The sequence below is a fragment of the Schistocerca piceifrons genome, chromosome 1 (assembly GCF_021461385.2).
Source record: "Schistocerca piceifrons isolate TAMUIC-IGC-003096 chromosome 1, iqSchPice1.1, whole genome shotgun sequence".
Classification (NCBI taxonomy): Eukaryota; Metazoa; Arthropoda; class Insecta; order Orthoptera; family Acrididae; genus Schistocerca; species Schistocerca piceifrons.
This window is the reverse complement of record NC_060138.1, coordinates 25,790,455-26,078,812: the sequence shown is the minus strand read 5'-3', so window position 1 is coordinate 26,078,812 and position 288,358 is coordinate 25,790,455. Positions and strand designations below refer to the sequence as shown.

The window sequence follows — 288,358 nt, the reverse complement described above, 5'->3', positions numbered from 1 at the left end:
GGAGAGACAGGTAATATACAATATGTACAAGAGCCCAGAGGGTATAATAAGAGTGGGCGATCAAGAACGAAGTGCTCAGATTGAAAAGGGTGTAAGACAGGGACGTAGTCTTTCGCCCCTACTGTTCAATCTGTACACCGAAGAAGCAATGATGGAAATAAATAGAAGGTTCGGGAGTAGGATTAAAATTCAACGTGAAAGGATGTCAATGATACGACTCGCTGATGACATTGCTATCCTGAGTGAAAGTGAAGAAGAATTACGTGATCTGCTGCATGGAATGAACAGTCTAATATATGGACTGAGAGTGACTCGAAGAAAGACGAAGGTAATGAGAAGTAGCAGAAATGAGAACAGCGAGAAACTTAACATCAGTACTGATGCTCACGCAGCAGATGAAGTTAATGAATTCTGCTACCTTGGCTGCAGAAGACCAATGACGAATGGAGCAAGGAGTACATCAAAAGCAGACTAGGATTCGCAAAAAAGACATTCCTGGCCAATAGAAGTCTACTAGTATCAAACATAGGCATTAATTTGAGGAAGATATTCCTGAGAATGTACGTTTGGAGCAAAGCATTGTACGGTAGTGAAACATGGACTGTGAGAAAACCGGAAAAGAAGAGAATCGAAGCATTTGAGATGTGGTGCTACAGACGAAGGTCGATAATTAGGTTGACCGATAGGGTAAGGAAAGAGGAGGTTCTGCGCAGAATCGGAGAGGAAAGGAATGTCTATAAAAACTGTCAAGTGGAAGGGACAGGGTGGTAGGACGCCTGTTAAGGCATCAGGGAATGAGTTCCATGGTAGTAGAGATAGCTGTAGAGGGCAAGGCATGAGAGAATTGTACAATATACCTGAAAACTTTTGCTTCAGGTAACACTATGGAACACTCGCACTAACTAACTAAACTGTCAGGAACTTGCAAGTTATTTTTCTGATCTTAACTGCCCCCAAACCTAAACAAGATTTTCAATACAGGACCGCACCTGCACTCACCGACAATCACTCCCACCAACATGTGAAAAGATCCACAAACTTAAACTACAAAAACAATGGAACAGCCGGTGAAGACAGAGTCACTGCAGAACCTCGGACCAGTGTCTCTACAGGAACTTCTACATAAAATTTCGAGCATATGACAAACAGAAGAACTTCCTGACGACTGGAAATGCTCACTTATCCATCCAATGCACAAAATAGGAGAAAGGACTTAAAAGTTTCCCATAAAAAATTTCTTCAGGTGGTATCAAGTACTAACCTGTTATCTGCTTGGAGGAGTTGATCTTGCTGCTGTTGCCGTGCAAAACAAGAAAAGAATAAACAGAGGTCCTGGCGTTATAAACACTGACTAAGTGGGTAGTAACACCCTCGCTAATTCGTGCTACGCGTAGTTTTGTTTATTTCAACGTACTACTGTACAAAGCTGGAACAGTGTGTGCCGCTTAGAATCGATTACATTACTACACTGGTTATCACAGGTGCCGTTTCAATACTTCAAGCAATACGTTGGCGTGCAGCAGTGGCTCCAAGCGTCTTACATACATTTTGCTACAGTGACGTGATTGTTAAAAACAGAAAATTAAAGTATTACAATGATTTTTGGCAGATAACAGCACATTAAATAACATTGAATAAATCGTAAAGTAAATTGACATTACGTAACGTATTAGTTCCCAGCATGTTTCCTGGCTTTAATAAAAATCTACTTCATTTCAGTAAAACAATCTTTCCAAAACTGAGTCTGGTAGATAGGACAATGCTTCGTAATTATATAGTTACACTCGTATTTTAATTGGATTCTGTTCCTTGTTTTTTTAATTACATTAGTTTTAAACTATGTGTATCAATAATGATGGTAACCGAATTTTACTGATTTTAATTAGTTTCAGTTTACTTCTGTTTTAATTGTGTTTTCAAGAATGATTGTAGTAGAATTTTAGCAATATTACGAAAAGTAAATAGTTTTTAGTATTCCTACCAGTTACAGTGTCTACTTGAGATGTAAGAAATACAATGTGTTGGTTTATTTCATGGTCACAATTCCCAAAGTATGCTATTACTGATATTGCCCATATTTATCTATGCTTAGGGTTGTTGTTGACATGCTGTTAGCTTGTCAATTAATTAATGTGAATAAGAAACTACTAGTAACAAACTCTGAAGAAGCAGTAGGGTCCTATCTGTTATACATTTGAGTACAAATGTGAACAACTACGGAGAACTCTCTCTGCTACAAGTCACCTACAACATTGTCTCAGGATGCTTACTCCAGAGAGCAGAAGAAGAATTATAACACAAAAGTGGCGAATACGAGGCAGGCTTCTGCCCCAGTCCTTCATGCACAGAACAAATCTTCAATCTGAAAACAATTTTAAAATACATGGTCATAAGGAATATTCCAATGACTTGCATCTTGACGATATCAAGGAGACGTACAATCCCAGTGACTGAAAATCGTTTCTCAACACTTTAGAAGAAGAGGGACTCGATCTAAAGGCACTGCGAACACGTACAGTTAATTCATATAAAATCTCTGATCCTTTCATAGTCAAATATGGAATGCACCAAGGAGACCGATTTTTGTTCAGTCTAGTCCCGGACAAAGTAGCGAGGAACGGGAAAACGATCTGAAATTCAAGACACTGCGAACCAACAAAACTAGGACGACCCAGATACTCCATAGAAATCTTATACGTAGCTTTTGCACGCGACCTGGTCATTCTTTCGGATGACGAGTGAACAGCAACGAAACAAATAGAAATACTAAAAGAATATGCAGAAAAATGTCAGCCTGCAAATCTCTTTCCAGACGTCTGAATTCTTCTGCTGTATCTACATATACGTGATTACTCTGCTATTGACAATAAAGTGCCTGGCAAAGGGTTCAATGAACCACCTTCAAGCTGCCTCTCTACCGTTCCAATCTCGAACGGCACGCGGGAAAAACGAGCACTTAAAGTTTTCTGTGCGAGTCCTGATTCCCTTATTTTACCGTGATGATCATTTCTCCCTATGTAGGTGGGTGCCAACGGAATGTTTTCGCAATCTGAGGGAAAACTGGTGATCGAAATTTCGTGAGAAGATCCCGTCGCAACGAAAAACGCCATTGTTTTAATGATTGTCACTACAATTCACATATCATGTCTGTGACACTATCTCCCCTATTTCGCGATAATACAAAACAAGTTGCCCTTCTTTGAACTTTTTCGATGTCATCCGTCAGTCCCACCTGATGCTGTTCCCACACCGCACAGCAATATTCCAGAATAGGGCGGACAAGCGTAGTGTAAGCAGTCTCTTTAGTAGACCTGTTGCACCTTCGAAGTGTTCTGCCAATGAATCACAGTCTTTGGTTTGGTCTACCCACAATATTATCTGTGTGACCGTTCCAGTTTAGGTTATTTGTAATTGTAATCCCTAAGTATTTAGTTGAATTTACAGCCTTTAGATTTGTGTGACTTATCGCGTAATCGAAATTTAGCTGATTTCTTTTAGTAATCATGTGAATAACTTCACGCTTTTCCTGATTCAGGGTCAATTGTCACTTTTTGCACCATACAGATATCTTATCTAAATCATTTTGCAAGTCGTTTTGATCATATGATGACTTTACAAGACGGTAGATGACAGCATCATCTGTAAACAATCTAAGGCGGCTACTCAGATTGTCTCCTATGTCGTTATTATAGATCAGGAACAATAGAGGGCCTATAACACTTCCTTGGGGAACGCCAGATATTACTTCTGTTGTACTCGATGACTTTCCGTATTTTACTACGAACTGTGACCTTCCTGACAGGAAATCACGAATCTAGTCGCACAACTGAGGCGATACTCCGTAGGCACGCTGTTTGGTTAGAAGACGCTTGTGAGGAACGGTGTCGAAAGCCTTCTGGAAATCTAAAAATATGGAATCAATTTGACATCCCCTGTCGATAGCACTTATTACATCACTAGTATAAAGAGCTAGTTGTGTTTCACAAGAACGATATTTTCTGAAACCGTGTTGACTATGTGTCAACAAATCGTTTTCTTCGAGGTACTTTATAATGTTCGATTACAGTATATGTTCCAAAACCCTACTGCAGATCGACGTTAATGATATTGGCCTGTAATTCAGCGGATTAATCCTACTTCCCTGTTTGGGCATTGGTGTGACTTGAGCAATATTCCAGTCTTTAGGTACGGATCTTTCTGTGAGCGAGTGGTTGTATATAATTGCTAGACATGGAGCTATTTTATCAGCATACTCTGAGAGGAATCTGGCTAGTATACAATCTGGACCGGAGGCCTTGCCTTTATTAACTGATTTAAGTTGCTTCGTTACTCCGAGGATATCTACTTCCACGTTTCTCATCTTGGCAGTTGTTCTTGATTGGAATTATGGAATATTTACTTCATCTTCTTTGGTGAAGGAGTTTCGGAAAACCGTGTTTAATAACTCTGTTTCAGTGGCACTGTTATCAGTGACTTCACCGTTGTTATCGCGCAGTGAAGGTACTGATTGCGTCTTGCCACAGGTGCGCTTTATGTATGACCAGAATCTCTTTGGGTTTTCTGCCAAAACTAAACACACAAAAATTAGACACAAACTATGGCAAGAAAAACAGCGTGGCAGATTTCAAATGCCTAGGTGAATTCCTTGAACCTATAGTAGAGAAGATTTCACAGAAGACTCGTTTACAAAGAATGGAGAGAGCGTAAGGCAAGTTGTAGGACATATACAAGGTGTAATGGGTGCAAGTCCAGATATTTCCAATGGTGAATGAGGAAAATATTCTGTACAACTTTATATCAGTATTTACTTCATTTGCAGACTAATGATTGTAGTTATTAGGAATAGTACGACTTAAGGTTGGTTAGCACCTTATAAAGGCACATTTGCATGCCGAGCGTGAGTTTCCTCGGAAACGCAAAATATTAATTAAATATATAATCAGTGACAAATAAATAAAGCCTATGGCACACAACTGCAGCGCTGTGTCGCTGATAAAACAAAAGCACAATTACGTTACTCTTATGTTTGATTAAGAAAAGGGGAGCTCTGGTGGAAGTGGTGCGAGAAGCACGTATTTTAGTTTATTGTCTGGCACACCGCCATATTTCATGTTATAGAAAATTACTGCGAGTTGCAACCATACTAGGCACTCGATTCTGAAAAGAATTTGTATTTATAAAAGTAAGTAGGATTATGAACTGTAGGCTTATTCATTGAATATATCTGATTTAACTAACTGTGTAATTTTTTTGTTTAGTAGACAATCACCTCTGTACGACGTTTTGGCATGGCTGGCAAATTATTGTAATATTGAGATTTAGATTATGAGTCCGCACCTACCGCAGCAGTCTTTGGAAACGATTTAATTACGAAGTCCGATTATTTCAGTTTTATTTCACGGTCAACTACGAGTAACATTGCCTTTACGAAAAAGCCATTGTCAAGCGTCTGATACCGAATAATTAAAACCTGACGACTCATAGGAGAGACAATCATACAGATAAAATAATTAATATTTTATTTTATTTTATTTTATTTTATTAATTTTATATTGGCGACTGCGTGTCAGACTTGTTATTTTGTCATTTGTTACATTGTTCTCTTTGTTTCATGTGAAAAATCAACTTTCTGGACCTGGACTTGACTATATGAGAAATAACAAAAATCAGAAGATATTTGCCAATTATAAAATTTTGCGGGAAGACGCAAAGAAGCTTCCAGCAAAATAAGGTAAGACGCAGCATATTTGCATTAGCAGGCTTGATCAGACGTATAATTCAGTGTATTAGCTTTTCAGTAAAATTCTGTAGTGTTTCTTTTCCGCATAACAGTTTCAGTGATAAATTTCATTCTCAGTACTTTTCCCTAAACAATAACGTATGCAACAATACCAATACACGAGTGTACAATATGGCCGACTTCTGTACGATATCATGTAACATGGCCAGCAGCCATTACCAATAATCTCAAATTCAGTTTATATTTTTAAATTAACAGACAGCCATTGTTGCTACGACCGATTCATGCTCAACTGCATTTTATTTTAAAATCAGTGTCAAATATTTTCTTGAAACATATATCACGTGTGGCATGGTAATAACTAGAAAACAATACGCAAAAATGGAACAGCAAAGACGTACTATTCAGACGCAATCCGACTCGGACGAGAGACAAATGTTAGAAAATGACTTTACGACAGCAACCGGTAGTGACGATTCATCAAACATTGACGCAAGTGTTGACGAAAATTTTGACAATAGGCCCTCCACCACAAAAATTTCAAAGTCTCAATCAGAGCCCATGTTAATGCATGACGTCACGTCTAATGACGCGGCGGGGGCAGAGACCTTGCAAATGATAAACATTGCCGACATGTTACAAATGCTAATGAAACAAAACGCAGAAAATATGGCAACCTTAAAGACACAAAATGAACAGTTAAAGACACAAAATGACGGAATCAAATCTGATCTCATAGCGTTCAAGACAGCTAATGACACTTTATGTAAGCGTGTGGAACTTATAGACGCCACACTGACCAAACAGATGACTGAACTCAGTGCTAAATTTTCCCAGCTTAATACGAGACAAGAAAAGACTACAACTGACGTAGCACTTTTACAGACACAAGTAAAAAACCTTAATGTCACGTGTGAAGTTCTTACTGAACAAATTCAAACATATCCTTCAGTACATGACAACCTTGAAAAACGAATTACTGACGTACAGAATAAATTTGACAATGTTGAACAACACCTGACTGACATCTTACAATCTGATACCACAGCTCATTTTCAAAATATTAATAAAGAATTTCATGATTGGGTAGTCAACAAAGACAAACATTTTGATAGATGCTTACGTGAAAATTTACCAACAATGGTGCACGACTCCGTAGCGCAATACATTACTAATAACAAACAGCTGATCAGTGACGCAGTACAATCCGTCACTGCACCCATGAGACAATTCACCGATCGACCACAGTCTGAATGTAACGAAAATATCAGTCAAAATGCACAGTTCAGGAACCAATATACATTCGAGTATGACACACACATACCGCACACGACAAACACACAAGAACAAAACACACCACGACTACAACACATACCACGATGTGCAAACACAAACACAAGCTATTATCATGGTAAACCACAGCAACATTATCGTAATTACTCGCCAGCTGGACATAGCAGTAATTACAGTGGGACAAATCCATATCATAATGCAAAGGAAGACGAAAGCTTAATGAAACACAGGCAATTTCAGATTTTTATCCCAGAAAAACGAACCATTCATCCGGTGATTTTTCTCAAATCTTTTAGTAACGCATTTCCACGCACTTGGAGTGACCGGAAAAAGATTTCATATATTGTCGGTTACATCCAAGGCGATGCAGCTGTCTGGGCATACAGTCAAGCTGACGTATGTACCACGTACAGTGAGTCTGAGCGTGCTTTTCTGAACAAATTCTGGTCGCAATCCGTTCAGGAGCGACTCAGAAGACAAATTTTAGAACCTGAAACTTTTAACAGAAAAAATGGTAACTTACGCAGATATTTTGAAAAATACTTGAACATGGGACACTTTTTAGACGAACCAGTCGCAACGCGAGATATACTCCGTGCGTTGAAGGCCAAATTGCCTTTCAACATTAAAGAAAAACTCCTACATATCCCGGATGACGATTCAGATTATTTTTTAACAGCTTTAGATTCGGTTGACATGTTACTTGAAGATCAGCGCTTCGCGCGGCAAAACAGCAGCCACAATGTTTACACTAGTGGTATGCAAAACATGCAGGCTTGCCAACACAATTCTGGCGCGCCCACAGTTGGATACGCGGTACAACAAAAACAGCAAACTCACATGCCGTCTAAGTACGGAAATCAAAATCAACACGCGTATTCCAATACAAACAATAGTTACAACAGTAATAACATTTCATGCGGCAATCCATACAAAAGGCGCCGCGGTAATAACTACAACGGTAACAACGGATACAAAGGTAATAACAAAAACACAAACAGAAATAGAAATAATAATAACTACGAGCCAAGACAGCATCAAGGTTGGACTCGTAACGATCAGTACTTTCATTCAAACTCTGCTTTACCACAGCAGCCACCAGGACAAAATTGGAGCATACCTTACGACCGACAGGTAAGTTATAATGCGCAACAGCAACAACAACCGCAAAAGTTTGGAGATCATAATAGGCAATATCCGAATGTAAATATAATAGAAATGACACCTGATGCACAACCTCAATCTGTGTCAGTGCCTAGTACAAATGCTAATCCAACAAACTAGAAACAGTCACTACTTTGCCCCAGGTCGTGGCTGAAGAATTCTTGGGGGGCGGCTTCAATGTTAATCAGTTATTTGACACCACACTTGAACAACAGAATAATGATATGCCGAGTAATTCTAAACAAAAACTACCTGTTTTATTTATAAGATACAACCACAATAACAATATATCAGATGAACTTTTACAAGACAGTACACAATGTCGTTTAAACACAAATGAAATTGTTTTAGCATCCACTACTGGTGTAGTAGGTGGGATTCCAACTACTATTATCCTAGATACAGGTGCAGCTCTGAGCGTTTTATCTTTTAATTTTTATAAAAAGATGTGTGAATTGGAACCTGTGCCTGAGTTTCCTGCCCAAAACTGTAAAATAACTATTGCACTAGGTAATAAGTCATGTAGGGTTACGAAGCAAGTTTTTGTAAACGTTAAAATAGGTAATGGAACCGTACAATGGCCATTCCTGGTTGTACAAAACCTTGTGACTAATTGCATATTAGGAATAGATATTATGAGCGAGAAGGACTGCATTATAGACTTCTCCAAAGGTAAATGTATTTTAAATGATAAAAGCAGGGTAATTATTATTGATTTGGACAGGAGAACTCTAAAGCATGACAAACACTGTACAGGGTACAAGGTTCAGTTAGTACTTGACAAAGACATTCAAGACATGCAAACACACTCATCTGACGCAGAGCTAATGGACTTGAAAACATTGCTTGATCATAAGATAAGTGAAGCTACAGCTCTCAGTGTACATGAACGTATAAAACTACAGGAAGTGTTATCCAAATATTTACAAGTTTTTACCAAACGATTAGGTGTTATCAACACGTATGTGTACAAGAGTGAAGTTAAGCCTCACAAGATCTTCTACCATAAGACATATAACGTACCGTTATCTCAACGACCTGCTGTGTGGCAAGAATTAAAACAAATGTTAGACTGGAAGGTCATTGAACCATCCATCTCACCTTACTGTAGTCCTCTACTTGTTGTCAAAAAATCAAATGGAAGCATTAGGTTAGTGTTAGACGCACGAGCTATTAATGAAATAATTTTACCGGTTCACACAAAACCTGAAAATTTAGAAGAGCAATTACAGAAATTTCTAGATGCAAAATATTTTTCCACAATAGATCTCGCTAATTCGTTTTGGCAGGTGGGTATCACTCCTGATTCTCGGAAATATACTGCATTTATGTTCGGGGGGCGAACCTATCAGTTTTGCGTTCTACCCTTCGGACTGAATGTCAGCTCTGGGGTATTCATTACAGCCCTGGATACCGTGCTTGGCGACGATTTAGTTGAGACAGTCACACACTATGTAGATGATATACTGATAGCTACACAATCCTGGAATGAACACGTTGACACACTTCAAAGAATTTTAGAAAAATTTGCACAAGCTGGAGTCACAGCCAATCTTAGAAAATCAAAGTTTGGTTGCAGTGAGATAAAGTATTTAGGACATATCATTAATTCACAGGGCATACGTCCGGATCCCAGTAAATTAGATGCTATCAGAAACTTTCCTAGCCCTCGAACTAAAAAGCAGTTAAAATCATTCCTTGGGCTATGTTCATTTTTCAGACGTTTTTTGCCACAACCACTTTTGAACAGTAAACATCTGCTAAATCTACTCAGAAAGAATCAAGTTTGGATCTGGTCGGAACAGTGCCAGAATGACTTTAATACAATTAAACATGCTTTAGTGAATGCTAACATATTGAGCCATCCAGATTTCAATTTAGATTTTTGTATGACTTGTGACGCTTCACGTACTGGCTTGGGCTGTTGCTTATTTCAAGTTGTAAAGAATAAAGAGGAGGAACAGATAAGAATTATTGGGTTTGCGAGTCGCACTCTAACTGAATGTGAGCGTACATACTCCACTACTGAGTTAGAAACACTTTCCATAGTATGGGCATTCAAGAAATTCAATTATTATTTATTTGGAAAACATACAGTAATTTACACCGATCACCAGGCCCTGACATTTTTGTTAACTTGTAAACTTGTACATCCTAGACTATCACGATGGGCAGTTACACTTCAGAACTACTCTTTTGAAATTAAGTACATAAGAGGTAAGGACAACACCATTGCAGACACTTTGTCTAGACTTCCACAAGGTATGAATGATACCAACAGTGACTTAGAAAATATAAATGACTACAGGATTCTCTTAATGCAAGACAAGCAGTATCACCAATATTATATGGATATGTGCAGAAACATGGCTGAATTACAAAAATCTGATCCTCACTGGTATAAAATAATAACATTACTGGTAGAAAAACACAATCATCCTTTGACTAAGTATTACAAGTTACACAATGATGTGCTATTTTACCGCCGACATCCAAATGCTACTAACTGGTGTGTATGCATTCCCAAAGAGTCTGAACGTAATTTAATTTGGCACACACACTTAGTTTGGGGTCATTATGGGACAAAAAAGTGTTTAGCGAAGCTCAGTACATACTGTTATTTTAGCAATATGAGAAGAAAAATTTACAGGGAACTGAAAACATGTGTCATATGTCAAAAATCAAAACCTAAGAATTTATCCACAAAAACAGATTTACATTCTATTTTACCTAGTAAACCCCTGGAAATTCTGTGTACTGACATCAGTGGACCGCATCCAGCAAGCTCTGGAGGCGTCAAATATATCTTAGCTTTTTACGATATATTTTCTAAACATGTTAAACTTTATGCTTTAAAATCCGCCACTGCAAGTGCTATAATACGAAGATTCTCAAGTGATTACCTGACGCACGTGGGAAAACCTAAAGCAATTCTATCAGATAATGCAGCATACTACTCTGGGTACAAATGGAGAAATTTCTTGAAGGACAATAACATTAAAAGTATATTTATTTCGAGGTTTAGTCCACAATGTAACGCGACTGAGAGACTTTTCCGAGAATTAAACCGTTTCATGAGGACCTATATTTCATCAAAACATACTAATTGGGTGTCCTACCTAAGTGTTTTCGAAGACGTACACAATAACTTAAATATTTACGATACAAATTACACACCTAACGAGATCATGTTCAATTGCAAACAGAACGATCAGTGGATAGAACCATTACCTAAGTTGTCAGACAAGTAAATCACACCTGAACAGAAAATAAAAGAAGTATTGACTACGCTGACACATCACGCACAGATACGAAACAAACATCACAGAAACATAATAAAAAGAAAACAAAAATTCGAGGTAGGAATGCTTGTACTACTTCGTACTCATCATAAATCTGTTGCACTCAAACGACGCAACGCTAAGTGGCGTCTGCTATATGAAGGACCTTATATAATTGTTAACATACCGCACCCTGGTGCGTATCTGTTACAACATCGTAGAACTAACAAAATTATTGGGCTATACGCACACGGAGATCTTAGAGCATTTCATGCTGAATAATGTCAAAGTCATACCCATCAAAATATTGCTAAGCAACTCGAAAAACTCTGTTGCTACAATACAGATAATAAGTAGTATAGAAATTTTCATTTCAGCGTTCCAGAGTCGCAGTTGAAGACAGAAGAACTTTTCTTTCAACGCCGCGGCTCCACCGTGAAGACTGAATATTAAAGTAAAATTTATGATTACGTAGCAGTGAATGACATATTAATTTTTCACGGAACATTTGTTATTGTAGGTACCACTGACTTGGTATGACACCTGACGAACTGACAGACGTCATCTGTGAAGCGATCTTTTACTTTGAGAAATAGATTAGACGCACATCTCTCAACACGAAAAGCATCTATCAGTAGTCAAGGCCACACAGACACTTTACACACACGCAAAAAACGCGAGGAATCGAACATTTTCTCTCTCTTACTATTTTGAATATTTATTGAGTAGCGAAAACGCCTGGTCTTGCCTACTGATGTAATGAATGTTGTGTCTAACCTATCTTAATTTCAGATGACATCACAAAACCGTTAAAGAGGACGTAAATATCTGCAATTCATGTAATCAAATGTGACACAATGTAATAACCTATAGCTATGTAATGATGATGTAAACATGTTTATGTGCAACTGTATTATGTTTATGGTAAGAAAATATGTGACGTGTGTATGTATAATTACTTATTTTCTTTTTAACTGATGTATCATGTAAAAATTTGAACAAAACGAGTGCCAAAAAGACATTGCATAGTGAACCTCTGTTCACGGACATTAACGAACATTACTAACTCTGCAACTACGCAGAAACCTATGTGAAGGAAACGGTTAATGCCATTCATTATGCATCGTACCTATGTAAACGCGATGAACGATTTCCTTGATTAATAACTACGAACATTTAGGTGAGCTATATTCAGCAAAAAACTGAAAATGTGAAGTGCATAATTCGTGCATCGTGTAGTGACATTACTACAGTACCCAACTTCAAGATGTTAACTGGATTAAATGGACACAAAGTGCCTGTTCAGAAAACAACACGACGGGTGGAAGAATTTTGGTTGGAACTTCAGGGAATGAAATGTTCTCGAAATGTGACGGACACTCTTACCTGGACTGTCCAAGGATCGACGCCAGCGATGTGCCGTCCGAGGTTCTGCAACCAAGCTTCCACGGAATGTAAAAAACGAACTGCACGTGGACCAATTACTCGATGGGTCACGTCTGATCTGTAATAAGCAATGCTTTTACTCACAACGAACTGCATCACAACGACTATAATGGAAATAGGAAATGGACACGCTTATGTATTAATCACGTTGTTATACAACGATGTTACTCTGATCAAAAAACTTTACCACGACGATACTAACCTGTAAAAAATTATTATGCAGCAGATGAATATGAACTGCGATAACGACACGATGTGTATAGGTCAACGCACCTGAAACATACGGACATTTTTCTTTGAAGTATTTCAAAACAATACTATGTAACTAAGAACATTCAACAATCTAAGTTGTATTGTGTTATAACGAATATTGTAAATTTAAAACTAAGTTACCTGTCATAGAATGTAGTCTTCATATGTAATCTTGGTTGAATATTTTCTTTGTGCAACGACTGAGAAACGCGCGCACACGAACAATATGAACTGCAATACTGTGCCGCGTGATCTAACTGTACGACATAACGGCAGTCACACAGACGCTTCTGCGCATGCACGCACTCTATCTGCCAACATAAGAACTTTTACGGCGCACCCGCGTCATTCAAAGTTTGTATATAATGTGTATAATGTAGGTCATGTAAATAGTTGTAGATAACTTAGATTTTCTTGTGCCTTTAGGTGAATTGCTCGCCTGCAGGTGTGTCCTTTCGCCTCGCAATTCAGGGGGCAATATAAAGGCACATTTGCATGCCGAGCGTGAGTTTCCTCGGAAACGCAAAATATTAATTAAATATATAATCAGTGACAAATAAATAAAGCCTATGGCACACAACTGCAGCGCTGTGTCGCTGATAAAACAAAAGCACAATTACGTTACTCTTATGTTTGATTAAGAAAAGGGGAGCTCTGGTGGAAGTGGTGCGAGAAGCACGTATTTTAGTTTATTGTCTGGCACACCGCCATATTTCATGTTATAGAAAATTACTGCGAGTTGCAACCATACTAGGCACTCGATTCTGAAAAGAATTTACATTTATAAAAGTAAGTAGGATTATGAACTGTAGGCTTATTCATTGAATATATCTGATTTAACTAACTGTGTAATTTTTTTGTTTAGTAGACAATCACCTCTGTACGACGTTTTGGCATGGCTGGCAAATTATTGTAATATTGAGATTTAGATTATGAGTCCGCACCTACCGCAGCAGTCTTTGGAAACGATTTAATTACGAAGTCCGATTATTTCAGTTTTATTTCACGGTCAACTACGAGTAACATTGCCTTTACGAAAAAGCCATTGTCAAGTGTCTGATACCGAATAAGTAAAACCTGACGACTCATAGGAGAGACAATCATACAGATAAAATAATTAATATTTTATTTTATTTTATTTTATTTTATTAATTTTATAACCTCCAAGTAAATGTGGCAAGCCATTAATGCTTGTTTTCCTTTGGGCTGCATGATCCATTTAGCAGTGCAGTTACAATACAGAAAACATCAGCTCCTGAGGTTCGTGACGTATCTGTGTGAAGATGAAGAGCAAAACTACCAACACACTGATGTGTTTAGATGTTAAGGTACCGCATATAAAGATACCTACACTTCTACCTGTTACGCCTTATATAATAAGAAGTGGATCTCCAGTCACATAAAGTCCAGAAACTACAATACAATTACCAAGCCAGAAATACTGTGTTCAAGCATGGCTCTACAACTGTACTCGAAAAGCGTTCTGAAGGAAGGACGCAAAAGTGGGATACACAGTACACTCTGGAAAAATTACAGAAGTAGTAGCAGATGTCAGAAAAAGAAAGTAAAGGTTCTCTGAGCACATCAGCAGAATATTATCAACAAGACTCACCAATAAAATTCTGACAGACATACAAGGGGTCAAGTCATAACAAAATCGATCACACAAGACAAGTTTGACGTTGAGATGACACAAATGATCCAGCTGAAAATGAAGGCAGTAAAATATACATAGACAAGAAACACGGATGAAATATGAGGTCAGAGAACAAGCTGTAAAGAAATCAGGAACAAAGTGGACAGAAGGTAGAAAGAGACTCCCTGAAGAAAAAGTAGAAGAACAGACAGAATGCTCAAATAAGGACGAATGCCTTGCGTGATCCTCCAAGGTCTCGACACGAATAATAATAGTAGCAGTAATAATAATAATAATAAATATACAGATTCGCAGCGTTTCACGGAACGCTCTACTCATACAGCCAGGAAGCATGCCACTGTATCTGTAATGGCAGAAGTTACAGTGGAGGTTCCATCATAGGCTCATTCACTTTTCTTGGTCTTCAAAAAGTAGAATTGGTTCTATCTGCCAGTGATACAAGGATTGTATGCAAGTGAAACAACGAAATATGAACAGAGGAAGTTGTAGATAACTTTTCTGAAAATTATTTAATACAATTTCCCAAATAATCTAGCTTTAAATGTTGAAATAAAAACTCATATGACCTAGAGTTCGACTGCCAAAAATATAAATTGTACTAAAGTAGTGCAAAACGATAATTATAAACAGTGTAGAAATGTCGAAGGTCTTGGGCGTCTACTTTGATTAAAACTAAACTGAAGAACAAAACAAACCATATGATGCTTAATTAAAAATTACATTTGTAAAGCAAGAAGAGACGTTCCACATGAGGGAATGAAATACAGATTCGTCATAATTATATTCACTTTTTATTAACCACTGTCTTTAGGCTACAGCAAAATTTCATTACGATGACCTGTCCGAGATATACTGCTTCTACGGCATTTAGGAACTCGAGATATACTTTACCATGTAATGTTGCAGCACATTATATTAATGATCTCAAGGACGCTTCTAGTAGGTTTTAAATCCCTACAGTTTTTAGACAACCTCGGGCCGTTGGCAAGAAGACTGCTATTCCTACGCACTATTGCACACAGCGGCTCTTGTAGCCTTAATGTAGTCCAGTGCATGGGACACAGCCATGTAATAGTCACAACGGATCAACGCGTGGCTGAAAACAGACCTATTTGGGACCAAACACCATTTCATACCAAGACTGTCAGCAACGTGGGATAACCATCTCATCAGCGTTACTACCAAAAAGCTACAAGCAGAAGTGCTAAACACGAAGCCTCGAGTTGCAGGAGAAGAAATCTCTCTCCATATGTTGGAACGACGTTAGCAAACTCAAACAGGACATGTCTAGCATTCAATTGACCATCCAATGTTTTCGGTCCAGCCAGTCTAAATATTGGTTAAAAGAGTCATCACCTCAGACATTGTCCCTTATCTTACGTATTTATAAAAATCCTCCTATTAAAGTGTGTTAGAGCAAAACTTCCCAACATCGTATTTTGTTTCCCACAAGAGGATAACAAATACTGTCTGTTACGCTGAGCTAACGAGAGCCTTGCAAAGTGGTGTTTGGGTACAAGCCCACAACTACTAAACACTGATAGATTAGATGGGAAGGAAATGGTTATGTCAAAAGTTAGCATCTCCTCGGAGATGGAAGTCAACGATTAAACAGGGAATGTTGTGGGCCAACCATTCAGTAAATTCAGCAAAGTCCATCGACAGCCGATTACAAGCTGTTAAAAGAGAAATCGAACACAAGTTCCCAGAGAGGATGTCAACATGGGTATCAGCTTTGTATAGTGGTGTGATCCCCTCTGGCGTATACTGCATCGGACTTAATGGCCGCTTGAAGCCAGAGGGTTACTCCAGCTCAGTGATTTCAAGCACAGTGTGCAGCTTCTACTGCACTCTGCCTTATGCTGACGAGATCTGTGCCCTCATCCAGCAGTAAATGAAACCTCTATGCGTCTTCGTCACTGCTCGATGAAGATACATCATCACAATCCCCTCTAACTGGTATGTACGGCTGGAAATGGCCCAACCAGTGCCTTGACTGACACTGCAGGGGTACTGGTGGTACTGGTAACTGAGCCAAATGTTCTACCATAACGAGGGGTGAAGTGACCCTAAAAGGACTCACTAAGCAAGAACAAGCTCCTACATGAAAGAGAAACTCCTCATAAATTCACAACGGCCGCAGTTAATCAATAAACTGAACAGTACATATACTTCTTGGGCCGAATGGAATTCGGATACTGTATTAATAGCTTTGGGATCAATGACATGTCGGAATTACATGTCCAAAGCGGACCACAACCACTTTGATTTCTAACAATATAAATTTATGTCGAGATGGACCACAGTTTAGGACAGCTGTCTGAAAATCGCAATAACAAAAATCTATGAACCAGTGGACACCAAGACCTGGTGCCAAAGTCCTGAGAGGGCAAGGTCAATCAGCACGATGTGCAGCAGACAGATGGCAGTCCACATAAGTCTTTGAAGGTGGTGGTGTTCAGATGGTGTGTCGGCTTCATCTTTCTTTGCTGCGACTGAGCGGAGGCTTAAATACTGTCCTGGTGGAGGAATACAGCACGGTCTAAAACTTGCTTCCATGTGACATCGCAGAAGCAATTGGTGTTGAGATCGTTGTGCCGGCTTTTGGTGATGTGAATGGCACCTGTTGTCGAAGAGGACACCTCTGATTGCAGTAGCAGCTGCCAGAGCCGTCCATGACAACAAGCTGGTGTTATTTGTTGTTATCTGGGGCTGTTTGTGTTCAAAGACAAAAGGCACAGAGGTAGTTGCTTCTGCTGTACTGGCCTGTTATGTTGGTTGACACATCAGAGTGAGAGACGGGAATGAATACACTCGTGTCATGTAAGGGAACTAATATAGACGGCATGTTTACTGAGTGTATTGCACTGGGTTAGTCTTTCAACAGTGCGCCTTGCTTCCCAGGATGCATTTGAAGGCAGGGGTTGTAGTGCATCTACATCTACATTTATACTCCGCAAGCCACCCAACGGTGTGTGGCGGAGGGCACTTTACGTGCCACTGTCATTACCTCCCTTTTCTGTTCCAGTCGCGTATGGTTCGCGGGAAGAACGACTGTCTGAAACCCTCCGTGCGCGCTCGAATCTCTCTAATTTCACATTCGTGATCTCCTCGGGAGGTATAAGTAGGGGGAAGCAATATATTCGATACCTCATCCAGAAACGCACCCCTCGAAACCTGGACAGCAAGCTACACCGCGATGCAGAGCGCCTCTCTTGCAGAGTCTGCCACTTGAGTTTGCTAAACATCTCCGTAACGCTATCACGGTTATCAAATAACCCTGTGACGGAACGCGCCGCTCTTCTTTGGATCTTCTCTATCTTCTCCGTCAACCCGATCTGGTACGGATCCCACACTGATGAGCAATACTCAAGTATAGGTCGAACGAGTGTTTTGTAAGCCACCTCCTTTGTTGATGGACTACATTTTTTAAGGACTCCTCTCCCAATGAATCTCAACCTGGTACCCGCCTTACGAACAATTAATTTTATATGATCATTCCACTTCAAATCGCTCCGCGCGCATACTCCCAGACATTTTACAGAAGTAACTGCTACCAGTGTTTGTTCCGCTATCATATAATCATACAATAAAGGAACCTTCTTCCTATGTATTCGCAATACATTACATTTGTCTATGTTAAGGGTCAGTTGCCACTCCCTGCACCAAGTGCCTATCCTCTGCAGATCTTCCTGCATTTCGCAACAATTTTCTAATGCTGCAACTTCTCTGTATACTACAGCATCATCCGCGAAAAGCCGCATGAAACTTCCGACACTATCTACTGGGTCATTTATATATATTGTGAAAAGCAATGGCCCCATAACACTCCCTTGTGGCACGCCAGAGGTTACTTTAACGTCTGTAGACGTCTCTCCACTGATAACAACATGCTGTGTTCTGTTTGCCAAAAACTCTTCAATCCAGCCACACAGCTCGTCTGATATTCCGTAGGCTCTTACTTTGTTTATCAGGCGACAGTGCGGAACTGTATGGAACGCCTTCCGGAAGCCAAGGAAAATAGCATATACCTGGGAGCCTGTATCTAATATTTTCTGGGTCTCATGAAGAAATAAAGCGAGTTGGGTCTCACATGATCGCTGTTTCCGGAATCCATGTTGATTCCTACATAGTAGATTCTGGGTTTCCAAAAACGACATGATACTCGAGCAAAAAACATCTAAAATTCTACAACAGATCGACGTCAGAGATATAGGTCTATAGTTTTGCGCATCTGCTCTACGACCCTTCTTGAAAACTGGAACGACCTGTGCTCTTTTCCAATCATTTGGAACCTTCCGTTCCTCTAGAGACTTGCGGTACACGGCTGTTAGAAGGGGGGCAAATTCTTTCGCGTACTGTGTGTAGAATCGAATTGGTATTCCGTCAGGACTTTCCTCTGTTGAGTGATTTCAGTTGCTTTTCTATTCCTTGGACACTTATTTCGATGTCAGCCATTTTTTCGTTTGTGCGAGGATTTAGAGAAGGAACTGCAGTGCGGTCTTCCTCTGTGAAACAGCTTTGGAAAAAGGTGTTTAGTATTTCAGCTTTACGCGTGTCATCCTCTGTTTCAATGCCATCATCATCCCGGAGTGTCTGGATATGCTGTTTCGAGCCACTTACTGATTTAACGTAAGACCAGAACTTCCTAGGATTTTCTGTCAAGTCGGTACATAGAATTTCACTTTCGAATTCAATGAACGCTTCACGCATAGCCCTCCTTACGCTAACTATGACATCGTTTAGCTTCTGCTTGTCTGAGAGGTTTTAGCTGCGTTTAAACTTGGAGCGAAGCTCTCTTTGCTTTCGCAGTAGTTTCCTAACTTTATTGTTGAACCACGGTGGGTTTTTCCCGTCCCTCACAGTTTTACTCGGCACGTACCTGTCTAAAACGCATTTTACGATTGCCTTGAACTTTTTCCATAAACACTCAACATTGTCAGTGTCGGAACAGAAATTTTCGTTTTGATTTGTTAGGTAGTCTGAAATTTGCCTTCTATTACTCTTGCTAAAAAGATAAACCTTCCTCCCTTTTTTTATATTCCTATTAACTTCCATATTCAGGGATGCTGCAACGGCCTTATGATCACTGATTCCCTGTTCTGCACTTACAGAGTGGAAAAGTTCGGGTCTGTTTGTTATCAGTAGGTCCAAGATGTTATCTCCACAGGTCGGTTCTCTGTTTAATTGCTCGAGGTAATTTTCGGATAGTGCATTCAGTACAATGTCTGTCCCTACCACCCGTCCTAAACATCTGAGTGTCCCAGTCTATATTTGGTAAATTGAAATCTCCACCTAAGACTAACATGCTGAGAAAATTTGTGTGAAATGTATTCCAAATTTTCTCTCAGTTGTTCTGCCACTAATGCTGCTGAGTCGGGAGGTCGGTAAAAGGAGCCAATTATTAACCTAGCTCGGTTGTTAAATGTAACCTCCACCCATAATAATTCACAGGAACTATCCACTTCTACTTCACTACAGGATAAACTACTACTAACAGCGACAAACACGCCACCACCGGTCGCATGCAATCTATCTTTTCTATGCACCGTCTGTGCCTTTGTAAAAATTTCGGCAGAATTTATCTCTGGCTTCAGCCAGCTCTCCGTATCTGCAACGATTTCAGCTTTGGTGTTTTCTATCAGCGCTTGAAGTTCCGGTACTTTACCAATCAGCTTCGACAGTTTACAGTTACAATACCGATTGCTGCTTGGTCCCCGAATGTCCTGACTTTGTCCCGCACCCTTTGAGGCTGTTGCCCTTTCTGTACTTGCCTGAGGCCATCTAACCTAAACAACTGCTCAGTCCACGCCACACAACCCCTCCTACCCGTGTAGCCGCTTGCTACGTGCAGTGTTGAGAGTGGCTCAATTTCAGTAGGACAAACATGAGTGTGGGGGACGCACCCTTATAAAGTGGTGGTGTAAGCAATGGCTAAGGATGAGTGTAGCTACAATAGGTCTGCTAGGGGTTATAATGGGAAAGCAGTTCTTTTGTGTCAGCTGTGACGTTGAAAAATTGGGACCTTCTATGGACAACAACAATGCCTAGGTCCCACCTTTGGGAGCAGCCAAACATGCAAGCAAATACCTTAAAGCCTATGTGATAATGAACTGAGTAGTGGCACAAACTTCGTTCTGGTGCATTTTGTTAGTGCGTGTTGCATACATTCAGGTATGTACTTGATTGAATTATGGCCCCTCCCCCTCACCTTAACCTACTGTTCTGCTAAGTTGTTTTTGAGCCTCTGGTGGTGATTTATGATCCCCTGTATCCACAACGCACTCCATCCCTCCCTCTCCTCCTCCTCCACCTTATGGAAACCTCCAACCCTCCCCCTATCCTTCGCCGATACAAGTACGCTATCAGGCCTGAAGTATTTGAATAGCCTCCTCCCATACTATCAATTTGATTCACTAATTAATTAAATCGATAAATTAATTAACCCTCCATATCTGGGAGACCCCCAGCCCTCCCCTTCCACATCTACATCTACATGGATACTCTGCAAATCACATTTAAGTGCCTGCCAGAGGGTTCATCAAACCACCTTCACAGTTCTCTATTGTTCCAATCTCGTATAGTGTGCAGAAGGAACAAACACCTGTATCTTTCTGTACAAGCTCTGATTTCCCTTATTTTATCATGGTGATCGTTTCTCGCTATGTAGGTCGGTGTCAACAAAATATTTTCACATTTGGAGGAGAAAGTTGTTGGTTGGAATTTTGTGAGAAGATTCTGCCACAACGAAAACCGCCTTTGTTTTACCGACGCCCACCCCAAATCCTGTATCATTTCAGTGACACTCTCTCCCCTGTTCCCGATAAAGCAAAATGTGCTGCCCTTGATTGAACTTTTTTGATGTATTCCATCAATCTTATCTGGTAAGGATCCCACACCATGGAGCAGTATTCTAAAAGAGATCGGACAAGCATAGTGTAAGCAGTCTCCTTAGTAGATCTGTTACATTTTCTAAGTGTGCTGCCAATAAAACGTAGTCTTTTGTTAGCATTCCCCACAATATTTTCTATGTGTTCCTTCCAATTTAAGTTATTTGTAATTCCTAGGTATTTAGTTGAATTTATGGCTTTTAGATTTGGCTGATTTATCATGTACCCGAAGGTTAACGGATTCCTTTCAGCACTCGTGTGGATGACCTCACCTTTTCGTTATTTAGGGCCAATTGCCAATTTTCACACCATACAGTTATCTTTTCTAAATCGTTTTGCAATTTTTTTGATCTTCTGATGCCTTTAGCAGTCGATAAACGACAGAGTCATCTGCAAACAACCTAAAGGGCTGCTCATATTGTCTCCCAAGCCGTTTATATAGATAAGGAACAGCAAAGGGCCTATAACACTACCTTGGGGAACGCCAGATATCACTTCTGTTTCACTCGATGACTTTCCATCAATTACTACAAACTGTGACCTCGCTGACAGGAAATCACGAATCCAGTCATATAACTGAGACGATATTCCATAAGCACGCAATTTCACTACAATCTACTTGTGTGGTATAGTGTCAAAAGCCTTCCGGAAATCCAGAAATATGGAATCAATCTGAAATCCCTTGTCAATAGCACTCAACAATTCATGCAAGTAAACAGCTAGTTGTGTTTCACAAGAACGATGTTTTCTAAATTCATGTTGACTGTTTGTCAATAGACAAATGATTCGAATTCTGGAATATTTGCTTTGTTTTCTTTTATGAAGGCATTTCGGAAGGCTGTGTTTAGTGACTGTGCTTTGGCAGCACTGTCTTCGATAGTATCCTCATTTATATCGCGCAGAGAAGGCATTGATTGTGTCTTGCCGCTAGCATACTTTACATACGCCCAGAATCTCTTTGGATTTTCTGCCAGTTTCGTTGTGGAAACTATTATATGCATCTCGCATTGAAGTCGGCGCTAAATTTCGAGCTTCTGTAAAAGACCGACAATCTTGGGGATTTTGCGTCTCTTGAAATTTAGCAAGTTTGTTTCGTTGTTTCTGCAACAGTGTTCTGACTCGTTTTGTCTACAAATAAGGATCAGCTCGTCGGTTGTTAATTTATTTAGTATAAATCTCACAATTGTTGCGATACTACTTCTTTGAATTCAAGCCGCATCTGATCTACACATACATTGTTAATTTGGAAGGAGTGGAGATTATCTCTCAGGAAGACGTCAAGTGAATTTTTGTCTGCTTTTTTGAATAGGTATATTTTTCGTTTATTTTTGGAGGGCTTAGGGGTTACAGTATTCAGTCTCGCTACGACAAACCTGTGTTCACTAATCCCTGTATCCGTTTTGATGCTTCACTCACCTCTCCTGCCTCCTCCGCTTGAAATGGCGGGAAATTGAAATTTAGGTGGAAAATTCAAAAATGGATTTTCGTATTTATTGGCGGGAAAAACAAATATTTAGTTTTCTCCTTGAGGTCCAGAGGCCCACTTCTGTTGTTAAAAACAACAACAACAACAACACAGGGCGTTGTTGGCCCTGCCCCTATCTGGAAATTGGTGGGTAAAAGACTCAGTCTGTGCTGGGCTGCTGGACAGTATGGACCTAAGACTTTATTATTTTGCATACAGTTGAGTTTGTACACAATTTGAATTGCCAGTGATCGAGCACTGGAAGTAGCTCCATCCAGTTTCGTCAACAATGCTAGATTTGGGGTGCATTTTTTTCGCCGTTAGTCTGCCACTGAAGGGTTGTTCCAGCCAGTCCAGCCAATAGCTTTATTGTGAGATGGCTGGGTGGTAATAATTACAGGACAGCAAGTCATTACTAAAGTACAGTGGAGTAACCTCCTACCGACCTAAAAGTGGATAGCTGCTGCTGGTAGAAACATAAGCATAGGTAATAATAATAACATTAAAACAGTGACCCAATGTCCCACTGCACCTTTTTTCTAAGTGGTAGGTTGAAGTACTGAAGTACTGTTCTATCCTACAATCATGTCATTCCAAGGAAACCACTGGAGTGCATGTTGAATGTGTGGGGGTGGGACTTGAAGTTCCATACCACTCTCTGGCAGTGGAAATTTAAGGTGCAGGCAATTGGTAACACAACAACATTAGGTGGCTATGTTGGTGGCTTATGATGGTCAACACATATCGAGTAGGCATATCAACACTGACACATCATTAGTGACCATAACAGGGCCATCATTAGCCATGGCCGGAATCTGATTCCTCAAGGATGGTGAGAGGAACCGGGTGGCGGTGCCAGTGTCAGGGAGTCGTGGTGCCAATGTACTGTAAGCCAGCGACCGTGGCGCACAAGGCATCCACTTTGCCATAGAGACGCCTTGCCTTCTCTCCCTTTTCAGAGTGACCACGTCCATTTCCTCGTGGAGGATAACTACCCTCTTGAGGGGAGGGGCATGCAGGCTCCACCGAATCACCTTATTCGCAGGTGATGGAGGGTCTGCATGTGGGAGGCACTAATCGTGTCCCATGCAGTGGAGCCATAGATGAGGGAAGGGTGGACAACCATCCGGTACAGTCAGACCATAGTTTCTAGGTTCAGTTCCCTGCAGGTTAACATTGGGTACAACACTTTTATCAGCTTGTGTCCTTTTTGGGTGACGTATTCTGCATGTCGATGGAAGAGCAGTTTTTTAACCATCTGGACATGTAGATATTTAGTATCAGGGGACCATGGGACCTGGACGCCTCCAATAGTGATGTTGTGGCGGACGATTGGGGGCTGTTTGTTCAAGTAGACTGCTGTAGTTTTGGCAGCGTTCAGGGCAATCTTGTTTGAAAGACACCAGGTCACTGTCTTGTTCAGCCACCTCTGGGGACAAGCAATCAGTTGGTCCACGTTGCGGGCCGGTCGTATAGAGCGCCGTATGATCGGAGTGTTGCGCCAGGTGGCAGTGTGGGATGACTGACATGTCATTAACATAAATGTTAAAGAGGACGGGAGACAACACAAACAAAGCCTTGAGGGGTACCCATCGACATGTGACGTAAGCCTAAGCGTTTTCCTTACTAAGTAACCAGGAAGGTTCTATCGTGGAGGAAATTATCCACGATCTTGACATAGACGTCGGGGATGGTCGTTCGTGTCAGCACTTTGTACACAAGGTTGTCCTGCCAAATCTTACCATACGCGTTTTGCTGGCATCGACATAGTGGACTTAAAGCCCTTGCTAGAAAACCTACTTGTACAGATATAGTCAAGAATGCCAGTTTGTGCCATCCTCCCCAATACAAAAAGGCTTTCTTCACCTCCATGGTTCACCGACTCCTTCGTCTACCTTTGGACGAAATCGAAAAACGTAAAGAACTCAGCATTTTATAGCAGATTGCGGTAGCTAACGGCTTTTCTGTAAATGACGTCACGCTGCCCTACAGTAGGCTAAGGAAACGTATAACAAACAGCAGGCACGCACACACGCACACACACACAAATAGAACCGGTAAAGATAGAACGAAAACCATGCCTACGAAATTAACGGAAAAATGTTCCTGCAAATAGAAAAATGTTTTAAAAAGTCTGATGTCAGAGGTGGCTTTCAGGTTAATAACACCCTAAAACTTCGAATAAAACATAAACTGCAAGGGAAGTATTACAAAATTTGATGCCTCTGGAGTATAAGACTGAAATATTATATCGTTCAAACAGGCCGCTCTTTTAACTTAAGGTTTAAAGAACACTCACAGCCACAGAACAAAACTGCTTTGAGATAGCATTTATCTGAAGCTGGCCATTCCACAGGAGGCATTGAGAATTGTGTATGTATTCTCCACAGAGTAGAAAAAGGCCACGCTCTTGATTTATCATAACAGGTTCAAATCCATAAATCAAAAAAGAAATAACCAACCAAACTACTTAACTTACAGAACGACTTCGTGCACAATGCCTACTTTCGTTTGTTTCACAATGTTTCACTTTACTCACTGAACGCCTCTGTTATATATAGTTTGTTGATAGTTTTACCTAGTGTAGAGTGCCTTACATATTTACTTCGTTTTTGTATGTTGTACACGTAATTCTAGTATTTTTTTTGTTCCTTCTCTGTTCATGTAATGTACTGCATTAACTAGATAATGTTGTTCAGCACTGTTACGGAATTTTATCATTCTTTTCTTGCAACGGAGTGCCGCAGGGTAGGAGGGGCCCTCTGCTGGTCACGTTCCTCCAACCACCTCCCTCCTGTGCGTAACCCTGGCGTTAGCGCTAACAGGGGGCGCGGATTGTGTGCAGCACTGTGTTTTCTTTCATTGTGGCTTCTTTAGCTATTTGTTTTATAGTTTTTATATTGATCTCTGAACTATGAACGATGTTTATTACTCTTGTCATTATCTAGAATATTGTCACTTGAGCATATGTCCATTACTGTCTCGTAACTTCTTCTTTTTAACAATCTGGATTTTGGCGTCTTCATCGCTTTTTATTGCTGTAATGCTTATAAGCTCATTACTGCGTCTGCCCTTCTCCCACATTCCAGTTGTTCCCATCCCCCACACCTCCTCCGCCGCCGTCAAGCGCCCCAGTGGTACCCCTGCCTTGTCTGCTCCAAAAAAGGCTCCGCCTCGTCCCCCTTCCCCCACCCCTGATGCCATGGATGTCTCCCCGCCCGTCCTTGCCCCCTCCTCCTCCTCCTCTACCCCCCTCCTCCTACCGCTACTTCCTCTCCCGTCCGGATCCCCCCCTCCTTGAAGCCCGGAACCTCACCCTCTTCCTTCGCCAGAATTGTCCTGGTGCCTCCCTCCTCACTCCTCGCCGTGATTCGGTACTCATCTCCTCCCCCAGCCCTACCCTCCACACAGATCTCCTTTCCTGCATCCCTGTCACCCACTTTGGCGCTCATGCCTCTCTCACCCCTGCTCCGTCGCCCCCTCCCTCCCACCAACCCCAACCTCCACGTCGCCCGCTGACCCTCACCGCCGTGATCACTCGGCTCAGTCCAGTGATCACGGAGGAGGAGGTGTTGGCGGAGCTTCAGGCCCATCCCCATCTGGAGGTGCGTGCGGTTCGCCGGATCCATAACGCTGCCAGCCCCACCCGCCTTATGCGGTTTTTTTCTGAGCACGCCCCCTCCATAGACCATCTCCTGAAGGAGGGTGCCCTCCTTTTTAACCAGCATTATAAGGTTGACCCCTCCCGTTCCCCTCCTCAATCCGTGTGCTGCCAGAGGTGTCTGTGCTATAACGCGCACCCCACAGCTGAGTGCCGTGAGGCCCCTACCTGCCCGCATTGTAGGCAAGCGCACTTCCTCAGGCAGTGCACTAACCTCCAATCCCCTCCTTCCTGCAATACCTGCAATCTCCCCCATCCCACCTACTCCCAATAGTGTAAAGCCCGACCCCCTCTGACCACTCCTGAACTCACCGTCCCTGTCCGTCCCCTGGACACCCCCACCCCTCCTGGCAATGCCCTTCGTCCTCCCCCCCCCCAGCTGAGGACATCATCAGGTTCATCACCATCGTCCTTCAAAATGTTCATCCCTTTCAGCGCCCCCACACCCTCCAGCAGATCTCCCTTGCCGCCCATTCCATATTCCAACTCAAGATGTACGCCACCTACTCCAACAACCAGGCCCATTTCACCTTCTCCCGTCTTGACACCCTCGTCTAAATCCCTGTCATGGCGCGACAGCAACGTATCCCTTTCAACAATATCCACTCCCTCTCCGCCAACAAGAACCTCTTCCTGCACACCCTTGCCACCCACCGCGTGGATGCCTTCCTCCTCAATGAAACCTTCCTCCAACCCCACCACTCCATCCACACCTCACCCTATCTCCTCCACCGCTCCGATAACCCCCTCCCAATTGCGCGTGACGAAGTTGCCATTGGTCACCACCGCCAGATCCCCGTTTGGCTCCAACCTCTCCTTCCCGACCCCACCGAACACCTGATCCTTAGTCTCTTCTTCCCCGGCCTTACCGTTACCTGCGCCACCATCTATGTCCGCCCTAACGCCCCTATTCCCTTCGACTTCCTCTCCCACATTGACCGTACCTTCTTCTCCTACGTGATCGCCACCGACCTCAACATCCATAGTCGTTCCGCCGCCCAGTTACGGCGGTGGCATCGGTTCCTCTCCTCCCTTCAAGGCGACCTCATCCCCATCCCCCAGCACACCCATCCCAAATCCAACTCCACTCCTGATGTTATCCTCTCCTCCCCCAACCTCCTTGGCCGCATAACAGTGGATGTCCTGGAGCCTATTGGTAGCGACTATCTCACTGTCCTCCCTTTCACATGGTCGTCGCCCTCGCCCTGACCCTCGTACTGACCCTCCCCCTAAGTATGTTCACGACTATTCCCGTGCCGACTGGAATGCCTACCAGGATACCCTTTCCACCCAGGTCGATAGCCACCCCTTCACCTACCACCACCCTGACGATGTCACCTGTGCCGCCTCCTTTCTCCAGCAGACCTTGTCTGAGGCCGTGGAGGCCCACGTCCCTACTGTCGCCATCCCCCCCACCTTCCTACCTTACCCCACAGGCCGTTCTCCTCCTCCGTGAATCCCGTCGTCTCTACCGTGCCTTCCTCCGCATGCGTGACCCGGACACACTACGACGCCACCGGCAACTCCAGCGACACATTCGTAATTTGCTCGCGGCTAAGAAATGCCGGGACTGGCGACAGACATGCACCCGTTTAAATGCTACCCTACCAATCAACTCGTCCAAGTTCTGGTCGGCCTTCCGTCGCCTTACCGGAACTAAACCCTCCCCCTATTATCCTCTTCTCCATGATGATCACCCTTTCCCTGACACCCTTAGTAAGGCCAATCACTTTGCCTCCTACCTCTCCGATGTATTTTCCATCCCCAATGATCCCCAGTTCGATTACTCCCTCTTCCCGGATGTCCGCGATCGAACTGACACCTCCGTCCCTCCCCTCGCTCCTGGTTTCCAGTACTTGGACAACATTGCACACACGGAACTCAATGCCCCTATCACTACACAGGATCTCATTGCTACACTCCGCACTAAACGCAACACCGCTCCTGGTCACGATCGTGTCACCTACCGTCACCTTTGTGAAGCTCCTGTCTCTTTCCTCTCCACCCTGGCCAGGCTCTACAATGTAGTCCTGTCCACCGGTTACTACCCCGACCTGTGGAAATCCTCCCATATCCTCATGTTCCTTAAACCTGGCAAACCGCCGTCCGCCGTCTCCTCCTACCGTCCCATCAGCCTTACCTCAGTCTTCAGCAAGGTCCTGGAATCTATCCTCACCCGACGCATCCACCAGCATCTCCGCCGGCGTCGCCTCCTTCCCGTTACCCGGTGTCGCTTTCGGCCGTCCTTCTCTTCCGACGACCTTCTCCTTCACCTCACTCATCTCCTTTCCGAACAGCTTAATTCCTGTCGATCCGCCATCTTTCTCTCCCTGGACCTCGAACGTGCATATGACCGCGTATGGCATTCTGGTCTCCTCTTCAAGCTCCAAACCTTCGCCCTTCCCATTAACTACGTCCGTCTGATCGGCTCCTTTCTCTCCCGCCGTCCTTCCTATGTCACCATCCATAACACACATTCCTACACCTTTTTCCTCTCTGCCGGTGTGCCCCAAGGCTCCATCCTCTCCCCCCTTCTGTACCTTTTGTACATGGCGGACATGCCGCCGCCGTCAGCCCCCGTCCACCTTCTCCAGTTTGCCGATGACACCGCCTTCCTTGCCCTTGCCCCCACCCTGCAGCGCTCCCAACACCTTCTCCAATGCCATCTTGACCGGTTCACCGCTTGGTGCAACCAGTGGTTGCTCAAGGTCAATCCCTGTAAAACCCAGGCAATCATTGTAGGCAAAACCACCCCTTCCTTCCGCCTCCTTGATTTCTATCTCACCATCTATGGCCGTCCTATCACCCTCACTCCCACCCTTAAGTACCTTGGCGTCACCCTCGACCGTCGCCTCTCCTGGACTCCCCACCTCCAGACAATCCAAGCGAAGGCACGCTCCCGCCTCAGTCTCCTCAAGCTCCTCTTTGGCCGTACGTGGGGTCTGGACCCCTCCACCATCCTCCACACCTGTAAGTCCCTCATCCGCCCTATCCTTTGTTATGCCCATCCGGCTTGGATCTCCGCCCCCCCTACCTTTTATAAATCCCTCCAAATCCTTGAACGTCATGCTCTCCGCCTCGCCTATCGCATCCATCTCCCCTCCCCCACGCGGATCCTGTACGATCTCATCCCCTTCCCCCACCTCCTCCTTTTCCTTGAAAGGATACGGATCCTGTACACCTCCCACAAACTCGATCCTCCTCACCCGCTCGTCTCCCCGATCCTCTCCCACCCCCGCCCGCTGCCGTGCCTGTATTCGCACGTCCCACCCGGTCTCCATCTCTCCACCCACCTTCCCCTCTCCCAAGGTGGCTTCCGCCAGCTCCCCCTCCCTGATGATGTCCTCCTCCCCTCCATCTACCCCTCCTATCAACTTTGACCCTGCCCCACCCCCCACTTCTGGTGTCCTTTCCTTTGGGCACCCTCCCTCCCTTCTCTTCCCTTCCCTTCTCTTTCCTTTTCCCCCATCCCCTCCCTCCACCCCTCTTCCCCCGGGCTTCCCCCCCCTTCCTCCCTCCCCCTATCTCCCCTGCCCATGGCATCTGTGCTCTCCCCTCTCGCTCCCCCACTCCCCTTCCTCCTCCTCCTCTCTTGGCAGGTCCCCGGACTCGCACACGCACAGTGAACATTCGCGCGCCGGAGATCATCGACATCAGTATCTCGTGTGTGTGCTTCGTTTTGTGTTTTGTGCAGTTACGACTCCACTGTTCACATGTGCCATCGCCATTCTCCATGTTTTGTGTGCTGTGTCCACAAGTGTTAGTGTTTTTATCGTCCAACATGAACGACTTCATGTTTATTGTTTTTTTTTGTATCTCCATTTTTTGCCCACCGTTTTTTTGTATTGTCTGTATCACCTCTATGTCATGTTATTGTTCCACTTAAGGCTGAAGAGCAGCTTCATGTGCTGCTGCCAGCCCGCCTGTATAGGTGATTAAAATTACAATAAAGGAAAAAAAAAATCTGCCCTTCTCCCCCTTTATTTGTCCTCTCCCTCCTTGGTTCCTCCCCCCCCCTTTTTCGTTTTTTCCCTTCCTCCCTCCTTGTTCTTCCCCCTTCTCTAGGTCCCCCCCTCCCCCCCCCATCTGCCTTTGTGCCGCCACTTTCGTGCAGTTTCTACATTGAGTGTTCTACAGTGAGTGTTTTACAGTGGGTGTGCCGTGTTGTGTTTTTTGGGAAGTGTTGCGAACGGCCATGATACTGTCGCTGAGTGTGCCTTTTATCTCTTGCGAACAGAAACCAGACTGTCGCCGTGTTTTTTTTTTTTTTTTTTTTTTTTTTTTAATTGTGTGTGTGCTATGTTCCCTGTCTGATTCCTGTGTCTTTTATTAACGTTGCCAACCCCTTTTTGCTTTCTGTTTTAACTTTTCGCATTTTTCCGCCATTTTACACTTGACATCACCGTTTTATCGCCTGTTTTTCTTGTTTCTTTTCTTCTTCCGTTTTTTAAAATAAAAGTCTGTAGGCTGTAGAGCAGCGTACTAAGCTGCTGCCAGCCCACCCCTTTCGGAGGGAATTGTTGTATCCCCCCTACATTTTACGGTGTTCAGTTAATCAATGAAAACTAGTGTATGCCTAGATTAGCGACATCTGGTGAACTTACAACACAAACATCTTGTGGCTACTGTACGGCAGCTTGTTTTGAACAGCAATGCTACGGACAACATGACTCGCGCGAATGCTGTTATTAATACATACACTCCTGGAAATTGAAATAAGAACACCGTGAATTCATTGTCCCAGGAAGGGGAAACTTTATTGACACATTCCTGGGGTCAGATACATCACATGATCACACTGACAGAACCACAGGCACATAGACACAGGCAACAGAGCATGCACAATGTCGGCACTAGTACAGTGTATATCCACCTTTCGCAGCAATGCAGGCTGCTATTCTCCCATGGAGACGATCGTAGAGATGCTGGATGTAGTCCTGTGGAACGGCTTGCCATGCCATTTCCACCTGGCGCCTCAGTTGGACCAGCGTTCGTGCTGGACGTGCAGACCGCGTGAGACGACGCTTCATCCAGTCCCAAACATGCTCAATGGGGGACAGATCCGGAGATCTTGCTGGCCAGGGTAGTTGACTTACACCTTCTAGAGCACGTTGGATGGCACGGGATACATGCGGACGTGCATTGTCCTGTTAGAACAGCAAGTTCCCTTGCCGGTCTAGGAATGGTAGAACGATGGGTTCGATGACGGTTTGGATGTACCGTGCACTATTCAGTGTCCCCTCGACGATCACCAGTGGTGTACGGCCAGTGTAGGAGATCGCTCCCCACACCATGATGCCGGGTGTTGGCCCTGTGTGCCTCAGTCGTATGCAGTCCTGATTGTGGCGCTCACCTGCACGGCGCCAAACACGCATACGACCATCATTGGCACCAAGGCAGAAGCGACTCTCATCGCTGAAGACGACACGTCTCCATTCGTCCCTCCATTCACGCCTGTCGCGACACCACTGGAGGCGGGCTGCACGATGTTGGGGCGTGAGCGGAAGACGGCCTAACGGTGTGCGGGACCGTAGCCCAGCTTCATGGAGACGGTTGCGAATGGTCCTCGCCGATACCCCAGGAGCAACAGTGTCCCTAATTTGCTGGGAAGTGGCGGTGCGGTCCCCTACGGCACTGCGTAGGATCCTACGGTCTTGGCGTGCATCCGTGCGTCGCTGCGGTCCGGTCCCAGGTCGACGGGCACGTGCACCTTCCGCCGACCACTGGCGACAACATCGATGTACTGTGGAGACCTCACGCCCCACGTGTTGAGCAATTCGGCGGTACGTCCACCCGGCCTCCCGCATGCCCACTATACGCCCTCGCTCAAAGTCCGTCAACTGCACATACGGTTCACGTCCACGCTGTCGCGGCATGCTACCAGTGTTAAAGACTGCGATGGAGCTCCGTATGCCACGGCAAACTGGCTGACACTGACGGCGGCGGTGCACAAATGCTGCGCAGCTAGCGCCATTCGACGGCCAACACCGCGGTTCCTGGTGTGTCCGCTGTGCCGTGCGTGTGATCATTGCTTGTACAGCCCTCTCGCAGTGTCCGGAGCAAGTATGGTGGGTCTGACACACCGGTGTCAATGTGTTCTTTTTTCCATTTCCAGGAGTGTATTTGACGATGCTGGTGCTGATTTGGCATTTAACATTTGACGATGCCACTATGGCTGCAGTACATTAGGACACTGTTTTTATAAAACATAGGTATGCCTCTTCATACTTAAAGTACACAAATGCATATATATGTCAATAGTACTTTTCATTAAGGTCCATTTATTGTTTTTAAGCTGTAGACAATCTGCGAGTGTATTTATGTTTTTCCCATATTTTTTTTGTTGCAGATCTGAAGATGGTCATTATAGACCGAAATCGGTAATGTGTTAACAAAAAGTTTGTGACCATAGAAAGTAAAGTAATGGAAATTTATTCTATGTACGGGTGACCGTTTTATTCCCGACAGTGTCGCAGCTTGTGAAACATCCGATTTTATTATGATGGTCATCTCTCCCTGTATAGGTGGGAGATGGAAATTTCGGTAAAAGATCTCACCACAACGAAAAAACGCGTGATTACCGACTCCACGCTTGAATCACATTGGTGGTAGTCTCTCCTTCGCTTTCATTGCCTGGCAGCACCCCATTGGTATCAAGCTGATAGGCTAATTAGTTAAATTGATCATAAGAGTCACTTTTCTGCCCTCAGATTACACTCACTGGGTAGCCATTACAGGCGTGACGTCTCTTTAGGCTTCCCACAGGCTAAGGTAGTCACTTCTTCGGATTGTCGTCAGCTCGTGAGACGTATGTGAGAGGCTGTCATATGTTTGCCCACAATACTTAGAAGCATCGGTATAGAGCTCACATCTAAACTTCTCTTTCGCCAGAGTATCCATTACCTGCCGTATTCTCACGAATCTTCCAATCTTCGATATAGAGCATTTCAGTCAACCTGATTTCGATGAGTAAGAGATGTCCCCCGTCAGGTTACAGATCCAAGCCAATTCTCTCGAAATCCCATCGCATTCTAACAGCACTGTTCCTCTGGTTAGAAGGCTAACAGGTAGAGAGCTATTGAACGAGAAAAATTGCACACTAACGTGCAGGAGGAAACTCACAAGTATACAGAGTACACACGAACTCTACAAAGAAACTCAGAAGCATAAGACCTAGACGGTCTATAAATGTCACTCTGTCTCTATGTCCTAATCTCCTTTATCACTTTGCTACAATTACCACGCCAGAAATACGACAGTGTAATGGTGTCAGAGTCTTCGTTGACAGCACAGTGTCTCTCTCTTTCTCTGTCACTCTCTCTTTCTGTCTCCTCGTTAGTTTCGTAACATCCAACGCAGTAAAACTGCGAACTATAAAGACTTTGCTACATGTATAGACTTTCCTATATATCAGGAAACAAACGCAGTCGACGTGTTGACATCAACCATGTGTGGTGATTCCTTTAAATATACCAGTAAATGTATTTGTTCACTGGAGCCGGCGACCAGTGATCGAAGTAGATTCCACGGACCTGTGTAAAGTATGGTCGCCGGTACTGGAGAAAGACTTTATCGAGTATCAGTAACAAGGACAGTGTTGGTGTTCGGTTCATTACTTTTTGTTGTAATACATCAAAGCCGTGTATGACTGCAGCTGTGTACAGAGCCATGCATTTTGTTTTTGTGGCATGACTATGCGGTCTGTGTCAGACCGTCAGGTGATAAACTGACATTAACACGTTTCGATCCATTGGCTCTGACAGGAAGTTGGACATCGCGTGGTGTAAACTACGCTCCTCGCACAACATACAGGATGGTTGTAATACAAGACAGAGGTGGGGTCTCTTATTGACAAAAATGTTAAGGACATCGCAACTTATGGAAACTGGAAGGGTCTGCGGCATTATGCATCGTTTCAAGACAACTGTCCAAATGACCTCTATATGTAATCTCATGGGGTCTCGGTGTCCCATTTCGAGGAGACCAAGAGCATTGATTTCTTGTACTGCAGCCCTGTATGTGACCACTGTTTCGCTGATGGCAATCCCCAGAAGATGTTGCTCCCACCAAGACTCTCTCCATCTCAAATAATCTAGTGGTGTCATTCAACCATTATGTGGTCACCAACAGCGTACATATTGTATGGACAGGATGGTTCAGAAATCGTTCAAACGTCTGAGGTCGTCAGTCCCCTAGAACTTGGAACTACTTAAACCTAACCAACCTAAGGACATCACAAACATCCATGCCCGAGGCAGGATTCGAACCTGCGACCGTAGCGGTCGCGCGGTTCCAGACTTTACCGCCTAGAACCGCTCGGCCATCCTGGCCGGCTTTTCAGAGCATTCCACAAGGTTGGCGCCGGTGGCGACACCTACAACGTGCTGACATGAGGAAAGTTTCCAACCGATTTCTCATACACAAACAGCAGCTGACCGGCGTTGCCTGGTGAAACGTTGATGTGATGCCTTCTGGAAGGAGGAGAAATGCGTACAATCACGTTTCCGACATTGATAAAGGTCGGATTGTAGCCTATCGCGATTGCGGTTTATCGTATCGCGACATTGCTGATCGCGTTGGCCGAGATCCAATGACTGTTAGGCAGAACATGGAATCGGTGGGTTCAGGAGGGTAATACGGAACACCGTGCTGGATCCCAACGGTCTCGTATCACTAGCAGTCGTGACAGGTATCTTATCCGCATGCGTATAACGGATCGTGCAACCACGTCTCGATCCCTGAGTCAACAGATGGGGACGTTTGCAAGACAACAACCATCTGCACGAACAGTTCGACGACGTTTTGCAGCAGCATGGACTATCAGCTCGGAGGTTGTGGCTGCGGTTGCCCTCGACGCTGCATCACAGACAGGAGCACCTGCGATGGTGTACTCAACGACGAGCCTGATTGTACGAATGGCAAAACGTCATTTTTTCGGGTGAATTCAGGTTCTGTTTACAGCATCATGATGGTCGCATCCGTGTTTGGCGACATCGCGGTGAACGCACACTGGAAACGATGCGCCAGTCACTACTCTTGATGAACTGTGGTATCGTGTTGAAGCTGCATGGCCGGCCGAAGTGGCCGTGCGGTTAAAGGCGCTGCAGTCTGGAACCGCAAGACCGCTACGCTCGCAGGTTCGAATCCTGCCTCGGGCATGGATGTTTGTGATGTCCTTAGGTTAGTTAGGTTTAACTAGTTCTAAGTTCTAGGGGACTAATGACCTCAGCAGTTGAGTCCCATAGTGCTCAGAGCCATTTGAACCATTTTTGAAGCTGCATGGGCAGCTGTACCTGTACACACCATCCAAGCTCTGACTCAATGCCCAGGCGTATCAAGGCCGTTATTGCGGCCGGAGGTGGTACGTTACGTCCATTCATGGTTAATTCCTGGACATATACAGCAAGGTATACAAGACTGCAGCTGTAGCGGTTGTAAGCTAAGTACTGACAAACTTATTTGTGCTGTGTAATACAGTTATTAAATTTAATAATTTTCAGCGGTGTTGCGTGCCGTTTGTGGCGAAATAACGACTTAATAAACTTTTGTAATCGTTCGCTCGCTGTGTTTTAGAGAGTTTTCAGTGTGTTGAAGTCGTTAGTCATTTTCGTGCTTTAGTTTTCAACTGACGTTTATTATTCTTTCTAGTGAAATATTTCTGTAAAATTTTCATATAGTGTTTTAACTTCGCTTAGTGTTACAGTGGTAGTTTTAATTTTTTGGTTGTAGCTAATAATTTTGTGAAGTTTTGCTGGTATTGGTATCGGCTGTGTTGTAGTAGTATTAATACAAGTAGCTGATTTCTTAGTAGGCAGAGAATTTCGAGACCATTATTGTTAGTTCTTAAATAGTTCTACTGGTGTAACTGAATTTTGGTAACGTACACGTATAGTTTTTTTTTCAGTAACTGTAAAATTTACCATGAGTGAAAAGTGTGGGCTCTGTCGTAGGTTTGTGAGTAGTGGATTACGGTGTGGGATTTGTTCAAAGTATTTTCGTTGGGGGGAATGCAGTGGGGAAGCCAGTGGTTATTTTAGGGAGATCCTCTCCTGGGAATGTAGAATCTGTAGTAGAAACAAGTTAATAAAGGAGCAGGAGCGTAAGATCTGTGCCCTTCAGGTGCAGTTACAATGCGCAAAGGAAGAACTAGATAGGTTGAGGAGGGTGAAGGGTGGTGGGGAATGGGAACTGGCAGTTGGCAAGAAGGTAGCTAGGAAGAGGAGGTACTCAGACAGTTTTACTTTGCATACATGCAATAGATACGACCAACTGTCAGAGTTGAGTGGAGAGGAGCCTCGTGTAGCCGTAGATGTAGGGAACTTGCAGCAGTCCTCAGCAATTAGGAGGCCTAGGTTAGCTGCAAAGTCTAGCAGAAAGAAGGTTCTGCTGCTAGGTAGTTCCCACGGTAGAGGTGTGGGCCAGCAGTTGCAGGAAGTGTTGGGGAGTGAGTACCAGGTCACCAGCATTGCGAAGCCTAGTGCAGGGTTGGCTCAGGTGACTGAAAGCATAGGGGAGTTATGTGAGAATTTTACGAAAGAGGATCAGGTAGTGATAGTGGGTGGAGCAGGTAACAGTCTCGATAGGGACGGGGAATATGATGTCAGTGGTGACTTGGTTAAGATAGCTACTCAAACTGGTGGTACTAATGTGCATTTCGTGCAACTATTTCAGCGTCATGATCGGCCTCACCTTAATGCGGCTGTTAGGCGCGTTAATGTGGGGCTGGGGAGGGCACTGATGGCGGAGGGCACGGATCACATTTCAGTGGTGCCAGTTGGGTCTATCAGTAGATGGTGTTTCACTAGGCATGGCCTGAACCTCAACAGGCACGGGAAGGGGAGGCTGGCTAGGCTTATAGGTGACAGTGTAGTGGGTGGTGGTGGTGGTAGTGGTATCACTCATGGAAAAATTCCTGCAGTAGTTGGTGTTAGAGCTGCACCTTTTTTAGACTAAAGTCAGCTGATAGGTATACCTGCTTAAAGGAAGTGCCTCTAACTAAGGGCTCACCTGCAAAGGATGTAATGTTTCCAAGTAGAGAAGGAATTAGCATATTTCACCAAAATATGAGAGGTATTAGAGATAAAGTTAGTGAACTGCTAATAGATGTTAACTCTGAAATTATTGGTATATCAGAGCACCACTTAAATAATTTGATAATTCAGAGGCTTCCTTTATCAGGCTACAGATTAGCTGGCTGTTTCTTAGTTGAATTTAGGGAAACTAAACTTCTAATTGCTGTTGTTTATAGGTCCCCTAACTCCGACTTCAGAGCATTTTTGCTTAAGCTAGAGAGGGTTCTTGATTCACTTTGTAGGTTTGTGCAAGAAAAAGGATGTTGGTAGATCTCCTAAATTCATATGATCTGATGCAAACTGTGTTTTTTCCAACTAGGGTGCAGAGGAACAGTAGCACAGTCATAGACAATATTTTTATTCATTCTTCATTACTAGATGGACATTATGTTAGAAAAAGGGTGTATGGCCTTTCAGACCATGATGAACAAATTTTAACACTAAAAGGTTTTTGTACTCTAACCAATGTCGTATTTAATTACAAAACTACGTAGGAAAGTTAATCCAACAGCAATGGAGAGTTTTTCAAAACTTGTCAAGGAACAAGAGTGGCAAGATGTTTGTAGTGCCGATAATATAGGTGATAAATACAATGCTTTCCATAACACATTTCTCATGCTCTTTGAGAGTTGCTTTCCATTAGAACATTCTAAACGGGGTACTAGCAGTAATGGACAGCCCGGTTGGCTGACTAGTGGGATAAGGATATCATGTAGAACGAAGCGGGAATTATATCAAAATGTTAGAAGTAGTCACAATCAAGCTACTGTAGCCCATTACAAACAGTATTGTAAGGTGCTGAAAAATGTTATTAGCAAGGCAAAACGTATGTGGTATGCAAATATAATAGCTAAATCACAGGATAAAATTAAAGCCATATGGTCAATTGTGAAGGAAGTGTCTGGTCAGCAGAACAAGGTCGACGATATAAAGTCAGTTCGCAGTAGTAATATTTCTGTTACTGATAAGTCAGATATATGTACAGTATTTAACAACGATTTTCTGAGCATTGCTGGTGAATTAAATAAAAATTCAGTATCTACAGTAAATCATATAAATTTCTTAGCAAATGCCTTTCCTAGATTGACGTCTGAAATACTCCTCTGTGATACAGACAAGAGGGAGATTGAGACAATAATCAAATCACTGAAGACTAAGGACTCTCATGGTTATGATGGAGTGTCTAGTTAGAATATTACAGTACTGTGCTGCACATGTTAGCCCTGTATTTAGCCATATTTGTAATTTTTCCTTTAGGAATGGTCAGTTTCCTGAGCGATTAAAGTACTCAGTAGTAAAGCCGCTTTATATAAAAGGGAGAAAGGGATAATGTAGATAATTTTAGACCTATTTCTATGCCATCAGTGTTTGCAAAAGTTATCGAAAAGGCTGTGTATGTAAGGTTAATTGATCATTTTATATCACACGATTTGCTATCAAATGTACAGTTCGGCTTCAGAAGTCGTTTGACAACTGAAAATGCTATATTCTCTTTTCTCTGTGAAGTACTGGATGGGCTAAACAAAAAGTTTCGAACGCTTGGCGTATTTTTTGATTTAACAAAGGCATTTGACTGTGTTGATCACACAATATTGCTCCAGAAGTTGGACCATTACGGAATAAGTGGAGTAGCTCACAATTGGGTCACCTCTTACTTTAACAACAGGCAACAAAAGGTCATTATTCACAATGTTGATAACGGCTGTGATGTGGGATCTGAGTGGGGTACTGTCAAGTGGGGGGTGTCCATCAGTGTTGGGGCCGCTCCTGTTCCTTATTTATATAAATGGTATGCCCTCTAGTATTATGAGTAACTCTAAAATATTTCTGTTTGCTGATGACACTAGCTTGGTAGCAAAGGATGTTGTGTGCAACATTGACTCGGTTTCAAGTAGAGCAGTACATGACCTCAGCTCATGGCTTGTAGAAAATAAACTAACGTTAAATCACAGTAAGACTCAGTTTTTACAGTTCCTAACACACAATTCAACAAAACCTTGCGTTTTAATCTCACAGAACGGGCATATGATTAGTGAAACTGAACAGTTCAAATTCCTAGGTGTTCAGATAGATAGGAAACTGTCGTGGAAAGCCCACGTTCAGCATCTTGTTCAAATACTTAATACTGCCATTTTCACTATTCGAACGGTATCGAAAGTGAGTGATATTTCGACACCTAAATTAGTCTACTTTGCTTATTTTCATTCACTTATGTCCTATGGTGTTATGTTTTGGGGTAACTCTTCCCACTCTAGAAGGATATTTTTGGCTCAGAAACGGACCTCTTTTCACGAGTCTGGGTATTTTGACATTGGCTTCTGAATATGTATATTCCTTATTGTCGTTTGTTGTTACCAATATTTGTTTATTTCCAACAATAAGCAGCTTTCACTCGCTTAATACTCGCCAGAAATCAAACCCCCATTTGGATCGGACTTCCTTAACTCTTGTGCAAAAAGGTGTGCAGTATACTGCTGCATCCATTTTCAATAAGCTGCCACTCGAATTCAAAAATCTTAGCAGTAATCCACGCGCTTTCAAATCGAAACTGAAGAGTTTCCTCATGGGTCACTCCTTCTATTCTGTCGAGGAGTTCCCTGAAAAATTAAGATGATTGTCATTGTATTGCTGATAGCGTTTGCTTAAACTTATGTACCGATTTTCTTTCAGGTTCATGAACATTTATTTTTATCTGTTACTACTTTTTATGTTGTAAGTTCATGTACTGACACGTTCCATGAGCTTGGAGATTTGCTCCTCAATTTGGTTCTACGGAACTTGACATTTAAATAAATAAATAAAGTATTCTACACTGATGCAATTAGATTATCTCCATATTTCTAGCACTTCGATCATAGTACGGAATTTACGATTACTACTGGCCATCTTTCCCCTATGTGAATGGGAGTCACAGAGTATTCTCGTATTCACGGGGTAATATGGAGATTGAAAGACCTCCCCGCATTGTCTTTGACCAACCGTCCCTGAAATGCAATTGTTGATTTAATTTACAACTGACAATAAGTAGGAGGGTACTATACCCACTACATTCCACACCTCATAAAGGAGAGAGTGAGCTGAGTCTGTAATAGCTGTTCAGTGAAGACTGTTCCTCACCAATCTTACTCATGGTACCAATCCAAGTGCTCAAGATCTCCCCAGATGCGTTGCTGTCGAGAAGGTTCAACCCCTTAACGGTGTATAGTACATATGAGAGTGTTGTGAAGATGTAACAGACGGTTATGAGGACAACGTGTGGTTTATGCGTGATGGAGCTCCAGACTGATGGAGTTCGAAGTGTCTTATGTAAACCAACTGTGACTTGCGGAAACATCCCTTCTTTCTAGATTGCGTCGTCAGCCTACCATTACATCATACCTCGTTACAACCCCTCTCAACTGACCACTCCATCTACACTACTGGCCATTAAAATTGCTATACCACGAAGATTACGTGCTACAGACGAGAAATTTAACCGACAGGAAGAAGATGCTGTGATATGTAAGTGATTAGCTTTCAGAGCATTTACACGAGGTTCGCGCCGGTGGTGACACCTACAACATGCTGACATGAGGAAAGTTTCCAACCGATTTCTCATACACAAACGGCAGTTGACCGGCGTTGCCTGGTGAAACGTTGTTGTGATGCCTCGTGTAAGGAAGAGAAATGCGTCCCATCACGTTTCCGACTTTGATAAAGGTCGGATTGTAGCCTATCGCGATTGCGGTTTAGCCTATCGCGACATTGCTGCTCGCGTTGGTCGAGATCCAATTACTGTTAGCAGAATATGGAATCAGTGGGTTCAGGAGGGTAATACGGAACGCCGTGCTGGATCCCAACGGCCTCATATCACTAGCAGTCGAGATGACAGGCATCTTATCCGCATGGCTGTAACGGATCGTGCAGCCACGTCTCGGTCCCTGAGTCAACAGATGGGGACGTTTGCAAGACAACAACCATCTGCACTAACAGTTCGAAGACGTTTGCAGCAGCATGGACTATCAGGTCGGAGACCATGGCTGTAGTTGCCCTTGACGCTGCATCACAGACAGTAGCGCCTGCGATGGTGTACTCAATGACGAACCTGGGTGCACGAATGGCAAAACGTCATTTTTTCGGATGAATGCAGGTTCTGTTTACAGCATCATGATGGTCGCATCCATGTGTGGCGACAAAGTGGTGAACGCACATTGGAGGCGTGTATTCGTCATCGCCATACTAGCGTATCACCCGGCGTGATGGTATGTGATGCCATTGGTTACACGTCTCGGTCACCTCTTGTTCACATTGACGGCACTTCGAACGGTGGACGTTACGTTTCAGTTGTGTTACGCCCCGTGGATCTACCCTCCATTCGATCCCTGCGAAACCCTACATTTCAGCAGGATAATGCACGACCGCATGTTGCAGGTCCTCTACGGGCCTTTCTGGATACCGAAAATGTTCGTCTGCTGTCCTGGCCAACACATTCTCCAGATCTCTCACCAACTGAAAATGTCTGGTCAATGGTGGCCCAGCAACTGGCTCGTCATAATACACCAGTCATTACTCTTGATGAACTGTGGTATCGTTTTGAAGCTGCATGGGCAGCTGTAGCTGTACACGTCATCCAAGCTCTGTTTGACTCAATGCCCAAGCGTATCAAGGCCGTTATTACGGGCGGAGGTGGTTGTTCTGGGTACTGATTTCTCAGGATCTATGCACCCAAATTGCATGAAAATGTAATCATATGTCAGTTCTAGTATAATATATTTTTCCAATGAATGCCAGTTTATCATCTGCATTTCTTCTTGGTGTACCAATTTTAATGGCCAGTAGTGTACTTTCTGTCATCCTTAAACGCGGATCCATGTCAATTTAGAGTCAGATGGATCCCTCTTACAGGAAAGCATGAAAGATAGCACTCAAATTGCATGTATCCTATTTCCTAACAGACATGCAGTAGAATGTTGTTAAATATCTTACAGACAAGTTGCTGTGTCATTTTTTGCTAGCTGACGCTACATGGTTGTGGTTAGTAGAGAGTACAGAAAAGCACTACGTTTGTTAGGATTTTAAAGACCTAAACAGTCTTGCACAGGGTCAAAATTTCATTTTTTCGGCATTTCAGACTGAGGGTGTCTCCCAGAGGGGGAGGAGTTAATTAATTGAATAGTGAATCAATTTGATAGGGTTGGAGGGGGCTATTCGAATAACTCAGGCCTGAAAGAGTAGTTATACTGGTGAGGGGGAGGTGGAGGGTTGGAGATTTCCAGAGGGGTGGTGGAGGAGGAGGAGGAGGAGGAGGAGGAGGAGGAGGAGGAGGAGTAGGTGGAGTGGATTGGGGTGGGGGGCTTCTTAGAAGGACTGATTGTTCCCAGGGGTCATAAATCAACCTCAGAAGATGATAAACCGCTTCACAGAACAATATGTTAAGGGAAGGGAGTCATAAATCAATCAAGTTTGGCCCTGAATGTATGCAAGCTGCACTAACAAAGGGCACCAGAACGAAGTGTGTCCCACTCTTATGGTATTGGACACAAACTGTAGGCTCTCTAGGTCAGCTCCAACTGGTCCTGTAGTGAATGAAGGTTCAAAAATGGCTCTGAGCACTATGGAACTTAACATCTGTGGTCGTCAGCCCCCTAGAACTTAGAACTACTTAAACCTAACTAACCTAAGGACATCAGACACATCCATGCCCGAGGCAGGATTTGAACCTGCGACCGTAGCAGTCGCGCGGTTTCGGACTGCGCTAGACCACCGCGGCCGGCGGTAGTGAATGATTCCAGCAACCATGTAGGAGTAGTAGTTCTGTGTGACCACTGAAGGTGGAAGACCGATAGCTCATGAAGAAGCTAATTAAGGCTTCCATGGGAGACTGCATCACTTTTGCAGTGTGAGATTTAAGTATTCTCCAGTTCTGAATTTGACACTGGGTGGAATGGAATGTGGCCCTGTGGAGCTTTAGCGAACACTAACTTCTCCGTCCAGCGTCTTCCTAGAGCAAACTGACCCTAGCACACACTAGTGCAAATCTAGAAGTAGATAGAGGCAAATAGTTCTGCTGTATGCCGTTAGACTGCGTGCACTGCCTCTTTCCAGCTGACAACTGACAATCACTTTACACAGAAACTCGCATTTCAGACCACAATCAGCCATTGTTAACTTATTACCAGTGCTTTCACAGACCGTGTTGTTTATATATTCAATATTCTGTATTAAAACAGTAGCGTTTGTATAGCGTTGTTTTTCGCGGAAGCTACAGTTCGCATAATTAAAAATGGACCGTTGGTTAAAAAGTGGTTCGTTAAAACGAGAAAGGCCTAGAGATGAAGGGGAAGATAATGCACTTGATGTTCAAGCAAGTAAGTCAGTGATTTTCGAACCGAAGTTGTCAGTGTCCATTTAACCTAAATCTTCGGCGTCCCTTGTACCTAACCCTTCCAAGATCAGTGTTAAGCTCATTGGAAAAATTTGAAAATATAACCTTGATTACTTGGAAATCGGTTTTACGTTTACTGGATCTGAGCAACAGCCTAAACCTCAGTGTGTAATTTGCTATGAAAGCCTTTCGAATGAATGTATGAAACCAGCAAAACTCCGGCGCCATCTTGAAATAAAGTACCCAGAGTACAAAAGTAAGTCATAAGATGTTTTCAAAAATAAATTAGGAAAGTTGAAAACCTCTCGCAAAACAATTACCAAACACTGTGGTGCAAACGTAAATGAAAATGCAACCCTTGCGTCTTACGAGGTTGCTCAGCTTTTTGCTAAATGTGGGAAAAACCGCACAATTGCTGAGGAACTTACACTGCCATCAGCAATAATACTTTGCAAGAGAATGTTAGGTGATGCAGCTGCTAAGGTAATAGGAAGTCCCGCTCTCAGATATTAATGTTCAAAGACGAATTACTGATATGGCAGTTAACATTGCTGGCTAGACTTCGCATGAGTGACATATACGCTCTACAATTGGATGAAAGCACAGACATATCAAAAAAAGCTATAATATAGGTTTTCGCTCGATTCTTATGGGAGGACCAAGTATTCGAAGATTTTCTTTTTCCATGCGAACTATTGCATACAACAGCAGATGATATTTTTACTGTGTTAAATAATTATCTCAATGAACACGATGTCACCTGGAAAAAATGTGTAGGCTTGTAGACGGATGGAGCAAAGTCAATGGCTGGCAAAAAAACAGGACTTCTAGCTCGTATCAGAGCAGTAGTCCACGAGGTGAAATGGACTCACTGTTGTATCCATCGTGAAGCCTCAGTAGCCAAAAGATTGCCTGAACCTTTGCAAAAGACACTCAACGAAGTAGTTTAAATCATCAACTACATTAAAACTCGACATCTGCAATCCAGATTATTTTATTTGTTGTGTAAAGAGATCGGCAGTGAGCATGAGCAACTTCTTATTCATACGGAAGTAAGATTGCTTTCTCGAGGTAAGATCTTGTCAATATTTTTTGAACTTAGAGACGGAATTTGTGTCTTCCTTCTTGACACAAAGTACGCGGATTTTCTTACTAACTTCCCTTGGATTGCTCAGTTGCGTACTTAGCTGATGTGTTTGAACACTTGAATGTGTTAAACTTGAATTTACAAGGAAAAAATGTAGACATGTCCAAAGTTGAGGACAAGGTTAGTGCTATGGTCAAAAAGTGTCAGATCTGGGTGTCAAGGATAGAAAACGAGTCACTAACTTACTTTTCTACTTTAAAACAATTCTTGGAGTCATCAGAGGAGAGTTTGCCTAACCAGATCAAGATCAATGTAGCCGAGCATCTACGCAACCTAGCCACCACTTTTAGATAGTATTTCCCTGAACCTGAACCTGACCCTGACGACAGATGGATTCGAAGTCCCTTCAACTGTGAAGAAATAGACAAAATCCAAGGCCTCCCTGATGAAGAGCAATATCAACTTGTGGATCTGTCCAGCCGTGGTAGGATGATAAACATTTTCATCGGTGATAAAATTACAGACTTCTGGACATCAGCACACAAGGACTACAAGAAACTTGGAGATAAGGCAATGAAAAAGATCCTTCCATTTGCAAGCACATATCGGTGTGAGCAAGTATTTTCTTCCATGTGTTTCATGAAAAACAAATATAGGAATCGGCTCGACATGCGGTCGGATTTCAGAGTGAAAGTTAAAAAAAAAATGCTCAAATGGCTCTGAGCACTATGGGACTCAACATCTTAGGTCATAAGTCCCCTAGAACTTAGAACTACTTAAACCTAACTAACCTAAGGACATCACACACACCCATGCCCGAGGCAGGATTCGAACCTGCGACCGTAGCAGCCCCGCGGTTCCGGACTGCAGCGCCAGAACCGCTAGACCACCGCGGCCGGCCGAAAGTTTAAAGTTTGGAACCTAATATTTCAGAAATAATGGACTCAAAGGTCAGATTGAACTCATCTCATTAAGAACTGAAAATTAAAACTAACTGTATACAGATGGAGTACTCTGTTGTAACTGTATTTTTTTCATATAAATAATACCTTGTATGAAATTAGTGTTTTCTTATTTTTCACACATGTCTACTCAGTGCAGTCTCAAGTGTCGCACACTTTAAAGACCAATACACTCAGTTTCAATTTTTTTCTGTCATTTTCAGTACTCAATTTTTATTTTTTTAAGGAGTTTGTTATGCTAAACACCCAGATCTGAAGACAAAGATTTTGAGCAATAATCAAAAGTTTAACAATAACAATAATGGCTAAATTTAAAAAGTTTTAAGCTCAATATTTTTTCAATGATGAATATGTCAATGTTTTTTCTAGGTACCAAAAGTAGAAAATGTATAAAAAGACTCTTAATATGGCTTTTTTAGGTACTTGACACTGTGATATGACATGGTACCAATCATACTCGATGAGGGGGTCCTCGAGAAAATTATGTTGGGTACCCCTGATTTAGCCAATCAAGAAACTTCTCTAGAAATACACATCCTTCATCTTCTTGATGTTTTGTAAGTGGTTTCTGCATCACTTCCCTATATCTTAGTCCATTAAAAGGGGTCTTAACATTAACAATCTGCCACCAAGTGCTGATTATATTTACAAATTCAGCACTGCCTTCATAATATTCAATGTGAATTTGGGTCCTAACTCAAGTAAACTATTATGGAAGTTTTCATTGAAAATTTGGCAAACAAACTTTACATTCTGTTTTTCCAGTGAAGATGGCCACAGTGCTTTCAAGCTTAAACCATAACCAAATTTTAGTAATTTGTTGCTTTCAATTTCAAATAATGATCTTATTGCAGAAAATGAAGCTTGCATTGTAATAGATGTGTTCTCAAAACTGGGGAAAATGAATGTCATAAAATCATTTTTAGGTTAATCCAATTATTTCTTATGCATTTGAAAATATGAACACGGTCAATAACATAGAACAACGGCCTGGAATGATTTGCAGGGTGTGCATAAGCAATACTGAACTGTGGTGGAGTTGCAAAATTAGATATTGCCTTTCTATTAATTGAGTTGTTGTCTGTTGTAATACAGATAACTCTTAAACCTAAATTTTCTAACCCAATCAATACATTCCTGATTACACTGTACAAGTTGTCAGCAGTCATCTTATTTACAGGCAAGATGTGAACAACATCCTTAAATGGTGACGTCACACCTTGCACCACAAACACGTGTGCTGTTGTTGCAAGAGCTGTACTGTCTTGTGCCATTCCTACCAGATTTCCTCCTTTTTAATCCATGGCTGATTTAATGTGTATTTCATCCAACATGAGTGTCACAAAACACTCATGTGGTTTCAGATTCAATACATTCTCCCTAATGTATGCCAAAAAGTTTGAACTACTAGGATTAACTTCAGCATTACCACAAATGTTTCTGATTGTATTGCAATGGGGCAGAATTATATTCCCAGTACTACATATAAACCTGTATGCATGACTTGAAATTGAAAAGAACAATGACGCAAAAAGTCATACATCAGGAGCAAATTTGTGTCTTTTAGTAGGTGAAAAGCTCAGTTGAAGCTGACTTTTTATAAACTCAACAGAAGTTTTAGTTCCGCCTACACACTCTAAATTGCACAGCAACTCAACAATAATATCAGGTAGGTGACTTTCTTCTTGAGTATGTATCAAACCTTCTGCAAATATTATAAATTTCTCTATATCAAGAATAGTACTTACAGTTTTTGCAATTTTTTTGCAGGAGACTTCGTGGCCCTTGAGAAAAACACTTACGCTCACATTTGAATTAATAACTATGTACAAAAGATCATGTGATGTTTTCTCAGTATCAAAATAAAAAAATAAAATATATGAATCCTTAACTGCTGTAGACCACTCTTCACACACTCAAGTTTCTTCGTTAATTTTTCAAACGAGCTGAAATTTATCTTCTTATTGTATTCCTCCAGTGACTTAATACTGGTTTCTATTGCTGATTTCAGTGCAGCAGCCTCACGTTTTTGCTGTTTTTCACATGGAGATTCCCTGTTGGATGGCATTGTCTTGGATAAGTAGGATGGGCAGTTAGGAAATTTTCAGGGTACAGCAGTTTTTCTGAGTTTTGGCTTGCTTAGAGGTGAAGTTACTGTAACTCCCGTCTTCCAATCTACTGCACTCGTTCCCTTAATAGATCGCCTTCGAAAAAGTGTAGGTAATATACCTACGAAGAGATGAAACATATACGGCATTGACATTCTAAAACTTTTCTACGAAACTACATTAAACTGCTAGGTAATTTCGTCATACTATCAGTGTTTAAAATGAAAGATACTTACCACAGAATGCTTGCTAGGAATAAAATTATTCCTTTTGATTGCAGATAACTATTTTCCACGCATTTCTTCATCTGAAGGGAATGTAAATACGTGCACTTTGTTCTTATCGTTGTAGTTACTTACACAGCCGGGAACATAAGACTTGTTGACCAGTGTATTGACTAAAGCTGAGCTGTTAAAGATACCTTATGCCTCAGGAACCACTACAGTGATTTCCAACAATATTTCAGTCCAATTCAGTAGCACAGATAAACCAAGGCAGTTAACAGTTTGAAACAATAAGCCCCGTTGGCGGGAAGGCAACTTCACATTCATGTAGAGCCGTTTCCAAACATGCTACTATTGTGGCTCTGGCTAGTTCCGCCTAACCGGCATAGGTGGCGTTGCTCGAGCATAGCAGGTAGACCGTGACGTCGCAGCCTGATTGTCAGTGAGTTGGGAGGCCTTGTCTTTTAGGTGGCGTGCACAGACGGTGACAGTCACTGCTTTGGCGCTGTGACCTTGCCTGGTGTATTCGCGCACTGCAGTGTTCTCTTAACTGCCGGCATGGCATACAACGTTCCGGCGCGCGGTGTTAGTTCAGACACGGCTCTTGTGACGTCGCAGTGGGTCCGCTTTAAACACGTTGGAGGGACGGCTCTCAGCTGAATCATGACCTGATGATCGTGTGTTGTTCATTGTGAGCGCCTATCGACGTCGCGGCAGGTTTGTGCCAACTTCCTCTCTGTGAGCTTTCTTTTCTACAACTCCACGTCGTCGCATTTCTCCTTCACGATGCGGTGTGTTTACTGTGGAGGATGAACTGTAATAATCTATTGATTGCTGAAGAAGGAAGCTGCAAGACAACAATTACACGCAACCAAGTCCGTCAACAGCAGGGCTTACTTTCGGCCGGAAAGCGCAGGAACGGCATTCCGGTACCTCCGAGGAAATTTGTTTTGGACTCGCTGGAACAAGTTGGCACCAGAGATTTGAAAAAGTGCACGTGTATGAAAGTAGTAAATGCCCTGGTACCAGTGAACATGACAGAGAGTGAACAAAGAGATGCAACGCACAGGTACTGTGTGTGTGTGTGTGTGTGTGTGTGTGTGTGTGTTTGTGTTTGTGTTTTCAGTATACTAAAGAGCTTCGTTCGGAAGTTGTGGTCGGTACATATTGGTAACTCTTGCGGATGTCGGAGTTTTACGTGACCCCTATGGGCCAGGCACGTTTTCATTGTTATTTATCGCTGAATTCTTTATTAGTCAGCGCTGGATACACGTTCGGCGAGCAGCTAGAGCGCAACTGTTTGAATACTGCGGCTGGCAGCGGTTGAAAAACTGACGTCGTAACCACGAAGGTTCCCGCTTGTGCCGATGTGTATCGAGCAGACTACAGGACCTGTTATTTACATCAAATCGTGTGGTTTTATTGTTTCTATTATAAGAAATTACGTTTTAGAAACCTGAAATTGAGGATATTATTTTGTAAAAAATGTTTTCTCATTATGTTAACACAAGTTCTCAGGAACCGAAAGTTTGAGGAGGGGGTGAGCGGCATGTGCAGTGTTTGTGTGGTCGCAGAGGTGCGTACTGGCAACTAAAATTTTACAAATGAACCACTAGTCAACGGTAGAGTGTGCCCACCCGACTGGCCGTGCGGTCTGACGCACGGCGGGAAGGAGCGCCTGGTCCCCGGCACGAATCCGCCCGGCGAATTTGTGTCGAGGTCCGGTGAACCGGCCAGTCTGTGGATGGTTTTTACGCGGTATTCCATCTGCCTCGGCGAATGTGGACTGGTTCCCCTAATTCCGCCTCAGTTACACTATGTCGGCGATTGCTGCGCAAACAAGTTCTCCACGTACGCGTACACCACCATTACTCTACCACGCAAATATAGGGGTTACACTCGTCTGGTGTGAGACGTTCCCTGGGGGGGTGGGGGGGGGTCCACTGGGGGAGCCGAACCGCACAGTAACCCAGGGTTCGGTGTGGGGCGGCGGAGGGGTGAAGTGGACTGCGGTAGTCGTCGTGGGGTTGTGGACCACTGCGGCTGCGGCGGGGACGGAGCCTCTCCGTCGTTATCTAGGTCCCCGGTTAACATACAATACAATACAACGGTAGAGTACGAGCCGTCCAGAGAGAAACCCAACACAAAATCCAGTTACGCGGCGAGGCCTTCAGCGTTGGGCTGGTTCAGCGCGTTGCAAACAGCTTCATGCAGCGGAGTGAGCTGCTCTGTCGTTCACGGGGGCGGACCTTAGAGGCGGCGCGGCAGCAGACTAGAGGGGTGTGTCCAGCACAGGCGGCCTCTCTCGGGTTTTGCCTCCCAGCGATGTCCGCTATGCTAGGGATGGGAAGAAAACCTACCGGTTAAAACCGATACCGAGATTTCAGTTCTATATAGACGGTATTTTTCGGTATTTGTTTGGTCTCGGTTATAACAGGTGTTTTATTTTTTACTAACAACAACGTAAAAGGCGAAAATATCAATTAACCATAGCAGCACAGTTAAAACTTTTCGGTTTTATAAAAAACTTTTTTTAAAGGACGAGTAATTTTTCTTGCGTTATCGTAGAAAATGATAAAACTATCAGAGCTATTTTAATAACTGTGCCAGCAGAAACGAGCAACAAACACATAGCATAAGAATTGGTTGCTTGGTTTGTGGGATTAAAGGGACAACACTGCTACGGTCATCGGTACCAGGTACATCATTGTCTCAGAAGACAAGAATTGGTACAGAATTTCTGAGACAATGATGTACCTGTTACTATGTGGCGTGGCCTGCTGGATGGTACTCGTATACATGCAGTGTGCAAGATGGGTCAAATGGCTCTGAGCACTATGGGACTTAACTTCTGAGATCATCAGTCCCCTAGAACTACTTGAACCTAACTAACGTCAGGACATCACACACATCTATGTCCGAGGCAGGATTCGAACCTGCGACCGTAGCGGTCGCGTGGTTCCAGACTGTAGCGCGTAGAACCGCTCGGCCACTCCGGCCGGCAGCGTGCAAGACTTGTCCAATCTGGTCTATGTGGTATTGACTGACTCACGTCGTACTACAGATTGACCCATCCCTAGTCTGGAAGTATTTTATGAAGTGTGGTATCAAACAAGTACAACGTTCCATTTGCTATAAAAGATTAAAACCGGGTCGGCAGAAGTGGCCGAGCGGTTCTAGGCACTACAGTCTGGAACCGCGCGACCGCTACGGTCGCAGGTTCGAATCCTGCCTCGGGCATGGATGTGTGTGATGTCCTTCGGTTAGTTAGGTTTAAGTAGTTTGAAGTTCTAGGCGATTGATGACCTCAGCAGTTGTCCCATAGTGCTCAGAGCCAATTGAACCATTAAAACCGGGAGGAGCCACAGCAAACTTGTGTCATAACATAAGGAGAAAATTTAAAACATAATCGTTTATTTATTGTTAACATTACAAAAAAGAAAGCAGCTCATACTGTGACTACACAAAATGCCTTTATCTCCTTTTAGCCATTCAAAACGGACAAATTAACACTAAAAATAGAGTTCTTCAAGATCAGTTTTCACCCTTTAGCACTGACCATTTGGAATGTCCAAATAGTAGTATGATCCCCGATTAAAACGTGATTTTTCGGAAAATTAGAATCAGTAGAAGAGTACTTGTGGTTTCTTATAGTATTCGAACAATTTTTTTCCCCGAAAAACAATGAACGGTTGACGAACTAAGTGTTTTTACTTGCCTATTTAATTTAACATTTCAATTCTATGTATCTTGAAACTGAACAAGTCAAAATTTTCAATCTTTGTACAATTTCTGTGTTTACTACAGGAAATAAATGAAATAAACACTCCGTCTTCAGGTCACGAGTGGCCTACCGGAACCACTCGACCGCCGTGTCATCCACAGTGGAGGATGCGGATAGGAGGGGCGAGGGGTCAGCACACTGCTCTCCCGGTCGTTATGATGGTATCCTTGACCGAAGCCGCTACTATTCGGTCGAGTAGCTCCTCAGCTGGCATCACGACGCTGAGTGCACCCCGAAAATGGCAACAGCGCATGGCGGCCTGGGTGGTCACCCATCCAAGTGCCGACCACGCCCGACAGCGCTTAACTTCGGTGATCTCACGGGAACCGGTGTATCCACTGCTGCAAGGCCGTTGCCCCAACTGAAATAAGAGAAACTGAAAATGGATTATTTCAGAAAGCGATTATTTTGAGTGGTTTTAACAGCCCATTTACATTGGTATAACCGAAAACCGGTTATTTCTACGATAACCGCCATCTCTACTCTACGCTTGTCAAGTCAATATCCCTCTGCGGATTCGTACTAGCCGGGTAAGAATACAACAGGACTGTTGATGTTTATAAAAATATCGGGAATCAGATGTATCGATATTTTAAAAAAAAATATCATTATGGGCTTTCGATACGTCAAAAAATATGCATTTATTTGTATACAGACGGAAAATGATCGACGTATCATTTAAGTATCGATTTATTATCAGATGTTCTTTAGATTAACAGCCTAGCAGCCTGCCCATCCTTCTTAGAGCAAGAACTGAAAGGAAAACGATGCATGTTCATGCTTGGCCATAACCATTTTACTGCCAATGGTAACTGCATGTTAGAGGCACAAATAAAAGCTGTCCGATAGGTCCGTCGTTCGGTTTCGTCACGTATCGGATTACATATCCAGAATACTTCGTGTCGACTTCTCGGTTTTTTCATTTATGCCGACACCAGCGACCTGGCAGTTGCAGTGTCAAAACTGTATGAAGACGCCAAACGTTGCAGTTTCTACCGGTAGCGCCGAGCGCCGATTACGGCAGCATTTCCCCTCTCACGGCAAAGACCAGTCCTGTCATTTAGATTTTTGTTCATCATTTTCAGCAACTTTTTTTGAAGAATGCCGATGTGAAGAAATAGTACACTTTTAACGTAACTGATGTGTTGTTTGTTCATATCGGATATCTTTTTATTCCATTCACACTGTCACTCCCAAGTGCGAAAGAACTTCTGCTTTTGTGCCACCCGGAACCGCGCGACTGCTACGGTCGCAGGTTCGAATCCTGCCTCGGGCGTGGATGTGTGTGATGTACTTAGGTTAGTTAGGTTTAAGTAGTTCTAAGTTCTAGGGGACTGATGACCACAGTAGTTAAGTCCCATAGTGCTCAGAGCCATTTTTTTTGTGCCACCTATACTCGCTTCACACAGTCAAAGAGAAAGATTGGACGTGACGAAAGCTTAAAAAGTAGTAAGGCTCCTTCACAGATTGAAAGTAAAATTCAAAACAAGAACGTCAAATTTTAACAAAAAATTGTGAAAAAAGTATAATATTAAACAAAAATATCGGCACTAGTCTCTGCCATATTGATACAGATATATCTGTATATCAGGGGAATAAATATCGCCTATATATATCATTACTTTGTGACCTTATTTGTCCGTCGCTGACATAGAAGACCGGAAACCTTCTTTCCTTCCCGTCTGGGCAAGCTGTGCAGTGATTAAGAGTACATGTAAAGCTTACTGGGACAGGATACATGCTAGCTACTATGAAGTCGATAATTCGATTGTAATACTAGCATTTTAATTTGATATCCCTTACAACTGACAAAATTTACAAAAGAATGTGAATTTCTTTGTCGACCACACACTACTGAGAATGGCACATTAACAATTTGCAGTTACGCGCCCCTATTACCGGCAGCTACGTTGATAAATACTCGCACCTCACATGGATAACTTGTAGATCGAGAATATTAGGTAAGTTGTTGCAAATGGTTAGGCGTTGGTGAAAATCTCGCTTCTGAGCGCACAAAGAGCTCTAACCGCAGTACTCTGCACGGAACACGTGTTGGTGCAGTGCTGCGATACAGACCGTATATCTCCCTTCGAAGACGATGGCCAAGACGCCGTCTCCAAGTCCGTAACGCTCGATGGCTGAAGGCGAAGTCCACTCTCTCCACAATTCTCCCGTCTCACACGCGTACGGAGCGAGGCGGAAGAATACTCAGTTTCGGCCAATGTCGAACGCCCTATCATCGCCGAAATCCCACCAACGGCATTTATGAGAGCTACCCAATGATCGAGTAGGTCATATCGCCCCTAGCCAAACTAAATTCCCGTCTTCGCCGCGTGTTGCCCAGCACAGGTGTCTCCGGATGCCGAACTGTCCCCAAAACAGCCGTACTGTCCCGCGTTTCCGGTGACCGCTACCTGCCGCCCACGGCGGCCCGGCGAGCTACGGCCATCTGCAGACTTTACGTTCCAAAATTCTCAACTTCCTTCTCTTTTCACCAACACTTTAAGTCAGTGACTTAATCATGCAGACATGCAGGGAATACTGCTCGAGAGTGCCTCATATTTATCACCATTCAAAAGAGTCATGATCTGATGCCCTTGCCAGTCCCTTTATCATTTATACCAATGTTGGTAAGCTAACGTGCAAGTCCTGGCACCTTACAACTTTTCGAAAGACATCGATATATTGATATTTTGTCAACAGTCCCAGGATACAATTCCTGCTTCTTTCTCAAGCTCAATATGTATCGAGGTCTGTACAGGATCATAAAATTTACAGCCTGAATTTAATTTTGCGTACCTGGCTGGGGCTGTTGCATTCGTCACCTGTTTCCACTGGCGACCATAACAAACCTCTCTGATACACGCTCGTCTTTTGATGGAGTGACTTGCCACCTGTCCTCAAAATAAATAAATGAAGCATGTATCTCATTGACGTTCAATCAGTGAAAAGAGCTGCAACCATAAAATGTATAGGTGTATGCCTCCTGAGCAATTTACAGTGGAATGATCACTTCAGTCTACCTACAGGAAAATTAGATACAAACTGATATCCGGTTAATGAACACAAGGGAAATGCGTCAAGAGTGAAATTTTGACTCAGCTGTGTGCGCTAACACGAACCATCCCGACAGATGATAACTGTGTGCCGGATTGAGATTCTAACTGGGAACCTTTGCCTTCCACGGCCAAGTGCTCGGGTAGGATGTAAAACTGAGGACGGGTCGTGAGTCGTGTTTGTCTAACTCAGTCCGGACGGTATTTGCCGCCAAAAGCATAGGTCCCGCGTTCGAGTCTCGGTCCGACACTCAGTGTTAATGTGCCAGGAAGTCTCACAGAGAAATGTAACTAACCAGAGAAAGAAGTGGCTTGCAAAACCCAAGTTTCTGACTATTGCTCGTCACTCTGCAATCCTTACAAAATGGATTAGAGGAGGAGATAGAGGTGACCCAAAGAAGATCGGAAAGTAACAGTTATTTTTTAGTGATAACAGAAGTGTCACGCGAACGTTCATTCAACTCGAGTGAGATATTCTATAAAAGAGGCCCTGTGAACCACGGAGAGATTGCCTGTAAAAAGAGCGTAAGTTCTAAGAAATGTCAAGCGTCATAATATTTTTTTGTCCTGAATTTATCATCAGTGGAGCTAGTTCGCCTTTAAACATGCACTACTGTGGTGGGTGTGAGCTGTCTCGGTTACAATAGTGCGTTCACTGTGTTGTTTACAGTTACACGTATTCTACTGATAACCTTGGGAGAGAGGGCCAGGCCAAAACTCTTCCATCTGTTGTGCAAGATGTATAAGACGGGCGAAACACCCTCATACTTCAAGAAGAATGTAATACTCTCAATTCAAAAGAAAGCAGCTGCTGATAGGAGTGAAAATTACCGAACTATCAGTTTAACAAGTCATGGTTCAAAATAGTAACACGAATTCTACACAGAAAAAGAATAGAAAAAGTGGTAGAAGGCAACCTCGGGGCAGATCAGTTCGGATTCCGGAGTAATACTGACCCTACGGCTTCTCTTGGAACACGGGTGATGGGAAGGCAAACCTACGTTTGTAGCATTGAAGTTACAGGAGAACATCGACTTGGGACAAGGAATGAGATAGGAGGAAGATTAATTGAGTTCTGTAATAAATTTCAGCTAGTAATAGCGAATACTCTGTTCAGTAATCACAAAAAGAGGGAGTATGCTTGGAAAATGCCGGGTGATACGGGAAGATTTCAGTTAGATTACGTCATGGTCAGAAACAGATTACGAAATAAGACACTAGAATGTAAGGTGTACCCAGGAGCAGGTATAGACTCAGTTCACAATTTAGTAGTGATGAAGAGTAGGCTGAAATTTAAAAGCTTAGTCATGAAGAATCATTACACAAAGAAGTGCGATACGGAAGTCTAAGAAATTAAGAGATACGCTTGAAGTTCTCTACGGCTGTAGGTACAGCAATGAGGAATAGCTCAGTAGGCAGTACAGTTGAAGAGGAGTGGACATCTCTAGGTCATCACAGAAGCTAGAATGAAAAATACAAGTACAAAGAAGGCAACTGCGAAGAACCCATGGCTAACAGAAGAAATATTTCAGTTAATCGATGAAAGGAGGAAGCAGAAATTTAGGAATACAGAAATACAAGTCGCTCAGAAATGAAATAAAAAGGAAGTGCATGGAAGCTAAGATGAAATGGCTGCACGAAAAATGTGAAGAAATTGAAAAAGAAATGATTGTCGGAAGGACTGACTCAGCATATAGTTAAGCCAAAAAAATCTTCGATGAAATTAAAAGCAAGGTTGATAGCATTAGGGGTGCAACGGGAATCCCACTGTTAAATGCAGAGGAGAGAGCAGATATACACTGAAAGCCGCTATGAGGGAGAAGATTTGTCTCGTGTGATAGGATAAACATGAGTCGATTTGGGAGAGATAGGAGAGCCAGTATTAGAATTTAAGAGAGCTTTGGAAGATTTGAGATCAAATAAGGCAGAAGGGATAATAACATTCCGTCAGAATATCTAAAGTGATAGGGGGAAGTGGCACCAAAACCACTTTTCACGCTGGTTTTTAAAACGTATGGGTCTGGCGACAAACCATCTGACTTTCGAAAAAATATCATCCACACAATTCCGAAGATTGCTAGAGCTGACTAGTATTATAGTCATCCCATAATCAGCTTAAAACCTCATGCATCCAAGTTGCTAACAAGAATAATATACGGAACAATGAAAAAGAAAATTAAGGATGTGTTAGATGACGATCAGTTTGGCTTTAGGAGAGGTAAAACGCACCAGAGAGGCAATTATGATGTTGAGGTTCATAATGGAAGCAAAACTAAAGAAAAATCAAGACACGTTCATAGGATTTGTCGACCTGGACAAAGCGTTCGACAATGTAAAATGGTGCAAGATGTTCGAAATCCTGAGCAAAATAGGAATAAGCTATAGGTAGAGACGAGTAATATACAGTATGTACAACAGTCAAGAGGGAATAATGAGTGGCCGACCAAGAACTAAGTGCTCGGATTAAAAAGGGTGTAAGGCTGGGACGTAGTGTTTCACCCCTACTGTTCAATATGTACGTCGAAGAAACAATAATGGAAATAAAAGAGAGGTTCAGGTGTGGAATTAAAACTCAAGGTGAAAGGATATGAGTAATACGATTCGCTGATGACATTGCTATTCTGAATGAAAGTGAAGAATAATTACGTGATTTTCTGAATGGAATGAACAGTCTAATGAGTAGAGAAAATGGACTGAGAAAAAAATCGAAGAAAGATGAAAGTAATGAGAAGTAGCAGAAATGAGAACAGCGTGAAACTTAACATCATGATCGATGGTCACGAAGTGGATGAAGTTAAGAAATTCTTCTACCTAGGCAGTAAAATAAGTAATGACGGGCGCATTCCTAGTCAAGAGAAGTCTACAATATCAAACATAGGCCTTAATTTGAGGAAGAAATTTCTTAGAACGTAAGTTTGGAGCACAGCACTACGGTCGCAAGTTCGTATCCTGCCCTGGCCGTGGATGTGTGAGATGTCTTTAGGTTAGTTAGGTTCCAGTAGTTCTAAAAAAATTGTTCAAATGGGGCTTGACACCCGAGGCCATCAGTCCCCTCGCGGTTCCGGAGTGAAGCGCCTAGAACTGCTCGGCCACAGCGGTCGACGATGGTTCTATGTCTAGTGGACTGATGACCTCAGAAGTCCCATACTGCTTGGAGCCATTTGAACCATTTCAAACATGGATTGTGGGAAAACCGGAACAGAATCGGAGAGGAAACGAATACACTATGTCATCAAAAGTATCAAGGCACCTGGCTGAAAATAACTTACAAGTTAGTGGCGTCCTCCGTCGGTAATGCAGGAATTCAGTATGGTGTTGGCCCACCGCTAGCCTTGATGACAGTTTCCACTCTCGCAGGCATACGTCCAAACAGGTGCTGGAAGGTTTCTTGGGGAATGGCAGCCCATTCTTCACAGAGTGCTGCACTCAGGAGAGGTATCGACGTCGATCGGTGAGGCCCGGCACCAAGTCGGCGTTCCAAAGCATCCCAAAGGTGTTCTATAGGATTCAGGTCAGGACTCTGTGCAGGCCAGTCCATTACAGGGATGTTGTCGTGTAACCACTCCGCCACAGGTTGTGCAATATAAACAGGCGATCGATCGTGTTGAAAGATGCAATCGCTATCTCCGAATTGCTCTTCAACAGTGGAAAGCAGGAAGGTGCTTAAATTATCAATGTAGGCCTGTGCTGTGATAGTGTCATGCAAAAGAACAAGGGGTTACCCTCCATGGAAAACGCGACCACACCGTAACACCACAGCCTCCGAATTTTACTGTTGGTACTACACACGCTGGCAAATGACGTTCACCGAGCATTCACCATACCCACACCCAGCCATCGAATCGCCACATTGTGTACCGTGATTCGTCCCTCCACACAACGTTTTTTCCACTGTTCAGTCGTCCAATATTTACGCTCCTTACACGAAGCGAGGCGTCCTTTGACATTTACCGGCGTGATGTGTGGCTTATGAGCAGCCGCTCGTCCGTGAAATCCAAGTTTTCTCACCTCCCGCCTAATTGTCATAGTACTTGCAGTGGATCCTGATGCAATTTGGAATCCCTTTGTGATGGTCTGGATAGCTGTCTGCCTATTACACATTACGACCCTCTTCCACTGTCGGCGGTCTCTGTCAGTCAACAGACGAGATCGGCCCGTACGCTTTAGTGCTGTACGTGTCCCTTCACGTTTCGATTTCACTATCACATCGGAAACAGTGGACCTAGGGATGTTTAGGAGTGTGGAATTCTCGCATACAGACGTATGACACGAGTGACACCCAACCACCTGACCACGTTCGAAGTCCATGAGTTCCGCGGAGCGCCCCGTTCTGCTGTCTCACGATGTATGTGAGGTCGCTGATACGGAGTACCTAGCAGTAGGTGGCAGCACAACGCACCTAACACGAAAAACGTATGTTTTTGCGGGGTGTCCGGATACTTTTGATCACATAGTGTATGTGGAAAGCCGGCCGCTGTGGCCTGGCGGTTCTAGGCGCTTTAGTCTGGAACCGCTCGACCGCTACGGTCGCAGGTTGAGTGTGATGTCCTTAGGTTAGTTAGGTTTAAGTAGTTCTAAGTTCTAGGGAACTGATGACCTCAAATGTTAAGTCCCGTAGTGCTAAGAGCCATTTTTGTATGTGGAAAACACTGACTAGGAGAAGGCAAAGGGTGATAGGACATCTGTTAAGACATCAGAGAATGACTTCCATGGTACTATAGGGAGCTGTAGAGGGCAAAAGCTGTAGAGGAAGACACAGATTAGAAAACAAATAATTGAGGAGGTAGGCTGCAAGTGCTACTGTGAGATGAATAGGTTGGGACAGGAATTCGTGGCGATCCACATCAAACCAATCAGAAGACAGACAAACGAAATAAAACCTTCTCGCAACGTTGGTTGGAATTGCAAGGTAGAGGGGGAAAAATATAGGGAGCAAAAGCGTGTTTACAACTTGTACAGAAACCAGACGGGCAGTTATAACAATCGAGCGGTATGAAAATGGGCAAAGCTGTGGTGTGAGGCCGGGAATGAGACCCATTCCCAACAAATGGTTCAAATGGCTCTGAGCACTATGGGACTCAACATCTGTGGTCATCAGTCCCCTAGAACTTAGAACTACTTAAACCTAACTAACCTAAGGACATCACACACATCCATGCCCGAGGCAGGATTCGAACCTGCGACCGTAGCGGTCACGCGGTTCCAGACTGACGCGCCTAGAACCGCACGGCCACACCGGCCGGCCCCATTCCCAACATTTTTTCCTATACAGTGAGCAATCAGTACAGGAAGCCAAAAAGTAGTATGGAGTAGGAATTAAAGTTCAGGGCAGCACAGGACGCAGAAGAGCAGTTGAATGGAATGGACAGTGTCTTGAAAGGAGGATGTAAGATGAATAGCAACAAAACCAAAAGAAGGATAGTGGAATATGGTCGAAATAAATCATATGAAGCTGCGAGAAATAGATCGGGAAACGAGACATTTGAGATATTGTATGAGTTTTGTTATTTGGGCAGAAAAGTAGGCATGATAAAAATGGGGACTGCAATGCCAAGAAAAGGGTTTCTGAAGAAAGGGCATTTGTTAACATCGAACACAGATTTAAGTGTCAGAAAGTGTTTTCTGAAGGTATTTGTCTAGAGTGTAGCTATGTACAGAAACGAAACACCGATGATGAACAGTTTAGAGAAAAAGGGAATGCAGGATTTTGAAATATGGTGCTACAGGAAAATGCTGAAGATTAGTTGGCCAGATCGCGTAACTAATGAGGGATACTGAATAGAACTGGGGAAACAAGAAATTTGTGGCACAGTTTGATGTCTCAGAATGTGCTCTAGCAACTGAATCCTTGTGATGGAGGAATCAGTTGATGCCGGCCGAAGTGGCCGTGCGGTTAAAGGCGCTGCAGTCTGGAACCGCAAGGCCGCTACGGTCGCAGGTTCGAATCCTGCCTCGGGCATGGATGTTTGTGATGTCCTTAGGTTAGTTAGGTTTAACTAGTTCTAAGTTCTAGGGGACTAATGACCTCAGCAGTTGAGTCCCATAGTGCTCAGAGCCATTTGAATCAGTTGATAGGGCGCATTCTGAGACTTCAAGGGATCACTAGTTTAGTACTGGAGGGCCGTACGCGGGATAAAAATCGTAGAGAGAGACCAAGAGATGAATACTGTAAGCAGATTCAGAAGGATGTAGGTTGCAGTAGTTATTCGGAAATGAAGAGGCTTGCACAAGATAGAGTAGCATGGTGAGCTGCATCAAACCTGTTTTATGACTAAAGACCACAAGAACAACAATTCGTATTTGTCCCAGGATCTAATGATGACCATAAAATCAGTGGAACTTGATCTCATGCAGATGCTAACCGACAGCCACTCTTCCCACCCACCCTTTGCGAATGAAACAGGGAAACGATAAGGGTACGCGACGTGCCCTCCAGAAAACCCTGTGGGGTAGCTTGTAGAGTTTAAATGCATATGCTGAAATGTAAACACCACTTAATACTGCAGTGTAAAGGCACTCGACAGTCATTTTCAGAACTTGAATGTGGACGTAGAAAGCTGGTACACAGGCGCGATAAATTGCAACTAATGCCCTAATGAGGCGTGGGAGTTTCCGTTGCTAAAGTGGCCGTAAGGGAAACTGCCCGCACAGCACGGTGCACTTGTTTTCTCACCACACGGTAATGACGGCCTCCTTTCGCCACGGCCCGCTGCGTTCTCGTGCCGTTACAAAAGTTGAGCCGCCATGTGAGCTAACCGCAGCGGCCGGTATTCCACCTGCGCCGTTTTATGCAACTGCAGGCATCCCGGCTGGCGCGGCACCTGTCAGCGGGGAGGGGGCGGGACGGGAAGCTCGTGACGTAACATCGCGCGCAGCCTCCAGCCTCTTCCGCCCCCAAGGCCGCCGCTGGGCTGGCGTCCTTCTGCTAGCGGAACTCGTCTGCAGCGAGGCGGCTGGTGGTGGAACCCAGCACGTGTTTTCGCTATCGCTGTCACTAGGATCTCACCTGTTTGTCGAGCGTTACGGTCGTCGCATGCCTAGCAAATCGGCGTGTACGACATTTTTGTGCACCAAACAATTATTCAGCAAATCACACTGTAGGAAATATTTCAATGTCACAATTTTTTAAAATTATTTTATTGCACCATTACTAGTTTCGCGTCTGAGCCCATTTTCTGATGATAGCGTCGACCTCTTTGCAAGTTTTATATTTATACTGGTATGCGCAGAATAGGGCGCTGCTGACGGCAACGCCTGTATAAGACTAGTATCTGGCACAGTTGTTAGATCCGTTGCTCCTGCTAAAATGGCAGGTTATCAAGATTTAAGTGAATTTGAAGGTGGTGTTATAGTCGGTGCACGATCGATGGGATACAGCATCTCCAAAGTAGCGATGAAGTGGGATTTTCCCGTACGACCATTTCACGAGTGTATTTCGCGAATATCAGGAATCCGGTAAAACATTAAATCTTCGACATCGCTGCGGTCAGAGAAAGATCCTGCAACAAAGGGAACAACGACGACGGAAGAGAATCGTACAACGTAACGGAAGTGCAACCCTTCCGCAAATTGCTGCAGATTTCAGTGCTGGGCCATCAAAAAGCGCCAGCGTTGGCCCTTTCAACGAAACATCGTCGATATGCGCTTTCGGATTCGAAGGCCCACTCGTGTACCCTTGATGACTGCACGGCACAAAGCTTTACGCCTCGCCTGGGCCTCTCAACACCGACATTGGACTGTTGATGACTGCAATGACTGGAAACATGTTGCCTGGTCGGACGAGTCTGGTTTCAAATAGTATCGAGCAGACAGACGTGTACGGGTACGGAGACAACCTCATGAATCCATGGACCCTGCAAGTCAGTAGAGGACTGTTCAAGCTGGCGGTGGCTCTGCAATGGTGTGAGGCGTGTGCAATTGGAGTGATGGAGCCCTGATACATCTCGATGCGACGCTGACAGGTCACACATACGTAAGCATCCTGTCTGATCACCTGCATCCATTGATGTCCGTTGTGCATTCCGATGGACTTCGGCAATTCCAGCAGGACAATGCGACACCCCACACGCCCAGAACTGCTACAGAGTGGCTCCAGGAATATACTTCTGCTGGCCACGAAACTCCCCAGATATGAACATTATTCAGCAAATACGGGATGCCTTGCAACGTGCTGTTCAGAAGAGATCTTTGCCCCCTCGTGGTCTCATGGATTTATGGACAACCTTGCAGGATTCGTGCTGTCAGTTCCCTCCAGGAATACTTCAGACATTAGTCCAGTCCATCCACGTCGTGTTGCGACACTTTTGCGTTCTCACAGAGTCCATACACGATATTAGGCAGGTGTATGTGTTTCTTTGGCTCTTCAGTGTATGTCCCGAATTATAACAAAGTATTTGTGATGCATAATTTACAAAACATTTCACATTTGCGTCCTGAAATATAACAAAGTTTTGGTTATTACGTGGTTTTGCACGTATATATGCTCTAGACATTGTGCTTACGTCTTGGAAAGCCCTCCTTTACATGTTTGTAAGAAAGAGATTTGATTTTCTTTAACAGTCCATACTGATGAATGAAGTGAACTAAATATAAGATGGCAGATACATTTCTTTACATCTGCTTCTGATATGATGTGCCAAACAATGTGATATGTGCACAGATATGACACACTTCTGGAGCTATTTCAAAGATACTTCTTCATAGTACAGATAATTTTATCTGTCATTTCAAATTATAGGAGCTGTACAAAATTTTGAAGGCACATTTGGATTTTTTAACTCTAGTTGATAAATAAACATCTAGTCAGGCTTATTGTGAATGTGGCTGTATATTTGTAATTCTTCTAACTACTTCGTCTGTACTTATTTTTCTGCAAAATGAAATATCTCAAAGTTTTTTTCGATGCTTATCTCTGTGTGCATGTGTTGGGCCAAGTGAATAGTGAAAGTTGACTTATTTAGGTTGTTGAGCCTGAAGGGCATCCATGTGTTCACAGTATCGTATGCTGAAACTCCTAACCATTTGGGCAATGTAAAATTTGGGGCACGCACCTGTGGTGTACTTCAGTTTTTAACTTCAAGTTGTGAACAATTTTTTCTTTCATTTTGTGGAAAAACTAATTTTGATATTTTTGCCACAGAATAAGTTTGCAATCTGATATGACACATTACCAAGAATGCAGGCATATTTTAATGAGCTTTGAGGAGCTATTTGTGCTAAACGCTATTTGCTTTGGACTTGAACTATCTTTGTTACCGTATTTGTTTATAATTCTATTCAAAAATTTAGTGCCAGTATTAGAGGTTGTTATTGTGGGGCTATTAGTTTATTTTTACTTCTTGTAGTTTATTTTCAGTGTCCAAAGTAATTTTGTCTTCTATTTTGTTGAGCATTGTCTTATAATAATATGCCATTTTGTGTTCTTCAAGGCGACATGATGAGCTGCTGATTGTGACATCTGTTGTACTAAGTTTTGTGCATATTGTAAATTTATGTTTAAAATTGAATTTACTAATTTCTATATCCAAGAAATTTATGCGATAATCGGTTTCTTGGTCAAACGCGAATTTTAAGTTTTGATGGATTTTCGTAAGCTTTCTGGCAGACTAATCGATTTCTTCTACTGCTCCATGAAATAAGAGAAGTGTGTCATTCACATAGCGTTTACAATATACAGTTTTTTCAGTTATCGTCTAATTGGCATTGAAAAAGAACGTATCTGAATGATTTATGTAAATATTGGCTACCACGCCAGTTAGACCCACTGCAAGGCCATTTTCCTGTTCATAAAATTTGTTGTTAAAGATGAAGTAGTTATGTGACAGCGCTGAGGTTAGGAGTTCAACAAGCTCATAAAGTTCAGGTAGACTGACTTTTTTATATTTAAACAAGTTATTTGTAAAACTTGCAAGGAAGTCAGCAATGCCGTCTGATAATGGGTCCAGGGCACAATAAAATCATTTCGAAAAAACTTGTGGCTGGTTGCAGTATTTCGTGCAGTATAATTTATGAAAATAACTGCAGCGTTCTCTAACCAAAAATCACGGGAAAAGAGCAGAAAGTGGGAAGAAATATTTTTATTAATCATTGTGTTAAAATGTGTTATGTGTTGTCGTCAACTAAGAGGAATCGAGCTGACACCCAGGTCATACTCCAGAGCGAAGTACCTGTATGAAGGATGCGAGGGTGGTGGATTTGCAGAACAACAGGCAACAGCACAGACACTGTAGCGCAGCAAAATCAGTTGCTTTTGTTAATTGAGATTCTGTACGTATCACAGTTGTTCAATAATAATACGCACCCACCGGTCCCCTAACCTAACCTCTTTAGAAGCTCGCCAAAACCGTTGAATTACACGACTGCAGTTGCTTTCCTGTGGCAGCTGTAGAGTAATAACTTCATCAAGGTCACAGAAATTCCAAAGATATTGCGAAGGGAAAGATACTGCATTGCAGCAGCAACCTCTAGATTTTCGAAAAAATCGGCACACCATAGCAGGAGAGACCCTTGGACACAGGTAATATTCTACAGTAAAGATAATATAACTATTTCATTCTAAAACAGATTCATAAATCATAGTCAGAGGATTTATGTACATACATTTTATATTCTCTCCACTTCGACGATCATCAGATATTTTGCTCCCCAAGTAGCAAACTCCTTTACTACTTTAAGTGTCTCATTTCCTAATCTAATTCCCTCAGCATCACCCAACTTAATTCGACTACATTCGATTATCCTCGTTTTGCTTTTGTTGATGTTCATCTTATATCCTCCTTTCAAGACACTGTCCATTCCGTTCAACTGCTCTTCCAAGTCCTTTGCTGTCTCTGACAGAATTACAATGTCATCGGCGAGCCTCAAAGTTTTGATTTCTTCTCCATGGATTTTAATACCTCTTCCGAATTTTTCTTTTGTTTCCTTTACTGCTTGCTCGATATACAGATTGAACAGCATCGGGGAGAGGCTACAACCCTGTCTCACTCCCTTCCCAACTACTGCTTCCCTTTCATGCCCCTCGACTCTTATAACTGCCATCTGGTTTCTGTACAATTTGTAAATAGCCTTTCGCTCCCTGTATTTTACCCCTGCCACCTTCAGAATTTGAAAGAGAGTATTCCACTCAACATTGTCAAAAGCTTTCTCTAAGCACACAAATGCTAGAAACGTAAGATTGTCTTTCCTTAATCTTTCTTCTAAGACAAGTCGTAGGGTCAGTATTGCCTCACGTGTTTCAACATTTCTGCGGAATCCAAACTGATGTTACACGAGGTCGGCTTCTGGAAAAATTGGTCTGTAAAGAATCCGTGTTAGTATTTTGCAACCGTGGCTTATTAAACTGATAGTTCGGTAATTTTCACTTGCTTTCTTTGGGATTGGAATTATTACATTCTTCTTGAAGTCTGAGGGTATTTCGCCTGTCTCATGTATCTTGGTCGCTAAATGGTAGAGTTTTGTTAGGGCTGGCTCTCCCAAGGCTGTCATTAGTTCTAATGGGATGTTGCCTAGTCCCGGGGCCTTGTTTCGACTTATATCTTTCACTGCTCTGAAAGCACTCGCAAGCAACAGAAGCGGAAGTCCGAAGTGTTATTCCAAGCTAAAGATCTCTTGCTATCCCTATCTTCGTGACGCAATATATGTATCTATTTTGAGATTTAATACTCATATTATGTTTGCTACAGCATTCTGTTATGATCCAAAGGTCTCTCTTGGTGTTATACTGGTACATCGACATTGACAAAAATCTAGAGGCCTTGCTGTCGTAAAAACCATAGACTTTGTCTTGTATTCATTTCCATATGGTGCTGATTTTTTTTTTTTTTTTTTTTTTTTTTTTGCGCTGGGTCAGAACTACTGAATTTACTATAGGCTGATTACCATATAGATAACAGTAGCTAGCCATTATTGTGAGGCCGAGTGACTGTATTGTTTTGCAGAGTATAAGCCATATTTCAATTTATGTAGAGTCATATGTTACTAAGCGATACTGATTATTGTTAACTTTCCTTTTTGTTAGTAGCTGCTGCACGATGTTAGAACTGTTTATTCTTCGATTTGTTATGTCAATACGTGATGTCTGTTCTTTCGGACATGTTGTGTGGCTTTCTTTTTGGCAGTAACAGTCGCACAAAATTGGAAAAACTATTTACTCTTCTAGTAATTTGTCTCGATTGGCAGTGAGTCCACCACCTTCAGTGAACGTGCACAGATAAGTTTGACCTCAGGCTGGAATCTCGAAGCAGCGAGCACAGGGAACTTGGACAGGGACTGTGGATAGTTGGCGCTAGGAGGGAATGTTCGTCGGTCGACAGACGTGCCCGGATAGTACACAGTTGCGTTACACACTGTGTGTGGATGACACATTAGTTAAGCAACTGCCGAGTAAGCAGGAGATTCCGAGTTCGAACCCCGGTGTGGCACACATTTTCACTCGTCGCCACTGGTTCCACATCACGCCTCGATGCAGCTGACATCAATAACTCCCTCCCTTTCCTTTCCTTTCTCATCGCTCCACCTTCAGTTTACCCACTCTTTGATTTGTGTCAGAGTACTCACTGAAGGCTCTCTCGCCTGGTGCAGTGCAACTCCATTGTAACAGTGGGTTAAACAATTGAGACACAGTCAGCTACTACATTGAGGGCCCCAGTCGTGACTTTGGCGTTGGAAGATTCATAATGTCAGGAGACTTCGATGTTAGGACCGCAATAGTGATGATTTACCTGAACAAAAAAACTTTTAAATTATTTTACTACACTTTCGGAAACTGATGATCAAAATTCTCTCAATTAAACCAAGTCACATTCAGTACAATAGTAGAACTGCCACAAACAATATCCATCTTTAACCAATGGACCATGAAAGTACGGGAATATCTTAGCTGATATAGAAAATGTAGTAGAACAGGGCAGGTTCTGTAAAGTGTATGGCTAAAATAACGACATGCACACAGCTTGGCCTCAAGAATTACACAGGAGTGCGTCTGCCCCGTAATATAGCCCAGTTTCGACGTCAGCAGCTAATTCTCCTGCAAGAACTAATTCTTGAAATTCCTTTCTAATTTTCAGATGATTATCAAGATTATCTTACAGCTTTTCGCTACAGGCGTAAGGTCGCCTGTGATGCCACACCCTCAACAGGTAGCAATAACATGTTTATACACTACTGGCCATTAAAGTTGCTACACCACGAAGATGACAAGCTACAGATGCGAAATTTAACCGACAGGAAGAATATGCTGTGATATGCAAATGATTAGCTTCTCAGAGCATTCACACAAGGTTGACGCCGGTGGCGACACCTACAACATGCTCACATGAGGAAGGTTTCCAACCGATTTCTCATATACAAACAGCAGTTGACCGGCGTTGCCTGGTGAAACGTTATTGTGATGCCTCGTCTAAGGAGAAGAAATGCGTACCATCACGTTTCCGACTTTGATAAAGTTCGGATTGTAGCCTATCACGTTTGCGGTTTATCTTCTCGCGACATTGCTGCTCGCGTTGGTCGAGATCCAATGACTGTTAGCAGAATATGGAATCGGTGGGTTCAGGAGGGTAATACGGAACGCTGTGCCGGATCACAACGGCCTCGTATCAGTAGCAGTCGTGATGACAGGCATCTTAACCGCGTGGCTGCAACGGATCGTGCAGCCACGTCTCGATCCCTGAGTCAACAGATGGGGACGTTTGCAAGACAACAACCATCTGCACGAACAGTTCGACGACGTTTGCAGCAGCATGGACGCTGCATCACAGACAGGAGCGCCTGAGATGGTGTACTCAACGACGAACTTGGTGCACGAATGGCAAAACATCATTTTCTCGGATGAATCCAGGTTCTGTTTACAGCATCATGATGGTCGCATCCGTGTTTGGCGACATCGCGGTGAACGCACATTGGAGGCGTGTATTCGACATCGACATACTGGCGTATCACCCGGCGTGATGGTATGGGGTGCCATTGGTTACACGTCTCGGTCACCTCTCGTTCGCATTGACGGCACTCTGAACAGGGGACGCTACATTTCAGATGTGTTACGACCAGTAGCTCTACCCTTCATTCGACACCTGCGAAACCCTACATTTCAGCAGGATAATGCACGCCTGCATGTTGCAGGTCCTTTACGGGCCTTTCTGGATACAGAAAATTTCGACTGCTGCCCTGGCCAGCACATTCTCCAGATCTCTCACCAACTGAAAACGTCTGGTCAATGGTGGCCGAGCAACTGGCTCATCACAATACGCCAGTCACTACTCTTGATGAACTGTGGTATCGCGTTGAAGCTGCATGGACAGCTGTACCTGTACACGCCATCCAAGCTCTGTTTGACTCAATGCCCAGGCGTATCAAGGCCGATATTACGGCCAGAGGTGGTTGTTCTGGGTACTGATTTCTCAGGATCTATGCACCCAAATTGCGTGAAAATGTAATCACATGTCAGTTCTAGTATAATATATTTGTCCGATGATTACCCGTTTATCATCTGCATTTCTTCTTGGTGTAGCAATTTTAATGGCCAGTAGTGTACAAGTCAATATGTCACTGAGTGCAACAGCCTTCTGAATGGAAGGTAACCTGATTTGAGCTTAGCTTGATATGGCAATTTATACGGCAGAAATAAATCACAGCTGTTCTCTTTGCTTCTATTACGATAATTTTAGTTCTACTACGAGCGGCAGAGCAGCATCGGCAGGTAAAGTCGTTTCTCGAATCGTGTCTATGGACTCCTATACTTGTTGGCCGTAGATGGGCTCCGAAATCCCACATCATGGACAATTTTTGCAGCTTCTGATTTCCCAGATGATACGAGTCTCATTTGAGTGGAATACGTTAATTCTACCTTACTATTTCTTGCCCGTAATTCTTCAGTTTACCTTCGTTTTGTCCGGCCACCAGACCCTAAAAATTTTGAAGAAGGCCGGCCCAAATTATGGTTTATTTCCGAAGGCTGTCTTTCTTCGAAAGAAACAACCTCGCTCAACCATTCAGAATATTTTTGCAGAAATTTGCTTTCATTTCTCGATACTTGCTGCGACTTTTTACGCAAGTCATGCAACAACTTGCTGAGAACAGGTTTTACATTGCCTGATAGAGCGAAGGGGTGTTGCAATTTAGTAGACATGAAATTTTTGATCACTGCTTGTTGCACTTCATTCACTTTCTCATTCCAATGACCTTTCAATATCGAAAAACGTTTCCCTCTTGTCAAGCCCCACACTTCGGCTTCATCAGCGACAGATTCTAAAATTGGAAAAATAGTATCTATATAGGTGGATAATTTCGTATTTAACCTCGTTACTATTATTAATTCCAAAATATTATTTGAAAAGGAGAAGAGTGTATTCATAACAGTGAATTACACATAATAGAACTCGAAATATAATAAAGACCGCAGATAAAAAATGAGCAAAATTCCACCACGTTGATGTACGAAATTCAGCAAACTATGTTTTACATTGCAAGAATTCGTACCATTGACACAGTTGCAGCTAGATGCAGCAAGTTTTAATTGTTTTCATTCAGTAATAGTTCCATGTACAGTCATGCTCAAAAGTATCCGAACGACCTGCATTGCATTTCGCCAGATTCGCACGCAACCCGCATAACGCAGCTGTCTAGCAGGTCCTCTAATCGCTCCTCGGTATAGTCGTTTGACTATTGAAAATGGTTCCAACAAGTCACTACTAGAAAATACTGCTCTGTATCGCAATAACTCAAGATTTAAAGTAATACCACGATACTACAAATATCAGGGAACACCTTATCACAGATAAGACTGTCCTTAAGGCTTGTAAGCTAACATTTATTACAATAAATGACATACCTGAAATGTTACCACTCTCATATTTACGGCAGATAGGTAATGCACGTGGTAAGTTCGTCGTATTCATAATTTCCTCTTCAAAGTAACATACCGTACTTAATATTTAACACAAAATGACATTAAAAATTTAAGTTATTCACGAGCAGCTAGTTGAGAATATGTATGAACTTCAAATGACACAACGAACCGTGTCATTCTGCATTGGATTCAAACCCAGGTCTTGCAGACCAAGCAAAGATTTCGTGACTGACGGAAACTAACAGTCATTCCGGACTAGGCATATAGAGAGTGATATACCTTGATATTAGACAGTATCAGCAAATATAAACTTTAAATTACATAACGTAAATATTTTTAACTGACGCGAATTCCTACCCAGCATCTATTGTCACTGTTAACGAACTACGAGAGATGTTAAATATTGCTTCTTCACAAGTAACTTACTTGAAATGCCGTGAGGTAAAGCTTTGTGTTGGACAGGGATTCGAACCCAGAACCTAATGGGATTCTTATCGAGGCACAATCAACTATGACATATCGGATTTTCTCGGTAGTAGCTAGATGTTTCAACTGAAATGATGAGACGAAACATTATTTTTTTTCCTTCTCAGGGCTCCAACCCTGGTTTGTTACACCAGCAGCGATATGTGAGCACGTTTTAACTAGCAATAATATGACGAAGAGTCATTACGTTGTTGACTACACACAAAGAGACGTCAGCTTCCGAAATTTTCTGCACCAGCAGCGCGGAATAACATCCTTGAAATTACACTGATCTCGCAAATAGTTCTGAATTTCACTGGGAGTCAAAAACTTCAGATATTGTTAGTGTTGACAACGAATGAACATACATTAAAAATCAAAATTATTATTGTTACGGTGCTCGCTTATTTCCAAGTCCGTGTCGATCCAAGTGCTGAGTTTTCACTCAGATGGCGCTTTGGCGTTAGGCGCTTGTTTCCGTGTGTGATAGCTGGACGGAGTTTAGCTGGAGGCGTGTGGCGTGTGGCTGCCTTGGCGTGAAGACAGTTCGGCTCGACTGGGGTTGTTTGCGTCTGGACGCCGAGTGGGGTCCGATGGGAAGGCCGAACTGTGATTTTACGGCGAATAGTGTGGACAGCGGCGTGGTGTGCCGTTTAACTTGATTCGCAAGGGGGGCAAAATCTCGCCTGTTCTAGTTTGTCGAGTCTGAGTTTGAAATACCTTCTATGTGCGGCGGGATGTCATTTCGTCCTCCTGTCTCTCCGTCGGTGGGATTGCTATCCTCGTTTACCGTCCCATGGATGTATATCGATGGGCTACGCCGCTCTCCGTATTCTACTAGACGCTGGTGATGGAAGTGCGTCGTTCAGCGGCACGTTATTCTGGGTGCTTTATGTTTGATGTTCAAGTGCATAGAGTGGCACTCCTTACAGTTTGCCTTGCGCAGTTAGATTGGAGTTTATTTGTGTTGTGGTGCTTCCGCTTTCCGTGAACGAAGGTTAAGCTTGATCCGGCACTCCGTACGACGCTTGGCACCTCAGCAGGTGGGTCGGAGCCGCCTCCCCGACTAAACGGAAGCCTTTGGACTGAGAGGTCTTGTGTTTTGCATAGTGTCCATAAATTGTTGTTTTGGTATTAAGTTGGCTGAGGTTTCTTATGGATTTCCCGGGATTTGGTCTGTTGTCCGGCCCGGACTAGGTGTCTTTATGTTAAAGGTCGGTCCTTGTTTTGGCTTAGTACGATTTTGGTTTACTGCCTGGTGGTTCTGCTAGTACGCCGGGTCGCTGTGTATGGCTTGCGTTGCATTGGCAAGGGCAGTGCTGCAGGGACAATGTTGTGTGGAATTATGGACTTGCCAAAACCACCAACCAAGTTTGGATTTTATAATGAATTGGTCGGATCTTCTGCTGAAGATATTGCTCAAGCAACAATGAAGAAAGCAGTTGAAGAAGCTGTGACAAATAATGGGAATTGTAGAGATCTGACTGTTGCTTGAGATGGATAATGGCAATGTAGAGGTCATAAATCTCTAAATGGGGTTGTGACAGCTACCAGTGGAGACAGCTGCAAAGTAATCGATGCTACTATTCCCTCAAAACATTGTAGATGTAAAGGCAACACCAGGGACAAACATAATGAAAGTTGTGAAGCAAATTGTCATGACACGAGTGGAGCGATGGAAGCAGAGGGAGTGAAAGCTATTTTTTCCAGATCCCAGGAGTGGTATAATGTACGATACACTAACTATCTAGGAGATGGCGATTCTAAGGGATATAAAGCTGTAGAGGAAATCAAACCTTATGGCAACGGAATTCACATTAAAAAACAGGCGTGCACTGGACATGTGCAGAAGCGCATGGGGCCTCGCTTGCACAAACTAAAGCAGACATTAGGATCCCAGAAGCTTAGTAATGGTAAGACCCTTGGAGGAAGAGGAAGATTGGCAGGTAAAGCAATTGATGTATTGCAGAGGTATTATGGGTGTGCAGTTAGGCAAAATACAAGAAGTATTGAGCAAATGGAGAGGGCAGTGTGTGCATTACTTTTTCATACTGCATCAACAAATGAGCACCCACAACATGCACTGTGCCCCACAGGTGATGACTCATGGTGTAAGTACCAATCAGGAAAGGAATATGCCCATAAAAACAGTTTGAAAAATGCTGTAATTGATGTAATTAAGCCCATATTCAGAGATTTATCACAACCAAATTTATTGGAAAAGTGTTTACACGGGAAAACACAAACTCCAAATGAAAGTGTAAATAATTTAATCTGGATTAGGATTCCCAAAAGAATGTTTGTACAGATAAAAACACTGCTTTCTGGAGTGTATGATGCAGTGGCATCATGCAATGAAGGAAACATTATCAAATGTGTTGTGCTGAAACGTTTAGGTTTCCAACCAGGACACAACACCATTTCCACAATGCGCCTAATTGATGAAGAAAGACTAAGAGGTGAAGGAAGAAGAGACAAAAGCCTGCAACATGCAGCAAAAGGGAAGAAAAGACCAGTGAAAGGAAACTAACACTGGAAAAAGAAGAAGAGGATGATAATAATCCCTCATATGGGCAGGAATGCATTAAAAAACTATGGAAGCTATTTCCCATAGTTATAAAATTTTCATTTTTGAGGAACATTTTCTCAAAAACTGCTAACAGTATATGAAATTTATACACAATATTGTTTACTGCTTTTCCTTCATTTTTATTGTAAAAAAGGTGTTCTGTAATTCAAGAGTTATACAAGAAAAAGTGTAAAATTTTAGAGAAAGAAAGCATCTGTTTAAAAAAAATTGTAAAACAAAAGCAATAAATATTTCTTAACGTGGCATTATAACTTTGTAGAGAAACATTCACTGAACATTTAATCCAAATTTCAGAGCAATATGTTTAATAGTTTTATAAAAAAATGTTCGTTCTATTTGCTAAAATTAACGTGGAGGAGATGGATCATCCGGCTCCCCTTAAGTGTATTAGTGCGTAATTCCAGTTATTGACAGTCTGTTCATGAGCTTTCTCGCATTCAGTGGGGTGAAACCTATCACAGAAGCAAGCAAAACACAACTATTTCTTGCACCACGCGCAACACACGAACGAAATCTCGCCGCACTGACGTGTTGTCCGTTATATTGCTCGGAAAATATATCAGATTCATGTTGCTAAATACAGCAATAACAATAATTGTATCAGACATCAATTTGGATGCGTACCACATTTATAAATCTTGAAATACACAGAAAGGCACATAGAGATATTCGACTGAAACATAGCCGTGATCAAGATTGCCTCAGCATCGTCGTCTACCACATTGGCAACTCTAACGGTTACAGTGCTCGGCCCGTTACTTACGTTTACTGGTATCAAAGCTACAGCATGAAAACAGAAAAATGTTAATAACCCAATGATCGTTAACTTTGGAACCCATAGTAAAGTAAAGTAGTCATCTGTCGGAAGATTGGTTTGAACACCGCAGTGACAGGCACGGTCTTTTTGGAGGTGGTATGCCGTTGCTTTCCTCCGACCTTTGAGTTGACTTACGTAGCCAGTTAATAGGGGAACCAATAGCTTAGCTTGGTTTTCGGACCACAGTGCAACTCGGCATTTTTCACATCAACAAACACTGCCCGAGGGGAAATAAGTGATGACTTATGCTATTCTTCGTAAGTGACAACTTTTGTTATCTTCCACGTTGCGTTACGAGGCTGAGCGGCGAATACCAGGATGGGAGTGGGTGCTGCCAGCAGTGTGTCCGTTACCCTGTGGTACTGCCCGTGTCTCGTGGCACAACGCCTCAGTGAGTCGTCAGTTCTTACTGTGGTAGGGGCCAGCGTTTGCGAGTACTTTTTTGTGATTTATTTTATGGAGCTGCAAATTTCCTGAATAAATTCTGTAACGAAATCGGAAGAAAACCTTTACACATCAAGTCCTCTTGGTAGCTCGGCTCAGTAAATCACAAAGATCTTGGCTTTCTGACTGCCAAGCTGCTTCACAATACAAGCATCTCTGAAGAAATTCGAATCGACCATCAACGATACGAATTTCAATATTGTTCTTCACTCAAGGCTCACATACCAGGGTGATAAGTACGAAGGAAATGAACCTCCTGATTACTATAGGACCTCTATGCTAAATTTCCATTGTAGCAATTAGGAAGTCTCTGCAGACATTTGCTAACAGCGGCTCTAGCAACTTACTTTTTCTCTGGGTAGCTTTAAATAAGGGCAATTTTGTCACCTTAAATCCAATTGAATATTTTAAATATCACAGCCCGCATCTCATGGTCGTGCGGTAGCGTTCTCGCTTCCCACGCCCGGGTTCCCGGGTTCGATTCCCGGCGGGGTCAGGGATTTTCTCTGCATCGTGATGGCTGGGTGTTGTGTGATGTCCTTAGGTTAGTTAGGTTTAAGTAGTTCTAAGTTCTAGGGGACTGATGACCATAGATGTTAAGTCCCATAGTGCTCAGAGCCATTTGAACCATTTTTTAAATATCACATTTGAACAGCGTTCACTTATCTATTAATTAATGTATGAACCTAAAAACAAGAGATTTGCCTCAGTAGCTATAGAGCAGGTTCTTTAAGGTATTGACACAATGTTTTACAACCATTTACCATAGGAAATCAAAGAAAGAAACCAAACACATTACATTGCATTTACTCTCTGTGCCTTGACTAACACATATGAATCCATCACAATAAATTATTTGAAAAATCGCCTGTGAAAGGAAAAAGAACAGGATGTGACGCTTTAATTATAGCACTCTGGATCAGAAACAATGAAATTAATTCTGTGCCACATTGGTGTATGATACTAGTGTAATAAGATACTCATAAAATAAAAACGGTTTTGTGCTTCCGTTGCTGTCAAGTGTAAAACAAATCGTAGACAGATTTTATGGGTCACCACTCAACAAAATTAAAGCATTTTACACTGTCGAGAGTGAGGAGTAGAGCAGACGCTGTCGGCAGAAGGAGAGGCAGCGCAGTGCCTCAGCCCCCGCCGGTAGGCAGAAAACGGGCCCACAGACGCATATGGTGTTCAGAGGCAGATGGTCGGCCAAGAAATCTCTCACTAAAATATTGTTGAACCAAACTGTTATTACCAATGTGACAGAAAGCGAAATATACTGCAGATTCGCTTAAATTACACTCATAGCTTCAGCAGCGAGAGGAAAGGGGGAATAAAAATTTTTGTCGACGTGTGATTTCAGTTGTCAGACGTCTTATTAGCTGGTCCCGCGTTGTACCTCAAGACTAAATTCGTAGTCAAGAGTGATGTACTCAGACTGCAGCCAAGACATCCTCCGGGAAGTGCCGCAGTCTATAATGTGGCCAGATCGCTCATATTGCTGGACCTAGAATTCTGAGGGAAGCACAACTGAATGTCCACCTTACATGAACGACTCACTAGTCTTGACTGCATCTACTATATCTACAACAAATATTGCATGCTGAAGACCCAGAAGAATTTAAAAAAAATAGTTTATGAGAGCAATGTTAACTATAGTATTGGAAGTGTTCATAGTATAGTATACATGTGTGTAAACGCCTCCAATGCCCACTCAAGGAAGACGAGGATACACAGTCTAGCTTCAGTATTATAAATACGCCTCAGTTTGTGGATGAACTAAGACTTAGGTTGATAATCATTCTGAATATTTAGCAGCACTGTACCGATTGGTGTTAAACTCGTTTTCAACCAATGTTTCCCACAGCTACAGGAACACTACTTGTGTTATCTCTTAGACAAAATACTTATGCAGTGCTATCAGACGAAAAGATCAACCTGACAATGCGTGGGAAGTTTGTTTTGCAACCTTCGTGCCTGGATAAAGAGCTTTTCCTATTTGAGATATCTGTGAACGTTGCTGCATAAGACGATTTAAGAAGAAACTAAATTCCTTCAGCTACGACAATGTTTAAAGAAATCGTCTTAACGGCACTAAATCGTGGTTTGCGAATCGTTTACCGGCGTACTCTGCCACATTGAAGGCAAAAAGCTTACTGACAAATTTCACAGAAGGAAAAGGGGGAAGAATTGTCTCCCACTAGAAGGTCATGTTGTTTTATGTAAATGATTACAAAACCAGGTAATACGAACAGTCAGGTTGTCAGTATAAGCACATTACTGTTGTCAGTATGATGTTGCACTGCCCAGGGCCTGTAATGATAAAGGGCCCATTTAAGTTAGGCATATTGTATACAGAAGTGGAAGAGAGAGCACCACTAAATTCTACAATCTGTATGCACTGCATGCACACAGAATTTACTGTTACAGTGTATTTCTGGAACCCAATGAGTGAATTGCGTATTTTCCGGTGAGAAAGACCACTGGCAAACAGTCTTCACTACATTAGGTTACTTAAATTGGTATCACTCTGAGCTAGAATTTATGGTCAGCGACTAAGTGCACGGTAAATGAGTCGGATGCGGGTTTTGCAACTATGGAATACTTTTCTACGTTTTAGAAGCGAATATTGAATTTGAACTAACAATGCGAAAATTTTGAACTCGGATAGGTTAGAATTCATATATTTCTGTTTATTGCAAAGGAAAACGATTTTCTAAAACAATCTCTGTCATACATAACTTGAAACAGGTCACAACGACCAAATCATATGGAAGAACTGACAGTGTCGTATATCGAAAGGCAGTAAGATCCCTTGGCTTTTGGTTTGACAGTATTCGACAGCAATTTCTAGGTGCAAGTAAATGAAGAAATGCAGCGCGTTTTTGTTATCAGGTAGTGTCTTCATCAATTACTTTAGCCATAATGTAATCTACGAGTAATTGCTGATGTGTGATATTAACATGTAAACGATTCTGCAGACAGGGGAAGAACCTGTTCTTGGGCAACTACTTCTATAATGAGCACAAGGCATTAATTGATTTCAAGCACATTTGTTTCAGCAGTGGTATGAAGAAAATGATAGTAATAATGACGGTAATAATCGAATTATCCGGTAACTTCACACTTCACAGTGGATTGTCTCGAACTAAAAAATTTGCTGGATTAAACATTTTAAAATGGCTCCACATCGAGGCTATGATTCCTAGAAGAGTTTTTACATCCTGCTGACATGAGAATAGGTTAATTTCTTGCTTCTACTTAACCATATAATAGACTCGCATTTTTTCCACCGTGACTAATTTTGTAAGCTAAGCACATCATCTGTTACAGCACACTCCTGGGGGTAGGAAATGTGGCCACAGTGGTCTGGTGGAACGAAATATGACAGGTGTAATCCGTGGGTTCAGGTATTTACTTTTAAGTGGCACAAACAGATTTACTTTACCTCTGGTAACCTCGAGAGAAAGACGTTATAATCCAGAATCCGCATTAAACATCATGTTCCTTCACTACCAACTGGGCAGAACCGGTTCACGTTGGGAAATGACATACGCGAAAGTCGTGGCAAACAGAAATACTGTCGCCAGTAAACTTACTTACATTAGAATATTTTGTTTTATTTGATGAACCGATAGCCTTTTAAAAGAACAGGGCTCGTATTTTACTTGTACTTGATTGAACTAGAGACGTTGAAAAATTTGGTTCTGGACTGTGATTGGAATTCGTATCTCCTCTTTGGATTATCTGAATCTCTCGGAACAGTAAAGTTCAATCATTTCGTTCCTTTTCCAAAACTGCAATATTCTCTAGATCTCCTCGAAACGTAAGTATGTGGGTCCAAAAATGATCCAGTACAATAATTTCATTTCAAGCACTATCACCTGCACAGCGGCCTGCTAGTGAAAATTAACGTGCATTTTTAATATCTATTCATGTGTTGCCAACAATCGCAATTGGTGTCGTTATTTCTGGTCAAACACGCACACATCTTACTGTTGGCGAGTAAGTAATTGATACTTAAGCTATATTCGTGGATTATGAAGAAGGATGGCAGGTGTGCGGTTCGACTGTCGCTCAGCATAAAAATATGTATCCTTATTTTAGATTGAAACACATAGCAGCTGGTAAGAAAAACCGATATGTAACATTTGATTTTACTTAGTTAACAATCCTGTTATGTATTGGGTTCGTATCTCCGTCACAGAAATTCACATCATGCACTTCATCTTTAAATGCATGCACACTTTGTTACTTCTGAATGGAGGTATATCAGACATCTTTCGTGTTTAGTTAGCAGGGACGAAAGGGTCTTGATAGGAGTCCTGATCTATTACAAAAACTGTCGTCTTTTATTTTCAGGTTTATATTTGGTTACTGATATTGGCGAAAATTGGGGTAATTCATGTCTAGTTAGTAATATGATATGATTAGACTAGATTTGATTAGATTAATACTTTTTCCATAGATCATGAATACGACATTTCGTAATGAAGTGGAAAGTATCACTTTAATGAAAGATTTCTTTACATACCATGATTCAATTTCATTACAACAATTTTTTACTCTCTCTCTCATTCTTTTTTATTTTTAACTCTCTCTCTCTCTTCTCTCTCCACACACACACACACACACACACACACACACACACACACACACACACTGTTTTTTATTTTTATTTGTTAGTTGTGCTCGATTATCGGCGAGGCACGTGATTGTGTTTCTTAGTTCTGAGTACACTTACAAAAGAAACCTAAAAACAACTATGAGAGCTAGTGATTTATGGTGCTTGGTTTGCAGTAAGTTCTGAGTATTATTAGTAACAACGCTCCAGTCCCTAAACGTAGTTACAGAAATGCGAATCAGTCGCATTACGTATTCCAGACTATAGCAGCCACATCTTTGAGATGGCAGCTATGGTCACTTCCCGGCCCACTGTAGGATCTCATCGATTAGTCTTCTTCCGCCTAAAAGCAGATGGGTGGTATCCCAAGCTTCAGTTATAAGCAATTCTCACTGCATTATATCCAATATCGGAGTACCCTCAAACTTTTTTTTAGAAAAAAAGCACTGGATACATCTGATCATGTTGAGTCTCATTGGATTTGTTGTTGTAAGAATAAAGATAAAAAATATGTTTTTGAGTCATTTGGTGGTAATATGCCAATGAAACTAGTTAAATATTTCAGAAAAAATAATCTGTACTACAATGCTGGGAGAATATAAAATTATTGAAGTAATTTAGGGTCATTTATGTCTATTTGCATTAAAATTTCTGTCACATAATTACAAGGTTAATGATATTTGACTTTATTAAATCGAGATTTTTGGAAATAACCTCATTAAGTATTATCAGTCACCGAAACCAAAAACTGATAAAGAATTAACTTCAAAATTTGAATAAAAAATAAAAGATTTTCAAACATCGAAAATCCAAAAATTGTAAATCTAGTTAAACAGTTTCAGAAAGAATTAAATAGAATTTTTAAAGAATCTAAATATTATATTGATTTGAAAAACTGAAGAACTCTTAATATGAATGATCCACTAGATGATTTGGATGCAGTTAGCAAACGATATTTGGAAACAAGATTTTTTAGAACCTAAACATCAACATATGAAGATAGTAACTGTTCTCGAAAGAACAGATACCATTGATGACCATGCAGCTTCTCTAGAATGAATAATAATTAATTGAAACACTCAGCTGCCGACAGGTGTTGTTGATACACCTTGATGGGGACAGCTAAAAATGTGTGCCCTGAGCGGGACGCGAACCTCAGATTTCCTGCTTACATGGCAGATGCTCTATCCATCTGAGCCACCAAGCACACAGATGAATAGCGCCATTCAAATTTTCTGAGCATAAGATTACATCAACTGGAAAAGTTTTAATTGAATCTTTTAAAGTTAATTATATTTGGTGAAATAATTTAAATCTTATTAAATTTTTTATTCTATATAAATGGATAACCATAGTCACATCTAGTCTCTGAAGTGCAAAAAATTTACTGGGACTCATAATCCTCACCAACTCATGACTAAAAATGGACAACAGAGGATTGAAGGGCTTTGCACAGTCTGTAAAAACAAAAAGAGTAAAATCATCAAAAACTTTCATAAGTGAAGGGTGTCCAGCAGACATCTTTAATGAATTATATAAACTGATGAGAAAAAATTTTGTCATAGAAATGTAATTTCTCTCAGTACTGATATCTACAGCAAGGCAATCAAGTCGAAATGGATTCCGGAAATTGGAAAGGTATTTCGAAGATAAATCAAGGCTATAAATATTTATTGAGCATTAGAGACATCTTTCCTAAATTTTCTTGGGCTATCCCAGTTAAAGATAAAACAGGTAAGAAAGCAGTTACTGCTTTTGAAAAAATATCCATAGCTACAAAGCCAAAAATTTACAAACGGATAATGGAAAACATTAACCATTATTCAACTTTTCGTGAATTAAGAGCATATGTTGTCAAAAGTTTTAACAGATTACTCAAAGAAAAGATGTGGAAAAGATTTACTCTTCACGGAAATTATAAGTGGGTTGACTTGGTTAAAAGTTTAGTTGATGAATATAATAACACGAAACATTCAACTATAAAAATGAAATTATTAGAAGTTAATGAGAAAAATTTTAGACCCATCTGGGAGACAGGCTCACCATCTCCAAAATTTAAAAAATGGGATAAAGTTAGGATTAGTAAACTTAAAGGACTTTTTGAGAAAGCATATATTGCCAACTCATCAACAGAAATTTTCGAAATTGAAGATGTTATTCTTTCTAATCCAGTCACATACAAATTGAAAGATACTGACGGAAATTTTTATGAACAAGAAAGTATGAAAACGAATTTTCCAAATTTTTACCTCCTTTCTTTCTCAAAACTTTCTCAGTGAGATAAAGTGTATGTTAAATTGTGGGGATTTGATAATTCACAAAACAGTTGGATTGATAGATATTATTACTTAATGATCTATTTTAATATTCATTATTTCTCTTATAAGAATATCTTCATTTAAACTTGTTTCAAAACGATTTCCTTGAGAAATTATTGGTAAATTTTCTTTCATTAAATTATACAGATTTATTGAGTTTGGATTCCTGATTCTCAAAATTATTTCCGTTTCTGGATAATCTACTTGTAATTCATTCAATCTAGAACTAATAGAACAATTTTGAGTTCTTATAACTTAATATGGATATTCCCACACATGATTTTTCTGATAAAAGTAAATTCACTATGTTTATCTCAATTAATGGTTGGGGGAGTGGCATGATTGTTAATAATTTCATATTTCTCTTGAATTACATATCTGGCAACGTTTATCATATTTCTCATACTTTCAACTTTATTCACTAGTTTTATCTTCCAAGAAAGAACAAGCAAAAAAATTCAATAAATGGGCTACTCATGATGTTTTACCAGCAATTGGAAAAACATTCAATATAAACTACAGAATTAAATTAATTATTTAGAATATAATTTCCTGCTTTGTTAACCAATATTGTTCTTTTTTTCATTATGAGATAGACCGCTATTGGATAGCAGTCTAGAAATATCCTCAAATTTTGCTATATCGTCCACATTTACGTTTCCTCTGATGGTTTGATTGTAATTTAATACTCATGAATTTCAGCAATGTCTTTTGCTTTAAACCATAGACTATTATTTTCATCAATGATCATAAGAACTTGCTTATTATATGTAATCATGTTGTTAATCATGTCTACATCGACTCCATTTATAAAGAAGTTACTACTCAGAAAGGTCTGTACATCTGCCAGTACTGACTCCTGCCCACACCATTCGTCCACCACCATGATATGGTGATGTTTCCTGCACATAAGCAGGGTTGTTCAGAGTTCCACGTTCTCTCCAGATGAGGGAACGACTGTCTGGCTGAACACAAAATCTTGACTCATCTGCGAACAGCACCCGGCACCATTCGTTACGACTCCAATCCTGATGTGGTCTAGTGGGTAGCGTTGCTACCTCTGGACCAGGGGGTCCCGGGTTCGATTCCCGGCCAGGTTGGGGATTTTCTCTGCCTGGGGACTGGGTGTTTGTTTCGTCCTCATCATTCCATCATCATTCACGTAAGTGGCTAAACTGGCCTGTGTACAGATGGGGAATGTGTGTGGGCCCTGATGACCGCGCTGTTGAGCGCCCCACTAACCAGTCGTCATCATCCAGTCGTGATGTTCCTCCTCCCAGTGTCTGCGAGTTAAACGGTGACGTGGTTCTAATGGCGCACACGCCATAGGCCTCCGTGCGTAGAGGCAACACTCCCGCAGGCGATTTCGGACGGTTCGTGTTGATATTGCGCGTCCTGTTGAAGCAGAGTTGCATTGAGCCTCGCTTCTCGATGGGCAGCTAACCGGAGATAACTGTGACCTCTTGCTGATGTTACCCGTGAGTGACCCTGCCCTTGTCTTCAAGAGGCCCTGAGCACTATGGGACTTAACATCTGCGGGTATCAGTCCCCTAGAACCTTAGCGGTCACGCGGCTCCAGACTGAAGCGCCTATAACCGCACGGCGCCCTTGCCTTCCTGTTGTCTGGAATCGCGCCCAGATTCTGGAGTGTAATTACTCTTTGTGACACTCCAACAGCTGCAACCACCTCCCTCTGTGTCTGTTCCGCTTCCATCCGTCCTACGGCTCTCCATGCCATAGTTTCGGGTACGTCACGTTTTTCTTACATTGCACTACCTGCTCACTACACTATCTGAACCCAACTGCTTGTGTAATTCATATGGTAGAGTAAACAGAAGTCAACACTAACCCCCTGTGCAGCACCTTTCCGTTATTACCACTATATCGGTGACCGTAATGTTGTTGTCTCCACTCCATAGAACCGACAGAAAGACGTCGAAGCCCTTTAGTTCATTCTGCCGATGACAATACATCAGAACCTAGATAACTCAACTGATCCCCTAATTGTTTTGACCAGTGTGTTAGCGCCCTGGTCGCCTAGAGTCTGTATATTTGTAGCAGTTGGCCTTAGTCCGTGGCATAAGGTACATGTGACTTACGCAAATATTTTCTCTTGAGACGCCCATTGCATCATGTGATGTAGTAAGTACATACGTTCACTTCACAAATATTTTCCTATTAATATTTTATTATCTTTTAAAAAAAACATTTTGTAACTGTCGTATAAATTTTTAGGGCCAATACTTCTGAAGAAGATATTTTTACAAATACCGAATCAATGGTTACGGGCTAATAAATCCTTATTTGCAACTGGTTAGGTGATTTTTCAATCAACATTCCGAATTACACAGATGCTGCTTCACAGCCACGTTTAAGATTTTGAGAGGTTATCATAGCTTTTTATGTTCGTAATTTCTTTCGCTAGAATTAACCTCACTATATTCCCTTAGATCCATGTGTAAAAGCACGCTTTACTGGTTTCGTTGTTGACATTCCCAGTTTCCACCAATGACAGGTGGGCAAGTTGAGGCACATTCATGTCGCCTACCGCAACAATGGAGGTGACGCGTGATGAACACTATGCGGTTACACACTTTGTATAAGCCTCAGCTGAAGACTTTCTGAGGCAAAAGAATTTCAGTGTTAAAAGAAGCCTATGCAGAGTATGTTTTTCCCTAAAAAATAGCTCAAAGATGATTAAATTGTTTGAAGAGGGGAGACAATTTCAAATGAAGGTAGACCCGCCATTCCAGTCACTGCCTTACGGAATAAAACACAGCTAGTGTTACTGTGAGGGAAGATCAACGAATAACCTTATGAACACTTTTCGAAACATTGAAAACTTTGTTGCTTGCCACCCGCAGGTCGGTGACAGAAAATTTACATAAGAGACGTGCTTGTGTGCAATGGGTTCCACGACTCTCGATTTCCAAATAAAAAGACATTCACACGCAGCTCTGCATGCAGTTAGAGTTGATGTTAGATGTGTATTAGGACTTTCTTTCGATAGTAAACTCGGCCACGTCATTTTCATACCGAGAGCAAACAACAAGGCTCAAGTTGGGAATCTACTCCACCATAAACCCCAAAAAGCAAAAGCGGTTGCTTCTGCTGGGAAAGTTATATGAGGAGCAAAAAACCACTTCACCGTCAGCACGTTAGTGTACAGCTGCATATACGAAGTTACATTACTCAGCATCTTGCAAGAATCAGTGGAGAGTGCATTCCTCGCCCTGATTATGGCCAAAACTTAGACCTGTGTGACTTTTTTTCCATTCTCTAACGTGAAAAATGACCTTCATGGCAAGCTTTTTCTATTATCAGAAGCAGTAGAGAAGGCCGTGGAGGCAATTCTGGAGGACCTTTCAAAAAAATGATTTCCAGCATGTCTTTGCAGACTGGAAACAATGCCCTTGTCGAAGCATTCCTGCCTATTGTGAGGAGGACGTCAAAACTATGAAGGTAAGCAAAGGTATGTTGTCAAAGCTATGATCATATTTTATTGAACAGCCACTATAAACTGATATGACTCTGACCATTAATGTGGTCCACAAAACTATGGTAAAAAACTGAAATATCTGCAAGCTTTGCTCCATATATGTTATTTTCGTCCTCCTGTGTAGTGTAATTGCTGTGTACACTTTCAGCTTAATGAAATCTTATTTAGAGGTCGATCGTGTCTCTTACTCCAGGTGAATGCATATTTGGATATGGCTATTACTGCTACTAGTCTGAGATCTCTTGCGATCTGGCTCCTTGCAAGCCATGTATCTCAGTTGTCAACAGCAAGAGTATTTCGTGCATTAGATACGCTCAGAAGTGTTCACTTCAATCGTTTAGATGAACGCAAGACACTCCTAGATTAGTTATAAATTCACCCGTGAAACTTAAGTTTCAATATGAAAGCTAAAAAGGATTCCAGCACATCGAATAGATTCATCTGTTAGGAAACTGTCTAGGCTATGTAAGAAACATCCAAACTTAAAGAAAAACAGAGACAAAAGCTGAGTTATCCGATATTGCTAGGAAAAATTCAGCAAAAGAGGACAAGCAATTTCTTCAAAAGCAAGACAGCAGCAAAAGAAAGCAAGAAGATGAAGCGACAGGAAGGAAAGAATAAAGAGAGTTGGTATGAAGAAATTAATTTATCTGCGAAAGGAGCTGAAAGATGCTTTTTTTCTATCATACAGTAAAGAAGAAAATGATTTGGATGGTCCGTGAAGTCCACCTTCAGAATCGTCTGCTGCAGATGTCCTCCAAACTACCAAATGTACATGTACACATATTTAACTCGACTGAAGGTGACAGTGCTTTGGATAGAGACATTCTTCCAGACCGTGGACCAGTATTTGTAGTTGGATGTATTGTACATGCGCTAGGTCATACTGTTTCTAATTTACTGTTTCTAAATGTTCGATCGGGAGATTGAGAAGGAAGAGAAAGGTAATATTTTCGATGGTCCTCGTCATTTGCATGGATGGTCCTCTTCTTTTGCACTAGGATGGAAAAATGCTTCTAGATATCAGTGACCGAAAGGAAAAGGTTGACCAAATTGCTGCCGGCCGCGGTGGTCTCGCGGTTCTAGGCGCGCAGTCCGGAACCGTGCGACTGCTACGGTCGCAGGTTCGAATCCTGCCTTGGGCATGGATGTGTGTGATGTCCTTAGGTTAGTTACGTTTAAGTAGTTCTAAGTTCTAGGGGACTGATGACCACAGCAGTTGAGTCCCATAGTGCTCAGAGCCATTTTTTTTTTTTTTTTGAACCAAATTGCTCTCCTCGTTACTGGAAATGGACAAGAAAAGCTTCTAGGAGTTCCAAAAATAGAACGAGGAACTGGTTTGTCTCAGGCTCAGGTCTGCATAAATTTAATTGAAGAGTGGAATCATGTGTCATAAATCAAGCATGTAAAAAGTTGCAAGAAACTTCCAGTACAGACTTGGTGTGGATTGCTTGCCTGATCGTAACTATATCATCAGGTGTAGAAGTACCAAAAACATATCAATTAGTTTCTGGACTTGGGCTTTTAAGACAATTTTGTTGAAAATGTTTGAACAGTGTAATCACTAATTATTCTGCAGCACCTGATGAACTATTCAGCGATCTCTTTTTAGGCTTTGATCAGTGTCCATTGATTCAACATTGAAAGGAATTAAGCTTAATGAGAAGCTCAGACAGGCAGGTACTAAGGATGTTGAAATAGCTCAGCGTCCTCATTAAAGTACAGAGAAAAACAATTTTCGTATTTTGCATTAGAATATTAAGGGATTAGAAAGCAAAGCAGCCGACCGAAATGGCCGTGCGGTTAAAGGCGCTGCAGTCTGGAACCGCAAGACCGCTACGGTCGCAGGTTCGAATCCTGCCTCGGGCATGGATGTTTGTGATGTCCTTAGGTTAGTTAGGTTTAACTAGTTATAAGTTCTAGGGGACTAATGACCTCAGCAGTTGAGTCCCATAGTGCTCAGAGCCATTTGAACCAAAGCAAAGCAGACGAACTTCTTGTTTGTTTAATGATTCAGAAACGAGGATGTAATAGATGTACTATGCCTGTCTGATTATCATATAGTCATAGATATGGAAAAGGTAAGTGTAAGTGGATAGAAGCACATGGCATTAGAGACAATATGCAACAAAATGTGAGCTTCCATTATGTTAAGTTATCGTAGTGTGAAAAATTTAGAAACTAAGCAGTTTTGCGTAGAGCAACATACACAAGCATATGGTCTGTGAGCTTAAACTAAATAATGGCACTTTTATAACTGTATACAGGTCCCCATACGAAAATTATCAACTATTTCTAAGAAACTTGGATTCTGTGTTTCATCTGTCAGACAGGGGATTGTGTGGATTTCAGTTCAATTTTCTGGAAGAGTGCGATAGTAGGAACGTAATTGCAGTGTTACTTTGCTCTTTATTTGACATCAGGTACTGATTTTCCTACTCTGGTAGCACAAGAAAGGAGCACACTGATGAATAATATTTTCGTACACCAAGATAAATTTACGCAAACAAAGATTCATCCTCTTAAGAATGGTCTTCCTGATCATGATGAGTAGCTGCAGTATATGACATAGGTCCGTACAGTAAGGCAAAACAGTCCCCCAAAATGGTGTGTTCAGTCAACGATTTAATAACTGCAAGTTTTATGGAAACCATACAGCAGTTATAGAGAGATGAGATGTACTGGGAATCTGATGCTAATTTAAAGTATAACTTATTTCATTATAGTTTTCAAAAATACTCAGAAACATGTTTCCCTAATAAAATAGTGAAATATACTTGACAATTAAGGGATAAAACTATCTTGTAACCGGAAATGGGAAATGTATCTAATACCATGAACGAGTAATGACCCAGGAACAGTCAGATATTATGAAAGCTAATCTACCGTATAAAGGAAAGCTAGACATAATACAAATATTTCTGGACTTTTTAATTAAATTATCAACAGTGATAATAAAATTAAAATAATTTGGAGTATTACTGAAAGGGAAACATAGCAATCAACAGCACAAGAATACTGTATTACCATCAGAATGAATGAAAAGACATTAACAAAAAGTCTGAACCTAAAATATTTTTAATAATCAGGTTTTAAACATGGTAGAGAAAGAAAGGAGGCAGACGTTCACCAGAAAAGACAAAGCTACATGTGAAAGAGGTAAAACGTACCACCCATTTGATAAAACTGAAATTCCACCCGCCTATCCTTCTTAAATTAGGAAAACAATAAACTCACTCCAAAGCAAAAGCTCATATGGATTTCATAGATTCTCCAATAGAGTAGTAAAAACTTGTTCCCAACGTATAAGTAGGACTCGCAGCCACATACGTAATAGAACACTGAAACAGGGCATTTTTCCTGATAGATTGAGTTATAATATTATCAAACTATTGCATAAGAAGAGGGCTAGGTCTGATTCAAACTTCAACCGCCTAATCTCACATCTGACAGTTTTATCCAAAGTACTTTGATATATTGTTGAATACATTTCCTGAAAAAGTAATGTATTCAGTTTGGTTTCGAGAACGGCTTTTCAACAGAAATTACTGTGTTCGCTTTCACTGAGCAAGTATTAAATGCTCTAAATAACCGACAATAACCCATTGCGATTTTTTTTTGTTCTCTCTAATTCTCTGGAATTTTACTAGATAAGCTTAAGTACTGCTTTATGGGTGGGACAGTGCACAAATTATTTAATTCATATTTAACTGGAAAAGTGCAAAGGCTGAAATAAACACTTCAAATAATGCAAAAAAATCAGTAGATTCCTGAAACTGTGGCGGTATCAAGAACTGGGTCCAACAGGGTTCAGTCTTGGGTTCCTGATTGTTATTAACATATATTAATGACTTGCCTATTTATATTCACGAAGATGCAAAACTAGTTCTTCTTGCAGTTGATAACAGTATAGCAGTCAAACCCAACAAACAGAAATTAGCCATGGAATTTGTAAATAATGTCGTCACAAAATTAATAAGTGATTCTATGCCAATGGAATCTCATCAAATTTTTATGAAACGCGGTATACACAGTTATGTACAGTAGATTGCATAACATTAATAAGTATAGAGTTTGAACAGAAGTCTGAAGATAGGGCAGAGTATCCAAAATTTTTGGGTGTGTGCATTGATGAGACATTGAACTGGAAGAAAGACGTTGATATACTGAAATGTTTGAATTCAGCTACTTATGCTATTGGTGTTTTCGCAATTTTTGGTGGTGAACATGTTAATAAATTAGCTTACTATGCCTATTTTATTGACTACTTTCATATGAAATCATGTTTTGGGCAATTCATCATTACGGAAAAACAATTCAGTGCACAAAAGTGTGTAGTCAAAATAACAGGCGCAACTCACCAAAGATCGTCTTGCAGATATTTATTTAAGGAACTGGCAATATTCACAGTAGCTTCACAGTACATGTATTCACTTACGAAATTTGCTATTAATAACCCAAAAAAATGGTTCAAATGGCTCTGACCACTATAGGACTTAACTTTTAAGGTCATCAGTCCCCTAGAACTTAGAACTACTTAAACCTAACTAACCGAAGGACATCACACACATCCATGCCCGAAGCAGAACCTGCTACCGTAGTGGTCGCGCGGTTCCAGACTGTAGCGCCTAGAACCGCTCGGCCACCCCGGCCGGCATTAATAACCAATTCGAATTGAAAAGCAACAGCAATGTGCATAGCTACAACACCAGGACAAAGGCTGAATTTCACTATTCTGCATTAAATCTAACTTCGTCACAGAAAGGGGTGAATTACGCTTTCGCAAAATTCTTTGGTCACTTGGCAAATAGCACAAATTTAGATATAAAATAGTGATCGCACAATTTTTTTTTAAAAAAAATGCCTTTAATCATGGTATGTAAAGGAACTTTTGTTTTGTCAAACTGACATGTTCGACACCATTACGGGAAGTGTATTCAAGTTCTATGGAACAAATATTATTCTAATCTTTTTCTGTCTTTACTCTGACACTTAGACTGTTAAGTTTCCCGAAAGAAACATCATATATAGGATATTACACTTAAGCCTCTATCAAGTAACTAATGACGCAAAAGATACTGACTGATTCGGTGTGTCATCCACGTGCAGTAATAGTCCCCAGCTCCTGAAAGCGGGATCCGAACTTTGGTCAGCTGCATCATCAACCGTTTAGTACGTGACTCACGATGCCTCCACTAGCCGCGCTGCTGCCATCCGTAAACAAAATCGTCTATGCGCGCATACCTGACATGCAAACAAAAGGAAAAAGAGTTGAATAACCGATGAGATCTCTCTTTTTCTATCTAGCTCCATCCAGCCTCTGACACACACACACACACACACACACACACACACACACACACACGCGCGCGCGCGCCAGTACTTTACTGTCATGCAGAGTCCGCCTGCTCAGCTAAGTGGTAACGTGGTCGCTTGTCATGGGTCGATTTTCTCCTCCCGTGGACTGAGTGTTGTGTTGTCATCATCAGCGACGTGCAAGTCGCCCAGTGTGGCGTCACATGAAATAAGACTTGCACCCGGTAGCCGAACTTACCCGGACGGGGCCTACATCTACATCTACTTCTATATCTAGTCGAGAACTCTGCAAATCACACTTAAGTGCCTTGCAGAGGGTTCATCGAAACACCTTCACAATAATTCTCCGATATTCCACTCTCGAACAGCTCGCGGAAAAAACGAATACCTATATCCTTTCGAGCGAGCGTCCCGGCCGAAAATGCCACACGATCATTTCATTGTCATGTAGAAGCCCACGGTAACGCCCGCCCGCACTCCACTAGACTAACAAAACGCTCTGACAGTTGTTAGCATCCCACTTAGTAAATGAATCGACTTCATTTACTTCCGGTACGATGGACGTGGAAGAACTATGGGCAAATTTTAAACTCATTGTAAACCATGCACTGGACAAGTATGTGCCGGAAAGGTGGGTTACGGACGGAAAAGACCCACCGTGGTTTAACAGCGCAATTGGGAGAATGCTCAGGAAGCAAAGACAGTTGCACTCGCGGTACAAGTAAGATCGGGAGAATGAGGACAGGCAAAAGTTAGTAGAGATAAGTGCTGCGGTAAAAAGAGCGATGCGCGAAGCATACAACCACTACCACCGTCATACCTTAGCAAAAGATCATGCTGAAAACCCAAGGAAATTCTGGTCTTACGTAAAATCGGTAAGTGGCTCGAAGGCTTCCATCCAGTCACTCACTGATCAGTCTGGCCTGGCAACGGAAGACAGCAAAACGAAAACTGAAATTTTAAATTTAGCATTTGAGAAATCTTTCACGCAGGAAGATCGTACAAACATACCGCCGTTTGAGTCTCGTACAGATTCCCCTATGGAGGACGTAGCGACAAACATCCCTGAGGTTGTGAAGCAGCTAAATGGTTTGGAAATAAATAAATCGCCACGTCCTGATGGGATTCCAATTCGGTTTTACAGAGAGTACTCTACTGCATTGGTTCCTTACTTAGCTTGCATTTATCGCGAATCTCTTGCCCAACGTAATGTCCCGACCGACTGGAAAGAAGCGCAGGTGACGCCTGTATATAAGACCAATATCCTTAACATCTGTTTGTTGCAGGATTCTCAAACATATTCTCAGTTCGAATATAATGAATTTCCTTGAGACAGAGAAGTTGCTGTCCATGCATCAGCGCGGCTTTAGAAAGCATCGCTCCTGCGAAACGCAACTCGACCTTTTTTTACATGATATCTTGCGAACCATGGATGAAGAGTATCAGACGGATGCCATATTCCTTGACTTCCGGAAAGCGTTTGACTCGGTACCCCACTGTAGACTCCTAACTAAGGTACTTGCATATGGGATTGGTTCCCAAATGTGTGAGTGGCTCGAAGACTTCTTAAATAATAAAACCCAGTACGTTGTCCTCGATGGTGAGTGTTCATCGGAGGTGAGGCTATCATCTGGAGTGCCCCAGGGAAATGTGGTAGGTCCGCTGTTGTTTTCTATCTACATAAATGATCTTTTGGATAGGGTGGATAGCAATGTGAGGCTGTTTGCTGATGATGCTGCGTTGTACGGGAAGGTGTCGTCGTTGAATGACTGTAGGAGGATACAAGATGATTTGGACAGGATTTGTGATTGGTGTAAAGAATGGCAGCTAACTCTAAATACAGATAAATGTAAATTAATGCAGATGAACAGGAAAAAGAATCCTGTAATGTTTGAATACTCCATTAGTAGTGTAGCGCTTGACACAGTCACGTCGGTTAAATATTTTGGCGTAACATTGCAGAGCGATATGAAGTGGGACAAGCATGTAATGGCAGTTGTTTGGAAGGCTGATAGTCGTCTTCGGTTCATTGTTAGAACTTTGGGAAGATGTGGTTCATCAGTAGAGGAGACCGCTTATAAAACACTAATACGACCTATTCTTGAGTACTGCTCGAGCGTTTGGGATCCCTATCAGGCCGGATCGAGAGAGGACATAGAAGTAATTCAGAGGCGGGCTGCTAGATTTGTTACTGGTAGGTTTGATCATCACGCGAGTATTACGGAAATGCTTCAGGAACTCGGGTGGGAGTCTCTAGAGGAAAGGAGGCGTTCTTTTCGTGTATCGCTACAGAGGTTAATTTAGAGAACTAGCATTTGAAGCTTACTGCAGTACAATTTTACTGCCTCCAACTTATATTTCGCGGAAAGACCACAAAGATAAGATAAGAGAGATTAGGGCTCGTACAGAGGCATATAGGCAGTCATTTTTCCCTCGTTCTGTTTGGGAGTGGAACAGGGAGAGAAGATGCTAGTTGTGGTACGAGGTACCCTCCGCCACGCCCCGTATGGTGGATTGCGGAGTATGTATGTAGATGTAGATGTAGATGTATGCAGGAGTAGGGTTGGGAAGTCATTCCGCACCCACCTTATTCACCTGATCTTGCGCCCTCAGATTTTCACCTTCTCCGCCCTCTATAGAAACCTTCAAAGAACTTCCTTTCCCGATGAAAATGCTCTCCGAACATGGCTCGACGTGTTCGTCGATTCAGTTGCGGAATCTAAAAGTTACGCCAGTGACATGTACCTGTTGCGTTTATTAAACTTATGGGAAAACGCTACTAACTTATGCACGAACCTTATACGTATTGGAGCGGATGACTACCGGGAAATTGTGGAAGATGCAGCGCCAATACAAGTTATTCCGTCTCCAGCATTTTTGCCCTCTAAACCAGGGGGATCCACTCTGCATGCCGCTCATGTGTTTTAGATAAACACACAGCCCTTTTTGTGTTGGCAGAAGAGCTAACACCGTGTTACGAATGGAGGCCGAAAGGCACGCGTTTTAGCTCACGCAGGCTGGCGTGAGGAGGGAAGAACTATACTGACGTGAGGTCTGGAACATGACAAGGAATGGGAATTCAGAAAGCGGACGTAATTAGTTTGATACTTAACTTTAATCCATTAACGATGAACGTCGCTCTTGACGGTACATGATTCACAATATCAATATCAATAGTAAATGAATATGGCGCCTTGCAAGGTCGTAGCAAATGACGTAGCTGAAGGCTACGCTAACCTGTCGTCGCTGCAAATGAGAGCGTATGTAGACAGTGAACCATCGCTAGGAAAGTCGTCCGTACAACTGGGGCGAGTGCTAGGGAGTGTCTCTAGACTAGACCTGCCGTGTGGCGGCTCTCGGTCTGCTATCACTGATAGTGGCGACACGCAGGTCCGACGTATACTAACGGACCGCGGCCGAATTAAAGGCTACCACCTAGCAAGTGTGGTGTCTGGCGGTGACACCACAGCCCTCACTCTCAATAACTTAGCTGTTGAAGAACCGAGTGAGGACACTGTACATAGATTTTAGGACTTAGAAACAAGTGGAATCAGCACTGATCAAGAAAGATTAACAAGTGGAAAAGAATCGGCGGCACTGCAAGAGATTCGCGTGACGTACAGTAGATGCTAGCAGACGAGCGGCGAGTAGTTTGCCTCCGTCGAGTATCCGCCGTCGTTCTCCTATCATCATTCACAATGCCGAGAGGAGTTTTACTCCCTCACAGAAAAAAAAACATGCTGAAATGATGACCTAAGGCGCGTTTACGACAACTTAACGTTAGAATACGTTACAAACGATCACGTAAATTTGGCTCCGACAGAAGAATCTGTAAATTCATTTTGTTTGCCTCATAAATTGGTCGAGCGAGAAGTTCAGGGTGTAGTTAGTATTCATGAGAGTACGCCAACTATAATTTACAAACGATCCAAATTATTACCCTCAAGTACTATACAGTGCGTTCCAGAATATAACACTCCCCACGAAGAAGATGCTCCAGGATTAATAAACATGGTGGATTTCAGTAAATAATGTCCAAGGTCACTATCCCTAGCATGACTGGAGGTAACTTGATTACCTCTCGTCTTCGCAAGATGCAGCTGTCGACCCAGTTGGTTTATTCTCCACTAGCCGCAGGCTTTGATTGGGGTAACGAAGAGGCAAATGAAAGAGAGTTCAGTGTTATTAAGACTGAAATTACGGGGTACTGGTATGCCACTGAATTTTATTTCTTTTATAGAAGCGAAGTCAAGAAAAAAGTTCTGATAGCCAGTCTGTCTTTATTCATGTCACAAGATGATGATCATTTCTAGAGCACCGCAAAAGACGCAGTCAAAATCTCCACGTGATATCAGAATTCACACAAGGTTAACACAAGCTGGCACAAGAACCTCATCCGAGGCAACTCCGAGAACTTATTCCATGTTAACGCGAATCGTATTTTACGCGCGGATTCACGTATTACCTTCTCCTAAAACGCCTCCGAAAACGCTAATGGACTAGTAGTGAGCTATCGTAGCAGTTTGGCGCCTACCCTGTCACGGCGCGATCCATCCTTCCCGTTAATAAGCACCGACAATAATAATTTCAATATCACTCAGTTTTTCAGGAAGCGATAATTACAACTTTTCGTTACCAACAAGTCAACAGTGCAAGTAACGTCTCAGCAAGGTTGGAGCTGTAAATTCATATGTAAACAGTAAATATACATAATAAAAGATTCGGCACTTGGCGTCCAGCGCGGCAGGTGAATCATCCACTGTTTCTCTCTCTGCTCCAGTACGATAAGGCTGTTGTTCTCCCGGCCTTTCTCACCCTACGTCACCATCTGGCGCATCGAGATGAGTCTGGCTTGTGATCCTGCCTACTCGCTAGCTTCCCGTAACAAAATCTTCCTATGCTGTGCATAGCAACAAAAATGTAATAATCTTTGGCAGTGGTGTGGCGTAAAAACTACAATGGAAGAACAAAAGAGTGAATAGCCTTTGATGGATCGACACGAAAAAGATGCACACTCTCTTAATGATACTTCAGAAAATCCGTCCGGGAGGCCGAGCGGTTCTAGGGGCTACAGTCTAGAGCCACGCGACCGCTACAGTCGCAGGTTCGAATCCTGCCTCGGGCATGGATGTGTGTGATGTCCTTAGGTTAGGTTTAAGTAGTTCTAAGTTCTAGGGGTCTCATGACCTCAGAAGTTAAGTCCCAATTTGTTGCCTAAAGTGACTGAAGTCGTTTAGAGATTCCGCCTGCGACGTCTTGTAGTTATTGCCAACATCGTTCAAGTTGTTGTGCAGCCGTCTCTACACCCTGATGATGGAGGTCGTACCAGATTCTTTTGGTACAAGGACGCTGATCACATTAAGGACAAAGGGCAATTTACCGATTCTCACGTCTTCCTTTCGGCCTCGCATGCAACCCGTTTTCGCTTTCAGCAACCATTCATGAATCCCATTTCGCTGCAGCAGTTGCCTTACTGTATCAGAACATCTACTATCACGCTCAAAATTATCTGAACGACCTGAATTGCGTTTTGCCTCACTTGTACGCAACCCACATAAACTAACCGCCTTGCAGGTCCTCTGAGTTTCTTTTCGGTAAAGTCTTTTGACTATACGAGATGGTTACTACAAGATGACAAAGAGATAACTGCTCTGTATGACTATCAATTCAAATACAAATTAGTATCACGATAATGGCACTATCACAAAAAGTTATTGTAGACGACACAGCCATACGCTTGCAACTCAAATGTGTTACAATAAGTGGCACTCCAAAAAAGTAAGTTTCAATTTGAATTTTCATTACGAACATTATTATTCTGGACTGAGACATGGCACTCCAATTCAATAATTGTTGTTCCAGTTAACTAAGTGTGAAAGATATTTCATATCAGTCACAAGTAAAAAATGCGTACAGGTTTAAACTTGAAATGACACGGCATGAATTTTTGTGTTGGACTGGGATTCGAACCCTGCAACTAATCCAATTGTTAACTAAGCACAATCAAATGATTGAAATTGCAATTCTTCACCAACGGCAAGATGACTGAAACTGAAATACGAGGCGAAAACGTATGGCTGACTGGGATCCGAACACAGCTCCCACCGTCGTTAACTTCTATTTACAAAGAGACGTTAAACATCGTCTTTTTTTCGCCAGTAGCGAGATCTGCACATATCTGAACTGGAAATAAGATGACGTAAAGTTCCATGCTGACTGGTAGTCGAACCCTGCACATGTCATCGTCGTTGACTAAACACGAACAGAAGTTAGTTAATGGTGAGAAATAATTCAATACCTAAGAGCTGCATGTTTGAAAATGAAATGATATACCGAGAAGTTCTGTGTCCACCTGGGAGTCAAAATTGTTACCACAGGTTATTGTTGAAAATACACAGTGAGGTGTTAAAAATCATGACCATTTTATCACCTGTAGTTTCGTGTGCTCTAGCTACAACTTGAAATGATACGTGGGAACTTTTTTGCCACGCCTGGGTTCGAAACGAGGGACGCGCTCTTCGCGGAGACCTTGAGGAGTTATGAATCTTTGGGTAAAAGTGAAACGATGGAACTCCGTAGCCTTTGAGGGGTCAGACCAAACGAGACGAGACATCTGAGTTCGACTCCCAGTCCAGCATCAATATTTTCAACATCTAAGTTAAGGAACAATAAGAAATAAACTGCCCTGGGAACTTATATGACGACTGGCTTATTAACTTAAAAAAATTCTCGTTTAATAAATCAAACAGGTGACGGAGGCGGAAGTCACACCATGTAAAAACACTGACATGGCCTAACCTATCCCGGCTGTCCTAAAGTAGGTTGCGACGGACGGCGTGTCTAATGTGGATGTGGAAACCACGGTGCGACCCTCAGTTGTTCAATCTGCGTTACCAGAGGTGAAGAGGGGCTGTTTGTACTTGACAACAAAAAAAGTTGCCGGAAGTGTGAATCGAAGACCTTAAGCGTACGTCGCTACGATTACACCATTACACCAGCAAGACACGTGTGTCATTTTTGTGTAGCAGAGAAGCATCCTCCACACTGAAACAGAATTCTGATATTCTAGAAGTTCATAAGCTGATGACCAACCTGTACGAAACAGTCATTTCCTTGGTCATAGCCGGCCGGTGTGGCCGAGCGGTTCTAGGCGCTTCAGTCTGGAACCGCGCGACTGCTACGGTCGCAGGTTCGAATCCTGCCTCGGGCATGGATATGTGTGATGTTACTAGGTTAGCTAGGTTTAAGTAGTTCTAAGTTCTAGGGGACTGATGACCTCAGATGTTAAGTCCCATAGTGCTCAGAGCCATTTTTGAACCTTGGTCATAAACATTGATACAAGGGCGATGTACTTGAGGACAATATTATGGAAATGGAAGAGGATGTAGATGAAGATGAAATGGGAGATACGATACTGCGTGAAGAGTTTGACAGAACACTGGAAGGCCTGAGTCGAAACAAGGCCCCGGGAGTAAACAACATTCCATTGTAACTACTGACGGCATTGGGAGAGCCAGTCCTGACAAAAGTCTACCATCTGGTGACCAAGATTTATGAGACAGGCGAAATACCCTCAGACCAAGAAGAATATAATAATTCCAATCCCAAAGAAAGCAGGTCTTGACAGATGTGAAAATTACCGAACTATCAGTTTAATAAGTCACAGCTGCAAAATACTAACGCGAATTCTTTACAGAGCAATGGAAAAACTGGTAGAAGCCGACCTCGGGGAAGATTAGTTTGGATTCTGTAGAAATGTTGGAACACGTGAGGCAATACTGACCCTACAACTTATCTTAGAAAATAGATTAAGGAAAGGCAAACCTATGTTTCTAGCATTTGTAGACTTAGAGAAAGCTTTTGACAATGTTGACTGGAATACTGTCACATTCTAAAGGTGGCAGGGGTAAAATACAGGGAGCGAAAGGCTATTTACAATTTGTACAGAACCCAGATGGCAGTTATAAGAGTCGACGGACATGAAAGGGAAGCAGTGGTTGGGAAAGGAGTGAGACCGGGTTGTAGCCTCTCCCCGATGCTATTCAATCTGTATATTGAGGAAGCAGTGAAGGAAACAAAAGAAAAATTCGGATTCGCCGATGACATTGTAATTCACTCAGAGACAGCAAAGGACTTGGAACAGCAGTTGAACGGAATGGACAGTGTCTTGAAAGGTGGATATAAGAACATCTACAAAAGCAAACGGAGGATAATGGAATGTAGTCGAATTAAGTCTCGTGATGCTGAGTGAATTAGATTAGGAAATGAGACATTTAAAGTAGTAAAGGAGTTTTGCTATTTGGGGCGCAAAATAACTCATGATGGTCGAAGTAGAGAGGATATAAAATGCAGACTGGCAGTGGTAAAGGAAGCGCTTCTGAATAAGAGAAATTTGTTAACGTCGAATATAGATTTAAGTGTCAGGAAGTCGTTTCTGAAAGTATTTGTATGGAGTGTAGCCATGTATGGAAGTGAAACATGTACGATAAATATTTCGGACAAGAAGAGAATAGAAGCTTTCAATATGTGGTGCTACAGAAGAATGCTGAAGATTAGATGGGTAGATCACATACCTAATTAGGAGGTATTGAATAGAATTGGTGGGAAGAGGAGTTTGTGGCACAATTTGACAAGAAGAAGAGACCGGTTGGTAGGACATGTTCTGAGGCATCAAGGGATCACAAATTTAGCATTGAAGGGCAGCGTGCAGGGTAAAAATCGTAGAGGGAGACGAAGAGATAAATACACTAAGCATATTCAGAGGGATGTAGGTTGCAGTAAGTACTGGGAGATGAAGAAGCTTGCACAGGATAGAGTAGCATGGAGAGCTGCACCAAGCCAGTCTCAGGACTAAAGACCACAACAACAACCATTGATATTCGTTAGCTGCCTTAGCTAACCAATGCGTGCTTTCGACTTGATTTTGTAATCGCTGAAATAAAAGTTCGTGGAGCTAACTGTTATGTGATGTCAGCACTACAGGACGTGAAAATTTCTGCTGGTCGTGTTGATTTTCACTTGACATTTGTATTCATGGCCTACACACAATGATAGCGCAGTGGAAATGAAAAGGCTAGATATCAAGTACACACTCATCTTTACGTATCTGAACTGCCTGTTGTGTCGTATAATTACGTGGTGAGGGGGTAGTGACGTTTTATCATGCGGCATATTATGTGAAGAGTATTGTTATGCTTTTTACCGGGACAATGTCTGCCTGAAAAAGCTGGCTAAGTGCGCTCTGATGGTTCCGTAGAAACGTAATTGTTTTTATAGATAATTATTATTATTATCAGTGTTGCTTAATGCCCCGGTGCAAATCTTTCTGTTGGAAGCCAGTTCGACGAATTTCGTTTAACTATAGCGTGCAATCCGAACTGTGTGTTTTTTCCGGTTACTATTCACATTGGTGAGATGTAGAGGCTAGGTTAAGAGGAAAACCGCGTACCGATCCCACGACCTGTCGGTTACCAGGCACACGCATCACCAGTTTTCTTTTCTGTAGAAGGCCTTCTCCACGTGACCATCGCTTCACGGGAACAGCGTCAGCTCGATGACGGCGGAGATTTGTTTGCCAGTTTATTCCACAATCTGTTCGTGATTCTTCCGGTGCATCGGTTTCCCGAGGTTTCTCTGCTGAAGTTAATTTCTTCTGTTCTACGATGCATTCATCGTCGTACGGAGCAGTCCAGATGGTGGTACGGAACTTTCAGCGAGCGGCGTAATCAGTCTTTCTAAGAGAAGCTAAGTTATTAGCTTCTTCTGGTTGACAGAAAAGTTCATAGAATTAAAAATAAGAAAAGAAAGAAATACAAAGTTCTGCTATCGTGAGAACAAAGTTTTCCTCTAAGAAAGTTTCACAACGAAATAAAAGAGCTTCTGATCTGCAAATTTCATAGCTAATGTCTGTTCCATTTCCAGTCACCACAAAAAGGCGTATCAGAAGAAATAAATCAACATAGTTACTTTTTAGATCTTGAATTTCGATCGGTTTCGTTCCAAAGTGGCCACTAAGTTTCGCATTATAGCACTTTTGAAAAGCTGGCAAAGTGTTTCTTACAGTCTTTTTTTTTTCTTCATTTCGGTGCTGCAGGACAAGATATAGCCGGAAAGCTTCTTCGCTTTTGTTGTGTTTTCTCAGAAGGTAATATACTGCTTGGTCTTTTAGCCAGATTACATCATCCCTTTTTGTACATTAATATGGGTCATTACTTGGATTCAAAAAATCTGCAGTCGTGATATTGTTGGGTGCTGTCCGGGATCTCGTGGCTAACATTTGCGGGATGAGTCGGCGGCACACGAATAAAGCTCGTGACTCCATACCAGCGTCAGTGAGCTGTAGCTCCAGTTTTTGGCGGAGATTTAAAAGTTGACAAACTTGACTTTTTCGGCTTTGGGCCATTTCGTAAGACGTGCCAGCATTTTCAGAGACCCTGCAGCTACTTCGCGTGGCACGGGTAAAACCCGTGTCACATAGTTGCTTTTAGAAATCATGCACATATTTGCTAAGGCCACTTTTTGGATTTCCTCCAGTTTTTTCACGTTATGTTCTTTGACAATAGCTCGCACACTTGCGAGGATTTTCTTGGAGTTCGCAGCTATGGTATGCTTTGAATTGGGCCTATAACTAGTACCTCGAAGTTGAATACGGATGACCACATTCAATTGTTCCAGATTAGGCAGAGATATTGCACGCTCTATATTCATGATGCTTGATTTGGTTACGTTTAGGAAGTACGAGCTCGCATCTGGCGGGAAGTTGAAGATCTGCAATGGCTTCTCAGCGTCTCTTTCGCTTGTAATCGCGGGGCTTACATCACCTGCTTTTATTTACAAGTGATATTCTGGTCGTGTATGCACAACGCTCGCAGCTACTTTTCCAGAGTGGCCGGCAGGCCATTCATGGCGATGGCTTTGTTCGCCATCGACACTGGACAACCCTGCCGCACAGAAATCGTGAAATCAAGATCGTTGGTTAGCTGACCACAGATCATGATTTTGGATGGGCTGTTCTGTAGAATCCGACCAATCATTTTGACAAAAGATTGGAAAAAATCCATTGCGGTCATTGTTTTCAGAAGATACTGCTGGCTCACCCCATCGAAGGCCTTTCCGAAGTTCAAATGGCTCTGAGCACTATGGGACTTAATATCTGAGGTCATCAGTCCCCTAGAACTTAGAACTACTTAAACCTGATTAACCTACGGACATCACACACATCCATGCCCGAGGCAGGAGTCGAACCTGCGACCGTAGCAGTCGCGTGGTTCCGGACTGAAGTGCCTGCTTACGACTTTCATTCATCTGACGTAATACAGGTACGTTAAATCTTTAGCGTTATGCACTTCCGATACAAAACAAATGCTATACACTATTTTTTTTAAATTACGTTACTTTCATTGCAATACGTCTAGTAAACGAACTTTAAAGGAGACAAATGCAAGTAACGAATAATTTTTACAGCCACTGTATCAAATTTTCCTGTGCTGTACGCAGTGGGCTACTATGAGTACATTATAGCTGTAAAGAAAGGCATTTAACGAATGATTTCGCCATATTGTCTTGTGCTTTTGATTCGGTGTGTGTGTACTCCACTACTCCACTACTGGCCATTCAAAAGTCTCGCCCGCAGTTTGGCAGAAAAATGGCCGCCGTATCGTCCGGTTGGCCACTCTCTCCCTACACAGGCTCTCTAGGGCATGCGTGTGACCCGTCGAGTCACAACCTGCTCAGGCTATAGACTGTCCTTTAAACATGATGATAGGTCAGTAGCCACAAACTTCAAGTTACTGTTTATCTGTTTAGTTATCTGAGACCATGTAGCACCGAAAACTTATGCAAGTTCGAGCACTTTTCTCGAATGATACTGAGCACTTTCCTATAAGGCGATACTACTGCACTTATATGCTCGTCCGAGACTTCCAATGATAATTCGAAAATCCTCACTGTTCTTATACCGCAGCTGGCACGGGTAACGCTAACTTCACTGACGTTTCCGTCACAGTACTTGAAATTGTCGAATGCAATGGAGGGATATTTAGATTCATCACAAAGATGTTTATCAGTTTGACATACACAACAGTACTCAAAATGGAGAAATAGGCATCGACTAAGTCATTCACCGAAACATGAAAGCAGTGGTGATGTAACACGATTATCAATACTGCCGTCATTGTTGGTTTCTGGTGGAGACTGTGGTGAGTTATTATTCTGTGAAGAAGAAGAGGAAGAAGAAGAAGAGGAAGACTGCAAGGGGTAGGGTTCATGCTGATGACTGTGGACGGTGAAAAATGTTCGCCGAATAATGTTCGTGGGAAGATGTGTTTGGATAGTTAAGTATTACTGAAGGAGCTAAACCGCATCTCAAGATTCATCATTTCACACACAACTGACAATGCTGAGGTAAATTTTTGAAGTCGGTGACCAAAGACAAGAAAAAAAGATTGTCCTCATATGTCGTCATTTCTGTGTCCAGTTGCTACCTGGCTTCTGCAGATTTTTTTTCAGAACATCGATTAGTTGTCTTTCAAATTCGTCTTCAACTTTCCTTTTCATTCCGAGCACCCTAGCCTGGTATGTTCCACTTGGGACTTCACTTTTTGCTGTGGCCTGATTCTCAGCATTCTCAGGTGACACGCTGCTATGTGTATGCGACGCTGGATTGGTAATATTCAGAAATGATAGGAGATTAAAATACAGATGTGGCGTCTCTCTCGAAGCTGCAGAACCACTTTCACCGGTTAATCTCCGTCTTTCTCGGATGTATGAATCTTCAATATTATGCCATCTCTTCTGTAACGATGTTGTTGTTGTTGTTGTTGTGGCCTTCAGTTCAGAGATTGGTTTGATGCAGCTCTTCATGCTACTCTATCCTGTGCAGGCTTCTTCATCTCCCAGCACTTACAGCAACCTCCATACTTCTGAAACTGTTTTGTCTATTCATCTCTTGGTCTCACACTACGGTTTTTTTTTTTTTGGCTCCACGCTACCCTCCAATACTAAATTGGTGATCCCCTGATGCCTCAGACCATGTCCTACCAAACTATCCCTTTATCTAGTCAAGTTGTGTCACAAATTTCTCTTCTCCCCAGTTCTATTCAATGCCTCCTCATTACTTATGTGATCTACCCATCTAATCTTCAGCATTCTTCTGTAGCACCACAATTCGCAACCTTCTACTCTCTTCTTGTCTAAAATTTATCGTCCACGTTTCACTTGCATACATGGCTACACTCCATAGAAATATTTTCAGAAACGAGTTCCTGACGATTAAATCTATACTCGATGTTAACAAATTTCTCTTCTTCAGAAACTCTTCCCTTGCCATTGCCAGTCTACATTTTCTATCCTCTCTCCTTCGACCAACATCAGTTATTTTGCTCCCCAAATAAAAAAAACTCATTTAATACTTTAAGCGTCTCATTTCCTAATCTAATTCCACCAGCATCACCCGATTTAATTCGACTACATTCCATTATCCTCGTTTTGCTTTTGTTGATGTTCATCTTATATCGTCCTTTCAAGACACCGTCCATTCCGTTCAACTGCTCTTCCAAGTCCTTTGCCGTTTCTGACAGAATTACAATGTCATCGGCGAACCTCAAAGTTTTTATTTCTTCTCCATCGATTTTAATTCCTATTCCGAATTTTTCTTTTGTTTCCTTTACTGCTTGCTCAATATACTGACCGAATAACATCGAGGACAGGTACAACCCTGTCTCACTCCCTTCCCAACCACTGCTTCCCTTTCATGCCCTTCGCCTCTTATAACTGCAATCTGGTTTCTGTACAAAATGTAAATAGCCTTTCGCTCCCTGTATTTTTCCACTGCCGCCTTCAGAATTTGAAAGAGAGTATTCCAGTCAACATTGTCAAAAGCTTTCTCTAAGTCCACAAATGCTAGAAACGTAGGTTTGCCTTTTCTTAATCTAGCTTCTTAAGATAAGTCGTAGGGCCAGTATTGCCTCACGTGTTCCAATATTTCTACGGAATCCAAACTGATCTTCCCCGAGGTCGGCTTCTACCAGTTTTTTTCATTCGTCTGTAAAGAATTCGTATTAATATTTTGCAGCCGTAGCTTATTAAACTGATAGTTTGGTAATTTTTACATCTGTCAACACCTGCTTTCTTTCGAATTGGAATTATTATATTCTTCTTGAAGTCTGAGGGTATTTCGCCTGTCTCATACATCTTGCTCACCAGGTGGTAGAGTTTTGTCAAGACTTGCTCTCCCAAGGCTATCAGTAGTTCAAATGGAATGTTGTCTTCTCTTGGGGCCTTGTTTCGACTTAGGTCTTTCAGTGCTCTGTCAAACTCTTCACACAGTATCATATCCCCCATTTCATCTTCATCTACCTCCTCTTCCATTTCCATAATATTGTCACGAACATCGCCCTTGTATAAACCCTCTATATACTCCTTCCACCTTTCTGCTTTCCCTTTTTTGCTTAGAACTGGGTTTCCATCTGAGCTCTTGATATTCATGCAAGTCATTCTGTTTTCTCGAAAGGTCTCTTTAATTTTCCTGTAGGCAGTATCTATATTATCCCTAGTGAGATAAGCTTCTACATCTTTACATTTGTCCTCTAGCCATCCCTGCTTAGCCATTTTGCACTTCCTGTCGATCTCATTTTTGAGACGTTTGTATTCCTTTTATCCTGCTTCATTTACTGCATTTTTGTATTTTCTCCTTTCATCAATTAAATTCAATATATCTTCTATTACCCAATGATTTCTACTAGCCCTCGTCTTTTTACCTACTTCATGCTCTGCTGCCTTCACTATTTCATCCCTCATAGCTACCTATTCTTCTTCTACTGTATTTCTTCCCCCCATTCCTGTCAGTAGTTTCGTGATGCTCTTCCTGAAACTCTCTACAACCTCTGGATTAGTCAGTTTATCCAGGTCCCATCGCCTTAAATTCCCACCTTTCTGCAGTTTCTTCAGTTTTAATCTACAGTTCATAACCAATAGATTGTGGTCAGAGTCCACATCTGCCCCTTTAAATGTCTTACAACTTAAATCCTGGTTCCTAAATCTCTGTCTTACCATCATATAATCTATCTGAAACCTGCCAGTATCTCCAGGCCTTTTCCATGTATACAACCTTCTTTTACGATTCTTGAACCAAGTGTTAGCTAAATTAAGTTGTGCTCTGTGCAAAATTCTACCAGGCGGCTTCCTCTTTCATTTCTTAGCCCCAATCCGTATTCACCTACTACGTTTCCTTCTCTTCCTACTCTCGAATTCCAGTCACCCATGACTATTAAATTTTCGTCTCCCTTCACTATATGAATAATTTCTTTTATCTCGTCATACATTTCATCAATCTCTTTGTCATCTGCGGAGCTAGTTGGCATATAAACTTGTACTACAGTGGTAGGCGTGGGATTCGTATCTATCTTGGTCACAATAATGCGTTCACTATGCTCTTTGTAGTAGCTTACACGCATTCCTATTTTTTATTCATTATTAAACCTACTCCTGTATTACCCCTATTAAATTTTGTATTTATAACCCTGCATTCACTGACCAGAAGTCTTGTTCCTCCTGCCACCGAACTTCACTAATTCCCACTATATCTAACTTTAACCTATCCATTTCCCTTTTTCAATTTTCTAACCTACCTATAATAATTCCAATCCCAAAGAAAACAGGTGTTGACATGTGAAAATTACCTAACTATCAGTTTAATAAGTCACGGCTGCAAAATACTAACGCGAATTCTTTGCAGATCAATGGAACAACTAGTAGAAGCCGACCTCGGGGAAGATCAGTTTGGATTCCGTAGAAATATTGGAACACGTGAGTCAATACTGACCCTACGGCTTATCTTAGAAGCTAGATAAAGGAAAGGCAAACCTACGTTTCTAGCATTTGTAGACTTAGAGAAAGCTGTTGACAATGTTGACTGGAATACTCTCTTTCAAATTCTGAAAGTGTCAGGGGTAAAATACAGGGAGCGAAAGGCTATTTACAATTTGCACAGAAACCAGAAGGCACTTATAAGAGTTGAGGGTGATGAAAGGGAAGCAGTGGTTGGGAAGGGAGTGAGACAGGGTTGTAGCCTATGGTTCAAATTTTTCAAATGGCTCTGAGCACTATGGGACTTAACATCTTAGGTCATCAATCCCCTAGAACTTAGAACTACTTAAATCTAACTAACCTAAGGACATCACACACATCCATGCCCGAGGCAGGATTCGAACCTGCGACCATAGCAGTCCCGCGGTTCCGGACTGCAGCGCCTAGAACCGTACGGCCACCGCGGCCGGCTTGTAGCCTGTCCCCGATGCTATTCAATCTGTATATTGAGCAAGCAGTGAAGGAAACAAAAGAAAAATTCGCAGTAGGTATTAAAATCCATGGAGAAGAAATAAAATAAAAACTTTGAGGTTCGCCGATGACGTAATTTTGTCAGAGACAGGAAAGGACTTGGAAGAGTAATTGAACGGAATGGACAGTGTCTTGAAAGGAGAATATAAGATTAACATCAACAAAAGCAAAACGAGGATAATGGATTGTAGCTGATTTACGCCGGGTGATGCTGAGGGAATTAGATTAGGAAATGAGACACTTAAAGTAGTAAAGGAGTTTTGCTGTTTGGGGAGCAGAATAAGTGATGATGGTCGACGGGAGAGGATATAAAATGTAGACTGGCAATGGCAAGGAAAGCGTTTCTGAAGAAGAGAAATTTGTTAACATCGAGTATAGATTTGAGTGTCAGGAAGTCGTTTCTCAAAGTATTTGTATGGAGTGTAGCCATGTATGGAAGTGAAACATGGACGATAAATAGTTTGGACAAGAAGAGAATCGAAGGTTTCGAAATGTGTTGCTACAGAAGAATGCTGAAGGTTAGATCATATAACTAATGAGGAGGTATTGAATAGAATTGGGGAGAAGAGGAGCTTGTGGCACAACTTGACTAGAAGAAGGGATCGGTTGGTAGGACATGTTCTGAGGCATCAAGGGATCACCAATTTAGTATTGGAGGGCAGCGTGGAGGGTAAAAATCGTAGAGAGAGACCAAGAGATGAATGCACCAAGCAGATTCAGAAGGATGTAGGTTGCAGTAGGTACTGGGAGATGAAGAAGCTTGCACTGGATAGAGTAGCATGGAGAGCTGCATCAAACCAGTCTCAGAACTGAAGACCACAACAACAACAACTAACGTACCTGCCCGATTAAGGGATCTGACATTCTATGCTGCGACCCATAGAACGCCAGTTTTCTTTCTCCTGGTAACAACGTCCTCCTGAGTAGTCCCAGCCTGTAGGTCCGAATGGGGGATTATTTTACCTCCGGAATATTTTACCCAAGAGGACGCCATCATCGTTTAACCAAACAGTAAAGCTGCATGCCCTCGGGAAAAATTACGGCTGCAGTTTCCCCTTGCTTTTAGTCGTTCGCAGTACCTGCACAGCAAGGCCATTTTGGGCAGTGTTACAAGGCCAGATCAGTCAATCATCCAGACTGTTTAAGAAAACGATTAGAACAATTCTGTTCATTAGACGATCTTAGATTAGTTTTAAGGCAACCTTTCTCTTAAGAAAATGTCTTGAAATATGTTTCTATCTCGCAAAATTGAGAAATAATTTAGTAATTTCTCCCCTTTCAGATATGTGGCAACTGTTGATTCTCATGCTTTCCGACGTGGAGTAACAACAATCAGAGAAATTGTAAGAAAAGTATGTTCATCAATCTGGATTATCTTAAAAGATCAATGTTTGTCAGAACCGACCAAAAACGACTGGCTGCAAATAGCAAAAGATTTTGAAAATAAGGCTAGTTTCCCAAACCGTCGCGGTGCCATTGACGGAAAGCATGTGCGACTGTGAAACCAGCAAACAGTGCATCAATGTTTTTCAACTATAAGAAATATTTCTCTATTTTATTAATGGCCGTTTGTAATGTAAATTATAAATTTGTCGTTCTAGATGTGGGATCGTATGGTAAATGTGCTGACTCAACGGTATGTCAACAATCAGTGTTCTAGAAGCGAATGCTGTCTAATAGCTTGGACATTCCGGGAGACAAACACATTTCAGACAAAAACAAAACACCAGTACCTTATGTATTTGTTGCTGACAAGTCATTTTCGCTATCACACAGAACTGTGGCCATACGTAGGTCTGCGACTTGATACAAAAAAAGTATTCAACTATCTTCATTCTCGAGCAAGACGTTTCGTAGAGTGCACATGCGGGATAATGGCAAATAAGTGGAGGATTCCAGAATGAGATTTTCACTCTGCAGCGGAGTGTGCGCTGATACGAAACTTCCTGGCAGTTTAAAACTGTGTGCCGGACGAGACTCGAACTCGCGACCTTTGCCTTTCATTCTGGAAACATCCCCCAGGCTGTGGCTAAGACATGTCTCATCAGTATCCTTTCTTTCAGAAGTGCTAGTTCTGCAAGGTTCGCATGAGAGCTTCTGTAAAGGTAGGAGACAAAGTACTGGCAGAAGTAAAGCTGTGTGGACTGGGCGTGAGTCGTGCTTGGGCAGCTCAGATGGTAGAGCACTTGCCCGCGAAAGGCAAAGGTCCGGAGTTCGAGTCTCGGTCCGGCACACAGTTTTGATCTGCCAGGATGTTTCAAGCGGTGGATCTTTCACAGACCCCAGAAGGTGGACGTCGATTTGGCCATAGACATTGTTAAGGCATGTTGTGTTTTACACATCTATGTACGAAAGAGTGATGGTGTTCAATATTCAGATTCACCGTATAGATATCCTTCACTTCATGAGGATATTCCACAACGTATTCGCAGACGTGCATCCAGTTCACACCACAGAAATGTTTTTGCCGATTACGTTGTACATGAAGGCGTTCTGCCACGGCAGTTGGATTACATTCACTGAGGTCTGAATTACAGATACATGTTGTGATAATAAAGATAAATAAAAGTAATAGACTCATCAAAAAAAGTTTTGTATGAACACGGTTCCGAGAGTTCCGGAATCTGTACAGAAAATTGGAATAGAAATCAACATAAACATGATTTCCGCCTTTTTTATTGCTCATGACATCCGCATGTTGTACCACCATACAGCGGGACATTCAGAGGTGGTGGTCCAGATTGCTGTATACACTGGTACCTCTAATACCCACTAGCACGTCCTCTTACATTCATCCAAACCTGTATTGGTGGGACCTATCCACAACATCAAGGCACTGTTGGTCCAGATTGTTCCACTCCTCAACGTCGATTCGGCGTAGATCCCTCAGAGTGGTTGGTGGCTCACGTCTCCATAAAGAGTCCTTTTAAATATATCCCAAGCATATTCGATAGGTTTCATGTCTGGAGAACATGCTGGCCACACTAGTCGAGCGATGTCGTTATCCTGAAGGAAGTCATTCACAAGATGTGCACGATGGAGGAGCGAATTGCCGTCCATGAAGACGAATGCCTCATCAATATGCTGTCGATATGGTTGCACTATCGGTCGGAGGATGGCATTCACGTATCATACAGCGGCTACGGGTTCTTCCATCACCACCAGCGGGGTACGTAGGCCCCACATAATGCCACCCCAAAACAGCAGGGAACCTCCAACTTGCTGCAGTCGCTGAACAGTGTGTCTAAGGCGTTCAGCGTGACCGGGTTGCCTCCAAAGACGTCTCCGACGATTGTCTAGTTGAAGGCATACGCGTCACTCATCGACGAAGAGAACGTGATGCCAATCCTGAGCGGTCCATTCGGCATGTTGCTGGGGCCATCTGTACCGCTCTGCATGGTGTCGTGGTTGCAAAGATAGACATCGCCATGGGCGTCGGGAGTGAAGTTGCGCATCATGCAGCCTACTGTGAGCAACTTGAGACGTAACACGACGTCCTGTGGCTGCACGAAAAGCATTATTGAACGTCGTGGCGTTGCTGTTAGGGTTCATCCGAGTCATATTCCGTAGGTAGCGGTCATCCACTGCAGTAGTAGCCCTTCGGTGGCCTGAGCGAGGCATGTCATCGACAGTCCCTGTCTCTCTGTATCTCCTCCACAACCGAACAACATCGCTTTGGTTCACTCCGAGACGGCTGGGCACTTCCCTCGCTGAGAGCTCTTCCTGGCACAATGTGGATGCGATCGAACCGCGGTATTGACTGTCTAGGCATGGTTGAACTACAGACAACACGAGCTGTGTACCTCCTTCCTTGTGGAATGACTGGAACTGATCGGCTGTCGGACCCCTTCCGTCTAATAGGCGCTGCTCATGCATGGTTGTTTGCATCTTTGAGCGGGTTTAGTGACGTCTGTAAACAGTCAAAGGGACTGAGTCTCTCATACAATATCCACAGTCAACGCCCGTCTTCAGGAGTTTTGGGAACTGGGGTGATGCAAAACTGATTTTGATGTGTGTAGAACTTACACAGCGTGTAAAGCTGTGAGGACCGGGCGTGAGTCGTGCATCGGTAGCTCAGATGGTAGAGCACTTGCCCGCGAAAGGCAAAGGTCCCGAGTTCGAGTCTCGGTCGGGCACACAGCTTTAATTTGCCAGGAAGTTTCATATCAGCGCACACTCCGCTGCAGAGTGAAAATCTCATTCTGGTTACACAGCGTGTTTTGTTATTGCGGTGTTGCGCATTCTCTGCCCCCGAACATCATAACCACTTCCTCCCACATTCTCTTTTTGTCAGCATATTCTTCAGATGACAAGTCCCACAAATCAGTCCTCTCTCTTATGTTTATAATAAATTTCACTGTAGCAAACTCCACGACGACAGAAAGATCCTTCTGCAGACACGCAGCAGGAAACAAGTACTAGAATGTAAAATATCTCCACAGCTGGAGCCGCATTGGCGGCTGGCCGCACACTGGCTGTGCAACGTAACGTGCACACTGCCTCATTCAGCTGCGTGTACCTTTGGCCGCAGAGGCGCGCTGGCCGGGGGCTGGTCGCATGGCAAAGTGCTGGCAGCAGCCGGCTCAGAGGGCGTTGCACGGCACCTCCCCGTGCAAACCAGGCCGCAAGTGTGGCCGTGTCCGTGGCTGCACTGGTGCATACGCTATTGCCCTTAGGTAACGAACCAGTAATGCTAAGAGTACGCTCTCACTGCAGTATTGTTGATTAACAGAGATAATTAGTAATGTTAAACAAGAGATTAGTTACGCATTCTGAATGGAATGACCCGCCGGGAATAGAGTAATAAATTTGGCTGCTCATTTTTACACACCTTAAGCGAGAGCTTCCGGATGCTTTATAGGAAATAAAATGTCGAGTCAACCACACCATGAAATATACGGACGGTCACGTCCACTGGACCTGACGGGATACCAATTCCATTCTACACAGAGTACGCGAAAGAACTCGCCCCCCGTCTAACAGCCGTGCACCGCAAGTCTCTAGAGGAACGGAAGGTTCCAAATGATTGGAAAAGAGCACAGGCAGTCCCAGTCTTCAAGAAGGGTCGTCGAGCAGATGCGCAGAACTATAGCGTATATCTCTGATCTGTTGTAGAATTTTAGAACATGTTTTTTGCTCGCGTATCATGTCATTTCTGGAAACCCAGAATCTACTCTGTAGGAATCAACATGGATTCCGGAAACAGCGATCGTGTGAGACCCAACTCGCTTTGTTTATTCATGAGACCCAGATGCCATTTTCCTTGACTTCCCGAAGGCGTTCGATACAGTTCCGCACTGTCGCCTGATAAACAAAGTAGAGCCTACGGAATATCAGGCCAGCTATGTGGCTGGATTGAAGAGTTTTTAGCAAACAGAACACAGCGTGCTGTTGTCAATGGAGAGACGTCTACTGACGTTAAAGTAACCTCTGGCGTCCCACCTGGGAGTGTTATGGGACCATTGCTTTTCACAATATATATAAACGACCTAGTAGATAGTGTCGGAAGTTCCATGCGGCTTTTCGCGGATGATGCTGTAGTATACAAAGAAGTTACAGCATTAGAAAATTGCAGCGAAATGCAGGAAGACCTGCAGCGGATAGGCACTTGGTGCAGGAAGCGGCAACTGACCCTTAACATAGACAAATGTAGTGTATTGCGAATACGTAGAAAGAAGGATCCTTTATTGTATGATTATATGATAGCGGAACAAACACTGGTAGCAGTTACTTCTGTAAAATATCTGGGAGTATGCGTGCGGAACGATTTGAAGTGGAATGATCATATAAAATTAATTGTTGGTAAGGCGGGTGCCAGGTGAGATTCATTGGGAGAGTCCTTAGAAAATGTAGTCCATCAACAATGGAGGCAACTTACAAAACACTCGTTCGACCTATACTTGAGTATTGCTCATCAGTGTGGGATCCGTACCACGTCGGGTTGACAGAGGAGATAGAGAAGATCCAAAGAAGAGCGGCGCGTTTCGTAACAGGGTTATTTGGTAAGCGTGATAGCGTTACGGAGATGTTTAGCAAACTCAAGTGGCAGACTCTGCAAGAGAGGCGCTCTGCATCGCGGTGTAGCTTGCTGTTCAGGTTTCAAGAGGGTGCGTTTCTAGATGAGGTATCGAATATGTTGCTTCCCCCTACTTATACCTCCCGAGGAGATCACGAAAGTAAAATTAGAGAGATTCGAGCGCGCGCGGAGGCTTTCCGGCTGTCATTCTTCCCGCGAACCATACGCGAGTGGAACAGGAAAGGGGGGTAATGACAGTGGCACGTAAAGTGCCCTCCGCCACACACCGTTGGGTGGCTTGCGGAGTATAACTGTAGATGTAGCTGTAGCTGCCGCAGATTTTCTATAGTGTTCCCACATACCCATTACACTAGAAATGGGAAGAAAAAGTTCACTCAGCTGGACAGTACTTCGGAAGCTGGGTTCGCTTTTCGAAAACGCAGCGACACCGGCTGCTACCAAGTTGACTGGCAGCCGAAATATCGCAAATATAGCCCAATGATTTTGATCTAACGCATAATTACGGACAATATCCAGACTCATCAATTGTAGCGCAAACATAAAAAAATAAAGAGCCGGGGCAATTATTTAGAAGGGTCTTCTCTTCAGTAACCGTAGTAATTACTTTTTCCGTCAAACTGACAATAAGAAGTGAATCGCGTCTGGCGGATGAGTTTATATCTCGGCATCACCTATGGTTATCTTCTAAATATTCCGATGGCGTGTGACGAGGGCCTCCCGTCGGGTAGACCGCTCGCCTGGTGCAAGTCTTTCGATTTGACGCCACTGCGGCGACTTTCGCGTCGATGGGCATGATTAGGACAACACAACACCCAGTCCCTGAGCTGAGAAAATCTCCGACCCAGCCGGGAATCGAACCCGGGCTCTTTGGATTGACATTCTGTCGCGCTGACCACTCAGCTACCGGGGGCGGACTAATGTTACGATGAAATGGCCTTTTCTATTCTTTTCGCCATTATGAACTTACAAACAATTCTTCTTCAGAATGCATTCATTGACATTACATTTGGTTTCAAATTAAGGAAGAATACATTCGCTCAGCCGACGTGCGAAGAGAAGTCGGCCCAGAAAATCGCAAAGAAATGGAACCGTCGCGTGTGCACAGAGCAAATCCAATCCAATTCATGCTTTTGCTAACGCGAATGGAGAAGCAGCTGTCATCAGCACATGTAAAAAGGAACGTAAGACGCTGACAGTATTCTCGATATTGACCAAAATATGGCCATCATTAAGCGAAATTGTGAAATCTAAATAAATGATAGTATGACTACTTGTAATGACTATAATATATTCACTGATAATGTTTTGTCACTGAATGCGAAATGCGTCTGATAAATGACCGTGTCACCGTGCAATACACTTATGACGGAGTGAAACCAAAATATCAACAAGAGGTCCATCAGTCCGATTGTCGAGTGTAGTTTCTACGCAGTGCTTCATGTTGGCGATGTTCGCTTTTCAATTTGTTCCTGATTTTTCATACTAACGAAGCTTCAAGGGTATCAGAAACTGCATATGAGCTATAAATGGTGTAACTGCTGAAACAGACTACTACGTCAAATAGTACTCTACAATTAGGTTCAAATGGCTCTGAGCACTATGCGACTTAACTTCTGAGGTCGTCAGTCCCCTAGAACTTAGAACTACTTAAACGTAACTAACCTAAGGACATCACACACATCGATGCCCGAGGCAGGATTCGAACCTGTGGCCGTAGCAGTCGCCCGGCTCCAGACCGTAGCGCCTAGAACCGCACGGCCACTCCGGCCAGCCCTACAATTAGGGTCACCGACTAAGTCATTTTCAGTCACAAGTAATTTCATTTCATCTTCTGATGACATGCAGAACGGGTCAGAACTGCTCTGAAAGTAGTGTTGCCTGCCTTGTGAAAGCTCAAAGACCGTATTGTATCGGCTGACAATCACAAATGGTTGCAGTCATGCGCCAAACTTGTTGTTCACTGATGTAATTCGCTGTTCGCTACAGTTACTGTATTAATTCCCAGGGCCGGTTCGAAAGTATTTTGCCACACAGCCGACTTTCCATTCGCCCCTCTCTCGCTCCCCATGAGCCTTTTCCTTGCTCGTTCTCATCCGTGTCAATTTTCTCTACTAACTGCGATACGTGCAGTATAAACACTTGCATTTGGGCGCCAGGGACACCCTAAGTGGCCGCTGCTGGTTGTGGTACGTCCTGCATACAAATCTTATAGTTGTGGCGCCTCTGTCATTGATCTCAGCTTGGCACACCAAGCGGTCGAAAAATGGTTCAAATGGCTCTGAGCTCTATGGGACAACATCTGAGGTCATCAATCCCCTAGAACTGTCAGAGCCTATAGATGAAGAACGTATCCTTATGGCACCCGTCTCGGTATTAAATGGTAAGAGCACTCCGTCTTCAGGCCACGAGTGGCCTACCGTTACCATCCGACCGCCGTGTCATCCTCAGTGTAGGATCCGGATAGGAGGGACGTGGGTTCAGCACACCGCTCTCCCGGTCGTTTCGATGGTATTCTTGACCGAAGCCGCTGCTATTCGGTCGAGTAGCTCCTCAATTGGCATCACGAGGCTGAGTGCACCCCGAAAAATGGCAACAGCGCATGGCGGCCTGGATGGTCACCCATCCAAGTGCCGACCACGCCCGACAGCGCTTAACTTCGGTGATCTCTGCGGCAAGGCCGTTGCCATTAAATGGTAAGAGACAGATTAAAATTGATATGTGATGGTATACGCCTTATTTATGAGGCGCAGCCAAGAACGTGGCCGAGATGTGGTTCCACGGGACACGTGACTGCAGCACCGAGTGACACAACTGCAGACGGGGCGGCTGTTGTCCCACCCACTGTGTCACAGCTACCGACAACGAAGGTCGCTGCAACTCGTGGAGATCCAGCTACGACATCGGAGGCAGTTATTACGGACACTGCTGGCCACGTCGAAGAGGACGCACGAATGGGTAAGGCCAGTCCAGAAGAAACTCTATAAGATGCATTACTTTTGAATACATTATGGGAGTGGCAGTGATCAATGTATTACAAATATTTACTATTAAAAACAGTCTTGATCACGATTTATTTACCAAGGTGATGGCTCATACTATTATAATTTTAAATTCCTTCCATTTTCATAATTTTTAGTTGTTTATAAGACTGGCACACAACTTAAGGAATAGCAATGCCTTTTAAAAATTGTCACATGTAATTTACATACGAACGTCATAGACAATATTTCATTAATATAGACAACTACTTCCTATCGTATTTGTGCAGCATGTAGTATACATGTCAGATAAAGATTATTGCAGCCTACTCATTGAAAATCGTTTCAATAAAGACATGTCGCTGCTCAATAATACATCGTCTGACGTGACAGTCTTCGCCATTCCACTTTCGCAACAACTTCGTTAGAAAGAAGCCTGCTGCCACATCTTTGCACTGGCGTTTGTCCTCACCATGGCAACCACTAGTTCGCCTATCGACTTTACAACAACTTCACTGGAAAGAAGCCTACTGCCTCATCTCTGGAACGGCGTCCAACTTCACCATGGCAACCAGTGGTTCCAAAGGTTCACAAACAGGCCTTGAGAGGGCAACCCATGTACTGCCAAACCGAAGTTCATTTATCCTACATATTTAAATATTTTAACGCTTCTTAATTGACAATAGCTGTTTAATAAGCTAAGTTTAGTGTGTATTTATTTTTAATTCTTGACAATGTTCTTTTAACTAAGAAATTTTACTTTGTTATTCCACTTATAACTCATTGCTTAGTAATGACATCATGCCGTCAGAAGTGGGCGGAGTCTCCATTTTATATATAGTAAGACGTGCACTGGTTCCTCCAGTAGTGATTGTCTAACAGAAAGAGGTTCCTACTCAATAGCACTTCATCGTTTTATTGCTTTATAACTTTCTTTAATGTATGTAGCCTTCTAATTATAGCTTTGTATACAACTTGTAGGTCTGAAGATGACAACAGCAGTGGTCGAAACCGGTCACCTTCATAAATAAATCGTGATCAATACTGTTTTTAATAGTAAATATCTATAAGATGCAATTTTAGAAGAATAGCTGCATGAAAAAGAGCTTGGCAGCGGTGCAGAATTGCGCACAACACAGTAAACAACGAAGACATGACCGTAGATCCAAATACTAACCAAATGTCCACGCATGAAACTGATAAAACAAGAGAAAGCTCGACCAAAAAAAAAAAAAAAAAAAAAAAAGACGCAGGACTGCCCGTCACAGAGTGGAAAAAAGAGCGTCCACCCTTAGAGGAAACTCAAAGCTGGTACGACAGAAGCTATGTGACACGCCATCAGGAAGCCAGAAAGAAAAGCAACAAACGTGGAAAAAATCGCTGACGAAAGGTATGTCACGAAAATTAGAGCACAAATACCAGAATGATTCCAAAACGTGATGAAAAAATTGAATCAAAATGGGCAGATGGTGAAGACGAAGGTGTTAAAGACCGAGCAATGGCGGCTACTCCAGAAGAAAAAGTAGGAATAAGCGGAGAAAAAGGACTCAGACACGAGATCCCATAACACAAAAAGAAAACATTAAACCTACCGTGTCTGGAGAAAGTATTCCTAACAACATCCATAGCAATCAATCACCGATTCTTGGCGCAGAACGCTGTGCTATGCGTATCGCCAATTTCTGTCCTATCAGTATATATGTGTCTGCAGCACTACCTGGCAACACACCTTAGCAAGTCTGCAGTCGCGGACGCGATACAGGGAAGCTCGATCGGACTGTTGAAGACATGGAAGATAACGTCTACTCACGCACAGCTGTGAATCAAAGACTCGCCGAAATGAAAATTGATGCCGATTCTCACTGAAGAGAGGAAGGCCGGCCGGAGTGGCCGAGCGGTTCTGGGCGCAATTTCTAATCGGGCATGGATGTGTGTGTTGTCCTTAGATTAGTTAGGTTTAAGTAGTTCTAAGTTATAGGGGCTGATGACCTCAGATGTTAAGTCCCATAGTGCTCAGAACCATTTGAACCATTTGAAGAGAGAAAGAAACTGGCATACTTGCCTAATATCGTGTAGGTCCCCCGCGAGCACACAGAAGTGTCGCAACACGACGTGCCATGGACTCGACTAATGTCTGAAATAGTGCTGAAGGCAACTGACGTCATGAATCCTGCAGGGCTGTCCATAAAGCTGTAAGAGTGGGAGGGGCTGGAGATCTCTTCGAACAGCATGTTTCAAGGCATCCCAGATATGCTCAATAATGTACATGTCTCGGGAGTTTGTTGACCAATGGAAGTGTTTAAACGCAGAAGAATGTTTCTGGAGCCACTCTGTAGAAATTCTGGACGTGTGGGGTGTCGCGCTGGAATTGCTCAAGTCCGTCGGAATGCACAATGGACATGAATGGGTGCAGGTGATCGGACAGGATGCTTACCTACGTGTCGCCTGTTGCAGCCGTATCTAGACGTATCAGGGGACCCATACCACGCCCAACCGCACACGCCCCACACCATTACAGAGCCTCCACCAGCTTGAACAGTCCCCTGCTAACATCCAGGGTTCACGTCTATCCACTTGATACAATTTGAATGGAAACTCGTCCGACCACGCAACATGTTTCCAGTCATCAACAGTCCAGTGTCGGTGTTGGCGGGCTCAGCGAGGCGTAAAGCTTGGTGTCGTGCAGTCATCAAGGGTACACGAGTGGGCTTTCGCCTCCGAAAGCCCATATCGATGATGTTTCGACGAATGGTTCGCACGCTGACACTTGTCGATGGCTCAGCATTGAAATCTGCAGCATTTTGCAGAAGGGTTACACTTCTGTCACCTTGAACGATTCTCTTCAGTCGTCGTCGGTCCCATTCTTGCAAGATCTTTTTCCGCTCGCAGCGATGTCGTCGATTTGATGTTTTACCGGATTCCAGTCACTGTGCGTGACGTTCCTCTATATGGTGAACGTGTTACTGTATGGTGTGGCTTCACGTCTACTTTCGTCATTGGAACATTGTTTTTTGACCAGATTGGCGCTCAAGCACAAACGATGTGCTGTGTGACTGGCCCTCGTTACTGCGGTATGCTTTGCCGGTATGTTACGCCCGCCATTCTGGGGAGAAACGCATTGAAGTCAACAGTTTTCATGTAAGATGGGGCCCCACCACACATGGCTTGTAAAGCTCGCCTACTTCTCTGAAACATATTTCGAAACGATGGAATTGTCAGCCGATCTACATCTACATCTGCATGGATACTCTGCAAATCACATTTAAGTGCCTGGCAGAGGGTTCATTGAACCACCTTCACAATTTAGTTGCAGAGTGCTAATACTTGAAGGGAGCAGTGTCATGGTCATAGCATGTAAGGTTTGAAAGTACTTACGAGGGGAAAAAAAAGGAAAAGAAATCAGATGCAGGGTATCTGTCTGTGAATTAGATTTGTGGAACAAACCAAGAGAGGTAGTTTAATAATAAGGATCTAGGGGGGGTAGACTTACCGTACATCCAGGATTAGACTGGACAGTCATAGTTTTTTGTTGGTTGTCAGAGTAATGTCCAGGTTGCAAAAATGTCTAGAGTTTGATGGCTTTATGAATGGTGAGTGTTTATTTATTTTAGGACTATATGTTCAAAATTGCAACTTTAAACATTCTCTCACAGTCATGTCTCTCTTAGACGACCTTGGAGCAAGCACTGATATCAATGAAAGAACCACGGCCACTGGTTCTGTCACAGCCATGTCTCTCTTAGACGACCTTGGAGCAAGCACTGATATCAATGAAAGAACCACGGCCACTGGTTCTGCCACAGCTTTTCACTTAGTGATTTGTCAATATGGCAGAGGCAACATATTTATATTGTTTCATGTATGAAGTAACTCGTTGCATGGTTTTTATCATGTTATCTCTATTCGTTTTTTGTGTCATCGTTTAGCAGGACAAAAGAAAGTGTGTATGAGTGTGTTTAATGTAACCTGCAACAGGAATATAACTTCCTCTTTGAGAATTTTATAATTTTTTCTGAAAAAAAGTCCTGCCTCATGAAAAACATAACTGAATAAATAAAGTTTCAGTAAAATGTTAAGACTTTCAGTAATTTCAAAAACATGTCCTCAGATGAAGTCAAAGAAACATTGAAGTATGTCGTGTGATGAATTAAAAAAATGATAATAATGCCTGGGTTGGACCCAAAAAATAAGGTAAGCCTAACTAGGAGCAGTATCTTTGACTACCATTCAAAAGTTCCTAGGCCGTAAGTACAAAACTTACCACTACTTACATTTTAAATAAAAATCATCAGCAATGACGGCAATGGACTTCTAGTATAAGGAGTCATCATCATTTTAGCAATGGTCTTGTCAAAGAAGGCAGAGGAGCAAACAGAGGTTCAGTACACCATTTTTGGTTGGGGTGAGAAACTGCTCCTAAGGACAGAAGAATTACTAACAATCAACAGGGCAGGTTGTTTTGGGGGAGGAGACTAGACAGCGACGTCATCGGTCTCACCGGATTAGGGAAGGACGGAGAAGGAAGTCGGCCGTGCCCTTTCAAAGAAACCATCCCGGCATTTGCCTGGAGCAATTTAGGGAAATCACGGAAAACCTAAATCGTCCTCCCGAATGCAGAAGGTAATGTAAACTACTGCATTAAAAGCAAATAATGTTTATTCACAGACATGGGCTGTAATTGAGAAAAGTTTCATGATGATCTCCTCACTGGCGTAAGGTCCCAGATTAGTCTTCCATTCTGCTCTCTGAAAAAGTACTGACAAGAGCGCAGTGACCATCAGAAAAATGCAGGGAAAAAAATCAACAAAAGGATAACATTCTACAAGTCATAATGAGAAAAAATCAGGTTTGAATATGGTTGGGAAGCTATAAAATCTGAAAAGGGAACACAAAGGCTCAATCAAGAAATATCAGGCGTCATTTAAGTGAAATGGAAAGAACATAAGTAGCTTTGGTCAGATAAATATAGGGTTAATATCAACAACAGCGGATAATGGTATTAAAGGAGTTTGATTATTTAGGAATAGGAAGGTAGGTCAAAGAGTGTGTTGCCATGAACAGTTCAGACATAGCATTTTTGTCATCAGAATAGACGGCAAACCAATGCTAACAATGATAGTTTAGGTATACACGAATACATCACAAGCAGAAAATTAAGAAATAAAGGAGATCATACGAGGGCACTGAACAGCTGCTTCCAAATGCTTGGCCGGCAGGATCATTTGGTCTATGTCTTTGTGATTTCTGGTTGTGGGCCTACTTGAAGGGTAGGGTTTACCAGGGGAACATTCACACATGTGCTGATCTGAAGCGCAACGTACCAAGAGAGGTAGCCAGCGTACCTACGAACATGCTCCGTTCTGCTGTGCAGAATGCAATCCTGCCCTTTCAGACTCTTCTGGACACTGGTGGTCTCCACATTAAGCCCCTTTTTGTAGCAGTGATGGTACCGGAATGTAATAGTATGGCACTGTAGTAGCTCATGAAATGTGTTTCACTCGCATTGATTCTGCATTATTTCGCTTCCTAAAGTCCTTGACATTAATGCTGCCGAGTTTGGTGCTCGTACGGTAATTAGTTTCCGTGTTATAATGTGTTAAATAGGGAAAGTTTAATTACAACCACCTGGTATTATTCTCTTTTGATGTGCTTATCTCTTCATCTTAACAAAAATGGCTTTCCACGGATCGGACCGTGGAATCTTAGGCCCCTTACTTGGACAGGTAGCTTAGAAAATTTAAAAAGGAAATAGATAGGTTGAAGCTATAGTGGGAATTAGTGAAGTTCAATGCCAAGAGGAACAGCACTTCTGATCAGGTGAATGCAGGGTCACAAATACAAAATCAAATAGGGCAATGCAGTAGTGGGTTCAATAGTGAATAAGAAAACAGGAATGTGGGCAATGAGAAGCACACTGAACGCATTATCGTAGCCAAGATAGACACGAAGGCAACACCCACCTCAGTACTACAGGATTATTTGCCAACTAGCTCCGCAGATGATGAAGAGATCGAAGAAATGTATGATGAGGTAAAGGAAATTACTCAGACGGGTAAGGGAGACGAAGATTTAATTTTGTTGGGGGACTGCAACTCGACAGTAGGAAAAGGAAGAGAAGGAAAAATAGTAGGTGATTATGGACTGGGGGAAAGGAATGGAAGAGGAATCCGCCAGATGGAATTTTGCACAAAGCATAATTTAATCATCGCTAACACTTGATTTAAGAATGATGAAATAAGGTTGTATACATGGAAGAGGCCTAGAGACACAGGAAGGTCTCAGAATGGTTAAATAATGGTAAGACAGACATAGCGCAACATTAAATTGTAAGACGTTTCCAGTGGCAGATGTAGACTCTGACCACAATTTATTGTTTATGTACTGTAGATTAAAACTAAAGAAATTGCCAAAACGTAGGAAATTAAGGAGATGGAAACTGTATAAGTTGAAAGAACCAGAGATTTTTGAGAGTTTCAGGGGGAGCGTTAGGCAACAGTTGACTAGCACAGGGGAAAGGAATATAGTAGACGACGAGTATGTAGCTTTAAGAGATAAAATAGTGATGGTTGCAGGGGATCAAATATGTAAAGAGGCCAGGGCTAGTAGAAATCCTTCGATAACACAGGAGGTATTGAAATTAAATGATCAAAGGAGAAAATAATAAAAGTGCAGAAAATGAAGCAGGAGAGAGGAAAAAGTCTAAAAAATGAGATTGACAGTAAATGCAAAATGGCTTAGCAGGAATAACTAGTGGACAAATGTAGGGATTTAGAAATACATTTCACTAAGGGAAAGATAGATAACGTCTATAGGAATATTGAACAGACCTTTGGAGATAAGAGAAGCTGCTATATGAATACAAAAAGCTCAGATGGAAAAGAGTGTTAAAACAAAGGAGGGACAGCTGAAAAGTGGAAGGAGTATATAGAAGGTCTACACAGGGAGATGACCTTGAAAGCATATTATATAAATGGAAGAATACATAGACGAAGATGAGATGGGAGATTTGATATTACGAGAAGAATTTGACAGAGCACTGTAAAAGCTATCTCGAGACAACGTCCCAGGAGTAGACAAAATTCCGTTAGAGCTACAGATGGCCTTGGGCGAGCCAGTCATGACAAAACTCTTCCGTCTGGTGTGCAAGATGTATCAGACAGGCGAAGTATGCTCAGACTTCAAGAAGAATATAATAATTCCAATTCCATAGAAATCAGGTGTGAATGTTACCGAACTATCAGTTTAATAAGTCATGGTTGCAAAATACTAATACGAATCCTTTACAGGAGAATGGAGAAACTGGTAGAATCAGACATCGAAGAAGACCAGTTTGGTTTCCAGAGAAATGTAGGAACCCGCGGGGAAAAACTGACACTACGACTTAGATATCAAGTTAAGAAAAGGAAATCCTATATTAATAGCATTTGTAGACATAGAAAGCTTTTGACAGTATTGACTGGAGGTAGCAGAGGTAAAATACATGGAGCGAATGGCTATTTACAACTTGTATCGAAACCAGACGGCAGTTATGAGTCCAGGGGCATGAAAGGGAAGCTGTTTTGTCTGCTCTCATTTAGTGACAATGGAATGTCAGAGGCAGTAGCAGGAACACCGATGTCTTCGAATTCCTTGAGAAGGGTTTCTCTGTTTTCGTTACAGCCAGGAATGTATTCTCTGGGGACCACTGTTGCCCCACGTGCGCAGGAATTGCCTGTCTATTACCGTGCACGTTTTCCCTGGGTGGTGTTGAACGAGCAGCAGCTATCGAGATGAGACAGAACAAATGACATGTCGAGAGTCGGCGGAGTAAAGATACCAGCAGAGATCCTTCTCAGGATCATCGTGAGATCGGACTTCAATATCAATTCAGTGAAGTCACAGGCTATGAGGAGAGACGTCAGGAAGTTCCCATCGCTCACTTGTGCCCACAATAGAAACGCACAGGAGCACCGGGAAGCTGTGGCTTCATTCTCCGTGAATAAGTCAAAAGGGAAAGCTGCTGTTGCCAGAGTTATAGCTGACAAGTTAGTTGTTTATAGCGAAATCATAGAACCGCAGAAGCGGCAGAAGCCAAGGTAACGTTTGAGACACGCAACATGTTTTTAAAGTTATCGCCGCCTGACCTTTAGCGAAGAAGCGAGAGCTATCGAGGCAGTGTCCCCACGGAAGGCAATTAGTGATTAGACGGAAGGATGGAACAATGATCGCGCCGGCAGTCAACGCTGCATTAGGACAAGGCCGCCGTCACGAAGCCTTCTACCGTTGGCCGTGCCTTGACGGATGCTGACGTCTGCGCAGTTTCTCGTCGAGAGGGAGAATTTCGCAAACAGCCCCTGTCGATGAGGCGGAGAGTGCGAAACCGCAGGACCGTGGACGATGCAGCAGAGAAGCGATTGCGAGAGAAGTAATGTCTGTTGACTGCTTCACCTCAGCTGCAACACACAGCAGTAATCAGCCACCAGCGAAATCATACGGTGACTCAGGCAACAGTCATTAGAGGCTGGTAATTGACTTTAAATACTGGTCGTCTGAGTGTCTTCAATGCTGCACAATCTTTTCATCATGTCTTCGTATGTCACCACAATTTTTCTCCTCTACGATTGCTTCCCGCACCGAGTTAATTTCTGTTGGAAACCGTTGACAGTATACTGTCATATCAGTAAAAATGAAACAAAGGTAATGGAATGTAGTCTGATTATATGCGGTGATTCTGATAGAATTACATTAGTGTCTTGCTTGAGTTTTGCTATTTGGGCAGCAAAATAATTGGCGATGTCTGACGTCGAGAGGATATAAATGCAGACTGGCAGTAACGAGAGAGCGCTTTTGAAAATAAGAAATTTGCTAACATCGAATATGAATTTAAGTGACAGGAAGTCTTTTCTGAAGGTATTTGTGACGAGTGTCCCCAGATATGGACGTGAAAAGTCTACGATAAACAGTTCAAACAAGTAGAAAATAGAAGATTTAGAACTGTGGTGCTACAGTAGAATTTTGAAGATTAGATGGGAAGATCGAGTAACTAATGAAGAGGTACCGATCCGATAAGTACGAAAAAGAAACTTGTGGCACAACTTGACTAAAGGAATGGATCTGTTGATAGGACACACCATGAGGGGGCAACGAATCGCCAGTTTGGTGATGAAAATAAGTGTGGCAGTAAAAGTTGTAGAGAGAGGATAAGATTAGAATACAGTAAGCAGTTTCAAATTTATGTGGATTGCGGTTATTATGCAGAGATGAAGAGGCTAGGTTCAAATGGCTCTGACCACTATGGGACTTAACATCTGTGGTCATCAGTCCCCTAGAACTTAGAACTACTTAAACCTAACTAACCTAAGGACATCACTCACATCCATTCCCGAAACAGGATTCGAACCTGCGACCGTAGCGGTCACGCGGTTCCAGACTGAAGCGCCTAGAACCGCTCGGCCACCACGGCCGGCGAAGAGGCTTGTACAGAATAGGCTAGCGAATAGAGCTGCATCAATCCAGCCTTGTGACTGAAGACAACAACAATAAAGACAACAACCTTAGTGTATGCACCTTTAGTCTTGGTCCAGTGTCACCGCAAATTTAATTTCTGTTCGTCTGACTACCATTATTGCGAGTAGTTTACTGTAGTGACACATCAGATTGGGCCTTTTTTCACATTTATGTGCCGTTGCTGTATTCTGCAATATGGCGACAATCCAAAGATGTGCCACCGTTTCCTGCCAACATCTTGGGCTCAGATAATTCAGTGTTGTGTCAAAGTCTCAACGCGTTTCTGTTTCACCTACTTCTTTCACCTCAGTTTTTCCCTCGTTCTTTATGGAATGGAAGACTGAGAATTATTGGAACAGTTGTTGAAAATTTCTACTGCGTTTGCAGGGGAAACCGTATATGAGAGGGTGATGCTATGAGTGCAGGTCCAGAGATTGCTGTCCTTCTCAAGTAGGCTTTAGGCGTTAGGTATCGATCAAACTGAGACACGCTTCCAGCGTCGTTACAATTCGGTATAGCCCATATGAAGGTATAACAGAAATACTTGGGAAACTTAAATGGTAATCTTTGGAAGCAGCGTTTTATACCAAACCCTATTGAGTAAATTCAGTGAACCTGTACTCGACGAGAAATTGTTGGATCCATCGTATGAATCCTGTAGGTATCATGAAAATAAGATGAGCCATCGTACAGCGCATACAATCGTATATACATATTAGTTTTCCCCAGCTCCAAACGCGGATGGAACAACATAGTAATCGGCCGTACTACTAAAATGTACTTCACGCCATTCATTGCTTATACAATTATAAAATTTCAAACCTTCGTTGTGCGTCTGCCGCTTTCTGTCCACCTTGCAAACGTTTCTTCTCTGTACGGCTTGGATTAGCACATTTTCTTTCCAGTTCTCGGCAGTGGCGTTCAAAGTTGGTGTACGGTATGCCGATTTTTCCTACAGCATGCGTTATGTGGATATTTATGGCATGTCACTACAGTGATAACAAATTGTCATTTCCCACGCACAGTAATTATAAGAGAATTAAATATCTGAAGAAATTTATCACGTAGAGATTTGCCTTTAAGTGTTTCCACGAAGCGCGGGGGTCCCGTGTTGTACAGGAAAAACGTGGTGTACCGCGATTGCAACGAGATATACGTGTAAGAGAATCTGATAACAGCTCCACTGAATTTCTTTAGGAACCAGTCAAATACCTTTTGACGCAGTGCGAAGGCTTTCATCTGTAGACACTTCTCGTAATCGCACTTTCTATTACTGCATTGCCGGCCGGTGTGACCGTGCGGTTAAAGGCGCTTCAGTCTGGAACCGCGCGACCGCTACGGTCGCAGGTTCGAATCCTGCCTCGGGCATGGATGTGTGTGATGTCCTTAGGTTAGTTAGGTTTAATTAGTTCTAAGCTCTAGGCGACTGATGACCTCAGAAGTTAAGTCGCATAGTGGTCAGAGCCATTTGAACCATTACTTCATTGCACGCACATTAAACACTACGATCTTGTTACAACCTGTAGTGTTACCTGTCTAACGACGCTGGGTTCCAGTCAGCCCAGTCGGCGGTTTTACTAGGTGAATCACGTAAACGCTGCAAAAAAATGTTCAGTGGATGGAATAGGGCAATATTAAAAAAAGAAGAAAATCTCTAGCATCTCAGTCGCTAGGTCATAAACGAACGTCAGAACACAGCAAACCGTAAGTTTCGCGGCTATCAGCCTGTCAGGTTGTAGACAGGGGATGGCGCTTATGAGCGAAACAACTGTTTTTCGGTTATACCGGTTTCTTCAGCTCCAGTTTACCCTGACCTCTGAAACTGCGCAAAATAACTAGTTTCTGAAATAAACGATTTTGGGTTTTTTATTTCTGTTCTTCCCAGTAACAAATGTAGATATCGAACAAAGATTGAAACAGTCTAAGACTCCCTCAGACTTGTGCATTATACTCGTACGTTTCAAGATATGCGGAATCAAAATATCAAATAAAACAGGTATATAAATGAAAACTTGCTCTCTCCAGCGTTCACTACTGTTCTCGGAAAGTAATGAGGAGCTGAATACTACAAAACAAAAAAGAAACACCAGTATTCTCGCATTATTTCCAATTTTTTGAAACTCAATGTTTTAATCGTGGTTTATACCACTATTTGGGTATTCCTAAACTTCCCTGCATCGTCATTTTTGGATGGCATCAATTTCTTTTCGAACAGTATCGGTTTGAAACCATCAAAAGCTTTGCTACAGGCGAGCTGCAGCTGGTCGTTTAGTAAATTCCCATATTCGCGGTCTGCATGCTTATATATCTCTAATTCTTTCCAAAGGTCCATCCTACGACCTTTTACTTCTCTGTGAAGAATAAATGTGTCTTGCAAATTTTTCGGAGTGTGGTTGGCAATCAGCAGATGTTCAGCAAACGTAGAGTTGTGCATGTTTGCCCCTTTCTTTCCTAACAGATGCTCTTTGTATCCCCGCAGCTCTGCCTGTTTGACCTGTGTGATAGCGTGGACAATTGTTACCAGCTTATAGACGCCTGGATTAGTAATCGAGTTACCAGGATTTTCCACTGTATGCAAAAGTAGTCTCTGCAAACTATTGTCTGTTAAGTGAGACACGTTACAATTATATTTATGCCCTAGAAGACGCTGAATCCTGTAAGAAATATATCCTAAGAAGGGAATGCATTTGAATTTCTTGTTGTGGGACGAAAGGTCGTTGCACAACGTCGAACATTTTTGAGAGGTTTCCTTTCTGAAGATATGGTCTGCCACGGCCTGGTGATACCCGTTATTGACTGCGACCTATTTAGCTGATTAGCAGGCGATAAAGGGATACTTACGAGACGGTGTACGGCGGAATGAAAAAACACTAGTTTATAACTTTCAGATGTGCCGAACCAGCGGGGAATGCTTTTGTACATGGACAATACTGAGACAGAAAGAATTATTTTCTACAGAAACCGTAAATGAAGAAAATTCAGTTTCCCTTTTTCATTTCGAAGTTCTTTGGTGCAGCAAATTTTCTCATTTCCGTGAGCGTATGGCTCTGGCGCATCGTACTCCATCTGCAGCAGCAATCTGAGTAGTCGTCAACAGCACAGTGAGACAACGAGCTGTTACAAATCGGTTATTACAAGGGAAGCCCCGAGCCAGACGCCCTGTTGCGTGGCCGGCCGCAGTGGCCAAGCGGTTCTAGGCGCTTCAGTCTGGAACCGCGCGACCACTACTGTCGCAGGTTCGAATCCTGCCTCGGACATGGATGTGTGTGATGTCCTTATGTTAGTTACGTTTAAGTAGTTCTAAGTTCTAGGGGACTGATGACCTCAGATGCTAAGTCCCATAGTGCTCAGAGCCATTTGAACCATTTTTTGAACCCTGTTGCGTGTATTCCACTGAGCCCAAACCACCGCCATTTGCTACTTCAGAGGTATCAAGCGAGAGCTCATTGGAGGGCAGAGTGAAGGTCTGTTGTGTTTTCTGATGAAAGCCGCTTCTACCTCGGTGTCAGTGGTGGCCGGAGGCCAGTTGAAGGCTCGCAACCAACCTGTATGCGTGCTAGACAGAGTGAACCTACACCTGGAGTTATGGTCTGGGGTGCGATTTCGTGTGACAGCAGGGAGCACTCTCTTGGTTATCCCACACACCCTCACTGCAAATCTGAACGTCAGTCCGGTGATGCGACCTGTGGTGCTGTCATCCATGAACAACATTCCAGGGGGTGTTTTCCAACAGGATAACGCTCAGCCACGTGTCGCTGTTGAGACCCAAAATGCTCTACAAAGTGTCAAAATGTTGCTGTGGCTCAGATCTGCCTCCAGTCGAGCGCATACGGGACATTGTCGGACGACAACTCTAGTATTGTCCACGAGCAACATCAAACGTCCCTATATTGACTGACCAAGTGGAACAGGTATGGAACTCCACGTCACAAACTGACATGCGGCTCTATAACACTATACTTCAAAAGAACAAACAGTCGTGATAATGGAAAAGCGACGTATAACACTATCATACGGGGAATTGTGCATATAGTACAATGTTACACCTTTTACAGGATTTGACCGTGATGTACGACTAATGGATATGGAAATCAGACGATTAGTTCCTTTTCCTAAGAGCTTTATAGCTGTTAGAAAGAAACGCAGTAAAAATGGAATAATACTGAACCTAGGACCTATCTGTACCAAGTTCACTAAGTGGTTTGTCTAATGGATTTACGGTTGCTAGCGTATCTAGGCAAAGAAATGGTTAAGTTTCAGAAAAGCAGAAGTAAAGTCAGCCTACTTTCCTACTGTTCCCTGATATAACACCACAGTTGAGGACATGGAGCAGAAATCTTTTAGCTACTCCAACCACATACATATTTAGTTCTGATATAGAAAGGCCATGAGTATTTAATCATTACTATGAGCTGAAAAATTTGGCCATTTTGTATAATAAAAAATTAAATATTTAAATATTCTAATAGCATAATAAACACATTTAAATTTGTTAAGACACTGCTTTGTATCCTTTTCTCAACGAATGATCTGTCAAAAACCATAGGTAGGTAGGGCGTGGTCACTCGTTATTGTCATTCAATAATTTTAGGCAACCCTAATTTCGTTTTCATAACTCTTTGTACTTTGCTGAATTTCATTTATAACTGAAAGAATTTAATCTGTACTTAACTCAAGACCTATTTACTCACTTTCACTTTACTAATTATGCCAAAAGGAGAATAACAACATTAAAATCGTTAAAGTTGTCTGAAACCATCTAGTTTAGTACCTAAGGGAAATTTCACTTCAGCTCTTCCACATAGATCACACAGTACTTATGCATTCACTTTCAAAGTTAGTTCACAACAATTATTTTTACACATTTATTCAAAGATGAAAATTAGTGCCTGCAGATACTGAATTAAATGTCTTTAAATAGGTTTACTCGGAATATGCAGGAACAGACGAAGAGCACTTGCAATTTAGAAGTTCACGTACCCTATCTGATCAAAAATAGACAAATTTCTGTTAGTGGACATCATTAGTGTGATACGTGTACACGAGGCGCCTTCATGACGGCTTCTGGGGCACTTCCAGCAGGCTGTCTGCACGTCTGCAAAGGAACGGCGGCCAACGCTTCAGGAGTCAAAACGAGAGAATGTGAGGTAGTAATACTGGAAGCTTGGATCTGGTGCGAAGTCCACGGTCTGATTCATCCATAAGAGCTGACTTGGGTTCAAGGGGAGAAGCTGGGCAAGCCATAGCTAGAAACGTTGCTATCCGAAATAAATGTGCTCGTATCCTTTCAGAAGTCACCCTTTGGGATTTTTTGTGACCTATCAATGGCTTTGATTGTGTAAATCATGGAATACTTCTAGATAAGCTCATGTACTGTGGTATGAATGGGACAGTGTTCAAATGGTTTAAATCATACCTAACTGGAAGAGTGCAGAAAGTTGAAATAAACAATTCACATAATATGCAAAAAACTGGTGATTTCTCAAACTGGGGAACAATCAAGAATGGGGTGCCGCAAGGTTCGGTCTCGGGTCCTCTGCTGTTCTTAATATATATTAATTCACGAAGATGCAAAGCTGGCACTTTTTGCCGGTGATACAAGTATAGCTATCACACCCAACAGACAAGAATTAACTGCTGAAATTGTAAACGATGTTTTTCAGAAAATCATTAAGTGGTTCTCTGCAAATGGGCTCTCATTAAACTTTGACAAAACACAGTATATGCGGTTCCACACAGTAAATGGAATGACACCATTTATAATTATAGACTTCGATCAGAAATCGGTAGCTAAGGTGTATGCATTGATGAGGGGTTGAACTGGAAAAAGCACACTGAGGATCTGCTGAAACGTTTGAGTTCAGCTACTTATGCTATTAGGGTCATTGTAAATTTTGGCGATATACATCTGAGTAAATTAGCTTACCACGCCTATTTTGATTCTCTGCTTTCGTATGGCATCATATCCTGGGGTAACTCATCATTGAGTAAAAGAGTGTTCATTGCACAAAAGCGTGTAATCAGAATAATTGCAGGAGTTCATACAAGATCATCCTGCAGACACTTATTTAAAGAGCTAGAGATCTTCACTGTAACCTCACTATATATATATTCACTTATGAAATTTGCTATTAACAATCCGAACGAATTCAAAAGTAATAGCAGTGTACATGGCTACAACACTAGGAGAAAGGATGATCTTCACTACTCAAGGTTAAATCTAACTTTGGCTCAGAAGGGAGTAAATTATGCTGCCAAAAAGTCTTTGGTCACTTACCTAATAGCATCAAAAGTCTGACAGATAGCCATATAGCATTTAAAAGGAAATTAAAATAATTTCTTAATGGCAACTCCTTCTACTCATTAGACGAATTTTTGGATATAGTAAGTGGGTAATTTCCCAACCCCCATGTAATACTTTGTGTAATGTAATATCTTGTATAGACACCTTTTATTAACATGACACGTTCCACATCATTACGAAGTGACGTATTCATGATGTATGGAACAAGTACTAATCTAATCTCTTCGAATTTAGCGTTTTCTTAAGGGCAATAAGCGGATCATACGATAACCACGAAAAAAGCCCCGCACCGTAACACCACCACCTCCTCCGCACGTCGCTGCTGGCACTGCAAGTGACAGCAGGTAACGTTCGGCAAGCATTTGCCAAACCCAAACCCTTCCATCGGAAGGTACAGTGTGATTCGTCTCTCGAAATCACTCGTTTTCAATCATCCACTGTCCAGCGACGTCCGTCACTCTTTACACCACCTCAAATTGAACTACTGAGATATCTGGCTTACGAGAAGGCGCTCTGTCACAGTACCCACTTCTTTTTAGGTCTCCAAGCAGACTCATTCCACTAGCCGGGTGCTGCTTTCACTTTGAAACTCATTCCACTAGCCGGGTGCTGCTATCACTTTGAAACCCACGCCTGTCACCTTGAACTGATTTCATCCTATTCTTCACAACCGCTCTCAGCAATGCTCGACGTTACGTGCCCGTCAGTCCGTGATGTCTTCGAGATCATGGCTTGGCTGCGCTTGTTCCTTCGCGTTTCCACTTCACAGTCACTTCGACCCTTGTGCAGCTGCTCCAGTCGCTGTTGCTGAAGTGTCGCTGATGGATTCAGTTATTCAGGTGACATACAGAGACTGGTCCACGTCCGGAGTCTCTGAGCTCTCCTGATCGCCCACTCTGCTGTTGCTGCTCCTCCAATGAAATCTCAGTATCTGCTGCTCGCCGATCTCTCAAATTGGTTGGTCCACCTCTCGCGAGCTCTAGCTTTCAGTCCCGCATTACATGCAGTTTCTGGATACCTATGATCAGCCAGAGTACGTATATCCAGACAAAAGGGACATTTTGTGGCCAGGCTTTCAAATGAGCAAAAAATATCCAAAGTTTGGAAGTACCGGGTGATCAAAAAGTCAGTAGAAATTTGAAAACTGAATAAATCACGGAATAATGGAGATAGAGAGGTACAAATTGACACACATGCTTGGAATGACATGGGGTTTTATTAGAACAAAAAAAAAACAAGAGTTCAGAAAAGTCCGACAGATGGCGCTTCGTCTGATCAGAATAGCAATAATTAGCATAACAAAATAAGACAATGCAAAGATGATGTTCTTCACAGGAAATGCTCAATATGTCCACCATCATTCCTCAACTATAGCTGTAGTGCCTAAGCTTAAGCCTACGGACATCACACACATCCATGCCCGAGGCAGGATTCGAACCTGCGACCGTAGCGGTCGCGCAGTTCCAGACTGAAGCGCCTAGAACAGCACTGTAAAGCATGTCCGGAGTTATGGTGAGGCATTGACGTCGGATGTTGTCTTTCAGCATCCCTAGAGATGTCGGTCGATAACGATACACTTGCGACTTCAGGTAACCCCAAAGCCAATAATCGCACTGACTGAGGTCTGGGGACCTGGAAGGCCAAGCATGACGAAAGTGGCGGCTGAGCACACGATCATTACCAAACGACGCGCGCAAGAGATCTTTAACACGTTTAGCAATATGGGGTGGAGCGCCATCCTGCATAAACCTCGTGCGTTCCAGCAGGTGTTTATCAGCCAGGCTGGGGATGATGTGATTCTGTAACATATCGGCGTACCTCTCACCCATCACGGTAGCATTTACAAAACCGGAATCATGTATTTCCTCAAAGAAAAAAGGCCCGATAATGGTAGTTGTGGTAAATCCAACCCATACCGTGACTTTCTCGTTGTGAATTGGAGTTTCCACGACAGTTCTAGGATTTTCGGTAGCCCAGATTCTGCAGTTGTGGGTGTTGAAAGACCCTCAGAGCGTGAAATGAGCTTCGTCGGTCCACAACACGTTACTCAACCAATCGTCATCTTCCGCCATCTTTTGAAACGCCCACACCGCAAATGCCCTCCGCTTCACTAAATCGCCAGGTAACAGTTCATGATGCTGATGGATTTTGTACGGATAGCATTGGACGGTACGCCTAAGCGCCAACCAATGGAATGTCTGTGCGATGCGCGATTGCACGAGCGCTGAGTTCCCCGTGCATAGACGAACCCGCTACAGTCTCCATTTTTTCCTGAACTGTCTCAGCAGCATTACGCCTCGTGCTCGGTCGGCCACTACGGGGTCTATCGTCTAAACAACCCGTGGCTTCGAACTTCGAAATCATTCTCGCCACAGCTGCATTTGTTAACGGACCTTTACCCGTTCGAGTCCCCTTGCTATGGCGATAGGATCGTAACTCTGAACTAGCACGTTGCCCATTCTCATAATACAGCGTCACTAAAAGCGCCTTTTCAGGTAACGTCAGCATGCTGCGACTGCTGGCGCATCTGATCCTCTCTCTCATTACAGCTCCTTTTATATACGATTGTCATGCGCAGTCACTGACGTTTTGCTGTCCAGCGCCATCTGTAGGACATTTTGTGAACTTTGTTCTTTTTGGTTCTAATAAAACCCCATGTCATTCCAAGCATGTGTGTCAATTTTTACCTCTCTATCTACATTATTCCGTGGTTTATAAGGTTTTCAAATTTATACTGACTTTTTGATCACCAGTTATTTTGAGACAATGAAAAAAATATACAAAGGAGCAGTTTGGGGATTACGAGTGATCATACTGTTCTGGCGTAAGCTATCGCCAGCACAGCAGTCGACAAACAGGTTGCATGAATATCGATAATAGGCGCCCAGTCAAGTGCAGCTGTCAGCAGAGAGGTCAGGGCAGACCCGCAAAGAACGCGCCGCCAGTGCCCTCTTGACCGCAGGTACTTAGATCGCCGGCACGGACCGGAGGGCCGGTCAGTCGCAGTTTCAGCCAGTGAGTCGCAGTCGCAGTTACAGCCCAGTCAGTCACAGTCTCCAGCCCAGTCAAGTCAGTTAGAGAGTCCAGTCAGAGTCAGTCAGTCGAAGAGTCAGTCGCTATTGTAGTTGGCGTCTGTCAGTTTACAATACTGGCTACGAGAGTGTAGTGTTTATAGTGGCAGTTCACCAGCAGTGAGGCTAACGTAGACTATTACAGAAGAGTTTGTACCACAATCTACAGACTACCTTAAAGGTGAGTAGCTTTCTGTTCTGGTAAATAAAGAACCCTGTTAATACATGTGTGCAGTTGTGTTACAGAAGGAGGATAGTGGCCACCAAACAACATCCTTTCCCTTGCTTCCCATGCTACAAGACTCTACAGAGGCGCCGGCGACACAAAACATACTTTGAACTTTATTTTAGATTTTCAACAAAAAAGAACAGGAAGACAAAACGGTACCCGTAATAATGGTTTGAACAAGGGCCTTCGAGTTTGAAGTAAGCAGACAGTGTGCAGTGTCGTCCTTAAGGACTTAGCTGAAATCAAAAATGGATAACATCCATCCGTACTACGTTAAATTTATGGGAGCTCATACGTAAGCACGCTGAAATAACCCTAAATTTAACGATATGGTGCTAGCTCGAACTTTGAGTTCCATTTTTGAGTGTTTGCCTCATTCTTCATGAGTCTACAAAAAATAGTTAACAATAATAAAATTTCATACATTATAGGCAGAAGCACCCAAGAAGTGTTTACTTTTTAGGGGTCAAAGGTAGAAATTACTGGTTGAACCGTTTTTGTTTCATGCTGTACGTAGCTTTGAAAATTTGTTTTCTAGTGGAAAACCTGTTTAAACTTTAGAGGAAGCTTTTATATGTATTATCATTTCAGTTTGCATAAAAAATACAGTTATTATATATTTTTGATGTCGCTGAACACAAATCTGAAGTTAGATTTTCAAACTTCAAATTGACTCATTCAATACAGTCGACAAAAAAATTATATTTTGACCAATTTTAACGAAAAGTTGACGAAAAATGTGTTTTCGCTACTTACGTTACGTGTGCAATTCCAGGACCCTACATCAGCACTTCCCCTAACTCGAACTGTTCCTCGAGAGCAATTCCCACGTTCTTCTTGGCGAGAAAATCAACCTGCACACGTTGTTCGTCAGCTTTTTCAGCGAATACGTTTGCATGCGTAGTGCAATATAAATGATTTTGTGAACTCGCGTCACGGCCAGAAAAGCAGCCTACCTGAGCCGGGGGTCTCCGGTTGAGAGAGTCCCACGGCGGCCGTGACACTGCTTCGAGCAATGGCCTGTAGAAAGTTTTACAACGCATGTATTAAAAAACCTTTTCATCCCAACATTCTAGAAAAATATACCTTTCAAAAAATGTAATAAAAAACTAATTTTCGACTGGTTTGAATTAGAATTTGTCGTTAATCACAAAAGTACACTAGGTGAATCCAAACTCCGCCGACAAAATTTCAGAGTATTTTGGCATAAGTGACCGTGGTCTCCGGTGGCTCGTTGCACAGTGGTTGCATTTCGTTTCATTTCCCACCCCCAGATATCTGTGTGTCTGTACTCCGCTGAAAATGTCTGCACAACAGAGCAAATGTCGATGGTATGCAGCGTGCTGTCTTGTTTCGGAAGAAATTTGTTCCTGTCTCTCACAGTACGTGCTGTTGACCACAGTAATGCCTAGTTTACTCTACGCCCTTAACCTTGCATTCAGCACCGCTCGTTTCTGTCCCGTGTTCGTTTCTCCAGCAAAGTTAGCTAACAGTGACACAGTTCAAATGTGGGTAGCATCACTGATGAAGATAATATGCACCTAGTACGTGGAGTCATCGTACTGTATACTGACACAACAGATTCAACTCACTGTGTTCAGAGTCTACAAGTTTCGTCTCTAGGTTGTTGCATTACTCTGTGCTTTGTGATCAAAGTTTCGGTGACTGTGCACCACAGGATTTTTCCACTGCTGTAAACTTATTTTAACAGAAACAGCAAACCACCTGACGGTGTGTGGCGGAGGGTACTCGTGGTACCGCTATCAGATTCCCACTTCCCTGTTCCATTCGTGAATGGCGCTTGGAAGCAATGACTGTCAGCAAAACTCTCTTTTGACCCTGATTTCTCGAATTTTCTCTTCGTGGTCATTTCGCGAGAAGTAGTGGGAGGAAGTAATATGTCGTCCGTCTGTTCCAGAATTTGAGTTGTAGTCCTCTACGTGATGCACATCACATCTCTTGTACCTACCTTCTGCCAGAGGAGTTTGTCGAGCATCTCTGTAATGCTCTCGCCCCGACCAACCGATCCCGTGACGAAACGCGCCGCTCTTCGTTGCATTTTCTCTAATTCCTCTATTAACGCAGCTTGGTAAGAATCCCAGACTGACACATCATACTCCAGTCTTCTGTAAACTACTTCCTTAGTACATTAATTATATTCCTTCAGGATTTTCCGAGAAATCTGACACCTGTTTCTCCTGTTATTTTTTTTATGTGCTTGTTGTGTACATAGTTCCGCATAGTCAGCGCGTACACAACTTTCCCACCAGAGCGCGCCCCGCTAAGCACAACAGGGCAGGCACAGCGCTCGTCCGTCTCCGCACTACGAGATGGCGCTGCCATAGAGACGGACCAAATTCTGCTTCTGCCGATCCGCGTATTAATATGTAACGCAGCCAATTAGATTGCTGCTAATGTAGAACCTTTTCTCCTCACAGATCACACTCTCACAGTGAAACATGAATGCGCAAGGTATTATAACGAGTTTACAGACCTCCGATTAGTCAGTCTGTACCAGTCTGCATTAGTCTGTACCAATCTGTACGAGTTCTACATTTGTCTGCAACAGTCTATAGTCAAGTTTCAGTCTGCGCCTAATAAGATTACTATATTCCTGTACATAACCATGAGGATAAATGTATAGACACTTTTGTCAAGTATCCGAGACATATGTGAGAATAAGATTAACGTACCAGTACCAAAGGAACTTCAGACTCTCAGTTGTAAATAGCATCCAGAACCAAGTTAAGTAATTTTTATGCTTGTTATTATTCTGTTTAAAGTTGGTCACCGTCAATCTGCTACGCTAAGCATGCAAGTGGCATTTCTATCGTCTGACCTAACGGCAGAAGATAAACATGCCATGATCAGACGACGAGACATATTGCTGAAACTCGCCTACTATGTTAGAGCGACAGGTCAAGTAAATTGATGGTGTGTGTACTGAAGGTCTTGCAGTACGCACACCATAGTGCTCATCCCACTTGATGTCACCCCAGATGGTCATTCCTTGAAGTTTTGCCGTAGATACTGTTGTCAGCAATTTATCATCAGCAGTGTACTTGTACAGTAATGGATTTATTTTCCCATGCATGTGCAATACGTTAGCTTTATTGACGTTCACGGTCAACTGCCAGAGCCTGCACCATTTATCAATACTCTGTAGATCATTCTGCAAATCGATATTGTCTTCTATCCTTGACACTTTTCGTAGGCAACCACATCATCTGCGAACGGTCTTAAAGAGCTTCTGGCGTGTCCTACTATATGATTTATATGCATTGTGAACAGCAACAGTCCTATCACACTTGCTTGGGGTACTCCGGAAATTACCATTATGTGGTGTGCGTACTGTAAGACCTTCAGTACACACATCATCAGATTATTTCACTTGTAGCTCTAACGAAGTAGGCGAGTGTCAGCAATATGTCTGGTGGTCTTATCGTGTGGTGTTTATCTTCTGCCGTTAGGGTCAGACGATAGAAATGCCACTTGCACACTTAGAGTAGCAGATTGACGGTGACCAACTTTAAACAGAACTTGATTAATTTTTACACACATTTATTAAAATAATAAAAAGCATAGACATTATGTAACTTGATTCTGGATGCCGTTTACAATCGACAATCTGAAGTTCCTTTGGTCTTGGTACGTTAATCTTATTCTCACATATCTCTGTTACTTGACAAAGTGTCTATTCATTTATCTTCATGGCTATGTACAGGAATATGGTAATCTTACTAGGCGCAGACTGAAACTTGACTATAGACTGGTACAGATTAATGCAGACTGGTACAGACTAATGCAGACTGACTGATCAGAGATCTGTACACTCGTTATAATACCTCGCGCGTTCAGGTATCACTGCATGAGTGTGATCCGCGAGGAGAAAAGGTTCTACGTCAACAGCAGTCTCATTGGCTACACTACATATTAATACACAGATCAGCGGAAGCAGAATTTGGTCCGTCTCTATGGCAGCGCCATCTCGTAGTGCGGAGACAGACGAGCGCTGCGCCTGCGCTGTTGTGCTTAACGTGGAGCGCTTTAGTGGGAAAGTTGTGTACGCGGTGACTACGTGGATCTATGTACACAACACATTACATGTACCGAGCGACGTGTTGAGTTCCACCAGCGAGGATGTCTTGATTCTAGTCGAATATGAGGTCTGACACTCGGTACGCGCGGAGTTTTTCCACTAAAAAGTAGTGTGGGACGTTGTCAAATGCGTTCCTGAAGTCGAGTAACATGGCATCAACTATAGCGCAGATGTCTACAGCGCTGTGGATCTCATGGAGGAACAGAACGACCTGACCCTCGCAACATCTCTGTCTGCGAAATCCATGTTGATTTTTATTCAGCAGATTTTAGTTCCCAAGAAGCTGCATAATACGTGGACAAAAATTATGTTTGATAACTGCACAACAGGCTGAAGTCAATGATACAGGCACATAATTATGTGCTTCTGCCCTACGACGCTTCTTGAAAACTGGAATGACCACTGCTTTCATTTGGTTGGTAGGTACCCCTCATTGACAACGGCCTTGCCGCAGTGGTAACACCGGTTCTCGTCAGATCACCGAAGTTAAGCGCTTGGTTAGCAGTCGGATGGGTCACTGTCTGGGTCTGGCAAGTGGGGTGCACTCAGATATTGTGGGGCCAGTTGAGGAGCTACTCGGTCGAAAAGAACAGGCACTGGTCACGACAACGACAGAGAGGGCAGTGTGTTGACCACATGAGCCTTCATATGCGCATACGTTGACGCCTACGGTCTGAGGATTACATGGCGGCCGGTCGGTACGGTTGGACCTTTAAGGCCTGTTCGGACGGCGTCTTTTTCTTTAGGTACCTTTCGTTGTCACAGCGATCTGCGAATGACTGTTGCAAAAGGGAGGAAGACATTGGTTTTAATGTCCCGTCGACAACGATGTCGTTAGACACGGAGCAGAGGCTCAGCCTGTGTCAAGGATGGGGAAGGAAATCGGCCTTACCCTTTCAAAGGAACCATTCCGGCATTTTCCTGAAGTGATTTAGAGAAACCACGGAAAACCTGAACGGGGTGGCCGGTCACGGGTTCGAACCATCGTCCGCCCGAATGGGAGTCCAGTGTGCTAACCTCTGCGTCACTTCGCTCGGAGCTGCAAAAAGAGCAGCAAGTATTTTCGCAAAATCTCTGTAGAATGGTACGGGTGTCTCATCTGGTCGAGATGTATTTGCACCAATAAGCGATTATACACTACTGGCCATTAAAATTGCTACACCACGAAGATGACGTGCTACAGACGCGAAATTTAGCAGACAGGAAGAAGATGCTGTGATATTCAAATTATTAGCTTTTCAGAACATTCATACATGGTCGGCGCCGGTGGCGACACCTACAACGTGCTGACATGAGGACAGTTTCCAACCGATTTCATATACACAAACAGCAGTTGACAGGCGTTGCCTGGCGAAACGTTGTTGTGGTTACTCGTGTAAGGAGGAGAAATGCGTACCATCACGTTTCCGACTTTGATAAAGGTCGGATTGTAGCCTAACGCGATTGCGGTTTATCGTATCGCGACATTGCAGCTCTCGTTAGACGAGATCCAATGACTGTTAGCTGAATATGGAATCGGTGGGTTCAGGAGGGTAATATGGAACGCCGTGCTGGATCCCAACGGCCTCGTATCAGTAGCAATCGAGATGACAGCCATCTTATCTGCATGGCTGTAACGGATCATGCAGCCACGTCTCGATCCCTGAGTCTACAGATGGGGACCTTTGCAAGACAACAACCATCTGCACGAACAGTTCGACGACGTTTTCAGCAGCACGGACTATCACCTCGGAGACCGTGGCTGCGGTTACACTTGACGCTACATCACAGACAGGAGCGCCTGCGATGTTGTACTCAGCGACGAACCTGGGTGCACGAATGGCAAAACGTCATTTTTTCGGATGAACCCACGTTTTGTTTACAGCATCATGATGGTGGCATCCATGTTTGGCGACATCGCGGTGAACGCACATTGGAAGCGTGTATTCGTCATCGCCATACTGGCTTATCACCCGGTGTGATGGTATGGGCTGCCATTGGTTACACGTCTCGGTCACCTCTTGTTCACATTGACGACACTTCGAACAGCGGACGTTACATTTCAAATGTGTTACGACCCGTGGCTCTACCCTTCATTTGATCCCTGCGAAACCCTACATTTCAGCAGGATAATGCACGACCGCATGTTGCAGGTCCTGTACGGACCTTTCTGGATACAGAAAATGTTCGACTGCTGCTCTCGCCAGCACATGCTCCATATCTCTTTCCAACTGAAAACGTCTGGTCAATGGTGGCCGAGCAACTGGCTCGTCACTATACGCCAATCACTACTCTTGATGAACTGCGGTATCGTTGTGAAGTTGCATGGGCAGCTGTACCTGTAAACGCCATCCAAGCTCTGTTTGAATCAATGCCCAGGCGTATCAAGGCCATTATTACGGCCAGAGGTGGTTGTTCTGGGTACTGATTTCTCAGGATCTATGCACCCAAATTGCGTGAAAATGTAATCACATGTCAGTTCTAGTATAAAATATTTGTCCAATGAATACCCTTTTATCATCTACATTTTTGCTTGGTGTAGCAATTTTAATGACCAGTAGTGTATTTGCCTTTCTGTCAGGGTAACAGTCCAAAAATCAATTACAAGGGCGTGCTGAAAAGTAATGACTACGAATTTTTTATATGAAAACTTTTAAAGCTTTTTAAATGAAACAAACGTTATTAACATTCTACATCTTTATTCCTGATGTCTAGATATCTCCAGCCCTCTGCTGCTAGAGGGTTCCAAATTGTAGCGTGTAACATGGCGGTGTGTAACGCAACCTATGTCGGTGCTTGAGAAACAGGTTGCTGTAGTCGAGTTTCAAATTCGAAGAGTTTGTCCACGCGTGAGCAACCTATCCTTCAGCACGACAACGGTAGTCCGTACACAAGCTCTGAGACATCTGCAACAATCCGATGCCTCGGGTTCACCGTCATCGATGATCCCCTATACGGTCCCGACTTGGCGTCATCCGGTCTTCATCTGTTCCCATAACTTAAAGAACACCTTCGAAGGCTTCACTTTGTTAGGCAACAAGAATAAGTGGAGTTGAGGCGAGTGCCTAAACTAGCTACCCTCTCCCTGGTACTGCTTCTTGCACTGAACGAAGGAAAATTCATTTGCGTGCGTGCAAGAGCATCCGATGATGACAGAATCGATGCTTTCACTCACAAGCGTGCCTTCAAGCAGGGGTGACCGTCTCATAGTCCCCACGGCGCGCTGACGGAGTGATTTCGAGAAGAATAAATGTCGAAGATGGCAAACTGATACAGAGAACACATGATGTCTTCATTGAACAGTGTGAGCTGAAGGCGTGTCTCTTTTGACATCGGAAGTAAAGATTATCAAAACGGACACAGCATTAAACAACATATTCTCTATGTTAAGAGCATTGCCCGCAGGCAGTAATGTAAGAAATTAAAATGAAAGTAAAAGCTATGTGTTCACAGCTGTGCCAAACAGACGTGTCTCTGAGCCAGTTCACAGAAGTGGTGCTGACAGGGAGGATGTTTACCTACGGAACGTGCTGGTTTTTGACAGACTTCGATTCACATGTTTGGTGGAATCTTAGAGTAGCCGATAACTTCTCGGAAGAAGTAGCTGTTCTTCCCGTCAGAATGTCCTGCTACGTTAATTTCTGTTGCACAAAGTCCATTAGGCATCGACAGCTATCCTCGTTCATCCTCAATCAATTCCGAAAAGACTATTCTTCCTCCAACTTATTTTCGAAGAAATGTCAAGCTTCTCCTTTCCTCCTGTCTGCTGGTCCTTTTTTTGTTCGTCCATTATGACCGTTTTCCTCTTTTTGTGTTCACTACCATGCTGTACAGTGCAATGTTCGCGGAGAAAGCAAGTACTGCCTACTCCGTTTTAGCACCAGAAGCCATGACCGCTCGCTCCCACTGAAACTTTTGCGGACTACTTTACACTGATGCCCGTGCAAGATCCAGATGGTGCAGCAACTGAAACCTGAATTTGCTTTTTGGTTTCTGGCATGGATCGAAGTTGATGACATCTGGCCGGAAAATAATCTGTGGAGCGACGGAGGACATTTTTACAGTACAGGGTGCAGTGAATACACGGAACTGCCGAATTTCCGGTACTGTTTGCTGTGGCCTTCTCCACCAGATATCACGGCGCCTAGAGTATCAGCAACCAAACTGACAGCCTGCAGCCGCGGGTTGCCCGCTTCGCAGGCACATCGAAGCACTAAACAACCGACAGGCAATATTGATGAATGGCCACAACAACAACAATAACAACAACACAGCAAAGACACCAGCGGCCACCAGGGGCCACTACCGGCTCACATAAACATAAGGAAGAGGTAGCTGCAGATCCCAGAACTATTTTCACATGTCAAACCACGTGATCGAAAATAGTTCCGAGGTACTCATTCGCCGAAGCGCTGTAAAGGCCGGCGCTCGGCCGCGCATCGGCAGTTCATCAACCGCCAGCAGACGTGGATAGCTGCCGCCCCGGCAGCCCGGCTTGGATCTTCTCGCTGATCTCTGGATTAGGCTTGATATTTCGGAGAAGTCTTTGGCGGAGACTAGTAGGAAATTATTTCAGTTGTTTTCTGTATTATTCTTGCATGTAGTTGTGATTCGAAGGCGGATCACTATTTTTGTGTTGGTGTTATACTTGGAGAATTTGTTAATTGAATTTGTTAATTGAACAGTCGAATAAATTGTTTTCGGACTTTGATCGATAGTTTCTTCTGCTTACGCAGACATATCACTGTTAAACCACGTATTGTGCACGAAGAGTCATTGCACTCGCCATTACGTGATTGTGTGGTGCTGATTCACAAGCACCTTTATTCTCGATCCTTTCTTCTTTGAACAGAATACACCCAGAGGGAGTACTGTGACGTCTGCACGTCATGGAGAACTCCTTGTACGGGACGTGCTTCCTATTTTGGAAGAGCGCAACTGTGTGGAAACCTCTGTTTTCATGGAAGATGAGGCGACACCTCATGTCGCTCGCCCAGTGAAAGATCTGCTTAATGCAACCTTCCACTAATGTGCCATCTCCAGAGGTTTTCGAGACTCGTGGCCTAAAAGATCACTTGAACTGAATCCATGTGACTTTTGGCTCTGAGGACATACAAGCGAACGCATTTACCATAATCTGAAGACCAGTACATAGGAACATTTTGCTCAGATTCCATCGGAACTGTTGCGAGCAGCCGGCCGGAGTGGCCCAGCGGTTCTAGGCGCTACAGTCTGGAACCGTGCTGCCGCTACGGTTGCAGGTTCGAATCCTGCCTCAGGCATGGATGTGTGTGATGTCCTTACGTTAGTTAGGTTTAAGTAGTTCTAACTTCTAGGGGACTGATGACCTGAGAAGTTAAGTCCCATAGTGCTCAGAGCCATCTGAACCGTTTTTGTTGCGAGCAGCCGGCCGAGGTGGCCGAGCGGTTCTAGGCGCTACAGTCTGGAACCGCGCGACCGCTACGGTCGCAGGTTCGAATCCTGCCTCGGGCATGGATGTGTGTGATGTCCTTAGGTTAGTTAGGTTTAAGTAGTGCTAAGTCCTAGGGGACTGATGACCTCAGCAATTAAGTCCCATAGTGCTCAGAGCCATTTGAACCATTTTTGCTGCGAGCAACTGTTGATCACGTCGTTATACAGAAATAATATCTTGTCTCGTGTGCTCATACTGAACAAATTGCTTAAGCGCCAGTTAATGACAAAAATCAATGTTTTTACTTTCTCACTAATTAGACGTTCTCTCCCCACGTCCCGTACCTGAACCTTTACATATCGAAACATTTCAATACGTCTTTCTTGCAATTACAGCGCCAGATTTGCACCTCGTGGACAGAATTGGAAGTAATTTTGTTTCCAGAGTAAACCATTGCTGCATTGACGCACTAGAATATCCATATTGTTTCACTGCCACAAGATAATTACAGCCCGCACTGGACCTCTGTGAGTGACCACACACCCAGTATAATGATCAACGAACTGCAGTGGGAGATGCCACACTAAGACCGTTGTGCGCTGCCGAACTGTCACACAATTCTCAGTGCCAACATTCCAAAACTAATCGGACAACATATTATTTTCTCCAACATATGAGGGTTGCCCAGAAGGTAATGCACCGCTTTTTTTCCTTGAGCAGTTCTTTATTGAGCATAATGAGAATTACACACGCGTAATCTCCATTGAAGTGCTCAGGAAAATCTACGAGAATTCTTCAGCTTATGTTAACATCGGCGAATCAACTCAAGAATTCCGCATCGTGAAGGGTGTGAAGTAAGGCGATCTGATCTCCCCAAAACCTCTGCTGTACTGGAAGTGGCTATGTCAAAGCTGAGGTGGGAAGGTAAGGGAATTAGAATTAATGGAAGAAGGCTTACCAACTTGAGATTTGCTGATGATATTGCCTTACTGGCCAAAGACATCGCAGAGCTCCAAAACTTAGTTACAGATCTTGCATCGGAATGTCAGCTGGTGGGCTTGAACATGAACCTTTCAAAAACGAAAGTAATGTCCAACAAATGGGTCCCAGCTGGAGATGTGAAAGTCAAGGACAGTCTATTAGAAGTGGTCAGTGAGTATGTCTGCCTTGGCCAGATTATAAATATGAAGGGAGACATAAGGCCAGAAATCTATCGACGCATCTAGCTTGGCTGGCAAGAATTTGGGAAGAATTCAACAGTATTCAGATCAAAAATGCCAGTAAATCTGAAGAAAGCAGTATTTGATGAATGCATTCTTCCTGTGATGACGTATGGCTGCGAGACATGGACGCTGAACTCATTTACAAAAGGGAAACTTAGGACAGCACAGAGAGCCATGGAGAGATCACTGCTGGGCTATACATGAAAGGATAGGAAAAGGGCAGATGACATCCGGTCTGTGACGAAGTTTAACGACATCTTAGAGACAGTAGGTTCTTTGAAATGGCAGTGGGCTGGCCACGTCGTAAGAAGAAAAGACAACAGATGGATGAAGCTAGTAATGGAGCGTAATCCGAGAGAGCACCGGAGGCCTAGAGGAAGACTACCAGATAGATGGGACAAAGACATCAAGAACATCGGTGGTAACACCTGGCAGAGAACTGCCCAAGGCCGTCCCACTTGGAGAAGACTGCTGAAAGCCTACCTGAATCCACGACTCGAGGAGGCAACATCATTTAATAATTGAATTGGCTGATGATGATGATGATGAATCTCCATCCCTTTCTATGACCTTTCTCCAGCGCGAAACAAGTATGTGATGCCTCGTAGGTACCAATCCTTGCGCTGGTGGCGGAGCCAGTGCTTCACTGTGTGAATCACCTCCTCAAAATGTCTTCGAAGAATGCGTCTGTCGTCGCGAACGACATCAGCTCTTTGCAACACGTCAGGTGTGACAACCGTGGATGATCTCCACCCGACCGCTGCAAGTCGTGGAGCTCCGCCGAACCGCCTTCTGATGACCTCACCCTCCGTGCCCAGCCACTAACTATACTTCTGTCGACACCAGATGCTCCATAGACTTTGAACAAGCGTTTGTGAATACCCCCCACAGTTTCTTCCTCTGCAGCGAGAAATTCAGTGACGGAACGTTGCTAGTAACGTACATCACCTACTGACGCCATTTTCAAACAGTCCTGCAGCTACGCTGTCTGCTGGAAGTGACGGGACGAAAACTTGGCGCGATCACTCAGTAGACTTTGCATGGGGGCTTAATTAAAAAAGAAAGGACTAACATTAATGAATGAATGCAATAATTGTAGTAGCTGTGTGACCGGTTTCGAAGTATCGTAACCGGTTGGCCCTGACTAGTATTAGTACGCAATCTGACTGCATAAAATAAAAATAAAGAATGACAAGGAATTTCCATTAACACGATTAATTAAGTCCCCTGTAACTATGAAAGCTACGAAACAACAAAGCACAAGTGTAACTGTTCTGTGTGTGGTAGTGTGACTCAACGTACATGTATCTGGCTCGTTTCTTTCTTAATACGACAAAATATTTTAAACACCATTTACAATGAACTAATTGAAAAACCAGAAATACTATAATTGCACATAGAAACCAGAATTACAAGTCTAATAAATGAACACGAGCCAGATGCTTTGTTGACTGTACCTGTAAGCAGGAGCGATTGTCATTAAAGAAAACTGTAATACCTTTTTACCTCATTGTATATTGACGAAAATTTTCCATTACACCAGCATCATAAATCAAAAGCCCATCTCCTTTCTCAAATACACTGTGGTAATTACAACATCTTCCATCTATACATTACACCAACCGAACAGCGTCTACTCTCTCGCCCAACAGAACAACAACTGCCCCCGATATTCTCTGAACTACTACTGCCCAGTGGAGGCGGCGGAAATATAATCTTTGGCGCAATATCTGGCGCTGTGACTCAGTGTAGCTACCTTTCAACTTCAAAAAACACATACGTAACATTTGGCATTCGTAGTATCGTTTCCGGGGTAGAAAAATATTGCGGTGCGTTACTTTCTGGACAACCCTCTTACATTTTGCAAAATGACTGCAGCGGTGAAACTACAAACACTGGTACACACTACAGAGAGCCGGTGCCCTGCTGATGATCTGCGGATGGAACAGACAGAGAGTGGAATGAGTGTGGGTCACTAGGTGCTCTCAGCGATACACTGTGCGGCGGCTTGAGACGTAGACTGAAATAGCAGACTGCCAACCACTTTACACCCTTGTAAATCACGTATTATACACGGTTACAGGTCATTCTATACAATCAGGCTGCAAACGGCTTCTGACCGGGTATCACAGTATCTCCTATTGTTGACTTTCGAGAGCGCGAAGTGTCTGAAGACGTTATTGGGTGAGCCCGGCTGCTGTACTACTTTCCTAGAAGCGTAGCAGTTTCTACTGCTGCGATATCACATGAATTTCCTGTTTCTGTGGACGTTCATCAGGAATCTGCCTTTTCTCCCCTTTTTTCATCACAATAATTGACAGTTACCAGAAATTGGTATCTCTGATCCCGCTGTACGCGGATGTTCTACTGGCTACTGATTACAAGAGCGACTTCGTTAAGTACACGCATGCATATATTTGCTTTGAACACTCCGTACTACAGACAGATCTGAATACATCTACAACTACTGCTAGATCTACATGTACACTGTGCAAACCACTGTGAAGCGTATAGCAGAGCGCACGATCCATTGTATATTTGTTAGAGTTTTCTCTTGTTCCGCTCACGTAAGCATCGCGGAAACAATAATTGTTTAAACGCCTCCCTGTGTATTGAAATTAGTCTAATCTTCTCTTCGCGATCCCTATGGGAGAGACACGTATGGGGTTGTAATATATTCGTAGATGAAATGCTTCAAACGGCTCTGAGCACTATGGGACATCTGAGGTCAACAGTTCCCTAGAACGTAGAACTACTTCAACCTAACTAACCTGAGGACATCACACACATCCATGCCCCAGGCAGGATTCGAACTTGCGACCGTAGCGGTGGCGCGGTTCCGGACTGAAGCGCCTAGAACCGCTCGGCCACAGTGGCGGGCTATTTATAGATTATTTACTTTCAAATTGGTTCTCGACAATTTCTAAGTAGGTTTTCAGGGTATTGTTCGTGTCTATCTTCAGGCGTCTACCAGTTCAGTAGTTTCAGCAATATCGTGACTCTCTCCCTTGGATCGAACAAACCAATGACCACTCGTGCTGACCCCTCTTTCTGTTCATTCAATATCCACTATTAGCCCTAATTGGTATGGTCCCACACACTCGTCCAAATTTCTACAATTCGTTGCACGAGTGTTTTTTATGCAGTTTCCTCTGTAGTCTGAGTGCATCTTCCTGTCATGGCAGTCTGTCACCTGCTTTGCCTACGACTGATCGTTTGATTTCATATACCTACAAACTGTTACAGTCGGAGTCTGTATTAGTGGACCGATTCCAACGGTGACTCACTGATAATATACTGATAAGACGTGTTTCCGTTTTGTGAAGGGCACATTTAACATTTAGGAACATTTCAACCAAATTCCCAGTCTTTGCACCACTTTGAAGTCTTATCGATACTTGTTTGGTTATTTGCACAATTTCTTCAGGTAGTAATTCGTTATAGACAACTGCATCGTCTGCAAAAAAGGATTAGGTCACTATTAATATTGTCCGCAAGGTCATTAATATACGACGTGAACAGCAAGGGCCCCAACACACTTCCCTGGTGAAGAATACTCAGTATTGTGGAACACTCAGTATAATGTCGTTTATTGAAACTGAACTACACTTCTCGAACAATCACTATATACACACAAAGAAAACAAATAACGGCTGAAAGCAAGGGGGAAGCTACAGCTGTAGTTTTTCCCGCGGGCATGCAGCTTTACTGTATGGTTAAATGATGATAGCGTCCTCTTGGGAAAAATATTCCGAAGGTAAAATAGTCCCCCATTCGGATCTCCGGGCAGGGACTATTCAAGAGAACGTCGTTATCAGGAGAAAGAAAACTGGCATTCTACGGATCGGAGCGTGGAAGGTCAGATACCTTAATCGGGCAGGTAGGTTAGAAAATTTAAAAAGGGAAATGGATAAGTTAAAGTTAGATACAGTGGGAATTAGTGAAGTTCGGTGGCAGGAGGAACAAGACTTTTGGCCAGGTGAATACAGGGTTACAAATACAAAATCAAATAGGGGTGATGCAGGAGTAGGTTTAATAATGAATAGGAAAATAGGAGAGCGGGAAAGCTACTACAAATAGCATAGTGAGCGCATTATTATGGCCAAGATAGACACAAAGCCCTTGCCTACTATAGTAGTACAAGTTTATATGCCAACTAGCTCTGCAGATGATGAAGAAATTGATGAAATGTATGATGAGATAAAAGAAATTACTCAGATAGTGAAGGGAGACGAAAATTTAATAGTCATGGGTGACTGGAATTCGAGAGTAGGAAAGGGAAAGAAGGAAACATAGTAGGTGAATATGGATTGGGGTAAGAAATGAAAGAGGAAGCCGTCTGGTAGAATTTTGCACAGAGCATAACTTAATCATAGCTAACACTTGGTTCAAAGAAGGCTGTATACATGGAAGAATCCTGGAAATACTAGAAGGTATCAGATAGATTATATAATGGTAAGACAGAGATTTAGGAACCAGGTTTTAAATTGTAAGACATTTCCAGGAGCAGATGTGGACTCTGACCACAACCTATTGGTTGTGAACTGTAGATTAAAACTGAAGAAACTGCAAAAAGGTGGGAATTTAAGGAGATGGGACCTGGATAAACTGACTATATCAGAGGTTGTACAGAGTTTCAGGGAGAGCATAAGGGAACAATTGACAGGAATGGGGGAAAGAAATAGAGTAGAAGAAGAAAGGATAGCTCTGAGGGATGAAGTAGTGAAGGCAACAGACGATCAAGTAGGTAAAAAGATGAGAGCTAGTAGAAATCCTTGGGTAACAGAAGAAATATTGATTTTAATTGATGAAAGGAGAAAATATAAAAATGCAGTAAATGAAGCAGGCAACAAGGAATACAAACGTCTCAAAAATGAGATCGACAGGAAAAGCAAAATAGCTAAGCAGGGATGGTTAGAGGACAAATGTAAGGATGTAGAGGCTTATCTCACTAGGGGTAAGATAGAAACTGCCTACAGGAAAATTAAAGAGACCTTTGGAGAAAAGAGAACCACATGTATGAATATCAAGGGCTCAGATGGAAACCCAGTTCTAAGCAAAGAAGGGAAAGCAGAAAGGTGGAAGGAGTATATAGAGGGTCTACACTAGAGCGATGTACTTGAGGACAATATTATGCAAATGGAAAGAGGCTGTAGATGAATATGAAATAGGAGATACGATACTGCGTGAAAAGTTTGACAGAGCACTGAAAGACCTGAGTCGAAACAAGGCCCCAGGAGTAGACAACATTCCATTAGAACTACTGACGGCCTTGGGAGAGCCAGTCCTGACAAAACTCTACCACCTGGTGAGCAAGATGTATGAGACAGGCGAAATACCCTCAGACTTCAAGAAGAATATAATAATCCTAATCCCAAAGAAAGCAGGTGTTGAAAGATGTGAAAATTATCGAACTATCAGTTTAATAAGCCACAGCTGCAAAATACAAACGCGAATTCTTTACAGACGAATGGAAAAACAGGTACAAGCCGACCTCGGGGAAGATCAGGTTGGATTCCGTAGAAATGTTGGAACACGTGAGGCAATACTGACCCTACGACTTATCTTAGAAGAAAGATTAAGGAAAGGCAAACCCACGTTTCTAGCATTTGTAGACTTAGAGAAGGCTTTTGACAATGTTGATTGGAATACTGAAGGTGGCAGGGGTAAAATACAGGGAACGACAGGCTATTTACAACCAGATGGCAGTTATAAAGAGTCGAGGGGCATGAAAGTGAAGCAGAGGTTTTGACGGGAGTGAGACAGGGTTGTAGCCTGTCCCCGATGTTATTCAATCTGTATATTGAGCAAGCAGTAAAGGTAACAAAAGAAAAATTCGTAGTAGGTATTAAAATCCATGGAGAAGAAATAAAAACTTTGAGGTTCGCCGATGACATTGTAATTCTGTCAGAGACAGCAAAGGACTTGGAAGAGCAGTTGAACGGAATGGACAGTGTCTTGAAAGGAGGGTATAAGATGAAGATCAACAAAAGCAAAACAAGGATAATGGAATGTAGTCGAATTAAGTCGGGTGATGCTGAGGGAATTAGATTAGGAAATGAGACGCTTAAAGTAGTATATGAGTTTTGCTATTTGGGGAGCAAAATAATTGTAGACTAGCAATGGCAAGGAAAGCGTTTCTGAAGGAGAGAAATTTGTTAACATCGCGTACAGATTTAAGTGTCAGGAAGTCGTTTATGAAAGTATGGAGTGGAGTCATGTAAGGAAGTGAAACATGGACGATAAATAGTTTGGACAAGAAGTGAATAGAAATTTTCGAAATGTGTTGCTACAGAAGAATGCTGAAGATTAGGTGGGTAGATCACATAACTAATGAGGAGATATTGGATAGAACTGGGGAGAAGAGGAGTTTGTGGCACAACTTGACAAGAAGACATGTTCTGAGGCATCAAGGGATCACAAATTTAACATCGAGGGCTGCGTGGAGGGTAAAAATCGTAGAGGGAGACCAAGAGATGAATATACTAAGCAGATTCAGAAGGATGTAGGTTGCAGTAAGTACTGGGAGATGATAAAGCTTGCACAGGATAGTGTAGCATGGAGAGCTGCATCAAACCAGTCTCAGAACTGAAAACCACAACAACAACAACATAGCATAAGTTAGTTTAAGTGGTGTGCAAGACAAGGGACCAATGAACTCAGCAATTTGGTCTCTTAGGAATTCACACACACAAGACACAGATTCGAAATAATTATGATAAATACTTGTTCGATTCAGTTTCGGATATAAACCATTACCGTATGTCGGAGGCTAGATTATTATTTACAGAGCTTGTCAGTATACATAAAGTTCGGGAAACTGATATAGTCAAGAGGAAAAAAGTAAAAAAGGAGAAGAAGAAAAAGTATCTACACCACAAGCCACCTTACGATGCGTGCGGAGGACACTCTATGTACCAGGGCCATTCCCGTCCCTTCCAGTACCCCTTTCCTCTTACAAGAACTAACACGAGTTTCAACCGAAGTAAATACAGGCATCGAGAGCCAAGATTATATGATTAACAAAATTTTATTTTCTTTCCAGGCAAACTTTAGTTTCCATGCATGAAAAGCAGGAATACTACGTCACTTTCCTTGGGGCTATTTATGAACAATTGTGTTGTAGAAGTTCTCCATGTCATGCAGCAAACGTACACTACTGGCCATTAAAGTTGCTACACCAAGAAGAAATGCAGATGATAAACGGGTATTCATTGGACAAATATATTATACTATACCTGACATGTGATTACATTTTCACGCAATTTGGCTACATAGATCCTGAGAAATCAGTACTCAAAACAACTACGTCTGGCCGTAATAACGGTCTTGATACGCCTGGGCATTGAGTCAAACAGAGCTTGGATGGCGTGTACAGGTACAGCTGCCCATGCAGCTTCAACATGATACCACAGTTCGTCAAGAGTGGTGACTGGCGTATCGTGACGAACCAGTTGCTCGGCCACCATTGACCAGACGTTTTCAATAGGTGAGAGATCCGGAGAATGTGCTGGCCAGGGCAACACTAGGCTATTTCCTGTATCCAGAAAGGCCCGTACAGGACCTGCAACATGCGGTCGCGCATTATCCTGCTGAAATGTAGGGTTTCTCAGGGATCGAATTAAGGGTAGAGCCAAGGGTCGTAACACATCTGAAATGTATCGTCCACTGTTCGAAGTGCCTTCAATGCGATTATGAGGTGCCCGAGACATGTAACCAATTGCTCCCCATATCAGTATGGCGATGACAAATACACGCTTCCAATGTGCGTTCACCGCGATGTCGCCAAACGCGAATACGACCATCATGATGCTGTAAACAGAACCTAGATTCATCCGAAAAAATGACGTTTTGCCATTCGTGCACCCAGGTTCGTCGTTGAGTACACCATCGCAGGCGCTCCTGTCTTCGATGCAGCGTCAAGGGTAACTGCAGTCATGGTCTCCGAGCTGATAGTCCATGCTGCTGCAAACGTCGTCGAACTGTTCGTGTAGATGGTTGTTTTCTTGCAAATGTCCCCATCTGTTGACTCAGGGATCGAGACGTGGCTGCACGATCCGTTACAGCCATGCGGATAAGATGCCTGACAACTCGACTGCTAGTGATACGAGGCCGTTGGGATCCAGCCCGGCGTTCCGTATTACCCTCCTGAACCCACCGATTCCATATTCTGCCAACAGTCAATGGATCTCGACTAACACGAGCAGCAATGTCGCGATACGATAAACCGCAGTCGCGATAGGCTACAATCCTACCTTTATCAAAGTCGGAAACGTGATGGTACGCATTTCTCCTCCTTACACGAGGTATCACAACAACGTTTCACCAGGCAACGCCGGTCAACTGGAGTTTGTATATGAGAAATCGGATGGAAACTCTCCTGATGTCAACACGTTATAGGTGTGAATGCTCTGAAAAGCTAATCATTTGCATCTCACAGCATCTTCTACCTTTCGGTTAAATTTCGCGTCTGTAGCACGTCATCTTCGTGGTGTAGAAATTTTAATGGCCAGTAGTGTAGCTACAGTAACCGGCGATGAAAGCAGTCCTGTTTTACGTTTCTTCCACTTGTCCTTGACGTACAATACTGATGCACTCGAACTGCGAGAACAGCACTGAATAGGACATTATACACATTCAGAATATTCTGAAGTTGCAAATATACGCAAAGGTCCATCAAATGCGACTGTGAAGGCCAAAATTTGTTGTACTAAGTTCATGTTATGAGCACGTCCTTACGAGTCGAGAACCCAGTGCATCTTTCGCTCTAATGTATTCCACTCTTCACTGTTCCTCTGGCACACAACTGAAATCGACGAACGTCGTCGCTGCTGTCACTTCAGTATGGAGGATTTCGTCATAATTTAAAATAAACGTGGCGTAATAAAACGTAAACTTGTCCACCCGAAATCACCAAACGGTTGTGACTTAAAAAGAATGTTCCAGTGATGGTGATACAAAAGTTTCACGGCGAAGGAGAAGTGCAAATGTGTCAATTTGAGTTGGAGAACCCTGGTCCGGAAACGACTGAGTCAAAAGTTTTAAATGAAAATGAGAATTTTCAAATTTACCGTTGGCCTGTTGACGACGGAAACATCCAGGTAGACTCATTTTTGTTGCAGTTTTCTTTATGTGCGCGACTTGCCCACTTCCTACGTTCGCGACGTTTATCTAATGCGTCGCACAACAGCTTCAACGCAGACATGACTTTTCCGCAGACAGTTCCGTCGCGCCTGTTGGAGCAGGACTAGCGCTGGTCGAACAAAGTCACAGCCGGCGATAATTCTTTCCACGACATATTTCTCAGTCCCGACAGAGATCTCGTGCACGAAACTTTTCGCGTGACTCTGTAACAGGAAATGGAGTAGTATCAGATTACAAGAAGGAGTTGGCCATGAAACAGGACGTCCTCTCCCCACCCATCATTCAGGTGCTCACGTGAGAGATCCGTACAGTCGGGTGGGGCTCCACCCTGTTGGAAGCATACACGTGCACAAAGAAAAAGAACCGGCATCTCCAACGCGTTAGTGGAGTCTATCGGCCGTGCTCCTAGAGATGCACATAACTTACATATTGGTCGGCTGTACCGAGCCTGCAGTATGAATAACTAAAACTTAAAACATTAGTTGATTACATCGTCCAAACAACGATTCGCAGATGCTGCTATTCTACTGAAAGAGTTCTCCTACGACACTATTTTCTATCAGAGAATAAACCTGTGTTTCAAATTGCCAAATGAAATGAAAAAGATTATTAAATATCATCTGTTTAAAAAGGCAGCTAAAACAATCTTCTTAAGTAATGCATATGTGGAAGACTCAGAGTAATGAAAGAGGATAACTGCAGGGTGTGATAGGAAACCGGACTCGGAAATACGGAAGCATCCGATCCCGCTCGTCTGCTTTGACCCATGACGTCACAAATATGGCGGAAACGATCATAAACCACGATTCCAATATGGCGCATATAAAGTCATTACGTAGACATTATAAGGACGAAAATATACTGAAAAACAAACACACACAAGTTCCACAAAAAACCTAATTACACTAACGGGACAAGCGCGGGAAATAGCGGTTTTTGGGTGGGGACAAACTAAATATAAAGAAACCACGCAAAACGACGAAAAAGCCGACATCACAAAACTCCCCAAATATCACTAAACACAATATCATCTGCAATCGGACACTTCCCTTGACCTATATAGCTCAACAGCAGCTCCCGACCCCTTAAATTAGGACCTAACACTTCCCTTGACCTATATAGCTCAAAAACATCTCCCGATACCAATACCAACATTCACAGCCACACATTGGTATCGAACACTTCCCTTGGCCTGTTATCCTTACGAAATCTCTCCACATACAGCCGTCTCTGGCTCGAGACGCCGGAACTGTAAGTAAGCCTCATTTCTTCACATCATACTGAACACTTCACGACTTCATCCAAAAATCCGAATAGTTGAAGAGACAACGTACTGTCCCCCATCATAGCCGACAACCGAAAACTGTTGACCCTGTCAGCCATATTCATACCTACCAAAGACATAAAAAAAGCAATTTACCAAAATTCACACACGACGCGATACTCGCAAACTAAACCAAAAACATCACCTAAAACACCACCAGAGAGCACCACCGATCGCATCAAAACGACACCTACAAACACGCCACTCCCACAAACTAAATTCCGCAACAGCCTTACGTCACGGGTCAAAGCCGACGGTTGGGATCGGACGCTTCGGTCGACCCCCGGACTCATCTGGATGTAATGAAACAGGCTGAGGATCACACTGTAGAGCTTTCCAGTCACAACAACGAAACCCTTCCGCACTATCGTTTCACGAAGTGTTCATCTTTTAAAAATGCTGTCTTGTCGGTTGCTACCATTGTTATGTTGACACTTAGACTGTCTGCGATGTAAATTGTTCACGGCGCGTTCAAGCATCTGTATGGGAGTGTTTCTGGTTTCTGCAAGAATAGTGTCTTTCAGTTCAGCAATAGTGAGTAGACCGCTGGCATATGCGCTGTGTTTCAGGAACTCCCAAAGGAAGTAATCACAGACCAAATTAACCGGGACGTCTTGGAAGACACAAAATGTCCCAGTTTCCTGAAATGATGTCGCCAAACACTTTGCCCTCTGCTCCCATTCAGATTTGAACACAATGAGACGCAGCACTATCTTGCTAAAACCGATACTCATTGGCAGGAAACTGCTCAAGTTCAGATGTGAGGAATGTGCCAACCATGGCACCATACCGCTGAGATGTGACTGTTTTTTGAGGATGGGCATGGACGAGCAAACATAAAGGGCCAGTTATGCTCACTGAAAGGACATCGCACCACATTATAACCTTCCGTCTGTGTAAGGGGCGTTGATGGAGTTCGTGGGGATTATCCTCGCGCCAGTAACGGCAGTTGTGTTTGTTGACATAATCACTGAGGTGAAAGTGTGCCCTATCGCTCATCGATAGCAAATTTAAGAAGCCTTCAATGTCCCTAGTTTTAGTCATCATTTCAAGAGACACTCATTCGCTTTTCAGTCTCACTTTCATTTAACGGTTGCACAACCTGTACCACGTACGGCTTCAACTGCAACTGCAACCATTCCATACAATTTGACTGGGAGTTCTCCATATTGCCGCAGGTTGCATCACTGAACGCTTTGGACTGTTAACTACAGCATATCGCACCTCCTCTATTCGTTCCTGTGGGCGACGACTTCTGGGCCTTCCTGGTGATTTCAGCTTAAGTGCACTTCCTGTTACTTGAAGGTTTTTCACCCATAACTTGGTATCGTGTTGGAATGAAGGCGGTATTCCGGTCTAACAGCAGCAACACAGAGATCTGGAGCAGGCTTGAACGCGCTGTGGCTGTCAAGGCGTTTTACACCAACGGTGACTATCTCGGCAAATGACGTACCTATCTGAAACATATGATAAACTTCCGGTGTTGCTAATAATACAATTCCGATTTTAGAGACTAATTAAAGCAACCCGTTTTTCTGCCACACCATGTTCAAATAGATTGTCTCATTTCAGTACATGATCAAGGTTTACAAGGACTTCATATGCCAAGATGTAAAATGCACGAAAGTAATGCCTTGTCATTCAACTGAGATCGGCATCGGACTCGTCACGGTGGGATTCTGACACAGTTTTTCACGTGGAAGGACGAGCATAGCATCTTCACGGTCCGACGGTCCCCAGCAAGTACAATGAAGAACGGAACTGTGTTTTATATTACGAGATAACAAACAAATTTTGTGTAAATCTAGGAACATTGCACACAGTGGACAAATCGTATGCTGCAGTGCAGCTATTAAGAGATGGACGCCATGTTTGGGAGGGCACAGTTGCTCTGTTCAGTCATCCTGACTTGCGTTTTTCGTGTGGTTTTCCTAAATGACCACGGAAATGGCGAGATGATTCACTAAACAAGGAAACGGTCGACCACCTGCCCTATCTTTGTAGACCATCTGTCCTGTCCTCATAAAGCATGTTATGTATTCTGTGTGTTGTTTATTTTCAGCTATTGATTTATATTGCATTACCTTGACAGTTCCTATATCATTTTCATATGATCCTTGCATGAACAAAAGAGATAATAATAATAATAATAATAATAATGATAATGAAAACGACTCTCTTGGCTTCGTAACTTTCCGCTGAAACGTCTCCGAACCTTGGTTCCTCATTTCAGACTGGTGCATTTATCCCTCTCGATCATCACGAAGACACCCTGCATACTGCACTTATGTCTCGGGAAACAGGTGGTAAACATCAGTTATCACAGCGCTCATAGGATGTGCTAAGCACGTCCGCATACAAATGATTATTTTTAATGTTGCGGAACCTGTCTTACAAGATCTGCTTGGCGAAGCATTCAGCAGCATGGAGAACACATAAAGACAGTTTTTATTTTCTTTGTTTGTCATACTGGGATCTGAAACCGGATTTCATACATCTGAGGCTGTTAGAACTTGGGTCATGGAGTAAACACTAACTCATTTTGCACCTGTCTTCTGCTACAGTTTCCGACTCCATTGAGCCATCTGCAACGATGACAGAAACTCGTGGAACAAAAACAGAATGAAGTACAGTTACAGACGTCTTTTTATGGCCTCAACAAAATGTTGTGTTTCCATCACGTTATAGTAACAATGGAAGACTGATCAGCCAGTTCGAAGCTGACAACTACAGGAGGGGGCTTTACGTTTTCTAGAGAGAAAGGTTACAAGCCGTCTGGCTTGCCTTCTTCCGTTACTAAGCTAATACCGTCTGCTCCTTGTCGTGACTGGACATAATGAAATAATAAGCAACCAGTTGCTTCTCCTGTCAAAGCGAAGAATCCAAGTTCGGTACAGTGTAAGCTCCACGCTTTACTCTGTCATAACTTATCCGATCAGACAGTACTCCGTCAGTGATTGGAAACGTCAATACAGAACCGTTTTTCTTCAGATGTTTAAAGCACGTTTATTGGGAACAACAGCCAATCATTTGCAGTTGCAATAATTTTTCCTCAGAGAGTGAGGCTGTGCAGGCAGAGATTCCGCAAAGCAGATGGTTGCGCTGCACAGTTCTTCGGTTCATTCCCAGCTCCTAAGAGCAGGACAGACTGTTGGAGAACTATGCTCCCTTCAGCCGAATATCCGAGCAAACTGGGTGTGGAGCAGACGGAGTCCAAACTGGAAACATTTCGAAGGATACTCCCACTTTTAATTTATTTCTGAGCGTGTGTTCAATGATCAGACAAAAAACTAAAATTTTATGAAAACTTACATCTTGAAAATTTACACCTTTGTGTGCCGCGCGTTTGTGGTTGGATGTGACTGGATCCCGTGCGGTAATATCCTAACAGTATATTTTGGATTTTTTCCACTTCGAGAAACTTACAGCTGCGAACCGTAGAAACGTTGTGACACCTGGGGAATGCCTCGTTGTACAGTGTCTATTATAGTAATAATGACATTTAAGGCAGCGACAGATAACACGGAAGATATAACTGTACGATGGAATCCAAACTGATTCGATGGTAAGCTGAGGCCTAGTAACGATGGAGCACGCTTACTGCTTTGGATACCGCGAAGGGGCGCAGCACTCGGCCACCACTCTGGTCAGATGGGGTCGATCAGCTGACAGGGAGCACCTACATCTACATGTACGTCTACATGTACTTCTATATTCTGATAACTAGTGCAGTGGGATGTGCTCTCTGCGGTGGATTTCACAGTGGTTTCCAGAGTTTCTTCCCGTTCCATTCACACAGGGACTGCGGGAAGAATGATCGTATTAATGGCTCTCTGCGTGCAGTAATCATTTTGATCTTGGTCTCACGATCCCTATGTGAGTGATAGGTAGGGGACTGTATTATATTCATAGACTCGTCACTTGAAACCGATTCTTGAAACTTTGATAGTAGACTCTCTCAGGGGTAGTTTAGGTCTATGTTCAAGACCCTGCCATTCCAGTTTTGTTAGCACCACTCTAACGCTCTGGCACGGATCAAACAAATCTGTTACCATTCGGGCTCCCTTCTCTGTATATCTCTTGTTCGCCCTACTTGGTAAGGGCCCTACACATTTGTGCAATATTCTGGAACGGGTCCGCAAGAGTGATTTGTAGACTGACAGCACTTCGCAGTGGTCTACTAATAGACCGAGGTCTACCATCTTCTTTACCCACGATTGAAACTATGTGATCATTCCATTTCATATCCCTATGAAATGTTACACCTATGTATTTGTACGACTTGGTCGATTCCAACCGATATTACATTCAGAGGAACAACGTTTTTTTTCGTTTTGTGAAGTGCACAATTTTACATTTCTGGACATTTTAAGCAAGCTGCCAATCTTTACACCGCTTTGAAATCTTATCAAGATCGGATTGAACATTTAAGCAGATTCTCTCCTATAGTATTTCATTATAGGTAACTGCATCACCAACAAAAAGTTTCACAGTCAGTTTACTATTAATACGCTCTGCTACATGAACAGCAAAGGTCCCAACTTACTTCCTTGGGGCGCACCCCGAAGTTACTTCTGCGTCTGACGATGTCTCTCCATCCACATTAACATGCTGGGTCCTCCCTGCCAGAAAGTTCTCAATCCAATTACAAATTTCACATGATGCCTCATATGATTGTACTTTTCATAATGAGCCTAGGTGTGGAAGTGAATCAAATGCTTTTCGGGAACCAAGAAGTACTGCGTCCAACTGCCTGTCGCGATCCAATGCTTTCAGTATGTCAAGCGAGAAAAGTGCTAGTTGGGTTTCACATGATCGACGTTTATGCAGTCCATGCTAGTTGGCATGGATGGACCCATTCTGTTCGAGATACCTCATTATGTTTGAGCTTAGAATATGTTCTAAGATTGTACAACAAATCTATGTCAAGGATATTGGACGGAAGGTTTGTGGGTCACTTCTACTAGCCTTCTTGCAGGTGGGTGTGACCTGTGGCAAGGTACAGATATTTCTTAACTAATTTCTGGTGTTTTTCTGCTTGATTATCAGTGTTATCTTATGTCATATGTGATGTGATTTACCAAGACAAGTACAAGGATAGCGTACCAATAGGGACAAGAAAGGAGGCATGAAGGGCGCCAAAACAGAAATAACAATCATCCATTTATTGCACCATTTCACACGCACATCATGATATATGAGACATTATTCAAACACTGTGTATAATGAAAGCCGCACAATTTTACCAATGTAAGAAATTAAAATAATACTAGCATAAAATTAACTAAAATGCCTTGAAAGAAATGTTTATGAGAAGAACACGACGGCGCCGCAAGGGAGGAGGCAACGCAATACTTAACTCAGGTGCACCAAAGCAAACAACGGACACCAGGCCGCGCCAACAACGGACACGTAAGGCACGCAACTACTCTCTCCGTTGCGGTTCCGTGCGTTCCACCCAAGTAATAGCTACCTGAAACATTTTAATACTTGGAACAGTACACCAGTGATCAGCAAATTTAAAAAATATACAATAATTTAAGAAAATCACATCATATGAGTATGAGCTTAAGGTCTTTCGGTAATTAACAGATTACGAAAGGTAAAGGGGCATGTGCCACTATTAAGTCTTGCGTAATTATACTACTAAATTTCTCAGTACCCAAGTTGCAATTAACGTAAAAAGAATTAAATCATTTAAGTGATAATGTTACTTTAAAATGATAATAAAACTATTTCATACAAAAGAGGACCAAGAATGGCCCGGTCAGTACTCCCCAGTGAAGCAGTTCATACAAATGGTACTCCACGGCTCCGAGCACACAGCCCCATACAAAATGCAACACAACCACAGCGACCCGGCGTACTACCAGAACCACCAGGCACTAAATCAAAATCGTACTAAGCCAAAACAAGGACCGACCTTTAACATAACGAGACCTAACCCGGGCCGGACAACAGACCAAATCCCGGGAAATCCATAACAAACCTCAGCCAACTTAATACCAAAACAATAATTTATGAACAATATGCGAAACACAAGACCTCTCAGTCCAAAGGCTTCCGTTTAGTGGCGAAGGTGGCTCCGACCCGCCTGCTGAGGTGCCAAGCGTCGTACGGAGAGCCGAATCAAGCTTAACCTTCGTTGACGGAAAGCGGAAGCACCACAAGACAAAATAAACTCCAATCTAGCTCTGCAAGGCAAATTCTAAGGAGCGCCACTCGAAGACTATGCACTTGAAGATCGAACATAAATCACCCAGACTAACGTGCCGCTGAACGACGCACTTCCATCACCAGCGTCTAGTAGAGTACGGAGAGCAGCGTAGCTCATCGATATACATCCATGGGACGGTAAACGAGGATAGCAATCCCAGCGACGGAGAGACAGGAGGACGAAATGACATCCCGCCGCACATAGAAGGTATTTCAAACTCAGGCTCGACAAAATACAACAGGCGAGATTTTGCTCCCCTTGCGAATCAAGTTAAACGGTACACCACGCCGCTGTCCACACTATTAACCGTAGAATCACGGTCCGGTCTTCCCATCGGGCCCCACTCGGCGTCCAGACTCAAACAACCCCAGCCGAGCCGAACTGTCTCCACGCCTCCAGCTAAGCCCCGGCCAGCGATCACACACGGAAACAACAGCCTAACGCCAAAGCGCCATCTGAGTGAAAACTCAGCACTAAGATCGATACGGACTTGGAAATAAGCGAGCACCGTAACAATATGTTTCTTTCTAAATATAAGGTTCTATCAAAATTTATATAAAATGACCTGATTTTTACTAAAAATAAAAAATACATACCCTTACGTGTATGCTTCAGGGATGGCAATTCGTCATTTTGCCCATGGCGAAGTAACCGCTACGAGGTGCCCTGCGGTCGTGCGATGTGGCGTTCCAGTTGTTGCGACGTCAGGCAACGACGTCTGCACTCCACCCCTTTGCTCTCCTTCTTTTAGACTCCAGTTTCATCAGCGTTGTAGATCTGTTCAGAGGGAAAACTGCTGTTCTCGCTGTATAAAGATGAGTCAAAAATCAACAAGCCGAGGCTACAAAATGAAAACCGCTCAGGATATCGTAAGAATAAGGTGTGGTGCTCGTAAGAAAGTTGAGGCCCCAAACTCGCCGACAGAGGCACACGGGCGCACCCCCGCGTGACAACCGGAGGAGCACGTGCGCGTGTCATGCCTTGATCCTCGCAACGGACATGCAGTGCCCTCTGTTCACGGATTTCCGTCCCCCGGCCTTCCTTTCGCTGTCAGGAAACGCGATTTTCATTTTCCAGCTTCGGCTCGTTCCTGTTTGACTGACAGTGAGAACAGAAATTTTCCCTCGAAAAAGATTTACAACGCTGATAAAACTGGACGCTTTTGAAAGGTCCTACAGAAAATTTAGTGTATCGGACTGAAGCGCGCGCTAATTTTGTATTAGGGGAACTCGGGACAGAGCGGGATAGCGGGGCACTATGGGAAATTGCTCTTTTCTGGACTGGACAGTGTTGCAACCTGTTGTGTGGGCATGTAACTATTTCTCCGAATGGAAGGGAAGTGAGGGCAGCCATTCTGATTTAGTTTGAAGTGCCAGATCTAAGTGAATTGTTGTCCGTCACGTTACCGCTTGCGTTGTTCTAACGTTTGGTGAATTTCAACGCCATTTAAGCTGTTAATTGTTAATTGTATACCCTAAAATGACACATTCCCTTAAAGTGCACGGCATTTGTTATACTTTAGTTATTTAATGCGTTTAAATACGTCAGTTATTACACTCCATAAAAGTTGTTAACCTCAAAAGTGCTCTTGGGGCGGAACGGGACGGGGCAGAATGGGATAGTGTCCCGTTCGGCCCCGTCATATTTTGATGCAAGCAAAAAACAAAGCGAGTCATCTGTCAAAATACTCGGCGGACTACAAGACGAGAAGGAAAAACCGTCGTATTAACAGACTATCCTTGTAAGAAGGAACCGCAGAATGCTGTCGCACGTAAAGTAGGCCTACAGAAAGGAGGAGGGTGCACAAGTATAAACAATGTCAGGATAGAGACGTCAGGTGCAGTGCAACTTAAGGCAAAAATATCAAACAGTACACCTAAAAAAACCAAAACAGAGGACATCAGAGACCTTAAGAAAAATAAAATCTGGCCGGAGTGACCGAGCGTTTCTAGGCGCTACAGTCCGGAACCGCGCGACCGCTACGGTCGGAGGCTCGAATCTTGCCTCGGGCATGGATGTGTGTGATGTCCTTAGGTTAGTTAGGTTTAAGTAGTTCTAAGTTCTAGGGGACTGATGACCTCAGAAGTTAAGTCCCATAGAGCCATTTGAACCAAAAATAAAAGGGAGAAGATGGTGGACAAGAGAGAATCAGAGAGAGAGGATGCTGAGTGTCTCTACTGTGGGGACTTCTACTCCGTTTCTAATGAGGGCTGGGTCGCATGCCAGAGTGGGCACACAATTCATGTGCTGGCACAGACAGTGAAGGTGAAGAGGAAATACTGATTTGTGACTATTATCGAAAGTAGTTAGTGGTTTGGTGGTTATTAAGCATTGTCCTTTTTTCAGAATGACATTAAAATATTTTCTTATTTTGAAGAATGACTTTTTAATTGTTTAAATTACACATTCCTTAGCCTGAATTGCCTGTTATACAACATTTTCTCATAGTTTAATACGATATTCATAATTCAGATTCAACGTTTATACAATAATTTAACAAAAAATACCCTTATCCCATTCTGCCCCGTTGGTGGGGCGGAACGAGAAATATGCAAGACTTTCTTTGAAAAATTGTAAAAAATGAAAAATGTATTGTTTTAAGTGATTTTAAAATAAGGTACATTAGGTCACACTACAAGGTGTTTTGTATCACTTTAAGAAGTGTTTCCTTGTGTTCCGTTATTTTATAGAATTTGTTAAACATTAAGTACCCCGTTCCGCCCCGAGTTCTCCTACTTGTGTCTTTCGGTTATTTGTGCAGCCTCGCGTCCGCTGTAGTTTGCTGCAGTTGTAGAAATCAAAGTGGACTGGTGCCGTGTTCTGCAGGTGGTGAATGACTGTTGAGCAGAAAAAAGCCTAAAGCCGTCGGCACACGGACCGTGCATCCGAACGTTGAGCGTTGAGCGTGCCGAGTTTCTGACGTCATAACGTGGAATAGCACGTTCGGGAGTCTTTCCGAACGTGCAGAGCAATATGTGGCATGTCATATATTCTGAGCGTGCGTCTGAGCGTTGACCAATGAGATGGCACAACGCCACCTACGTCACACACACGCCGTCTCCCTTCAGTACAGAGTTGTGAGCCGCCATATTGGCATTCACTTCAAGCCCATATGTATATATGCCGTTTCTGAGCACCAGCAAATTGAGAATCACTGGAAAACCCGTTGTTAGTTGTGTTATCCGTTCCACTAAAATAATGAAAAACATCATATTCGTGGCAAAAGAATTATTGTAACTTGCGTATTATGAGAGTAGGCTATTTGAAGCCAGCGACACAGTGCAGATCTACCCAAAACGCATTGTTCTTGGTACAATTTGTTATAATTACGTTTCAATTATTAACATAATTATCTACTATCAACGTTTTTAGCAAGGGGTAACACAATATGGCTAAGAACAAGGAGTGTGTTTTTGGTTTAGCGTAATGAGTAAGCATCTATGTTCAGAAGTGTGTTTAGGTTGGGACGGTGGTTCGCGTCTTAACATTTCCAGATTTGTTTTCCTAGCATTCGCGTTTTTATTACGTTCTGATACTTTATTATTAGTTTAATATAAGTATATGTTATAATATTTGATGTTATGAAAATATAAGCTCACTTTTTTTTGAGGGGTGACTTTGTTCGATTGGCTTAATCTACAGGACAGCTTGCGCTACTTGTATAAAGATATTTTGCTCCTTTTCTTTTACGCTTCGTAATTCACATGTTGCAAAGATTCTGCTACTGGATAGCAACAGTGATCAAATAAGACAGACCTTAGGGTTTTACTAAAATGGGGGAATGATGAAATAATGTTTATCTTATGCGGGAAAGTATTCCAAATTTGTACCGCACTGTTTGTAATGGAACTTCCATAAGCGTGTGTCCTTATTGATTGGACATGGTACTTTCCTTTTCGTGGTCGATGGAGAAAACGTGCGTTATAATAGAGCTAACGTGGGAATTTTACGCGCGCCCATTGAGTAAACAGTGTGCTTTACGAACTAGAAACATCCCTCAACTGCCGCTAGAGTGCGTTGCGATCGCGTATACCACGTTGGGGCCCACGTACCGTATGCACAAGTCACATCGTTCCAGTGTGTCCAGCAGCACGTTGAACTTGGCACGCTCGACGTTGGCGTTCAACAGCACGGTCCGTGTGCCGACGGCTTAAGGCTTTACGTGCACTACTTCGTCCCTGGCGCCAGCGGCTCAGCGCGCCAGTGGCCGCAGCGTCGAAAACCGTGCAAGGACGACAGCCCGTTCCCAGTCCCAGCTGGGCTGTGAGCTCTGCGGAGCGGGGGCGCCTCGCGTTCCCACGGACGCGGAGATGGTATCCGGCCAGGCCGGGTCCTCCCCTCCCACACACAGCCAAGGATGCCGGCGTTCCCAACTCCGGCACAGCACGCGGCCCTCTGGAGCCAGGCGCAGTCGATAGCTTGGAATGTCGAAGCTGCGAATGAACTGTCTCAGTCAGCGGCAAATCGCGCCATCATCAGCGGTGACACACACAGTGGTTACGGTTACTACAAACCACACCACAAGTTGGGAAACGGGGCCAAATTTCTGGTAGTTCACTGTCGAGTTGGGACTTTCACAAATGTTTTATTCGCATCTTGCAGAAACCAGCAGTACGGCAATAACAGACTTTTAAACACGCCGCTAACGGCAATCAAGTAATTTATAGCAACACAACACTAAAAGAATTTTAAAGAACATTAGTAAACAGGCTACTAAAGTAAATACAGAACTTTGCTAATAAAGTACGGTGAGGTAGTGAAGCTACCAACACCGCCATTAAAAAAAATTAAACAGGTCTCAGCAAATACACGATTAATGGCAAACAAAGGAATTTACAAATTTGGAGGAATTTAAAAAGTTTTTAAACAAAAGTGTCCTGGAATATCATTAGAACATAACAGATATGACGGACCCGCGTAAGGTGGCCACAAATCACGCACTCAGGGATGCTCAGGCTAGACAGAATACTGACCAATTTAAATACGCCCGTAAACACAATTGCCACTCTCAGGCTGGTCACTGCACCGACTTTTAGCCAGCGAAAACTTGTTATAAGATGGTTTAACTTGCTGACAGAATTAGAGCTAACCTCGTGCAAGGAAACATTACACCACATGATCAACCAACAAGAAGCATGAATTTACTCATAACACACGACAGAATAGCGAAACAATTAAACTGCCAAAACTACACCTCCAATCGGACAGTAACGAGAGGAGGAGGAAAGATCACTGTCTTCAATTACACCAGTGCCAGGGACAGGAAACCCGGTCGCCGGAGGCCACAAGGCAGAAGAGACGCTGTTTAGAGAAATTATTACTTAATGATTAAACTTTCCACGAACTTAACTTGCAATTATGCTCGAACAGGCAGTACACGACCTCCGATGGCAAGGATCCACACATCCGACCGCGCACGCGTCGCCAGCGTACCGAACACGCCACGGTCACGCGACAACACGCTCTGTCACCGGAGTTCACATCCTCTCTGCAACGTTGACGGGTAGTGACCGCTCCTTCATGTTAGGTGTCTTCTTTTAAACTCCAGTGTTGAAACGGAGGATTTAAAGGAGCTTGTTAACGTCCCACCAAGGCGAAATGAACAGCAACTACTTGTGGGGCGATTCTGTAAACAACCAACCCGCTGGGAGCTCTTCCGTCAACTCGAACCGCTCGTTACACACAACCGACATACATCACGTGGCGACTCGGTACAACCGACCACGCCTGCTTCGCGCTGGAGAGCCACACTGCCCTCCCGTGTCCACCACACTCTCTCTGCGCGCAACCCCCTACTTCCGCGCCACCACACGAGGTTACAACCGCTCAAAGATCTAATTTCCTCCACAGCAGTTAACCGGAAGCAAAAACGCAGATATCGATAGCAGAGGGAAAAGACAACCAAGCAGCCACTTAATGACAGACAACATATCAAACAAACATGTCAGGGGAAGAAAAGGAAAACCAATGCAATCTAAACACAAGGTGTAGCACGACTAGATACACGGCTCAAGGGAGTTCTTTAAATCTAAAACATGCAGGTAAAAGCATAGTTATAAAACACTGTAAAACATTACATATGTACTGTTTGTTTTTTAGATATTCTTTTCCGTTAATACTTTAATAATACCTGGAGCATGTGTGTGAAACTGGCTCCACAGCATAAACAGAACGCCTCTTAAACCAGAAATATATACGCAAGAACTAAATGCAATCAAACTAATTGCTTTTGAAAAGACTACAGGCAAAGGACCTGAAAATCCAGAGGCAGAACACATGCAGCACAGCAGACCACACTACATCAGTAAAAGGAAACAGATGGTACACACTGACACACAATAATAAAATATCACATAGAATTGGAAAAATTGTGAAAAAGTTGGTGCTCCCAATAACATTAACATTCAGGACGAACAACATTTGTGAAGAAAGGCTTAAGACCAGACACAAGAACCTCAGACATATTCAGCAATGCTGCAATATATCAACTCACATGTCACTCCTGTCAGGCCCAATACATATGACAAACATGCTGAAATTTCCGAACGAGGTACACAGAGCACAAGAGTGACAGTACACATTCCACTTTCGCAGAACTCCTGATGAACAAAAACCATAACCCCAGTAATGTCGAAAGTGGTCTACACATCCTAAAACACAGCAACAGTCTACACCGACAACTAACAACAGAAGGAAATCTTTACATACAAAAGGCTATGAAGAGAGAAACGTAATAAACGAAAGCACAACACTTTGCAACAACACACTCCTCACTGCTCTGGGAGAACTGACCCAGGACACGGAAAAGAAAGCACACACACGGAAATGAACCACACACAGAGACATACGTAAGGAACAGAGGTCGTCATAACTCCCGCTACTATTTTCATAGCCTTCTCGGAACATGTAGTACGATACATTTCTCGCGACACACGCGAACAACAAGATGGCGTAATGTCTTGGATTATGAACGAAGTGCGAAAGTTATGTTTTTCTGTGCATAAAAGCAGCTGCAAGCCGTCCAACGAACGTTAGTACACGACAAACTAAGTAAAAGCCTAGTACACACCAAAACTGTATCCACAACTCTACCACAATCCCGACTGTGTCGTAAGTTCACGTTTTTGTATTTACAAACAGCCACTCACATAATTGCAGAGTGCGTGATGTAAGCCGAGAAAAACGGCAACAGAAAAACACAGAAAATATGCCACGCACACGGACAACAATATAAATGTAGGCTTCCGCGGCCATTGTCACATTCTGTAAAATTTTTCTTGGTTTGTGACCGCTTTGTCAATATGTAAAACTAGCGACGTTTCGGTCTCTGTTGCAAGTGACCTTCTTCAGGGTGTTTAAACAAAAGCACCCTGAAGATGGTCACTTGTAACAGGGACCGAAACGTCGGTAGTTTTACATTCTGAAATCGACAACAATCTTAAAAGCCATGCTGTAACGTATAATAAATAAGAAATCGTGAAAGTATTCACAGAAAACAATATTTAAAAATCAAACAGTAGACATGTAGTAACGTTTCACAGTGTTTTATAACTATGCCATTTTCTGCTAGTTTTAGATTTATAGAGCCCACTGATATTTGTCACTGACACTAGTTTTGGGAATAAATAAATAAAAGTGTTTTGCATCACGGCGTACTCATAACTCCCATATTGTTCTTTTTGTATGCAAACAGGGACCAAATGGAAGAGTTCCAAGATAAATAATTGTGTCAGTCAGTCCCGACAAGTGTTCTGTGGGCAACTTGCGTCACTCTCGTACAAAACATGACCCTCTAGGGCTCAGTACGGCTCTGGGGAGTCACTATAGGTATTTACGTCGAAACTGTGAGTCAGCTGTCTCACTCAATGACCAGTGTTTTGGGGACAATTTTTGTCGCTGTGGGCATCGGATTCTCCTGCAAGGCGGAGCCTACTCCAGCTGCACCGATGTCATTACTTTGTACCAGCTTGTAGTATGACGATCAAAGGGCTCCAGATTTTAGTAGAACTATACGGACAGTTACAAGTTCGGATAAAAGTATGAAAACACCGGGGGAAGTACATGAATGAAGATAGAAGCCGATTCTAGCCAAGCCTGCAGACTGCGTTGTATTTGACCTCGAACGGCACCTCTGCATTGTCCTCAATACTGTATGCTGCAAGTGGTAAGTCGCGGTCAGAACAATGTTCTGTGCAGTTGTGATCGCATTATGTCAGAGCTAACTGAATGCCGGTTTGGGGAAATTTTTAGTTCTCGAGTGGCGGGCGCTTCCGTAAGTGTTTGATGTTTCAAGAGGCACCGTAGCGAAGATTTATAGCACATAGAAGGGTAGCAAAAAAACGTCATCCGCAAAGTCACAAGGCGGTCGAAAGTGTGGGACAAGTGGTTGTGACGACGGTCATTGAAGAGCATTTTGAAGAAAAATAAAAGGACTGTGGTGCCACCGCCAGACACCACACTTGCTAGGTGGTAGCCTTTAAATCGGCCGCGGTCCATTAGTATACGTCGGACCCGCGTGTCGCCACTGTCAGTGATAGCAGACCGAGCGCCACCACACGGCAGGTCTAGAGAGACATACCAGCACTCGCCCCAGTTCTACAGCCGACGTTCATAGCAATGGTTCACTGACAACTACGCTCTCATTTGCCGAGACGATAGTTAGCATAGCCTTCAGCTACGTCATTTGCTACGACCTAGCAAGGCGCCGTATTCAATTGATATTTATTATGTGAAGCATGTATCATCAAGAGAGATGTTCTACAATTGTGGATTAAAGTTAAGTATTACATCATCTACGTACTTTATTTGCAATTGTCAAGATATTGTCCTGTTCCAGACCTCACGCCAGTCAGCGTGTAATTAAACGCGTGCATTTCGGCCTCCTCTAGAAACACAGTGTTGGCTCTTCTGCCAACACTACATATTGGCGACGAAGATTTAACGGTCGTATTGCTCTAATTTACTTGTGTCATGGCTTCGCCACAATCTCCAGATGTACTGTCCGAATTTTATCGCTTACAGAATCAGCAGACGCAGGCCTTATTGGATGCCCTTGGACAGCTCGTCCACGGTCACCGTGCAATGCAAAACGATGCGGCAGCCGCCGCTCCACTGCTACCACAGCCACAACATGCTGTTGCACCACCTTTTTGTCCGTTTGATGCGGCACTGGAAAGCTGGACAGAGTGGTCACGCCAATTTGGATTCCATCTCGCCGCCTACAGAATTCAAGGTAATGAGCCGCAGCCTCACTTATTATCATGTGTCGGCATCCAGACGTACCGTGTGATAGTGGAATTGTTTCCCCGACGCGACGTAGCAACTCTGTCCTACGACGAAATTTTGTCGGCATTAGATGCATATTTCAAAGAATCAGTCAATGTAGTTGCAAAAAGATATACATTCTTTCGTACAAAACGTACGGCCGGTCAAACTAATCGGGAGTGGGTTGCAACTTTTCAAGGCCTTACAAGGGATTGTGCTTTTGAGTGTGAATGGGGACTCCCTTATTCAGATACTATGGTATGTGATGCAATTGCAGAGAACGTTTCTGATGTTCGTATACGGGAGCAAATTTTGAAACTAGTCAGTCCCTCCCTTCAACAAGTGATCGACATATTGGATAGGCAAGACACACTTGACTTTGTTCAGGAATCGTTTGAAACTTCACCAGCCGTGTGTCACGTTAACCGGCCCGCCGGGCGAGCTGCACGGAGTGGTAAACAGCCCTCGCGCCCGTCCGCGCAGCCACGTGTGCCGCGCCAGCATACAAATGCAGTGAAATCATGCCCGCGGTGTGCTACTAGACATTCGCGTGAGAATTGCCCGTCACGCCAAGCTATTTGCTTTTTCTGTAATAAAAAAGGACATGTTCAGAGTGTTTGCCAGAAAAAGCTCAGATCGGACACTCACAACCATTCCAGGCCCTTTGCTTCGCGCCGGAATCGGAATCGAACCAAGAATACTCAGGCTCATGAACCTTCGCCCATGGACATTCATGTAGTTCATTCCACTCCGCCCAGTGCCACTCTCTCTAACAGTGACTGTGTTCGTCCCACAAATAGTGTGCGTCGACGTCGACGGAAATCACGTCAATTAGCAAGTGATTCTGTACCAGTGTCTGTTCAAATTGCACGAGACAGTCGCTCTTGTCGTCAGCAGGACAATAAACTTTTTGTAGACTTGGACCTTTATGGCAACGTGACCCCATTCCAGCTCGATACCGGAGCTGCAGTTTCATTGATCAATGAAGACATGTACAAACAACTGGGCACACCTGCGTTGCATGCCGCAAATGTTACGTTAAATAGTTATACCGCTCAGGATATCCCTGTGTTAGGACAGTGCAGCCTTCTTGCAACATACAAGGGACAAACAAAACTTGTGTCTTTTTACGTACTTCGTTCTTCTTCTGCAGTGAACTTGTTTGGTTTAGATTTATTTCAGTTGTTTAACTTGTCTATAGTCAGTCAGGTCCTATCGGTGAATCAGACTGTGCCTTCAGCCAGTGTTTCTCGTCTATGTGAAGAGTTTGCAGACATTTTTGCTCTGGGCCTTGGTTGTGCTAAGAACTATAAAGCACATTTGGAACTGAAAGTAAACGCGCAACCGAAATTTTTCAGGGTGCGCAATGTTCCCCACGCATTGCGTGATGAGGTCGCAAGAACCTTACACGATTTGGAGTCACAAGGTGTGATTGAACGTGTGCAGGCTTCTCTCTGGGCATCACTCTTAGTAATTTTGCCAAAACCTTCCGGAAAATTGAGACTTTGTGTGGACTTCAAGGCAACAGTGAATTCACAATTAGTGATTGCAACTTATCCTTTACCCCGCCCGGAAGATCTTTTTGACAAACTGTGCCCGGGTAAATATTTTCCGAAGTTGGACCTAGTAGATGCGTACTTGCAAATACCAGTGGACGACGAATCCCAGCTAGTTTTGGTGGTTAACACGCATCTTGGTTTGTATCGATTCAAAAGACTACCATTCGGGTGTGCATCCGCCCCTGCATTGTTTCAGCAGTGTCTGCAAACTGTTTGTGCCTCGGTCCCTACTGCAGCAAACTATCTGGACGATATTGTGATCTCCGGAAAGACGGAAGAAGAACATTTAGCCAACCTCCGAACATTATTTCAGGTCTTGTGACAAAATGGTCTTCGCTTGCGGAAGGACAAATGTGTGTTTTTTGCTCGTGACTTACCATATTTGGGACATGTAATCAATGCCCAAGGCATACATCCTAGTCCAGAGCACCTCCGTGCCATACAAGACTTGCCTTCGCCGCAGAATTTGAAGCAGCTACAGAGTGTGTTGGGAAAAATTAATTACTACCATAAATACATCCCACATGCCTCTTCCATTTCAGCTCCGCTTCATCGCTTTCGCCGTAAAGGTGTTCCGTTCGTCTGGACGACGGAATGCGAACGCGCCTTTCGCCAGTTGAAATCGGCGTTGCTTTCTAGTACTTGCCTTACGCCATTCGATCCCCAGAAACCCCTTTTGTTAATGGTAGATGCATCGGATTTCGGGATCGGTGCTGTGCTTGCGCACAAAGATGGATCGCATTGCCTTTGCGTCCAAATTGCTCTCGTCTGCGCAAAGAAATTATTCACAGATTGAGAAAGAAGCTTTGGCTCTCGTATTTGGTGTTACTAAGTTTCATGATTTCTTGTATGGTCGTCACTTTACCATCATCACGGACCACAAACCTTTGACGTCGCTTTTTCATCCGAACAAGCCTGTACCTCCACGTACAGCGCAGAAATTCATTCGCTGGTCAATTTTCCTCTCGCAGTACCGCTACGATATCTTGTATCTGTCCACTGCTAAGCACGGAAACGCCGATGCGTTGTCCCGTTTGCCTGTTGCTAAGGGTAGAGCATTCGATTCCTCCGAACTTGCTTGCCTGTTCATTGACTCGGAAACCGATGACGTGGTCGAATCGTTTTCGATTGATTTTCGTCGTGTAGCTACAGCCACAGCTGCTGACCCTGTCCTTGCTACAGTTTTGCGTTTTGTTGCTACGCCCTTGTCAAAGTCACGGATCGAGGATCCGTTGGTTCGCCGATTTTTTGCTCACAAGGAGAGACTTTTTGTTGGACGTGATGTTTTGCTGTTGCGTTCTGATAATGATCAGTCCAGGATCGTGGTCCCACGTTCGTTACAGTCCTCTGTCTTACGGCTTCTCCACCAAGGACATTGGGGTATAGTGCGCACGAAACATCTTGCTCCTCAGCACTGTACTTGGTTCGGAATCGATGCTGCGATTACGAAAATATGCTCTTCTTGCATGGCGTGTGCCGAACAACAATCCGCACCACCGCGGAAATTCTTTGCATGGCCGAAAGCCACTTTCCCTTGGCAACGCTTACACATCGATTTTGCTGGTCCATTCTGGAATGCTCGATGGTTGGTTGTTGTCGATTCCTTCAGTAATTTTCCTTTTGTTGTCAGGATGTCTTCCACGATGTCTTCAGCCACCATCCAAGCGTTATCCGCTATCTTTTGTATTGAAGGTCTTCCACAGACTATTGTTTCCGACAATGGCCCACAATTCATGCCCGCAGAATTTCAGTCCTTCTGCAAGGCCAATGGTATTCAACATCTGACATCCGCGCCGTTTTCGCCTCAGTCAAACGGTGCCGCTGAACGATTGGTCCGGACTTTCAAGTCACAGATGTTGAAGTTGAAAGATTCGCATTCTCGGGAGGACGCGTTATTGCTCTTCTTGTCTTCGTATCGCTCTCAGCCCCGAGATGGCCGCTCGCCGGCTGAGTTGCTCCACGGTCGTCCTCATCGAACCTTGATGTCTTTGCTACATCCGCCGCATCAGGTTCCTGTGCAGCGGCAGCCACCTGCTCTTGCTCCAGGCGACGTTGTATACTATCGCACCTATCGCGGTTCACGGCGTTGGCTCGCAGGGCGCATTCTTCTCTGCCTCGGCCGCGCTATGTATTTGGTTTTGGGGGCCTCTGGTGAGGTGCGTCGGCATCTCAATCAGCTGCGCCTCTGTCGTCGCACGGGTTCTGCCGCTCCCCGTCTGCTTTCAGCGACGGTGCCGTCCGGTCAGCGCCCTGGGGACCCATCTTCTGGCTCGCCTCATCCCCAGGTGTTACCGACGCTGACTTCCGTTTTGCCACATGGCGACGCGCCGCCGCCGCCGCCGCCGCCGCCGCCGCCGCCGCCTGTTCTCCCGCCGGCGATGCCCGCAGTGGATGCTTCGCTGCAGCCGCCAGGCGCCTCCCTGGGTCACGCGCTGCCGTTCGCTTCCCGTGACCAGCTGTCCTCCGACATGGAACTCTTGCCCGCTCCGGACCACATGTCATCTTCGCCCGTCGGGTACCCCGACGCGATGGAGGTCGAACCTTCGGCCCCTCCTGTCTCTCTACGGGCGCCTACACCGCATGTTGGCGTGCACCCTGGACTAGGTTTTCAGGCGTTTCCTAGCTCCCCTCGGACCAAATGGCCGGGTGCGGGGGGCACAGCCTCGCCTGTTGTTAGGCTCCCCACCTCGTCGCATACGTCAACATGGGGTCCTCCCCACGGCGGGCGGAAGCCTTATAACACAACCGTTCACCGATTTGCGGGGGAGGAATGTGGTGTCACCGCCAGACACCACACTTGCTAGGTGGTAGCCTTTAAATCGGCCGCGGTCCATTAGTATACGTCGGACCCGCGTGTCGCCACTGTCAGTGATAGCAGACCGAGCGCCACCACACGGCAGGTCTAGAGAGACGTACTAGCACTCGCCCCAGTTCTACAGCCGACGTTCATAGCAATGGTTCACTGACAACTACGCTCTCATTTGCCGAGACGATAGTTAGCATAGCCTTCAGCTACGTCATTTGCTACGACCTAGCAAGGCGCCGTATTCAATTGATATTTATTATGTGAAGCATGTATCATCAAGAGAGATGTTCTACAATTGTGGATTAAAGTTAAGTATTACATCATCTACGTACTTTATTTGCAATTGTCAAGATATTGTCCTGTTCCAGACCTCACGCCAGTCAGCGTGTTATTAAACGCTTGCATTTCGGCCTCCTCTAGAAACACAGTGTTGGCTCTTCTGCCAACACTACAAGGACAACATCTGAAAAAATCACTGCATAACTGGTGTCGCACTAGGGAAATATACCTCCACCGAAACAACGTGAACGGAGCTACAGAAACAGGAAATTGCAGGGCAAGCTGGAATTCCAGAAACACTCATCAATTATGCAAATCTTCGTAACAAGGAAATGTGGTGCCGAAGCTATAAAAGGTGGATTACGGAGCAGTGTAAGACTGTCATTTCGTCGGATGAATCTTGTTTGACACATCTATCCGAGTTTACATTCCGAGAACAGAACACGGCAGGGGTTCGCAGATGATTTGGGCAGCCATATCGTGTTGTTTCTTGGGCCCCATGATCACTCTGAATGGTAGCATTATTGCCAAGGATTATGTGACCATTTTGGCTGACCGCGTCCGTCCCATGGTACAGTGTTTGTTCCCCGATGGTGGTGCTGTGTTCCGAGACGACAGGGCTGCTGCTGTTCAGAGGGTTCGCAGAGGCCCGGTCTGGTTTCTGTAAGCGCGACGGTCACCAGATCTCAACATTACTGAACCTTTGCGGTCTACTTTGGAGAGAAGGGTTCATGATCGCACGCACCTCTATCACCGGTCCCTGAACTTGCCACTATTTTGCAGGAAGAACGGACGGTGCAGGATGCCCTCTAAAACCTTAAGGACCTGCATTTCTTCATCCTGAGACGACTGGAAGCTGTTTAGAATGCCAACAGCTTTCCTACACCGCCTTAGGCATGGGAACGTGTTGTGTCTGTGGTGTTTCCGCATTTTTGTCCACCCCCTCTAACTGAATTGTAGCGTGATATTTTGTTTAAAGAGAAAGTTATCAGTTAATTAGTTCTGGATAAGTTTCTTTGTATGGAGGACATCAATAGCGCGATTAAAGTTAGCTGGGGGGGGGGGGAGCAGAGGGGGAGGTCGATGTCGGTCAGGACCCGCCACTACGACTGTTGATAAAACTATCGATATATCATCGATATCGTAACGCCAATATCGAGTGCAGATATTTTTATTTCATATATTTTTAGCAACTTTCGGTAAATGCTTGAAATTGTTCTTTTGAAATTGTAGTAGAACGTAATTTTACTTTCACAGTGTGAACGAGTCTTACTTCTTTTTGAGCTTTGATCGCGCTCAGTCTTTCTCTTTGACTGTGTGAAGCTTCTCTTTGACTGTGTGAAGCAAATATAGATGGTAGAAGGAAGAAGTCCTATTGCAGTGGAGGGGGGGGGGGGGGGATGAATGGAATAACAAGAATGCCGATGTGAAGAAACAGCACAACACTTGCATTAAAAATCAATTTTTGATGCAAGTAATGTCCTATTTCTTCACATCGGCAGTCTTCAAAAACAGTTGCTGAAAATGACGAACAAAAACCTAAATGACAACATTGGTCTTTGCGGTTGGCGGAAACGTATGATGGGGAAATGCTGATGTAATCGTCACTCGGTGCTACTAAAAAGAACTGCACCACGCAGTTTTGACAATACAGCTTCTAGGTGGCTGGCGTTTGCAGAAAAAAAAAAAAAAAAAAAAAAAAAAACAGGGAAATTAACATGAAATGTCCTGGACAAGTCTGATATGTGACGAAATCGATCGATGGGCACATCGGAAACCTTTTATTGTGTCACTTACCGTTGTTACCAAAGTGGTTATTGTCAGCAAAGTGGTTGTGGCCAAGCGTGAACGTGCATCGGTTTCCTTTCAATTCTTGGTCTAAGGGCGATAAGCATGCTGCTAGCTTGCTTGCTGAAGTACAGAATATCTAACAATAGATCAATACTTCAATATACAGCTGTAAGACTGGCACATATTTACAGTGCGCAGTCGATATTTTTGTAGGCCAGTATATCTGTATCTTTTCCGTCGCTATATCGATATATAAATGCTTTTTTGAATATATCGGAGTCCGATAATGGCATATTTTTAAATATCGACACAGCGGATTTCCGATATTTTTAAAAGTATCAACAGCCCTACCAGCCACGCCGTGGAAGACTAACAGAATTTTCGATGTACTCCGGATATGTGAACTCAGAACACGCCACATACACATAAGCAGTGCACGGTGCAGTCCTATGATGTTAAGATCAGGCGTAATATCCGGCATCCGATGATAACACTAACTACATCCTTCTCCCACTAAACTGTTGATCCTGAGCGGTATGACCAGAATCTGTTCACTCATTTGTGAATCAACTAACAGACGACGAGGTAGTAAACTGATATGAGATGGAGTCACAATACACAAAGAACACACAACCGCGACGCGTGTCGAGACGTATTCAGAGAGGAAAACCCAAGCAGCAAAAGCAGTAAACTCTCCTGGATGGCAAGGGTTTCCATTTCTAGCATAACTTGTAAAGAGCAGCCATCCTAACTTAACCTCGCCACACAAGTTATTACAATGAAATGAACACCCTTAGCTGCTTACAGGCGTTGACATACGTCAACGGGGACAGATGAAAATGTGTGCCCCGACCGGGACTCGAAACCGGGATCTCCTGCTTACATGGCAGACGCTCTATCCAAAGTAGGGCCTGTCCGGGATTGCCGAGGACACAGAGGATAGCGCGACTGCAGGGATTTATCTCTGGCACGCCTCCCGCGAAACCCACATTCTCAACGTATTGTCCCGCACTACATTCGTAGTGCCCCCGCCCATTATACTCATTACTCGCGGCGCGTTGCCGATTTCCGTAAGAGTTCAGGCACTGTTTGTGCATTCGCACAGAAGAAGAAGATGGTCAACTGGCCGGTGAGCGTTAACTATATATATATACTAAGATGGTATCTGTTGTTTCGGACAAGTTATTGTTGACAAAGGAGCCTTCATTCACTGTGTGGTCATTGGTACAGCCAAATACAAAGTTACCAATTCCTTTGTTCCAACGCGAACCGTACAACGTCTTTGGGAGGAATGGTGTCCCATTCGCAGCCCTGTAACAGGGAGGAAGGACACTAGTCGTAAAAATATGCTAACGAATATTCACTACAAACGAACGTCTCACCCTGTCGGCGACAACCGGCGTCAAACACAGCAGCAGCTGCTGCTGCCAGTGAATGAAGCACCCTCCCAAACCATTGCTGAACGAGCATTTCGAAGTTAAACAGTACGGAGTCGATACTTGGAGACGGCTTCCTCGCAACAGTTCAGCGACCGCTACGGCTACAACTATTCAATAGGCCAGGCAACACGGCAAATGGGTGGAAGTCGGCTGTAGTCTGGTCCGACGATTTTTCCTCTTTTGAAATGATTCAGAAGGTCGATTGCGTATCTTTCCACTCGTCAGTGTCCAGTAGAATTTCGGGATTGTGTGAAGTTTCTGGAGACGGAAAATTTTCTATGTAGAAATCAACATGAGTTCAAAAAACGACGATCGTTTGAAACCGAGCTCGTTCCGTCCGTACACGATACACAGAAAGCAGTAGACATTGACACCCAGGCTGATGCCGCGTTCCTTGACTACCGAAAGACGTTCAGCACAGTTCCACACTGCCGCCTAACGAAGAAAATGTGAGCGTACGGTGTATACACCAGTTGAATGACTGTACTGAAAAATTTGTGGGAAAGAAGGTTTAACGTAGTTAAACCTTCAGACGTAAAAGCAAAAGGGCGTAACCCAAGATAGTGATACAGATCAATTACCGAAAGTTCTATGAGGCCTTTCGCAGATGTTGTATGCACAAAATCGCGGATGATGCTGTTGTATGCAAAAAACGTTAGAAACTTGTTGTTTCGGAGGTCTGTTTTATTTTCGCCACATTATGTACAGGCGTTGTAGGTCGCGGTTGTTGGTTGCGGCCATTCTGAATGTTGAATCAATTCAAAATAGTTCTTTATTAATTACGCCATCCGTTGCATATGCATACAACAGCGTTAAGTCATAGTAGCATAAAAATGTCAAGAGTTTCGAATGACAGTCACTGATCTTGTGGCGTACTGTATGCTAAATTGTCACACATGTTCTTAAATACAACTTAAAATACATGTAATGGCCGTATTATACACTTAGCATGGGGAAGTTGATAGCGCCGAATTTGCGGGAGAGAAGAAGAAGAAGAACACTTAGCAATTACGTATGTGGATATTCGAGTTCGATAAACTTGCCTATATAGTTCTGGTTTTTCACCATCTTGATCAGAAAGGGCCTTTTTTTTATACTGACTGACTTCGATTCCTTTCCTATAATATCATTAAATCTTGTGGCCTGTGCATCATGTGTAATTAAAATGCACATGATACAAGAGCCACAAGATCTGATGATGGAATAGGAAGAGATACGAATTGAGCAATAAGAAACAAAAGAATGATCTCCAGACAGTGAAGAACTGTAAACCATAAGGATCGTGGATCGCAAAACGTTAGTTCACAGCTAAAAAAATTGCTTGCTTTGAAAGAATTTTACTTTAAAATACGGTACAGTTTGTGAAAAATACAGTACGCACATTGCAACGAAATTTGTCCCGCAGATTAGAATTACAGAGCTGTACAGCACTTTGATTGTGTGAAGACACTACATGTGGCAGACACTATACACGTCGTGGCCGGCCTCAAAGAGGACATGCATATGCTGCTGGGGGAACAAAGTAGCACGTGGTCAGTAGGTGTATCCGTAAAGCGTCGACAGTGTTTGCAGTAGGACCAGAACGAGCAAGTTAGTGACCGTCAGCAGTCCAGACATGTTAGACGGGCGACCTGTCCGGCAAATGTGCAGTCAGTGCAGTCACGGGAAACAATGGTACACGTCGTTCGTCGCTGCAGGTTCTCACCTTCCTCGCCACATGTGGCTGAGTATTCTACTGCTGAAGTACTGCTTGTGGAAGCGTGTGGAAGTGCCTGCAGGAGTAACAGTGCCTCGGGCTTTAAAATCTGCCTGATGAAACGGCTGCTGTTCGGACTGTCCTCAGTACATAGGAGATAAAATGGCATGTCGTACCCCGTGGCACCCCAAATCATCAAACTTTTTCGTTTGTCCGTTATGCCGCTCAGTAATACGCAGGTGTTCCCGAATGCCTTCACAACATCTAACACCCACGCCCCCGTCTCTGTAGGGCGAGTTGGAGGGAGATTCGTCCGAGTACAACAGAACACAGTGTCACAGCATGCCAGTGACGGCGTCCACGTGCACATTGCAGCCTGAGGCATTGCTGGTTTCTCGTCAATAGAAGCTGAGTAGAAGTACTCGGATTAAAGAGGCTGTAAGACAGGCATGTAGTCTTTCGCCCCTGCTGTTCAATCTGTACATCAAAGAAGCAATGATAGAAATAAAGGAAAGGTACAGAACTGGAATTAAAATTCAAGGTAATAGGATATCAGTGATACGATTCGCTGATTACATTGCTATTCTGAGTGAAAGTGAAGGAGAATTAAATGATCTGGTGAATGGGACGAGAATGTAAAGAGTACAAGTATGGACTGAGAGTAAATAGAACAAACACGAATGTAATGAGAAGTAGCGGAAAAGAGAACAGTAGGACACTTAACTTCATCCGCTTCGTGACAGTGCTGATGTTAAGGAATTATGCCACCTAGGCAGCAAAATAACCAATGCCGGACGGAGCAAGGAGGACATCAAAAGCGGACTAGCACTGGCAAAAAGGGCAATCCTGGCCAAGAGAAGTTTACTGTTATTTAACACAGGCCTTGATTGGAGGAAGAACTTTCTGAGAATGTACGTTTGGAGCACAGCATTGTGTGGTAGTGAAACTCGGGCTGTGGGAAAACCGGAACAGAAGGGGACCGAAGCATTTGAGATGTGATGCTACAGACGAACGTTAAAAATTAGGTAGACTGATAAGATTAGGAATGAGGAGGCTATGTACAGAATCGGTGCGGAAAGGAAAATGTGGAAAACGCTGACAAGGAGAAGGGACACAATGATAGGACATGTGTTAAAACCTGATACTAGAGAGAGTCGTAGAGTCAACTCTAAGATGAAGGGGTTGGCACGGGAGAGGAATTCCTAGCGAGCCGCATCAAACCTTCAGAAGACTGATGACTCACAAAAGAAAAAAAAGAAAAAGCTGATACATTAGTATGCATGCTACCAGTCCCGTCCTCAGAACACGGCATCGAAACGTCGATGGAGAAATGTTCACACCCACCGCAGTGCTCCATCGTCGAGGCAACACTGAACGAAGCTGTTCTGTTGTTGACAGCCGTGCGGGCAAGATGGCGGTCATTCCACACTGCGGTCACTTTGTGTCGTCCAGTGGCCGCTCGTCACTTTCCGTACGACGCTCTTCTGTCCACTGGCTCCACATATGCACCTCTGTCGAAGCACTGTGCCCTGTGTAAGACGCTACGTTGCGACGCGACAAACCATTTGCCCGACACTATTATCCAGTCCCTTCCTAACTCACTCATATTTTGATGGTTCACCCTCTGACGTCGACGTGGCATTATTGCACGTGATTGAACGTTTCCACTTCGCTTGTTCACTTGACAGATCTGCACCGAATGACAAGGAATCACTTGAGTGCGAGGTCGCAAGTTCAGTCTTTAGTAAGGCATATCTGGAAGTATTGTGTTAACAATTATGACGGGAATAATATTAGCTGCTAATGATTCTCCATGTGCATGAGGAGGCTGCCAGAAAATGGGTGTCCGGGAGATGCAGAGATCAACCTTCTATGGGATCTATGTATTACACTTCACAAAATGGACACCGTCGGCATTCAAGAAATGTTCAAAACAAACCACGAATAGCGACCGAAAGAAGCGAGTCACAGTAATAACAAAGGTTGGCACCATCGAGACCGAAGGGGAACTCCTTGGGAGTTACAAACCTTGCAGGACGTTCTGCTAAGTATCTACTCGTAAAGAATGCGTATGGAATCATACAAAAAAGTGTGTGAAATCTTATGGGAGTTAACTGTTAAGGTCATCAGTCCCAAAGCTTACATACTACTTAACCTAAATTATCCTAAGGACAAACACACCCATGCCCGAGGGAGGACTCGAACCTCCGCCGGGACCAGCCGCACAGTCCATGACTGCAGCGCCCTAGACCGCTCGGCTAATCCATCACGGCTATGGAATCATATTTGTGTAACTGAACGATGAAAAGTGATGGAATGCGATGACACGCAACCGAAAGCGAAGCACTCTGTCGTGGAGCTTATCGTGAAACTGTCATCCTTTAAGACGTAGCTGCACATACTGTAATAAATATGTTTCATAGAAACGAAGAAAACAAACATCCAGATGCTGAATTTGTTCAGTCGTTTCACTTCGTATGAACTGCAATGTCACACACTTTTCAGGAGGGGTGGTTTGCTCTAAAGGAGTATTATTTTTGTACGCAGACCAGAAATAAAGGAAAGGAAAATTATTTTGACGAGTTAGTGCAAAAAGCTGTGCTCATACTATGGTTGTAGTTCCATTTTCCTGTTCTTGCTTGCTATGGCCAAGTATTCCCTACCGCCCTTGCAGGATCACGCACACAAGAAAGAATTGTAGGGGCGGAACACCTCCATCTTCTCGCAGCACAATTAATAACTTACCAGTCGATTTACCATCCAGATAATGTCATTGTATACAAACGCGTTAATGCATTGATGGTAATTGACTTTGATGCAACTCTCTTGGCACCTCTAATTTCCTGGGTTCCTTTCATATGCATTTACACTTCAAATACCAGTTGGTCAGAGCTGGAAGCGAATTCCTTACTGAACGATAAGTTTGTTTACCTGATCTACAAATTTTCGGGCAGATTCCACGGTTTTCTTCGCATAGTTCTTTATTTGAAATTTCGTTATCTTACGTTTCCAATTCTGTAACACTGTTTGAAGTTATTCAACCATCCACTGCTTCCCTCGAAATCGCTTTAATTTACGTCGCGCGTAATTTGATGTGCTTAACGTAGTAGCTCACTATCATTCGCAGTCCGTAAATTGTATCGAGCGTCCCTGAAACGCGCAAACACCAGTTTAGGTAACGTGTGCGCCTTGTCCTCCTTTAAATATCCTTAGTCCTGCACGGTCGTACTGCTTCGGACTTACTCGATTTTTTTTTTTTTTACTGTAGCTCGGACCATCTTTCATGTACATAATTATGTTTAATACCCGTTCCTTGGACAACGAGTATACTTTACCATGTTTCACTGGAGACGGGATTTATGGCTCCCTGTACAACAAGGACGATGAAGTACATGGCTCAACATCTGTTTCAGTTATCACTTTCACTTGTTAAACACGAATCGCCATATTGTACTCCTCATGTACGTTGTCCGCACCATATACGACACCACACATTCCGCTGACTGATGTTGCAGAAGCGTTAATATTTCGTCTGTCACTTCTTTCTCATTCTACGAAGTTCCATGGGTTCCTTTCTGACGAAATGCACATCAATTAGGGAGCCTTGTTGTAGACGTAATGCAATGTCTGCTTTGCTTATCGTTGCCGTTGCTTTGTTATGTAGCAGCACCAGTAGCACTGTAGCACTGTTGTCAGTTACTCGTCGGCTAAGGAGTTCAACTAAGCTCCACAGCCTCATGCTGTGCTCACCATTGGATATTTCCATTCACCCCCCCCCCCCCCCCCCCCGCCTCCCCCTGTTGGCATGAGCAGCCAATATTGCGATTACCTGCTAGACAATTCTTCGGAGTCAAATGCTGTAAACATCATCGGTCTTTCGATACCTCGGGCTCTAGGAATTCCTTATGACAGCGGAGTAACATTGAACTGTCCAGTCACATAAAACAAGATGCTGTTAGGCAATCTTAATAACGTATTACGGTCCCACTGTTCCATACATAGCCGATTTTGGCGTGATTCGGATAATTCCTTCTTGGTTTTGCAGTTCTCGCAAACAATAATGTTTGTTTTGTACAGTAATTAATGCGTAAGCGTCTAACTGAGAAATTATAACTGAATATTCAGTTTTAGTTCAGGTAGTAAACTGTTTCACGTGTAGCTGAGTGTAGCACGCGCAGCACTCTCCAACATGAGTGTGTGATGCACGCAGAGGCGGACGAGTAGCAGCAGCTCAGACGATGGGAAGTGGCAGTGATAGCTGAGACCGCAGAACAAAGAGGCACGCGCCACTGGGGGGAGCCTTGGGCGTGCGAGGTTACTGGCTGCGCGCGTTGCCTAACGACTATTTACCTCCTGCGAGGATCCCTAACTGCTATCGTGCCGAGATGAGAACAAAACATACCTTGTAAACACTGTTGTCTCCACCGAAGGCTACTTTGCATTAGTCCATGTCTTTTATGACTCGCTGCAACGAGTCTCGCGTGGGAGAGGTTGTAGAACGGGGAACTCTCGAAAAGTGTAAGGTCCAGAGACCAGTTAGCCGCTGTTCGCGATCATTCACTTCCTCTGCTTCAAGATAGAAGCGCCCTTTCAAAGTTACGATGATCCACATTCGTAACTTGCCCTTTAAGTACTAGCAACGATAACGAGACAATATTGGATTGGTGCATACGTTCGTTGCATTTTTGTTTTGCATGTTGGTATTTCAGTTGCTATGAGTTTATTCGTCGACTGTCATTTTTTATTACTAGTTCACTGTTGCTATTTGAGTTTCCACATCATCATTTTGTCATTTGGAGATAGTGAGTGGAGTTTCGGACGCTAGAAAATGGAATACCAAAGTGGGGAAATCGGAACATTTCCTTTATATTCTTCTCTTTGTGTTCAACAGAGGGGTGACAGCAGCGGAGGCAGTCAGAAATATTTGCACCCTGTGTGGGGATAATGGCACTGAACAGAGGACGCCATTTTCGATTAAAGGAGGAACGTTTCGACACTTGTGACTCTCCATGTTCAGCAAGACTTTCGAGGTTTGATGAAGGTCGTTGAAACATATTAATCCACAATGAGCCACGTCAGTGTACTCGAGAACTGGGAAATGTGACGAACTGTGATCATTCCACGATCGTGCGACATTTGCATGCAGTGGGGAAGGTTAAAAAACATGGTGTATGGGTACCGCATGGTGTCGGCCAAAATCGCAAAAATCAGAGGGTGGCATAAATGTATCTCTGCTTACTCGTCATCAATTGGCTTATGTACAACACCGACCACTCCTATCCCGTACCGTTACTTGTGACGATAAATGGTGGCCTTATGCTAACATAAGGAGAATAAAGAAATGGTTGAGCCCACCTTCCCCCTTCCCAAAATAATACCTGCACGCATCCACAAAAGTATGCATGCATGTGGTGGAATAGCGACAGTATGGATACTACAAAGTACTTGCCCGAGGTGTACCAATCGCTGCAGACATTTATTGTCACCAACTGAGATGTCATGCAGAAATTATCAAAGAACAACGATCAAGAAAACTGAAATTATGCTACTGCATAATAACACTCGCCCACGTTCTGAGAGACTGACAAAGAGGCGCTGCGTTCAGCACTTATTCTGGACGCACCATGTTCACTTGATCTGAAGTCCCCAAATTTTCACTTTTTCGAAACTGCCTTTCCGGATGAAAATGCACAACACTATATGATTTCTACATTCGCGGAATGGAAGAGCTATGGCAGCGTTGGCAGACAGTTATAAATACTGAACGAGAATATACCAGTGATGAATAAGTGCCCCAGGGAAGTGTGGTAGGTCCGTTGTTGATTTCTATCTACATAAATGATCTTTTGGGTATGGTAGATAGCAATGTGCGGCTCTTTGCTGATGATGCTGTGATGTGCGGGAAGGTGTCGTCGTTGAGTGACTGTAGGAGGATACAAGATGACTTGGACAGGATTTGTGATTGGTGTAAGGAATGTCAGCTAACTCTAAATATAGATAAATGTAAATTAATGCAGATGAACAGGAAAAAGAATCCTGTAATGTTTGAATACTCCATTAGTAGTGTAGCGCTTGACACAGTCACGTCGATTAAATATTTGGGCGTAACATTGCAGAGCGATATGAAGTGGGACAAGCCTGTAATGGCAGTTGTGGGGAAGGCGGATGGTCGCCTTCGGTTCATTGGTAGAATTTTGGGAAGATGTGGTACATCTGTAAAGGAGACCGCTTATAAAACACTAATACGACCTATTCTTGAGTACTGCTCGACCGTTTGGGATACCTATCAGGTCGGATTGAGGGAGGACATAGAAGCAATTCAGAGGCGGGCTGCTAGATTTGTTACTGGTAGGTTTGATCATCACGCAAGTGTTACGGAAATGCTTCAGGAACTCGGGTGGGAGTCTCTGAAGGAAAGGAGGCGTTCTTTTCGTGAATCGCTACTGAAGAAATTTACAGAACCAGCATTTGAGGCTGACTGCAGTACAGTTTTGCTGCCGCCAACTTATATTTCGCGGAAAGACCACAAAGATAAGAGAGATCAGGGCTCGTACAGAGGCATATAGGCAGTCATTTTTCCCTCGTTCTGTTTATGAGTGGAACAGGGATACAAGATGCTAGTTGTGGTACGAGGTACCCTCCGCTACGCACAGTATGGTGGATTGCGGAGTATGTATGTAGATGTAGAATGAACTCTCTGTTACGTGTATCTGTTGTATTTATAGTGACGATCATCAGCCCTATTAAATTATGAAATGCATTCGCAGATTACGAGCACGGCATCACATCAGGTGTACAGACACAAGAAAATTTGTGACGAACTAGGAATCAAATCCGGATTTCCCGCCGTCTGAAGGATATTTGCATCGAACTATACAGATACCGTCAAATACAGACAGTGTACTAAATGTATTTCACACAAAGTAAGGCAAACCGACGAGAGAAACATTACATTCTCTATGCAGTAATCACACGAACGGTGTGTGAGCACTACGGGACGTAGACACTATGACATATGGAAGTTTGGATATGTGCGGAAGTGGTCAATGCGACCGCTCGCAGTAGGCAGGAAATCCGGCTTCGAGTTATGGTCCGTCACACAATTTCATGTGTCTGTAGCAAATCATACTGCTGATGCAATGTAGTATTTGCAATTTGCGAATATATTTCTTAAACGGAATCGTTTCGACTTGACTCGAGGTGTGAGATTATAACGTAATGCGAACAATCATTCTGATCAATGAGAGAAAGACATATTCTTGAACACTAAATTCTCGTGGCCAGGCTACGTAAGCTCATACATGTCTTACGGCTGTAATAATGACAGTAAACTAGTAATTCTGCTTATCAGTGTGACCACATCTCATAATGCAAGCGATTACTGCATAAGTAATTCGACTGACTTTACTGTCTGATGCACTTCTTTATAACTTTGTATATATTATTATTATTACTATTTCTATTTTTTTCAGATCTTAGGTCTGGTTAAAAATGGAAAGTGACGCGGACCTTCATCAAGCGTGACTTCCTTTTAACTGTACGGTATATGTTACATTGTATTTAGGAACTTTCGGGTTACTGAACACGTATCAATAATTACGGATTTCTGTAGTTGTATGTATACGTTTGGATGTAGGTGTATTGCATTGATGTACTGGTGGATATTGTGTGGTATGACTCCTGTAGTCGATAGTATAATCGGTATAATGTCAACTTTATCCTGATGCCACATGTCCTTGACTTCCTCAGCCAGTTGGATGTATTTTTCAATTTTTTCTCCTGTTTTCTTCTGTATATTTGTTGTATTGGGTATGGATATTTCGATTAGTTGTGTTAATTTCTTCTTTTTATTGGTGAGTATGATGTCAGGTTTGTTATGTGGTGTTGTTTTATCTGTTATAATGGTTCTGTTCCAGTATAATTTGTATTCATCATTCTCCAGTACATTTTGTGGTGCATACTTGTATGTGGGAAGGAGGTGTTTTATTAGTTTATGTTGTATGGCAAGTTGTTGATGTATTATTTTTGCTACATTGTCAGGTCTTCTGGGGTATTCTGTATTTGCTAGTATTGTACATTCACTTGTGATGTGATCTACTGTGTTCTATTTGTTGTTTGCAAAGTCTGCATTTATCTGTTGTGCTATCGGGATCTTTAATAATATACTTGCTGTAATATCTGGTGTTTATTGTTTGATCCTGTATTGCAATCATGAATCCTTCCGTCTCACTGTATATATTGCCCGTTATTAGCCATGTGTTGGATGTGTCTTGATCGATGTGTGGCTGTGTTAGATGATACGGGTGCTTACCATGTAGTGTTTTCTGTTTCCAATTTACTTTCTTCATATCTGTTGGTGTTATGTGATCTAAAGGGTTGTAGAAGTGGTTATGCAATTGCAGTGGTGTAGCCGATATATTTATATGAGTGATTGCTTTGTGTATTTTGCTAGTTTCTGCTCGTTCTAGAAAGAATTTTCTTAAATTGTCTACCTGTCCATAAAGTAGGTTTTTTATGTCAATAAACCCCCTTCCTCCTTCCTTTCCGCTTAATGTGAATCTTTCTGCTGCTGAATGTATGTGATGTATTCTATATTTGTGGCATTGCAATCGTGTAAGTGTATTAAGTGCTTCTAGGTCTGTGTTACTCCATGTCACTACTCCAAATGAGTAGGTCAATATTGGTATAGCATAAGTATTTATAGCTTTTGTCTTGTTTCTTGCTGTCAATTCTGTTTTCAGTATTTTTGTTAGTCTTTGTCTATATTTTTCTTTTAGTTCTTCTATAATATTTGTATTATCTATTCCTATTTTTTGTCTGTATCCTAGATATTCATAGGCATCTGTTTTTCCCATCGCTTCTATGTAGTCACTGTGGTTATTCAATATGTAATCTTCTTGTTTAGTGTGTTTTCCCTTGACTATGCTATTTTTCTCACATTTGTCTGTTCCAAAAGCCATATTTATATCATTGCTGAATAATTCTGTTATCTTTAGTAATTGGTTGAGTTGTTGATTGGTTGCTGCCAGTAGTTTTAGATCATCCATGTATAGCAAATGTGTGATTTTGTGTGGGTATGTTCCAGTAATGTTATATCCATAATTTGTATTATTTAGCATGTTGGACAGTGGGTTCAGAGCAAGACAGAACCAGAAAGGACTTAATGAGTCTCGTTGGTATATTCCACGCTTAATCTGTATTGGCTGTGATGTGATATTATCTGAATTTGTTTGGATATTAAGTGTGGTTTTCCAGTTTTTCATTACTATGTTTAGGAAGTGTATCAATTTAGGATCTACTTTGTATATTTCCAATATCTGTAGTAACCATGAGTGGGGCACACTATCAAAAGCTTTTTGGTAATCAATGTATGCATAGTGTAGCGACCTTTGTTTAGTTTTAGCTTGATATGTCACCTCTGCATCTATTATCAGTTGCTCTTTAGATCCTCATGCTCCTTTGCAGCAGCTTTTTGTTCTTCATTTATAATTTTGTTCTGTGTTGTATGTGTCATTAATTTCTGTGTAAAGACTGAAGTTAATATTTTGTATATTGTTGGTAGGCATGTTATGGGGCGATATTTAGCTGGGTTTGCTGTGTCTGCTTGATCTTTAGGTTTCAGATAAGTTATTCCATGTGTAAGTGTATCATGGAATGTGTATGGGTCTGCAATGTAACTGTTAAATAATTTAGTTAGATGTGAATGTGTTGAGGTGAACTTCTTTAGCCACAAATTTGCTATTTTATCATTTCCAGGGGCTTTCCAATTGTGCGTAGAATTAATTGCTCGTGTGACTTCATGTTGCAAAATTAGCACTTCAGGCATTTGTGGTATCATCTTGTATGAGTCTGTTTCTGCTTGTATCCACCGTGCATGCCTGTTATGTTGTACCAGGTTTTACCATATGTTGCTCCAGAAGTGTTCCATGTCTGTTATGTTTGGTGGATTGTCTATTTTAATGTGTGTGTAATCTATTGTCTGGTAAAATTTCTTTTGGTTTGTGTTGAATGTTTGGTTTTGTTTCCTTCTATTTTCACTTTTTTTGTATCTTCTATGTCGTTTGGCCAATGCTTGTAATTTCTGCTTCTTTTCATCTAATTGCTCTATTGCTTCTTGTTGTGAGATTTTACCTAACCTTTTTCGTTTTTTGTCTGATATTTCATTTCTTATAAATTGTGTTAGCTGTCCGATGTCTTTTCTCAGTTTTTCTATTCTGATCTGTAGCCTGTGTTGCCATGCTGGTTTTGTGGGTTTCTTCTGTGTGTTGGTTGGTTCTGATCTCTGCCTAGTGTGTATATTTAGTGTAGTGAGTGCTCCTGCATAAACCAGTAGTTGTAGCTCTTCCATAGTTGTATTTTCATTTATTTTGTTGTGTATGATTGTGTTGATAGTTGTTATTATTGTTTCGACTTGTGGGTTATTTGGTGGTCTATGCAAGAATGGTCTAATGTCTGTATTTGTGTCTTTGTATTCTATATATGTCAACTGAAATTTTTCTCCTATATCTAACATGTGTGTCACTTCCTGTTCTATTCGTGCTTGTTCTGGTGGCTGTCTTAAGATTTCGTTTTCCTCTGATTGTTTAATTGACGCGTTTTGTTCTTTGTTTGTTTTCTCTGGGATGTTTGAGTCAATTACTGTATTTTCTTCTTCTTCTAATTGCACATTATTTTGTTCCAGTATTTGTTGTACTTGTTGTTTGATGTTTTCTAATTCTGACTGGGGTATCCTGTTATTTTTTATTATTACACGGATCTGATCAGCTAGTCGTTGTTCTGTTAAAAATTTTAATTCCGGGTATCTGGTAATAAATGTTGTGTATACTTGTGATCTGTATCCAGTTGTGTTGGTTCCTAGGTTTGTTGCTTGGTAATAACAGAACATGAGGTGTCGATTAACTTCATCTGACCATCTCACCCTCTGTCTTTGTTTTCCTTCTAGGGTGGTTGCAGGAAGCATATCCTGCAAAACACCTCTATTTGGATTTAAATCATTTTCCAGTTGGCTAGCAGTGTCGTTACCATTGTGGGCGGGCATAGGGTTCAAGCGTCGTCCCCGACCATGACGGCCCTTGTCCGAGGCTTCTTTAGTTCTGTCCTGAACCAAGTAATCACACTAAAAGCCCTATTAGTGGTTTGTTCTTTTAGTCGCCTTTTACGACTGGCAGAACATACCGGAGGCCTATTCTTTTCCCGGGCCTCCACGGGAATTATTATTATTATTATTATTATTATTATTATTATTATTATACGTCTGTGACGTAGCAAATTGGCACAGCTGACACTGGCTACTGGGCCGTGTGGGCAGTGTACTTGAGTAATGCTGCCTGCAGTACGTTACACATACTGCCTATGAATCTAAGGAAGTACTATTAAATATTAATCGATCCTTTTCATACTTAGTGTACCAAATTTTGTGGATAACACAACCATATTTCTAAAATTTTAAATCAATAACTTCAATGCTGTTGGTTATATAAATTTTTACGTAAAATATATAATGACCGTGCTGTCATCGTAAAACTTGAGTTGAGGACTTAAATGTGTTCATCTACAGTATCAACTGAAACTACAACCAAGAGGATAGGTTGATATAATCTAATTTTCTAAAATTTTCTTTAGTTTCATTACCACAGATATTTGACGTAATTAGAAGTACTTTGGAAAATTGTTTTTTGGTTGTGTGGGTGTTTTGGAGCATGAGAGAGTGAATGAAAGACATACGTAAAGTGAGAATATGATATTTTATTAAAACTATGTAAGTGTATGTAAACTTGTGTAACAGGGTAATTTGAGATGTATGTCCGAGTGAGCTTGATTTTGTAAAAGGCAGTCAGAAGTTACGTTGAGTATTCATTTAATTAGTAATTTATTCTGTGGAAAGGAATCGCATTTTGTTTTCATAACATTTTATTTAGTTTCCGAATTGAGACATTTCTAGTCTAAATTACTTGTGGTAATCTGATTGGCTGACATCAGAAATACCGCGAGTATAAAAGTGTTCGAGATCACCTAATTGGCTGCTTAACATATTAGCCAACGGGAATTCCCCAATTCCCACGCGTTTGAGCAGGGCTTTGAGCCTCAGATCTAAGAGTCGATACATTCGCTCGGGAGCCGTCTCCTAGTAAGAAATGAAGAAATTCGCGCGTTTGATCGGTTCTCGTGTCGTTGACGAAAAGCGACTACAATATTGAATATTTTGCGAAAGTTTCAGCGTTGTGAGTGATTTATTTTCTGAGATATTGGCGTCTGAACATTTCAAGTCGTATATAAACTCCGCGTGGCGTGTTTCGTGTAGATTATGAGACATTATGGCGAGCACTTCTTCACAAGAAGCTTACTGCACGACTGAATGTGTTGACTCGCAAGTAGTCGTGGGTCAGTGACTGTTTAGGACGTTCAAAGTATCGGGTCGGACAGAATATCTTCTGGCTGCTTTCGGGTGTGAACTTGTAACAAAGACAGTCAGCAACATTACATAATTAACGTCAGGATATTAAATACGGACTTGATGGCCATTTTCGTTGTTTTAAAGACAATAAGACAGCTAAAAGGAAATTTTAGACATTTGTGCAAACGAGTTATGCAAGAATCCCGAACACTCGATTGTTCAACTAACTTTCAGCTACTGTCCGTGGACTGGAGTTATGTGGCCTTTGAGTGGTAGGTACTTAGTCGAACTTTCGTCAACGCTGCTTTCCTCAGTTAACCGAGTGTCTACCTTCGCAGAGTGAAGGGGCAGACAACGTGAAGCCTATCCAAGTAAGTGGACAGATTCAAGTATACAGACCGCAACGCTCCACTCCGCAACTCGTACATGTCAAACTAATTATCTTCCATTTAAGCTCCTCTTCTAATAGAACCCGCAAATCAGGAATACAGAATTACAAGTCGCTGAGGAATGAAATAAATAGGAAGTGCAGGGAAGCTAAGACGAAATGCCTGCAGGAAAAATGTGAAGACATCGAAAAAGATATGATTGTCGGAAGGTCAGACTCAGAATACAGGAAAGTCAAAACAACCTTTGGTGACATTAAAAGCAACGGTGGTAACATTAAGAGTGCAACGAGAATTCCACTGTTAATTGCAGAGGAGATAGCAGATAGGTGGAAAGAATACACTGAAAGCCTCTATGAGGGTGAAGATTTGTCTGATGTAATAGAAGAAGAAACAGGAGTCGATTTAGAAGAGATAGGGGATCCAGTATTAGAATCGGAATTTAAAAGAGCTTTGGAGGACTTACGGTCAAATAAGGCAGAAGGGATAGATAACATTCCATCAGAATTTCTAAAATCATTGCGGGAAGTGGCAACAAAACGACTATTCACGTTGGTGTGTAGAATATATGAGTCTGGCGATATACCATCTGACTTTCGGAAAAGCATCATCCACACAATTCCGAAGACGGCAAGAGCTGACAAGTTCGAGAATTATCGCACAATCAGCTTAACAGCTCATGCATCGAAGCTGCTTACAAGAATAATATACAGAAGAATGGAAAAGAAAATTGAGAATGCGCTAGGTGACGATCAGTTTGGCTTTAGGAAAAGTAAAGGGATGAGAGAGGCAATTCTGACGTTACGGCTAATAATGGAAGCAAGGCTAAAGAAAAATCAAGACACTTTCATAGGATTTGTCGACCTGGAAAAAGCGTTCGACAATATAAAATGGTGCAAGCTGTTCGAGATTCTGAAAAAAGTAGGGGTAAGCTATAGGGAAAGACGGGTCATATATAATATGCACAACAACCAAGAAGGAATAATAAGAGTGGACGATCAAGAACGAAGTGCTCGTATTAAGAAGGGTGTAAGACAAGGCTGTAGCCTTGTCTCTTCAATCTGTACATCGAGGAAGCAATGATGGAAATAAAAGAAAGGTTCAGGAGTGGAATTAAAATACAAGGTGAAAGGATATCAATGATACGATTTGCTGATGACATTGCTATCCTGAGTGAAAGTGAAGAAGAATTAAATGATCTGCTGAACGGAATGAACAGTCTAATGAGTACACAGTATGGTTTGAGAGTAAATCGGAGAAAGACGAAGGCAATGAGAAGTAGTAGAAATGAGAACAGCGAGAAACTTAACATCAGGATTGATGGTCACGAAGTTAAGAAATTCTGCTACCTAGGCAGTAAAATAACCAATGACGGACGGAGCAAGGAGGACATCAAAAGCAGACTCGCTATGGCAAAAAAGGCATTTCTGGCCAAGAGAAGTCTACTAATATCAAATACCGGCCTTAATTTGAGGAAGAAATTTCTGAGGATATACGTCTGGAGTACAGCAGTAGTGAAACATGGACTGTGGGAAAACCGGAACAGAAGAGAATCGAAGCATTTGAGATGTGGTGCTATAGACGAATGTTGAAAATTAGGTGGACTGATAAGGTAAGGAATGAGGAGGTTCTACGCAGAATCGGAGAGGAAAGAAATATGTGGAAAACACTGATAAGGAGAAGGGACAGGATGATAGGACATCTGCTAAGACATGAGGGAATGACTTCCATGTTACTAGAGGGAGCTGTAGAGGGCAAAAACTGTAGAGGAAGACAGAGATTGGAATACGTCAAGCAAATAATTGAGGACATAGGTTGCAAGTGCTACTCTGAGATGTAGAGGTTAGCACAGGAAAGGAATTCGTGGCAGGCCGCATCAAACCATCAGTAGACTGATGACCAAAAAAAAAGAACCCGCAAGCGAAATGTCTAGTCAATAAAAGGCTCTAGCCAAATAAAGTTCTTGCACCGCTCTCATGTGCTCCGCAACATCACGTTAAATGTCGTCAATCGTTGAATTCATTATCTTGTTTCCCGGTAGTTTTATCCTCGGGTGTAAAACACTAATGTGTTGGCGCCAAACCGGAACTGTCCAACAGAAAGCTGACGCCAGAACAGCACAGTATGGGTGCTGGCGCTTTTGTCCGGAAGAAATTTGGCTGCACTCATTCAGCAGACTGCTACACTGTACTGTGTAACAGATATGCCCATGAAATTGTTGTTCAGAGATAATTGATGTGCATTAGTGGATTATATGAGATTGGACGATGTCGCGACATGTTTGCTCGTCGTGATTGCTGTTGTTGCTGTGGTCGTCAGTCCAGAGACTGGTTTGATGTAGCTCTCCATGCTACTCTATCCTGTGCAAGCCTCTTCATCTCCGAATAACTGCTGCAACCTACATCTTTCTGAATCTGTTTAGTGTGTTCATGCCTTGGTCTCCGTCTACAATTTTTACCCTCCACGCTTCCCTCCAGTACCAAATTGGTGATCCCTTGATGCCCCACAACGTGTCCTACCAACCGATCCCATCTTATAGTCAAGTTACGCCACAAATTCCTCTTCTCCCCAGCTCTATTCAGTACCTCCTCATTAGTTACGTGATATGGGCTGTAAAACGTGAGTGTCAAATGAGGGCCCGAGAGTACAAGTGCTAAAAGTGACATTTCAGAATAAAATAACCTAAATGAACGTTTGCAGAGCTAAAATGTGAGTCTCTTCTGAGCAAAAGTATTAAAAGTCATATACTGCATAGTGCCACACCCTGTGATAATCAAGTTTCAGCTCTAACTCAATGTCTGGACTGCGTTCAGAACACAACCAGTACAAGTAAAACGAAGTGGGATTACTACTATATCTAATGAAGGTTCGGGTACGTATCTTTTGTAAGTACAGAAATAGCGTAATGTTTGTGCTTTAAGAGTATTTATAGTAAATGCAATGTACGTTTAAATAAGTCATATTTTGAAATACCGTTCGGGCGTCTCGAGGCAAAATCTGCATTTTGACACAGTAATTCATAAGGTTCTTAAACCCGGCCGTGGATATATGGAATGTGATAGCGAATTTGGTATCTCCCAGAAGGCTTAGAAGCACTTCAAACACGTGTATTTTGCCCGGGGACAGGATGGGAGTAGTGAATCATGTCTGCAAAATGTCTTCTAGTGGAAATGAAAGCAGAAAACCTTCTTTCCATTAAAGCCATGTATGCTGTAGGAAAAGTCAAAGTTGCTAGAGGCACAGAAGGAAATAAAATACAACGGAGGTGGATCTGAATCAGCAAATAAAATTCTCTAACAATATAGTTCAAGTATTAACTAAACTGTCATATTGCCTTTATAAACGAGAGATTCATGAGGCCCAAAATTGGCCCCTCATCAATACTTCTTATTCAGGCTTTGCACCAAGACGAGTTTGAAATAAAATTTCAGAAATGTAAAAATCTGCAGCAGATGGTTCAAATCGCTCTGAGGACTATGCGACTTAACTTCTGAGGTCATCAGTCGCCTAGAACTTAGAACTACTTAAACCTAACTAACCTAAGGACATCACACACATCCATGCCCGAGGCAGGATTCGAACCTGCGACCGTAGCGGTCGCTCGGTTCCAGACTGTAGCGCCTAGAACCACACGGCCACTCCGGCCTCCGGCCGGCACAGCAGATGGAAAACAACGTCCCTCCACTATAGCATCCTATAGCATCAGTTCTATAACAGTACATCCCATTCCCAGACAGCAGTTACCAGTGGAGGTAAGAAGATGGAGCAGGAAAAGAAGAGGACGTGGTCAAGGAAGGGGCCGAGAAGAACAGAAAAATGCACAACACAGTGGTACAGCATGGAATTGGTTAGGAAGGACGGTCATCAAGAAATACCACAGAAGAAAATAATTTTGATTCTATAGATATTGATTGTTAGGGGATGATAGAAAATGACTCTGAAGAACCACTCGTATGTGTTGCAACCACTCCAATACATTTACGTTTATTATTTTAATTTTTCCTTATTTACCTATTGTTTTTCAACATGTTATATGAATTTCGCTTTAATTACTCATTGTTTTATAACGGACATTTATTGCGCTATGGAGGTTTATCGTATGTGTTCTACTAAAAAAATCTTGACACTAAAGCACAGCAAATAAAACGTTTTTGAACTTGTACCTGTTTTATTCTAAAAAGTTTTAACATGCAAAGAGTACAAGTATTTTTCATAATTACAAAAAATAAGGCAGGATCACAACAACAAAGGTATTAAGTGCCCATTAGGAAAAAGTATCTGTTGTTCGATAGTAACTCGCGTAATTTATAAACAGCCATTTAACTTTGGCAGTCATTTCCTCAGTTTGCTTCACCAAGCGCTTGTAACACTTGTACTTTCAACCCCTCAAATCGTGACCGCACCTTCCGTTGGCCTAGATTCTCAATAGGGATGGGATAAATGCATTACTCATACCGTCCTACAACCGACTTCTGTTAATAATTGTCTGCGCACGGTGTATTGTGTAGCTTGCCAATGAGCATCACGACCTTATGTTTTGAATGACTTACGACACTTTAGGAAATATGGGCCCTGAGAAAATAGATTTTTTTTTCGAAGCTCACTGTCATTACCTGTATTGTATTAATTTTACAGGAACTGTTAATTTTCTGACGACTGTTCGCAACTGGAAAACCTTCTGCGCATAGTAATGTATAAAATAAAATTATCTTTGAAGTTTCACCATTCATGGACAAACAAGAATGTATTCCAAGAAACTGGCGATACATCCACTAGGTTAAAAAAAGTCGTATCGTAATATCGTGTCGGACCTCGTTTTACCCGGAGGAGTGCAGCGACTTAACGTAACATGGATTCAATGAGCCGTTGGAAGTCCGCTGCAAAAATACTAAGCTCTGTAGCTGTCCAAAATTGCGAAAATGTTAGCGGTGAAGAATTTATGCACAAACAGACCTCTCGACTATGTACCATAAACGTTCGATTTGATTCATGACGGAGAATCTGGTTAATCAAATCATTTGTTCGAACTATCCAGAATGTTCTTTAACCCAGTCGTGCACAAATGTGGCCCGGAGCCATGCTGCTTTGTCACCCATAAAAATGAATTCCATGAATGGCTGCAAATGGTCTCCAACTAGCCGAACATAACCATTTCCAATCAATGAAGGCTTCAGTTTGACCGACGGACCCACTCCATACCATGTAAACACAGCCCATGCCATAATGAAGCCACCATCAGTTGGCACAGTGCCAACTTGGGTCAATGGCTTCGTGGGATCTGCGTAACACCGTAACCGTAGCGTCAGTGGTTATGAGCTGAAACCGAGACATATCTGACCACACGATGGTTTTCCAGTAGTCCAGGGTCCAACCGGTATGGCCACGAGTTCAGGAGAGGCGCTGCAGGCGATGTCGTGCTGCCAGGTAAGGCACTTACGTCTGTTGTCTGCTGCCTTAGAACAATTTCGCCGTGCTGTCCTCACGGATACGTTCGTCGTAAGTCGGACATTGATTTCTGCGGTTATTTCGAGCAGAGGTGCTTGTCTAGTAGCACTGACATCTGTACATAGACGCAACTGCTCTCGGTCGTTACGTGAAGGCCGTCGGCCTTTGCTTTGTCCGATGTGAAAAGTAATGCCTCAGATTTGGAATTCTTGGCACACTTTTGACATTGTAAACCACGGAATATTGATTTCGTGACGATTTCAGGAACAGAATGTCTCGTGCGTTATAGCATCCCTAGTGAAATAATACGAAAAGACTTAAAAAACAGTATTTATAAAGAAGAGACATTTAAAAATTGAATAATATACATTTTTCTCATGTACCCGTAAAATAATAATTTCTCTGCGTAAGTTTCAAGGGCAAAGATATATAACAAAATGATCTAAAGAGACGACAAGATACGCTCATTTGTTAACTTTTTAGTCGTCTTCACTTCTTCTCTTGTCTTGGTTGTGTGTAGACGGACATCATGCGAGTGCTGGCAAATGTAAGCATATTTGTACTAATTAAAAAGATAATACACTCCTGGAAATGGAAAAAAGAACACATTGACACCGGTGTGTCAGACCCACCATACTTGCTCCGGACACTGCGAGAGGGCTGTACAAGCAATGATCACACGCACGGCACAGCGGACACAACAGGAACCGCGGTGTTGGCCGTCGAATGGCGCTAGCTGCGCAGCATTTGTGCACCGCCGCCGTCAGTGTCAGCCAGTTTGCCGTGGCATACGGAGCTCCATCGCAGTCTTTAACACTGGTAGCATGCCGCGACAGCGTGGACGTGAACCGTATGTGCAGTTGACGGACTTTGAGCGAGGGCGTATAGTGGGCATGCGGGAGGCCGGGTGGACGTACCGCCGAATTGCTCAACACGTGGGGCGTGAGGTCTCCACAGAACATCGATGTTGTCGCCAGTGGTCGGCGGAAGGTGCACGTGCCCGTCGACCTGGGACCGGACCGCAGCGACGCACGGATGCACGCCAAGACCGTAGGATCCTACGCAGTGCCGTAGGGGACCGCTCCGCCACTTCCCAGCAAATTAGGGACGCTGTTGCTCCTGGGGTATCGGCGAGGACCATTCGCAACCGTCTCCATGAAGCTGGGCTACGGTCCCGCACACCGTTAGGCCGTCTTCCGCTCACGCCCCAACATCGTGCAGCCCGCCTCCAGTGGTGTCGCGACAGGCGTGAATGGAGGGACGAATGGAGACGTGTCGTCTTCAGCGATGAGAGTCGCTTCTGCCTTGGTGCCAATGATGGTCGTATGCGTGTTTGGCGCCGTGCAGGTGAGCGCCACAATCAGGACTGCATACGACCGAGGCACACAGGGCCAATACCCGGCATCATGGTGTGGGGAGCGATCTCCTACACTGGCCGTACACCACTGGTGATCGTCGAGGGGACACTGAATAGTGCACGGTACATCCAAACCGTCATCGAACCCATCGTTCTACCATTCCTAGTCCGGCAAGGGAACTTGCTGTTCCAACAGGACAATGTACGTCCGCATGTATCCCGTGCCACCCAACGTGCTCTAGAAGGTGTAAGTCAACTACCCTGGCCAGCAAGATCTCCGGATCTGTCCCCCATTGAGCATGTTTGGGACTGGATGAAGCGTCGTCTCACGCGGTCTGCACATCCAGCACGAATGCTGGTCCAACTGAGGCGCCAGGTGGAAATGGCATGGCAAGCCGTTCCACAGGACTACATCCAGCATCTCTACGATCGTCTCCATGGGAGAATAGCAGCCTGCATTGCTGCGAAAGGTGGATATACACTGTACTAGTGCCGACATTGTGCATGCTCTGTTGCCTGTGTCTATGTGCCTGTGGTTCTGTCAGTGTGATCATGTGATGTATCTGACCGCAGGAATGTGTCAATAAAGTTTCCCCTTCCTGGGACAATGAATTCACGGTGTTCTTATTTCATTTTCCAGGAATGTACATCGATTTAATATTATTGTGCACTTTTAATTTGTTACAGGTGATCCTGATTTCATGTCCGACTTCCTTTGAATTAACCTGCATTCGAGTAATTTACAGTTCAACAATCGCAGCGGCCGATGCAGTCAACGACGCCATTACGTGGCGATATTAACTTATAAAAAATTTGCGGAAGCGAAAAACTCGCCCGCTATTAACATAATATACTTTTTTCTCCACAGCCGCCCGACGTTGCAGCAAATACGCAGCTTAAGATTCTTATTTTCAGTACAACAGCCGAGAGCCAGAGCCAGGACTCCGACTACAGTGCAATGGTTAACGGAGGTAAGAAGAAATACTCTCGCGCGTGTGTGCGCCGAAATTGTAATTAATAAGTAAAGATTTTTTTGCTTTAAAGTGAACTGACTAGCCGAGGAAATTAATATGAAAAGTTTATTCCATTGTTCAACTTATATGCTCATGTTTTAAGATTCAACGAGTCTAACGTTCATTAACGTAAAAAATAATTTATACTGAAGATTAAATTGTTAAAATGGAGAACTTCACAAAAGCATTTAATTGTAAATCAAAATTGAATGAAATATTTTGATTAAGGCCCACCACGTAAGTCGGTAACAATAAACTTAACCAATAAATAGTAAATTAAATTACGACGGCCGACGGATGCGAGAGCGTCTAGATCCAACTATCCTTCTACGTTAAAAGAAGTTGTTGAATCCCGTCTTGCGGCCATAATCACGTCGGAAACCGTTTCATATGATTCAGCTGAGTACAATTAATGACAACTCCGGCAACGCGCTGCTCTTTTATACCTTGTGTACACGAGACTACCGCCATCTGTCATTGTGCATAACGCCATCCCCTGGCTTCTGTCACCTCAGTGTATGGCGTTTCTGTGGTACTTCCTCGTACTTTTGTTAAGACTAATAATTACAAGACCAAAGACTGGATCGCTGTAGTACATTTACAGAGCTATACTCCAGACAAATACCTTCACAAATGACTTTCTAACTTTAAAATAGATATTCGGTGTGAAATATATATTTTACAAAAATGCTTGTTTTGCATTTGCCAGTGTGAATTTTATACGCACTGTACTTTGACCATCATCAGTTACTTTGCTACCCAAACAGCAAAACCCACATAACTCTTGTAATGTCTCACATCCCAATCTAATTCCCTCACCATCATTTGAGTTAATTCGAGTATACTCCATTATATTCGTTTTGATTTTAATGATGTTCATCTTATAACATAACTGATCAGTCCAGTCACCTGCTTTTCCAACTGTACAGCCTTCTCAGACAAACTTGCAATGTCATCAGCAAATGTAAAAGTTTTTTAATTTCTTCTCCCACTATTTTCCTTTTCTAATTCTTTCTCGGATGCCTACACAGTATTCTCAATGGACAGATTGAGTAAAATCGGCAACTGGCTACCACTCTGCCTCACTCGCTTCACAACCTATGCTTCCACTTCTCATCCTCAGACTCTCATAACTGCAGCCTTGTTTCTACGGAAGCCAAAGACAAACTTAGCTCACTGTATTTTACAGTTTCACAATTTCAAAGAGTGTATTCTAGTCAAGCTCGTCGAAGGCTGTTTTTAGATCTATAGATGTATGTTTTCCTTTGTTCACTCTAAGATAAGTTGTGGGGTCAATATTCCCTAGCGTGTTCCTTTACTTTTCCGAAATCCAAACAGTTGGAAGTCGGAAGATGCGAGATCCCGGGCTGTAAGGTGAACGAGGAAGAACGGTCCGGTGAAGTTTTGAGAACCCCTTTCAGGTGCACAGACTGGCGTGTGGAGTTGTGTTGTCATGCAGAAGGAGAAGTTCGTTTGCATTTTGTGGCAGCGAACACGCTCAAGTTGTTTATTCAGTTTCCTGACAGCAACACAAAACACTTCAGAGCCGATCGCTTTACCACGAGGGACGACAGGAAAGAGAGAAACAAACAGACCGCAGTCAACAGATTCTGTGTGGGTTCCGCTTTTACTGATTTAGGTGCGGAACACTGAAAACTCAAGCCCCAGGAGGAGAGGACGAAACGGAATAAAAGTTTGTGGGTTGAGGGAGTAATACAGATATTGCAAAATAGAGTCAAATTTACAAAGCACTTTCCAGTATGAGCTTTTCAGTTGGATGTTACACACAGTGTGGCCTGGACGCGTGCGCTTATTCGATTGGGAATGGTGTCATCAAGCCGATGTAGCCCCTCTTCAGGCCAGCTGACAAAACTGTTGTAACTGGTCCTTGATATCCAGGGTGTTGGCATTGGGATTGTGTTGACACTTGAGCTGGTTCCACACACTTTCTGTCACGGGATGATCTGGGGAACTTGATGGCGACATGTGCACCTCAACATCACGGACACGTATCATAGGGTTACGTGCAGTATGTGGACGAACATCGTCCTGTGAAAAGTGGCACAATGGTACTGTCGCATGAGGTGGAACACCTGGCCAAGTAGGTTGCCAGTGACGCCTCATTGCGCCGTCACACTTTCCTCAATCAGTACCAGCTGTGAAGTCATACCTGGTGGCTCACTACAGCACGCTGGCTGGAGTAACCCTGGCACCTGTGGTACTGTTGAACTGCACTTGCTTTCCGAGCACACACGCCAGCCATCAGCAGGGCATGCTTCCCGGTCGCGGAAGCAGTTCATACACAGTCGTTTGTGTTGTGGTGACGATGACAGCCTACACACTGTATGGTCAACCAGGAGTCTCGTTGCTGCCAGATGGCAGGTAGAGATGTGAAATGGCTACACTGTCTTCGGGGCACAATTCGACGTTCCTCTATTGTGGTGGCCAGACGTGTAGGCCAGAACCGTGGCGACTAGTATGTCTGCCGTCATGTTCGCATGCAATCCAACACCAGGCCACCAGTAGTAGGGCAGTGTTCACATGAGGACAATTATGATTCATTCGAGATTGCGGACCCACCCCACCCCTTCTCCTGCCCCTGCCCCCTGATGCAATGTGGCAATGTCGCACTTTGTATACCAAATTAAGTAATTAAATAAATTGACCAATTAGTTACACTGTTCCATCACTATGTCCCTCTACTCACTTCCCCTTCCTGTGTGCAGAGCTGATGGACTCGAAGGACCTCACAATACGAAACTGAAATCAATGTTAATTATATTGCAGAGAATATATTGTTTATTTACAAAGTTCGTGTTCTTTATTTAAGCAGTTTGCGGGAGACCGGGCAGTCGGCTCCTTTGCCACAAGAAGCTGATCATTCTCTATCGCCTATTTAATTTTGGAATGTACAATTTCTATAAAATACACTGGTGTCCATAATTAAAGCAACAAACGGAAGTTTCGCAACGTTGCATTTATTTTGTCGCAAAACAGTACAAACAGGTGGTAGTGAAGAAGAAATAATGTAAAAAAAACAGAAGCTAAACAACTGCAACATGCATAATAGTAGATAAAAATGTTCTTCGTTTTTTCCAACTTAACCAATTTGCACACGCACTCTGACAAGTGATTAATGTGCTCAGTATTGTGTGTGATCCCTCTCGCAGCAATACAGGCCTGACAACGATGGGACATGCTGTGAATGATGTGAATGATGTCATCAGTCTCATGCTGAGGCAATTACGGCCATTCTCCCTGCAGAGCCGCTCGCAGTCTTTGAGAGTGGTTGGTGGATGCTAATGTGATGCAAGCTATCTCCCTAGTGCATCCCAGACATGCTCTATGGGTTTCAAATCGGGAGAGCGAGCAGCTCACGCCATGCATGCAATATCCAAGAAACCATCAACCACACATACTCTATGAGGTCGAGCACCATCGTCTATTAGTACGAAGTCTGAGCCCACAGACCCTCGCAACAACCACAGATGAGTTCACAAAATCTCGATACCTGACTGCAGTTAAACCTTGCTGATTCACCTGCACAATTTCATGAAGAGGGGTTCGAGTTACTATCGAAACATCAGATATTTTTTCCTCAGGGTCAGTCAGTACCTGTATTGTTGTACATATGATTAGAGGATGTAGTGCTCGTGCATTATCTTTTTGTAATATATGAAAAGCACTTTGCGTCTTAAAACTGTTTACAGTAAAACAGGTACAAGTTAAAAAACATTTTATTTACTATGTTTTATTTTGAAGATTTTTTTCGTACAACAGGTATGATATACATGCATAGTACAACTGATGTTCATTATAAAACAAGGATGTCTCCCTGTGGAGTAATGTTGTTGTGGTATTCAGTCTAGAGACTGGTTTGATGCAGCTCTCCACGCTACTCTATCCTGTGCAAGCTTCTTCATCTCCCAGTACTTTCTGCAGCCTACATCCTTCTGAATCTGCTTAGTGTATTCATGTCTTCGTCTCCCTCTACGATTTTTACCCTCCACGCTGCCCTCCAATACTAAATTGGTGATCCCTTGATGCCTCAGAACATGTCCTACCAATCGATTCCTTCTTCTAGTCAAACTGTGCCACAAAATTCTCTTCTACCCAATTCTATTCAGTACCTACTCATTAGTTATGTGATCTACCCATCTAATCTTCAGCATAGTTCTGTAGCACCACAATTCCAAACCTTTTATTCTCTTCTTGTCTAACCTATTTATCGTCCATGTTTCACTTCCATACATGGCTACACTCCATACAAATACTTTCAGAAAAGAGTTCGTGACACTTAAATCTATACTCGATGTTAACAAATTTCTCTTCTTCAGAAACGCTTTCCTTGCCATTGCCAGTCTACATTTTATATCCTCTCTACTTCGACCATCATTTTGCTCCCCAAATAGCAAAACTCATTTACTACTTTAAGCGTCTCATTTCCTAATCTAATACCATCAGCATCACCCAATTTAATTCGACTACATTCCATTATCCTCGTTTTGCTTTTGTAGATGTTCATCTTAAATCCTCCTTTCAAGACACCGTCCATTCCGTTCAACTGCTCTTCCAGGTCCTTTGCTGTCTCTGACAGAATTACAATGTCATCGGCAAACCTCAAAGTTTTAATGTATTCTCCATGGATTTTAATACCTACTCCGAATTTTTCTTTTGTTTCTTTTACTGCTTGCTCAATATACAGATCGAATAACATCGGGGATAGGCTACAGCCCTGTCTCATTCTCTTCCCAACCACTGCTTCCCTTTCATGCCCCTCGACTCCAAAATTAATTAATATAACAAGCTAAAATAATGGGTAAATAACAAAAAAATTAAAATGAAAAAAACTGAGTCTATTAGAGTGGTTCCAACATATTCTAAAGGTTATGCCTAGTCACTTTCTATAATACCCTGATAATCAGTGTTTATAGAAACAAAATAATTTCCTTTGGTGGGGTTTCTTGAAGAATGTCCTCCGTGGTTAGTATGATGCTGCACCACTGCGTGCATTTTTCAGTCTTTCTCGTCCCCTAATTTGACCACGTCCTCTTCTTTTTCTACTCCCTCTTCTTACACCCATGGTCACCGCTCTCTGGGAATGGGATATATTGTTATAGAACTCATGCTATGGTGGGAGGATGTTGTTCTCCATCTCCTGTAGATTTTTTCATCTCTCAAATTTTATTTCAAACTCGTCTTGATGCAAAGCCTGATGAATACGTATTGATAAGGGACCAGTTTTGAGCTCATGAAGTTCTTATCTACAAAAACGCATGATGACGGTTTAGTTCATACTTGAACTATATTGTTAGAGAATTTTATTTGCTGCTTCAGATCCACCTCCGTTGTATTTTATATCCTTCTGTGTCTCTTGCTACTTTGACCTTTCCTATGGCATACATGGCTTTAATAGAAAGGTTTTGTTGTTTCATTTCCGTTACAGAAGACATTTTGCTGACATAGTTCACTACTGCCATCCTGTCTTCGCGCTTTCACATTCCGTATATCTACAGCAAAATTCAAGGACCTTATGGACTATTGCGTCGATGTGCTGATTTTGTGTCGAGACGTAAAAGCGGTATTTCAAATTAGGACCTATTTAAAAGTACATCGAATATCACTATAAATACTCTTAAAAGCATACACATTACGATATTGCAGTATTTTCAAAAATACGTACCTGAACGTTCATTAAAGATAGCAGCAATTCCACTTCTGTCCGCCATTTCACCTGTACTAGTTGTATTCTAAAGGCAGTTCAGGCACTGGATTAAAGCTCAAAACTTATCATCAAATGTAGGATATGGTTTGTAATTCTTTTACGCAGAAGAGGCCCACATTTTAGCTTCCCAATTGTTCATTTAGTTCATTCTATTGTGAAATATCGCTTGTAGTACATGTTCTCTCAGCCTCCGTCATTTCCTCGTCACGTTTCACACCCACTGTCACCACGAGCAAACACGTGGCGACATCGTCCAATCTCATATTGTCCACTGATGCACGTCAGTCATCTCTGAAGAACGATGTCACGGGCAGACCTGTTGCACAGTACATCAATCAGTCTGCTGAGTGAGTGCAGCCAAATTTCTTCCGAGCAAAAGCGCCACCTGCCATGCCGTGCTGTTCTGGCGTCAGCTTTCTGTTGCACTTTCTTATACGGGAATATTCCGTCGTAGGTTTCAGAACCATAGTGCTTTCGCATCAACCCCACTATTGCAGTTTGGCGCCAACACGTTAGAATTGTCCATCCGAGGATGAAACCATCGTGGGACAAGATAATGAACGCCACGGTTGACGACATTTAACGTAATGTGGCGGAGCACAGGCTAGCAGTGCAAGAACTTGATTTGCCTAAACTTTTCATTCACTGTACATTTACGTTGCAGTTTCTGTTAGAAGAGAATCTAGAATGGAAGACATTTTTACACATACGAGTGTTATAACGTAAATACCTATTATACTGCAAAGAAACTGTTGAGAATATGACGGTCCTAGTCCACTTGCTGTCCGCCCCGATAGCTCAATGGTCAGCGCGGCGGTCTGTCACTCCAAGGGGCCCGGGTTCGATTCCCGGCTGGGTCTGATGTTTTCTCCGCTCATGGACTGGGTGTTGCGTTGTTGTCATTATCAGTTCATCATCATCAGTGGAAGGTTACGGGAAACCACCAATGGAATCACTTTTCTAGACGCTCATGCGGTGGACCTCTCTGACAAGGCTTCCACCATGAGAAGACCTACCGTAAGGCAGAACACAATGTAAGTTCGCTTTCTAGTAGTGAATTATCATAGATTCGTAACAGGTGGATTAAAAATATATGCAAAGCTAGGAAGGAAGTCAGAAATGTTGATATGCAGTAACTTTTAGTTGGTGGGTTAACTCTCTAGACCTGAATCGCTCTATGACGACATCCAAACGCCAATTTAGGACAAAAATGTCGTCGTCGGTAGCAGTCGATAGACTTGAAGCGACGATTATTTGTTTCTGGGTGCAGCCACCGCTACCTACATAGCTGACAGTCTGTTGTCTGTTTTCTTACTATGTGTTGTACTTCATTTCGTGCGTTTCCTTTCCTTGTGATTACGGAATTGTGAATTGTGGCAGTTTTTTTTTATGTGTGTGTGGTGGTGGTGGTGCTGAAGTCTGATCAACTTCGTTGATTTTTACTTCTGTAGGGAATGGAAAGGGTAAAAGTTTTCGCTTTATTTATTTATTCTTCTCTCAGCTTTAGTTTGGGCACACAGAAGGGTCATTTAACTCGTTGCTTTTGATGTGTGTTTGAAAACATGTGTGTAGAAGTGCTAAAGTACTTTATATCCTTAAATTATGGAGAATTACGTAGTGATAACATTTAGGGAGGCTCAAATACTATCGCCTTCGGTACTTTATATGAGCGGTTGCGTAAGTGTTCTACCGTACCTACTGTGGTGAGTTGTGGTGTACTGTCGCGTATCATGTCCAACTTCCGAAATAAGGTTCGTGCCTTCTCCTTGACCTTGTCTGAGAGGTAAGATTCGCTTAAGGCTCGATGAATATCATGATTCCGGATCCACCATTGGGCTCCAGTGATCCATCGTAGGCATCTGCTTTGTGTAACCTGTAACTTGTTGTAGTTAGTGCCACATGTAGTACCCCAAGAGGTCGATCCATACAAAATAGATGGTTCGACTGTGGCGTGGTACAACTCGAGTTTCGTGCGTTGGCTGAGGTACGAGCTCTTCCTTTTCCTTACGTTTTACTTTCTTACGTAGCATTTTCCTTCTTTTCCTGCCTTCTTTGTGTGTGTGCTTCAGCTTTATTAGGTCTGTCCACATTCGTTCCTTTTAATGTGTATCAGGGCGCTGATGACCTCGATGTTGAGCGCCCATAAGCCCCAACACACACACACACACACACACACACACACACACAGCAGCAGCAGCAGCAGCGAGGAGTGATTCCATTTTTGGCGGTGGAGGGAGTTGGAGGCCGCATAATGCATCGACAGATGGAGTCTGTGTACGGTGAGTACAGTCTGAGACGTTCAAGTGTTGTGGAATGGCGCACACGATTCCTTGAGTCCCTGGAAGATGTTGCTCGTTCTGGACAGGCTCTTCGTGTCGTCACGCCGAATTGGTTGCGGAAGTGAATGCTTTAGTCTTGGAAAACCGCACAATCACCGTGGACGAGATCCATCGGTTACTGTGTATTAGCGTGGGCATCGGACGACGAAGTGTGTGACTGGGTCCAGGCTTGGATCCGACAGCAAACTACTAGCTTCTGCGAGGATAGAATCTACCGGCTAGTACGCAACGGGATAAATGTGCCAACAGTTTTGGCGACTATTCTTAAGTATGTGTACTGTGTATAACTACATTTTTGAGTAAATAAAATCGTTATCGTTACTTTACACTAGTGCCCGGGTTTCATTTGAATGCCCTTTACACACAGCAAAGGGCATTGATTCCGACCCAGATGTCAATGTACTTTATTGTACACTACTGGCCATTAAAATTGCTACACCAAGAAGAAATGCAGATGATAAACGGGTATTCATTGGACAAATATATAATACTAGAACTGACATGTGATTACATTTTCACGCAATTTGGGTGCATAGATCCTGAGAAATCAGTACCCAGAACAACCACCTCTGGCCGTAAAAACGGCCTTGATACGCCTGGGCATTGAGTCAAAGAGAACGTGGATGGCGTGTACAGGTACAGCTGCCCATGCAGCTTCAACACCATACCGCAGTTCATCAAGAGTGGTGACTGGCATATTGTGACGAGCCAGTTGCTAGGCCACCATTGACCAGACGTTTTCAGTTGATGAGGGATCTGGAGAATGTGCTGGCCAGGGCAGCAGTCGAACATCTTCTGTATTCAGAAAGTCCCGTACAGGACCTGTAACATGCGGTCGTGCATTATCCAGCTGAAATGTAGGGTTTCACAGGGGTCGAATGAAGGGTAGAGCCACGGGTCGTAACACATCTGAGATGTAACGTCCCCTGTTCAAAGTGCCATCAATACGAACAAGCGGTGACCGAGACGTGTAGCCAATTGCAACCCATACCATCACGCCGGGTGATACGCCAGTATGGCGATGACGAATACACGCTTCCAATGTGCGTTCACCGCGATGTCGCCAAACACGGATGCGACCACCGTGATGCTGTAAACAGAACCTGGATTCATCCGAAAAAATGACGTTTTGCCATTCGTGCACCCAGGTTCTTCGTTGAGTACACCATCGCAGGCGCTCCTGCGATGCAGCGTCAAGGGTAACCGCAGTCATGGTCTCCGAGCTGATAGTCCGTGCTGCTGCAAACGTCGTCGAACTGTTCGTACAGATGGTTGTTGTCTTGCAAACATCCGCATCTGTTGACTCATGGATCGAGACGTGGCTGCAAGATCTGTTACAGGCATGCGGATAAGATGGCTGTCATCTCGACTGCTAGTGATACGACGCCGTTGGGATCCAGCACGGCGTTTCGTGATTACCTTCGTGAACCCACTGATTCCATATTCTGCCAACAGTCATTGGATCTCGACCAACGCGAGCAGCAATGTCGCTTTGCGATAAACCGCAATAGCGATAGACTACAATCTGACCTTTATCAAACGTGATGGTACGCTTTTCTCCTCCTTACACGAGGCATCACAACAGCGTTTCACCAGGCATCGCCGGTCAACTGCTGTTTGTGTATGAGAAATCGGTTGGAAACTTTCCTTATGTCAGCACGTTGAAGGTGTCGCCACCGGCTTCAACCTTGTGTCAATGCTCTGAAAAGCTAATCATTTCGATGTCACAGCATCTTCTTCCTGTCGGTTAAATTTCGCGTCTGTAGCACGTCATCTTCGTGGTGTAGCAATTTTAATGACCAGTAGTGTAATAAAAGCCATTAATGCGATTTGCTTATATTGCTGTATAGCTATTCGAGAAAACAGCTTCCTAAGCACGCTATAAGAGACGAATGGGCGGGACACCACACATATGACGATTTCGATTGCGAACATCATTTAATCGACTTATACCACTGACTTGCGCCTGCAGGAACAGCTGTGGGTTGTTCAGCCGCCACGGTGCCGGTCAATGTGGGGGCAGGACTTGCTGTCGCCTAACGTAACGTCGATCCCAGCAGTGAGTCAGAAATCGATCGGAACAATTGGTTATTGTTATTGATGTGAAGCATTTTTACAATTAGAAGTACCAGTGCCAAAAAATAAGCAAAAAGTGAAACTCAAAACCAATTTTAATGACGAAAGATGTAAGATTAATCATTGCGTCACAAACATAAAGATGATTATCTATTATGCTCACCTCACTGTATGACTCTCTTAGTTTAGTGTGTCCCACTGAGGCGAAACTGACGTTAAAGATACGTTAAAAATCACGATTCTGTTCGGTTGAAAAGTGTCATGTTCGAAAACAAATCCCTACTTTGGATTAGGGAAATGTGGCAAGCCAGGCTGCAACTCGTTTAGAGTAAAAGGTGTATCCAGGTGTGATGTGCAGTCAGCTGCACACACTTGCCGGAAGGTCGACACATCAAGGGCACTTCGCGGCACACAGGCTGGCTGTACATAACAAGTCCATGAATGTAAAAACATAAAACTGCAACCAGTCACTTTATTGAAGTAGTTACTAATTCATTCCATGAACCGCTTTTTGAACCTTTTCAGGTTCATCTTCAGGCGGTTTCTCAGAGGTTACGTAGCTGTTTCTAGCTAACTTCTGGAAAAACCATCTGAAGATGAGTCTGAAAAGGTTCGAAACCGGATCATGGAATGAATAAATAACTATTTAAAAAATGCAGTTTTATGTATTTACGTTAAATAAACAGTCACGGGTCCTAAAACACCTGTAATGGATAAACTTAACCTAAGGACCATGGATGACTGTGAGTAATCCTGATTTGCATGGACGATGGTATTATTAATGAGAGTTGTTTCTCTAAAGAATTTTAATATTCGCCAGAGTGTTTGTGCTGAGATATCCAGTCTACGTTCGGGACAAAATTTAATCCAGACTTTCTTTTTTTGCGTTGCGTCTGATTTTTTTCGCTTGAGGCGCTTTCTTCCTCAGATCTATAAAATTATTATTTATTCGAATAACCCTTTCGTGGGGTCAGATAACTCAACTTTGGTTTTGCTTCTTTGTATTTAATTTTCGTTGCTCCCAGAGTCCTTCATCATTTGAGAGTGTCTTTCCTTTTCTTCCTGGGTTCACTTCCTTTTTTTGCAGACCTCTTTCATTCCTGAAATCCTGTCTTTCGTGTTGCTTCTCTAAAAAGTATTCTGTTATCTATTATTACCATTCTAATTCTTGAATTTTACATGTCTTTGACAATTTCGGTGAACTATGTGAGTTTGTATTTGTAGCTGTTTAGTAAATTGAAGGTCTGCTTGGTTAATTTGTTACTATCTATTCAGTAAATGAGGCCATAAAACTGTGGTTTTCTTTTCCTCATCACGTTAGTTAGCTTTTTTGAATAGGGCTCTCTGTTTGATCTTAATTTGTTTTCAACACCAGCATTACTTCTAGGTCCCAGTATTTTCTTTCATCCATTCCCAGTTTTTAAAGAGCCCCAAATCTTGTCAATTTATGTGTTTCTGCTCTATACAGCTTTTCAGGCCGGCCGCTGTGGCCGAGCGGTTCTAGGCGCTTCTGTCTGGAACCGCGCGACCGCTACGGTCGCAGTTTCGAATCCTGCCTCGGTCATGGATGTGTGTGATGTCCTTAGGTTAGTTCTAGGAGACTGATGACCTCAGATGTTAAGTCCCATAGTGCTCAGGGCCATTGGAACCCTTTCTGTTTTACATACTATATTTTCTGCTTCTGTTTTTCGTGTTGCTTGTTATACATTCTCCTAGGTATTTAAAAAAGTTGCGTTAGATATTGTGTTGTAATTAGTTTTAAGATTTGGAGGGACATCACTGATATTTTTCGTGAAGTGTGTTTTTTCAAAATTATTATATGTCGGATGATTTTTGAATATGTTGATTGCAAGCTGTCTTTTGCCGATCGCACTCAGAACGTAACATTCTGCCGTCCACCATAGTTTCCAGTTGTGGCATGTATCGTTACTCGATTTGTTCAGGGGTGTATTGTCAGCGGCAGCTGCCAGAATAGTATTCACAAAGTTCGTGTATCTATCCTGAAGGTCATCATTCGGTGTATAGGTATTAAAAGTGTCACATAATGTTGTCTGATATCCCTGCCAGTTAATTAGCTTATAGCTGTACAAGTACCCTTGTCGACTGGGTGAACGTGTGATGACAGAGATTCAAAATAAATGGTGGTCTCTGCCTAATGCGCCAGTGAGTGGTTTTCACAGGCATTTTAAGGATAATGTTGGCGATGCTGCGAGTTGCGATGGTGCACCAAATATACTTACTTGTTTAGTAAAACCTGACCTGACTGGGTGGAGAAACGTGGACATGAGGAGGACAATATATAACCGAAACTTTCGAAATATCTAGCAAGTTCACTATGTCCAGCGACAAAATATCTAAGGAAATATTATTTACTTGAAGTTTCAAAAGTCCTGGAACACTTTACTAAATTTATTGCAGCCGAATGAGTGGCATTACAAAGTAACAATATACATACGAGAAAAATTATCACCACAGCTGTAGCTTGAGAATGCCTTTATTTTTTTTTTTTTTTTTTTTTTTTTGGTCATCAGTCTACTGACTGGTTTGATGCGGCCCGCCACGAATTTCTTTCCTGTGCTAACCTCTTCATCTCAGAGTAGCACTTGCAACCTACGTCCTCAATTATTTGCTTGACGTATTCCAATCTCTGTCTTCCTCTACAGTTTTTGCCCTATACAGCTCCCTCTAGTACCATGGAAGTCATTCCCTCATGTCTTAGCAGATGTCCTATCATCCTGTACTTTCTCCTTATCAGTGTTTTCCACATATTCCTTTCCTCTCCGATTCTGCGTAGAACCTCCTCATTCCTTACCTTTCAGTCCACCTAATTTTCAACATTCGTCTATAGCACCACATCTCAAATGCTTCGATTCTCTTCTGTTTCGGTTTTCCCACAGTCCATGTTTCACTACCATACAATGCTGTACTCCAGACGTACATCCTCAGAAATTTCTTCCTCAAATTAAGGCCAGTATTTGATATTAGTAGACTTCTCTTGGCCAGAAATGCCTTTTTTGTCATAGCGAGTCTCCTTTTGATGTCCTCCTTGCTCCGTCCGTCATTGGTTATTTTACTGCCTAGGTAGCAGAATTCCTTAACTTCGTTGACTTCGTGACCATCAATCCTGATGTTAAGTTTCTCGCTGTTCTCATTTCTACTACTTCTCATTACCTTCGTCTTTCTCCGATTTACTCTCAAACCATACTGTGTACTCATTAGACTGTTCATTCCGTTCAGCAGATCATTTAATTCTTCTTCACTTTCACTCAGGATAGCAATGTCATCAGCGAATCATATCATTGATATCCTTTCACCTTGTATTTTAATTCCACTCCTGAACCTTTCTTTTATTTCCATCATTGCTTCCTCGATGTACAGATTGAAGAGTAGGGGCGAAAGGCTACAGCCTTGTCTTACACCCTTCTTAATACGAGCACTTCGTTCTTGATCGTCCACTCTTATTATTCCCTCTTGGTTGTTGTACATGTTGTATATGACCCGTCTCTCCCTATAGCTTACCCCTACTTTTTTCAGAATCTCGAACAGCTTGCACCATTTTATATTGTCGAACGCTTTTTCCAGGTCGACAAATCCTATGAAAGTGTCTTGATTTTTCTTTAGCCTTGCTTCCATTATTAGCCGTAACGTCAGAACTGCCTCTCTCGTCCCTTTACTTTTCCTAAAGCCAAACTGATCGTCACCTAGCGCATTCTCAATTTTCTTTTCCATTCTTCTGTATATTATTCTTGTAAGCAGCTTCGATGCATGAGCTGTTAAGCTGATTGTGCGATAATTCTCGCACTTGTCAGCCCTTGCCGTCTTCGGAATTGTGTGGATGATGCTTTTCCGAAAGTCAGATGGTATATCGCCAGACTCATACATTCTACACACCAACGTGAATAGTCGTTTTGTTGCCACTTCCCCCAATGATTTTAGAAATTCTGATGGAATGTTATCTATCCCTTCTGCCTTATTTGACCGTAAGTCCTCCAAAGCTCTTTTAAATTCCGATTCAAATACTGGATCCCCTATCTCTTCTAAATCGACTCCTGTTTCTTCTTCTATCACATCAGACAAATCTTCACCCTCATAGAGGCTTTCAGTGTATTCTTTCCACCTATCTGCTCTCTCCTCTGCATTTAACAGTGGAATTCCCGTTGCATTCTTAATGTCACCACCGTTGCTTTTAATGTCACCAAAGGTTGTTTTGACTTTCCTGTATGCTGAGTCTGTCCTTCCGACAATCATATCTTTTTCAACGTCTTCACATTTTTCCTGCAGCCATTTCGTCTTAGCTTCCCTGCACTTCCTATTTATTTCATTCCTCAGCGACTTGTATTTCTGTATTCCTGATTTTCCAGGAACATGTTTGTACTTCCTCCTTTCATCAATCAACTGAAGTATTTCTTCTGTTACCCATGGTTTCTTCGCAGCTACCTCCTTTGTACCTATGTTTTCCTTCCCAACTTCTGTGATGGCCCTTTTTAGAGATGTCCATTCCTCTTCAACTGTACTGCCTACTGCGCTTTTCCTTATTGCTGTATCTATAGCGTTAGAGAACTACAAACGTATCTCGTCATTCCTTAGTACTTCCGTATCCCCCTTCTTTGCGTATTGATTCTTCCTGACTAATGTCTTGAACTTCAGCCTACTCTTCATCACTACTATATTGTGATCTGAGTCTACATCTGCTCCTGGGTACGCCTTACAATCCAGTATCTGATTTCGGAATCTCTGTCTGACCATGATGTAATCTAATTGAAATCTTCCCGTATCTCCCGGCCTTTTCCAAGTATACCTCCTCCTCTTGTGATTCTTGAACAGGGTATTCGCTATTACTAGCTGAAACTTGTTACAGAACTCAATTAGTCTTTCTCCTCTTTCATTCCTTGTCCCAAGCCCATATTACCCTGTAACCTTTTCTTCTACTCTTTCCCCTACAACTGCATCCCAGTCGCCCATGACTATTAGATTTTCGTCCCCCTTTACATACTGCATCACCCTTTCAATATCCTCATACACTTTCTCTATCTATTCATCTTCAGCTTGCGACGTCGGCATGTATACCTGAACTATCGTTGTCGGTGTTGGTCTGCTGTCGATTCTGATTAGAACAACCCGGTCACTGAACTGCTCACAGTAACACATCCTCTGCCCTACCGTCCTATTCATAACGAATCCTACACCTGTTATACCATTTTCTGCTGCTGTTGCTATTACCCGATACTCATCTGACCAGAAATCCTTGTCTTCCTTCCACTTCACTTCACTGGCCCCTACTATATCTAGATTGAGACTTTGCATTTCCATTTTCAGATTTTGTAGTTTCCCTACCACGTTCAAGCTTCTGACATTCCACGCCCCGACTCGTAGAACGTTATCCTTTCGTTGATTATTCAATCTTTTTCTCATGGTAACCTCCCCCTTGGCAGTCCCCTCCCGGAGATCCGAATGGGGGACTATTCCGGAATCTTCTGCCAATGGAGAGATCATCATGACACTTCTTCAATTACAGGCCACATGTCCTGTGGATACACGTTACGTGTCTTTAATGCAGTGGTTTCCATTGCCTTCTGCATCCTCATGTCGTTAATCATTGCTGATTCTTCCGCCTTTAGGGTCAATTTCCCACCCCTAGGACAAGAGAGTGCCCTGAACCTCTATCCACTCCTCCACCCTCTTTGACAAGGCCGTTGGCAGAATGAGGCTGACTTCTTATGCCGGAAGTCTTTGGCCGCCAATGCTGATTATTTATCAAAATTTAGGCAGTGGCACGGATCGAACCCGGGACCGAAGACGTTTTGATTATGAATCAAAGACGCTACCCCTAGACCAAGGCCTACCCCCACTGCGTCGCGAGTAGATGCTTCGACGCAGACCATGTCCAGCGTCGCAGTATCCTCCACCAATACCTGTAGCTGTGTTTGTACCTGCCAGAGCACTCCCACTAACGATATAGCTATTCAGGCTGCTCCGCCTGCACCCACCGCTATTGCAGAGAAAGCTCCAGTGAAACCTTCGAAGGCCCTCCAGAAACAGAGTGCCTCTCCACTTCCCCCATCCCCAGCTTCCACAAAGAAAACGGGACCAGGGAAAGGGGCACGGCGTTTGATGTCACACCTGCCAAAGGCACCATCGGATGTCGTCATGGCATCCCTGACTGATGAGGAGGACATCGTCATGGATTTTGATATCTCTTCCCCAGAACCTGGCAGCCCCTCTGCTGCCACTCTCTCTACAAGTGCCTCACCAGCGCGGCGCAAAGACAGGGGGAAATCTAAACCGGAACGCTGATATGGCTCCCATACTTCAGTGGAATCTGAATGGAGTCAGACCTCGCCTTGCAGAGTTGCGGCTGTTAGTACAGGCAAACCCTTTTGCATCTCTTTGCAAGAGACACATTTTAAAGAGACTGACACGCCTGTACTTACGGGATATCGCATGTACAGGAAAGACGACCTGACTGGTAATAGGGCTCAGGGTGGGGTGGCAGTGTTCATTAAGGACACATTCCACTCCTCACCTGTGACCTTAACCACGACGCTACAAGCGGTTGCAGCTCGGATCCTGGCCCAGGTTCATGTTACAGTGTGCTCCTTGTATTTACCACCCACTGAGCTCCTTGACAGTGAAGCCCTTTCACGGCTCATTGATCAGCTGCCCCGTCCCTTTCTCATTTTAGGAGACTTTAATGCTCATAATGCATTATGGGGTTCCAACAAAACCTGCCCCAGAGGCCAGATGATTGAGCAGTTGCTCAGGACTTCCGACGTCATACTGCTGAACACAGGTCAGGCCACGCATTTTAGCACCGCTTCAGGTTCGTCTTCTGCCATAGACCTCTCTATTTGTTCGCCTGTGCTTGCGGACATTGCTCAGTGGGTCGTCGACGACGACCTTCATGGCAGCGACCATTACCCTATCTGGCTCCATCTGCCAGTTGAAATGGGTCGTGTCGCACAGCCGCCGAAATGGTTGTTCCGGAAGGGAAACTGGACGCTCTACCAGCAGTTGGCTGTTTTTGAACGGTGTGAAGGCGTCCAGGATTGGGTGGATCACATTACGGCGGTGATGCACCATGCCGCTGATGTATCCATACCAAAGTCAAAGGGAACACCTGTGAGGCAGCCTGTCCCTTGGTGGAATGACGACTGTCGTACCGCCATCAGAGACAGGCGGGCGGCTTTGAGGAGATTCCGTCGGTGCCCCACTGCTGCGCATCTGACAACTTTCCGGATAGCACGGGCGCGGGCGAGGAAAATCGTTCAGGAGAGTAAACGGAGGTCTTGGCGTGAGTTCCTGAACTCCATCAATAGGTCCACATCTTCAAGCAAAGTATGGGAAGCCATTAGGAGGATCTCAAGGCGATACTCTCGACCGCCACTAGCCGCTATACGTGAGCGGGGGTGTCTCCTAACATCTCCGAGAGACATCGCCCGGGCGTTGGCAGAATCTTTTCAAACTATTACGGCCGATTCTAGCCAGGACCCCGAATTTCTGCGCTATCGGGGTACACAGGAGAGGGCTGGTTTTGATTTCCGTTCACAGAACACTGAGGAATACAACCAGCCTTTCTCTTTGTGGGAGTTGGACTCTGCACTGTCCATATCTCGGGATACCGCACCTGGTCCAGACCTGATATCGTATAGCATGCTGCAGCAGTTGGATCTGCGGTCAAAGGAAGTCCTCCTTCAACTTTTTAATGAAATTTGGAAGACAGGCGACTTTCCTAGCTCGTGGAAAGAATCGATTTTAATTCCGCTTTTAAAACCAGGGAAGGATCGGACCGAACCCAGTAGCTACCGTAGCATTAGTTTCACGAGCTGCGTCGGAAAGACATTTGAGCGTATGGTCAATAGGCGCCTGGTGTGGGTTCTCGAATCTAGATCCTTACTTACCCGCTGCCAGTGTGGATTCAGGAGGTATCATTCCACCCTAGATAACCTGATCCTACTCGAAACAGCGATACAAGCTGCTTTCCTACGTAAGCAACACCTTATCGGGGTTTTCTTCGACCTGGAGAAGGCGTACGATACTACCTGGAGGCATACCATTTTGCGGCAGCTTTACGAGTGGGGTTTCCGTGGGCGTTTACCCACACTCATCCGATCCTTTCTGTCGGACAGGTATTTTAAGTATAAGGTTGGGAATGTCCTGTCTGACCGTTTTAAGCAGGAGAACGGTGTCCCTCAAGGAAGTGTCCTCAGTGTGACAGTTTTCGCAATTGCCATCAATAGCATTGCGTCCACAGTACGACGGCCCGTGCAGTGCTCCTTGTTTGTGGACGATTTCTCCATTTTCTGTGCGTCTTCCTCCCTCACAGCTGCTAAACGCCAATTACAGCTGACACTCGTGCGATTGGAGGAATGGTCTAAGACCACGGGCTTTAAATTCTCTTTGGAGAGGACCGTTTGTGTAGATTTTAACCGTTCCCGTTCTCTTTTTAATCTCCCTGTTTTAAAACTAGGAGACACTGTTCTCCCCTTTATGGAGAAAGTGAAATATCTCGGGCTTATTTTTGATGAGAAGCTCACATGGTTGCCACACTTAAAGAATCTAAAGGTCCGCTGTTTCAAGGCTTTAAACGTCCTTAAATGCGTCAGTCATAGATCCTGGGGCGCTGACAGGGCACGTCTGCTCCAACTTTATAAGGCCTTTGTGCGACCTCGACTAGAATACGGATGTCAAGCTTATGGCTCTGCAAGACCTTCCTACCTCAAAATGTTGGATGTGATTCACCATGAGGGTATTAGGCTTTCAACGGGGGCATATCGCACGAGTCCGGTTGCTAGTCTGTGTGTCGAGGCGGGAGAGCCTCCGCTGTCCATTCGGCGTCTTCTCCTCGTGGTACGGCACGCATACAGGGCCAAGTCCACTCCTCTTTCATTGGCGTCCGACACTTTTTCCCAGCCGGCACTGGCACGTCTCTTCCGCCACCGTCCGGCGGCAACAAAGCCGTTTGGCATCCGTGCACAGGAGAGTCTCGAGTCGGTACACCTGGAGGGCATTAAGGTCCTCCACCAGGGATGGAGTAGGGGATCTCCCTGGCGACTACAAAGGCCAAGATTACTTCTTGATCTGGCTGCTTACAGGAAGTATTGTACCCCGGACCACCTTTTTAAAATTAAACTTACTGAGATTTTAGAACGCCATTCCGATTTTACTACTGTTTACACGGATGGTTCTAAACAGGGGGATTTTATGGGCTGCTCTGCTGTGTTTCCCGATACTGTCCATCGGATAGGGCTCCCAGAGCAGTTCTCAGATTACTATGCAGAACTGTTTGCCATTCTGCAAGCATTAGAGCATATGCGCCGACATCGTGGCACGAAATTCATCATCTGCTCCGATTCCCAAAGTGCTCTACACGCTCTTCAACAAATGTACCCAGCAGATCGGATGGTGCAAGAGGTGCAGGACGCACTCCTGCTCTTGCAACAGCAGGGTAAGGATGTGATTTTCTGCTGGGTTCCAGGGCACATAGGGACTCCTGGAAATGAACTTGCAGATGCGGCTGCCAAGGAGGCTTGCTCCATCCCACCTCCTGCTCGCTGTTCCGTCCCCCTGCAGGCCATTACGTCTTTCGTGACTCGGAAGGTCATGCGTTGGTGGGAGGCTCAGTGGCTGGACGTGAGGGATAATAAGTTGCGAGCGGTGAAGGATTCTGTCCGACCGTGGCTTACCTCCTTCCGACAACGACGAGCTGAGGAAGTAGCCCTTACACGGCTTAGAATAGGACATTGTCCATTGACACATGGTTTTCTGTTACGTCGTGAGGAGCCACCAACGTGTCAGACATGTGGGACACAGCTGTCGACACGACATATTTTAACTGAGTGTGTTTTATATGCGGGTTTGAGGGAAGATTTAAGTTTCCCACCAGACCTGCCCTCTATTTTAACTAATAATGAGGCGAGTGTGGCTAGAGTTTTACGTTTTTGTGTGATGTCTGGACTTCTTCCCAAAATATTGGGATTGAGATCTTAATGTGCTGTCCAGTGGTTTGGTCACCCATTATTTTTAAGTGGTCACTCAGCCACCGTTACTTCCTTTTCCCTGTTTGTACTGCTCTTTTATTTTTAGTTTTATCTCCCTGTTTTGATGTGCTGTGTCCAATCTTGCAATTTGAACAATACCACTTCTCTCACGATTCGGCTCTGAATTGAACTTTTGGGAACGGGCGCTGATAACCTCGCTGTTGTGCGCCCTAAAACACTAATCATCATCATCATCTTTGACAAGGCCGTTGGCAGAATGAGGCTGACTTCTTATGCCGGAAGTCTTCGGCCGCAAATGCTGATTATTTATCAAAATTTAGGCAGTGGCGGGGATCGAACCCGGGACCGAAGACGTTTTGATTATGAATCAAAGACGCTACCCCTAGCCCACGTGTACTACTAACAAGGACTCCACAATAAATGCGCCAAACGAATCTAATACTCTTTCAGTTGTGATGGGGCCTGAGGACGCTGTCTATGTGCCGCCGAAACTAGTCGTATGGGACAATAAAGACATTTTCAAGATACAGCTGTGGTGGTACTTTTACTCATATATGTCATCAGCTGATCCCCATCGTCCATGCAATAGCATGGAATCCATAAACTGAACAATACAGGTAATTTGAAAGAGTAAACTTGTAAGCTTTTTTAGTCCTTGCAGGTGTGACGTACCGTTCCATGTATGATCGCTAGGTCGTGTCGCTTTCTGGAGCTTAGAAGGCATTCTGCGTGCCAGAATTTGACAAAACAAAGAGTGCAACTGATGCCCAACGAAAATTTAGGATGAAATACGGGAAAACAGCACCGATCAGAAAGGCAGTCTGCAGTTGGAATGTAAAGTTCGTTGAAATTGGGTTTGTGTGACAAGAAGAAAATGGTCGGGAAGGTGTGAAAGGAAGTAACAGTGAATAAGTGAGAGAAGCTTTCACAAGGAGACCGGCAAAATCCCTACGCAGAGCTTCACCTGATTTCGAAATGTCAACAACGGCTGTGTGGCGCTTTTTGAGTAAAAAATTAAACATGAAACCATATAGAGGTAGTGCAAAAGCTATATCCCAAAGTCAAAGACCAGAGATTCGAGTTTTTCTGTGCTTTCCAAGTCTAAGATAATTTTTTCAGACGTGGCAACAAATCACACAAATGCGAAAGTAAACAGGCACAGCCCTAGGATTTGGGGACTAGAAAACCCGCTCAATATTGTTGACCATTAGCGAGATTCTCCGAAGGTCAGTGTTTTTTGCACCGTATCTCACAAATGACTGTGAGCCTTTCCTCTTCGAAGAACAAATTGTCACTGAAGAGTCCTTGCTTCAGACGTTGCAGAACTGGTTAACATCGTTGTTGCAAACAGAATCAGAGAACTCTGTCCTTCAGTGAGTTGGTGCACCCCCACTGTGATGTTAGGACTTATCTGTATACAGTGTTACCCAGTCGTTGGACTGGTCGTGATGGAACAACAGACCAATGTGTGATAAACTGGCCTTTGGATATTACCCCTTCTGATTTACTTTTGAGGGGTCATGTGAAGGTCCTTTTTTACGCCCTTTTTATTCCAGGCGATACTGTGGAACTGAAAAAGGAGAATTGATCAAGCAACAACCACAGTCTCGGCAGACGTGTTGGCCTGTGTGTAACAAGATTTCGATTATTGCGTCGACGTCTGTAGGATCACAAATGGTTCCCACGCGGAGTCTATGAGAAGAACTTACATGTTTCTTCTTTCTAATTATTTATATTATTATTTTGTAACGCTACTCATTCGGCTACAATAAAGTTTTTAAATTGTTCCCGGGCTTTTGAAACACACTGTGTATTATGAGTAACGTATATTAAGTGTTTTCAACCACAATCACAACCCCCACCCATTCAGCATATCTGTCCTTTCTAAAAATTTTAAAACGTTTGTCCTTCGGGTACACATTGCCCGCTAACCAGGTTTCAGAAACGATTGCTCTACTGGTATGCACTTCACTTTTGGTAGCAATCAGGACATTCCATTTGTGCCTAATTTTCATGGTGTTGCTCTGTAGAACAGTAAAAGGAACATACCACTTTTCTACAGCCTGTCGCTTATTCTGACGACATTGCAGTTGCAAATATTCTGTCTTATATATAAGCTCTTATAGCGTTCCAAGAATATTCATACTAACTGCTCTAATGTCAGTCTGGGAAATGGGGGCGACATGTTATTGATGTAACCCTTGAGTCGCATTTTATACAATCTAGCACATTTTGTGTATCATGCAACTTCTTCCGGTCTGTAGCAGTTCCTTTAGAAATCCAAGGCGGGTAGGAATTTTGTCTGATAGGTGCGATGGGTCCAGTATACTGGTATAGTATGTCCACAGCATGTTCATCTTGTTGTGTACGACTTTGTACACAATGTAAGGAAAGGTGGGCTATGGAGTGGTGCGGCATCTGCCGCCGTAGGAAAGCTGTACAGGACCTAGTTAGTTAGTTCGTTAGTCACTTCCATGGATCATTTTCCACGATAAATCGTCATGATGTGGAACGAGTCATTTTACATTCATATAGCAAATTAATTTGTATATCTATTTGTACTCTACACATCATCATATAATTATTTTTCCGAAATGAAAACAGGTTATACAGATTAAGTTAGCAATTCCTACCCACTACCTTTTACACATTACAAACATAGAAATTCTTCTACGGAGTAGAAGTAGTTGTCAAGGAGAAACTTTTACAATTTATTTCCAAATTTTACCTTGCTGCCTGTTAGACATTATATACCACTGCGTAAGTGGTCAAAAAGCTTTGGGCACCCCTTTCTGAGCTTAAGACAACCTTAATCTTGAGTAATGAAAGTCATTTTCTCTTCTAATATGTACCTCATTGTTCCTTTTCAACTGTAGTGGATTATTTACATCAAACTTCATGAGGGAATAAATATGCTGTGGAGCAGTAGTCAGAATGCCCAACTCCTTAAACAGATGTACATTAGATGATCGGGAGTCGGCACGACATATTCTTACAGCACATGTTTGGGCAATGAATACCTTCTTTCTTAAAGATGAGTTACCCCAGAACATTATTCCATGTGACATTACTGAATGAAAATAAGCAAAATATGTCAACTTACTGATTTCTCTCTCCCCGAAATTTGCTATGATTCTAAGTGCAAATGTGGCTGAACTAAGTTATTAGAGGAGTTCCAAAATGTGTTTTTTTCCCAATTCAAATTCTCATGATTATGGACAGCTAAGAATTTTTAAGTTTCCACCGTATGTATTATTTAATTACCATGTTTTGTACCTATCACTGGTGTAGTACCCCTAGAGCTGCAGAACTAAATATGATGTGTCTTTGTGAAATTCACGGTGGGACTATTAGCAGAAAACCAGTCAATGATACTTTTGAGAACTTTGTCCACCATGTCTTCCATTCCTGCGTGCATACTGGGAGTGATTACAATACTGGTGTCATCTGCAGAAAGAACTAATTCTCTTTGTTGTATATTAAACGGTAGATCATTTACATATATGAGAAACAGTAGTGCAACTAAAGCTGAGCCTTGGGGAACTCCGTACGTGATTTATACCCCGTCAAAATTATGTCCCTGTATTCTGTTGGTTGAATTACTACTAAGTACAACTCTCTGCATTCTTTTGGTTAGATATGATATGATTCATTGGTTGGTTATACCATCAATGCCATAAAACTTCAATTGTTCTAGGAGTACACTATGATTCACGCGATCAGATGCCTTGGATAGGTCACAGGAAATACCTAGCAGTGCTACTTTGTTATTTAATTCCTGTGTAGTAGGAAATGGCATTCTCAGAAGAGCATAAATGATCAGCGAACAAATTAACACAACAAACAGAAGACTTAGTTAACTTTATTTCTACTCGCATTATTTGTAGCGAGTCTTTGTTCGCTTGGAGAAATACAACTCTCAATGTCAACAAGGAATAGTCTTTCTGTACTGAAGCATGAACGATGCAGGCGGCGTCTGCATAGCCTCCCATAGTGAAGTGGCTCAAGGAGCAAGCGGACTGATTCGCAGCCGTCAGCCATCATGCATCTTGACACCAGATGGGTCTCATAGTCAAGAGCTACTCATAGTCAAGAACTGGCTCAGTGGGTGTGCACCATTCGTTCCGCCAGACCCCACACCACTGCTATCAGCATTGAACAGAATCTTGCAACTCAGTTGCCAGCTGTGATATGGCGGTAGAGTGGTCTGAATGCGTGATACCACACGCCTCGTTCAGGATACTGTTGGGAAGGACTGTAGGCCCGGTACAGAAATGAGAGACTGTGTAGGAGATGAAGATAGCATCTGAGACTAGCCAGTTACTTGTGGTAGTAGGCCTGTTGTGAGCTACCGAGGTAATTTCATCTGATGGCGGGCATTTGGCGGAAGAGCTATATAGTTTTGTGAAGTGTGAGCGCCAAAAAATGACGATGGCCGTGTACTGGGCCGTAGTTTACGATGTAATGGGCCGTTTCGGTGTGAAGATAAGTGATTACCAGAGCAGGGCAGGCACCTACGAGCAGACGTTGATATACATGGTGTCCGAAATGTCTTTCCCTGATTACATAAATTGATAACTCAGGCTAGAAGTAAGATACAAGTATGAAATTGGTGTCTAATTGTTTACAGACAATCAAAGTTTTTTCACACATCAGTAAACTTCCACATCGTTCAGGTCTTGTTGCCCAATGACAGTACACGTCGATATGACTTTGCGGTGGAAATGCTATCCAATTAAATGCTTTCCAATTAATAGATCCAACGTTCTGTGTTTCTGTAAAAGTCGTTGGAATATTGTTGCTTTCTGACATCATCAGTATTTACTCATAACATCTTGACAATGTCTACAACACCACTATTAAGTAAATGCATTGTGCAATATTTCAACACAACAGAAAGAATTTGATATAGAGTGACCCATCTGGACAAGAACTGAAACTATTATGGCGCGTTAGGCACCTAAAATTTTCTATAAATATTATGTACATAGCTTCCAAACCCCTCTGACGTAGTTAAAATGAATTTCATTACGACTGTCTTAATTGAAATTGCTTTTCGGGTATAGTTCATATTTTTTTCTGGAAATAACTATTTATGTAAGCAATTGTGAGCCTAATAATTAATAATGAAGACTACAAATTTTGACAATATAAAAACTGTCAGCTTCCTGTATTTGAATTATCGATAGTAAATTCAGAAAAATTAAAAATGAAAACAGAAACTTTATTTGCATGAAAACGAAATCATAATAATATTAGTTTCACTATAAAGTGGTTTTTAAGACAACAATTGTGGTTACTAATTTTCATGGTTCAAAACTGATATTGCTAAATGTGTCGATATGAAAAATAAAATTGTATTACCAGAAAAATAGTATTTTGGAGATCAGACATATGCAAAAATGGTTCAAATGGCTCTGAGCACTATGGGACTCAACTGCTGAGGTCATTAGTCCCCTAGAACTTAGAACTAGTTAAACCTAACTAACCTGAGGACATCACAAACAGCCATGCCTGAGGCAGGATTCGAACCTGCGACCGTAGCGGTCTTGCGGTTCCAGAGTGCAGCGCCTTTAACCGCACGGCCACTTCGGCCGGCAGACATATGCAAAATAATGTTTATGTGTGGAATATAGAATTTAATTATTAAAATTAACTCAAGATGAAATTTATACGGAATCGAACATTTCAATTGAAGTACGGAAGTTTTGGGGAGGTAAGATTCATTACAACTTCTAGCCGAATATTGCAGGTCGAACTAGCGGATACACTGTTGGTTTGAGTGGAATGGCTCCCATGATTGTCTTTGTTCACATGCGTGCTACCGTCGTGTTCATCTCCAGTATTTTCGAGCTGTAATCAGTAGTGTACTAGGGTGCTGGCATTCACGCATACGGTCTTGCATACTGCAGCCTCCCCGCTGTTGTGCCGCTCCAAAAGGAATCGTTTATGGGCCATGTTTTGTGACGAGAAACTCGCTGGACCCGTTGTCTATTGATGGCGACCTACCACGAGGCTTTTGCCGAATTTAACTGCTGGGCGTCGCTGCAGCTACGTGCATTATAGACTTCTACTGCCCGCCGTGTTGTCAACACGCGCCTACCTGCTGCCGCTGCCCTGCTGGTGTTGTAGCTCCCGCCAGTCTTGCCAACTTAGCCATTTATGGCTACAGCTAGCCTTGATGAAATGACAACTAGCCACTGTTTCGGAAAAAAGCAACTGCTGGCATGCCTGGTCATTTTTGTGATATGCTCTAGTCATTTCTAGCAACTTTCATTATTCGATAGTTTTCACAATCAAAACGCAAAAATAACACAAATTTGCATTTTATTATGAACGTATTTGCATTTTTTAAGGTTCCTTTATCTCCCTGATACAGTAATACCACCCATAGGTCGTCTGTTAACATCGGACATCCCTCATGCTCATATCCATGCAATGACATCATAATATACACTGTTGAGCCGTGTGTCGGCTCTCAACATATATCGCGCTGTTAAGATTGTTCTGAGTCCTTCCATTCCATCGTTAATTGATTCTTTCATATTTATCGTTATGCTGCGTACGACTCTGCTGAGATTCCCCTCTGGCAGTGTGTCTGGGCTTATCGATCTTCGAGTCGTTGCTTCCAAGCCCCTACCACGCCGCAGCGGAGAAGCGAGGCAACTGTCCCCCAATTGAAGCAGCTGATCGCCGCCATTTGCAAGGATGAATCCTAGTACTGGGGTTGTGATTTGAAGTATATGAGACGCAACAAGAGCAAACTGAAGCACAAATTAAACACATGTTTGTTTAAAAAAATACTAAGTATTCGAGTCTATTCTAAAAGTATACTTAAATGAATGAAGTTTCCTAATTTCCGAAATACGTCTGCATAGAGACTTATGAATGTAAGGCTCTTTCCTGACAATGCGGAGCGAATTTACATCTAGCTATTTGCAATAGATAATTACGTGAAACTTTTAAAGTAGCAGACAGTAGGATTATAATTTAATTCACATAATTTTCCTATCAGGTCCTGTTTGTTTTTCGCCGACTACTGTGTACATTTTGCACGCTTACTTTTGTTTAGCACAGTATTGTCTACACTCGAATTTTGGTATGATTAATTGTAATAACCCAAATGACTTTAAATACCGTAGCAATTTCATTCCCACATTAGTTTTTAACACCGATAGGACCTCTGAAAGTATTTGAGTTTGCAACATTTGATCAAATATTTGACCATTTACGAAGCATAATCACCACCTGACAACACATGTTAACTATCTCAACGCAATTGTTCGACCTACCTATGATTCATACTCAATATATATTTGCTTAAAAATCTAAATACTTATCATGTGCCTAGTTCTTCATTCAGTTCAACTTAGTACATTAACCCTGTTAGTAATTTTAGTAATTTATATGAAAATACAATATAAGTACTTGACATGCAACAAAGTACTTTTGTCTGTAATCTAACACTGCAACTTTTTCCCTATGTAACTTGCAATTTTTGTAGCAGAAAGTTTATTAGATACAGTATAAGGTGTAAATATAGACATCAGGTTAGGCTATAGAACAATCTGCTCTCACCTACATTTAGCATTTGCGTTAATTGGCTTTGCAAATACTATACCTTTTTCAAATGAGTTGGAAATCCAAATACTGTCGGTATAGCATCGTCCTTCAGTTGACGTCTATTTACATAATTTTCCATGTAACAATTCTCTTCAAAATGAAGAGAGCACAGCAAATGATTTGCTGTCGGTTGGAAGTTCTCTCTCCGAGTAGCAACAATCCATTTCCGATTTAGAAAATCATTTGTAACGGGAAACCTAAACCTAAGCAAACGCTCATGATGTATTATTACTCCATGAAAATACTATATACAAGTAACAGAAAGTAACAAACAACCAGAAATGACTGACCTGTGAAATGTAACATTATTTCCGTCTTCGTCTTTGCTTCCATTCTTGCTGTTACAATTAAAAGCAGTACACGAACGAACCATGTTTACACACGGTTTCCCTGCAAATGGCGGCTTCTATCACGTTGAATGTGGGGACGCGACACTAGCGCCAATGCGCGGTCTAGTTTTTATTTAGTAAGTATATGGTTGCTTCCTGTTAGCTTTGTGAAAGGGAATAATATCTTTGGGGGGATGGCCGGTTGGTTGCCTAGCGGTGACGAGTCGGTCGGTCGGTTTTTAAAATCGGGAATTAGGGAATGTCGTACGATGAGACCGCGGCGTGGCGTGGCGGTGGAGTGTTGGCTCTTGTTCCGAGAAGCCGCTTGGTCTATCCTGGCGTTGCGAGACGAGTGGGACGAGTTGACGGGTTGACGGGACAAGGCCGTAAGCTCTTGCTATGAGCACCCGGGGGCCACGGCTGTGGTTCCGAGTCACTACTTGGTGGGACCGGCAACGGATGTCTTTAAGTTTGCGTCTGGAGGCGGGAATGATGAATTAGTAACTCGCCTAACCTGAGAAGTGGTATTTTTCGCCGCCGTGGGTGCAGAGAAGACGAGGACTCCGGTGACAGAGCGCGTGGCTGCGTGACTGTGCCCAGTTGGGTACGCTGGCGACGTGGACACGGTCGGGTGTGAGGAACCTTTGAATCGGAGTTCACCTTCTGTTTCTCTGATAAACTGCAAGCTAAGTTGGTTAAAGGTTTAGATGTCAATTGAAGAATTTTGGTTTGTGCAACCAGCGTCTTTTCTGTCTTATGGCCTCCTGCGTTCGGGTTTCATGTCCCTGTCGCCAGTGTATTTATAGACAGTGATCTTGTCCGCCTCTTATTAGTGCTGCCCGGTAGGAAGTGTATTTTTGGGCAGGTATTATTGTTTTGAATTACATTTTTTCTGCCTTGTGGCCTCCTGCGTTCGGATTTCCCGTCCCTGTCGCCGGTGTAATTACAGACAGTGATCTTTTGACTTCTTATTAGTACTGCCTGGGAGGAAGTGTATTTTTGGGCGGGGATTATTTTTCCTGACTTGATTCCTCCTCCTGCCCTGGCCTCGCGTGAGGTCGATGTGATTGCTGAATGTGAGGCGTCGTGGGTCTGTTGGTCCGCTTCTAGCCTGAGCATCCTTCGGGAGACAGTTGTGACCGCCCTTACACCCGGTCGGTTAATTATTCCTATCCCAGGACATTTGGGTGGCAGGACATGGTATTGAAGTTGTTAGTTATTGTAAAATGTTAAATGGTTGTATTTTACTCTGATTGTTTTTGCCCACTGTTTAAAAAGGTTAAGTTTGTCTTTCATTGGCTTCTTTTTTTTTTAAATTACGTGGCTTTAAAATTGTTAGTTATTGTAAAAGGTGAATGACTGTATCTTTACTTTGATTGTTTTAATCTACTTGGCATCCTTTGAAAATGCTAGTTCTGCCTCCCTGTTAGCGAGCCCTTGTAATTTAATATCTTGTTGTGCCAAAATTTAAAAGAAGTGGCTCCCTACATGTTCGGTAGCGAAATTGTATGCAAATTGGTGTTTTTATTTCATTACTTGCAAAGTTTTAATTTTGTTATTAAATGCTTTATCAAAGTCTGTTTTAAGTAAAATGGCTTTGCTATTAACGGTAAAGTAAAGTTTTTAACTTCATTACTTGGAAAATTTTGATTTGTTATCAAATGTTTTATCAAAGCCGGTTTTAAGTAAAATGGCTTGGCCGTAAACTGTAAAGTAAATTGTTTTCAAAAGGTACTCATGCCTGCTAGCTTTTTTGGATCTGTTCCTGGTCAAGTGGAAAAGAAATGACTTTTAATGGTTGAAGTAATCAATAAAGAAATTGTGAACTGCAACTCGACAGTAACCTCTAATTTTGGCCCCGTTTCCCAACTGGGGGTTTTCCTTGATTAATCCAAACACCCGTCTCAACTGTATTATCTCTTGTGTCGAATGGCACTTAACTTGGCGATTCCCCTGCCTGTAGGAAGCCGGACGCCAGAGTCATCAATGAGCCAACAGCCTCCAGTGATGCAGTTGCACTTGCTTGGAAATGCAATACAATTTACAACAGTATTCTTGGATGATTGGTTGTTCGGGGGAGGGACCAGACAGCGAGATCGTCCGTCCTGTCGGATTAGGGAAGGTTAGGAAAGACAGTCGGGCGTGCCCTTTCTGAGGAACCATCCCGGCATTTGCCTGAAGCGATGTAAGCAAATCACGAAAAACCTAAATCAGGATGGCCAGACGCGGGATTGAACCGTCGTCCTCCTGAATGTGAGTCCAGTGTGTTAACCCTCCTCCTTCGATCAAGTGTGGTGTGTAGTTCATTGTTTATAACATGTGTGAGCAGAGAGAGTCGGAAGAACATATTGTACTTTGTAATTCTGATAGATAATTATCACATCATGCAGAAACCAGAATATATGGAAACTTACAGAAACGAGTGGGAGCATATCTTGAACTTTAAGGTGTATATATAATCAGTTGTACAGACACAACTAAATTTGTAGGCAATATTACACTACTAGCCGTTAAAATTGCTTCACCACGAAGATGACGTGCTACGGACGCGAAATTTAACCGACAGGAAGAAAATGCTGTGATATACAAATGATTAGCTTCTCAGAGCATTCACACAAGGTTGGCGCCAAAGGCGAAACCTACAATATGCTGGCATGGGGAAAGTTTCCAACAGATTTCTCATACACAAACAGCAGTTGACCGGCGTTGCCTCGTGAAACGTTGTTGTGATGCCTCGTGTAAGGAGCAGAAATGCGTGCCATCACGTTTCCGTTTCGAATTGTGGCCTATCGCGATTGCGGTTTATCGTATCGCGACACTGCTGCTCGCGTTGGTCGAGATTCAATGACTGTTAGCACAATATGGAATCGGAGGGTTCCGGAGGGTAATACAGAACGCCGTGGTGGATCCCAATGGCCTCGTATCACTAGCAGTCGAGATGACAGGTATCTTATCCGCATGACTGTAACGGATGGTGCAGCCAGGTCTCGATCCCTGAGTCAACAGATGGGGACATTTGCAAGACAACAACCATCTGCACGAACAGTTCAACAACGTTTGCAGCAGCTTGGACTATCAGCTCGGAGACCATGGCTGCGGTTACCCTTGACGCTGCATCACAGACAGGAGCGCCTGCTATGACATACTCAACCAGGGTGAACGAATGGCAAAACGTCATTTTTTCGGATGAATCCAGGTTCTGTTTACAGCATCATGATGGTCCCATCCGTGTTTGGCGACATCGCGGTGAACGCACATTGGAAGCGTGTGTTCGTCATCGCCATACTGGCGTATCACCCGGCTTGATGGTGTGGGGTGCCGTTGGTTACTCGTCTCGGTCACCTCTTGTTCGCATTGACGGCACTTTGAACAGTGGACGTTACATTTCAGATGTGTTACGACCCGTGGCTCTACCCTTCATTCGATCCCTGCGAAACCCTACATTTCAGCAGGATAATGCACGACCGCATGTTGCAGGTCCTGTACAGGCCTTTCTGGATACAGAAAATGTTCGACTGCTGCCCTGACCAAGCACATTCTCCAGATCTCTCACCAATTGAAAACGTCTGGTCAATGGTGGCCGAGCAACTGGCTCGTCACAATACGCCAGTCACTACTCTTGATGAACTGTGGTATCGTGTTGAAGCCGCATGGGCAGCTGTACCCGTACACGCCATGCAAGCTCTATCTGACTCAATGCCCAGACGTATCAAGGCCGTTATTACGACCAGAGGTGGTTGTTATGGGCACTGATTTCTCAGGATCTATGCACCCAAATTGCGTGAAAATGTAATCACAAGTCAGTTCTAATATAATATATCTGTCCAATGAATACCCGTTTATCATCTGCATTTCTTCTTGGTGTAGCAATTTTAATGGCCAGTAGTGTATTCAAATCATAATTAACTTGTAAGTAAGGCACTTCAGCATCTGTTCCATTTGGTAGCAAATGCCAAATTAAAGTAGCTTTTAAAAGAATTGATAAAATTAGGGGTATCAAGAACGCTGAAGTTAGCATTATACACTGCAACTCATTTTTTGAGTGACATTAAAACAGTCTATCTTCGTCTGCACAGGACAAAATGTAAGGGAATAGTATTGTGAATATACAATCGCCTCTCTCCCCCTTCACACACAGACACGCGCACACACACACACACACACACACACACACACACTTTACTGATCTATTAGCGAGCCATATGGGTGAACAGTAATTCAGTCTTATTGTAGATGAATCGACTAACATTTCAGTACCCAAATCATATCACTAGCATCTGTGGTGCGGTATTAAAGCACACAAATGAACGAAATAGCCTTGATGAAAACAAACTCAGAAACAGGCTTAAGATGAATACGCTGCCTGCTGTTCTGGGTGTAAGGTACAGATTTAAACGCTGTCATGAGCGTTGTTTTTCACACGAAGTTCAAATGGCTCTGAGCACTATGGGACTCAACTGCTGAGGTCATAAGTGCCCTAGAACTTACAGCTACTTAAACCTAACTAACCTAAGGACATCACACACATCCCTGGCTGAGGCAGGATTCGAACCTGCGACCGTAGCGGTCGCGCGGGTCCAGACTGTAGCGCCTAGAGCCGCTCGGCCACAGCGGCCGGCTCACACGAAGTTCCAGAACAAATGCTGAAGCTTGTTGATACAAACACTACATATGTAATGGAGACCAGGGAAATCTGCACCACTACCGAAGGCAATGAGCACAGGAGAATCATATTTATTTTTGCTATGTGAGCGTTTCTTTCATGTTTTTAATTTCTTATATTTTTTACGCAAACATCATGATTTAGCCATTTCTGGCCTTTTTCCGGGACTGATTCGCTATTTTCTGTGAATGACAACACTCTCTCTCTCTCTCCCTCGCGGTGGCTGCCTGGGTTAATGAAATTCTCAGTGACGGTGTGGCAGCTTCTCCGGAGGAGTGGAGCGGCTGCTGCTGCTGCTGTTGTTGTTGTTGCCACTGCTGACAGCTTCCCGTTTCTGTGAGGTCGAGTTGCTACCCACTGACTTGCTGCAGTTACTGCGCACGCGTCTGCGTCCGGCGCAGTGAAAATGCTTGATGGACTGCTTGGTGCATTATAAGCTCGTTGACTTGAAAGTTATGTGTAGCCTGGCTGACACTTAAGCTTTTAGAAACAAATCATTCCTGTACACAATATCAGGAGGGTCAGCGAAATGCACCGCGATTCCGACCCTATCAGTTGACCAGTATCTACAGAGGATGGGGGGGGGTTCCCCATCGGTGGGGGGGGGGGGGGGGTTCCCCATCGTTGAGCACCTCAGAAACTGTTGCTGTGAGAGTTGTAAACAAGTAGAACAGCTTAATATAGTGCGGACTGCAGAAATTCGGGTGTTTACACTTGCTGCCACGGGGAAAGAAGAAGTAGTTCCGCTCTCGTCCACTGCAACTGCTCACCCACATTCATTTCTCAGTATTCAGTATTACACCTACTCCTGCACTTACCCTATTCGATTTTGTATTGATAGACCTGTACTGATCTCACCATAAGTCCTGTCCTTCCGGCCACTGTTCATCATTAATTTCCACTACATGGGGTGATTTTGCTAAACGGGGACAGACTACAAGAAATGATCCCTGACAGTATAACGAGCAGAAAAGGTCATGCAAAATATATGACCGGAAATGCATTCCGATGAAGGTAAGCCCACTTAACCATGGAGGTAAAAGATCTTTGACACTGTCGGTATCGGTTAGTGACAGCACACATAATAACACACCAGGCAAGTGGGAATTTTCTGTGTGTACAAGTGTTTTAGTTCCACAATTCTAGTTTCGTTTTTCCTGATGTAACATCCTTTTGCGTAGTCGTCGCATGGAGATCCAAGTGGGTGACTATCTTACCTCTATAGTATTTAACCCAAGAGGATGCTATCATCATTAAGACATACAACAAAGCTACATGTCCTCGAACGATATAACAGCTGACGTTTCTCCTTTTTTTTCAGCCATTCGCAGTAGCAACATTGCAATGCCATGCTGGAAAATTTTGCAACGCCAACTCAGTCAGTTAAAGCCATATTGCTCCTGGAACTACTGAAAAGGCTGCGCCCCTCCACAGGTACGGTATGTTAGTCTGGCGTGTCCAAAGACACTCCTTCAATGTGGTTCCACATACGGTACTCCAACTGCCTCTTTCATGTATGCAGATTGAATGTAGAGAACGGAGGAAGGAAAGGAAACGGAAGGAACTAATTATATTAGCTACATCACTGGCACAGAGCACAACATAATCATAACTAACACTTGGTTTAAGAATCATGAAAGAAGGTTGTATACATGGAAGAACCCTGGAGATACTAAAAGGTATCAGATAGATTATATAATGGTAAGACAGAGATTTAGGAACCAGGTTTTAAATTGTAAGACATTTCCAGGGGCAGATGTGGACTCTGACCACAATCTATTGGTTATGACCTGTAGATTAAAACTGAAGAAACAGCAAAAAGGTGGGAATTTAAGGAGATGGGACCTGGATAAACTAAAAGAACCAGAGGTTGTACAGAGTTTCAGGGAGAGCATAAGAGAACAATTGACAGGAATGGGGGAAAGAAATACAGTAGAAGAAGAATGGGTAGCTTTGAGGGATGAAGTAGTGAAGGCAGCAGAGGATCAAGTAGGTAAAAAGACTAGGGCTAGTAGAAATCCTTGGGTAACAGAAGAAATATTGAATTTAATTGATGAAAGGAGAAAATATAAAAATGCAGTAAGTGAAACAGGCAAAAAGGAATACAAACGTCTCAAAAATGAGATCGACAGGAAGTGCAAAATGGCTAAGCAGGGATGGCTAGAGGACAAATGTAAGGATGTAGAGGCCTATCTCACTAGGGGTAAGATAGATACCGCCTACAGGAAAATTAAAGAGACCTTTGGAGATAAGAGAACGACTTGTATGAATATCAAGAGCTCAGATGGAAACCCAGTTCTAAGCAAAGAAGGGAAAGCGGAAAGGTGGAAGGAGTATATAGAGGGTCTATACAAGGGCGATGTACTTGAGGACAATATTATGGAAATGGAAGAGGATGTAGATGAAGATGAAATGGGAGATATGATACTGCGTGAAGAGTTTGACAGAGCACTGAAAGACCTGAGTCGAAACAAGGCCCCCGGAGTAGACAATATTCCATTGGAACTACTGACGGCCGTGGGAGAGCCAGTCCTGACAAAACTCTACCATCTGGTGAGCAAGATGTATGAAACAGGCGAAATACCCTCAGACTTCAAGAAGAATATAATAATTCCAATCCCAAAGAAAGCAGGTGTTGACAGATGTGAAAATTACCGAGCTATCAGCTTAATAAGTCACAGCTGCAAAATACTAACACGAATTCTTTACAGACGAATGGAAAAACTAGTAGAAGCCAACCTCGGGGAAGATCAGTTTGGATTCCGTAGAAACACTGGAACACGTGAGGCAATACTGACCTTACGATTTATCTTAGAAGAAAGATTAAGGAAAGGCAAACCTACGTTTCTAGCATTTGTAGACTTAGAGAAAGCTTTTGACAATGTTGACTGGAATACTCTCTTTCAAATTCTAAAGGTGGCAGGGGTAAAATACAGGGAGCGAAAGGCTATTTACAATTTGTACAGAAACCAGATGGCAGTTATAAGAGTCGAGGGACATGAAAGGGAAGCAGTGGTTGGGAAGGGAGTAAGACAGGGTTGTAGCCTCTCCCCGATGTTGTTCAATCTGTATATTGAGCAAGCAGTAAAGGAAACAAAAGAAAAATTCGGAGTAGGTATTAAAATTCATGGAGAAGAAATAAAAACTTTGAGGTTCGCCGATGACATTGTAATTCTGTCAGAGACAGCAAAGGACTTGAAAGAGCAGTTGAATGGAATGGACAGTGTCTTGGAAGGAGGATATAAGATGAACATCAACAAAAGCAAAACAAGGATAATGGAATGTAGTCTAATCAAGTCGGGTGATGCTGAGGGAATTAGATTAGGAAATGAGGCACTTAAAGTAGTAAAGGAGTTTTGCTATTTGGGGAGCAAAATAACTGATGATGGTCGAAGTAGAGAGGATATAAAATGTAGGCTGGCAATGGCAAGGAAAGCGTTTCTGAAGAAGAGAAATTTGTTAACATCGAGTATAGATTTAAGTGTCAGGAAGTCATTTCTGAAAGTATTGGTATGGAGTGTAGCCATGTATGGAAGTGAAACATGGACGATAAATAGTTTGGACAAGAAGAGAATAGAAGCTTTCGAAATGTGGTGCTACAGAAGAATGCTGAAGATTAGATGGGTAGATCACATAACTAATGAGGAAGTATTGAATAGGATTGGGGAGAAGAGAAGTTTGTGGCACAACTTGACCAGAAGAAGGGATCGGTTGGTAGGACATGTTCTGAGGCATCAAGGGATCACCAATTTAGTATTGGAGGGCAGCGTGGAGGGTAAAAATCGTAGAGGGAGACCAAGAGATGAATACACTAAACAGATTCAGAAGGATGTAGGTTGCAGTAGGTACTGGGAGATGAAAAAGCTTGCACAGGATAGAGTAGCATGGAGAGCTGCATCAAACCAGTCTCAGGACTGAAGACCACAACAACAACATCACTGGCGACAAGTGATAATGTGTGGCAGACCGAAAGTCGAACCTCTAGTTTCCTGCTTTCTAGGCAGTTTCGTTAACCACTGCACCATCCGGACACAGTGTTCGTTGCAAATGCGCGGACTATTACAGCATTTTCCACGGGGTGACTCAGATTCCTCTCCATGTCCTCCATGCTCGCAGAAGGTTGAAAGAATTGTCCATCAGCGCTGAATGTTGTGGATTCATTGCCCATCGAGGTGAATCAATTACACGAATACATGGTGTCTGTTCTTTCTTGCCTTTCTTCAAATGGTTCATATGGCTCTGAGCACTGTGGGACTTAACATCTGAGGCCATCAGTCCCTTAGAACTGCTTCAACCTAACTAACCTAAGGACATCACACACATCCATGCCCGAGGCAGGATTCGAACCTGCGACGTAGCAGTCGCGCGTTTCCGGACTGAAGCGCCTAGAACCGCATGGCCACCGCGGCCGGCTGCTTTTCTTCCCCTCCACCTTCAGTTTACGTAATATGTGTCACAGTTTCTAGGCGCTCAGTCCGGAACCGCGGGACTGCTACGGTCGCAGGTTCGAATCCTGCCTCGGGCATGGATGTGTGTGATGTCCTTAGGTTAGTTAGGTTTAAGTAGTTCTAAGTTCTAGGGGACTGATGACCACAGATGTTAAGTCCCATAGTGCTCAGAGCCATTTGAACCATTTGTATCACAGTTACGGATTTCAGACATTCTAAAGAACAGACACCACGCATTCATATAATAACTGTTCCTATCGTTGAGGCAGACAAGCCATCTCGTCGTGGTAACGTCCACGATGCCTGGGGGAAAGAGACAATTAGAAGGAAAGCACCACACTCGGATTTATTTGAACACGCCTTTAGCCTAGGTATGAAATGTGTCGTGTAGACCGGTGGCCTGGTGCAAGTCGTTTTAGTTGACGCTACTGCTGTAACATGCGTGTCCTTAAGGATGGAATAATGATGAAGACAACATAGCGTGCAGTCCCCGAAGGGAGAAAAATCTCCGACCCGGCCGGAAATCGAACCAGGGCCCCTAGTGTGGTATTCTGCCAACAGGACCACTTTTTTAGACTCTACCCATTTTCTTAACAACCACTTTTTTTGTCTTTCCTGTTTTCGTACACTTTTTCACAGTTTCTCAATGCTTGAAATAAAGAAAAACATCTTTCTTTTTAATTATTTTTTGTTTTTTATTTATTTGTTAATTTCTGCATTTTCGGTTTTCTGGGGCTATAATTAGCTACGGGTTGCATGAGACAAGGTGGGCAGTGGTCTAACCCCGAGGCCTGGACACAATGCCTCCCCCTTCCCTCCACCATGCTGCACATTCAGACTGTTTACGTTAATTTTAATTACCTATTTATTTCATACACTCCTAGCCATTAAAACCGTTACACCATGAAGATGACGTGCTACAGACACGAAATTTAACCGACAGGAAGAAGATGCTGTGATATGCAAATGATTAGCTTCTCAGAGCATTCACACAAGGCTGGCGCCGGTGGCGACACCTAGAATGTGCTGACATGAGGAAAGTTTCCAACCGATTTCTCATACACAAACAGCAGTTTACCGGCGTTGCCTGATCAAACGTAGTTGTGAAGCCTCGCGTAAAGAGGAGAATTGCGTACCATCACGTTTCCGACTTTGATAAAGTTCGGATTGTAGCCTATGGCGATTGCGGTTTATCGTATCGCGACATTGCTAGTCGCGATGGTCGAGATCAAATGACTGTTAGCAGAAATGGAATCGGCGAGTTCAGGAGGGTAATACGGAACGCCGTGCTGGATCCCAACGGCCTCGTATCACTAGCAGTCGAGATGACAGGCATCTCATCCGCTTGGCTGTAACAGATAGTGCAGCCAGGTCTCGATCCCTGAGTCAACAGATGGGGACGTTTGCAAGGCAACAAGCATCTGCACGAATAGTTCGACGACGTTTGCAGCAGCTTGGACTATCAGCTCGGAGACGACGGCTGCAGTTACCCTTGACGCTGCTTCACAGAGAGCAGCGCGTGCTATGGTGTACTCAACGACGAACATGGGTGCACGAATGGCAAAAAACGTCATTTTTTCGGATGAATCCAGGTTCTGTTTACAGCATCATGATGGTCGCATCCGTGTTTGGCGACATCGCGGTGATCGCAGATTGGAAGCGTGTATTCGTCATCGCCATACTGGCGTCTCACTCGGCGTGATGGTATGGGGTGCCATTGGTTACACGTCTCGCTCACCTCTTGTTCGCATTGACGGCACTTTGATCTGTGGACGTTACATTTCAGATGTGTTACGACCCGTGGCTCTACCCTTCATTTGATCCCTGCGCAATCCTACATTTCAGCAGGATAATGCACGACCGCATGTGCAGGTCCTTTACGGACCTTTCTGGATACAGAAAATGTTCGACTGCTGCCCTGGCCAGCACATTCTCCAGATCTCTCATCAATTGAAAGCGTCTGGTCAATGGTGGCCGAGCAACTGGCTCGTCACAATACGCCAGTCACTACTCTTGATGAACTGTGGTATCGTGTTGAAGCTGCATGGGCAGCTGTACCTGTACACACCTCCAAGCTCTGTTTGATTCAATGCCCAGGCGTATCAAGGCCGTTATTACGGCCAGAGGTGGTTGTTATGAGTAATGATTTCTCTGGATCTATGCACCCAAACTAAGTGAAAATGTAATCACATGTCAGTTCTAATATAATATATTTGTCCAATGAATACCCGTTTATCATTTGCATTTCTTCTTGGTGTAGCAATTTTAATAGGCAGTAGTGTATTTTGCGCACACATATACAGAGGAAAAGAAAGTAAAAGAAAAGCGAGTCCACCCATCCGGAACCCTGGAAATGCCGCAAGGTGATACAGGACGGTTGGCGGTCGAGTCCAAGGTGCAGGCGCGCCATGTTTCATCGCGAATCGGGCGGTCATCTGCCACGCCGAGAACGCGCCGACTTAGTGCGGCGTGGTAAAAGCGCTGTTTAGATAATTGGCAGAATACGCGCGATAACGGGAACTGCGCGCATCCTTCGCATGTGCAGTGTGTAAGTGTTGCCACAAATCAAGGTGCGAGTAATGAGCCACTCCATATGGATATGTCAAGTACAGCCCGTTATCCAGAGAACTGTTGCGGGAAGATATTCGACAGCTGGATACAGAAAGGGTTCAAATGGTTCAAATGGCTCTGAGCACTATGGGACTTAACTTCTGAGGTCATCAGTCTCCTAGAACTACTTAAACCTAACTAACCTAAGGACATCACACACAGCCATGCCCGAGGCAGAATTCGAACCTGAACCGTAGCGGTCGGGCGGTTCCAGACTGTAGCGCCTAGAACCGCTCGGCCACTTCGGCCGGCGATACAGGAAAGGTTCAGGGTCAATAACATGCGGTGGCACTCGTAGAAAACTCGCGACCATTTGTCGCCCCAACAACCTGACATCCGCAACGGCTACAAAGTTAAATCGGTGACGACCATCGTCGACATTACCACAGATGGCGCAGAGGGGAGAGTCCGCCAGTCCTGTGGCACGGATCTGCTGATTAGTTGGGTTCTTCCCGCAGGTCGCATAATATCAAGTCAATCTGGTATGCGTCGGAAACAAGCCGTGATGGATGTGCCGCCAAATCACAGTCCACCGCGGCAATGGGAACTTGCTTTGTATGACTTTACAGGCGATGCCATTCAATAGAAGGACGTAGAAATTCTTCGACCACGGCAGGCTCGTTTATGGGAGGTCGGCGCGAACGTAACAGTTCCACAAAGAAGGCCGCGATGTGTGCAAACGCGGACCTGATGCTGCCGACCGGGACCGGCGGAGAAAGGGATAGTGGCACAAGAATGCCAAGTAAATGGTGCGTAATGGAACCTTCGACATTGTGTGCCACTGTTTGTGCATCGTGGCCATGTAAAAGTGCTGCCGCACGGGCGAGTGAATATGAAGATGGACCCAACCGTCAAAAAATATCTGAATGCCGCTTGAATACAACGTCGTATCGCAATCGGCAGCGGCAGAATCTGCGCAGTGTGAACCACTCTGGATGCTATACGAACATTCAGGCAGGCAAAGGGTCAAGGCGTCGTAGGGAGCTGTGACTGATCATCATGCGGGTAATTCCCAGATCTTGACGAAAGTTGACCGCCGCTGTACGGCGCGTTGACGACGTCAATGTGATCCACCACCCAGCTATGGAGGCTGACTTCGGGTAAGTGACGTAAATCAAAAGAAACTGAGTACTCTACTGCATTTGCTCCTTACTTAGCTTGCATTTATCGCGAATCTCTTGCCCAACGTAAAGTCCCGAGCGACTGGAAAAAGCCGCAGGTGACGCCTGTATATAAGAAGTGTAGAATGACGGATCCTCAAAATTACAGACCAATATCCTTAACATCTGTTTGTTGCAGGATTCTCGAACATATTCTCGGTTCGAATATCATGAATTTCCTTGAGACAGAGAAGTTGCTGTCCATGCATCAGCACGGCTTTAGAAAGCATCGCTCCTGCGAAACGCAACTCGCCCTTTTTTCACATGGTATCTTGCGAAACATGGATGAAGGGTATCAGACGGATGCCATATTCCTTGACTTCCAGAAAGCGTTTGACTCGGTGCCCCACTGCAGACTCCTAACTAAGATAGAGCATATGGGATTGGTTCCCAAGTGTGTGAGTGGCTCGAAGACTTCTTAAGTAATAGAACCCAGTACGTTGTCCTCGATGATGAGTGTTCATCGGAGGTGAGGCTATCATCTGGAGTGCCCCAGGGAAGTGTGGTAGGTCCGCTGTTGTTTTCTATCTACATAAATGACCTTTTGGATAGGGTGGATAGCAATGTGTGGCTGTTTGCTGATGATGCTGTGGTGTACGGGAAGGTGTCGTCGTTGAGTCACTGTAGGAGGATACAAGATGACTTGGACAGGATTTGTGATTGGTGTAAAGAATGGCAGCTAACTCTAAATATAGATAAATGTAAATTAATGCAGATGAATAGGAAAAAGAATGTTGTAATGTTTGAATACTCCATTAGTAGTGTAGCGCTTGACACAGTCACGTCGATTAAATATTTGGACGTAACATTGCAGAGCGATATGAAGTGGGACAAGCATGTAATGGCAGTTGTGGGGAAGGCGGACGGTCGCCTTCGGTTCATTGGCAGAATTTTGGGAAGATGTGGCACATCTGTAAAGGAGACCGCTTATACAACGCTGGTGCGACCTATTCTTCAGTACCGCTCGAGCGTTTGGGATCCCTATCAGGTCGGATTGAGGTAGGACATAGAAGCAATTCAGAGGCGGGCTGCTAGATTTGTTACTGGTAGGTTTGATCATCCCGCAAGTGTTACGGAAATGCTTCAGGAACTCGGGTGGGAGTCTCTAGAGGAAAGGAGGCGTTCTTTTCGTGAATCACTACTGAGGAAATTTAGAGAACCAGCATTTGAGGCTGACTGCAGTACAATTTTATTGCCGCCAACTTACGTTTCGCGGAAAGACCACAAAGATAAGATAAGAGAGATTAGGGCTCGTACAGAGACATATAGGCAGTCATTTTTCCCTCGTTCTGTTTGGGAGTGGAACAGGGAGACAAATTGCTTGTTCTGGTACGAGGTACCCTCCGCCACGCACCGTATGGTGGATTGCGGAGTATGTATGTAGATGTAGTAGATGTAGATATGTTTCATTCACTTATTGCGCCAAGAGAACTCAGTCGCACTTTGAGCTGTGTCAAGTTCTCCTGAGGCAAATTCACCTCTGACATTTTGTCATAGTATATTCGAACATTGGAGAGTATTCAGCTATTCCTTTATTGTAACTGAATGTACTTTAACCTTGGGAACTCTGGAAACGTCGATGATATGAATTCCCATGTTGATCAGCACCTATATTTGGATTAATTTTTTGACTTTAGCTTTTAGTGAGCGACTTTTGCTTAGGAGCCCATGGCTTCTTGCTCCTATGCTTTAAGTTTTCCATAGTTCCTGCCAAACTGTAGCCTGTACTTCAATGTTTTCCCCGCCGCCTCCAACAGTAGTTCATTAGTCTCGCTCCATCTAGGTTTATCTTCTCGGCCTATGCCAAAAATTAAAACGTTCTTTTAGGTGTTCACATGGCCATCACAACATGTTTCCTGTAATTTTATGGCAAAAGCAGATATTTTTCTCAAAGGCAGAAGAGAATTTTTTCCCGTTTTTACTTGTAAAACTTCCATTTTGTAGCAAAATTACTTCTCTGGATGATGTGCATATTTATAGACACTTACAGTAGTTACAGGTGACGTAAGTAACGTGAAAGTTACAGGACTACGGCTAACAACTTTGTTCATGCAGAACTATTTCATGTGCAACCACCTCAGACGACATGACTAGCCTGTGCACATCTACGTTGTCAGTTTGGTACTGTCACTGAATAAGACGTCCGTTATATTACCTGCAAGTACTGCACGGACAGCCGGGAATAATATGATAGTTAGTCGGTTTATAGCTGGTTGTTTAAGCTAGCGAATATAAATAACATTTCTCATCAGAGACTTTTCTCACACGCTGCACATTAAAAAAAGAAAAGAAGGGATGAATGACGACTGCGCGAACAGCGTTATTTCAGTCCCGGAAGCAAGACAGCAATCGTGCAGGTGTCTGATTCACGGCGCCGTAGTCAGTTCTTGCACGTCAGTGATTTCACAGTCGCGTTGACTCATCCCCAGCACTTAAACTACCAGTGCCACCTGGTACTTGCAACACGACTTCATCAATTTAAGAGCGCAACTGTACTATGCAGTAAGCAAGACCTTGACACTTTGTCATTCGATGTATCTTTGTTAAAGTTACTGCCCCCGTACCAAATCTCAGATCTGTCGCACTATTTAGTACTTTCTAACTCACACACTTCTCATATCTCTGTGTAATCGTTCAAACAAATTCACGATAGCAGTACAAATGCAGTGATCTGATGTGATTATTTTAATCACTGGTGGATCGTGTGCATAGCTGGGAAAAAGACTGATACTCGTTAATTAACGAAGTTAAAGGTAAGTCCGTTCCATGAAAAGTAAAGTTAATTTGAAAAAAACGTTAACGGACTCGTTAATTTCCGTTAACATTCTATAAGTCCGTTAATCGTTAAAAAGGTACCTACTAATTATGATAAAAATGAAGGCGCACTGCCCGCCGAAGTCATGTGCTGACAATTTCGGGTCTTGCAGATGTTAACAATCGAGTGCGAGCGAGAATAACTAGGTGTTCGCTGTTTATTGAGTTCGCTTCATGCACTACTTTTTGTTAGTGGAATGGCAGTGGAAAATAGATGATGGAATCGTATTCTAGGTCTACAACTGATGAAACTACGTGGCCGCATTTAAGTGATTACATTAATTTTGTATCCATATCGGGAGAACAAATACCCTTGACTGTAAATCGACATTTAAGGACTCACTCTTGGGCCCTTAATAATTTGAAACAACACATAAGGAGAGCACATCACTCATGGTATGTACAGTTTTAATAAACAGTGAAGATACGATCCAATCGAAAAAAAAGGAACTTGGCCATTCAGATATCGATAGCGGATCCAGTAACAGTAATCCGGTTACAAGGAGGACAGGGATGCACTGAAGAATCTTTTGGCATTGTAGCAAATGGCAGCGGTGTGTCTCAAGCTATTGTGGACCAATGCACAATAAGTATTTTTGTTACGAACATGATTCCGGAAGGCTTTTGACTCTGTACCACACAAGCGGCTCGTAGTGAAATTGCGTGCTTATGGAATATCGTCTCAGTTATATGTCAGAGAGGTCACAGTTCGTAGTAACTGACGGAAAGTCATCGAGCAAAACAGAGGATTTCTGGCGTTCCCCACGGTAGTGTGATAGGCCCTTTGCTGTTCCTTATCTATATAAACGATTTGGGAGACAATCTGAGCAGCCGTCTTCGGTTGTTTGCACATGACGTTGTCTTTTATCGACTAATAAAGTTATCAGAAGACCAAAACAAACTGCAAAACGATTTAGAAAAGATATCTGAATGGCGCGAAAAGTGGCAGTTGACCCTAAATAACGAAAAGTGTGAGGTCATCCACACGAGTGCGAAAAGGAACTCGTTAAACTTCGCTTGCACGATAAATCAGTCTAATCTAAAAGCCGTAAATTCAACTAAATACGTAGGTACTACAATGACGAACAACTTAAATTGGAAGGAACACACAGAAAATGTTGTGGGTAAGGCTAACCAAAGGCTGCGTTTTATTGGCAGGACACTTAGAAAATGTAACGGACCTACTAAGGGACTGCCTACACTACGCTTGTCCGTCTTCTTTTAGAATACCAGATAGAACTGACAGAGTACATCGAGAAAGTTCAAAGAGAGGCAGTACGTTTTGTATTATCGCGAAATATGGGAGAGAGTGTCACAGAAATGATACAGGATTTGGGCTGGACGTCATTAAAAGAAAGGCGTTCTTCGTTGCGACGGAATCTTCTCACGAAATTCCAATCACCAACTTTCTCCTCCGAACACGAAAATATTTTGTTGACACCGACATACATAGGGAGGAACGATCACCAAGATAAAATAGGGAAATCTGAGCTCGTACGGAAAGATACAGGTGTTCATTCTTTCCGCACGCTATACGAGATTGGAATAATAGAGAATTGTGAAGGTGGTTCGATGAACCCTTTGCCAGGCGCTTAAATGTGATTTGCAGAGTATCCATGTAGATGTAGATCAGGGGTCTCCAAACTTTTTAATCCGCGGGCCACGTTCACTCCCCCACGAAGTCATAAGGGCCAAGATCTACCTAGTGGGATTAAAGTACCCTAGCACTCCACGATCACCGTAATGTAAGGCTAAAGGAAAGATGAAATCGCAAAAATCTAAGGTTGTGGGAATAGCTAACACTGAAACGAACTACGATTTTTATTTAATTACATAATTTTGTACCTGACCGAAATTCTGGCGTATTTTATTCTGGCGAATTTCACCGACAAAAAAGTATGTCACTGCACATTCTTCACGAAAGCGTACTGCAAAGTTAACGAAATCTCAAAATCATTGTTAGAAACACTATTACTGCAAGACGTAGAGGTACAGAATGTCGACGCATTGTTATTTCAAGCGGCGCAACAATAAGTTTAGTTATGTAGTCTTGTAGCGAGTAGCAGAGCCAGAGCATATATTTGATAGTTCTGTTGCGTGATTGTGTCCGACAATGTCGCGGTGTATTGCTGGCGATAGGCCTCGAAGCTCAATTGTTGGCAGTATAGGTACCACCGGGTCGGATACCGGGGATGTCCGGCCAGTTAACACGGGCCGGTTTGCCGACTCTCGCGGGCCGGTTTCGGCCGTAGTTTGGAGAGCCCCGATGTAGATGATTCCTTTATGTCCTTGACGTCCCACCTGAAGTTTCCCAACAAAAACTTTTTCACCTAAGTGACGGTAATACGTTTAATTCACTTGCTCATTTCACTACACCTACAATATGAAGTTTACTATTACGAGTTAACGATTAACTTTAACTTCCGATAAATCTCCTATACAGCAACGCCTTAACGTTTAACGAAGTTAACTTTTTTTAGGAACGGATTAACGAATAGCGAAGTTAACTTTCTGATTAACGTTGCATGCTAAGCTCGTATGTCACTGACCAGCCATAAGCGGATAGTGCCTCTTTCTCCTGGTCTACAGGTACACCATGTTATACCCGCATTCACTTTCCGATTTTGCGCTAATACGTGATTTCAGATTTAAATCCAGTGCTGAAATCTGTGAACAGCACGCGGGAGCAGTAATGCGTCAGCGCTTCTCAACACGTGTCTATCGTCAATTCAGGTCACTAGAGCACTTGCCAGACTCTGTTTTGAAAATATCGCGTAAAAGTAAAGAAGCGTCTACGGAGGTCGTATTCAGCAGTAACAAAGATAGAAGTTTTGGATCGTCAGACATTCAGCGTGGTTTGGTGCTCATTGAATCCGTTCTGATATTGCGGAATCAATTCAGGAACCACTCAATCTTGAACTAACTTAAATATAACTGGAGTTACCAAATCTCGTTCAGAGGCGATAGAAAGAATGGACAGAATGGATATGGCAGCACAACCACCTGCAGATGCCTCTTCCCGGGGTTGCTACACAAGCTAAAGCCAAGAGCTTGTATGCAGATTTAACGAAAGCAGAGGACTACCCAGCACCTTTCTCGGCCAGCTCAAGTTTGTTTGATCCCTTCAAACATAGTTTTGGCTATCACAACATTAAAATGACATGAGTGGTAGCTGAAGTTGGAGTCGAGAAATTTAAGGAATTGTGACGGAAAAAGACTATACTGCGAAGCAGGTTTCCAGCCTTAATGAAACGGGCTTGTTTTCGAAACGAATGCTCAGACGCAGGTTGATTTCTGTTGAAGAAAAAACAGTAACAGGATTTAAGGCTGCTAATGACCGGTGCACTCTACTTTACCGAGATTGCAAATTAAAACCCCTTATGATACAGTACTCTCAAAACCCTAGAACACAAAAGGGTGACTAGAGCAGGCTGGGAGTTCATTTGAGGTGGAATGAAAAAGGCTGGATTTCTGCTATTTTCTTTTTTAATTAACTATGAGAATTGAGGGCCATCTCTGAGAATGAAAAAATCCGCTAAAATTCTTCTCACTCTAGGTAATGTTGCGAACCATCAACTTTCCATTATTGATTCAAATAATAACACTCAAGTTCTGTTTCCACCACTGAACACTATATCTGTCCTGCAACCCCATGAACTAGGAAGTTATTTCTACATTCAAGAAGTGCTATCTGCGTAAAATTTTCTCCGGTCTCATATATGAATGTGATTCGAGTGGTGAACTTAACAATAAAATTTTCTGGCGACAGTTGAATATTAACACGGCGATTGTTGTTATTAGAGGCGTATGGACTGACATCACTCCAAACATGATGTTACCAAATGGAGAAAACTGTGTCCCGATGTTGTGCTAGTGCTAGAAGGTGAAGTGATCACTGATATCACCGTCGCAATGAGAGAGACTTCGGACATCGGACGGCAGATTGGATTCACTGATGTCGACGAAGAGGATGTGTGCGGTTAGAGGCCCCATGTCACTGACTGCGCGGCCCCTACCGCCGGAGGTTCGAGTCCTCCCTCGGGCATGAGTCTGTGTGTGTTGTTCTTACCATAAGTTAGTTTAAGTAGTGTGTAAATCTAGGGACCGATGACCTCAGCAGTTTGGTCCCATAGGAATTCACACACACATGAACATTTTTCGGATGACATGCTTCACAACTTGGTAGATCAGCCAAATCAGTGCAGCTAACAAAAGACTCAAACAACAGTGAACACAAGCAAGTCGGAACTGGGACAAATGTTAGGCAAATACCTGACAATGGTGTTTGCTCAAATTCCCAGCATTCGCTGCTGCTGGGGGACCCACACGACCCACCGATTGGTTTATAACGTTATGGCACGAAATAGATTTGAAAAACTGTTGAGCGTCCTCTACTCTGAAAGTAATTTATTAGCAACTGATGACACTAATCATAGGCTCTGGAAAATTCGACTATGGCTGAATCAATTCAGAAAAAAATAGTTTGAAAGAAATTCCAGAAGAACACCACAGTGTCGATGAAGTAATGATTGCTTTTAAAGGCAGAAGCACCTTGAAACAGTTTATCCGAAACAAAGGTGTGGATTCTAAATGTGTGGGGGGGAAAGGAGCAAAAAAAAAAAAAAAAAAAAAAAAAGAAAAAAAAAAAAAAAAAAAAAAAATGGTTCAAATGGCTCTGAGCACTATGCAACTTAACTTCTTAGGTCATCAGTCGCCTAGAACCTAGAACTAATTACACCTAACTAACCTAAGGACATCACACACATCCATGCCCGAGGCAGGATTCGAACCTGCGACCGTAGCGGTCGCTCGGCTCCAGACTGTACGTCTAGAACCGCACGGCCACACCGGCCGGCGGGAAAGGAGCCCGTGAATATTTATATGACTGACATTTATCAGGGTGCAACAGAAAAAAAATGTAAAAAGGAAGAGAAAAGCACGGAGAGGTCTCGCATATGAAGTGGTCGTAAAATTCACAGACACGTTGCCAGAAAAACACAATTTCAAGGTGCATGCTAACAACATTTTGTGAGCAATATACTTCTACATCTACATCCATACTCCGCAAGCCACCTGACGGAGTGTGGCGGAGGGTACCTTGAGTACCTCTATCGGTTCTCCCTTCTATTCCAGTCTCGTATTGTTCGTGGAAAGAAGGATTGTCGGTATGCTTCTGTGTGGGCTCTAATCTCTCTGATTTTATCCTCATGGTCTCTTCGCGAGATATACGTAGGAGGGAGCAATATACTGCTTGACTCTTCGGTGAAGGTATGTTCTCGAAACTTTAACAAAAGCCCGTACCGAGCTACTGAGCGTCTCTCCTGCAGAGTCTTCCACTGGAGTTCATCTATCATCTCCGTAACGCTTTCGCGATTACTAAATGATCCTGTAACGAAGCGCGCTGCTCTCCGTTGGATGTTCTCTATCTCTTCTATCAACCCTATCTGGTACGGATCCCACACTGCTGAGCAGTATTCAAGCAGTGGACGAACAAGCGTACTGTAACCTACTTCCTTTGTACTTGTTCAGTACCTGTCGAATTGAGGTATCTATTCCACTGGAACAGTAAGAGCAAATAGACTGAAAGAACGTGACCTCCCCAATGAAAAACAAATAAAGGCTGAAGGACGAGGAGGAATAGAAAGCCTAGTAGATCACATTGGGGGAAGCTGTGTAGTGAGATGGTGCAACAACAAACCTGTCATCTTTCGTTGGTGTTGAGCTCCAGGATAAAGCAAACATGTCGGACAAATCAAAGAGAATATGTGCAACTACCAGTACCAGCTGTTATTGCAGCTTACAACACCTTTATTGATGGTATTGATCTGTGGATATGCTGTCATCACAATACAAATACCAAATAAAATCAAGGCGGTGGTATATATACATCTACTGGCACACTGTTACAGTTATGGTAGTCAACAGTTGCTTCAATACCGCAAGGACAGCGAGTTTATTCAAGAAAGACACGTTCCACTGCGCAAATTCCAAGCAGGAATTGCGGGTGGGCTAGTATTGGCAGGGAAAGGCAAATCAAAGCCAGGACGCTCAAGTAAAGATGACACGTCAAGAAAGAAGATAAGTTTCGCCAGTTGTAGACTGACAAAGGGACAAGTATGATCACTAGGCTATATGGAAGGAAACAAGAGAACGATGCAAGTTATGTATCAAGGCAGTGTCATGTGGAAAAAATGTATTTTTGTGCTTAAATAAAGGTAGGTATTGTTTCAGAAGATTTCACACATAAAAACTAACAAACTGAGTTGGCGGATAATTTCAGTTGCTTTTTTCAGTTTTATTATGAAAAGGAATTAACAGTTTTTTATGTTGCACTCTATAGTGAATCAGCTACAGCTTTATAGTATATAACAACCAGAGCAAGTCCCAATGATATATAGGGTGACCTGCAGCTGTACGATAATATCAGTCATTTACATCATACGACACTACTGGCCATTAAAATTGCTACACAAAGAAGAAATGCAGATGATAAACGGGTATTCATTGGACAAATATATTATACTAGAACTGACATATGATTACATTTTCACGTAATTGGGGTGCATAGATCCTGAGAAATCAGTACCCAGAACAACCACTTCTGGCCGTAATAACAGCCTTAATACGCCTGGGCATTGAGTCAAACAGAGCTTGGATGCCGTGTACAGGTACAGCTGCCCATGCAGCTTCAACGCGATACCACAGTTCATAAAAAGTAGTGACTGGCGTATTGTGACGAGCCATTTCCTCGGCCACCATTGACCAGACGTTTTCAATTGGTGAGAGATCTGGAGAATGTGCTGCCAGGGCAGCAGTCAAACATTTTCTGTATCCAGAAAGGCCCGTACAGGACCTTCAACATGCGGTCGTGCATTATCCTGCTGAAATGTAGGGTTTCGCAGGGATCGAATGAAGGGTAGAGCCACGGGTCGTAACACATCTGAAATGTAACGTCCACTGTTCAAAGTGCCATCAATACGAACAAGAGGTCACCGAGACGTGTAACCAATTGCAACCCATACCATCACGCCGGGTGATACGCCAATATGGCGATGACGAATACACGCTTCCAATCTGCGTTCTCCGCGATGTCGGCTAACACGGTTGCGATCATCATGATGCTGTAAACAGAATGTGGATTCATCCAAAAAAACGACGTTTCGCCATTCGTGCACCAAGGTTCGTCGTTGAGTACACCATCGCAGGCGCTCCTGTCTGTGATGCAGCGTCAGGGGTAACCGCTGCCATGGTCTCCGAACTGATAGTCCATGCTCCTGCTAACGTCGTCGAACTGTTCGTGCAGATGGTTGTTGTCTTGAAAACGTCCCCATCTGTTGACTCAGGGTTCGAGAAGTGGCTGCACGATCCGTTACAGCAGTGCGGATAAGGTGCCTGTCATCTCGACTGCTAGTGATACGAAGCCGTTGGGATCCAGCACGGCGTTCCGTATTACCCTACTGAATCCATCGATTCCATATTCTGCTAACAGTCATTGGATCTCGACCAACGCGAGCAGCAATGTCGCGATGCGATAACCCGCAATCGCGATAGGCTACAATCCGTCCTTTATCAAAGTCGGAAACGTAATGGTACGCATATGTCCTCTTTACACGAGGCATCACAACAACGTTTCACCAGGTGTATGAGAAATCGGTTGGAAACTTTCCTCGTGTCAGCACGTTGTAGGTGTCGCCACAGGCGCCAACATTGTGTGAATGCTCTGAAAAGTTAATCATTTCATATCACAGCATCTTTTTTCCTGTCGGTTAAATTTCGCGTCTGTAGAACGTCATCTTCGTGGTGTAGCAATTTTAAGGGCCAGTAGTGTATTAATTATAGATAAATGTATTTAGAAGTAAGCTGGTATTAACACACTCATTCTTCAACATATAATATTCCACAAAAATGAGAATAAAAAAGATTTGGTAACTAGACACTATAAATTAAATTAAGTTATAATATTAACAACATGTCCTTCCACCAGTATTTTATAGTGTCTATAGTCCGGTGTGGCAAATAAGTCACATAAAATTTTGGAGTGGAAAATGTTAAAAGAGTCTTCATCGAGATCTACATGAATACTCGGCAAATCAGACATACGTGCCTGGCAGAGGGTTCATCGAACCACCCTCACAATAATTCTCTGCTATTCCAATCTCAAACAGCGCACGGAAGAAACGATTACATGTATCTTTCCGCCTGAGCTCTGATTTCCCTTATTTTGTAATGATGATTGTTTCACCCAATATAGATCGGCGGCAACAAACTATTTTCGCGTTCGGAGGAGAAACATGGCGATTGCACATGAAATAGTGAAAAGAGGCAATAAGAACAGGATATGGTGAATTAAAAATTTTTGGGACAATGGAAAATGGTGTTGTGCATTATAGGGTTAAAATGCGTCTCACAGAGATGATAATGCTTATTTTTGGTAAAACTTAGTATGTGGGTAAATGTGAACCTAAGCTCATACTTTACATATAAAATGACTCGATTTACATCGATTCGCTGTGAGCGGCGATTCCGTGGGACGAAACTATCGCGTATAACGGAATGGACCTATATGTTGGACAAACAGGAAGAAATTTTCGGATCCGACTGACAGAACACACGAAATCTAACGAAAATAATCCAAGTGCATTCGCAGTGACGTCATATACAAAATCACACGCCCCTAAATACTGACGTTAAGTTGCAAATCCTTCATCACGCAAAGAACAGGAAGAAAATGAATGTTCTAGAAGATATCGAAATTTTTAGTCTTCAAAGATTAACCATTTAATGCTATCAAGGAACTAACTGATCTGCAAAACAGAACGTATCTTGACAATTTTACTGGTATTCTGCTTACAGTTAATCAAAACCAAAATAACAATTACATTCGTAGTTCCTGGATAACATTATTCATGTTGCCTACATGCTAAGTGAAACTTTAAATTTCTTAACTTCCAATTATAGCACATCTTTTTAATAATTTTATTTACACTACTGTGATCAAAAGTTTTCGATCACCACTGAAAAAAGTTATAGACTTAATGCATTGTATAGCCACATCGTACAGAGGAACCAAAGAAATATTTTCTGTCTATCATTAAGTAGAATACAATATTGTTTAGAGTTTAGCCTTTACATCTACCCTTTGTGCTCAGCACAGTTCACAACCTCTCGGCATTCTGGTGACAAGATTTTGTGGTATTTTTGCAGATACTGCAGTGCAACGCGTCTGCAGGTTATTCTGTAGGTCTTCAGTATTAGATGACCTCAGTGTACTAACCTCCTTGTCAAGTTCATTTCATAATAAAAAAATGGCTCAAATGGCTCTGAGCACTATGGGACTTAACATCTATGGTCATCAGTCCCCTAGAACTTAGAACTACTTAAACCTAACTAACCTAAGGACATCACACAAGACCCAGCCATCATGAGGCAGAGAAAATCCCTGACCCCGCCGGGAATCGAACCCGGGAACCCGGGCGTGGGAAGCGAGAACGCTACCGCACGACCACGAGATGCGGGCCATCTCATAATAGTTCAATGGCATTTAAATCAGGTGACTGACTTGAACAAATTATGTTCTTAAGTTCCCTGTGCACAATTTAAAAGCATGAACGGGATCATTGTCCAGCTGCAGAACAAATGCACGACTAATAAGTCCCTTGCCAGATTAACTGCATTGCTGATCAGCAGCCTGTGATGTCCTTGCTTCTTTAATGTTCCATTCATTCTCACTATATCACCGACTTTATCACCTGCAGAACACCCCCACACCATAACTGACCGTCCACCATGCTTCACAGTTGGCGTTACACATGACTCTTCACACTTTCTCAACAAAGTCGACGAACAAACATTCTAAAGTGGCTTCCTAATACTTCAGACTTAGAATCGTCTGCGAACAACCTCTTGAGCCATAGCTGAACGCTCCAGGTTTTATGTTGGTGTGTCCTTTGCAATATTTTCACCTTACTTTGTTTGTATGATAAAGGTTTTCTGTCCCTTTTAAACTTTTGTACTGTTGAGACAGAGATTGGATCTGCCATTTACTTCCACGCGAATTTCTGGTGCAGTACGAATCCTCTGATATTCACTATTTAGTCATATGAACTGATGTTCTTTGTATGATGTTACGTGGGGTTTTCCACATCGCGAAACACTTTTATACACATCCGTTTACTCCAACCACTGCAACGTATGCACCACTGTACACTGGGCTACGGCAACTTTTGTTGTTATTGTCTTACTAGAGTAGCCTTCCTGATTGGTTCAAATGGCTCTGAGCACTATGGGACTCAACAGCTGAGGCCATCAGTCCTCTAGAACTTAGAACTACTTAAACGTAACTAACCCAAGGACATCACACACATCCATGCCCGAGGCAGGATTCGAACCTGCAACCGTAGCAGTCGCGCGGTCCCGGACTGAAGAGCCTAAAACCGCTCGGCCACCGCGGCCGGCTAGCCTTCTTGATGCAGAGCTACAATTGCAGCACGTTTTTCAATTGCAATCTGCTTCCTTCCCATTAGGAGGTATATGGTGTTGACCTGATCAGCTATACAAACCCATTGCTAGACGCAAAAAATATACTGTAAACTAAAGCGAACTGATTGCTACACAGACAGGAGGAGGAATGAGGGCTATTAGAAAGGAACTTACTTACCTGAATGCACGTCAGTGTTGTGAATAGTCATCTGTGCCCCTCTAGGCGAACAATCAGTCAAATACACAACAGAGGCACTTTGTCTTTATACGTTTATACTTGCTTTATTATCGGAATGAGGATACGATAGAATATTCGTAACAAAATCTCTGTTTTAAACACAAATCGATCGATGTTATAGGTAATTGAAAACCGTTTGTATATATTAGTGTGGATTACATGTATCTTCTTTACGTTTACACTGATATATACATAAATAGTTGTCTGAGATTGTTAGAGCGCCGTCACTTTTCACTTGTTTCCAGTATCATATCTTTGTGCATTACCGGCCTTATGTTCACAAACTAGTGACAAAACATCTAGAACAGATACATTTTTATAAACCGAAACGAATGGAAACACAAAATGCGAAGACGATGCCGTTTTTATACGTATGGAAACTTTTGTAATGACTATGTTTCCGCCACTTTACAGCATTGTGTTCCTCATTTTGTAGCGGTGATGTGGTACGCTTTTCTAAACAGAAAAGCATCTTCGCTGCTTAGAAACCCGAAACCGTTTGTAAAACTAAGGAAAAATTTAAATAAATAACAGCCTCAATGAGAACAAATACCTCACTCACTACTTCAGTGTTTATTTCAGAAGCACAGACAATCGCACATGCCACTTTACAGCATTGTGTTCCTCATTTTGTAGCGGTGATGTGGTACGCTTTTCTAAACAGAAAAGCATCTTCGCTGCTTAGAAACCCGAAACCGTTTGTAAAACTAAGGAAAAATTTAAATAAATAACAGCCTCAATGAGAACAAATACCTCACTCACTACTTCAGTGTTTATTTCAGAAGCACAGACAATCGCACATGCTTTCCAAGTCCTGGGGTCACTTATACTGAACAAGGTGTGTATCATACCCGACTCATCAGTGTACTGCTAGCCCTTCAGTGCGGAGGAACAGTAACGCACACCTCATGAACAAAATGGAGGAGGTGGTGGCCAAGCTGCTGCGGTGTGAAACTTCGGAGAGCATTCTCTACGTGCCAGTGCGTCACAACCTGCAACAAAATACTCTGTCTCTTGGCCGTCTGATTTAGAACTGATCAATTAATTGGCCGTCTCTGTGTCGCCTGGCAGAAGCCACAACAGAGGCGGGCAGTCGGTTTACCAGTTCTGTATCAGTGGCCAAGAGAGAGGACTGGATCAAACTAATGGAGGAACTCGACATGAGCAAGAGCAGTCACAAAGCATGGAGACTACTGAAACGCCTGATCCAACTCGCTCAAGAGTCTATCTCGAACTTACCGTAGACCAAACACCTTCTCGTCTCGTACAGAATGGCAAGCTAGATCAAATTTCCCCAAGACACGAAACCGATATTATCCGAATAGAGGGCAATGAAACGGCCAAATTTTCCTCCCTTTTACCATAAAAGAGCTGAATAGTGCTACCAGCAATTATCCGAATAGAGGGCAATGAAACGGCCAAATTTTCCTCCCTTTTACCATAAAAGAGCTGAATAGTGCTACCAGCAAATGCAATCCACGGAGGGCCACTAGAGTAGACGTTATCCTGACTGAGCAGGTCAAAAATTTCGGACCGAAACCTAAACAGTGGCTATTGAACATGTTCATCGCCTGTCTACAACGTTACAAAATTCCTAGCATCTGGAGAAAACCCAAGATCATAGCTACTCATGAACAGGGTAGAGAAGTCAGCAACGCAAAGAGCCATCGATCATTCCCCCTGTTGTGCCATACAAATAAAATTTTTCGAAAGACTTGTACAAAACCGCCTCACACTGGCCGTTTATCCTATCCTGATGCCGCAACAGGCTAAATTCCGTCCAGGAAAAAGCTGTACCGCACAACTGCTCAATGTAACTCAACACATTGAGGATGGCTTCCGACAGGGCTATATAAAGGGTAGTGATGCTTCGACCTTACGGTTGCACACTACACCGTCAATCTCCAGTTCTTAAAGCAGAAGGTATATGCTGCAACGAAGGGCATTAATGTTGCAAATATCATTACAAAGCTGCTCCACAATCGCTGGTTCCTAGTGCAGTATCCACGAAAGCGAAGTAGATGCAGAAACTAGAGGAATAATCTGCCACAAGAAATTATGTTGGCACCACTACTCTTCAGTATCTACTCCAATAGTCAGCAGCTCCCTACAGGTATAGACAGCTATGTACACGTAGATGCTAGGCCAATTACAGCACAAGGGAAAACATTCGAGGAGGGGAAATAATGACTGAGTAAGGCTCTAGTAGAGGTAGCCCTGTATTACCGAAGTAACCAGTTGAAGCCAAAACCAACGAAAACACAAGTATGTGTGCTTCGACCTTCGGAACAAGCAGACTGGCAGAAAATTATAGATCGAATGAAAAGGGGTACTATTAGAGCATTTGCCCCAAAACCAAATGCCTGGACATAACACAAGGTACGGCCCTAACATACAGAGGGCACTGACAGTGAAAGCGCCGCAACGACTCCATTGAAGTCGGTCCTCAGCCGTTTTCAACAGTCAGCCATTCCGAGGAACAGTTTGCATTGAATTTTAACGAAACCTATGCATCTGCATCCTTTTACAATCCAACTAACCCAATAACTGAAGCCGATGGACCATATGAAGCGTCGAACATTTGCCGATGGGGTAATCACGAAAAAAGAATTCGATGGCGATCGTCATATGAAAATAATCTTCAGTGACGAGGCACATTTCCATCGTAATGGTTATGCGAATAAATGAAATTGCCGGAGTTAGGGCACAGAGAACCTGCGCATAGTCCGTAATGAGTGTCTTCATCCAGAACGAGTCACTGTTTGATGATTGACGGACTAATTATTCCATACTTTTTCGAAGACGAGACTGGAAAAGCAGTGGCAGTGACTGGTGATCGTTATCGCCACACAATAACACACTTTTTACGGGTGCAGTTGTAAGAACTAAATCGGGAACATAAGTTCCACTAGGATGGGGCAACCTGCTACATTGCCGTTGAAACAATAAGGTTGCTGAGAGAAAGATTGCCCGTTCATCTCGTCTCTCGCACTGCCGATCAGGACCGGCAACCGAGATCGTGTGATTTGACATTATGTGACTTTTTTGAGGGGGGTATGTCAAATCTTCGGCTTATGCGAACGGTCCACGAGCCAGCCCTCAACTCAAGGCAAAAATTAGGCGTGTCATGGGCCAAATTCAGGCTGAACTTACCTCTAGACGAAGCCATGGAGGACATTTGCCTGATATTTTGTTTCACGTTTAATGGCAGTCTTTGAGTTTCATATTTGCGTAATAATACTAGAAATTTTCAAATAAATTATGTGTTCTATTATTAAAATAAAAATTGTATTCTTTATAGTACAGCTAATAGTAATCACATTTAAGTAGTCCGTATTGTAATAATGAGAAACAGCCTACTCTAGCAGCTTTCAGTTTCCGCCGTGTTTTAAGGCGCAATGTAAGTTGGGTGGTATCGGCCATACCGGAATCGGACGCTACGGATCACACAGAAAAATCTTTTCTTTGCTTTTAGGGTACGATGCCGAGTTCCCAGGGGCATCTGAGCACGGGGGGGGATTTGGGTGGGGGGCACTGCTCTGACACTGCAGCCAAACAGTTTCATGTGTTTTTACTAAGGCGAAGTGACCGAAAGTGCTGCTGTCGATCATTTTAATGTTCCTAGAACTACGCAGCAAAAGAGGTTAAAATCAGCTGCAGGGAATGAGCACATATTTGTGACGCCTCAGACAGGATTTTTCAAACCAACATGTTTGTGGGGACATTTTTTGAAGAAAACTGGACACTGTCTGAAAGATATGAGGGCGAGGCACATCAATTTGCGGACAGAGATTAAAAATTGCGAAAGCAGGTGCGGCTATTGATTTTAATCAACAGTGCCTAGATACAGACATCACCCATGATTATGTGAAGGCGTACTTAAATTTGAAACAGTGTAACAAAGTGTCTTCTGTTAAAAAGAAATTGGTACATTTAGTCATTTCTGACAGCACAGTAAATTTGTACAAGATAAAAGATGATCTTAACAGTGAAGCTTACTGTACACACCTATTTTTAACAAAAACCTTTAAAGATCTTTTTAATTTCCAAATTGACCACCTGTGGAATAGTATTAATGAATGGCTTTTTAATCGCAAAGAAGAAATTAGGGCCAGACATGAAAGAAAGCAGTTGAAGTTTAGTAATAGGGCCACAAGTAAAATTGTTAATATAGCAGACAATAGTGTCAAACATCAGTTTTACGAAAGAATACTGAATAAAACTTACATTACTTTTACGCAGGCTGAAAATGACTTGTTATGTAAAGGCCTTAAATATAATTTGCCTTCTCAACTCGATAAAGATCCCATTATCTGTAATCTTATTGAAGATCTTAAAATCGGTTTGGACTCCCTTAAATTAGAGAAAACCGAGCAAGTCAAATGTGCCTACGAATGTAATAACATAATAGACAAAGGTATTAAACTACATTCTAATGTCCAGTCGGGTGAATATACAATAGTAAAAAACATTAATCGTAAACTGAGAGCACATGACGCCTTAGTCACTAAGAGTGCCAAAGGGAATATTGCTGTCGTGGCTTATGAAAATGAATATATTGAAAAGACGGTAAAGTTTTTCGAGGACAATGACATCGCTGAGGTTACCGTAGATTCAACCGCGGAACTTCAAAAAGAAATCCGGCGTACTTTAGCTAGTTCTGTCAGCTTGTTCAATAACTTCCAAAAGAAATGGCTTATAAATATGAAGCTGAAACCACCCGTGCTCAGAAGTCAGTTTAAACTGCACAAACAAAATCACCCGATTCTCCCTGTAGTGAATGGAATAGGTAGTCCACATCACACACTCGCTAGGCGCCTCCCCTTTAAAATTAAAAATGCTTTTATATTTGAAAATAATTTTTCGGTTAAAAACAGCAAGGAATTGATCAACAATATTCAAACTGTAAGATGTACACCTGACACTAGACTGGTTTTCTTTGACGTCGTCAGTCTTTATACATATGTTCCTGTCGATGTAACCATAGCCCTTGTAAAAAAGAATCTACTAAAACATAAAAAACTACGTGAAATTCAGATTGCAGAACTGATTAGTTTGCTTAAAGTCGTTTTGAAATACAATTACTTCACGTTCAATGGGAAAAAGTATATACAACCACATGGTTTAGCAATGGGCAGTTCCCTCGCTGGTATTTTGGCAGATGTTTTCATCAACGCTCTGGAAATAACGTTCTTCAATTCAAGTTCAGAATTACGCCACAAAATCCGTTATTATCATTGCTTTTGACGGTACTGATCATGAGTTAGAGCTTCTCTACAATACTTTCATACATGAAAAAATTTCCTTCACAAAAGAACTTCAGAATGAAAAAGGTGAACTTAACTTTCTTGATTTAAAAATTTCTATACAGAATAGTTCCATCAATTTCAACATTTTCCAAAAGCTCATAAACTGGCGCTTTTTTTAATTTTGCCATTCACCGTATGGTAACCACTCCTTTATCACCTGCCGATCAACAAAAAGAATTGAATGTCATCAAAGCGATTGCGGTTAATAATGGGTACAATCAGAATATGATTGATTACATGTTCAGTAAGATAACTTGCCAAAACTGTTCGACTTTGAGTAACAACCTCTCCACTGATAGCAAAGAAGCTAAAAAATTTATTTCTATTCCTTTCTTGGGCAACATATCATATAGGATAAAACGTCTTCTAATGAAAAAATATAACTGTAACGTCTCCTTCTCTACAGATAACAGTTTAAAGAGAAATCTTGTACATTCAGTAGAGATCGCCGGCGATTGGTTTTCCAATTCAGGGGTTTACGAACTAACCTGTAACAACTGTTCTTCATATTATATTGGTCAAACAGGCAGAGCTGTGAAAACAAGATAAAAAGGAGCGAATATACACAATTCTACTTCCGCTGAACATCTCCTGATAGCCAGTCATACGCCAAAACATTTAGAAGACACTGTTATCCTACACAGAGAAGACAAAGGGCGTAGATTAGATCTGTGGGAAGAGTTACAAATTTTCAAATATCTTGAGTTCAAGGACGGTAATACACTGAGCGACCAGTTGAACCTTGCTTGTGGACAATTTTTCGAAGGCTTTAAACCTGTACTGTTTACGGTACAACATTAATGCTGGTCACATTAGTGGTTTATTTCCTCAGGAAGCTATGATGCACCTTCAGTGCTTTAAGCTCACTACCCCTTACGTAATGGTGGTTTTTTCACTACGTATGTTTGCTACTACATCGGCCCTTATGTGATTTTGCCTGGCTCTAAAAATTTTGTTTTTCCTGTGAATGTGTATTAACAGGATCGTGTACCAGTGTTCGTAATTCTTTCTTGACAAGAGCCATTATTGTCAATTTTAAAGTTCTGACACGTATACCGTTTGTGGGCTTCACTAACATAGTAATGTAATTTTTTATATTTTGGTTGTATATGACACTGGGCGTAAGTTTCTCGGCGTAAGCGCCACCTGCCCTTTTTTATGTATAACTACATTATTTGTACCATTGCTCCCATACTGTTATAACGGGAGTGTTAATTTCCTTCCTCTTTTTATTGCTACTCTACCTAAGGACGTTATTAATACTGATAATTTACACATTGCCTTTGTACGCCAGTTGGCACATGTTTCTTGGCACGAGCGCCACCTGCCCTGTTTTCGGAGTAACTACGCTCGCCGATTACACTCAGTCGGTTGTGAGCTCTGCAAGATCCATGAACTATTTTATATTAACGTGACAAACCCTAATTCTAGGGCTATATTTTATTTTTGACACATGGATCTATGCCGACAATTGTAAAAACGGCGATGGTACATTAGTCCTTACTAATGTGAAATTGTAAGTACCAGTCGCCGTCATCATACTTCTGTAATGCAAGAGTTCTTGCCCGTTGGACACTATAGACCGGCAGCACACCCGTGGATATTTTGATTAAGAGTTCTCTAATTTGTCTTAAAATTTATTCTTGTCTTATAAGTTTCATACTTTTCTAATGTAAGCTATGACGTTCATTGCCCTTAGGTTGCCTTCTGAAGAAGACAAATTTATATTTGTCTAAACCTAGGCAAAGAATTTCTTTAGCCATTACAACTGCTCGGCTGTTTATAATTTTATTACGTGAAACCGTTGCTGTTGTGCAGCTATGTTTAAAATATTTTACTTTTGATATATAAAGAGCTTCCATTTGTTTCCAAACCAAAATATTACACTTTTATTTAAAATTTGTATTTAGCTGGAAGGTCCATGCTACCCCACACAATCTTAGAAAATATTTTCTTGCTCTGTGACTTTCTGATCAGAAATATTGTTTCATTATTTACACGAAAATAAATGATCAGGTACATGTATTATGCAGATATAACTCATTTCGAAACAAAAATAAAGGTTTTGTACCAATTTCGATTAAAGTGACCCACATTAACCGCCGTTTCCCTGTGCCAGCATCAGGAATTGGACCCTCCTTAATGGTCGTGGACTTTTCAAGACATTCTAATCAGCAGGTGTACCTGGGTTTTGGTCTGTCCACGAGCGCAGCCTACTAGCAGAGTCTTCTATGTTCGTTACTGTCGTAATAACCATAGATGACAGTTGCTGTTCACCAGTTCCTAGAGACTCCTCTCCATTACTCTCTGACAGCTAGCTGAATATTTGGATAACACTAGTCGGTGTACGCGCTTCCACGAAAAGGGCTTTCTACCAACTGGCTCTCCACCATCTTCTCAACTGACTCTCCACCATCTTCTCGCTCAATACCCTCACAGCCTAGCTATCGTACCAAACGTGTGATCTTGATTAAGATTTCGTGAGCATATGAGAAACCTTTGACGAACTTTTGAAAGGCTTCGTGTTACTGAATTCAAGCATTTTGGTTGGTGCCTTCATTTTCCTGTTCGCCAGTCAGAGTAATCATGGGGTCAAAACAGGTCAACTGTTACGTAAATATAACACAAATATACAAACGTCATTATTCTTCCAAATGCAATGCACTATTCTGATATAAAAATTCCTAGTAATATGCACCGGTAGCAATTTAATTTGGAACGACAATATCCACATCTACATGCCTAGTCTGCAAATCACACTTCAGTGCCTGGCAGACGGCTCATTGAAGCATCTTTCTACGAATTCTCATTACTCCACTCTCGAACCGCGCTCATAAGAAACGAATACATGTATCTTTCCCCGTCATCTCTGATTTCCCTTATTTTATTACGATGATAGTTTTTCTTTGTGTAGATCGGCATCAACAAAATATTTTGGCACTCGGGGGAGAAAGCTGGCGACTGAAATGTCGTGAGTAGATTCCGCCGCAAAGAGAGAGCCTTTGTTTTAATGATGTCCGCTCCAAATCCTGTGTCATATCAGTGATATTCTCTCATTTATTTCTCGATGATACAAAACGTGCTGCCCTTCTCTGAACTTTGTCGGTACTGCGTGAATTCTGTCTGGTAAGGATCCCACACTGCGCAGCAGTACTCCAAACGACGACTGATAAGCGTAATGTAGCCTGTCTCTTTAGCAGATCTGTTGAATCTTCTAAATGTTCTGCCAGTAAAACGCAGTCTTTGGTTCACCTCCCCCACAACATTTTCTACGTATTCTTTCCAATTTATGTTGCTCGTAACTATAATTTCTAGGTATTTAATTGAATTTACCTGTTTAGATTTGATTGATTTATCATGTAACCGAAGTTAAACGACTTCTTTTTAGCACTCACGTATATGACTTCATACTTTCCATCATATAGGATCAACGGCCAATTGTCACGCCATACAGATATCTCATTTAAATCGTTTTGCAATTATTTTGGTCTCCTGGTGACTTTACTAAACGATAAACGACAGTATCATCTGCAAACAACCTAAGACGGCTGCTCATATTGTCTTCTAAATCGTTTATATAGATATGGAATAGCAGGGGGCCAATAACACTACCCTGGGGAACGTCAGAAACCACTTGTGTTTAACTCGATGACTTTTCGTCAGTTACTACGAACTGTGACTTCTCTGACAGGAAATCATGAATCCAGTCGCATAACTGAGACGATATTCCATAAGCACCCAATTTGATTAAGAGCCGCTTTTGAGGTAATGTGTCCAAAGCCTTCTGCAAATCTAGAAATACGGAATCCATTTAAAATTCCTTGTTGATAGCACTGAACACTGTGTGGGTAAAGAACTAGCTGAGTTTCTCAAGAACGATGTTTTTCAAATCCGTGTTGACTGTGTGTCAATAGTCCGTTCTCTTCGAGGTAATTCTTACTGTTTGAACACAATATATGTTCCAAAATCCTCCTGCATATCGACGTCAATGGTATGGGCCTGTAATTTGGTGAATTACTCTTACTGCCTTTCTTTAATGTTGGTGTGACCTGTGCAACTTTCCAGTCTTCTGGTACGGATCTTTTTCGAGTGTGCGGTTGTATATGATTCTTAAGTGTGGAGCTATTGCATGAGCATAATCTGAGAGGAACCTAACTGGTATACAGCCTGCTTTTATTAAGAGGTTTAGGTTACTTCACTACTTCAAGGATATCTACTTCTGAGTTATTCAGGTTGGCAGCTGTTCTTGGTTCGAATTCTGGAATATTTACTTCGTCTTCTTTGGTGAAAACTTGTTGCGGGAAAGGTAGATGGCAGACAGAAAACCAAGAGAATTAAGTAATTAAAATATCGTTGAATAATTTTGATTAGTTTTCTTCAGTCTAGTACACTTATCAGATAGGACTAACAGTGATAAAGATAAGAGAAACGTCATAGATCACGGAGACGTTACGGATTACATAGTCTAGAGCACACATTCAAATATTACTTCCTCCAGCATACATTTTGTGAAATGATAGAGACGGAAAACTGAAGGAAATTCTACCTTATATGGAGGCCTAGCGACAACCATTATTCCCTCGCATCTTTCCAGAACGGCGCTTGAAATGGGGAAATGACAGCACTACAGAATATCCCCCCTGCCAAGGACCATTAGGTAGCTTGCAGGGTCAGGATATAGATATAGATGTAGAGGTAATTACACTGTAATTTTGATCTATATTACTCAACATAAGACGACAGAGTTCGCAGCAGGGAAGTGTCATACACAGTATCACTTCGCTGACTGGGGACAAACTGAGGAAGCAATCCTTGCAAAGATCAGGAGCAAAAAAGTCACCTGGACACATGGCCGGAAATGCATTCCACGGGCGGTAGACCCACCTGAAGTATTTCATTTGATAGCGTAAGTTTCAATGAACGAGAACACACCAGGGAAGTCAGAATTTCCTGTCTGTAACAGCGTTTCCGCTCCACACTCAAGATGGTAGTAATGTTGTTCATGACCAGAGTGAGTCGGCAGCGAAAGTGGTGAGTGCGGCCCTTGATACCGATGTCTCAGATCGCCGTCGTGGACAGCATTACTGCCGTCTTGAGCGTAGAGCTAAACCACCCGTACTGACAGAAAATTCCCGCTTGACAGGTGTGTTATTATCTGTGGTTTCTCTTATTTACTGAGATACTACACAAGAAGCCGTTAAAGATTCCATCAGCCCTATTTGTACCGATCTGAGTAAACCTGATATGGTGGAGCGTTGTTTGGGCGGTTTTCCTCAAAATATGAACGAAAATTTCAATTATATTATTTCTCAGCCGCTTCACTAGGTACCCTTTCTTACACAATATACGTTGATGATATTCTAGTCATCCATAACGGACCCGCCGATAGCATTGATCATATATTTAAACTTTTTAACCACCTCCATGAAAAAATTTCTTTCACTATTGAACTCGAAAACGAAAACCGCCAATTTCATTATTTAGACTTGACGCTTACAATAGAAGACAATAACATCACTTTCAATATTTTTGGAAAAAAACGTACGTATACTGACCAAATCGTACCTGCTTCCTCTTTTCATCCACATTCTCAAAAAATTGCCTTTTTTCACTCTGCCGTCCACCGAGCCATCTCTTAACCACTTTCAACAGAAAATTTTAACGAGGAGATTAATTTACTTCAAACCATAGCAGTCAATAATGAATCTACGCCTAACATAGTGGACGATATCCTCAAAAAGAAAACTGCAAGAACTACTACACTCAACATCTCACGCGCTGAAGTTAACCCAAAAAAAAAGTCTTTCTATTCCTTTCGTAGGACCCATTTCCTATCAGATTCAGCGCATGCTTCGCAACTAATACAACTGCAATGTTACCTTCTCTACTAATAACAATCTGCAGAGAAACTTCATTCATAATTTGAAATCCATTCGCTCCCCTACAGAAAGTTCTGGCGTTCATAAGATCATCTGTGATACCTGCTCCTCCTATTATATAGGGCAAACTGGACGTGCTTTCACCATCAGATATAAAGAACATCTTTTGAGAAAAAACGGCACCTGTCCCCTAAATTCATCCATGCCGATCATCTCTTAATTACTAGACACGTGCCTAAAGCCATTGGCGATAGCAATATTCTGCATGCCGAAAAGAAGGATCGTAGGTTAGATGTTTTAGAGGAATTGGAGATTTTCAGACATCTATGTCGTCATGATGGCCTCATTCTCAACGAACAGCTGCAGTTGCAAAATAAAAACTTTTTCGACTGTATAAAGCCGTTGCTTGATCTTTGATTCAGATTTCCTCATGCAGTTTTCCGAAATGTTATTTTCCTGTTACGTCTTTGCTGTTTTCTTGTATGTCATAACTGACGTTTTTTTACGTTACAAAATGTATCTCTGTTTAAAGCAGATAAATATGTAACTTCATCTTATTATTATTAGTGCTTACGTTATGCCTGAATCAGCTTCATTACGATTTCATGTGTCTAATTTTGAATGTACAGTAGCCTAGTTGTTTCTGCGGCTGCTAGATGGCGCTCGTAGCAACACCATGTTTACTTGCCCACACTTTCTAACGTGGGCACCTCAGTTTTGTTGCAACCCGTGTTCACTCACGTACGAGCAGCCCTTTGCGGCTCGCCATCTTATCTTATTTACAACTTTTCATGATGTCGCCTTTCCGCCTTATATTTTTTTTAGAATGTGACTTGTAAGTACTGCATCTCTTTCCAGTCAGTACACACTTTAGTTTATTAATGTCTTATACAACTATTATGTTTTAGAACAGCTTAATTCTGAAGACGACGCTCATAGTAGCGTCGAAATCTGGTCAATTGTGACCGAGGGCTTATTTGTCCTAATATAATTCTGACACGGTCACTGAACCTTAGCAGCTGTGTTCAAAGTTTTACAAAAATTTCAAAAGTCAATAACATCCAGCCGAAGCGAAATTATTAACCTTGCTGCAAATTTGGTCGTGCGTGTATTCAGTGCAGCCCATACTGCATTAATGCACGTGGCAAATACTCTTCAAACCAAAATCGGGGATGAAATGCGCCGCCGATTCTGTGAAAATGGAGACGCCAGCGTCGGTGCGGTCAGCGACGGAAAGGGCCTTGAGGAATACCAGGCCAAAGTTGCAGAAAGCGGCCATGCACTAGCCGGGGCGATAGTTATTATGGACCAGGCGTCGATGATATCCCGTACGTTTCAAGCTTTGTCCTTTTTTTTTATATGATAATTACTTCTCAAATCTTAAAGCCTTTTCCTCAAAACCATGTTTTTCAGAATGGGTGTCGTCGTCCACGCTACACTTTTCATCCGATTTTAATGATTTTTGGTCACCCTTAAACTAAACTGAATTCTCTTCGGTTCGTCGTAGCCGATTTTTTTTATGTTCCTGTTGGATCTTTTTTTTCAGCCAAAACAGACCAAAAAATGGTAATTTCTTTCACACATCTATAATTTCGCCCTTTTTTTTCTTTTTGCATATCCCTACGATGAATTAAAATTACATCTATAAGGATCAGGGCGATACATTAATTTCACGTTTCAGATAACCACAACCGGAGTTTCAGCGAGAACCGTCGATCTACTTCCTTACCCGAGCTGCACGGGGAAAATCCCAGTTATACAGTGAAGTTATTAATATTTTTCAATAAAAAATACCAATAAGGAGCTTAAATGTATGCTTTGTTCATTTCAACAAACCCAATTTGCCTGCTATATTCCAGTACGGAGAAAAAAAAATCCTGAATTTGAACAATATTTTCGTCCGTCACCCTGCCTTTACCAATTAAATAACCATGCACGAACTGAAGTTGTCGGTTGAAAGTTGTTAAGTGAGTCCGAGTCTTGCTAGGGAGTTCCTGTAGAACACTCGTCGGGTCTTCAAATCGTCACGTGAGGGAGAAACAGTGGCCGATAGTAGTTAGAGAATAGTGAATGGAATTATCGTGTGTGCCTAGAGATTTAACTGACTTCTGTTAGTTTGAAACTGTTCTTTGAATTGTACATCGAGACAGAAGATTAGTTTCATCCGACTTAAGTTCAGAGAACATCATGTAGTTTGTTTTCACGGAACTGTAGTCAAAGCAGGACTGATAGGCTAATCCTCCATTCTATAATTGCTGTGACCAGCATAACCAAAGTTGACTAATATATGTTATTCACTATTCTATGTTACTGTCACTGCTTCTGAGTGTGTGTGCTGTCCTAGAACTCACGCATCCGTCCTAGTATTTTTCAGCAGCTACGAGATTTTCATCAAAGTGGACGCCCCCAGTCCACAACACTTTCAATGTGAAACCGACAGTGCCTGCCAAGTAGTTCTGGGTACCTTACCAGATTGCATGTATAAAGGATTTCGCAAGTCACGTCAGGCATACATTTTCAGGAAAACCCTGTGCGTTTCTACATTTACTTTTCAATAGTTATTTGTTTGTCGTAATGCTTAAATTTAATCAAAAATAATAGGTAATCAAATAACAAGAGATCACTAAACCTTCGTGCAAACACACATGGTTATTTTTAATTATACTACCTCTCAAATATCATGTAAATTAAATATATGACCAATGACGAAAAAATATATATTAAAAATTAATTTTCAGAGGGAGTCCAACCAGCGCTTGATACAGGTCGAACGGTAACCACTTGACCACCATGCACTCTAACGTTCAGCGCTTACGCATACATACACCACTGGCCATTAAAATTGCTACACCACGAAGATGACGTCCTACAGACGCGATATTTAACCGACAGGAAGAAGATGCTGTGATATGTAAATGATTAGCTTTTCAAAACATTCACACAAGGTTGGCGCCGGTGGCGACACCTACAACGAGCTGACATGAGGAAAGTTTCCAACCGATTTCTCATACACAAACAGCAGTTGACCGCCGTGGCCTAGTGAAACGTTGTTGTGATGCCTCGTGTAAGGAGGAGAAATGGGTACCATCACGTTTACGACTTTGATAAAGGTCAGATAGTAGGCTATCGCGATTGCGGTTTAACGTATCGCGACATTGCTGCTCGCGTTGGTCGAGATCCAATGACTGTCAGCAGAATATGGAATCGGTGGGTTCAGGAGGGTAATACGGAAGGCCGTGCTGAATCCCAACGGCCTCGTTATCACTAGCAGTCGAGATGACAGGCATCTTATCCGCATGGCTGTAACGGATCGTGCAGCCACGTCTCGATCCCTGAGTCAACAGATGGGGACGTTTGCAGGACAACAACCATCTGCACGAACGGTTCGACGACGTATGCAGCAGCATGGACTATCAGCTCGGAGACCATGGTTGCGGTTGCCCTTGACGCTGCATCACAGACAGGAGCGCCTGCGATGGTGTACTCAACGACGAACCTGGGTGCACGAATGGCGAAACGTCATTTTTTCGGATGAATCCAGGTTCTGTTTACAGCATCATGGTGGTCGCATTCGTGTTTGGCGACATCGCGGTGAACGCACATTGGAAGCGTGTATTCGTCATCGCCATACTGGCGTATCACCCGGCGTGATGGTGTGGGGTGCCATTGGTTACTCGTCTCGGTCACCTCTTGTTCGCATTGACAGCACTTGTGTTAAGACCCGTGGCTCTCCTCTTCATTCGATCTCTGCGAAACCCTACATTTCAGCAGGATAATGCACGACCGCATGTTGCAAGTCCTGTACGGGCCTTTCTGGATACAGAAAATGTTCGCTGCTGCCCTGGCCAGCACATTCTCCAGATCTCTCATCAATTGAAAACGTCTGGTCAACGGTGGCCAAGCAACTGGCTCGTCACAATACGCCAGTCACTACTCTTGATGAAGTGTGGTATCGTGTTGAAGCTGCATGGGCAGCTGTACCTGTACAAGCTATCCAAGCTCTGTTTGACTCAATGCTCAGGTACATCAAGGCCGTTATTATGGCCAGAGGTGACTGTTCTGGCTACTGATTTCTCAGGATCTATGCACCCAAACCGCGTGAAAATGTAATCACATGTCAGTTCTAGTATAATATATTTGTCCAATAAATACCCGTTTATCATCTGCATTTCTTCTTGGTGTAGCAATTTTAATGGCCAGTAGTGTACATCAGTTACGTAACAGACGCGTAAGACTTCTCTTGCGATTTTCTCGGAACTGCCTCAGAAGTACACCTTACTACCTGCACATAATGTAGTTGTAATGGCTTACTGAAGGTGTACAAAGTTGGAAGTAAATCCGTGATCCTAACGTCGTGGCCACCGCTTGTAGGTTAACTCTGCAGGCTAGATTGTAGAATAAATCTCATTGTTACATACACTACTGTCCACTGAACTTGGAACACCAGGAAAGGAGGGAGGCTGACTGGTCATGATACAATCATTCTTAGTTACCTGAGTTGTGACTCGGTAGTTCTCGAGGTTCGGCGATGATTATCTCTCCTTACTACCACTGTCAAACTATAAGGTGTGGTATCGCGAATCGCAGGTAAGAAACGAAATAATGACTCATCCAGCTAGTTACTATTCCTGTATTTCTGAAGTTTCAGCAGTCATGTGAATACTAGAAGATAGTGCTGTCCACGTTCCTCATGTGCCCGGGCAGACTTAACTTATGCCTAAGGTGGTGCGGACGCCGCCGCCATCAAGGTCACTATTTCAATATTACTACTACTACTACTACCACCACTAGAAACATTACTACTAGAAACACGTAACGCTGCAAAAATATTTCGGAGGTTTATAAGTACAACGTCTCGGATTTACAGCTTACATAGTTAACGTAATTGTTGGCACCTAATGTTCCATGTAAGAAGTGGCTGGAAGTCGCCAAACATGAAAGATACATATTCTTGAGAATTTAACATTTCCATTTCTGATTCTTCAAGATTATAGTTTACGAAGATCTCACATATTGCACTTCTAAGTTCAATAATGTGAACTGAAACGAATGCATTATTAATGAATGTCAGGTTTTGAAAACTGGCTGAACCTGTTGTTAAACTCTGTAACTAGGATTTCAAGATACTTAGCAAAAGATGGGGCATCACATCGCCTACATTTACGGTTTCCATAATGACGACAAGCAAAGACTGATGGAAACGCGTGCGTCTTTGAAAAGACGACTACTACTTCCGTCATAACGTAGCAGAGGATCTGGCAGAGATTCCGAGAAAATTCTGCGCCTATCGTGGGTCTAAGGTCTATCCTGTCACTTGTTAACCTAACCAGTGTGGTGTGGCAATTGAAGACAGCAAAACGAAAGCGCAAGTTTTATATTTCACGTCCAAGAAACCGTTCACGCAGGAGAATCGTACAAATCGTTTGACCATCGAACTGACTCCTGTGTGGACGACACAGTAATAAGCATCCCTGGCGTAGAGAAGCAACTAATTAGTTGAAAACAAATAAGACACCAGATCCGCATGGAATCCTACGTTGGTTTTCCAAAGAGTACACTACGGCATTATCCCCTTACTTGGCTTGCATTCAACGTGAATCTCTTGCTCCCAGCGTAGAGTCACAAGCGACTGAAAAAATGCGCAGGTGAGTCCTGTGTACAAGAAGGACAAAAGAACGGACCTGCAAAATTACAGACCAACATCCCTAACATCGGTTTGCTGGTGAATTCTTGAAGCTATTCTCAGTTCGAGTACAATAAATTTCCTTGATAGCAATAAGCTTATGTCCATGAATCATCAACATGGTTTAAAAAGCATCATCGTGTGAAATTCAGCTTGCCCTTCTCTCAAATGATACACTGCGACAGGCAGATACCGTAGTTCTAAATTTCCAGAAAACGTTTGACAAGGTGCCCCATTGCGGGCTTTTAAAGAAGGTACGAGCATATTAAATAGGTTCACAGGTACGTGAGCGGCTCGAAGACTTCTTAAATTATAGAATCCAAGTTGTAAGTGGGTACGTTGAGTGCGCTTGGCATTTTTTCATTGTACATCATTTTTACGAGTTAATTAAGTTAATTTTATTTTAATACGAATTAAATAAATTAATTTTATTTTAAGTTTTATATAATTTTATTTATGAAAAAATTCAGGTGAAGAGGGTGCTTTCAACTTACCCATTTACTTACTTTATATATATGAAAATCCACATCGATTTTGAGCACACTAGAAACTTTTCAAAACTAAAATTAAAACAAAGGTAAAAAATAATTAATTTTTACCCTCTCTAATAAGAACTACTAAATGGGCGCATTTGATGCAAATTCGATATCATCCTCCTCAAGTTCCCACACACTAAAACAAAGCGGAAAAAAAGAAAAATCCACATTATAAGAAAAAAGATAAACGGAGTTAAGTACTTACAATTAAAAATTTAGTCATGTTTGCCTAAAATTTTTACTTAATAAGATTTCAAAAAGTGCAAAAGAAATCTGACATTGCTCTCCACACAACTTGTGTGTGTTTGTGTGTGTGTGTGTGTGTGTGTGTGTGTGTGTGTGTGTTTCGCAACACACTGTAACACAGAGACTAACTTCTGAATTAACAGAACCGCTCCATTTATTCGGATTACTATTAAATACATAAGTGAGGGTGTTACAGTGGCATTCAGTAATGCGTACTCGCTTTGGTTACCATACGTAGTAGAGTTTGCCTGAGGTCAAGGGTCTCGAATATTGTGTACATACACTACTGGCCACTAAAATTGGTACACCACGAAGATGAGGTCCTACAGACGCGAAATTTAACCGACCGAAAGAAGATGCTGTGATATGCGAATGATTAGCTTTTCAGAGCATTCACAAAAGGCTGGCGCCGGTGGCGACACCTACACCTTGTTGACACGAAGAAAGTTTCCAACCGATTTCTCATACACAAATAGCAGTTGACCGGCGTTGCCTGGTGAAACATTGCTGTGATGCCTCGTGTAAGGAGTAGAAATGGGTACCATCACGTTTACGACTTTGATAAAGGTCGGACTGTAGCCTATCGCGATTGCGGTTTATCGTATCACGACACTGCTGCTCGCGATGGCCGAGATCCAATGACTCTCAGCAGAATATGAAATAGGTGGGTTCAAGAGGGTAATACGGAACGCCGTGCTTGATCCCAACGGCCTCGTTATCACTAGCACTCGAGATGTCAGGCATCTTATCCGCATGGCTGTAACGCAACGTGCAGCCACGTCTCGATCCCTGAGACAACAGATGGGGAACGTTTACAAGACAACAACCATCTACACGAACAGTTCGACGACGTTTGCAGCAGCACGGACTATCAGCTCAGAGGCCATGGCTGCGGTTACCCTTGACACTGCATCACGGAAAGGAGCGCCTGCGATGGTGTACTCGACGACGAACCTGGGTGCACGATTGGCAAAACGTCATTTTTTCGGATGAATCCAGGTTCTGTTTACAGCATCGTGATGGTCGCATCCTTGTTTGGCGACATCGCGGTGAACGCCCATTGGAAACGTGTATTCGTCATCGCCATACTGGCGTGTCACCCGGCATGATGGTATGGGGTGCCATTGGTTACGTGTCTCGGTCACCTCTTGTTCGCACTGGCGGCACTTTGAACAGTGGACATTACATTTCAGACATGTTACGACCCGTGGCTCTACCCTTCGTCGATCCCTGCGAAACCCTACATTTCAGCAGGATAATGCCCGACCGCATGTTGCAGGTCCTGTGCGGGCCTTACTGGATACAGAAAATGTTCGACTGCTGCCCTGGCCAGCACATTCTCCAGATCTCTCACCAATTGAAAACGTCTAGTCAATGGTGGCCGAGCAACTGGCTCGTCACAATACGCCAGTCACTACTCTTGATGAACTGTGGTATCGTGTTGAAGTTGCATGGGCTGCTGTATCTGTACACGCCATCCAAGCTCTGTTTGACTCAATGCCCAGGCATATCAAGGCCGTTATTACGGCCAGAGGTGGTTGTCCTGGGTACTGATTTCTCAGGATCTATGCACCCAATCACATGTCAGTTCTAGTATAATATATTTGTCCGATGAAAACTTGATTGAGATTATGCCATTTTCAATAGTTTATTTTGGGTGCATATAAATTATTTTCTTCGTATTATTGTATTTTATTTGAAGAGACAATGTAAACAACATGGAATGTCAAATACAATACTGAAATTAACATTAAGAAACGTATAAATTATTGTGTTTAAAATGACGTATGTTCTCCTATTAATTTAAATGGAGTTCAGCACTATCTGTTGACAGATCTTCGCATTACTACAGCTCAGACTCTTTCAGAGGCGCCAAGTTTAAAGAGAGGTATGTCATGAAGTTCTTGGCAGTATTGCTCAGAAGATGATTTCAGAAAATCTCTTATACCATTCCGAAGACTGCCGAATCTTTCCATAATTTTCCCTCTACGTCACCTTACGTCTGATTTAAGAATTATGTTACCATGCTAAAAATCAATGATGTGTAGAAGACCAGCGGATGTAATTTACTACTCGAGTTACAACTTTTATTACATGGTCAAACTTCAGAATCTTTGCACATAAAACTTCCTGGTGGATGATGCAGTGATAAGAGAGAAACCGTGGAAATAACAAACCTTTAGCGTAAAGAGCAAGACCCCTATTATATGAGGTTGCTCCATAAGCTCGTGCGTTTTTGTATGGCAACCTTTACCACAAAGAGCAAGACCCCTATTATATGAGGTTGCTCCATAAGCTCGTGCGTTTTTGTATGGCAACCTTTACCACAAAGAGCAAGACCCCTATTATATGAGGTTGGTCCATAAGCTTGTGCGTTTTTGTATGGCAACCTTCACCACAAAGAGCAAGACCCCTATTATATGAGGTTGCTCCATAAGCTCGTGCGTTTTTGTATGGTAACCTTTACCACAAAGAGCAAGACCCCTATTATATGAGGTTGGTCCATAAGCTTGTGCGTTTTTGTATGGCATGTTGGAATTCTGGTTGCTCTGGATTCATTTCTTATTTGTGGTTCACTGTTGCTATTTGAGATTCCATACTGTCATTCTGGCATTCGGACATAGTGAGTGGAGCTGTGGAAACTATTAAATGGAATGACAAGTGGAGAAATGGGAACATTTCCGACATACTCTTCTGATTGCGCTCAGTAGAGTGGCGAGAGAAGCTGAGGCAGCCAGAAACATTTGCGCCATGCATGGAAAGAATGACATTGAACAGAGCACGGTAATAAAATGGTTTTCTCGTTTCAAGGAGGATCATTTTGTCATTGGTGACTCTCCGGGTTCAGGAAGACCTTCGCGGTTGGATGAAACTGTTTAAAGGCATTAATCCACAACGACCACGTCGATCTATTCGAAAACTGGCAAATATACTGTGATCATTCCACCATCGTGCGGTATCTGCATGCAATGGGCAGGTTTCGGAACTCGGGTGTGTGGGTATGGCATGCTCTAAGACAAAATCACAAAAATCAGAGGGTTGCAATATGTCCATCTCTGCTTGCTCGTCATCAATTGGCTTGTAAACAACACCGACCATTCCTATCATGTATCATTACTGGTGATTATAAATTGTGTGTAAGGAAAAGAAAGAAACGGTAGAGCCAAAATAAAGCAGCAGCTCCCGATACAAAGATCTGTGCGCAGCCATAAAAGGTAGTGTTAACGCATCTGAAGGAACTGTGACGGTGTAGTGTCCTACGAAATGCTTTCCGTGAAGTGATGCTACTCCACGATAAAGCCCACCCGCATTCTGCTAGCCTGACAGAAAACTCGAAGCAGGAGTTGGGCTGGGAAGTCATTCCCCACTCACCTCATTCACCTGATCTTGTGCCCTGACAATTTCACCTTTTTCGCTCTCTGTCAAACAACCTTCAAGGAACTTCCTTTAAGGACGGCAATGAGCTCCGAACATGACTTGACCAGTTCTTAGACTCAAACCACGTGACGCAGAATCGAAAAGTTACCTCAGCGCTGGCAGACTGTTGTAAATAATAAATGATAATATATTATTGATGACCAAAGTCTCTGTTACGTGTATCTGTTGTGTTCATTAAACTGATGGAAAAACGCTACTAACTTATGCACCAACCTAAGACTTTCCAGACGTTGAAGGCACCCCATCCGTTGTTACACAACAGGTCTAGAGAGTGGGAAGTTGTAGTACGTTCAGTACAAATTTATCCTTAACCATGAAATCAGAAATACAATTCTAATAAGTAAACACAACAATTCAATATCGGAAATATTAGTGTTTGCACCAAACTAAAGCTAAAAATATTCACTCAGTTGCAGGTCCTGATAAAAAGAGTCTGAATTTTTAGAAATCTGTTCAATACGTCCAGCAACATTTAGGTGAAACAAATGCAGATTATTTCACTCTCACTGTTTCTACTAAAATGTAACAGACTTTGTAAGAGGCCATTGTGTTTTTTCCCGAGCTGGCTCTATAATCACAGATTGTTGGAATGTCATTTTAAGTGTCTGACTTTATATTTTCGCAATTCAGAAGTAACAGGAAAGTTACTATTAAAGTTTCTGTGATTTGTTGAACAATGACGTTCTGCATTGCTTTTCTTGGGAATGGACATGGTACTGTTACACAACGAACACGTATTTTTTTTTCTCTGAATTCGACAACACAATACTGCTCCACCGAATTACTGTTAAAACTGTAAGTTCTTTGTCCTTTAGTCATATTGTATTAAGAATAATCGATCACACACAAGACACGTAACAGAATCTACATTCACAAACTCTCGAGTTATCCTGACTAGCACCGAAAACATGGCACGGGAAGAAGCTATAGGTACAAATTACAGGGTTGAAAAAGAGCGAACTAGTTTGCACCAACGCTTTGTTGGGATTAAAGTGACACTGTCTCCAGTTCCCAAGAGTTAAGGTCTAATCAGTGGTGGCTCATAGATATACATTCTGGGTGTTCACATATTTTTAAATGCAGATAAATATGAGGGTGCAAAATTAATAGCATCTGCTATGTAACAGTTATGCTCATCTACAAATTTATAGGGCTTCAGCTGCTGTCAATAATAATAATAATAATAACATGCATAACTTGTCTGAAAAAAGGACGAATTGTTTTTGTGGAATTTTGTAGTTTTCTACATAATTAAGTACAGTTTATGGCAAGCACGCAATAATGTTTAAGCTTTTGCTACTCTCCATTTCGCATTTTTGTGTAAGTGGGAGTTTTCGTGCTTTTTTCTTTTTTTTATTTATTTTTTTCTTTTTGGATCTACAAGGTCTTTAATTTATGTATTAGTTAATGCATTAACTTCTGGGCTGAAAATCAGGCATTCTTACGTTGCACCCACATACTGACTTACGGTAATTATACATTTCTTCGTTAAATGTTCGCTTGTAGTCACGCTCATTTGATTTCGTCACTTTCTCAGACAACGAATCTGGTCTGGAAGGGCCTAGTTTGTTAGCGACTAACTTGCCATGGTAATTTTTTTCTGTTAGTGCTTAATACGGGTTCACTGGAGTTCACGTTGACATTCCACAGGAAAGCCGATTCCTGCACAGTAGACAACCAACTCCAAACACAAACCGCCGTTTGCGGAAAGATTAAATACAAGTAGTCCTATCTATCCAACAAGGTCACTTGACCAGAATACAGATGAGATGCCGAGAGTCCTCTTCGACACCCCCCCCCCTTTTAAGTGAATATCAGAGAAAAAAGTGAGACAGCTTTTCGTGAATGTTCAGATATATTGTACAATATTGACCTACAGTACAGATAAACCATAAGATCAACAGATATCAGAAGCACGAATAAATGCTACAGTGTCACAGCCGATGGTGATGTACTTTAAGTTGTCCGTGCTTCAGATGGATTTGATAAAATCCAAAACTTTATGTATCATAGCCCGTTCAGGATCCCACAAAATAAGTTTCTCTCTCAGTATAACATCAATCTTGTTTTGGTGTATAGCTTGTGAATTTGCGTACCTGTGGAGTGTGCTACCACCTAGCGGGATTAATGGCGAACATAGATAAAAGTTTGCTGCAGTGTGCTGCCACCTGGTGGCATTGACATAAACTAGTAGTGAATGGTAAAGGCTAGCAGTGCACGCCATGAACCGTGCACATTGTTTAACAGATCCATACGTATTTGGCCCATAACGCAATTACGTCATGCTAGTTGCGCATGCACAGAAGCTCCTTAAACCGTGAACAAATGAAGTTGAGCTCACGACACTGATGTCAAGTTTCACCGCTCTAGTGGTGCAATATGTAGCACCGGTGCTTTTTTTCTAAATAAAAGTTTGAGGGTAATCCGGCACTGGACATAATGCAGTGAAAATTACTTATAATTGAAGCATGGGATACCACCCATCTGCTTTTAGGCATGACGTCATTTTCCATAGTCTTCTGTTCGGCACGAAGTATTATTTGGGCAGCAGCTTGATGAACTTTCTTTATGTTTAAATACTTTTTTACGCAAAGAAACCATTTCTTCTTTTCTGGAACCGCCTGAAGATGACGCAGATACTGTAGCCCAAGGGCTGTGCTATGTTCATGCCTTGTTTATTTCTGTCTATGCCTAAACTTCCTACTTCTTTGCAAATTCTGCAGCTAAGTTTTTTGTATGAAACAATCAACCAGTCATTTTTCTCACAAAATGCGATTTCTTGTTCCAAAGTCCAACACTCTGGACGATCATTTAATTTTATTCCAAGCACACATTCGTTCACTGCATTTTCACACGTAAGTTCAGTGTTCAGGTTTACAGTTTCACTTACGTTATCCACTGATGTTGAACTTCCTGGCTTTTCACTCGCACATAAATTATTCACAGTTTTTGATTTTTCAGACGCAAGAGAACAAGTAAAATAGTTTGTTAGTTTTCTGCTCCTCTCTCAACTCCAAATTAACTTACAAGTTGCAACGAAAGACGGGACACACTGTAAAACTTCGCACAACCGACAAAAATTGAACAGCAAACGCAAACGAATAAAGAACAACAAAACAAAGATTGCAATTAATCGCGAAGGATTATGTTAGCGGGACCGTAGAGACATCTATCGGTACCTCGGCGTTTGAGCTTACGCATATCCATTTAGCACTACCATCGCAGACCATTAGCGGGCGAGGAACTACATGCTTGTCGAACGGGCTGCCAGTGATTCAGTTGTCGAAAACGGTTGCCGCAGCTTCGAAATGCTTGAAACAGTCAATGACATCGCTTTTCCCACCAAAAAGTGCACTGGTATCGTTCGTATTGCAATTACCAACACGAAAAAATAAAATAAAAAATTTACGTCCGTTTCATAAATCTTTGGCACTCTTCCAAGTTCTCAACATCGTAAAAAAATTACTTTGTCGACGAGAAAGTTTAGGGGTACGCATCCCCCAGCGTTCCCCCTGAAAAACAGCACTGGATGTATCTAGAACTTGGTAATTTATCAATCATAAAAACGCCACGAAAGTGTTTGATTTTTCATTGCTTAACTAATTCTTCCATATCGAAATTTGATAAGGGATTATTGTATTTATTAATCATTTTTTCGAATCTTTTTACTGCTTTCCCTTTCTTTTCCATTGCTTGATTACGTCTTTCCTGCTCTGCCAATTCTACAGCACCTTACTTCTTGTTTATTACTGCGTATGCAATTGCTGCAGATCCACCAGCAAGTGAACCAATAGTTGCTAGATATGGTAATGCAGCTAATATTAATGGAAGAAATCCACCTCCGTTTTGTGCTAATCCAGCGCCTTCTTTCTTTTTCGTTAGATATTCAATTATCTTTTTCACAACAGGAATACCTAGTGTAATGCGTAAATTACCACCTGTATTTTTCTCTACCTTTCCTTTTTGTGCATCAGTTAAATAGTATTGCTCCTTTTCTTGGTGATGATCGCGCTTACGCTTCTTCTTCTTCTTGCGTATCTGGCTAGGCCGGGAGGCATAGAGGCGTTCGGCCATCGCTAGGTGCTGGCGTTCAGTTTACTATTCACACCTTGAATAGTAATCCAGGGGCAGGACGAGGACCAGCCAGCTACGCAGATGATTTAGCTATTACAGCGCAAAGTAACTCGTTTGAAAACCTTGAATCAACACTAAATGAAGATCTAGCTACACTGAAAAACCACTATGACACATGGCATCTAAAAATCAATGTGACAAAAACAGTAAGCACCGTCATGCATCTAAACAACAAGGTAGCGAGAAGGGAACTGCGCCTGGTTGTAAATGGTAAAGCTGTCAGCCACGAGAATGTCCCAAAATATCTCGGTATTAAGCTAGATCGCAGCATGACTTTCAGACAACACCTAACTGATACTGTCCAAAAGCTAAAGACGAGAAATAACCTGCTCAACAGACTGACAGGCACCACTTGGGGTTGTGATGCTGCCACTCTACGAAGTGCTGCACTGGCACTGGTGTTTAGCGCTGCAGAATACTGTGCCCCAGTCTGGAGCAGAAGCCTGCACGCCAAAAAAGTGGATGTACAACTAAATGCCACCCTGAGAACCGTCACCGGCACTCTCAGACCAACCCCCGTTGAGTGGCTTCCGGTGCTGGCAAACATCGCTCCTGCCTCCATACGTAGAGAGAAAGCAACCCAGGACATAGTAGAAAAAATTGAACCAAACCCAAGGCTACCCATACATACCGACATGAGAGGACCCACAACACTCAAGTCCAGGAAACCTATCGTCTGGAGCAGAACATTGGGCACAGAGGGTCTCGATGCTGAATGGAAGAATGCATGGCAGTGTCTGAGAAGAGGCGTCGTGGAAAACCATCACCTAATCCACGACCCAACCAAAAGGGTTGAGGGCTTCAATCTCAACGGGAAACACTGGTCGGCTCTAAACAGGTTTCGCACGGGAGTTGGACGATGCAGACAGCAAACAACCAAATGGGGCTATACAGACGATCTGTGCTGTGACTGTGGCGAGGTACAAAGAATGGACCATCTTCTGGTTTGTAACATTCATGCATGTCGCTCCACAAGTTAACGGACAATGCCAGGAAATGGCTCCATAATCTTAATGTTACTGTGTAATTAATTGTCTTCAATTTATGTGTTTTTTGTTTCATTTAAAGTAATAATGTAGTTTCCCTGACATAATTGTAATGTAATAACTGATATAATTCGTTTCCACATTAAGTTCCAAACGTTTATTGTGATTTATATTAATCTTATCTGTTCTTTGTATAATGTATCTGGTAGATAGAACAAGAACATCCATTGATCCTTTTTTAATTGAACATTATTCAGTTCTATATTTTTAATCTATATAAATGAATAACTCGTACATCTTTTATACTTTAAATTTAATTGCTACCTAGTGGCAAAATACAATGCTCCTGACTTGTGTAATATATCTGCATAATTTGATAAACCAGAACCTGTTCTAATGTATAATAAATCTCATTGTAATATTAAGCCGCATATCATTTTGTAGATATATGCAGAATCCCATTTCCTGTTATTTATTATGATAAAGTTCTCTTTTTATTTCTCTCTGACTAGATTACGAGTTTTTATTAAATTATTGTGAGTGTGCACTCCTTATTTTACCAAATACCGGGGTCCACCATTATTTCCCTTCGCTACCATTGAGTGCATAATTAATTAGGTGGTAGGTAAGGATGGGGTCGAGTGCATGTCTCGTTCTCATGCAAAATTCGTCAGAATTAAAGAGGTACAAACTCTTCTCCACCCCGGCACCTCGCATAATAGGGCGACCCTGGCATTATTCTTTCCTGTGATTGCTGATAACATTTTCCGATAAAAGGAGAACATCATAATTAATTTTCTTTGCTGTGATCAGAGTTCGCAGTAGAAATATTTTGCGTTGCGCAAGTAATAGCCATTGATTTTGTTCATTTATTTAGTAACTTCATATTGATTTATTTTGTGTGTTGGTTGATGTGTGTGGGTTCTGTACCACATAACATTCTGTTGAAACTGACAGCGTTGCTTCAGCGGTGAAATTATTTTGGAAGGGTTGTTTTATCGACATTTGTACTTGTGGGTTAAATTATTTTTTTTTTAGTAGTAGGAGTCGATTAGTGCAATTTTTGTTTCAAGTGTTATTTGAGGTTTTCGCTGTTACATTTTTGTTGCTGATGTTCCAGGAAGCCGGCCGATGTGGTCGAGCGGTTCTAGGCGATTCAGTCTGGAATGGCGCGACCGCTACGGTCGCAGGTTCGAATCCTGACTCGAGCATGGATGTATGCGATGTCCTTAGGTTAGTTAGGTTTAAGTAGTTCTAAGTTCTAGGGGACTGATGACCTCAGATGTTAAGTCCCATAGTGCTCAGAGCCATTTTTTGTTTCAAGAATGAATGTTCACTCGTAGCTGGGCACGAATGTTGTCGAACGCATCTCAAACAAATTGACTGCATATTATGGAGCAGGATCAGGCTAGTGACAGGGTTGAGCCAGATGAAGAAATGTTAAGTTTTCCTATGGGATGGGAGGTGTGGAACACAGACGTTAGACGCGAATTGGAGGCAGACCGAAAAAAAAATGGCTCTGAGCACTATGGGACTTAACATCTATGGTCATCAGTCCCCTAGAACTTAGAACTACTTAAACCTAACTAACCTAAGGACATCACACAACACCCAGCCATCACGAGGCAGAGAAAATCCCTGACCCCGCCGGGAATCGAACCCGGGAACCCGGGCGTGGGAAGCGAGAACGCTACCGCACGACCACGAGATGCGGACAGGCAGACCGAGAACAGGAGGATCTGAACGGTGAAATCAGTGAGAAAGAAGGGGAGGTAGAAGTGCAAAAACAAATCGAGGCTCTTGTTTATATAAATAACAACACAGATGAGAACACACCGAGGGAAATTTGGCCACGACAGTATAACAGTGCTCAAGTGTCTAGAATAACATCAGCAACTTGTGAAGATGGGCCTAGTGAGCTGACGGATTTATTATTAGAGATTTTGGGGGTGGTAAAGGACACAAAGCAGAATCTAGAAAGAAAAATGGATGAACCAGAGAATAAGCTGCTTGAAATTGTGAATGAAGTCAAGAGTGAAATAACGATGGTCGGTCGAAACCAAGAAAAGGGGCGTTGAAGCCAAGAGGGATGCAGAGTTAGCAACGGTAGAGGCAGCTGGCACACAAAAATTGGCAAAAATCGCAAATAACAGTGCAAGAATCGCTAGGCGAACTGGACACGTCAATGCGATAGGAATTGCTGCAATGAAAGCCCAGGGGAAGGAAGCACTTGCGAGCACGACGCAAAGAATGGAAAGCGTTGATGAACGCGTTGCGGGTACCACCCAAAGATGCGAAAGCGCAGAAGAGCGTGTAGCACGCCTGGAACGCCAAGTACAAATTGGTTCATCACGTCCAGATGCGAAGACTGGCGGACATGGAAGTATGGCGCCGGATGGCGACCCACCGTGCACCAGCTCGGCCCTGAGTAGTGGACTACGAAGCGCGCACCGCAGCCCAGGCAGCGAACGCACCCAACATTACAGCCCGACCGCAATAACTAACTCTCAGCTCCAGTATCAGTATGGGGCAGGACTATGTGGTCACAGCACGCACCAGGAGATGTCAGCTCGCGTCGAACTGATGAGCGCGTTTGATTCTAGAACCAACAGAAATGTGCAAGAGGGACCAGAGTTAGAGGATCGATAAAAAGTGTTTCTAATCAAATTCCAAAATTTCCGGGAAAATGGAGGCTCACTTCACCCAAAAATTTGGCTGTCACAATTTTCTAACACGCTAACAATATATTGGCCATTGACAGCAAAATTAGAATGTACCTGCCGGCGTTTCGAGGGCACGGCAGCTGAGAAAATGCACCGTGTTGTGGGTACATGCCGAACGTACCAATAATTCACCGACGCGTTTCTCGGAACATATTGGTCACGCGAAATTGCAAGACCAAATAAAACAGGAAATCATTTCGTGTCCAGATCTGGAGGAGTCAGGATACAAGATCCCCACGAAGCTCTTTGAGACTCTAATTAAAAAGAATCAGCTTCTTGATGTGCCACGTAGTGATGATGAAAAATAATTAAGTTCTGTTTCGCGAAACTGCCAAGCAACTACCAGCAAGCACTTGCAGGAAAGTACGGATCTAATATCGAAACATTCAAAAGCCTTCTGCGCGAGTTGGAGTTAATTCTTGAAAAAGAAGCAGCGCACGATCGAAGCTAAGGACAAAATAACTATTACAGTGGCGACTTTCGTGGAGCACCGCGCAATAACAACATCCATCAGCGTGATGGAACATCAGGGAGGCAGGACTGTAAGAGACGAAACTCAGGACGGCAGAGTACCAGGCAGAGGCAAAATGTTACCCGCCAGTACGACACGAACTGGAGGCGCAGAGATTCAGATGAACAGCGGGATGAGTCAATCGAAATACGTTGTCTTCATCCGAGTTCCAATCACCGAAACAGAAACGGACGGCGAGATTGACGGCAGGACCGTGCGGTTTCGGCTCGAGGAAAATCCACACAAATACTCGGACAGAGCCGTGTACATATGCTGAAATATGAGGACATATCAGAGTTGCTGCCCCAGGAGCAAGAGACTCCCACCAGAAAGGATCTCTATCCTATGATTACTGCGACTGTAGGGGGCGTACGACTACACGGAATTCTGGACAGTGGCAGTCATATAACAGCGATTTCTGATGCAGCATTTCAGAGATGTTCGCAGAAGGAAAGCTGACCCACCTTGTCCATGAAAAAGACGAAGATCAGGGGAGCACTAGCAGAAAAGTGCACTGAGGTCAACAAGCAGATTAGGTTAGAGTTTACATGTCAGAGGAACAGGCTAGAGGCAAATTTCTTAGTCGTGCCGAATCTATCCATCGACCTGATAATAGGCATGGACTTCCTAAATGAACGCCAAGCTGTCCTTGACTTAGGAAGGGGAGAGGCTGTGCTACGGAAGGACAATACCGTCACTATCAAATCTGAGAAACACGCGATCCAAGCACAACTTTCCACCAATTGTGTTAGATTCAATTACACGAACTATAGTTGCGAAGGTAGGAGACTTGTGTCTGACCAACTCGAGGGTCAGGAGGAAGAAGACAAGACTGAAGCGGTGACACAAGAAATTAAAGCAGTGATCGAGAAAAAACTCGAAGAGATAAAGAGTATAGAGCCGACCGAGAGAACGGAGTTACGCGACGTCTTATTAGAAAATACGGAAGTATTTCTTCCACAGACTGGATCCATAAAGAATTTTCTGTATGAGTTCAAGGTAGGCCAGCACAAAAAGTTCTCTGTGCCATCTTATGCCATAACATTGATCTATAGGGAAAGAGTACGAAAAGAAATTAGCCGCATGTTAAGAGAGGGAATAATAAGAGACAGCGAGATCGGCATATAACAATCCTTTGAGAATTGTCGACAGTGCAGATGGGGGAATTCGTCTCGTGCTAGACTCTCGGCAAATAAACACGATCATTGATCCTGAGACGGACCGTCCGGAAAGACTAGAGGAACTACTACAAAACTTTGATGGGGTATCAGTATTCACCTCTGTTGACCTGAGATCCACCTTTCGCCAAATTAAATTAAATTCCAACTATAGGAAATACACTGCATTTCTGGCATTTGGTAAGTGTTGCCAATTTCGTCGACTGCCATTCGGCCTAAACATTTCATCTGCCGCATTTATTAGGGGGCTAGATGGGATTGTCAGTGAAAATCTAAAAAGACACGTCACCAGTTAAGTAGATGACCTATTAATAGCGCAAATATCGTGGGGACGGCACAATGCAGTCTTCAAAGAACTGCTGTAAACCTTCGAGGAGTTTGGGATTACATTGAATATTGAGAAATTGAACTTTGGAACGTCCTCAGTGAAATTTCTGGGACACATTATCACAGGTGACGGAATCGCGCCAAACCCCGAGAAAATAGAAGCCATTGCGAAATTTCCGAGACCAGGGAACAAAAGTCAGCTGAGAGGATTCTTCGGA

The 288,358-nt window shown here is 43.0% G+C and overlaps 1 pseudogene; it reads right to left on the bottom strand.

Annotated features, from left to right (window-relative positions):
* Nucleotides 1–52,689: 52,689 nt before the first annotated feature.
* LOC124717241 lies at nt 52,690–52,807 on the bottom strand (annotated as a pseudogene).
* Between the last annotated feature and the right edge of the window lie 235,551 nt (nt 52,808–288,358).